The sequence below is a fragment of the Pseudopodoces humilis genome, chromosome 3, assembly GCF_049639895.1.
Source record: "Pseudopodoces humilis isolate 2021_Gansu_Grassland_sample_001 chromosome 3, ASM4963989v1, whole genome shotgun sequence".
Classification (NCBI taxonomy): domain Eukaryota; kingdom Metazoa; phylum Chordata; class Aves; order Passeriformes; family Paridae; genus Pseudopodoces; species Pseudopodoces humilis.
In genome coordinates, this window is record NC_142202.1 from 1,424,375 (window position 1) to 1,710,778 (window position 286,404).

The following is a 286,404-nucleotide window of genomic DNA, read 5'->3' on the forward strand; positions in this document are numbered from 1 at the left end:
AGTAAAAAGCAGGAAATTTGAAACAAATTTCCAATTATAAGAAAACTCTTTTAGAAACTTCAGGTTAAATGAACCACAGACGCAATTTTTTATGGCCATATTGTAAATTATGGAAAGACTGGAAGAGCCCAGTGTCTCTCAGTTTATTTGGAATGAACACAGTTTGCCAAAAGAAGAGGATGCCTCTGTCAGTGAACGTGCCCTCTCAAGGACAGCAGTGCCTGGCACATTAGCTTGGTACCCTTATTCTATCAAAAGAAATATTAAGACATATTTCTATTAGATCAACACTGTCTCAGCACTAGGGAAATATTCATCCTTTCAGTTTCTTCTTAGATGGGTGCAATTATTACTGTAACTTTACACAGGGCAGAATGGTAACAGAGACAAATCAGGTCTCTTAATTACCACCCACTGAAAACCTGACAGTGTTGTTTCAGGTTAAACTTTGTTCTGCAAGCAATTGTATTTATTTAGCGTTTATCTCTATCTCAGGAGCCATGAGGAGCTCAACAGGTATGTTTGGAAATTGCTGCTTCTCTGTATTTGGGGCTTCAGCAACTGATGCAGGCCATGCAGAGTGATGGCAGCCAGAGCTTCCACACTGTGCAGAGGGCTTAGACAAGGACATTTGCAGTCATGAATAATCCCCTCAAGTCCACAGACAGCCCAAGTAATGTCTATATCCACTGACTTTAGGGGGAGACACTCTTAAAGGCTCAGGGTGTCATGCCTGGAACTGAGTTTCATTTTCCCTAGCAGCAAAGCAAGATTGGTATTTACTGCAGAGAGCTATTACAAGGGTTGCATAATGTTGGCAGAGTGCTGTGAGCATGAAATATGCCTCATATCACTAAATATGTGACAGATGTACCTGCAGAGAACTCATTAATTCTGATTTCTATTCCTGTTAGTCTAGAAATATTAGCATCTAATTGTTAGTTTCTAAAATATTCTGACAAACTTTTTTTAACTGAAAAACTGTGTCAGCATTTATTTTGGAATATCAGATGAAGTCTGTTCTCTTGTATGCCCCTCAAGTAAAGTGTTACAATAACCTCAATTACCTAACAGAAAACGGTGGGGGCTCAGCAGGAAGGCTTTAAGGAGGAGCTGGGAGATCTCTGCTCAGTAAACCCAAATGAAGAAATCTTCAGTGGCATAAGAAAATCCTGAAAATGAAGGCCAAATCTACTGCATGTGGGAGACACAAACACTATGGCAGCACTGTAAATATTCTGAGGTTTTACTGCAGTGCCCATCAAGGAGCAAAGGGCTGAGTGGGGACACAGCCAGAAGCAGTGTGCTGTAACTGCAGTCTGATATAAAGAAATCCAAAGGAATTTGCATATCTCCTTTCCTTAAAGAGCATCTAGTGGAAGAAACACCGATTTTCTCTCTTCTGATGCTTTTTCCCACCCCTGGAAGTCTCAAGATCAGTTCATTCAGCACAGACACCAGAGCCTGGAAGTGATACCCATAACTGTGTTCAAAACCTTGCAAAAAATGAATTCATCCATCTTAGTGGCAGACAGAGCTCACCCTGGCAAACACTGCTCCCCTGGAAAGGACAGCAGGACACCACATGTTGTTCTGTACAACAGCATATGGGGAGCAGGAATTTACTGGAGGTTTCCCCAGACTGCAGCTTTGGGGACAAAATCTTCTATCAGCTTAGACCTCTCAGCCTGACTTACTAGCATCTGGTGACTTGAAAGCCTGACAGAGGAAAACTTAATTTAACCAGAAAGATACCAAAAAATGGGTATTCACAGCACAGCAGCAGTACCTTTGTAAACACAGAGTAAGAAAACCAAACTAAAACATGAAATAGAAACACTGCTTTACGCCACAGTTCACAGCAATTACAACCCTGGTCAGTAGTAAAGTTGGAAATAAACCTACTGGCAAACAGATCTTTGCAGGAAATACACTGTTTAATTACTTAATTATTTGGGGAGGGAGCTAAAGAGAAGGGAAATGCACAGAATAAACATGTGGGAATGTAAACATTTGCATAGCGTGGCAGCACAAGTGTGGACAGGAGCAATCCCAGTGTGGGTTTGCTGAGCTGTTTCCCACAGAACACGTACACAACAGGTACTGCATTTGCATAGGCAAATCGGGGCAGTTTTCCCTCTCTGCTCACTTCACTGCCAGTTAATTTTTTTATTTGATTGTTGTGTTAATCTAGAACACAGCTCTCTCTTGCTGAGGCTGAGCGTTGTCTTTGTTCATGGACTAATATGCTCAGACAGTCTCCAGCAGGAGGCCTCTGCCAGTGACTCCAAAAGTCTTAGAAGCTTTTTCTTCCAAGTGTGCTCAGTGAACAGCAACACTTTGCATAGGATGTGAGGAGTTCTACTTGCCACAGTTTTATTTTTAATTTTGACAAAATATTCACTGGCTACACGCCTACCCTTGCCTTCTTTTTGTTTGATTAGGTTTTTGGATCACCACGGTGTCATGTCTCACCATGAACAAGAGTTCAGTCTCTGCCCATTCCTTCGGTACCTTGCACACTACAATTTCACAGAACTCAGTCCCAGCTGAGTGGGATAAAAATCTTTGAGATCTGTTTCTAAACAGTGCCATAACTCAGAAATCTCTAACAATATTTGTACTTTGGGAAACCAAACCAGCATCACCACAACAAAGTAGCTTTTTTCTGAGAAACAAATCACGGTGCATAAGCAAATGGCATATTGAATTTCTGAACTACTGCTAAGCAAGGAAGCAAACCTTAGGAAAGGATAACTTTATTGCTTTGAAGTGCAGCAAGGCTGAGAAAATGTTTTTGACAGGTCTTAGGAATGGACTTCTGCTCAGCTTGGCACATTTTCATTGTGCCATCCGGAACTATACTGAGAATTACAAAGAGGATACATGGAAGAAAAGAGACAAAGGGGCTTGTAAGGGGTCAAATAGTTCAACAGAAGCCATAAAATAAATGAAAATTACAGACACAGTCTCATACTTTCAGTCCCATGCAGTGACACACCATCTAGGCTATGTGTTAACCAGCCTTAGGTTGGCAACACGTATGCTACAATACACTGAGAACAACACATTTTAAACTATTTGTGTTCCATGTACATGTGGGATTTTATCTGTAGGACTATTGAAGGGTATTGCTGCTACTCTCTCAGTAAAGCTATTAGTATAAATGGGACCAACTCCTACTGTCACAGACATCATAATGCTAAAAGGTTTAATAGGCTGTTTGGCAGGAGACAGACAGAATAGATTCAGCTGCTAAAATCGTGACACTGACACTTTGCCCTTCGTTACCCGTGTTCTTATCTTTCCCTACAGAAAAATCAGTGGTGGATGGTGCAAGCTGTCAGTCTGTGGGTTTGTGCTTAGGCTGTACCACAATGGCCCTGCTTCACAAAGAGGAATTTATTTCCCAGGAATATTTGTAATCTGTTGCTACTAAAAGTTTAATTAAATATAGCATTAGGGCACTAATTAACACATAATAATTACCTGCTCTGACTCTCCTTCATTCCCATCATCTAGCAAATACACAAGATTAAATCCAAATAGGCACACAAAGTATACTCATGGCATGGCCTCACTTCCTTCCCATTGAAGTCAACAAAGTTCTGAAATAATCAGGCAAAGAATTCCATAGAGAATAAATTGCCTAAAAGTAAACTTTTGTATCTTGACAAGCTGGCATTACATGGCAGTTTTAGTATTCATTTATGGGTCCCAGTTTTATTTTCAGTCCTGCTGACATTTTAAGGCACATGGGACACTCCAGGGAAAGGACAGAACTCTGCAGACACACTGGGTACCCCGAAACAGTTAAAAAGAAAGATATGCAGGGGAAAAATAATCATCCAATCCAACAAAACCAAGCTGTACATGAGAAAAAACCTAAGATAAATATCATGCCTTTCCAACCAGAAAAGGGCCAGGCAGTTTTTTGCATCCTTCACAATTAATAGGCCAGAGCACTGTTCCCAGAGTTCTCTACTCCCCCAAGAATGCTTATCTAATCCATCTTTAATCCCTCTGTGTTTTCACCTGAGTGCTGAGAGCAAGAGAAGAAAGCTCCACCATCTAGTCTCCCATCTTATTCTCTCCAATATTTATGAAAGCAAAGAAATATTTGAACACATGTTGCAAAGCATGACTAAGGAAAAAACAATCATTCCTGACATGCCATCCCTATTACACCCACCTAAGCAATTATTTATTTGCAGTGGCCTGGCCTTCTGCAAGGCTTTATAAGGGGTTTATCTGCCATATGGATTTATTTCAGAGAAGTGACTACTTAGTGAAGCCACATCTGGAAGGTTTTTTTCCTCCTGCCATGGGCATTACCCTCTGAATCTTGCAGCGCTTGTCTGTTCCTGTCACTAGCGCTGCAACCAGCCTCCACACAGCTTCGGTTCTTGCGGGAACAATGGGTGGGTGTCGCTTTGGTGCATTACTTGTTGCTGCAGGATTTAATTCCAGGAGACATCATCCCCCGGGAGATCCTCGGGAGCTGCACCAGGTGACACCGAGCCAAGAGCGGGTGCGGCACTCGGTGTTCTCGGGCGCCACCTGCCGGCACTTTGTTGATCACGGCCACCTCTGCGCTTCCATGAGGAATTTTCCCTTCCAGCGGTGGGAACGTGCTACCCACAACGTCCAGCAAAGCCCCTAAACCACAGCCCGCTGTTTATGCTGCTGCTGGTACCCCACCGTGTCTCAACAGTTGATCCCGAGCCCCAAAATGTAGGTCTGATCTAGACGACTCTAAGCCTCGTGGTCATTCTGAGGTGCAGTGAGGCCGATTCACCTCTTGCTGAGAGATAAAAGTGTGATTTGTGCCAAGATCTGGACTCAAAACCATGAATCCCCATTTCCCTGAGCTCACAAACACACGGATGTAAGATTCCAGTTCATGCCTATTCCTAGAGAGAGAGACTGACAAAGGCATCACACAGCGTTCTGGGAAGAACAAACTTGTTTGTACAGATCTCTGTCATTCCAAACCCAGCAGAATAAATACCTCTAAGAGTCAGATATTCCAACGAGGCACAAGAGAATTTAGCATTATTTGTGTGTGACAAACACAGTCTAAATTTGCAAGTGTATGAATCAAACAGGGAATTTCCAGAAGCATTTTAGAATGAAAAGACCACTGAGCTGTTCCTCTCCAAAAAAACTTCCTGCCACATGCAGGATGAGGAAGAAATTCAGCTCTAAAATTCTCTGCTGATGACACAAAACTCAGTTTGGAAACATTAGCTAAAGAAAAATACAAACCTGTTCCTACAACCACAGCTATGAAGACAAATTGCATATACTCACCAATGGAAATTAGAAGTATATTTAATAGCAGGGCTTAGCAGAAGCAAGTGTACAACTATTAAACCCCGTCATGCATTTTTTTGCCAAAGGATCAACCCTAAGAATAACTAAACCCACCCTGTAAGTATCTCAGTGCAAAGAGGATTTAGACATGTGCAACTAATGAGGGATGTATTAATCCTGATGCATAAGAATATTTATACCCATACTCACTGCTGAAGGAAAATCCTGAATATAACCTTGTATTCAAGTATTCCATGAGCAGCTGCCAGTTCCTGTTTGCACTTCAAATCCTAGCCTGGAATGCAACTGTTGGGATGTAAATTCACCAGCATTACTTGCCAGTGAGTCTAATGAAAGATACAGCCCTGCTGCAAATGGCAGAGCGGTGCTGCTTCAGCTGCATGTGGCACCGATCCACGTTCAGTAACCCACCACTCACCTCTCTGCTCTTCAATCCAGTTTCAAATATCCCAAAGGAGAAAACTATAATCTCCCCAGAACAACACTTCTGTAATACCCACACTGTAAAGAAATACTCCCTCCGAACCAATTCCACTTTTTTGAGTTTTAAGTTAAATACTGATATGACTGCAAACAATTCCATTCTTTTTTTGGGTTTCAATGTCTCCTTCTGCTGAAGAGCTCAGTGAAAATGAGCATTTTGTATACTAAAAAAAAAAAACAAAAAACCAAAACAGACTCCCCTAGAGGAATTAAAAAGGAAAGGCATACAAGCTATACAGCCACCAGCTGAATGGCCACTGGATGAGAGTCTTTTCTATCTGAAAAATAAAGCTATACCTGTCTTTGAAGGTATTCCTTCAATCTTTCTTATGAATTCACGGTTACTTTCTTGAGCATTCCCTGCTGTTCACCCAGAAAATTTGCATTATTTGATTTTCACAGCTCAAGGAGTGCCTATGCTGCCTTAAATTTCTATATTCTCTCCTACAGTTTTCTCCCGATTTGTTTTTCTCCCATCTCAATGTTCATAAATAATATTAAACTTTCCTCTTCTCCTTTCTCACTTGCATCCAGGTCTCCTCTTTCAGCTTTTCTCTCTGTGTAGCACTACACTGTTCCTCTCTGCTCTTCCTGAGCCATCAATTCTTTCACAGATGAAAAGGGTAACAAAACCAAACCAACTATTTATGTAGCTGATGATGTGACATGTACATTTTTATGGAATCGCACATTCACAGTACAAAGTCACAGCTTCCCATCAAATGTGAGATCCTGGATGCTGTGCCCCAAAACATTAAATACCACTTAAGTGCCTCAGATTCCAGCACAGAATCACCATCCTCTCTGCCAGCTCTTATCTCCTGTTCTTTCCATAGCACTCATTACCTTGGATATGACTCTTAACTAACTTTTCTTCCCTTTCTGACACCTTTCTACTTACCTTACCACTCCTTACCCTGATTATATTTAAATATAATGAATTATATTTATTCGTCTTACTGGCTCTAAATTTTACATCTCATCCCAAAGAATTCCCTCTGTGGGGACTGATACAGATGTAGCCAACTGTTCTTCTCAAGAGGTGAACTTCAAGCCTGGAGGCAAAGTGTAAAAACTTGAATGAATACTTGTTCTGCAGAAGTGGCAATACCACCTTTGGGTATTTACCCACCCCAAACAGCATGAACAAGTCTGTCCATGTCACTGTTCTGCTGCTGCCTTCACTGCCCGTTTTAATGGAAAAATATGCAGGGGGAAGTTCTGATTTCTGTTACCATGCTGCACAAGAGCTCATGAACAAGACTTCATTTGCAGGACAACTATATATAGAACAAAAGACAATCAGGGCTCCAAGGAATTTACAATTAGAGATGAGACACAACACATGTAAATTTTCTACAAGGAAAGTAATGAGATAATAATATTGGCCAACATGAGAAGTGCTAATCATACAATTATGACCAAGATTTTTGTCAGCATTGCTGTAAGAATTCATTACAGAACTTTCAAAAAATGACCATGAAAACAAACAGCTTGATCCAAACAATATAATTCTTTGCAATTAAGGGGGAAAATCTTGTTGGTGATAGTAACTTTGACTGCAATGCAAGTTCTAAAGATTAAGGATGCTTTTTTTACTGTATCTGACATAATGTAAAGCTTTTTTGCACAAAACAGCTAACAGAGAACAGCAGAAAAATTTATGTGAAGGAAAACCTGGATCCTCCATAAGATGTGATAAATACAAATGTCAGGTCAGCCAATCAATTTTAATTAACTGGAAATCAGAATTGCAAGGACAGACTGCATTAAGCCTACAGAGTGTTCATGCTCTGGTTCTGATGAAATAAAACTAATAGCTATGAGATCAAATTGAAGAGGTAATGTTAAGAATTAAGAAGTATTTATTTTTCACCAGTGTTAAGGTTAAAGACATTTCAATAACAAGTTCTTACTTTGACCAGCTTTGATAAAGGGATCAATACCACAAATGCAGCTATAGAAATGTGTGGGGTTGTGCTTTTTTCATTTTACTATCTGTCTTTCCTACTTGATAAAGCAGCTACCAGGAGATTTCTGATTTGTGAGGCAAGAGCCCCCAAGACACAGAGCATGATCTCCTGAGAGCCCAGGGGAGGAGAAGCCCTGAGTGCTGGCAGTGGCTCCTTGAGGTCCCGCTGCTCGTGTGTGCCAGAGCACTTTGAGCAGATGAGGCCTCATCCCAAGCTCACCAGGTAAAGGCACCTGCATGAACCTGCAGGCACACCCTTCCAGGAGGATATCGACACTCTGCAGTGCCTGGCACCTCATTCCATCTGCTCACCTCTTGCAAACGCCAAGAGAGGGAAAGGAGCTGCTCCAAATGGGAAACTCAGAAAGCAGCATAACTGCAGTGATGGAAGGAGCCTCTGGCACCGTTCTGTACAACAAGGGCAAATATCTTCTCTGAAACAAGTACCAATATTCTCCCTCTCTTTCCTCCACCCTTTCCACAACCCTTGGGAAATCTCTCTCCTCCCACTCCTCACAGTTTCCTCCTGTTGTTCCTCTGCTGCTGAATGATCCTGTTGCCTAAGCAACGGCAGCTGAGGAGGGGAGCAGGGAGAGGGGCCTGGCCCAGCTGTGTGCTCTGGCAGCAGCTCTGACCCCGCAGCAGCAGCCTCAGGAAATGAGCGGCTCGGCTGAGTGAGGTACAACACCCTTATTAGCTGCTGGGCATTTTGCAACTACCTTATATTTTTGTGCAATTATCAATAAAATAACCTAACACTCATGGCTGTCAAGTAAGTAGTTGTTAAGCTTATCTACACATCCAGATTATATTCATAATGCAACCACATTTGTTACTCTTTAATTTTGGTCCTAGTAGAACTCAGATGTACAAATTAACCAGCAATTAATCTCTAGAGTCAGAATGTGATCTAAAAAATTCAAATTATTATGCAGTGTCTCTCTCCCCCTCTGCTCTTTTCATTGTGTATTTTAGAATTCAGAAAAGTAACCAGAACAAAAGTGTCTATCAATGACCTTTCCAGATCTACTTCAATATTTGTAGTGTGCTTTCTTTTCATCTTTGCTGTCTGTCTCTTGGTATTTGAGCAATATCTGGTGAAATGAGAATGTCGTCTCGGTGCTATAGCTCTGCAAGAAATAATAATCTCTGCAAGATATCCAGCAGAGATTTCTTTTCTAATATTGTTTTATTGCAATAAATCCTTTTCTTTTCTTTTTTTTTTTAATAGCGTTCTTCTTACATGGTTTTGTGTTTCTGCAGTTTATGAAACTCCATGGGCTGCTGCCCCTCCCTTGATGGTTTATGAACAAAATGTTTGTAATTGGCTACTTGATGCTCTGGTGATCCCAGGAAGGAGGGTTGTGCAGGTTTTCCTGCTTTGGAGCAACTCTCACTTGCAACATCAAGCCTGGAATAGCCTGTGCTGACATGTCTTAAATGACACTTCACTCCCTTTTTACTAGAATTTAATTTAATTGATTACATTTCATTTATATAATTTATAATTTAATTTTTACTCTGAAATAGAAGCACAGTTAGGTGTTTGAGTTGCATCAGGCACTAATGGGGAGTTACTGGGAAATTATTTGGCCTTTACAATTTCATATCAATATAAACTTCATTCAAAATTAATTTACTCCATCTTATCCAAATGCCTTCAGCAGCTGCATGCTTGCTAATCCTGTCCCCTGCACTGTATTTATAGAACTTTTTTAAAAAAATTTTAGACTATGCTTATTTTTGCAGAGCATGAAACAGAGAACAACTGGAGTTCAAGGCTGACAGACCCAACCACAAAAAGCTCAGAAGATAATCCTTCATTTTTTGCTCTGCTTTCTCCAGAGATAACCTACTTCCATTTTCAGCTCTCCAGCAGAATAGTCAGACTGAGTATCATCAGAGCACAACACAGTCCAGAATTTATGGCTTACTAAATTCAGGGAGAAGCTTTAATTAATGAAGTCTCAAGCGCTGTGACTAGACAGCAGATTCCATCAATTAATTTGGAATAAAACGACCAGGATTTCTCAGCGCATCTGGAAGTTTCCAAATGATCTGTCACAAGTGTTACTGTCTCTAGGCTTGGGAGAGCCTGGATCATTGCAGAAGGTGCCTTTTCCATGGCTCTGACCAATGGCTTTGACAAATCAGGTGGTTGTATCCAGCTTTGAGAGCAAAAAAAGTCATGGAGTTCAGGGAAGGAAAGGGACTAAGGCCAAACATCCTTAGTGTGACTCATGGATTTCAACGGGATTACAGAGGGATGGAAATAGACCACATTTACCCTATTAGGTCACCATGCTAATATCATTAATCTTCTGTCAGGGAAAGATTGCTCCTCCCATGCTGAGATTTCAAGTATAAGGATAATTTGCCTGTGGGGAAACAAGGAAGGTAGAAGAAAAAAAGTGAAATAATGGTAAGAGCTTGAAGAAACAACATAAAAAAATTTGAATATCCTGATTTTCCTTAAAAGGTCCTAACGAACATCACTTACAGACTCTTACCAATATAAATCCTCATCAATACATTTATCATTTATCTGTCAACACAAATTCTTTTATACAGATAACCTTCTACCCATGATTTTCATTTTGTAAAAGCTGTAGTAACTCTCACATCACATAAGAGATTTGTGATTAAAGCATGCAAAAAGCTTAGTTATGCCCATCTCCACTCCATAAAACTTGTCAGAGTAATATTAAAAAAAAAAACAACTCACAAAGACAAGAGCTGAATAAAAAGAATATTATCACTTCCTCAAGCTCTAATGAAATTTCTCAGTGAAGGGGTGGAGCAAAACCATCTTCAGTGTGGTAAGGGCACTCAGCTGGAAGTGGATCTGGGATCGGCTCTGTACTTTTTCCAGTGAATAATGAATGAGAGAAGATGAATAATGAATTAATTTTAAATCAGAAGAATTCCATGAAGCAGGAAGAACAGCTTATGACTTCCTCCTTCAGGTAAGTGTCCTGGGTAACAGACACTTAATGGAAGTAATCTCCCATTTCCTCTCATTGCCATAGCTTTAATCTCCCATTGAGTAAGATCTTGTTAATTAGCAGCCTAATTTCTGCATAAATCAAGGTATAATGCTGTGGCTGACCTTTGGGAGTGACTGCAGCACACCAGTCAAGTATAGACAGGAAGAAATTCAGTTTCTCACAGGTTGGCAGTAATAAATTGCATAGGACCATGATGCTGTGCACCTGTACATTTTGTTCATTCTTCAAGCATTTTAGAAACTCACAACTACTTTATCATATTTTGACCAGACAGTTTCATCCAAGTCAGTCAGACACTGAGAAAATTATAAATTCTAAGTTTGATTAATAAAAAAGAAAAAAAGAAGTATGAGTACTGCCAGTATCCAAAATATTTCAGAATCTCTCTTACCAGTGAGGTGACAAGACAGCTCTCATGCTTCTCCTGCTGCAAAACCACCTACTTTTCCTTCAAAATAATATCTGAGATTGGAGGCAAAGTTCTGCAAGGCATGGATCCTTAAACTTGCTTGGGCATTTACAGATGTCTCTAGCTTTTATGAAATTCCATTTCTTCTTTATACTTCACTTTGGGTGTTTGAATATTGTAAAATACCACTTGGTTTTTATGGACAGTCTGGGTAAAAGTATCTTGACATCTTGCTAGAGAATTTTTTAGGGAGTTTTTTTTTCAAGATAAAGTGACTGAACATTCTTGAGGTTACTGATTAAAGCATGCATCTAAATTGGTTTAAATCTCAATGGATGATTAGCAACTGAGTCTTGGATTGGGAGACACCAAGCTCTTCTGAAGGAAAAAGAGGCACACAGGGCCACACTAATACAATCCTTCCCAGTCTGCTTTAGGTAGTATTCATTTGACACTGCACCTGCACTTTCTTATGGAGCTTGATTTCTGAAACTTCCAGAGGGTGCTGAATACAAAACAACTAACAAGTAAATAGGTCAACAACAGAAGCACCTAACTCAAGCCTGACATTTGGTCATGCATCATGCATCCCTGCTAGAAATCCCCACTGCACAGTGAAAATGGCTACAAAAGGAAAAAAAAAAACAAACCAACTTTATGGTTTGGTCCACCACTGTCTTATTTGACTTAATAAGCACTTTCATTTCTCAATGAAATTAAACAAAAACCATGAAATCACTCTGGGGAGTGTGGCAGACACATCTGCACTGTGTCAGATGTGGTCATTCTTGTGTGGTCAGCTTCTGTGCAGTAACAAAGTCAGTGAGTGACCTTTCTTTCACTGTTTTCACTCTTTTGGTCAAAATCTGATCTATATTACATTGTAAATTGAGTTACCTTTTTAAGGGTTAGATACTTAAGGGCATATCACTCTACATGTTGAAAAGTGAACTTCCATACTTTTCTCAATTCCTAAACCACACAATATCTGTACACTAGTAATTCTTTTAACTACAATTCTCTTGTGAATCCTAACTGCAGATTTATCCATATAATGAATACGCTTTTAAAGAGAGCCAAAATGTATTAAAACTGAAACAAATCAGCAGTAGCTACATGTAGCTCAATTACTGAGATAAATGTTATTTGGGAACATGTAGCACAGTTACAACAGCAAATGACATTCAGTATTCTTCCTGTTGATACTGGCTGTGGGCTGAGAGCTAGGAAGAGGCTCTGCCAACAGGCACGCAGAGAATCTGCAGTTGGGCATCCTCCCTTCCTTAAGGCTGAATTATCCATGTTTTAAGGCTCAGCCTGGGCCAATACTGGCTCTTACAGTTTAATATGATCCACAACCCAGGCAGTTCCCACAGCGGCCCAAGGAACAGGTGGATGCACTTGACCACAGCCTACATTTGTTCTAGGCAGGTGTTTGTGACCTGGACAGGATTGATTAGAATACCCTGACGATCTGCTTTATACTGAGACTCCAGCAATGACCTAGCAGGGAACAAACCAAAAAGACCAAGCACTGGGACATGCCTACACTGTATCCCCCTTGTCCAGCTCCCTAACAAGGGCTCACTCAGAGCAGTTCACTGACACTGACGCTAAACCCTGAAGCAAGGACAGACCTGATGGACTGAAGCCGGCAACACAGATACATAAACCATTTTCATACCATTCCAGAGCTTTTTTTTCTCTACGGAGAATACATTTCCAGTTAAAATACGAACATGCACACATTCTCACACAAATAACCGGTATTTGTTGGTAGCAGCAATCCCAGCACTGTTTGAGATGCTCAGTGTTTCCTACAGCTCATCCAGAGCCAGGAGGATTCTCCACTTGCCTGCTGTAAGCGCTCCCTCTGTTGTTGTGCAGAGGAACTACCAGCAAACATGTTCCAACAGCCTGGAATCTTTCTCAGCTTCAAGTATTCCACCCTCAGGTAACTTTTCATGCTTATTTTCTCCACAAGCAACCTCTATCTTGGCCCATCCTTACAAAGTACCGGTGGTATCATTTAGAATAACAATGCATCTAAGAAAAAGTAAAACCCACATTTCAATATCCTGAATTTGCCCTAAAAAGCTTTTCATTATTCATGTTAAGCATACTGCAGAACTCACTCACTGATTTCAAAGGGGATTAGAAATCCAAAGACTGAGTTGAAAAATATAAAAGTGATGAAATTAATGACACTTAAGAGAAATAGTGTTTATTTTAATTTAAAAGCTTTAAAGGCCAAAATCCCTGCTTGCACTCAAAACCATTCCTGAAACCCACAACAGTGACAGAATGACAGAGGAGCTGCAGGCACAGAAGTCAAGGGCAGTTTATTGGAACAAGACACAAAAATCACGTTAGATGCAAATAACTGTATGCGGATGCCAAGAACCTAATTTTCAGAAATTTTGTCTTTAAATTCAAGCAGTTCTCTTAGCTAAGTCCAGGCAGATACGTGTTAGCTTGTCTGCAGAGTGCTTTCCTGGCACTTGTTGCCCATGTGATTTGCTGCAGCTGTCTGCCCTTGGCCCGGGTTCCTGATGCCTGGACAGCTTCTGCCCCTCGATCTGGCAGTGCAAGAAAAAGCCGCTCTGAAAACCTCCAGACCTTGGAACCAAGCAGGATTCTGTTTATTTTTGTGTGTCCCAAGCACTAAGTGATGAGGTTGCAGCTTGCCCAAGAGTCAGCTCATAGAGGCTCCACTAAAAGCCAAGTGCCTGCAGAGTTCTCTCCATTGAAAGTTGCCCAAAGGAGCACTGAATCTAAAGTAGTTTGTAAGGCTGGAATGGGAGCCAAGTTAAAATTTCAAGTTTCAAAGTTTGCTATTAAAATTTTGTTTTATCAGCCCAAACCCATCCTTTTTGTGATGGCCTGAGGTAAAAAACAGTCCCCATAAATGAAAATCCTAGTTTTCTAATCCACTGTTGACTGAGACAGTGAATTAATGCAGTTTTAAGACAGTTTTCCAATAGAAAGAAGCAATCATCTGAAAAATCAACTAGCAAGATTATTCTGTATTTGTGTTATGATTACCTCTCCCTTTCCCCACCATAAAGCCCCACAATGATCCTGATTTCCCTGAACACTGTGGAAAAGCTGGAGGTGATAGTAAAATCTAACTTTTTACATGAAAACATAGATACAAAGAACATTTTTTTCCTGTAAATAGAAATATCCTAGAATGACAATATCGAGAAACACTAGAAGAGATGGGAACCTGAAAATCCTCCTGTAAAATGGTCTGAAATATGGTGAGGAAATAAAATAAGAATTAAAAATGGTATCATGATGAAGCAACAACAGTCCAAGGAAGAGAACATATAGAAGAAAGGAAAGGACACATTTTACCATTGACAGGTAAATCTCAAGGGGCTGGAAGTCCTTAGAATATACTGCTTTTCAAGTGAAATTACAGAAAATATAGCATCTGTGATTTGGGGAGAATTAATCTAATTAATCAATGGCCAGAAACAGGAGAGACCTATTTTTGAGTAGCAGTTACTCAGCAGGCTATAGGAGATGAGTTAATGAACTAATCTGTGTTTGATATCCAGGGATTACATTAGCAATGAGATCTCAGCACCCAGAAATAGACTGCTGCATTATTGGGGTTTTCAGCAGCATCTAATGCCCAATTCCTTCCAGGACTCTGGATTCTCTTGGAAAAGCCTCAAGTTGTACATTTTCATCTGTACACACAGAAATAGATTTAAGATTTGCTTGTCAGTTTTCACAACACACAGAACAGCTGAGCTCTGCAATTTCAGTTCCTTTAGAGAAAGGGCCAAGGAAGAAGCTCTGAAAATGCATAAAAATGGACTCCATGTGCATGGCTGCCACAGCAGCACTTTTATTAAATTACTATTATATATATTATTATGTTATTATTATATTATAAACACCAAAAGGGTCACCAAAAGAACGTGCCCTGCAAGGGCTACCTTCAGTGTGATGGGTGAACTGTGACATTTCAAATTGCTACAGCACAGCACACTTTCTTCTTCTTCCATTTCCAAATATCCAAGTGGCTCTTCAGCTGTTTTACCAGGAACATCACAAAATACAAGATATGGCAGGGCAGGATTAATCCCTGTACAATCTCATCAGAGTCAAAATTGCTAAAGCCTTTAAAAAATAGTAATAAAAAAAAAACCCAAACCAAACAATCACAAATTTATAAACTAATATACTTATATGAAAATATATTTTCTAAAACTGAGGATATTTTTTTAAGAACTGGAAAAATCCCCTCAGGCAGACGATATTTTATGAAACATCTTTTGCAGCATCAGTTAAATTCACATTTTCACATTAGCAAGGTTTTACACAATCATTAGCAGCTGCCATATAAAAACAAAACAAGAATGAAACATTTAAAAATATAAATGGAAGAAGCCAGAGACAATTAAATTATCAATCTCTTAATTAAAATAACATATTTTGCACATATTTTAAACATTAATAATGTAGTTCAAGCTCCATTGCTCTTTTCCTATAGCATAAGAGAGATGAGGCCTCAGATTCCAGAGCTTTTAATCTCTTGGGAAGAAAAAAGTGCATTCCTTTAACCATTCTTGATTCTGGCAATAATGACCTCACATTCCCACTTGGCTGAAGTGAGGATATCCTTGCACACAGTAACATACTGCATTATCCACGCATGTATTATTGGAAATGATGTTTACAGAGAGAGAATGAACAGGAAAACAACTTTCTGGAATACTCTAATATTATGGCAGAATGAAAATAAAATTAATAGAGACTATAATAGAGCAAGTTCCTTGGTGCTGCTCCAAGATAAGAAAAAAAGCCCCAAAAGTCAAGTAACATTGTTCAAGACGAAGAAAATGCAGAAAATTTTTCATTATGAGACAGTCTCTAAATTCACCTGAGATTAAATAATCACCAATATTGTTTAAAACTAAGGTAACCAGCACTTATTTCAACAGCTGCAGCAGCATATAATATATATTTTTCTCTAGGTGGGCACTAAACATCCTTTGCACTTACAGCTGTGGAAAACCAAGAGAGCAAGGGCTGTGCATTTTAATAGCTTATACCAAATACCAATCCAACTCAAGATTTAAAAGCAGAACCATTATCCCTTATTCCTATCCATCTCAAAAACCAGGAATCTTGATTTATTCGAGGCTTTTCCCATCTCAGTGTCTGAAAAAGGCAGACATAGGCAGGCAGGCAGGAATCCCTCAGGAATTTCAGCAATAACCTTTGCACAGAAGGGCTGGTAATGCTAACACAGGGCATGTAAATAGATAAATGTCATGGGTCTTTTTAGTTTTGTTGATTTTCTACTAGTTTAGGACAGCTTTATCATTTCAAAACTTCCATAAAGTTACGAAAAATGGTTTTCAAGCATGAAGCCTACTGTTATTCCTGGGATTATGAATTCATTGCAGTGACCCTGACTCTACTGCAGTGATCACAAGGGCACAAAAAACAGCTGAAAATGTACCAATCCTTGATTTCTGTAACAACACAGAGGTCACAACTGGTCTGCTTATGCCAACTGGAGACAAAAAACCAGCAAACTACTTTCTACATGCTGCCAAGTGCTTATTTACTTGAAAACTATTTGTTATCTTTCAAAACACATTACTGCATACAATGTAACACTCCTCAAATAGCCCTTACCCAATAGAACCCACTTTTTCATCAAAATGCTCAAGGGTTGAAATTGTTAAAATGACCCCAGCTGATTTATTCAAGCAGGTTCCGATTCTGCTTTCACCTTTCCCATATTCGACTCGTAAGCATAAAACCACCTAACAAGTAATTTCCAAATCGTGACTCAGGGCTCCTTTATTCCCAATTTACCTACGATTTTTTATTTAAAATAATAATAATAAAAAATTATTTAAAAATCTTTGCCCACATAGAAACCTGGAATTAATCTCGAGGAATCTGCAGGTGGAAAAGTGCCTATAAGGCGTGTTTAAACTGCCTCCTCAGGAACCAGGACATCGAATTCTGGGATTTCACGCTGCGGAAAATCACAGAATCCCAGAACGGTTTGGGTGGGAAAGGACCTTAAAGCTCACCCAGCTCCATCCCCAGCTATGGGCAGGGACACCTCTCACTAGACCAGGTTGCTCCAAGTCGTGTCCAACCTGGCCTTGGCAGAGACCCAGGTACATCAAAACCACACTATCCCTAAAAAATAACAATCCCAGCGACGGCCACTACAATGCACAGGAGAACCGAGTCACGCAGCTGAAGAACCCCGCCCTCACGGCGAGTCCTACTCCTCCTCCTCCCCTCAGGGCGGCCCCGCCTCACTCGCCATGGCGGCTCTTCCTCCTCCCCTCACGGCGGCCCCGCCTCACCCGCCATGGCGGCTCTTCCTCCTCCCCTCACGGCGGCCCCGCCTCACCCGCCATGGCGACTCCTCCTCCTCCCCTCACGGCAGATCCTCCTCATCCGTCACGGCGGCTCCACCTCCCTCGTCATGGCGACTCCTCCTCCCCTCACGACAGGCACCGCGATGCACTGTGGGAGCCGCAGTTCCCGCCCACGCCTCCCGTGGCGGGACTACATTTCCCAGCAGGCGCGAACTCTGCCGCCACTGGCGGAGCATGCCGGGAGTCGTAGTCCCGGCGTGGCGCACGCCCCTCCCCGCGGCGCGCACGGAAACCCCGTGCGTGCAGGCGCGGCACTCTCTCGGGCCGCCGCCGCCATTCCGCGAGCAGCGCGGGCAGCCCGCGCTCCGGCCCCGCTGTCCCTGCCCGCCTCGCCATGCAGATCTTCGTGAAGACCCTCACGGGGAAAACCATCACCCTCGAGGTGAGCCGCCAGGCCGCACCGCCCGCGCCTGCGAAACGCGGGGGTGCGGCGGGAGAGCCCGCGATGTGTGGGGAAACGCGGCCCTGCGCTGCCTGCGGCGGCTCCGACCACGCGGCGGGGACCGGAATGGCCGTGGCAGCACCGGGCGTGTGCCGGGAGCTCCTCGTGGTCTTTCGGCCTATGAGGGCTAATTAAAATGGGCAGCGCGTTTTGATTCTGCGGTTCTGTTTCCTAATAGGTTGAACCTTCTGATACTATAGAAAATGTGAAAGCGAAGATCCAGGATAAGGAGGGTAAGCTCTAAAGGCACTTATTGTCTATATATATTGATATAAATTGGTGAATGTTGTATATATTGTTCTGTGCTCCACTCTTGTGGATTGATGTGTGTCTTACACGGATGTAATTTTCTGCAGCAATCTTGATTTTATTACAGCGTGCCGTAGCTCACGTCCCTCATTTATTCCCGATTTGTGTCACCCTTAGGCATCCCTCCGGATCAGCAGCGGCTGATCTTTGCTGGGAAGCAGCTGGAGGATGGACGCACACTGTCCGACTACAACATTCAAAAAGTGAGTGGGAAAGGCAGGACACTGCAGTGCAGCACCCAGGAACTGGCCCGGGCAGAACTGACTGACCTTTGCTGCTGAGACTAAGAAATGTTTCTAATAAATTCAGCCAAATGAAGGGACTGGAATAGTGTTGATGCTGGGAGCTTGGGATGCCGTCTTAACAGCAAATAATCCTTCTAAAGCTTTGCTAACTGCCTGGCACTTAGGATGTAGTTTCTCTAGGTAGAAGGAAGAGGCCTGTTTAAATGCTGCACTTACCTTGAGAAGGCATTTTGAGTCTATTTCATGTGCTTTACAAACAGGAATCAACCCTTCACCTGGTGCTGAGACTCCGTGGTGGTGCTAAGAAAAGGAAGAAGAAGTCTTACACGACTCCCAAGAAGAATAAGCATAAGAGAAAGAAGGTTAAGCTTGCAGTGCTCAAGTACTACAAGGTAGGTGCAACTAGCTCAAGGAGAAACTTCATGGAAAGTCAGCTCTCACCAGAGAGGATGTGGAGCCTCTAACTGGTCTGCACAGATTCTGGTACATTTAATATTTAAACTCCTCCTACTTGCAAATACTCCACTTGTTAAATTAAAGACACACTATCTGTTGCAATTGGGCACTTCAGACACGTGCCTCCAGAAGTTTGATGTAGTTGCTGTTACAAAATGATGCCAGTGGAAAATAGATATTATTGTTGCTAAAAGGTGAAGTGTGTATGTGAGCCCTGGGCTGTTTGTCCTTCCCAGGTGGATGAGAACGGCAAGATCAGCCGCCTGCGCCGGGAGTGTCCCTCGGAGGAGTGTGGGGCTGGAGTCTTCATGGCCAGTCACTTCGACAGACACTACTGTGGCAAGTGCTGTCTGACATACTGCTTCAATAAGCCAGAAGACAAGTAAATGTAACAGAGAATAAAAATCTGAGCTTCTGTATGGTTGAAGGATTTATTTCTGTGGCACTGCGTTTCCTCTCTGCTGATCAGTGAGAAAAATCTGTGGACCTTTGGGTGCTGCCTGCCAGATAGGGTGAAATACTGGGTGTAGAACTGAAGCAGTAATTTGATTTAAAGAATACTGGGTACCAGTTGTAAAAGGAAAAAAAAAAAACCAACACCCAAGCTAACCTTAGAAGTGGTCTTTGTAATGTGAGCCAGTTCTGATCTGGAAAAACAGCAAATTCAGAGGTCCAGAGTGGGTAACTGGGAGTCCTGGTGACAAAATGCAGTCAACACACTGAAATACTGCACAGCAGCACTGGGAGGGGAGGGAGGAGAGGGCTCAGCTACTTTGGAACCAAGAGATTGTCATCAGAAATACTTCACCGTGCTGGTTTTACACACTCAAGTGCTCCTAGTTACCCTGGTTGTTTATCCAGTGAGGGCAGCTGGTTGCTTGACATAATAAAAAAGCAGAACATTCTGGATATAAAATGTATCTGAAATGCTCTGATGTAAAGAACAGCTCCTGTGCGTCTCAAAGTTCATTTAATGTCAAGAGTTAAAGGCCAGCCAGAAACATCATGTATGTCCTTTAGTGTTCATGTGTTAAAATGTCTTTTAAAATCCTGGGTCCCAGGAAGTTGTCTGTTGAACTTCTTTTTCTTCATAACAGATAATTTCATCTCCAATACTGAACTCCAGATTTTTGTCCAGACTCAATCCACAATCCATTCCCGTTTTTATTACCTGAACATCATCTTTATGGTGCTTCAGTGATGACAAACATCCTACAAAGAGAAAATGCATGCAAGAGAGGCCACCAGCTGCAGAGCAGAGCAGTGGTTTGGTTTAATCCTGCAGGATTAATGTTTCACTTTGTGTCTTTACAAGGAAAGCAGGAAAATGTAGGGATTGGGGGTGGTTGTGGTTAATGGAAGCCATCCTGTGATGCTCCAATTTGGCTACCAGAATGGGTGGTTGGAAAAAGGTGGCTTTTGGTGGCTTTCCATCCTGCACAGAATTCAGGATTTCTCTAGGACCCTTTGCAGTGACGATTTTCTTAGCAATATCTAAAAACACACAAATCCATGTTTTGTGGCACTCACCTTTCCAAATAACATCCCTGTTACGGATTAGCTTAAACTTCATTTTTCTGTCCAGGAGCCCCTTGTGCACTCTGCACCCAGCCACTGGAATTTTGTTTTTTCCTACTGTGACAGAGAAGGTGTCAAGAACAGAAGCTTCCCCTAAAAGTAAAAAAGGAAAGTTGAAGTCCACAGGAATAACAAACTGGCACGAGGCAGAACCAGGCTGCATTTTTCTGCTTGCCATGCTTTTAAAATAAAATAGTGGTTACAGAAAAGTATAGAATTTGCCACATTTTGAGGCAAAAACGTATCAATGAAAACTCACCTACTGTAGTCTCTACCACAGCTGGGGGAAGCCTGCTGTTCAGTTCATCCTTCAAGTCTTCTATAAGTTTGTAGATAATGTTGTGAAGTTTAATTTTTATTCCCTTTTTATCAGCCAGCTTTTTGATACTTTCAGTGGCTTTCACACCGAATCCAAATATTACACCTGAAAAATGAAACGACTGTCAAAGGATGAGTCTTTGAACAGTTGAAGTGAAATTCTGCAGCACAGGGTACATTTCATTCCTGCTTTTCTTTTAAGGGGGGACCATTTGCCTCTGCCACTATGGCACATGGACTGCTACAAAACTATCAAAATAAATGGCCCAAAAAGGCCCACAGAAGGTCCCTGATGACAGAGCTGGAGGTATCAAAGCAGAAAATAACACACAGAGCTCAAGTAAAGGACACAGATCTCTCTTTTTGGGCTGGAAAACTAACTTGGTTGTCTAAATAAAGCTGGAAGTGAATTCTAAACGATTCTTGTGGGCTATGGCAGGTGTAATGACCTCACTCTGCAGCAGGTGAGAATTATAGGGTATGAACAGCAACAACTGACTCAGCCCTAGATCCAGCTGTCTCCTTGAGAAAAAGGAAATGATTTTGTAACCTGCTTTTCTAGCTTTGCCCTGTGTGAGCATCACAAAGCAGCCCAAGTGAAGACCCAGAGTTTAACAACTGAATTTCTGGTAAGGGCTTTTCCAGAGTCTTTCCATTTCAGTGAGACTTCCAGCCTCCCCTCCTGCACCACTTTGATGTTCAAGGAAACATTTTCAAGATTCACAACAATTTACCTTGTTGATGCTGCTAATTATTATTGAGAAAACAAAACCTGACTGAGGCCTACCCATTCCAGTAAGCCAGTAGTTTCAAAACTGTAAAATGATTTTTTAAACACACACCGTTAAATGATTCAGCAAGACTGATATCGTTTTCACTGATATCTCCCATTCCAAAGTAGACAATATCCAGTTTGCATTCATCCTCACAATCGTAGCTGTCCAGAATGTTCAGAATAGCTTCAACAGATCCATCCACATCACCTGCACAGAGAAATGGAAGTGCTGCTGGCTTTGTGTAAGTCACAGACACAGAAATACAGCTGATGTCAACTGTACACTGTGCAACAGAAAGTGTTCTCACATACTCTTAGTATATTTTGAGTAATATGCTAAAACCTACCCAAAAAGTCTGTTAATTCCAAAAATAAACTGGATAAATACAGAAGGGCCAGAGGCCCTACATCTGCTGTCACTGTCAGATCAAGTTTGCAGGTTTTCAACTACAGTCAGTGCTTGAGTATCACTGAAAGAGATTAAACCAAGTTCCTCCTATCAAACTTTAATAAATAATTGTCATTCTCCTCTATTACACTGATACAATGTGGGGGGTTTTTTTAGGTTTTTTTTTAACACATAGAGGGTTTTATATATAGATAGTGTAGATAAACATTTATACAGGGGTTTATATGTATGGGTTTTACTCAGGAGCTCCTGGGTAAGTGTGTTGGGCATGTTAAGTTTTCCTGTTGCTCTGGCCCTGCTGGCAGCGCATCCTCCTGATCACTGGATGTTTTCTGATGCCCCTGCTCTTATGAGAGAAGTCCAATAACCAGTTTTAAACTGATCAAACTTTTGGTAACAGAAACTCTGTTTAGAGCTCTGTTTCAGACTGAGCATTTGAGAAGCCCAGACCCAAAGGAGCAGCACACAGACAGGGACAGCACCTTTAACTATTAATGAGAGCGTGTTTTCATCCATCTCTGTTCTCTCCTTAGGCCTTGAGAACATCAGATGTTTATTGGCCTTGTACAGCGCTGCCTTCTTCTGTCTCCAGGTCAGGTGGGCCAGCTTCTGCTGCTGCTTCTCATATTCCAACCTGTGTTCCTTTTGCTTTGCTTCAATAACTTCCAGATCCTTCTTCATCTTCTCCTGTTGTTCAACGTAGGTCCTCCAAGCCACAACTTCCTGTGCCCTTTGCTGGGCAGGAAGACAGAAACATTAGAGCACTGCATCGCAACACTGCAATTTCATCTTTTTGCATCTTTTCTGCAGGCTCACTCATTTTCTTTCACTTTTAACTATCAGTTTTGCTGCACAGATGGCAGAGAATGAGACAAGAGCTTTTCCTCCCTGAGCTACCACATGACTCAAGGCCTATTTTTATAGTATCTCTGCATTGCAGAAGAGAATTATTGTTCATTCTTTCATTGGTGTTTTCCCAGCTCTCACACCACCTATTTCATGCTGTATTTTATGCATTTTCTTTTTGTCAGACCAGAGTTACGTCTTTCTCAAATCAAAACACCGATCTCCTCAAGTACTGGATTGTTCCAGTGGAGGTGAGGACAGTCCAGCAGGGGAAAGGTGCAAAAGAAAGAGGCAAAATGCAAACCCTCATTCCACTTCCAGAGCATCTAGCTCAGGTCCCTTAATCCCCATGCTCGACCTTTCATGGGATTATCCAGGTGATTAAAAGCTCTCACTTATTTTATTACTCAGCTCCTTCCCATCCTTGCAGCACTGTGAGCTTTTCACTGAAGAGTTCTTTCTGTACCTCAGACTCTACTTCAAGGATTTCATCTCCTGCTGAAGGGGATTCCTTCCAGCCCATGATTTCCACGGGGATGCCTGGTGAGGCTGCATCCACAGCTTTGCCATTCTCATCAAACAGGAAACGCACTTTTGCCCAGGTCTTCCCTGCAACCAGAACACAGCCTTTCCTCAGAGTCCCTCTCTGGATGATGGCTGTGGTGAGTGGACTGGTGAAGAGCAGAGGAGAAAAATAACAGACAAAATTCAAGTGATGTTTCTCTCTGTCTTCACGGCCAGTGTAGGCACAACACAACCAGAATGGATTTGTGATCCATCACAGGCAGAATATTCCTGTGATGATGTACTAGAGCACTCACCAAATTTTTCAGTGAGTTGAAAAGCCCCAAAATCTGTACTGTACTCTTCATTTGTGAACCCAGCAACAGGATGATTTTACACATCAAGTGAAACCCCACCAAAAAAACCCTAACCAACAAATCCCAACAACTTTGTAGAATTCAGTTCATTTTTAAGGAGGGCAGAACACACCTTGTTCATAGAACCTGCAAATGGACTAAGATATTTAAGAATGTCATGTTACACAAAACTTGTCAAGAATTTTGTATGTATTGAGTATCAACTTCATCATTCCTACTTTTTAAATGACATTTAAAAAAAAAAACACATCAGTTCTACCATTTTAAACTATTTCCCATTACAGGATTCTCATTTCAGGATATGATGAATTTTGCCCCATCACTTTTATAACCTCTAGCGTTGCAGAGTAGTATTTCAAGCCTTTGGCTAGGAACGCTGAAAAGGAGGTGTTCCAGCTTTATTTACTGAGGCACAACTCCCGGGCTCAGTGTGTCTGTGTTGTTACAAAGTGTTTCACTGAAGCTGCAGAGGTGGCACTTGACTCACCCTTTCCCTCTGTCCTTCCGAGACTCAATGATTGTCCCCTCCACCAGCCCTGTGGCATCTGCCTTCAGTTCCAACACCTCTGCCAGAGCAACAGTTGCCTCTGCCAAAACCATCAGGTTTTCCCCCTGCACAAAACGACACAAAATAAAAGAAGTGCCCAAGCAAAGTGAGATCAGTTCAGCCCTTAGTGCCCCATAGAAATGTGATGACATTTAACACCCAGGCAGGACTTCAGGACATCAGACACAAAACTGTTAGACTGAATTACCAGTAGAAAAATGTGGTATTATTTCTTGCTGGAAGTCTGAGCCTCAAAATACATTTCAGTGTGTTTCAAATCATTCTGGCAAGAGCCAGGAGCACTGAGCTCATGGCAAGATATCAAATACCAGGAAGGGAAGCATTTTGTTTGCCAGCTGCCAAATAAAAATGCATTTCTGTGCACACATTAGACACCCATGGACACCATCATTTTTTCTACCACAATCTTACCTTGAGTGCTGAAATATTTACAGCCTGTACATCACCTCCAAACTCTTCACAGACCACATCATGAGCCAGCAATTCCTTCTTTACTCTTTCAGGATCAGCTTCAGGTTTGTCACATTTATTAATGGCCAGGATAAGAGGAACTAAAAAGAGAACACACAAACTCAGCACCAACCTAACCAAAACCTGCTGCTACCAGCACAGCTGCTAGAAAAGGTTAGAGCAAGTTAGGGTCACTTAGAACAGATCATCTCACTTTGTGCCTCTTCCCTGAGCTGCCACAGAGATCTGAGGAAGCTGGAGGAGTTATCCATGTAGAGAAGGTAAAAAACCCCAAGCAATGAACCCCTGTCTTGCTAAATATTCATATTTTAGGATCTTTTTGTATCACTGCAACATTCAGTACATTTTCAAACATCACAGGGGACGATGAATGGGACAGTTGCTTCCCAAGTTCTGTGGATTCCAGTCCCAGGAGTTTTTTTTTGAGGGGTAAAAAGCAAGGTTCCCAAAGCCCCCCACTCTGTACCTCCTGCATTTTTGGCGTGCTGGATGGACTCTATGGTTTGCTGCATCACTCCATCCTCTGCTGCCACCACCAGAATGACGATGTCGGTGACGTTGGTGCCTCTCGCCCGCATGGCTGAAAAGGCTGCGTGGCCAGGAGTGTCAAGGAAGGTTATCTTCTCCCCAGAAGGCATGTGCACTGTGAACAGATGGTACAGCTTAACATCAGCATTTCACCCAGCTCTGTTTGATGGGCTCCAGATCAAGCATCACTCCTTTGAGAACATTTTAATAATAATGACAGGGTTTAGGCAGCCAGCTAATTTTTGGCATGAAGGTCAAAGGTTCCAGTGGAGCTGTTAAATCCTCAGGAACAAAGTGTCCTGGGATCTCACATAACCCAAAATAGTCTAACGTCAACTTGTGCAGACAATTCATTTCAAAGTTCTACATACACAGTTATGACAGCTATCAGCAGCAGACATTTTAGGTTGGTTTCCTTTCTCACCATTTATGTGGCAACATTTTTTTCCCCAATGAACTGGCAGCAAGTCAGCCTGCTGTGTGAGATGGAGAGGAAATTGTGTTACACCTGAGCACAGAGACTTGGATCATACCAATAAAAGCCCCAATGTGTTGTGTGATGCCTCCTGCTTCCATCGACGCCACTTGGGTTTTCCGCAGGCTGTCCAGCAAGGTTGTTTTCCCGTGATCCACGTGTCCCAGGATGGTGACAACTGGGGGCCTTGGGGTCAGTGCTGCTGGGTCTGCAGGAGGTCTGGAATTGCAGCAAAAATAGGGGTTGTAAATGCAAAAAAAAAAAACTTCACTGGGCCATGCCCACCACAGCACTCGGGCCGCAAAGTCGAGGCTGCCTCCTCCCCAAACACCTGCAGAAAGAAATAGATTAAAAAGAGCAAAAAAGAACAGCTCACAACTTGCCTCTTCACAGCATCTGTGTTTTTTCTTTCCTTCTCCTCTTTCAGTTTTGCTGATTTATACTTCATTCCTGATTTTTGAACAATCATCTTGATGTGGTCTTCACGTAAGATGGAATCTGGTTCTACTGAGCCAAGGTTAATGTCTGTGTACAGCAGCGCTTCATAAATATGATCTGCAGCAAACATAAACACACTTAAGAATTACATCCACAAAAACATGTGGGACAAAAAAACCCAACCCACTTCATCAGACTTTTTCATTATTCTCTTTGTGCTAATAATAATTATTCACCAAGCAGTTTTCCTTTAGTTAGATTTATCTAGAAAATGCCATTAATCTACATACTTGCAGAAAAGAACATTTTGCAGATTTACTGGAAATTACTACTCTGTTAGCTGCTACAGTCTTATTTTTCACTCAGATATTCATAGCTAACCTTTCCACTAACTCCAAAAGTGAAAACAACTGAAACCCCTCTAAAACAAACAGCAAAGGAGTGATTCAAGGAGGAAGGAAATTTGTTAAATCTGATATCATGCTCATTTCTTTGGTTGTAGAAACACAGAACATATCACAGTAGTAGTTAAAAATTGTTACAGGGAGCAATTCCAGACAAGTCTTGCCACTTCCAATTAATCAAATGACTGTTCTAATGAAACACAAATTGCTCCTGAACCCAAGATTCTTACTCCTACTCTGGATTTTGGGCTGAAGCTCTTTAGCCGTGAGTTCTTAACTCACAGGGGTCCGGCTCTGACAAACCAGGCTGCAACGTTTTCCCTCTGGAATAACTTAGTTCCTGGGAATCCCAGCCACAAGGAGCAGCCTGCATGGATCTGAGGCCTTTCTGCTGGAGAGGGCACACAGACCTGGCTTCTTCACATTTAAATGGCTGGTAATTTGGATGGCCCAACTTCTTTTCTCTTTAGTCTGCACTGTGTCTCCCAACATTTCCCAAGGGATGGGCATGACCTCCCTTCCCAAGGGATGGATCCACAACCACTAAAACCACTGAAGAGATCTTTGCCTTTCCCACTGGTGGAAGGAAGGGGTGTGACAGATGTTGATGTTTCAGACCCCAGAGCAGACTCTCACCTATGTCTTTGCCCATAGCTTGTGCCAGTTCCTCCACAGTCATCTTCTGCCTTATCTCCACTTCACCTCTTGTCAGGGGATTCTTTTTTTTCTTCTTTTTTGTCTCCTGCATGAATCAGACACATACACAGGAATATAAACTAAGAAATAACAAAAATACTGAAAAGACAATGGTCTTAAGCCATATGAGGTAAACACATCCTCTTTACTGTAATACCAATTAATTACAACCAATGAATGAGTTAACACATCATAATGAACATTTCAAATATATAGCACACTACCCTTAATATTTTTTTCATTTTTAATCTTTAAGAACAAGGACAAAAATCAGTAAAACCATTTCCATTTCTGCTTGTAATTATCTCCTCCAGTGTTAGCAAAAATTCTTTATGTTACTGGTCCAAGTCAGTATTTGAGAGGAAATGGTAAAAAAATTATACATTAAGTACACTTTGTCTTACAGATTTATAACAACTTCTCTATACTCATGAATAAAGCACTTTTCTTTTTTAATTAAAATGTTCAAACCAAGCTCTTGTACCTTCCACACAAACCCAGGGATTACTGGATGCCCTTAATTACCTCCTTTGTGGCTAGATGTCTGCACTGTGATAAGGCAGCACTGATTAATCTGTGTTTTGGCCAGAGCTGTGGATGCAGGAGGAGGGACCCCACAGGATGTGCAGACAACTGCACAGGCTTCCATTGTGCTCCACAAACTTTCCTGGAGGACAGGGCACGCAGCTGCCAGCAGCCACCACGGAGCTGCAGCAGATTTTCAAACCTCAGCAGCAACCCTCGGTTCATCTCCCCACTGAAAACACAAAGCACACATTGAGATCAGCCTCGAGGCTCAAAGATCCTTCTTCTCAGGATAAAACAGACAGGAACACAAGGCACAAATGTTATGTTTCCAAACAGGCTTTTTAACACTGAAAAAATGAAATTATTTAGGAACTGTTCCAGTTTTTCCATTTCCTTCTGCACCTCACCTTTCTCCACTATCCCACTGCAGACACATAGATCTACTAAGAGCTTACAGACCTTTCATCTTTCTCCACTGATCTCTGACATAAACTAATTCCCCCATTGCAGGTTCTTTGACATCTCCTACAAAACCCCCACATTTGCACTCCTCGTGCTATACTGACAGAATTATCCAGGTGTCAGCTACCTCTCTAAGCCAGCAAAACACACCTACAAAATGCCCTTTACCTGAGCACTTCCAGACAAAAGCACCACTGAAAGACCCAGCATGGCAGTGACACCAGTGCTGTCCTGTGGTCAGAGACCTTCTGTGAGGCTAAGCCCTGGCTCAGCGATTAAGCTGCTGTCAGATCATCCCACATCTTGTTTTAACCATCTTAATTTTGGTTTGAGTCGTTTTGCCAATTATACAATAGTCTCCTCCCCAAGCTTCTCCTCTGCTCAGAAGGCACAGGCTGCCCAGAGAAGCTGTGGCTGCCACAGCCCTGGAAGTGTCCAAGGCCAGGTTGGATGGGGTTCCCTGGGATAGTGGGAGGTGTCCCTGCCCATGTCAGGGGGTGAAGCAGGATGGTCTTTAAGGTCCCTTCCAAGCCAAACCATTCTGTGACTCCGTCCTGCTCAGGGATGGACTCTGTACCTTCCATGTCCCCTCTCACAGGTGTCCTGGTGTCACCCTACCCGCAGCTCCACAGGCAGGGAATGCTCCGGGCTCCTCTCAGAATGCCTGCGGGCCCTTTAAAACCTCCCTTGCACCCGGGTACCTGCAGGAAGTGAGCACATGACAAACTAACCAACCAAGCCCAGCTATTTTGGTGGGGTTTTTAACCCTAAAGAGAACCTTAAAGGGGCTGAATCGGCAAAACCCAGGGAGCCGCGGAGCTGCCACAAGACGCTGCGCACACACGAACAACACAAGGTCAAGGCGACACTGGCCCAGCTCACAGCTGCGAAACCCACGCCAGGCTCTGACTGCGGAAAACCCTTCCCGGCTCCCAGGGTGAGGAACACTCCCGCTCCTGCTGCTCCCCTGCCCATCGCTCCGGCTGATTAATACCTGTCAGCTGCAGCCCGCCCTCCCCGCGGGGCCAGCGCCTTTCTCCGAGCCCCAGGGTCCCGGCCTTGACAGCCCAAGGAATGAAGGAAGGAATGAGGGAGGAAAATAGGGAAGGGAAGGAGGGAAGGGAAAAGAGAAAAGACCCCGCGTCCCCTCCGTGCCTCACGCCGGGCGCGCCGCTCTCTGCGCACGCGCCGCGAGGGGGGGAGGGTGTGAGGGCACCGCGCAGGCGCAGCTGCGAGCCGCGCGTTGCCCGGGCGGGGGCGGGGCCTCGCCTCACGGGAGGCGGGAAATCCCCTCAGGAGAGGCGGGGCATGGATTCCCTCACGGGAGGCGGGAAATCCCTCAGGGTAAGGGGAGACATGGATTCCCTCACGGGAGGCGGGAAATCCCTCAGGGGAGGGGGGACATGGATCCCCTCACGGGAGGCGGGAAATACCCTCAGGGGAGAAGGGACATACCCGTCATGGGACAGATTTCCTGAGTTTATGCCCATTCTAGGGTTCTGAAACTTATTTTTAAAACGATCTATTTCTCTATCTACACATTTAAATTTGTTTTATTCCTCCGTGCCAGGAGACAGCAGCTTCATCTTTGCAAAGCCCTCCCACCCACATCCAATCTAAAGATTTAACGTGTCTGATTTTTAAGTCCTCTCTAATTTGGCGTCTCTAAAACAGCCACTTAATGGAGTAGAGAAAACAAAAATCTAAGAGGAAGCTCTACAAAGGAAAAATCCTTAATGTTACCTGGTTAATGCTGGTTGTAAAACGCAGAGATAATCCCATGGGTTTGCCTAGGACAGCGCTGATGCTGTGGCGATCTCTGTCCGGACACTGCAAATTATGTGTGACGAGTAATGATCGTAATTTCCTTTACATATATTTGAGCTGTGTATTTCACACTCTTTGCCCATAATGTGGGACCCATGATAATTCACACACGTTTGCAAGAGCCATCATTACGTGTTTTGCTGCCCTCAGTATCTTTTCTACAAGAATATTCGATCATTTCTGGCGCTGAGTGTTGGAAAAAAGCAGCATTCTGCATTTCAAAGGCAGGGTACTGACACATTGAAATGCATAGGACCCTTGAATGTTTCTCCACGGGTAAAATGGGAAAAATCATCTCAGACCACAGTAAAATAAAAAGATTAAATACCAAAAGTTGTGCAAAGTGCATTAAAAGCAGTCAATGTTCTAGGACAGGAAGACAGGTTGGGAAGGAAGGGCTGGCACAGGGTCATTACGAGGGCAACACATCCTGGGACTGCCCTGAAAAAGCTTTATTGGAAAGATAGATTTAGCATGAGAAACAATCATCAGAGTTTACTGCAAATCTGCTTTTTGAGTTGATCTTCCACTGGGTCCTGCCTGGGAATCTTCCTGTGTAAGGCTCTCTTAACATGTCTCTTAACCACAGAGTCATACTATTTTAATTTAAAGCTTATCACAGATTGCCCGTTTTTCTCAAGGGCAAACTGAAAACAAATAATTATTGATGTCATGGGTCAGGACATGGTTTGGGTTGCAGAAATATTTTCCAGTTGTGTGGCCATTAATGTTTGGTTTTGTCCCTTAGTTGTAATTCCTGATTATTATTTGCTGCCTTTAAAAAAAATTACAAATGATGCAGTTTTTGTTTTTAGGGTGTATCATGTATTTTGATTTTCGTTTTAGCTTTGAATTTTTCGTAACTTTCTTATCTAGCAGTGTTTTTAGCAAAACTATATAAGGAGCACGCCAGGAACCTGGAATTAGAGTAAGGACACGTACAAAAAAATTAATAGGTTAAATGTTGACAAATATCTGAAACCAACATCTGAACCAAACAGTTCACACGGAATGCGCGTGGAAACAACGCGTTAATGTCGCTGTTTGAGAAGGAAATCGCTTTAAGGAACATGAAATGTATTGAGCTGCGCGGGAGGGGAGGCTCAGGTGGGATGGAGACATTTTACCCCCACGGCGCGCACGGCGGGGCCCGTTCCTTAGCCGAAACGAGGGGAAGTGCAGTGGATTTAGGCGTTTTTGGTGTTTTTCGGTGCTGCTCGGCGCAGGAGCCGCCCGGGGGCCGGGCGGGCGGCAGGGGCGGAGCGCGGCGGGCGCGATGGCGGCCGAGCTGCGGGAGGCGCTGCAGCGGCGGCTGCGGGACCTGGGCATCGCCACCGTCACCGCCGAGCACCCGCAGGTACGGCAGCCTCCTGAAAACCCGCGGGTGAAGCCCTCAGTGCCAGCGGGATCAGGGCGGGATGAGGTCCTCAGCGCAGGGTTTTAGCGGAAGTATCAACGTGGAAGTTCTCGCAGGGCCTGGCACAATGTTTGGCTCTGCCTCCAGATCTACCCCCTTTCCCCCCGTGGTGTGAGGAGCGTCTCGCTCACTCCTTTTCCCTGAATTCGGCGGCATCCGAGATGCTTCCCAAACTTTTACTCGCTCCCAGTTACACGCCACGTCATTCCAAGTGTGTGGAGTCGCAAACGGGAGCGCTCCCAGCGCTGCCTTTAAAACGAGAGAGAGACATTGCTGCACACACGACCCACAAATTATTCTCAAAGTGTGCCGGAGCAGTTCGTCACATTTTATTCGTGTTCTGTTAAAATCCCTTCATAAAAGGGTACAGCTTTTAGGCCGAGTAGAACATTCAGTATTCTCTAAATATTTAACGAAAGATACCTGCCAGCACGTGACTGGGAGTCTAATGGGATATAGAGTCTGACACCGGTGCTGTTTTCCAGGTGTTCACTGTCGAAGAAATGATGCCGCACGTCCAACACATGAAAGGAGGTCACAGTAAAAACCTGTTTCTTAAAGACAAAAAGAAGAAAGGGTTCTGGCTGGTGACAGTCCTGCACAACAGGCAGGTCAATTTAAACGAACTGGCTAAAAAACTGGGTGTTGGAAGTGGAAACCTAAGATTTGCTGATGAAAATGCCATGCTGGAAAAGCTGAAAGTGGGCCAGGGCTGTGCCACGCCGCTCGCCCTCTTCTGTGACCAGGGAGATGTGAGGCTGGTGCTGGATGCTGCCTTGCTCCAAGGGGGCCACGAAATGGTGTATTTTCATCCAATGACAAATTCTGCAACCATGGGCTTAAGCCCCGATGACTTCCTGAAGTTTGTGAAGTCGACAGGCCACGATCCCATCATCGTACACTTTGATGAAGACGTTAAGTAGAGGAAGTTCATTTTTCTACTACTATTTGTAGATTTTGTAGAGCAAAAGTGGTGGAAAATCTCATTACAAATAAAACTTGAAAAAAAATGGCTTACTCCTTTTTAATTTGTTTCAATTATGTAAGTTTGTACCGTATAATCTGATGAGAAAAAATATTGCCTTTCAGTTATTAGAAGTTTAACAATGTTCTTAAAAAGACATTTTGCAATCTACCTCTAAGTAGCTAGTAAGTAGAAAAGCCATTATTTAAATACTCTTATAGTCTTTATCAGTAAATGGATAAAACTAGAATTTCCCAGGCACTGGACTGGCCTTGAAGGTTTAAACTTGACATCACTAGGAAAGAACAAATTCCAAGTTGTAGAACACCTGTCAATACCCCCAGGAAAGAATGACTGTCCCTGCATCCATCTATGCCCTGCTACACATTGCCTTCTTTTTATTCTTTTCACCTAAAAAAACAACTCACCTACACTACAGGAAATGCATTTGATTGTCATTTTTCAGTCATGGTGTGCTGAAGACAGAAGCAGCAGAAACTCCCTCAAGTCCAGTAAACATCCCACGGCAAGGAGCACCCCCCAAAACCCAAAGCCAGGGGAGCAGTGAGTGAGGGATGGAATCTGAAGGTGATGGGGGTAAAGGCTTTTGGATGCAGCTCAAGGAAAATGTCACTACAAACAATGCCTCAGGGCAAGAGCATCAGCACAGGCTGGGATGAACTGACACCAAAACTACAGAAGCGTGAATTAAAAACACGTAAAAGGATTTGTGATCTTGGGTGAATGAACAATTATTATAAACTGAGTATGAAAAATCATCTACAATAAGGCAAGTTCCTTCACTCACAGCCTCAGCACCGTTTCCTTCATCTGGAAGGATCTGGCACCTGTTCTCAGAGCTCTTAGTGACAGAACCCTTCACCATCCAGCAGTTTCGGTTCTCCACCTCTGACCGACACAAACCAACCCCATCGATCCTGGGAGTCATGTCCACAGGGAAGGAAGCCACCAAAAAATGCTGCAGCTGTAGGGAGAGTCACTAGAGAGATGTCCAGGTACATGTGATTTTACAGACTGAAGGGAACATCTGGTATTTAGGAATACTGGGTTGATCAATGAGCTCTGGATTGACAAATGCACCACTAAGTTATCTCCACACTGATACATTAGGATGTGTCTTTAAAAGTAATGTTTATCTTGCTCTCTCTCTCTCTGCCATTCACTCTCACTCCTTATTGTGGTACCCCAAAATCCCTTATCACTTCAAAAAAGGAGTATTAGATTTGACTTGCCAAGGTTTTTACATCTGGAATGTTTTAAATGTGACAAATTGTTTGAAGGACGTGCACAATCCTGGAATCTGCACTGCCTGAAGTGTGACTAATTTTATCCTCAGAAGGGATCCTGAGACTCGTCTCAGCAAAAATAACTACCAGGCTTCAAATACTACATTTGGCAAATCTAGAATGATTTCTTTTTGTATTTACTTATGAAATCAGTGTCTTCTTTGTTTTTTTTTTAATAATAGTATCAAAATAGTTTACAATTAAAAGCTACCCAGCTCTACACAAATCACACAGAACAAACTACACGTGGTCCAGAAAAATTCTGCTACAGTTTTATCAGTTTCCTTCCAGAAGAAATACTGCACACATCACCACAACACCAATACCCTTCCAGTAACATCAGTTATCAGAAAAAGTGTGTATAAATATACACACACAAAATAAGAATAAAAATTATTTGGTTTGGCATTTTAATAACATCATTAATAAATGTATACAATGGCAAACATTAAAAAAATTAATATGTAAAGGAAATTACAGTTTTAAATAAGAGCTTTTTAAGTTCTGTTTCACACCTTGGTACATTTCTTTAAGGCAGTTTTATTAATATCAAAGCATTATTTACATATACATCATCAGCTACCCCTAAAAATCACACATGAGCACCTTTGTTAGGCTGCATCATGTCCTGGACAAAATTTAGAAATAATAATAATAATAATAATAATAATAATCAAAGGTGTTGGGAATGTTACTAAATCCTCAGAGACTATCCGAAAAGTAAATAGAACACAGACATTGTATGGCATGAGAACCTCCTTTGTAACCTGGAACTGGCAGTGCTGGGTTTGGGATTCCTGGGGTACAAAGGGGGTTTGTGTGCTCCTGTGTCCATGGGGCCACAGCTGCCGTGTGCATCCCTGGAATTGAGCAGCTCCCAAGTTCAATTTCCTTTTTTCCTTCCCTTTAATGCACAGACTGGGAAGATTGAGAAAGGAAGAAGAAGAGGGGGAAGCAGCAGAGCACAGAGCGCCACTCGAGCGCCGCACGGAACCTCTGTGCAAAGCCAAGCGGGCAGCTTGAGAAGGGCTGAGCTGGTCAGGGGCAGGGGCAGGGATCCCTGGGTGATGGAAAGGACACAAGCAGCTGTGGGGAGGGCAGTGATGTGTGCCCAGCAGCGCTCCACACACGGGAGTGTGTGCCAGAGCCACCACAGCGTCCCCAGACACAGCTACCAGCTTGGGTCGGAACAGCATTTGGCACTGCACTTCCAATCGCTCGGTTCAAGCCACGGACTGGAACAGTAACAAATGGTTCTGGCAGGGGGCTTCGAGCTGCATCAGTCCTCTGTCAGCAGACAGTGAGGAGAACCCAGGCACAGGCCCTGAAATGAGCTTGAACACGCTGTCATTCAGAGTTAAGAGAGATTTGCCTTATTTTTATGGCATTTAAATTGTCTGTCATATCCGCCATGCCCTTGGTATAGATCTTTTAGCCCATTTTATCATGAAAAAACATTCAGAAGAAACTCATTTCAAAGAAAAGAAACAGAAAATGTCCTTTTCTAAAGCTTATTGCGTACACCTCCATTTTCCCCTTTTGGGAAAGCTTTTTCGAGCTTTTCAATCTGTGGAACTGCCTTCAGCATCAGGGCTCACCTTCGCTGAGGAAGCTGCAGGAGACATTGTGCACCTGCCTGATGGACAGAAGTGACAGAGGGAACTCAACCCTTTACATGAATTCCTTTACAGGAATGTGCTTACTGGCTTTAATAAAATAGAACAACTCGTTTTGGGTCTCAGTTCCTGTCCACTTCCTCTGAGCTCACTGCAAATCTTTCCGGACAAATATATGCAACCACCAAACGTACCAATAACATTTGTTGACTTTAATATAAATCAATAATGAACAAAATGTGTCTAGTAAAAGATAACCTTAAAGGGAACTGATTGTAAAATGCATATGATATTATTTACATTTCTTTTTGCCATCAAGAAACCTCCTAAGCCACAATTAGCTCGTGACAAAAGACAAACAGTAAAAAAAAAAAAATATAAAAAAAAAATTAGTCAATACACAAACATTGTAAGACAGTCTTATCCTGGAAATGGCATTTGTGGAAAACAGCCTTATATTAAAATAAAAGTTATAGAAAAACCATATCCGACAGTTTCCTGTCAGAAACATCTGAACATACATATGCAGAGTAACTTGGGAATGTGAAAAACACAAAGGACAAACAATGTCTCTATAACACCATTATCCCATGACTCCCACTTCTGTTAGTTACCGAGCTTTTCCATGGATGTAAACAAATTTTTCTCTTGCAGTATGCAACAAAAATCAGCATAAACTTTCTTAAGAGCAATTTCATGCAGATTATGCTAACCAAATAAGGCAGTGAAGTGCCAGTAGCTGTGAGGTTTTTGTATCTGTATATACAGTCCATTTGAACAAAACTCTACAGCATTTCCTTTAGATTTACAGACGTAAATAGAAACTGCTAGTTTTGGGGGTTTTTGGCTAATTATTAGCAGAAGCTTAAGCAAATCAGTGGCTAATTTCAAAAACAGAAGATGAAAGAAGTTTTGTTTTGTTTTTTTTTCCCTGGAGTAATTCTTGAGACCTTAAAATCCTTGGTCCTTAGGGAGATGAGAACTGTCCTTTATTCAGTAGATCTTAACAGTGCAATGTGCAATAATTCCTAAGACCATCTACACATTTTCGGCAGCAGACTCCAGTAGAGCTCCTTGATTCAAGGAAGGAAGGAAGGTAGGTAGGTTTTTATTTCTTGCCTGCTCTAGTCACGAAGAATGTAAAAAATTCCCTTAATTTTTATTAATGATTCCTACAGCCGCTGTCTTGTTACTTCAGATATAAAGGCTTCACACTGAGATACTGAAGGACACTTTTCTCTCTGTGTTCAGTCGAAAGGCAGAAAGAGAAAAGAATGTAAGAAAAAGCTTCAGGTGTAGAGGCACAACACACAGAGTTCAGTCACTAACAGCACTAACAGCATGCACCACAGGGGCTCAGGGAAGTTGAGAAGAGGACAGAACACCAAAACCAAGCTTTATAAAAAAAGGCAGATTCTGTGGGGTACTGAATACTCTGAGTTTTGTTCAACTGTTCTTTCAAATTTACCTGTCCCTGTCTAAGAACTGACATCAGTATTGTTTCTTAACAAGATTTCTTTGAACTTTCTTCTTTAGGAAATTGGAAAAATAAAAATAAAAAAAGTCATTTTTACAGGCAAAAGGCTAAGCAGGATGAGGTTCCCTGTCTCTGGAAGAGGCTCTGGAGAGCCACCGGCCCCGGCCTAAAGAGCGAGCGCAAGAGAAGCCAGGTAAGCAAGCAGGATTTACATCTGGTTAATGCAATGTGCTCTGGGGCTGAGATGGAATGCTGTTAGTTTGTTGTAAATGAAATTCATCTCATTTACAGGTTGGGCAGGAAACTCACCACTTGGCCCACAGCTCAGGTAGTGGGTAATAGAATTAGGAGCTTTGTTGCTCCCTAGACCTGCTTTTTGAATTTCTGCTTTCTGGGATAGCTTCCACATCTGCAGAGAAAAGCATTTCAGGTTATTCATTGTGTTTATCAGGACATGAAAAAAAAACCCTCATGCATTAAAACACATTCTACTCATTAGGAGAGCAAAAGGATACAAAAACACTTTCTGGTTGTTTTTAAGAGGAAAGGACAGAGGAGAGGGACAGAAGAAACTCACTGCAAGTGCCTGCTCAGCTACACTCACTGACATTCATCTCAGCATTTACAACAGCCAGGTGTTACTCCTAAAGCCACAGTCCTTGATATGTCACCTTTAGCTACACCAGCCCTTATGTTTCTGCATGATTGGAAAGAAAAAGCAATAGTGAGGTGCAATCACAGCTGACTGACCCTAGCAGAGAACTTCCTACGTGGTATTTGGACCTGCTGCACACCGACAGAAACATTCACATTCAGTTCCACAAACCACAAAATTGTCTTTGCATGCAACAGCTTGAACATGCAAAATGCAGCATCTGAATTCACCAGTCACTGAAAGCAAAGCATCAAGCAAACCCTGAGCCAGGCAAACCTCAACTGTGAGCAATCGGCTGAGCCTGAACAGCAAAAGCTTTCTGGGCAGCAGCCACTTACTATTTAGTGTTTATTGGTATCATGCAAAGTCCTCACTTAGCACTGTCCAAGGCAGCAGGAACCGAGGAATGAGCAAGGGCTCCACGTGTTTCACAGCCTGCCATGCACATGGCTGAGGAGCAGCAGGGATTGGGAATGGAAAGAATCCCATGGAACCTTCCACTATTTGAACACAGAATCCACAAACTTCTTGTTAAAGACCAAGAAGTGGAGGGAAAAAAAAAAGATCTTTCTGTCCATGACATTTTTTTTCTTTCTTTCTTTCATATGTAACAAATGTTGGTAAGTCATTATCCAGACCCATTAGACACTCTCTTGCAGAACACTTCTGCTGCTGCTGAACTCAGTGGAGCAAAACAAGTTATTCTCTCAGAACTGAAATGCAATTCATTGCAATTTTATAAACCAGTGCAGAGTGGCTTGAGCTGGACAAGGTTAGTCTCCAGCTCCAGCAGACTGGAGACACCAGTGGCTCCAGGACACTCATGCCTGGCTATTCCAAAGCCCTTGGGGTTTCAGAGGGAAGCTGGGGACAACACTGTAAGTTTTTGTAGGTGTGACTGTATAAGGTGTGACCTAAGCAAGAGGAGGAGGCAACAGCACACCCGAGACTTCTGCAGGGAGAGCTGATCTAAAGCAGCTCCACACCTTCTTCTGACCAGTGTCTCTGCAGGGCACAGGGAAGAAAAGCCAGACCCTGGCAGCACAGGATGAGTTTGTATTAAGTGCTCTCAGAGCTAGGATTGTAACTCGTTAAATAACTTGCAAAATGCCTTGTGTGACATTGCTTGGGATAGCGCTCTTCACCTCCAGCCTAATCCCAACCCAAGTGCAGATGAACTGCAGTCAAATGGCCTGACCCAAGACCAGAACACTGGTCCTGCTCTGTGAGAGTACACGTGTGTGAAATGAAGATTACAGATCAGATTTCTCATGCTTTTGCTGCTGAGATAGTTCCAGAGGGAACACAGCAAGAACTGACCGCTTGCTGTGCCCAGCACTGGGAGAAGTGAGAGATTTATCAGCCCAGTGAAAACGAGTGGTGCAGAGCTGGGGAAGGAGTGTGTCACATCCTGAAACAGCCATTTTATTCTCCACAGATATTCCATATCCTCCTCTTCTTCCTGAAACACAGGGATTCCCATCCCATGTAACCCAGACCTCCATGTGGGATATCTGCTGCTCTTCCTCTGGGAACTATGGATTCACTGCTCCTCCCTAATTAAGTACTAAGGAATTAAAAGTTCAGCCCACACACTGGTTCTGTGATTGCCACAAAATTGCTGGCAGAATAAATGCAACTGTACAAAACAGAATGTGGCATTTGTTGTTTTCAATAGATATTTTCAATTTTAATTATTTTCCCTCTAGCTATAATGTCACTCAAATTTTTTCTAATGTATTTCAGCTCCCACAACTGGCATAACCAAAGTCCACTTGCAAAGAAGTGCTCATGTCTAAAGCCTTAAATCTGATACAATTTTAAACTCTGTTTAAATTTACTACTGTGAAGTTTCAAGCAGGTGCAGAAACAGTGGCACATTAAATAATTATTTTTCAACATTTCTCTTTTGTGCTTATCTGGAATTTAAGGAGTTATTTGCTGAAGTGTTCATATCCTCCCATAACCTTGCAAGCAACTCTGTTATTTTCTCTTTTATTTATCTGTGTTAATTTACCATTTTCTGTTACTTTGTTCACCACTTGTTTTCTATTATATCAGTGGTACTTCCATTGACAGGAAAAAATGAATTTCCACCATACTCAAGACAGTTTTTTATTCCTATACATCACAAGGAGCCTGTTATTTGACCCTTGATAAAACCAAACACTTCACCACAGTTGTACCCATGACTGGAAAGACAAAGCAGACCAAAAGGAAAAGGTGGAAAAGGTCATTTTTTCATGACAAGTGCTGTGTATTATGTGACTATTTATCACCTCTTTGTAAGAATTATCATTTCTGTTTAGGATTATGAATGGTCTGTGTGTTTATTACTCAGTATGGACAGTAATTAATATTTACTGTGCAAACTAGAGGCACTGAATTATTTGGAGTATTGGGCACTTGTTTCTCATGCATAAATGAGAAGAGTAAGAAGACACTGAGATCTCTGCAAATGCTTTTTTCCATTAGTACCTCATTTTTCAAAGAAGTGGGGGGAAAAAAAGGGTTTTCTCCCTCCAAGTAGATGATGAGTGTGTTACTGATAGCCCTGAGAGGCGGAGCAGCGCTGCCAGTGCTGTCCTTGTCCCAGGAATGCTGCTCCCTGCGCCGTTCCGGGCATGCGCTCCGTTTAACATGCAGCAGTAACCAACAGGAAAACACCAAAATATTTGCAATGTGTGACAAATAAAAATAGAGCTTGTATTATAAAGGCATGCAAAATATACACAGTGCAATTAATGTTTCATGCAGACTTTGGTGGGGTTACAATTCCACATTCAAACATGCCACAGTCCACAGGCGCCGTCCGCAGGGAACAACCACCCCGTGGATAAACCGGGAACGATTCCTTCATCGGAGGGAAGTTTTCCCCATCATCTAGCGGACATGGAGAACACCTCTATGGCATGTTAGACACACATTTAATAACACAATTTTCCTTCATACACAGCCATACTCATACCACAGGGTCTGGTTATCTTCCGAGACCAGCAGCGGGGACTGCGCCTCGCCGGGGCCGGGGGCAGGGACAGGGTCCCTGCTCAGAGCTGCCCGCGGGTCACCCTGAGCCTTTGGAGCAGCACAAGGCTGGTCCTGGCTCCTCAGCACCGCCCTAAATGCCGACACGTTTGCCTGATCAGCTGCTTTGGAGGTGGATCTCGGGGGCAATCCACTGATATTGCTGACTAACTCGGTGTTGAGGGATAAAAACGGCTGGGGCGCAGCGAAGGAGCCCGCGCTGCCATTCCCAGCTCCGCCGGCTTTATCCCAGAACACACCCGAGCTTGGCAAAGTCCTCTCACGACAACCTGGCCTTTCCGTCCTGGAAGGCTTGGGAAGCTCGGAGTCAGCTCCTAAATGGCGCGGGGTGGGCGAGGGGCCACGCTCCCCCCTGCCAGGCACACAGCCAACACAAGCAGAGGACACCCGCAGTGCCGAGTACTCACTGGAGCCGGGCGGAGCGCTCCTGTCAGCCGGGGCTGCATCCACGGACACGGGCGGCCTACTGTCCTTAGACAAAAAATCATGGATGCTTGTCCTTCGGGTGGTTCCTTCTGCCGTGGAAATGACGCTGCTGGCACGAGGTAAGGTGGCGTAGGGGTTGCAGTCCCTGGATTGTCGCTGGGTCACAGTCGCTTGGATCTTTTCTTTCACGGACCGGGCCTTCCCCTGGGCGCCGGGGGTGAATTTGATTGGAGAGCTACTGAAGTAGAGATCTTCGTTCTTCCGGAGGCTGGGCCTTACCAGCTGTTCTGGTTTGAGGGATCGTCCATCTGAGAAATCAACCGTGTTCCTGACACTCAGGGATCTCACGATGCCACAGCCAGCCGCCGGCTGCTTTCGGAGCTTCTCCCTCCCTGCCAGCTCCGCAGACTCCGACAAGCTTCTCATCACTTCATCTAAAAGGTTCTCTTCGCTTGCAGATTTCATCTGTGGAAACAGAAAACATAAGTTTTGAAATTGCAATTTTTATCTTTTCTTCAGCGATTTTCGTGGACATAAATGAAAAACAATTTTACCGAGATTTGGGTTTTTTTAATTTCTCAGCTCTCAAAGCAGTATCAAACATTTATGATGCAGACTTAGGAGTTTTCTGTACGGCTTACATAAAAAATAGTTTAGGTGAATAATATTCAGACCCAGTGAAGAAAGACTGTAGCTGTTTTCAAGATGGCACCAGAGACAACTGGGGAAGAATTCAGCTAAAGGCATTAGGGAAACGCTCTGGCAGGAGACTGGAAAGAAACCCCTTGAATACCCTTCCACCCAGAATGGGTCTGTGAGGCTATGAAGAGGATTCTGGGATTTGTGAACAGCAGTGGACCTGCCTTGATGACTTAAGTAGGGTTTTTTATTTCCTATTGCCAGTAGAGTATTGTCTAGTGCTTAAACTCCAAATATCCTTCTCGGGGAGACCATGGGTGAGAGCCATTTTAAGTATCTAACCAAAAAATGCAGAATCTTCTCCAGAAGATGTGTCACCTGTCCCAGACAAGCCTGGATCCTCACTCCTGAGAGGCCCCAGTCACAGTGACTGGCTGGCTTTATCCTACAGCAGGATATCCTACAGGAGTTTGGGCGGAGCTGAAGGACCTGGGATGCAGAACCTGGAATACCAGCAGAGATGAGGTGATTTGGGGCTTCTAAGAAACTGTCACTGATTTACAGAAACATCCCCTTCACCTTACTCCTCTCAGATTTCAATAAGCTCCAAGGTCACTTTTTGTTTCCCAGTACTGTTAAGAAGATGAAACTGAAGCAGACAAGAGTCTCCTCAGGGAATGAAATCACACATTTTCCTTGCTGTTGATGCAGGACAGATGTGACAGCAGCTGCCGCTGGACTGGAAGAAGAGGAGTGAGCCCTGGTGTCCCACACACCCGACAGCTTTGGCAGTACAGGTTGACTTTTCCCTACACCCAGGGACCACAGAGGGTCAAGCTGCAAAACTCCACAGATTTCCTGCTGGTGGAACCGGAGAGTGCATCAGGAGACAGTGCCTGTGACCTCTCAATGCAGGTGTGACAGTTCCAAGAAACCTTTAAGGAATTCTACTCACTGTGCCTCACATTAATTCTGAGGCCACGGATGGGACACTGAGTAGGTTAAATACTCTTCACTGACCTCGCTGGAGTTACTCTTGTTGCTCTCCTCCAGGAACTGCTGCAGGGTGACAACTTCACTGCCAGGGGAGCCCGTTTTGGTCTGTTTGCCACGACTCTCCAGCGCCTCGGGCGTCCTGTGCTGGAGCACAGGGCTGGACCTGGTGTGTCCCTTCAGGTACTGGATGGGGCTGCTGCTGCTGCTGGACCAGGCCTCGTGCTCGTGGAGCAGGCTGAACTCCCCACTGCTGTGGCTCTGGGGCCTGCTCTGGCTGTTCACTGCACCTGCTTTTGGGGGGGAAGGCAGTGTTCCCATTAGAAATACACCAAAAAGCTGTACACCTGTATAACCCCACTCAAATCTGCAATGTTACCAGATTCAGATAACATTCATTCTATTTAAAGGACTTAAAAAAAGAAAGTCCAAATGTTATTTTTTACTTCATGAAACTGAACTCCCCTGACTTACCTTTTGCAGCTCTTCAAACATGGTAAGGTTTTTTTTTTCCTAATAAAATCTACCTTTCACTTATAATCTGGGCCTCCACCTACGTAATATTCCAAGAGGCTAAAGAGACCTCTCCACTCTTGTTCAGCATCCCTGGGAGGCACAGGGTAATTAAATGTTAAAGGAAATACAAAGAACTGAGCAGAAGTAAAATCTTTTCTCCAACAAGAGCTACTCAGGAATGCTTCTCCAACAATTCCTGCTGTTCCTTCCTAGTTTGTACAGCTGAAGGAAGCACGTGTGTCAGATGTAAAATAAAGTGCACAACACCTCTTCAATTTATTTGTCAGTAACTGTGAATTGCTTCAAAAATACTGATGGATAATCAAGTATTTCCAGCTTCATGTCACTCCTAAGAAATGAAATGAAATTTGAACCAAGATAAATTGGTGGAAATGCCTAATCCTGTATAGACATGGGGGTGAGGAGGACCTCAAGGGATCTTGCACAGAAGGGAGCAATGTAACAGATATAAAATAAACCATTAGAAATATTCAGCTAGCATTCATTCCTAAATTTCCAAACAAGCAGACACCATTTAAGAGATGCAAGCCACGAATATTAAATAAAGTCTCGAGCTGGCAGTGCTCTAGTCTGGTCTGTACAACAGTCTCCAGCTAAAAAAGCCACGAGATACAAAAATATACCAGGGTTCTTCATACATCAAGTTTAGAGAATCCTGACAAATCCAAGGACGTTAATAATCTATTAAAACCAAAATGTAAGGGTTTCTAGCATGAATCACATGTGCCATTTTGTGCAGTTGTACAGCACACAGCTCACAGTGGTAGTGCAGTGCAGGAGGATGCTTGGAGAAAAAAAAAATAAAAAAAGGAGCAATTTCTCAGCTTAAAAAGCTTTTAAAGTAATTTGGGGGGGAATTCTTATTTTGTAACAATGTTATCCGGGTTAGGTTTGGTTTAAAACAGACAGAAACTTAAAAACTAACACCACTCTTTTAATATTTATTAAAACCATAAAATACCTGTGCTTCTAATTTGGGGAATGAAGGCTGTGAAACACTCAAGGAAGCACATGCTGTGCTGTGCAGTGGGAGTTTTTTTGGTTGTGGGGGTTTTTGAACCTCTACAGATGATTTTACAGAGAAAAGAATGGAAATGAAGCACCGATGTGAATTCACCCCCAGCATACCTTTGACTTCATGGAGTGAAGCATTGTTATTGCTATTGCTAGTGGATGTCCTGCCACTATCAAGGCTGGCTGGTCTGGAAGCTGAATGGAAAATTAGGAGACACTGTGATGAACAACATTTTAGCAGAGGACACGGCACCTTGACATTCTGCTGACAGAATGCTCAGAGGATCATGCACGACCTCCCAGGCTGAGCATGCCCGTGGGAACAAAGTGGTTTCTTACAGATCAGAAAGCGAAGGAATTTCCAGGCGGTCCAAGAGGACACTTTGGAAAAGGGCACTAGAGGAATAGCGAGGTACAGAGGAGAGGAAAAGAGAAAGAGTGTAGTTTAGAATTGAAACTGAGTGCTCAGTGAGGAAGCAGGGCTCAGACAGGAGCATGCAGGGGCTGCTGTGGTCAGCTCACTTACAACAGATCTGACAGGGAACCCTGCACAGGGCTGGAATGCCACGGACAGGAGGAGCAAGAGCATCTGCACAGATAAAGTCCTGTACTCCTAAGCCAATACAAGGGAAATGCACTGTTAGTAGCCTCAAAAATGTTTGCTGCTCGTACTCATTGTAAATGTTTACAGTACAGTTAAAACTTCACTTCTATTAATAGACTATTTTTCACTTCAAAGCTTTGCTTGAAGGAACACGTAATGATTTTGTAAATTACAGCACATGGCAAATTTGGGGTTCACTGAACAACAAGCATTGAAAACTCACACCAGATTTGGATTTGATTTTTTTAGGACCGAAATGCTAACTTCCTTTATTTACTATTAACTCCAAATAGAAGTTCAAACATTTTCCCACTAAAAGGGAAAATGTTTTCATCCTGTTCAGATGCACTTCACAAATACTTTCTACCAGAGATACAGAACATCTGTCTGATGTAGTAGTTAAGAGAGAAAGGAGAATCTGAAGAAATGATACAGTACATTGGAGAGATATGAATATCAGAGAGAGCATGCTCATTGCAATGATGCCATTCACTGTATTTTCACAAATTCATTAACATTCACATCATATATCCTTAATTCATTTAATTAAAGCTCACATCTTACCATGAACTCTTGATCCTGTACTAGAATCATCACTAATACCTTGTGGACTTACATCTTCAAAGGATGTAGTATCTACACACAGAGACATAAAGGAAGATGTAAAATAAAATAAAGCGCAAAGATTATTAAAATACTTATCATTGATAAAATTTAAAATATTTTTCAAAGCAATCCATTTTTACTTAGGAAACATTCTGCAGGAAAAAGCTTGAAACATTTTATAACTGCAGTTATTAAGCCAGTTCATTATCTTAGCACTGCAACTCGATTATTAAGATTGAAAAACTTAAAAACATTAAGTCAAACCAATATTTACACAGTTACATCACGGTGCAAAAAGCTTCTACCTATACCTTTATTATTTAGCAACTGCTTGGATCTGAAGCCTGTGGAGGAGTTGACAGTGGCAAAGTTGATAGCTGTAGTAGAGAAGGCCATAGCTCCCAATTCCTTCCTCCTTTTACCCGTGGATATATCATCAGGACCCTCCAGATGCTCAGAACTACCTGTCCATTGTCCTCCTGCCAGGACCATGGACTGCACCAGGTCATTCATGGCTGGGATGCAAATGAAAGCAAATGATCAGCGAGGGCAACGTACCTGGCGGGTTGTTAATCTGCATTGCAAAGGTCGGACAGTTTTCTAAGCATTAAAGCGCCCGCAGGCACCCCGGGTACCGCATGCAACCGGGACAGAGGGAGGGAGGAGGCTCAGGCTGCTGAGCCCAGGGAGGTGTTGCTCAAAACAGGCTGCTCAGGGATCGCCATGCCATGCCAGGTGCTGTTAGAGGCTCTGCCAGCTGCTTGCCGTGAGAAAATGGGATGAGCGGGGACAAAACGGGCACGGGTGCTCATACAACGGAGTGCCAGCGCTCACACGGGATCCTTGTACAGTGCAGGTTACTGCAGGCGCACTGGGGTTTACAGAGCAACAGAGAGAGGATCTGAAAAATACCACATCTGATGATATTCACCTTCACTTCCCCAAACTCGAGAAAACACTCCACCCCTCATCAGAAAATAAAACGGAACAAAAGAAATCAATGCAGCATTCTGGCAATGAGAACTGATGAACACTCGCAGAGTGACAGACCACCAGAGAGCCTTGCACAATCTCCTACACTCGCTTTAAACAACAACAACAAAAAAAAAAGAAATTACAGTGACTTCTGAACAAAAGGCTTACGAAACGTGTCCTTTAGAACCATTTCCGTTAACACAGTGCACTGTAAATTCATATACACATGGGGCCATGTGTATATAGACAGCCATGTATACAAATATATGCAGTCACGAGGCACTGAATAGATTATACGCGTGTGCATGGGAACGTGTGGCTACGTGTGTGTGCACAGGCATAAAGTATTCAGTGCCTAAGTTTCTTAAAAAGTAAAAATAAAAAAGGGGGGTGGGGTGGGGAGGGTAAAAAGTAAAAAGCTCCAGCTCCTTGTACCGTAGCAGGACTTGCACATTGCAAAAGAGGAGGAAAAATAGAGCGCAGTCCAGGGAGAGGTTAGTGAAAAATTAGTAACGGAAGCCAGTGTAGCCATTGAGAAGAAGCTGAACTGTCATAAAGTCTTACACATGGAGCGACGGTAGAAGGCCTTCATTTTGTCTTTTTCCTTCGGTCTGTTCCTCAAAAAGGGCAGTCTTTTCAGTGCACCCACTTTTATGTCATAGCATGAGGAAAAACGGAAACAGGGAAATGAAAGAAAAAAGGGAGAAGAACAGATGGAAGTTAAATGTTGAAACTAAGGACAGAAATGAATGTCTGAGTTTAAGCTACGTATGCTATGCTAAAAGCTATCATCCTCCTGCTTCTGGGTGATCATGAAATATGGAAGTACACTGGAACAGGAAAACTGCGCTAGGAAAACTTCCACAGGTAACTCAGAAATGCACTGAAAATTACAGTGCAGAGGGTAATACAGTCTGAAGCTCTTGAAAAAAAATAAATGTAACTTCTTTGCAGGGGATTACAGGAATTTTTAAGGACCACTACGTAATTTTTACTGTGAAAAATAACATTGTTTTTGAACATAAAGAAAAATGTGAAGCAAAAAAAGCTGAGAATGAAAGCAACTCTAAGTACAATTTCTATGTTAAAATATGTTCACATCCTTAATTTTTGGGGCTTAAGTTCTGTGATGCTTTGCCTGCACATCTAAGAGGACACGGTCTTTTATCAGTCTTCATTTCTTCCATTTTGTGCTCAGTAATAACTTTGGTCATCTACTGTCTCATAGAAAACCTGCAAGGGCCTTCTGATCAATGCAATTTGTGGGCAGTATTTTGGTAAAATACTAAAATCAATCTGCTTCAAATGTGCAAATATTTTAGCTCAAAAAAACACCAAAGGAAAAAAAAAAACAAAACAGCAAAAGAAAATCCAAATGTGAGTGTTGCTGTAACGTTTTGGGAGGGCCCAAGGAAAACCGAGTTAAAGTCTACCAGGAGAATTACAGAGTTAAAATTACAAATAGTATTAAAAGAGGGAGGAGGGGGAAGACACGAGTTAATCTTGTCCTTGGAGTCAGGAACTCTGCATCAGGAACTGCTGGCCTGCCTTGGGTAAGTCTGGGGGCTGATGCCAGGCACAGGAGCCACCATGGAAAGATCCAGAAGGGGACACGGGATGGAATTCCCAGAGTGGTGATGCCTGCAGAGATGACAGCAGATCTGGTTTCTGCAGAGGTCTGCCAGACCATGCTCTGCCTGGTTTGTCTTTGCAGCCCCTTTTTGGGAGGTGTGCCCTGCTCCCCCAGCCTGGCACACAGCAGTTCTGTGTACAGAGCAGTGCATATATATCATATATACCATTTACAAGTGCACATGAGCTACCCTGGCACTGAAATATTCCCTATTCCTCATATCAGCTCTTCCTGTGCCTGCACCCACAGGAACAGCTTCACAAACCAATCTCACCACACAGGTCATTCTGTTCTGTTTCTCCTTTTTGTCATCAAGATGACACAGAAAAAAACCCTAAAATTCTTCTGTAACTTCTTTAACCCTTTACATACAAAATAACTCATCCCTCTGTCATCCTTTATGGAAGGTAACTGACTCCTCTTCACTAAAAACTCCTTAATCTTACGAAAAAGTAACCAGAGGATGCTCAAGAAGCATCTGAGTCATCTGTCCTTCCTGTCCATTAACAAAGATCCCCTCCAAAAGGGCTGATTTATGGCTCTCAGCAACTGTGCCCACCAGGACACTCCTCTGCAACCACTGATGTCCTGGAAATCCTGCATCAGAAAGGCAAAATGCTTGGAGGGAAAACCATGTCAAGTAGGATCTGCACAGAATTCACCTCAGAAAATGTCCTGGAATAGCAATAATAATGATTAATACTGGGATGGTGGAGCTACAGCAGAAATCAGCTATTCTTTTTCTTTTCAGTATTCCATGAACGCCTTCTTGCTTTCTGAGAATGAATGGTGAGTATTGCAGAATTCCTCAACTGGGCAGGAAAGATCCCACTTTGTAACTTTCCTGCTTGCCTGAAATCCTCTGGGGAATCCTCTGTTCAAATCCTGCCATTGTTTTGTTCATGCACAGAAGAAAATAGGAGGCAGAAATCTTTAAAATGCCCCAGCATTGGAAAATGGAGAGCAGAGCACTCCTTTTATTCCCTCTGTGACGTGGTGTGCCTGCTACTGGTGTTCCTTGTAGAGATGACTGTTTACTAACAGCCCTAATTCCTTGGGAATTTGCTGATCTCCTGAAATGGCTAAAGTGGAAGCAAAGGGTATCTGTATTTCTCCACAGAAACCAAAAATCCCCTCTGCCTGCCTTGGGTTTTCTCTGGGAAAGCTCAGAATGGCTCCATCCAGAGGAAAAGCTCTGAGGCACCCACCTGATCATTAGGGGAGATCAATAATCATTTGTGGGCAGTACCTGGGCAGAAGGAGGCTGTACTTCCAGCAGGCATGAAAAGCCAAGGTGTCCAGTCAGGAGCACACACTTCCTGCAGGATCAACCTGTGCTGGGACAGCAAAAGCCCTCCAGGCACCCCCTCCTTCCCACAGGGATCAGACACAGGCTCTGGCCACGCTGTGAGACCTCAATTGGTGCTCTCTGAGAACAGGGTAACCTGACTTTTGTGCCAAGATCACCTTTCCCAGGGAGATAAGAGCTCTCCTGGAAACATTTACATGAATAAGTGGCCTGTGTTGGGAAAACACAATCTCCATCACCACCCAGAAAAGAGGGAAAACTACAGATGTCACACCCAGCAAACCCTTTTGAAATCAGTATCTCTGACAGGGATGGGGAGTGTGAGCCCTGTGTTTTGAACTCGGTATCTCTGACAGGGATGGGGAAGTGTGAGCCCTGTGTATCCTACAGATCTCTGACACATACTCAGTCCTCCAGCTCAGAACCTCACTGGTTTGTGCCAGGGAAGGTGAGCTGCCTTCTCCTGCCTCCTCAAGGACACGCAGGACATTCCAGCTCGGCAGCTCCCGCTGGAAGCAGCTCCTTCCCCAGATGCTGGAGGTCAGGGTGGCACAGAACTCCTCCAGAGCCAGAGCTGCCTTCAGCCAGCACAGAGAGCTCCAGCACCTGAGCACTGGATCACACAGGCGGTGCTCACGCGTTTGCTCCCTCCTGGAGCTCCAGTGGAAGCTGCCACTGCCAAACTGCTTCCCACGGAAAAGAAAGGACCCCAAATCCCGGGATTTAGGACTTACAGTCACTCTAGGAGCGGAAGAAATAGACTGCAAAATGTGCACCATCACCAGCACTCGTCACACTGAGATATCCTCTCTGCTCTGGGAGGCACAAACTGTCTCAGATCTCTGTCTCAGAGCTGAGCTGGCACAAAATGCATCCGGATTCTCTCCAAAACTGTGGTTTCCACGGCGACGTGTGTAATGGAGGAAGGTTGGGATCCGGAATTAGATCAGCCCTTCCAGTTTGTGGATAAATACACTGGGATTAAGGGGAACATGAACAAGGTCCATGGAGTAGAAAATTAATGAGGTCTGAACAGCTTTCAAACCTCTTTTGAGGCTCAGCCACTGTAACTGCAGCCGTGGCTCCCCAGGAGGGTAACTGCACACTACAAGGTCCCAAGGATCATGCAAAGAAAACTGTCACAGAAAAAGCCCTTCCAGGACATGACATTGCTGACACGGATGCAGATGGGCTGAACCACAGCGTGCACACTCTCTGACACCACTGACACACATCCAGCACGGCTTCAGTCACTCCCCAGTCCCACACCACTCACGGTTTGGATGTAAAAGCAACAGTTGCTTTTTTAAAAAGTGTAAAATACCTGTTTGGAAGCTTCCACTGAAAAAGGCTGAGCTCCCCAAAGGGATAAAGTTAGTAACAAAAGTGCTAAAATGTACCCTCCAACTATTCTCTTCAGTTATTAAAAAAATCTAGATCCGATTTTAACTTTCCCTGAAATAGCATTTTTTGGGATGTTTTTAACTTTGACTAAGCTTCTGCAAGAAGCACAGAGGAAAAAAAAAACCACATCATAATGGCTTCAATAATTCACAGCTGGCACAAACCCCAGAGCTGCTGTCTTTTGAAATCCAATACATTAAATTTAAAAGCAGTAGTGCAAAGATTGGAAGTGACTGTTAATGCACATGGATTCTGATGCTTTTACATGCATAGCCAAAATGCTTTTGGTGCATAGTTATTAAATAGAACCATTACATCCTGATAACTTGGCTGTAATTATCTCTCAAGTTGTGAGAAACTGGGCAGTTTATGATTCATGCCAAGAGTGGAGAACAAAAAACATTGATAATAAATAATAAAAAACAGAATCTGGCCTTAAACATCATAGGCACCCTAATGGGATGGCTATCAAATCTTTCAAGGTCAGCAAATTGTGCCTGGAATAGTCTATCTAATCACACTTCTGTAAGTCCTCATTCTCCCTCTTAACCAGTTCACTCCAATTTTAGGATCAGTAACAGTTTCTGTATTTTTAACAGGTCGTGTTTCTACATTAACACTTCCTGCTGCATATCCAAATTTCATCGTTGGTTTTGTGAGATGCTGGGGGAACACCTTCATACAGAAGGCGTTTTTAGCAGCTCAAGGATGTCAGCACAGTCACAGCTTGGAAAACACCTCCAAGACAAGAGGAAAGAGTCATGCTGGGACAAGAGGGAGAAACAAAAAGGGTCTTTGTGGTGACACCTGACGTTCCATCCCAAATTCTGCTCACCTGACCCAGTACCAGTGCCTGCTGCACTTACCCAGGCGCTGTGAGTGCATTTTAACACTTGCATTTTGAGATACAAAAATGCCCAAAACTAGTTCTGCCTGAACACTCCAGGGAGGTGCAAGACATTCTGTCCTTAATAAATTAATTCAGGCTTCATTCCTATGGACTCAGAAATGATCTTCACAAATCCTCCACAACACACAGTCTTTTCCAACGCTTAGCCAAGGTTTATTCACGGAATGAAGTGGTTTGCAGTACTCACTACTACTCTTTTTGGTGCCCAGGGTCTGCCCATCCTCCAGGGAGTTGGAGCCCACGGAGGAGCTGTCCTGGCTGTCCTGGTGGGGCAGCTGCAGGAATCCCTCGCTGGACTCGGAGCGCGTGGGCGTCAGCGTCACCGACTTGAGGCGCTCGCGGTTCCCGTCCTTCTTGGACTTGATCAGCTTCCTCATCTTCAGGGTGATCCAGTTGCCCCTTCTGTCATCAATAACACAGCACATTCACTGTATTTATAACATGTTGCTTAGGCCTGCAGAATCTCCTAATTTTTATGTAAGATGCAGACGTGATTCTGATCCCACGAACGTAACGCAATCTCGATTTTCAGTGGGAACAGAACAGGTCTGCCGTGCTTCAGAGCTGTATCTTATTTTACATCATGTTCATCAGTACCTTCTCGGTGGAGATGGCTCGTAAAATTTATACTGATCCATTATCTTCTCCTCCAGTTTCTCCTTCTGCCGCCTCAGTTCATTCAGTTTGTCACTGCAAACAGGAATTAATGATAATTTATGCTTCAAAAATGTATACAGGGTGCGTGGGCAGCACGTTCCTCTGGGAATCTGCTATCTGAAAACTGGCACGTTTTGTGAGGAATTCTTACATAACACTGGTTTCTCATTGAAAAAGCAAGAGATACAGCAAACAATCAGCCTTAGGCTTAACTTCATGACATAACATGGAATAAAATTCCACTTGCCTTTATTACACATTCCTGCTTCCTAAATAAAGTGTTCTATCATTTAGATAAGCACATTTTTTCTTCTCTCAAGTCCACCAAAGAAATTTAGATTACAAATCTACAAATTAATCTACTATGTATGTATCTTCATATATGAATGTATCAACCTGCAAGTACAGCGATTACAAATCTAAACTTTGCCAGTAGTAGAATGAGGAATAAATATAATTTTTATTCCTCACTTCCATCATCAGGAAAGAACACAGTTGCACTGATCCTTTAGAACCACAAATATAAAGCTCACATTTTGAGTTAACTGCTTTATTATTTATCATTTTATATTTTAGAGAGAAACATTTCAGAAGCCGCACACGTGTTAAATTCTTTATGTAACAGAAGCTCTGTTTTAAAAATGCAGGTATTGGTGGCATTGTCCTAATCGCAGTGATTTGTTTTCACAACTCACATGTACTGCCTTTGCTCTACGTGAAAGAGATCCTTGCTTTCCATGTTCTGCTCCAGTAATGTCCTGTTCTGCAGCATTAAGGTCTGGATTTGATCCAGCAGGTGTCTGTTCTCCTCCTCCAGGTTTCCTTTAAGTTGGCTAAGCAGCTGTTAAAACAGATTAAATTGCCCATGCATTTATATGTGAGTGCATTTTACACACAGATCGTGAGATTATCAAGAAAACTGAGGTCTACAGAGGGATTCTGAGAGTCAAATCAAACTCAAAATTAAATCACAAATCAAATGATAAAAGCCTCTTTGATGCTTTAAATAATTTAAATCAGTTTCCCTGATATGAGCCTGAAACTGTGTATTGCCTGTACAGCAGGCAAATTAATTAGTCTTTGGATTCACTTCATTATCTAGCAATAACTGATACTCCAGCATTATTATTATTTATATGAACCTATAAATCTAGTTATAAAAATATTCCAATGATTCCAGCCATTACAAACAGCAGAATTCCCACATACCTCACACTGATTATTTAGCTTTGTTGATGTAATATCCAATTGCTGGTACTGTTCTTTGAGTTTGGAAAACTCAGCTTCCAACCGTGTTTGTTCCAGTTTGGAATTGTTCAATAACGTTTTCAGATTCTTGTGGTCTGTTTGGAGCACTTCATTCTCCCTCAGGAGCTGATTGTATGTGTGAGTGAGCCTGGGATGCAAAGACACCATCAAAGAGTGCTGGAAATGAATCTGTTACCCACACTCCCTCTGAAACACGGAATTTCCAACTACTCCATAAAATACATATAGAAATTCCTTACTGTCACATACTGTAAGTTATCCCAGCCTAATTTTCCCAGGAATGTGTGCTGCCTTTGAGCCAAGCACTGTTCTCTCTATATTTAAACACAAAGCAGCACCTCTACATCATGATTAGTTTTAAGATTTCACTTTTCAGAATAAAAGATTCTTACAGAACAGCCAGGATTTCTTGCCAACACAAAATAGGAATGGCCCAAACTTAAGCAGTCGTGGAGGTTACACATACCCATTCCTGAGTTCCCTTTGTCCCACATGTTATATTTTATATATATTTATATATATATATATATATATAATAATTATGTATTATTCTTTCAGGATATAATGATTGTTTTTGTGGGATCATGAATATTTGGAATAGCAGCATCAGGTGTAAAGAACTGGGAAGAACACACCACTTGTTTAGGCTGCATTGGCAGGTGCTCAGGTTCCAGAATTCTCTTTACCTCTCATTTTCATCCCGAAGTTTTTTATATTCTGCTGCCACAGTTTCATGTTTCTCACTTTGCTGCAGCATTTTGTCCTGCTCTGTCTTGAGAACCTTCTCCAGTTCTTCCAGCTGCACTTTCTGTTTCAGCAACTGATTGTACCTGCAAAGACAGTATTTACACTTCCTTTTGGGGAATGACAAAAAAAAAAAGGAATTTCGGTGAGATGGCCTCTGTTGAAATTTCAAATCTTAGTGATTAAGTGAGGATGATTTTATTAATTCTATCATTTTATTAGAGAACGATTCCTGCTGAATTGCAGACTCCTTTTCCTGAGTGTTTACCTGTCCTCCAAGTCCTTGTGCTCCACCTCCAGGTTTTTGTGCGCGGACTTGAGGCTGCCGTGCTTGGCGATGAGCGACTCGTACTCGGCGGCCTGGCGCTCGTGCAGCTGCTCCAGGCGCTCGTGGTCCTTGAGCAGGGCCTCGTAGAGCCCCTTCAGGTCCTCGCGCTCCTTCAGCACCGCCTCGTTCTCGTTCTCCAGGGCCGACTGCTGGATCAGCAGCTGCGCGTTCTGGTTCATCAGGGACGTGCTCTGGGAGTTGAGCGTGGAGTTCTCCACCTGCAGCCACAGACAGCGGGGAATCCGTGCACAGAGGTGAGGATTGAGAAACACAGGGTCAAGAGAACCTCCCAAAGTGACTTGGCTCATCATCTAACAGGCCACTGCTGGCTATAGGAAAGAGAATAAATCTGTTTTCTGCCTAGGTCAGCACCAGCTTATTTTCACCAATTTGCTCAGTTATCTCCCTTGCTTTGCATCTGGAAGTTGCATCTACACATGAATAAACACAAATTCCATATATTCTTAAGAAGGACACAAATATTGACAGATGTTTTGTTTTCAGTTCTCTGAAAAGAACAAGGACAAACCCATAAGAAATAATGTTTGAGCCCCACTTGCTGTTGGACAGATAGACAGTAAAATAAAAAGAAATTCTAGAAGAAGTCTGGTACTTCCAGCAGAGGAAAAATAATTACAGGCTTAATCTTGAGTGCAGAGTCCCCATATGTTGTGCAGTCTGGGTTATTTTACCTCCCACTTTAAGATTTCTTGGGTTTAACCCTTCTGGTTGCTCCACAGACAACCTTTGCTTACATCCCAGGAGACAGCTCCAATTCAAAATGTTCCAAGAATATTTTTTAGCAGAAAGCATTGACATATGTGATTAAATTGACAGGGATGGATCAAATTCTCATTTACCTTTCAACATCTGTTAAAATGTTATCTTGCTGACAGGGCCACTTTCCTCTAGCACCAAGATACCTTGGAGAAATGGATCACCAGTGATCCTAATAAAAGCCAAATCTGTGACATGACTAAAATAAAAGGAACTTTCACAATGGCATGGAGATTCATTTTTTTAAAAATTCTGTATTGTCAGCATGAAATTTTCATGGTATTCACGCATTCCTTCACGATGAGAGTTCCAACAGGAGCATCCATTTAACAGAGAGAGGGAGATAAATAACAGCACCTGAAGGAACTAGCCATGTTCTGTTCTGTGCTCTTTTGTGGAAAGCACCAAATGAATGTCCCAGAACAGCATTAATGTGGATTAATGCACAAAAGCCTTTAATGTTAGACAGCTTAAAAAAGCCCCAACCAACAACTTCACTTTTTGTGCCTCTGGAGAAATCCTTGGGTATCTTAAAGAATAGGTGCTTGTCACCTGATCTGTACCAGCTTCCTTCTCTTTCCTGTTCAAGAGATGAAAACCACAAACTAGTGAGCTTTCTAATACCCTCGGGGTATCTATTAAGGAAAAAAAATTCCATCTCTCACTCCAGTTCCCCCTGTTACCAGGGAACAAATCCCTTCCTGCTGGAACTGCAGCGCTCTTTGTGAGAGATGAGAAAGCTAAATCCTTCACTGGAAATGAAGTCATGTCTGATGGCAGGGGTGTGCTGGGAAACTTCCCAGGCTGAATCCTGAGTTTGGTTAGGTCAGAATTCCCAGTTACCCTTTCAGACATGCTTTCCCTTGCCTGCTCCTTATGGCTATCAGGAGGAAGAGAACAATGAGCTGCCCAGGAACAGTTTTGGCACAGTCCAGGTAGAGCAGCTCAGTCTGCACTTCGGATTTAAGCCAACAGCTCATCACTTTGATTTTCCTGAACATATCTGGATCTGCAGTTCATGGAGAATTGTCCTGCCAGAGAGAAAAGGTCTGTGCTGCTGGGCATGAGGCAAAAAAGGAACTTCACGGATACTCCTGGGGTTTTTTTGATGAAGGGAATTACAAAGTGCTCCGAGAGCTCTGAATCCCAGCAATCCCCTCTCAGCTGGTTAAATGGGATATTTCCATGCCATACCCACTGGTTTGTAACGACCAGAGGAGGTCCAGGGTGTGCACCAATGTCCTGTTTTACTGGAGTGCTGTGCACTAATGACATTTCAACATGGCAGCAGAAAGTGCATCCATGGAACAACAACATTCTGCTTTCCACGAAGGGCCAGGAGGAGACTCCAGGAATCCACCAAATGCATTATTTGTTTCATTTTAACAGTCCTTGACATCTTGATTTCCATCATCCCTCCATCCTTGCTGACACTTTTTACTATTTCTGCTGCATTGTGGGGTTTTCATCTCCTCTTGAAGGAGTTTTGAGTCTCAGAACTCCAAAAAGCATTAATTCCATTAACAAGAATATTTTATGTTTAAAGAAAAAAGATACACATTTAATAACCTCATTAAACTGTAAGGGCAACATCCGAATTTTGGCCAGAAGAGCTGCAAAGACTCTGAGGAGAACCATTTTTATAATTTCCATGCTCACACATTACCTTTTTTACTGCCTCTCAATTATTTAAATTCAGGTCTTCACATATATAAGTACCTTTCCATTTTCTTTTGTTTTTTTTGGTTTTTTTTTTTTAAATCTTCTGTATTTAAGTATCTTTATTTTCCTCTTGGGTACGGCTTTACTTTTATTTTTTTAGATATTTATAAAAATAGATAGAATTTTTTAGAATATGGCTGGACACATTACTTCCCTGACCTAATTTAGATGTATAAACACAAGCAAAAAACCCAAGGAACGTTGGAAGACTGGGTAAGAGAATCTTTGCTACTTCTAAGTATAAAGTCAAGATTTTACACTGGACAAAGGATTAAAACCAATTTCTAAAAATGCAATTATTCATCAGCAAACACACTGTTATTTGACTGCTGAGTGCAGATTATTTTCACATCACCTTCCTTCCCATGTCTCTCAGGGAAGCCAAACGTGACTTTAAAGTTAACAATAACTATGTATTTTAAGTTTTCCTTTGGAAAAAACCCCTTTGGTTTTATTTTTGCAAGCAAACTAAGGCAGCATTACCTGCAGCTTGGCATTCTGAGTTTGCAGAGTTGTGTTTTGCTCCTGCAGGGACACAGTCTGTCTCTGCAGGGCCAGGATCTGGGCCTGCAGGTTGTTGTTCTGCGTCTCCAGCTGCTTGAGCTGCGTTTTCAGCGCCTGCTTCTCCGCCTGCAGCGTCGCGTTCTGGGGGGTTAAAACCACACAAAACCTCAGCTCACAGCTGCTCCAGGAACTCCAAGATAAACCAAAAGTGTTTCCTAGACCATAGAAAGCAGCAGGACTGTGCAGAGATTTACAGGGTGGAATAACACTGCAGAACAAACACACTTTGGGGGGATTTATCACTGGAAAAACAGGTAAGGGATGTTGCACCTGTGGAGAAACAGGAGAGGAACCTCCAGAACTGCTGGAAATAGAGATTATAGAACAGGGATTTGAGAGAGAGCTGTGGATTCAAAAGGGCAAATGCAGGTTTTCACATTTCCTTTTTAAATGCCTGTCAAGTGCTTTATGGCATCCCACAGAGCAGAATCCAGCTGCTACATGCACTGTATTTAATTCAGATTCTGCCTGGGATGGAAACGAGGTGATAAATTAAAGTGTCTTAACAACACCCTCATTTGCATTACTGGAACAGCTCACCACAAATAATTACCACCAGAATCCTATTTAAGATTTAAATATGTATTTAAAACACATCTTACATTCCTCTCCACTTCGATTAATCTATCTTTAACTTTCAATAATTCTCTAGTAGTCTCCTGATTTTCTTTCTCCCACTTATTGACAGACTGATTTTCTTCTCCACTTCTTGGAGGAGAATTCTGAACCATCCTTTCCTCTTCTTGCCTTTGCTTGAGAGCTTCATAGTTCTTCTTTACCTGGAATTATTTAGGACAACTTAGGTTAGGTTAGAATTTTCCATTTTGTATTAAATTTATTGATTGATTACCAGACCATGCCCCTTCTCAAAGAACAGGAAGCACTGTTACTGTATTTGTAAATTTGTTTTTTGTACATGTTTGGGGAGACTATTTATTAATAGTAATTTAAAAAACAATAATTCAATAAATAAATAAAAAATAATTTATACCAATTATTCATGGATATGGACAGTTTAACCCCAACAAACAGCAGGCCTCTATTTTCTATTTTATTTCAGCATTTTTAACCGTATCCCCCCTCTTTTATACTAAAATTCTACAACAAAGGTGATAGAATTTAATTTTTTTTAACCAATCTACTCAGGCTGCTCAAGGCAGGCCAGAAAATGTAACTGGAAATGATATCCCAAATCAAATCAACTCCAGGTTATTTATCCAGCTGACGTTTTCATGGCCTGTGAATAAACTCAACAACTTTTCAGGTGATTTCAAGACAGTCTTAAAAGCATTCACACCTTTGTCCTGCTTTCCATCACCTGAATAATGCCCATTTTTTGCTGTCTTACCCAAAAAGTGTAGAAAATATTAACATTATAGAGAAACACCCTTTTCCTTACTGTTTTCAGTTCCTGACGCAGCTGCTGGTTTAGATTTGTTGATTCTTCCAAACGAGCCTCCAAAGCAGCAATTTTTTCTTCTTTTATTTCCAAAGACTTCTTGAGCGTGGATTCTAATTTGGACTCCAAAAGCTTGTACCTACTGGCCAACAACAAAAAAGAGTCTGTATTTCAAATGATTATTCCAGGTATTTAAATTCTAAAACGTTCTAGAACAGACTCATAGCTACATTCAAAAATCCCTGAGAGCTGTGGTCAAAAATATGAAGACACCTCAGCACCCCCAGCAAATCCTATGTTAAAATAACCAGAAGATGGTTGTCAAAACCATTTTTGACTCCTCCTTTCTTTTGAAACATGTTAGACCCAGAAAAAGACCCCTTCAAGCACACCAGGGGTGTGCTGGGTTTCTCTACATCATTAGTGAGTGGTGTCTGCACTCCTCCTTCTGGCTCCACTCCAGCGAATCCAGCAGGGACCTGAACTCAATTAGAATGTGAAGTATTTGGAGAGCAAGATTTTCATCAGTTCCCATTTCCTGCCAGCTCCAAAGGGGAGGACAGGGAAGGAGATGGAGCAGAGGATTGTGCAGGTGCACGCTCGTTTGGTGCATCAATGTGCAAATTGCTCACTCAGCCCAGCTGCTGATATTTTAAGACTGTTACCACCCTTGATGTGCAAAGCTTCCATTTTTAACCATATTCACGATATTGTAGAGCACCTAAACCCCCTCCTAAAATGTCAATTTGAGAGAGAAGTGCTGAGATCAAACTGGATTGGTTCAGAACTGCACATCCTTCATGGGAAACACTGAAACCCACGCTCATGGATCACTTCTAAGCAGTTCAGTCCCTGTGTGCTGCTCAGAACCTGGAGAACACCCCGCTCCTCCCCACAGCTGGATAAAATAAACCCAACCTCTGATATCCCCCCTTCCCAATCCTGGCTGCTGAAGGATCCATCAGTTTAGTGAAGGGAATAAACTGCAGGAGACTCCTGAATGGACAATGGCATCAGATCCAGTCAGGAACTGGAGCAGAAGACCAATGGGAAGAGAATTAATAAGCAGAAAGCTGTCCAGTAGCATCATGCAGCAGGAGGAGAATCCGAGATTTTCAGATATGACAACGAATTCCCAAGGATTTACGGAATAGCAGGCAGCCTGTGACTAGTAGAATATACAGTATTTCATCTTACTGAGCTGAAGGTAGCCACAAGTAATTTCTGCTACTGAAAAATGACACAATTCTACAGAAAACAAAAGAAGGAAAAACAGTAATAGCAGAAATAAAATACCCACTTCCACTTTGAACAATGAAAGATGGTACAAATTTTTTATTCTAACTGTAACTTGGGTTATTTTGGATTCAGAGTCAAAAGCCATAAATCTGTTTGTCCAAGGACAGCAGGCAAGAGAAAATGGAAAACACTTCAAAGTTAACTCATAAAATGTGGCCAGCTTAGACCTCAATAAAAAGACTCTGAGGTGCAACCAAGATCATTTCTTAAAAACCACGAGCAGCTCTTTCCAACCTGGATGAGGAAAATGGTACATTTTTAATTTCCATCATCAAAATGCCAGAGGCAGATGAAAAGCTACACTGAGAAGTAATTTTATCCCTAATGAACTCAGCTCTTGATAGCCCTGATGAAAGAGCTGGTAATGACTCACCTATGCATTGTTATGTAAGGGAAGTAATCCAGGTATCTTTGGGATGAATGAAGAAGTTGAGAACAACAGAAAAGCAGGATATTGGCAGAGCAAAATTTCAAACCAATCCTAGTTTTTACTTTGAAAACAAACACTGTCCTCTCATGATCCTCCAGCTCTACAAGGAGCTTGGGAAGAATCTCAGGGCAGCAGCAGAGCCCAACCACTTCTAACCTGGAACTTGATTAAATGTTGCTCCATTTGGGCTTCATCTAAGTTTAAGCTTCGCCTTGGATCAAGGACTGGTGTTTTTTTTGTTGGGTATATTTATCTAAGGACACACCAAATGCTGTATGTGACACAGAAATGCTTAAATCAGAAGAAATCCAACCGGTCCAAGTTCTGAGAACTTTCCCTGAACTCATCTGGGAGCTGAGAAATGCAGGTGAAAGCCACCAGCAGAAACCAAGAGGGGGTAACACAATCACCCACAGCACCCTGGCACCAGCCCTGTGACAGAGCACTGGGAAAGGGAAGCTGGATTCAAACCCCAAGCCTAATTTGGGTTCCTTTGGACACAGAAGGCCCCAGCTCAATCTCCAGGCTCACGACAATCAGTTGTAATAACAGCTCATGACAGCAAAACTGTGCTGGGAAGCAAAGCTTGGCCAGAAGCCCACACTGCCTGCTTTGCTCCTGTCACCAATTTTCCCTAAATCCCTGCAGGATAAGGCAGAGGAGGAAAATGCAGCAGAGGAAACACGTCAGGGCAGCAGCTGCTTCCCAGTGGCAGGTGTGGAGGAGTGATGGAGCCACCACCAAGTTCTGGAGACAATCAAGCACTGGATACTTCCCAGCCAGGGGAAGTGGGAATGCAGTTTCCTTTAGGATGGAAGAATTAGAAGGAAATGGTTGCAGGGAAAAAGTGAGACAGTTTCAGGTAATCACTATGCGATAAAAAACCATCTGTGTCAGACAGGCAGACAAAAAGGAAAAAAAAAGACTACTTTAAGCTAATTATCTTTTACTGCTACTGTTGCTGCTGCTGACTAGAGCATAAAACATTTTAATTATAATTAACTATATCTCCTGACATACTTCAACCAGTCTCTTAGCAACAAAAAGTGGCAAGTCACTGTCACAGTCAGCTGAACGTGAAAGCACATCAACTAATTAACTTCCAAAAATATCAAGTTCCTTTTTGGATCTATGAGTGTGCCTTAAAAATCTAAGAGTATGCACAGAACCAGTCTGCAAAAGCACTTTATGAATAAAAAAGAGCCTCATTTTTCCTCTTTGTCATGCAGGCCCTGCCATTCTCACCTGTCATCGCTGCTCTGCTCATCGTGCAGGAGACGCTCCTTGTTCAAGCCAATTTTTTCAAGCTCGTGGGCCAGTTTCTCTAGATCATTGTTCATCTGTTGGGTCTTCAATTTCTCATTCACCAAGTCCTTGCACAGAAAAAACTACAGTCAGTATTTGCAGCAAAATCAAGCAATGTAGTCTTAGTTCTAGGCGTGCTGGGACAAGGGTGTTTTATCAACTACATGACTGGAATAATTCAACTTCAATTCTTCTTGCAGTTGTCAGCTTTCAGCTGTATCAGACCTTACATTGTAGCTAAAACAGGATATCTCTGTGCTCTCTCCCTTTCCCTTTAGAATTTCCCTTGAAATTTGGGCTGGAACATGACAGTGAAACATTCCAGCAATGATATTCTTCCTTTTCATGACTATGATTATAGAAATTTTGATTATCCAATGGTGTTAATAGTGCACATATTAAAGTAGAAAAAAATCCCCAAATCAGAAACCCAGATACAATTTCTGTACATTATAAACAGATTATGATGGGAATGGAAACTCCTCTGTGTTTACCTCTCTCAAAGTGACCAGGGTTTTCTTATCAATGGTAGCTCTTTTCACCAGTTCTTTGTTTTCCTTTTCCAGCTCTTTCAGGCGCAGACATGACTCTTTATATACAACAATTTCTTTAAATAAAGATTTATTTTCCCTTTCCAGATTACTGATTTTGACATTATTTTCTTCTAAGGTACTATCTTTAATTTCTGCTTGCTGTCGAAGCCTTTTATTTTCCTTTTCCAGCTGTTTCTTATCCTTTTCCAGTTGAGAAGTCTCTTGTTCTAACAACTTGTTCTCCTTTTCCAACTGCTCCAGGCGCTTACTAGAGATTTTTAACTCTTCCAAGTTCTTTTGCAGGGTCTGATTTTCAGTCTCTAAATCTTGTAATTCGCTCTCTAATTGCTGAATCTTCTTATTGCTGTTTTCCAGGGCTTTCTGAAGCCTTTGGTTTTCCGTGTCCAGGCCTTGGTAACTGACTTCCAAGCGTTCAGTCTTCTTAAAAGAGGCTTTCATCAGCTCAAGGCTTTTTTTGAGCTGCTCCTTTTCACTCTCCAGCTCCTTATTTTCTAATTGTAACTGTGCCACTTTAATGCTTGTACACTTCAAGGACTCAATTGTCCTCCGTAACTCTAAATTTTCTTCGTCGAGTTGGGAATTCTCCTTTTCTAAGGATTCTAATTGAAAAGTGAGGTTTTTCAGGCTATCCAAGGTTTTTTTCAGCTTTCTGTTCTCCGTCTCCAGGTCAGAGTTCTCTTGTTCCAAGGCCTCGATCTTCTCACAAGTGATTTTTAGGTTGGTGATTTTCTTCTGTAATAACTCATTTTCCTTCTCCAGACGATGCAGCTCGTTCTCTAATTCTTCTGCCCTCTCCCCTTTCTCTTTGTAGTGTTCCAGTTCTTTCCTGACTTGTTTTTTTTCAAATTCCATCTTATTTAACTTACTGCTGGTCTCTTTGATAGACTCATGGAGGATTTTATTTTCCTTCTCAATTTCTTTCATTCTTGCCTCAGCACTGATTTGTGAGCGCTGCCTTAGAGAAGCCACAGTTTGATTCAAGTGTTCATTTTCTTGTTCTAAGAGTTTAATCTAATTTGGGTAGAAAAATGATAAAGCGATAAACAACGTGCCAACAAGGAATTGCTCCCATATATAAACTAAAAAATACTCAACATATCATATTATTTTTTAAGTTTAAAAAACTCTTTTACTCTGCTAATATTTATGTGAAGAATTACAAACATTATTTCAAGTTTGACAACAAAGTAAATCTTCAAATCTCTTCCTCTTGGATACTAATAGATAAATATAAAGCCAAAACTAATAAAACACAAATCAAAGTAAAGCTTTACCTACTTCCTAGCAAATTTAATTTTCACTTGTTGTTTAACCCTCATTTAGATTGTTTTTTCTCTGATTTCCAGAGCTGTGTGTCCAAGAAGAAGGAGCACTGCAAGTTCTAAACCAAACCTGAGATGGAGTGGCATGTGGGAGCCACAAAAATATCTTTATTTCATTTGGAAGAAGTAGAGGTGATGGGTGGGAGATGAGGGAATCCTGATCATAATCAACAACAATCTGAGAAGAAACACACCAAAGTTATACTGATTTTTGAGTTAAAAATATTTGGATATTGAATATTCTGTCCCAAACCAGCCTCAGAGGATAGCAAAGCATATTGGAATTATTTTCCTAGGAAACATTTTCAAGGATAAAGGCAGACTTACACCTTAATTTTTAGTATTTCTTGACTTTTTAGGTTGCTCCAAATCATTTGGAATTATTTGGGCTTGTAACACCAGACAGCAAAATCCAGCAAAACTGTTTGGATCAATATTTAAGTGTACACTAATAACCCAGTGTAAGGGATGTTTCAACAATAAACTGTTTGGGAGAAAAGCAAAATCCCTGCTTGCAATGAAAAACAGACTGAGAAAATTATAGGCTGTTCTTCCATAGTGAAATCTGAATGAAACTATTAATTACAGATCCACAGCTCTGCTCCCAGCAATGACAAACTGCTCTGGAATATTCACCAGAAACTCATTAACAGGTGCCTAAAAACATAACTCTGGAGCACCTGGCATGGTACTGAATTACTGTCTAGGAATTCTGCTTCTGTAATTCCAATTCTACAAAAATTCCCGACAGATGCCTCTGTGATTTAGGATGAGATCAAATGAACCTCCTACAGCCAACTCCAGTAAGTGTTAGCACAGGATTTTGGAAGGGAAACCGAATATGCTGTTGACCCATCAGCCCTTAAGTGTATTATTTTTAAGCAGAAATAGTCCCACTGAAATATCAGTCCTAAAACAAGATATATATCTTTAAATTCAAGCAAACCTTCCCTGCCAAGCTTTTTTCCCCCCCTCCCTTTTTTTTCTTCCTTCTGGAATTTCATTTACTGATTAAACAGGGCCTTTAAAAATATTCAGCTTTTTTTGAAATATAATATTCTGCATTTCAAAATACGGTGTGCTTTAAATTAAACTAAATGGCCACGCCACCAGGAGGTATAAATAGAATTTATAAAAGCTAATGGCAGTTCTAAAGGACTCAATTCCTAAATCTGGGACTTCCAGAACTCTTTTTTCCTGGTGGCTGCTCTGCAGACACCTCAGAAGGTGCCAGTGTCCATGGGTACATCTTTTACAAAGATTCAGGTGCCAGTTTTAGGCAGCCACAAATAAATCCAGGTGTTCACAGCAAGAACCCATCCCAGCGCAGGGCAGAATTACAGAGCTGGACCCGAGGCTGCTGGAATTCCCATCAATACTCCAGCATTACTCCATGCACTGCCAGCTGTTCTCCCCCTCTGGGAGGTGTCTGGCCTCCCTCCAAAGTTCCCAATTTTCTCTCCTGGCTGAGCTACACCCTCCACACAGCTCCAGCAGACACCCACGGAAGCGTTACAAGCACCACAAAACTCTAAACCCACCAGGAAAGCCCCAGCCAGAAATGAGTCACGTCTCTCACTGGCTGCAGCTCTCAGCAAAGCTGTTTTCCTGCAGGAACCTCCTTTTGGCAAATCCACTACGTTTACAATCCCTTTATGTCTGTAAAATCCTACAAAAGGAGACCAGCAGAGCCCACAGCAGCGTTCAGACTTTTGGTTCTGCTACTCACTTGTCGCTCAGAGTTCTCTCGAAGTGCTTCAAGTGTCTTTTCAAGCTGTGCTTTTTCTTTCATCAAATCTTTACTCTGATTTTGACTGTTCTGAAGACTTTGTTTCTCTTGGCTAATTTCATTCTCCAGCTCTTCAAGCTGGGAAGGGAAACAAAAGTTTTAAAATGTACTTAAAAATTACAGTCTTAGCTGGGTTGAAGGTACCCTTACAGAAATGAATAAAAAAGCTTAAGGGAAAGAATAAAACAGAATTTTCTAATCTTTAATTGAAACATTAATTTCTTCTGGGAACACATTTACTCCTGCCAGAGTTTTCTCCCTGGCTCAGAACAAACACTGTATCTATAAAGTACTTTAGTGTAAAGAAGGGCTCCAATATTCTCAGGCTCTGGATATTTCCTCAAGCATCTTTTTTTTTTCCTCTCAAAATTCCATTTTAGTGAGATTTATACTGCTCCTCTAAGACCCGTTCAATTTAGGAAGGTTGAATGTTGTTTGATCTTACTTAACTATTCCAAGAGATAATTAAGATGATTCCTTGGGAATTAAATATATGGGTTTGTTTTGTCAAGTGGTTCCAACTTGCAGAGAGCAAAACTATTTAAAATTTAAAATGCCCAAGCATGATTTCTTTGTCACATTTAAGTTGTAACAAGTTGACCTGAACGATGTTTGTGTGTTTCTTACACCTTTTGTACCTCCCAGCTCTCTTTCGGGCACAGCACAGAGGCTGCTCCAAAAAACACCAGCTTCTCAGGAATGAGAAAATTTATGGAAGCATGGAATACAGTAGGGATTTCTTTAATTTTCTTTCTTTTTTTTAATTATCTGTTAGCCACTCTAAGAATAGTCTTTCACCTGAAGTAACTGCTGAAGTCAAAGCTATTTCAGGAACTTGAGACATTTTCACTCCACTGTAATTAGTCCCAGCTTTTTTTTTTTCTTTTTTCTAGTTTTTATTCTCTATAAATACCACTGACTAAATTATTCTATTTGATACATGTACCTCGAGGAGTAAAGCACTGCAGCTCAGCACAGTTAACACCTGACAAACTCCCCTCTTGAGTTGTTTATCAATTCCTTGACCCAACTTCTCCCTTCCTCAGCCAAAACGAGGACACAGGACCAAACTTTCAGCCCAGACTCATCTCTCACTCTCCACCTCTGCACACACACTTTCTTCTGCTTCCGAATTACCAAAATTAATGCTCTCCAGTACTCTAACCCACTTTCATTACTCATCATATCCCCAGTACATTATTATCTTTTCCCCTCCCCCGCTCTAAGACCTTCCTGAATAAACTGGTCACACACTCACATAACAAAAAAGAGAAAAAAACCTCTTGGAGGTGGTTTTATTTTATACCATAAACTTACAAACACTCTAACTCCACCCAGACCCTTGTAGTGCCTTACCCAAAATAACAGCAATTCATAAAATTACCCTTTAGGAAGAGAATAGCCAAGAACATTAGGCAGCTCTCACACAATCCAAACACACCCTGAATTTTACCTTCTTGCTAAGTCTTTGGTTTTCTTTTTCCATTTTCAGAATCCTTGAACTGCTGCCTTCCACAGAGCCCACTGCACTTTGCAGCTCTTCCACTGTCTTCAGCAAACTTTGGTTTTCCATTTCCAGCTTCAGTAACCTGCTGGATGTCAGCTCATTCACCTCATGGCCCAGGGATTTCTGGGGCACTGCGGGAGAAAAACACTATTATTAAAATAAAACATAACTTATTAGCCAGAGTTCTTGCGATTTTGCATTTTAAACTTAAGAGAATTTAACAGCCTTTGAAGGTCCTTCCAGTGCCTTCTTGGTGATCAGAGATGATTAGGATTAGAAACACGAGAAATTAAAATATGTTCTACTCTCCTCATGTTCCTAATCACAGCACAGATTCGTTTTCCACAGCTCAAGACGTCTCTCCAATTCCACAAGTGCTTTGCACAGAACCCAGTTTATATCCAAGCATGTTATACTGGAAGATTCAAAATTTTTACTACAGCACTTCTCCTTAACTTTGAGAACAGCAAAGCAAGAAGCCTCATGATTTGTGCTGCAGAGTACAGAAGTCTGAATGACAAAATAATGCAACTTCAAGGTATTTATGGGCTTTATTTAACTGAACAAGAACCACAAGAACAGACTTCTAGGCTGTATCTCCATGGATACATGGGAATCAGCATTTCTCCAGAGGACAACATGCTCAGTACTTCAGAAATAAGGATATTTCATTTCCTAATGCTCTCCAGCCTCTGGGATTTCCATTTCAATTGCCTTCCAAGCAGTCACTGTTTACTTCAGTAATGTTTACCTTCAGAAAGTTCAGTAGTCCTGTTTATCTGCTCCAGCTCCCAGCCAAGATGCAGAGACTCATCCATACTTTGTTTCTGAGCCATTTCTAGGGTCATATTTTCCTCCATGAGCTCCTCAATTTTCTTTCTGTCCATATCACGCTCCTTGAAAATTATTTCACAGGTTAAAAGAAAAGTCTCAAAACATGCAAAGTGTTTTATTACCTATATTCTATTAATATCTGTATTCTATTATCTTTACTATGCTGTCACAGGGAAGGGCAAAGTGCTTTTTCTGATCTGCCTAGACAGTCAGATGGGGAGAAACTGGCAAGAATTGGGAGAATTTTGAATGGAACAGCAAAAAGAAGATCATAAAGAACCTCTTCTTCTCATGACCTACAGCAATCACTCCTTACTCTTCTGAAGTTTACTTCTCTCTGAATATTAGGAAGCAAACTGCATGGGGTAAATACAGTATTTAAGTGACAATCAGTTCACATCCAAAAAATCAATCCTATTGCTCTTGAGTCTCTGCATTGATCATCACATTCCTTCTTTTCCCTGCTATTTTGAAGGCTTTTATTAAAAATGGAAATGAAATTCAGTGTATATCTGTTCCCTTTGCCACCCTCCCCTGACACTCACCATCTCCATATCATGCAGTTTAGCTTTTAGTTGTAAATTCTCTTTTTCTAACTCGTGCAGTTTGTCTGAACGGGCTCGGGTTCCCTCTAACTGATCTTCCAACATTGTCTTGGTTTCCAGCAACACTTGATTGTCTTCCTTTAACTCCTGCCAAAATGGAGCAGCAACAGCAAATAAATCCCAAACCAGAAGTATTCCCCTGCTCATACAAACTCTGATACACATCACAAGCAGTTTCAGAAACCTAAACTAAAACTAAACCATAAAAAAGTACATTTACAGCAATTCCACAGAAATGCAACATGTGAATTTCTGTGAAAATAACATTTGACATAAATTAAATTAAATACTCCCTAAGCCACTAAGAACAAATAAGGTGTTGACAATTACAATCAAACCATCAGAATCCCTGTAATTTGGGCTGTGATCTAGAAAGAGGTGCTGCATGTACAGCCCAAAATTAGGTTTATAGGCCACTGGGCCCAAAGTCAGGCCATGATGCTGAAAAGGCAACCACAATCTTAAAATACAAGCAGCCACTCTCAAAGGGTCTGAGCAGCTTTAATTTTGGTACATACACAGAGGATTTTTTAATAGCATCTGAGGAAAGTAACGTGTAAAATACATAATTGGCAATTTTCCTTGTGATATAAAGACAAAACTTTTCAAACTTCAGCATGCAATCAGCTGCAAAATCTGAAAAAAGATCACATAAATATCCTTCATACTCCTTCCTACACAAATATTAAGTTAACTTATAATTATTATGAAGCAAACCCAACTAATTAACATCTGTCTGTACTGAAGCATGCTTGAAATATCCAGTATTTTACAAGCTATGAAAGCACATAAACCATTTTTAGGGTTTATTAGTTTAAACATTCTATGAAAATGAAACTTTCACTGTTGTCAAATCCCATTTACTAATCTGTTTTTCTTTATGGATTTTTATGCCATATGGCACTTGCCCATCAAATTTGGCATTTACAGACAGAATGATGGCCTGATAAATTCCTGCATGTTGATTTATCTCCTAAGTTACTAATTCATGCCAGAACTCTAAGTTCCCCTTCCCTGATGCCAGTACATCTTTTTTTAGTGTATTTTATGCCATTGTCCTGTACTCATTTATGTGAACAGCCTTCATTTCCTCAGCACTCCACTTAGAAAATTGCTTTCCCTTAGGAGAAAGGAATTATTACATTATAAGGAATCCTACAGAAGGAGGAAGGAATTATTACATTTATAGCATTTTTTAAATTAATTCCTCTCTAGGTTTCTCAATTCATCCTTCACATAGGCTTCCACTGGCCTTGCTAACTTAGAGCTCTGGTGAACACTGCTGACTTCCATGCCATTAGACACGGAGACAATTCCCCAAAAACTGGAATTTGTCACCAAAACCTGACTGCCATATCCCAGAGCAAGAAGCTGCAACCCTTTAAAATCTCCAAATCCACTTTGAAAAAGCCAAGAGGAGAATGGTGGGCTCTGGGTGTTTTTTTTTTCCCCTGGATTTCCTCACCTCCACCCTGGCTTTGTAGAACTCAATGTCATGGAGCCTCTCTTTGTAGCGGCTGACTTCGCTCTCCAGCTTGTCCACACGGATCGCCTTTTCCCGGAGCGCGTCCAGCTCGTCCCGGTACACCCTGGCAGAGCGGGCGTCCGACAGCAGGTTCATGTTCTGGGACAAAGGGAGACACAGCAACACAACATGCTCAAGGGTAACACAGCTCCTTCGTTGCTTAAATTAAGGGAATGCACAGAGGTAGTTCTGAGAAACAAAAAGAAAAAAATCTAATATATTGGAGAGGATTGTAGATGATTTATTTCCAAGGAAATTGTACTGGCCTTTTTCAAGGACTTGCTGTAATTACATAGATATCGTATATCTATACATATATTTATATGTATTTAGGGTTTTTCTCCTCATATCACAAAGTATAAAGAAAAACCAGACAAAATTGGAGCACTTTCATTTTAAGAAGATCCTTTCAGAGGATGCACTGGTGGCAAACTGCTTGAATGAAGAAACAAAAAGAATAGAGAAGGAATACTAACCTAAGTCAGGGCATTTTTCTCCATCATAATATATCAAATGATTTACAAAGGAATGAATTACACAAGGTCAGGTTCAGAGTGCAAAATAAAAAGCATGAAAACATATTTAATATCAGATAAAGAGTGGTGAATTGTTCTGGTGGTGGCAGCTTTTAAAAAAAGAATAAAATGATTAAACCCACACCTCTTGCTGAAGTCTCTTCAGTTCAGATTCCATCTGTTCCAGTTCTTGTTTACAGTCAAGCAGCTGCTCAGTCTTTTCCTCACTTGAAGGAGAAAACACAAACCAGTTCAACATGGCCACAGAACCTGCTAATGATCACCAGGTTTGACAATAAAATGCTGAGATTTGTGAGGCTTCCACCTTTAACCCACAATTTCAGGGACATCAGAGGGTAAAATTTAGAGTTGCCATTAAAACTTAGTTATTCTTTTGGTTTTAGTCTTTAGCTAATAATATTTTAAATGTTGTTAGACTTTTCATAATGCTTTAATTTGTTGTTTCCTACTCAGGTAGGGTAGAAAATGGGGCGTAATAAGAGAATTTTTGCAGTAAGGGGTTTTATGGAAAAAACCACAGACAATACACATGAATGTGTACAAGGAGATCCCCATCTAAAAGTCAACTCAGAACAATTTCAAATTACACATCCAAAAGGTCCAAATTCTTTCCAGGAGAACCAGACACTGACCCCTTGTCACAATGAAGTAAGGCCAATTTTAAAAGCATTTTTATAGTTCTGTAATTTTTCCTTTTCTTGCAGAGAAGAATTATTAAGGCTTTTAGGTGTCTTTACTCAATTGAAGAAGATACTGCTTAATAAGCTCAGTAATTTCATGAAACACACAATGAATTTTAATTTTATGGAAACAACGCAGTGTCTGTTTTTGTCTACTCAGAAACCTGTGATAAAAGCAATCTGACAAAGAATGCTACAATTCTTACAGGACTCATTCTATAACTCACAACTCATTTCCCTAGCCTCAAAAAATGAGTTTGTTAAACCATGAGCATGTGCAAAGGAAATATTTAATTCTCTTGCAGACAAAGAACACCTGATGTTCAAAATTCAACTGCACTTCAGAACAAACAGTATTTACTGCTGAAAAACCTGATGATATTAAAATCTATACTGCATATCCAGATGTGTTACTGTATTATTCCACATTCCAGAAGGAAGAAACAAAAATAGGAAAGGAGGAAATCAGAAAATTTAACGGACTGAAATGTATAATACTATCTCAAAGCAATCATGCCAACAAAAAATAGGTTTGTTTTAAACAAAACTAGAGCAGCTGTTTTTAAAGATGAGACAATTTCACCATGAATGATCTTTTTGGAAAAGGATTGTTTGGAAAAGGTCACTGAGCCTACAAGCACAGGAGGCTCAGCTCTGCACAGCTCAGTGCAACGTCTCTGTCACAGCTTTCCCCCTCCAGAGGTGCTCAGAAACCAGGCACAAACACAAATTTATTCCTGATTTCTGTAACTTTTCCTTATTCCTGTTATTGCTCTACATGGGAAAACACAGAACTCAACATTCAGAAAATGAGGTGTGCAATTTCCAGTTTTGGAGTTTCTGTATTCCCTGGTTTGCATCCAACTGAAAAATAATCTTTACAGACCTTTTATATGAAATTACATCAGCTACACTGCATACTAAACCAGGTATGAAGGTTCACTGCCAAAACCAGATTATAAATAAATTTTATGCTGAGTATTTTCAACTCTGGAATTAATGTAATTTTAAATTTATCAAATAAATGCAGCATTTAACACTAAATGCTGCAGACAGAAGTTAATTCAATCCAAGTCTGGTATTTTAAGATACTCCTACACGTAAAGGAAAATTATTTACCAACTGAATTCAAATAAGAGTGCAGAATGTGGACTGCTCTGAGCCATCAGTGTTGCCCTAATTGCACGCTTCAGCTACAGACTGGAGAGGATTGGACTAAATTATACAGAACATACCAGTGTTCACTGTTTAGGCTATCTATTAACTGTCAATCAAACTAATAACAGCAATTTTTTCACTAATTTTCTTGGTGCAGCTGTTTATAGAATATCCTGGGCGGGCTCATTGCAGGAGACACATAATACAGACATCAGGAAAAAAGAGCCCCATCTTTTGTCCTCTGTTCCTCATGAAGACCACGCTGTAGTGGGGGAAGGGGATCCTCAGAGTAAATCAACAAGATCCTTAATCCAGCCAGCTAGAAATGATCTGATCAAACTCTGGGAATTGTGACTTATGCTACCTTCAGCTTGTGATTAAATTTACCTGTCTCCTCTTTCCATTGTTGAATTTAAAAAAAAAATCTTTATTTTTGCTGTTTCTACACATATTGAATCTCTTCAGATTGAGCATTTTCATTCAGAACACACACACTTCCCTCTGCTAAAACAACTGACACACTGCTACAAGGAGAAGCAGATTCTCCACAGGGCTGTTATTGATCTTCTCTTTAAATAACTCCTCACTCTGCTCAGATTTTTTCCTTGACTATGAAGACAAAGTGCCCACAGAAACCCACAGAATCAGGAGCAGTTTTCAGTAGCAAGTAAGTGTTGTGCAGACAAGAAATCTTTTACACAGGAACAATGAGGTGGGAGACAGGAAAGCATTCTAATTGAAATTTTTTGTCCTCTCTGCAATGAATTTAAACCATGAATTCACCATGAGTATTTCTTGTTGGAGACAGGTCACCTAATTGTGCTGCTGGGAGAGAATCACTCCTGCACCATCTCCTTTTAATGATCACCTGGTCTGAGAACAAAACACTGAGATTTGTGAGACTTCCACCTTTAATCCATCATTTCAGGGACATCAGAGTGAAAAATTTAGGTCAAAGCATCATTATGAATACAAACAGAGGCAAACACAGATGAAAAGTTGTATTTGTCCCATGGGTCCACAAATCTTCTTGCGTGATAAAAATACCCCTCCTGGGGAGCAATAACTAAAAAAAGCATTTGAAAGGATGAAGAACTGGTCTGAAGAGGACTAGAAGTGCGCTGAGGCAGCGTGTGGAAGGATTTGAGTGTGAATTGGTACTCACAGCTCCTGCCGAAGCCTCCTGATCTTGGCCTTGGCGTCGGCGAGCTCCACGCTCAGGTGCTGCCGGCTCTCGGTGCGCTTCATGCCGGGGGAGCCGCACGGGGACTGCGCCGCCGACGCGTGCGGCAGGAAACGGAGACAGTCCCGCTCCTCCGACAGCTCGATGATGGTCTGGGGAGGCAGAGCACAGGAAAAAAGTTCAGAGTGGCTCTCACAGAGCCACCTCTGGATGTGTCATTCACACAAACACCGCAACGGCACAAGAACGATGGAAAAGTTTTGGCCATCCAACAAGTCAAAAGCTCTACCTGCACCTTCACACCTAAAGCAAAGCACCACAGCTCTTGAACAGGACCTTCTGCTATTTTGTATTTTATTTTTCACTTTAGGCTTTTAAGGCCACAAAATGACCAGTGCTCAGAATGGACTGGCAATGAAAGGTGTGTTGAAAACCACCACTTCTCGAAAATAAAGATGAACGTGTATCTCTAAACAAAGATGTGTTCTTCAGCGAGTAGCAGCATCCTTGACAATTGAATAAAGCATCAGATCTACAGAAATATTCCTATTTCCCCCTATAAATAAAGGTGTTAGCCAAACATATCTCGTAGTTTAAAGTACTTTTTCTTTGCTTTGCACAAAGGCATCAGCACCATCCTCTACCCTCTGTTTCACTCTGATCAAGGCTGTGATCCTGAAAAACTGTCAAAGGAATATCTGCAATAATTGCAACACTGACACATCCACTCTACTGAGGGGCAAATCTGGGACCACCAAGATGATTCACAACTCGTAATTTTTATTAAATACAGTTCTGTTCCTTGATTCTAACACAGTACAACAACTGTGCCTCATGATAAGCCTGCAAAAGCTCCTCTCCTGGTATGGATTCTGCTTTATCCCCCTCAAACCTGGACAATAGGACATGGGAATAGAACAGGCAGCTTCCAGTGATTAGCCTGCAAATTGATGGGTTATTGATTCCTGGTAAATGCAGCTTTGGATTCACTGTTTTCAGCTAGTGATCAATGCTGAAGTTGTTTCCCACTCTGGCTACGTGGAATTGATCATCTCTTATCTTTCCTGCTTTATTCCTACTTTATCTTTCGTACATTTGTTAACAAATGTGCACAAAAGAACCCCTTGAAACAATGTTCTGGCAGTCAGGAATCCTTGCTTTAACATGTCAGCACGAAATTAAACTGTTAGTTATAAAAATCCTGAAAATCCTAAAAATCCTTTGCATTTTATCAAAAATAAAAAAGATTTCTTGTATTTCTCTTCAGCACCAACCCACACCATACCTCTGAGTGCTCATCTCTTTCATCTATAAGTCTTTTTAAATGCAATGCCATATTTTTCAGGAGAGGCTCAACATACTCTTGTGTCAGCACAATGACATCCATCCACTGCAGGTCAAACACATTTTCCTGATTATGAGTTACCTACATGGGGTGAAATGAAAGAGAAGAAACATCCTCTTGAAATTTTAAGAGTAGAAAGGAAGCATAAAGAAATATAAAGCTGTCACTCTACAGGTTAAATTCTCTGGACTAGGGTGAAAAAATATTTAAAATATATTTAACTGTATGTAAAGGAAGAGTTTTTTGTCTACCTGGAAGCAGCAACTTGTCCTTCTGGCAAGGTGACAATAATATTATAAATTACCTACCACATACTGGAATTATATTTTATAAAGAAATTTGCATATAAAGATTTCACTAAACTAAATTTGCTGTATGTAACTAAGAAATCCTTGAAGCAACAAATTTGCTTTCTGGTACTGCTCTAAAAATATAACCCAAAAATGCTCAATCATGAAATCTTTTTGTGAATCAAGTGAAAAAAATAAAGCCTTTTTTGCTTACTACAACCACTCAATATGCAAATCACGTATGTGATTTACTTGCCATTGAACATGTGCAACTCCCCTTCCTGCAATACAATATTCCACCTCAAAAAATCCCCAAAAGTAAAAGCAAAAACCCCCCAAAATACCTCCTGAATATGGGCTGCAACAGCTGCTCTGGTATCAAAATCCAGACTTTGGATTCTTTCAATAAATTCTTCTTTTTTCTGACACTAAAAATAGAGACATCTATTTTATACACATTTTTATGTACAATCACAAATATTTTCATTCCTCTTTTGTATTTCTTAAGAGCTAAAACTTATAAAGCTGACATTGCAAGGGCCACATGGCTAAACTGTTATCCAATAATTCTGGTCCAAATAAGTCTGTGGTTTATGCCACGTTACAGCAATTACAGCTCTTAAAACTAATTAAGTGATACAAGGAAAAACAAGTTGAAATGGGACAAGGAAAAGGTTTCTTAAAATTGCTACTTATTCAAATTTAGTGAATGATGAACATGGAATATTGCTATTTATTTGAATTTATTAAATAAATTTGAAATAAAATAAATTATTATAAAATTATTATTATAAAATAAATAAATCTAATTTATTAAATATTTATTAAATTTATGAAATAGTGCAGTCAGTTAATATTCAGTCATTTACCATTTCCTTCCTTTCTTTACAATATCAGGTAAATTAGCATTATTGAAATTAATAACCCATTTGAAGGTTATGATAGTATTGGAGGTATTTGTGCAATAACAGGTATAGGGTTGTAGCCATTTAATTAAAAATCAGAATATTCCAACTTTTCAAGGAATGCAATTGTACCACCAAAGGAAGAAGTTTTATACCATCCCAAGTACTAAAATAGTAAGAAAAGAAATCAATAACTCAAAAGATTCATAGAGACAAACATAATTAAACTCACCTGAACTGCACAACCAAGCAAAAGGAGGAGAAGCTTTTTTACTTCTTCAGTACCTGGCTCTAAGAAGAAAACGAGAAAAAATGGTAACTGTAAAATTATAATTAGTTTCTTCCCCTATACCTCAGAAAACATGAAGTTTTCTCGTTATTTCCATGTCATTTATGTTAAGCTAGTTTTAAAACAACCAGATGAGCTTTCAGCTCAATCCTTTTTGCCATTTAACTGCTGACTCCCAGAGGTACCAAACACCTTAACAGCCTAAATAACAATTTAAAAAAATTCAGCCCTTCAAAAAGCAAAACTTCAGAGTGGCATTTTTAGAAAAGCTTTGGAGACCATCAATCAAGTTTTCAATGGTAATCTCAGGTATCTCAAGATAGTTACAAAACTGCTTAAATTATCTGTCTCTCCCAAGATGGAAGAGTTTAGGTGACAAGTTCACCTTACAAAGCCATGTTAGATCTTCATCTGCACATCCAAAAAATCAAAATGTGTTTCCAAATCTGGCCTTAAGCATCTTAATCTCCTAAAGAAGCTTAAGTTAAAGAACTCTGTTTACAGATTAATAAATATGTTTCTTACTTTTTATGTTCACAGTGTCCTCATCTTGCTACTAAATATAGAAATATATTTTATATCTAGAACATAAATGCCATGAAGCAAATGCTTCAAGGATGACAAAACAGTTTAGGCATTGACTCAAGCTGCTGCTTTTGGAGGGAGCTACATAATGTGTATAATCCCAATGAACATGGAATATTGCAATTTTTCAAGAGGTTTTTCAGGTAGATAAATACATTACAAAAAACATAGTATCAAATGGGAGATATTTAATCATTAATTCAGATATCTTGTATCCCAAAGGCTCGAGCTGTGAAGTCTTTTATGGAGAAATAGAAAAAGCATCAAGGAATGTGTTTCACCAGAAGCTGCTTCAGCTGAAGAAGGGGAATTCCACCTGGCTGTCTGTCTTATCAATACAGGTTAACAGGAATACTGCAACAGGATGAATCCATGCCAACAGCTCATAGCCTACATTCACTTATCCAAATAAATTAATCACACCTTTTCCATTTTTAAGCAATCCCTGAGCTCCTCTTCACTCTTCATCTCCTGACTGCCTTTCAAACACCTGCCTGAATACTGATTCCTTGTCTCTCTCCCACGTTCCCTGAAGGAACAGGGCAAAATACTGAACCATCTCAGCTTCCCTCATCTTCTGTTTTTCTTCCTTTTCCTCCATCAGAAATACAGAAATAGATGATTCTCTTCTACACCCTTCAACCTGCTGCTGAACTTTGTCCCCACCCTGTGCCACTGTTTGATCCTGCCGGTGTTCACCCCAATCCCTGACTTTCACACCCTCTGCAGGCTTCCATCCTCCCCTGCCTTGCTGCCTCCTATATGAACTTGCTTTTAATCTTTCCCCTTTGCCTCATCATTATCCCTTTGTAATTTAATTTAATATTTACAGTCACAGGCTGTAGCCCTCCTCCAGTTTTCTCCTCTAACTGCCTTTCCAGCCAATCAGCTCAGGAAATATTTCCTGATAAAATCCCTGCTGACCTGTTTTACCAAACCTCAGCTCCAGCCTTCTCCCTGCATTTTCCTCCATGAGCCAACTGCCTCTGGAATCTGCTCCTGCCATCTGCAATTTGGCATCTTCTGGGATTTCTCTCCTAATCATTCCTTAAGTGTCAAGGGGAAAATCTGGGAGACATCCCTGTGAAAAATCACACCTCCAGCCTAAGCTTTAGTGGACCAAATCCAAGTCTTTATCAGGGATTGACTTTTACTCCAGGGCTTGCCTTGATGCAACCAGATTTACACAGCAAGTGTCTCCAAAGTCACTGAGGTTTCATTTCCCTGCACCTGCCCAAAAACAGCTTAAAAATCCATGTAGGGATGAGATCATTTTTCTAAGCTGACACATTAAGAGAAGTCCTAACTTTCATAGGAGAAAGGTTCTGGACAGAACCCAAAAAAACAGGTCTATATTCTAGTTCAAACCAAACTCTGTGATTGAACTCCAACAGGCAGCTGAAACACCTTCAAGAACCTTGTCCAAGCATAACAATTTATTTTTTTTTCATGTGAAGGCTACACTACAAGAAAGTCCAAATTTTCTCACAAATCCAACAAAATCCCTGGAGAAGAGCAAAGCACACACCCACAGAGCTGCCAAACCACAGATCCCAAAACATAAAGACATCTCCTTAAAAATGACCAATAAAATTGAATGTATACAACTGAATGCAGTATTATCTCTCTGGGGTTTGATAGTACATTATCAATAAAATGTCATCTTATACTACACAATATTGTTACGACATTTTCTCTCAGTATCTTGAACAGAAGAAAAAATGTCACTACAAAACAATACTATGACCTGGGGTTTTTTTAAAATCTGTTTTTCCAGTAAATCTGGTTTCTAGGCAAATCCTTTCAGTCTTTTGAAAACCTTAAGAAAGTCTGGAATCAAAATTATAAAAGCACGATGCATTCTGTTCCTTTGGAAAGGAAGAGACCACATTCACATTTCTTGGTGCATATGACAGCAGCTGCACATATGAAAACTGAAAAAGCTGTGACCTCGGAAGCAAAAGCAGCAATATCCAAAAGCAGAAAGTAAAACCCAAAAGAATTAAAAGCAAGATACCTACAGAGATGGGATATGTGCAGATGGAATATGGAAAATACCAATGTTATGAGCCCTGGGATCAGGAAGTGAGGAAACACAGATGGTTCTTCTGGCTCATGAGGAACCCCCTGTCCCACAGACACGGAAGCGTGGCAGAGAAGACATCCCAAAGAAATAAAAACAGCCAGGGGAAGCCACACAGCCTGTCAGAGCAGTTCCTGACCTCTCTGCTGAGGTGTCAGAACGTCAGGAGGAGAACACCTGGGGCACATTAGACCCAAGTAAATAAACTCTGCCCAATCCATAGTGGCTCCATGCAGGCCAGGTGTGTCTGCTCCGTGCTTCTGGAATTGAGAGCATGGTGCAGAGATTCCCAAGAGGCTGTGGATAGTCAGCTGGCTCCACACAGGCTAATTTTCTTGGTCTGAAAATTGCAACTCTCAGAGCTGGAAGCAGAGAAGGTGGGAGCATGGAGAAGACAGTGTCAGTTCAGGGGAGAAAACAAGAAGGTAAGTGCAGTATTTTTCAGGTAAGGATGCAAGAGAAGCAGGGGAGTTTGGGGGAAGGAGAAACAAGGATCAGGAGCTGGATCAAGTGAGATGCACTGAACTGCCAATTCCCTCAGCGGTGACACAGGTAAAGAAAGTTGAAAGTGCAGTAGCTGGGAGTACATGAAACTTTAACTTTGTGCCATCAGTGGTTCACTGGATGCTGGGAAATGCACTTGGGCTCAGTAAAAATCCTACTGAGAGCTAGGGCTGAGGGACAGAACACATTTTTTAGAGTGTGGACAAAGAAAATCACTGTTAAATCACTACTCATTAAGCCACTTATTTAATAAAGTATTTACACAACCTTCTGTTGAAAGGCTCAGCCCTACAGGAATTTTATTTCCAGTGAAATAATATAAATTATCACACCAGTATACATTTTTTATCTTGGTCAAAAATAAACTTACCAGAAAAAGGATTTTTGCCAATTATTAGCACATTTGGCAAAGACATCATGATCAACTGCTGCAAAGTCTCCTATAAAAGTTAATTAAAACATTATTTACATCATACATACTGAATGAAAGCAAACATCAAATACCAAGAACCACTGAAGAGAAATCAGTATTAATTAAACAGTTTTAATATTTTTTAGGACTTCATAGATACAATTCGTACACTACTTAATTATTTGCCTTATAATTAAAAAAAATAACTTACAAATGTGAGTTACTTCTATAGAACCTTTGTTTTACTGGTTTGCACAATCATCTCACACAGCAAAATCCTCTCGTGGCAATGAGCTGGCTTAGGAATCTTAAGCCAATGAGATCCTGAGTCTCAGAATGCAGCAAAACCCTTTACATTTATTATGTTCATGTTTCCCTAACTTATCGATACATATTGGTTTTATTGGCTCTAAGGTGCATTTCTACTTCAAAAAACTCAATTTCCTTTCTGTCATGGTTTCTTTGGCCTCACCAAAACGTGGATGTGAAGATCCCAGGAGGTTTTTGCTGCAGTGACATTGGGCCAGCTGTGAATATAAAGGTGCAAACCCCTGTCTGCACAACCACATGGAATTTTAGCTTGGAAGTGCCACACTCCTGGCAGCAGCTCTGCCTATCTGTTCCATGGATTCCATCAATGGAGCTCCTGTAATGGCTGTAATCGGGTCAAATCCCCAGTCTAGACAGAGCCTAATTCTCCTGAAAAAGTATTTCTCCTGTTCCCAGATGTTTATTCCCAGCAGATGCCATCCTATAGTCAGGCTTCTTATTTTTCCACAGTGACAGATCCATTACTACAGAAAATGCTCCTACTCAAAAGCAACATATTCCAGAACAGCCCAAGGCACACATCAGGTGTCACAATGTAAGCAACAACCACTTGCTTTAGGTCAAATTGAAAAAAACCCCAATATTTCTTGAAAAATACCTGTAGAATTTATTGGCTACAGCTACACTTGGAAGTTCCCACCAGTTAATATTCGACATCAAAATTATAACTGAATTAACAGTAGACAGCAAAATATAAATTCTCTCTGGACACACCTAAGACAAACTGTAAGGAGGGAGAAAACAGCTTTGACCTCCTCATATATCATGAAATTCTACCAACTGTGACACCTGTACTTCTCAGACTTTGAAAAAGATTATGTTCAAATAAAATAAGATATGAAGTGCACCACAGGATGTTTTAAATCAATATGAAACCAATAAAATAGAATTAATTTAATGAGTATCAACAGCTGCTATGAGAGAAAATCACATATTTTTCAAGTGGCTTTCTGTTGTTTTTTGGGGGTGTTTTTTGGTAGTATCACAAATAATTCCATGATGCTATCATAAGGCTGATCATGTATCAAAGCAGAATATGAGCAGCAGTAACCAAGATATGACTCTTGAATGGACATGATCACCTGTTTCCTTACAACACCTCTGCCTCGCCCCAGAGATGCCTGACACCTTTTCTGTCACTTGGTGTTAACCTCAGCACTGGCTTGGCTTGCACAAACTTTTCCAGTTCATTAGCATTTATTTTACTGAAGATTTTCACATCCTCAGTCAAATCTGCTGAGAGTCATGGACACTCACTGGATTAAATCTCTCGAGCCCAAAATTTCTCAAAAATTTGGAATCACTTATCTGAAATTAACTGCTGAGAACAGTTCCACACTCTTACACTGCCAAGAAATGTACATACTCAGATTACTGGTTCAGGACCAGAACTGTAATTCCAGAGAATAACAATGATGATGCAGGAACAAAAAAATATTGGCTAATCTAATGTAACACCTTGATTTTGACTGTTATATTCTACTAGTGCAGGTTTTTTTGACAAGCACATCCACAGCACTGATGCAATTTTTCACTAAACCGAGAAAAGGTTTTCCCCAGATGTTATAGAACCACAGGGAACAAACCAGCACAGACAAGCTCACAATGAGAAGTGTTAAGAGTTACATTAAAACAATGCTAAAAATTCCAAATTCCCACATTCATCAGTGTCTAACACTCAGTAAAATCCTCTCTCCTGTCCCCTCCCCTGGGATTCCCCAGGGAACACCCCCAGGCCTGTCCCCTCAGCTTTCAGGAGCACTAGGGTGTGAGGCTCCTGCCTCACCCCAGGCTAAGGGCGGCCTCTCAGTTTGATTCCAATACATCCATCAAGCCCCAGCTTTCCTGCCTTAGGGAATTTCACAGGTGAGAGGAACTCAACTGACCCCTCTGTGAAACAGCCCATCCTTTAACTCTTCAACCACCACAAAGCACAAACCTCCCTGCACTGTAGGGAGTGAATAGCTACACATGCAAAAAGCAATATTAGATTCAAAGGAGCTCTCCAGTTTGGAGAGTAAAGGCCTTTACTCCAGCTCTTCAATGTTTGCATGGTGACCAAAACCCTGAAAAACTGGGGAGGGAAAGGGGAGACAAGTGTATAAAATAGTTAAAAGGGCAGCTGGACCATTAAAGGCATGGTGGCTGCTTTCATTTCTTAAAAATTAGTACTTTTTTATTTTAAAAAAGCTCTAATAAACTTATTTCTATCACAAAGTATTGGAGCAACATCCACAATCCTGAATCATCCAAAGGTACCTAAATGCCAGCAATTCTGCCTGGTACTGGAGCACTTGGACTGGTGCTAGGGTGAGGCCAGTGCAGGATGGGGAATGCTTTGTGTTCCAATAAAGATCAATCCTGTCAGTGCCTTCTGCTGCACCCGCTGTGGAGCACTAATGCCTGGTGGAAAATGACTTCCACTAGGAAAAGGAAAAGCATATGGGCCTTAGCAGGCAGCACATATATCCATGTGCAGGGGCTGCCAAGGAGAGAGGGAAGTGCTGGGGAGAAGCATGGAATTCTCACTGCGCTCGGAGTTTTGGGAAGCGCACGCTGCGTGTGGACACGGGAGGAGCAGCAGACTTCAGCACAGGCTGGCCAGGGAGAGGCAGAGCAAAAGTTTTCTCCCAGGTGTGGGTTCTCCTGGCAGGAAGGAGCATGGGAGTGTGAAGGGCACTAAAAGCCACGCTAAAGGGACACTGGTGGCAGCTGCAGTGCCCAGCTGTGGCGTGTCCATGTCCTCTCCAGCTGAGCATCCAGCAGGCACAGCTCCTACTGCTGCATCAAACTCCAGTGGCTCTTTTACAGCTCTTAGATCCTCCTCACTGCATTTACTACAAATTCCCAAATTAATTCTAAGCCCAGTAAATTGCATCACCTTTTTCTAACAAAAATTCCATTTACAAGACTAAATGCACATGTAATAATCTCTCCCACTGGCACAAAACTTGCTTCAACTCAGAAAATACCAACCAATAATACTTAATGCACCACAGGAATAACTGAACACACAGAATATCTATTTTATAAACAGATCATCATTCATATAAGTGCGTCCACACCACCTTTATACCTGTAAATAGTGACAAAATATCTCACTATATAACTAAACAATCATCCATACAAATAGCTCTTGTTGATTTTATTCCTGTTACCCTTAAAACTGTAACAATAGAAGAAAATTTAGAAATAATTCCAGGCAAAACACAACAAACAATTACTGACCTGGTAGTAAGTTTTAATTTGTTTCACCAAAATGGACAAATTTTGAATCCTTAATGATGCATCATTGTTTACTTTTTTGTTTATCCTCTGATTAGCAGACTTTGGATTGCTGCAAAAAGAAAAGAAAGAAGAATACCTTAAACATGGTGAACATTAATCTTTAAGGCTTTCTCTATAAAACAAATGGGATAGTTAATGTGCCAGCACAGCCATCCCTTGTCTTGATTACCATACCTTGTTTTTCCCTCCACAAATCATTAAGGAGTTGTGGAAGATGGAAAGAACTTGAAATGTGTCTCTGACACAGCCAGCCAGCCCCACATTCTTGTCTGCCATCAATGCAGCCTGAAACTGGGAGCACCCAGCAGAATTCCCAAGGAATGGGTCTGACAGGAAAGATTTTGTGGCTGTATGATGGCATTTCACTACCATGAGGCACAAGGAACAAAATGCAATTTTTAACTTTTAGAAGAATGATGAATATAAAACACATCGTGCTAACACACACTGACTGTTTTAAATATATTTACAGATTGTTGAAATGTGTCAACAAAGATATTATTAATCGGAGTTTTTGTCATGTATTATCATATACAACCAGATTTTTCTCTGGTTTGTCTTGGCTTCAGGGAGGAAATCAATCACTTTTTACTTCCCAAAGCAGAAAGGATCTGAGGAAATGCAGATGAGTCACCCTTTTTCAATACCTCGTAACACACACACAGGACAGCATGACAACCATTCACTGGGATTTCTCATGGAAAACCATCCAGAACCAAAGTACCCCCCATAAAACTCTCTGAAATGTTTAAAGAATTCCTGAGGGACGGCAAATGTGAAGTTTCTCACTTTTACAGATTCTTGATACAGTTGCACAACGCAGCTTTTGATATGTAATGCTATTCTTGTATTGTTTAATGATATTATTATTATTATTATTAGATAAATGAGAGCTGGCTGGGATGCTGCACTCAAAAACAAACTACCAACTTTTCCCTGTCAAACCAGGGCTCCCTGCAGGGCTATGTGTCTGCTGGCTCTGGTTTTATTCAACACTGTCATTAATGATTTAAACAATGGAATACAGAATACACTTTCCAGAACAGCCACTGGCGAACTTTCGGAGGAAAAAAACAAAACCAAAAAACCTTCAAAAAAAACACTATAGCAATGGGGAATGATCCTGGTAATGTGCAAAAGTAATGGAATTCAATAACTCACAGGCAAAGGATTAGAGTCAGAATCAAATGCAGAAAGAGGAATTATTTGCTATAAAACAAAAATGACCTGATTATTGCGGTATCATGACTTACTCTGATGGAATTTATCCCTTTGATTATACTCTCTGTACAAAAATGACATATTTTTCATTTATATATGTTACCTACACAAACTTTATTTGCCTTTTACAGCTTGCTTAACTTTTAGCATATTAGACTTTTTTTAAAGATACATTTATGTCTTTTCTTTGGTTTATTGCAATCAGCATTTCCTGTCTTGTAAGCACAAACAGAAATAATAGGAATAACTGCAGGGAAAGGAAGTCAGGTCATATAAAAATGCACCTTCAACACACAGACATTTCTAAAAGAAAAGCAGTAGGCACAGTATCTTTTTTCTGTATTTATTATTATAAATATCTAGGAAAATTAGGACAGGGGTAATTGCCTCATTCCTAAATGCTCATCACCATGTTCCTAAAAATATTACAAACCATTAAAATACATTTTAGAACATATTAGCCAAACCATGTGACTAAGATGTGACCTTGGGTTTATTAGTTCAGCCAACCTGTAGCTGTAAAAGCAACTAAATGGGCTAAAAATAATTATGCTTTGCAGATGCACAGAACTGGACTCCTTTCCACAGTGAATTCATTCAAATTTGTTGAAATCACAAGAGAAAATCCACAATAAATCCTGCTGACCTACAGAGATCAGCTGAAGTCTCCTATTTCTACATGCATATCTCCAAAAGGCCGATTTGGGCCCTTAATCTTCATCTTTAATCTTAATGACCATGGGATTATCTCTGGGCTTTTTCATTATCTTCAGCAGCATTTCTACAGCCACACATTTCAGATGCCTCTCCCTTTAGAGCTCTCAAAACAGGGCACAGGGGTTTCCTGGATATTGTGCCAGCTCTTATTTTAGCATCAACACCAAAATTAGTGTGCAACCACAAGAACTCAAAACACAAACGTCATAAAAGCTCAGGCTTTCCATTTTCTCATTTCTAAAGCTGTATTAGGATATTGAGATTGATCCTGGATGAACAAAACTTTAACATTTGCATAGCACTGGATCTTCATGACACCAGGGGATCAGCCCAGCCAGCAGCAAAGGTTTGGGCTGCTTTAACAACCAACCTCACCTCCCTCTATGACAAGCTGAACTGCTTAGTGCCAAAATGATTCATGCCTGTAGCTTGAAACAAAGTTGGGGTTTTGTTTTATTTTGGCTTTCTGTTGTTGGCTTAAATTGCAGGAAGCAGTTTACTGAGACTGGGCATTTTTGCTGGGAAAACTTGGGTCACAGATGTGCTCTGCAAGTGTGTTTTTACCACTTGGAAAAATTCCACTGTCCAGTTTCAAGATGCTCTGCTACTGCAGATGATCAACAATTAAAATCAGAATATCAGCCTTAGGACAACCTGGTGCACAAAAAAACCTCATTTTAGTAATTTTAAACTCTTCCAAAAATATTTTGGCAAAGGGTCCAACAGAAACATCAAACGCCAAGTTCCCTCAACATTTTTCAGCAGAACTTCAAAAGTTTGTAGTGGTAACAAGAAGTTTAACCCACTGTTTTTAAGGTTCAATAAAAGCAAGCTAGTGAGATATCATTACTAACACTACAAATCTCTACCAGTCATTTTTAATTTAATTAAATGTGCACCCTCAATAACTCACTATTGGTAGCAGATTCCTTTTTCTGGTTTTTTGGTAATGAATGTCCTCTTGGCTCATTATTCTTCAACCATGGGAGGTCAGCTGTCTTTCACATTCTCAATTAATACATGCTAGCCATGACTAGGATGAGTGACTTGGACAGAAATTTATTTCCAATGCTTCCCAGAGTGAAATCCTGCTCTCCGCACCTTCCAGGGCAGACAGGACTTCACCTTCACTGTGCTACAGTAATTGAGATCTTTCTAACCACATCATGTCATTAAATGATTACAAACACAGACTGTTTATAGGCTACCTACTAAAATGACCCCTGTGCTGAAAAGTCAGTGTTGAAAACTGAGGGATTCTTCCACCAAGCAGCCTCTGTGCTGGTGTTTAGCACAGCTCCCTAATCTTCAGCCACTGATTTATTTCTACCTTTCAGATTGTGTTAGAACTGTCAGGTTTGTGTATGGAACAGCCAAGCAAAGACCTGACAGATCCCTCCTCACACCACTGCTATGAAAGGACCATGAGTAGGTCCTTGAACAGGGGATTCCTTATTTAAAAAAATAACTAAACCCACCTTCACTACCAATACTGATAACCAGCTCTCATTTTCTCAAGGACTCCAACCTGAACGTTCATCAGTCTCCTTAATCCACTAAAAAGCATTTTAAACATTTATTTAGTCAGTATAGTTCATCATCTTATTGATGTCTTAATTTGTCCCTCTCAAAGAGAAAATAATATAGCAGGTTGCTGGCTATAACATTTCCATTTTATGTTTTTTTGTAGAACTATATTTTTCAGGCTGGTCCAAGTCATGGCATACTAATATTTTTTACTAAGCATGAAGCCTGATGTCTAACTATTTCTCATCCAGAAAGAGAAAATTCTAAACATGAACTGTCAAAACCTTCTGAGAGCATCTTTAAACTCGTTTACAGTTCTTGAAAACTAATTTATTAAAGATTTTAATGAAGTACTTGTACACATATGTTGAACTGTTGAATTTTTATGACCAGTAAAATGTTTATAATGATAATATCTTTATTAACGCAAAACAATTATGTTTATTAGAATACATTAGGTTTAATGACACTCAAATAAACTAGTGGAAATACAGGATGGAAATTAAATAATTTTGAAGATAAAAAGGCCTATTTAGAACCAATTTAAGGCACAGCTTTAAAAAGCAGCTTTTTAAAACCCTAAGATTCTGATGGCTACTATAAACATTTTTAAGGCCATCCATGCTCTGAACTGCTCCTTTTATGAGGTGGGGATACTGAGCTGCTTCAGTGGCAAACAGCCCAGCAAAATAGGGCAAATCTGTCTAGAAGTCGATAGGAAGCAGAGCGGTAAAAGATACCCTTAAGCAATTTTACATTTAAGAGCAACCTACTTATGACAAGATACATTAATTTCAATAGCAATAAAACCAGACAGGAGCATCTATCCCAATAATGCATTAGTTTAAAAACTCCTGATTACAGAGAGAACTTCAGTGATTTTGAAATACTACCAGTGTCATGAATCACAGATTGAGACTTCATATAATCAGGGATTATGTGCCTTTAATTTTTCATTGACCAAAATCTATCAGAAATGGGAATGTGATAGCTTAATGGCCTCATGCTTAAATCTATGCAGACTGCAAACCAGTTGTGTCCTCCCTTGCCATCTGTTCCTTGATGGTACTTAATGATTAAGTCTGGTATCATAACGCACCCTAATTTGAAATATACCATTGTTTGAATGTATTTGGTGAGTTCAGTGAAATGCTACCCTGTGGTTTAGCTTACAGCAGCACAGCATTCACTTGTACAAATAAATGCTGCATGCCTAATAAAGTTTATTTTCTGCAAAGTCTTTTTAACTGGAAGGCTGAGGTTCACTCTTGGTATCTGTCAAATATTTCAGTAATTCCTGGTAACAGAATTATGGGATAGACTTCAACTAATAAAGCAGAATCTTCATTATTTACTGCTGGCAAGAACATGTTTTACAAAGAGATTTAATACAACGGTGTCCTTTTACTGACAAAACAATAAAAAAGCCAAAACAAAACTGGAGAAAAATTGATAACCTTCAAACTGCTTAAAGACTTGACAATCTACTTTTAAGTTGTACAGCACCTGTATCTCTGCTCTCAAGACTAAGCTCAACAACTGAGGTACAGCTGAAATGGTTAATTCTGCAGCCATCTGCTCAAACATCTGAAGATATCCCAAACACTGAGATACCCTCTGCCACAAAATCACTATTGACACCTCAGTTTTAGGGCACTCTGCTAACTCTGCATGTAGCAAGGACTGACTGTGTGTGCCACAAGTTCAACAGCCGTATCCAACCTTTTCTGCCTTGTGACCATGGGAGCTTTAGGAAGCAGGCCTAAGATCAAGTCTTTTGGCCCTTGCACAAAACCCCACTTCCTAGGATTATGTCCAACATCATAAACTGCTAGGAGGCTGAAGCCCAATGCCTACTTAAAAATAAAAAAACAACCAAACCACGACCAACTGGCCTAACCCAAACAGAGTGGCTGGTGGGATCACGGGGAGCATTGCCAAGAACATTTCCGTGGATACTGAGCATAGCATGGGCAAAATCATGGTACATTCAACAGGTCTGCTGACTGAGCTCTCATTTCTTCCTCACAGGGTTTAAAAAAAAACAAAACAAAGTCCAGAACAGCCCAGATTTCTTTTTGTTCTCTTTTTCCTAACTGCATTAAGGAAGATATATGCAGGTGAGTAAAATGTATGAGGAAACAAGAAAGGAGGTAAAACAGTTCACCTGTCATTGACTAATCACACTCTTGTGGAAAAGACCAAAAACCTCCAAAAACCTTTAAGTTCCAAGTTTAGAGAGCAACCACCTGTATCATCAAATACAAAGAAATAACTTTATTACTATTGTTGCACCTTGACTATTTTTTTCCCCATCACACTAAAAGGTAGTATGTAAAAAAAAATAAAGCTTTCTGCCAAAAATTGAACCTAGTGAGTCACTGCTGACTGTACCAAGTAACCTGGGTGAGCTCCCCACAACAAATCAATGAATGTGGAGCAGCCTCTGCTCCATAGCTGGCAAAAGGTAATCTGGCTGCCACCAAATGAACAAGTGTCACTCACAGAAAGGAAAATCTATAGCATTCAGAGCAGCACAGAACACTTAATACACAAAATAAACACACCTAGGTATTAAAAATTTGAGAATTCCTAAAAGAAACTTCACCAAACAATTTTTTTTTTATTGAGGGTAAAAAGCCATGAGAACCAGAAAGTCTGACAAACACACTCTACTCCAACACATCTAAATGCCTTTCAAAGGACATCTTGTTGGTTTGCTTGGTTGGTTTTGGAGGGATTTTTTAACTACAGAAAGTTTAGCAGGAAATATTTGAAAAGGGAGAATTAAACTGCTGTAGTACTTGCACCACACAATTTTCCAAATGAAACTAAACCCAAGAGGTGCCCAAGGATGCAAGAGTGTACAGGTCAAAGGTCAGGAAAGCAAGAAGATGGACGTGCCAGAGAAGCAAAATAATGAGGGTCATGAAGTCTGAAGTTTTGACTTCTACTTCAAGCACTGTGTGTTATTCTCCCTCTCAGAGCCAACATTTTTTAGTTCTGAAATGAGTCCAGATTTTCAAGACCTATTTCAGGACCAATTAACAGAGCAGTTGAGAACTACTTGACTTTGGGATTAACACCTCAAAGCAACTGACCACGAGAACGCAGCACACATTGCCACCCCCAGTAATCCTGTGACAACAGTAAGAGCAGCTTTACTCACAAGCACTGCCAGATCTGCATCACAAGATGCAGCATGACTTGGCACCAAACATCCCAGGGCACTGCAGCCAGGAAATGTTTTCACAGAGCACCTTGGGAGGATCATTCTGCAAACATGCAGGTATTGGTTTGGAAGAAGTATCAAGTTATAAAAGAAGCAGCATGAGGCCAGCAAGTTGTCACCACTGCCAGGAAGCAGCAAGCACAACAGAAGACAATGAACACTTATTGCCCTGAGCAAATGACATTTGTGGAGCTAACATGCTTTCTAAGACATTTAAAATATTAATATAAGAGAAAATCACTACGTAGGATTTAAAAGCAATACACAATTATACAGTCTTCTTTATTAGAGAAAAAACTTTTAAGAGGAATTTGTAAATACAAGTTTTTTTTTTTTCCTAGCCTAACTAACAGCACCACAGCAGCACACACATTGCTTTATTTGATAATCACAAAATTATTTATCCTTTGAAAGACTTGGGAAAATGTTCACTCATTTTACTCTTGACTTTAAAGTTGGCTGAAGCTAGAAATTCTCAAAAAAAATTTGGTTCTTACTTCGGAGTCACAATAGTCTGACCACAGGCAAACACCTCGGCATTAAGAACTACAGGAAATACTGATGTGTTATCAGCCAAGTGAGATGGCATCAAAGCTACTCAAATATTGCAGTTTTAGTGACTAGAAAGATCTTCAGTTGTAAAAATAGTACCATACAGATTTCCATAAAATACTTCTGGTTGGAAGACCACGACTGTAGATAATTTCCTTTCTTATGAAATAAACCATCTATAAGAAAATTATTAATAATAAAATAGATGTTTTCATCTTTCTGTACACCCATTTTTAGACTAGTGGCAATGTGACATCTGTCTGCATTCTCTCCTACATCTCACAGTATCTGTATTCTGGTTTTTCCCAGCACACACAATACTCCAAATATACAGCAAGTGTATTCCCAAGCTACCAGGAAATTCCAGCAGACACTTTTTGCTCAGGGGCTTATTTAAGAAAAACAAAGATACCACACAGAGAAAAACTAGAGCAAATATTCCCCTGAAGCTTAAACCAAGATAAAATTCTGTAATAAACCCAAGTGGACTGTCTTCTGTCACAACAGAAAAGGAAGCAAGTATTGGAGTGTCTCTAAATGTGCAACACAAAGATTGACTCAATGGCCAGGAATATGACAGACACCATTCATGAGTTCATCCCTTACAATTTCCCATCCAAAAATACAACATCAGGCAATTTTTGCTTGGGTCAAGCAGTAGCCTTGCTTCAGTTCAAAGCCTTGGCATTAATTAATCCCATGAAACGAAAGGGAGGCATTTTGCAAACAGCAACAACTGTCTCTGGAGCATCTATAGGATAAAGCAGACAAACACAGAGACTCACACAGTTATTCCCAAATAATCTTTGCCCACTGAAGTCATGTGCTCTAGCAAAGCAGCATTTTGGAAAAATGTCTTGATCCCTAAATAATTACTACCTAGGGAAAAGTGGTACATTATGAAAGACAAGGAAGGCAACAAATTGCCATTTAGCTTAGAGGAAAAAAAAGAGGAGGAATCAAAAATACAGGAACATATGAACAAACACAAAACTCTAAAGTCCGTCTTAACAGAAGAAACAAATGTGGAAAATCTAGAAGTAAATATCGAATTTAGTGTAGGATGAGATGAGCTCGATTTAGCACCCAAATTCAGTTAACTAGGTTAGCTTTTAAATAAAGATGAGAGCACAGCAATATTTTGCAAAGGTTGTAGTGGAGAGATCCCCAGACCAGCCATGAAATCTGAAGCAGCACACCTTGATATTGAAGAATACAAGCTGATCAGCCAGGTGTATGTAGCTAACTTAAAACTCTGATTTTACTGCTGCTGCTATTCTCATGGAGTGCTTTGCAACAGCATGTAGAATGTGAAATGCAAAATTCTCTGAAAAAGAAACTGCAAAGCCATAGTGAATGTATGTTCTTTCCTTGCCAGAATGCTTTCAATGCTGAGACAAGTTATTTTGATTTTAGATCTAAGATCACTATTTATGGAACAGGTTGACAAGCTTAACAGAAATCTCTGAATGTATTAAAATACAGTTTCAAATTCAGTTTTTATTCCCTGGCCCAAAGTACTAGCCTAGAGTAAGGATGGGGTCAGTAGCAGGCTACCAAAGGATATAAGGAGACAGAGTCAAAGAAATATAACCAAGATGGCACATGAAGGAGAGAGGAAAGAAGTGGATGTGCATGTGTAAAGGAAGGTTGGATTATTTAATTCCTAATCTTCAAAATTTTGCAAGGAACAAGAGTGAACTACAGAGTAGTTTCCTGCTCAGAAATAAATTGGGGCAGCAAGGATGAAGGAAAGTGGACATCAGCTGGAAAAGGGTACAAAAGCATAACAAAACCTCGTAAAACAGGGACAAACCAAGATCAAGCACTTCAAGCATTCCATGTTCAACCCTTGCATTTTCTTCCTTTATCTATATAAAACTCAAGCACCTCACAAGTGCAGGTAATCAGCCTGTGTCCACCTCACCTGCCCAGTTCAGAGCTCACTGCAGGCTGATGGTCCTAGCTAAAATTATTCATCTTCACACTAAGAACTAAGTTTTCCTCTTCTCTAATCAAAAGGGTTTAATTTCAAAAGTCATGGGGCACATTGTGCTGGACCACTTATTAAAGAATTTGCTTCTTTACAAAGAAAGTGACTGCTACAAATTCAGCTTTCCTGAAAAAAAAAAAATCTCAGCCCTGTTGCGCAGAACTACTCTTGGGAGCAGAAACTCTTACCAAGTCCAAGTGACACCCTGCATCTGTGGAAAACCTGACAAGAGCACACCTGGGAAGTGTGAATCTATACCATGAAGTGATAAAGGTGTGGACTTAATATCTGACCATTTTCTAAAATACATGTTCCTACTTCTGCTGCCAAAGTTGCCGATTTCCTTTTCCTCAAAACTCTTTTCCATTTCCCCACCCAGGCAGAGCCTGGCTGAAGCTGTCTCTCCCTCCTTGGCCTTCCCAAGAAGGAGTTAATGGGATTGAGTGGCTGTTGCTGCACTCTTTCACAGAGCCAGGCAGCTGGCTCCAGCACTGGAGACCGAGTCCAGTTTTCAGGGGAAGATATAGGCAAGCCAGAAGTATGGGCTGGCAAGCTCAAGTGCTCGGAAAAAAGCACACAACTGAAGGCTGGGAGCTCAGAATGGGAGCCAAGGAAGCTGTCCACATTCTAGGCACACACCACCACCGTGCTGGGAGGAAACAGGCAGCCAGTCCACCTGGAAAATGTGATGGTGTGAAAGGCCTGCAAGTGGATCCAGTCAGCGAGAAACGGTGGGAGAATGGTAAGAGGGGAAAAAGCCAGGAGAAGAATAAAAGACTTCATCTTTGAAGCAGTTTTCAGCATGTCTGGATGCAAAGACTGATATGGAAAGTATCACTTAATTTATGTAATTAAGACCAAAGTTATAAATGGCACACTGGGATGAAAGCAGACAGGTTTTCCAGACAGTGGATTAAATTAATTCAGTTCCAGAGTTTGGTTCTGTACATTTCCAACTCTGCATACAGTCTGGGTCCAACAGTTCCTTTAAATCAGATTTATTTCCACAAATATAAAGCACAGTAAAAAAAAAACAATTAAAGCTAAAATACTGTTTCAAGTCTTTGTTGCTTGACCAAATATTAATGGTGGTGGTAAATGTAATGAAAGCCCCCAATCTTGTAACTACTTCCAGCTGTCTCTTTTTATTCAAAAGAACCAGCAAGATTCTTGTCAGTTTGGGAACCACAACTCATACTAAAAGACTTTCATAATTTCTTACCCAATCCTATTGGAATTCAGTTAACAAATATCAGAGAACAAGACCTATCAAAAATGGAAACAAACAACACTCAGAAAATTAGTATTTCTGTAAAAATATTGCATTTTTTTTTTTGTATCAGAGGAGTTTATAAACAGTACAGTGCTAAGACTACTAAAAAAAAACCTGAGGTGATGTTAATCAGGTTCTGGAAAAATATCTCCAGGACAACTGAGTATTATTTTACTGCAGTTGTACTTGGGTGTGCAACAGGTGACTAATCCATTTATACTGGTTCACCGATTTCAGTACCACACACAACAGATTCCACTCAAGCCTATGAGCACTTCATAAATATAATGTTAGAAGCATTATGTTATAGAGGTGCAGTGAAGGTATGAAGCATTCCTGGCATGCTCCTCCACCTCCCTGCCATGGCAGAACCCTGCTGCAGTGATCTCTCATGCTCTGATTTATTTCCAAGAAGCATGACCCCTTTTTTGTACCAAAGAGCACAAAGATAAAGGCTCAGATTTAGAAAGACAGATGGGTTTCTATCCACAAGTATCAGATACTGACTGATCCCAGCAGAAGGTAAGTAACCCGATACTTCTGAAGAACGGGACCTAAATTTAAACAGGAAATTAGAGACATTCTCCCAAGTTAGGAGCTAATATTATAAACACTGGGACTCTCCTTAATTAAAAATAAAATTTAAAAAATAATATTAATTGGCCTGTAGCATCTCCAGCAAGGAAGAGCCCTTCAGATGTAACCGGACACTGAACAGAACCTATGCAATTTTCACATGTCCCAAAACATCCAAAGGTAAAAAACATACAAAGAATGTGATAAATTCTCTTATGGATGAGGGACTAATCAATGCAGTGCTGCTAAACCCCACAACCTCAGCACCATCAGCACCCTGCAACTATTCCAATGCTGACACCTCTTTCCCCTGAGCCCTTACAATTGCTGAAAATAAAGTTGATCCAGACAAGCACGAGGAGAAACAAATGCTGGACTGACAAACTCTCACTTGTAGATGATGGAAGGCAGGATTAACTCTTTTCTAACTGAACAAAAAACCTTCTCTAACTAACAAAGCCACTTTTTTTTTTTTGACTGTGTAACTGTTTACAAACCATGCCTAATCCAATATTAACACTCACTTCCACGGTCACAGAATTTGTTTTTTCAACATTTGGCAAGAATAAAAGTAAGTATTAAAGTATATGTGCAGCAGGACCACAGCACGTCTAACAGCCCCCACTGCCATAGCTCCTAACCACAGACTTCTAGTTCTCATGTGAAGTCACTGAGCTTTAAAAAAAAAAAACAAAACAAACAACCAAAAAAAATTCCCCAGCATTCTGAAGAAAAACACTTTTCTTTTGAAGTCACATGACAATTTTTTCTGCCACATTTCCTCAATATATGGTAGTAAAGAATGAAAGGTAAATAGAAATAAAAATGGAAATCACTGGAAATAATCTGTATTGATGATAACTTAGAACCAGATCTTTTAAATGATTTTGCAAATGAAGATGCTTGCTTTAATAGGTGGATATTCAAAGTGAACAGGACTAAAATTAAACACAGGTTTCCACAGTGACTTCACCACAGACAGGACCACACTGCAAAACATGAAACAATTTTTCCCCCTATTTCAATCCTGGCACAAAACCCAAAACAAACTGAACTTTCCCAAAACACGAACAGAGTTCTAAGAGGCAGTTCTAAGTGGTAACCAGCCATGATACATCTCAGTTCCCAAAAAACCTTCCAGTGTAGTGACATATTTCTAAAATGCATATTATTTGTATGCCAATGCTTTTCCAGCACCTCCAGTTCGAGGTAATTTTCACTCCTTTGTTTTAAAACTTACATCTCCAGTGTGTATTTTTTACACATGCACACCCAATGCTTCCTAAGTACAGTAATCATGGCAGGGGGTCAAGGATGCACGAAGTCACAGCCAAATTCAACACACAGTGCCTTAGGCATGGGAATGTTCCTTCTCAACAGTTTTCCATTTTATATATGTGCATCAGGTATCAATTTATACTCAGAATTAAAAAATTGACTGAAAAAAGCTTAACTTTAAGACTGTATTCTTCAAAATCACACTGTTCCAATGCTAAATTTGCCTTCCAGCTGTCAAACTTTTTTGTCCCATAGAAGCTCTGCATATCAAATGTGTGGCCACAGCTGAAAATCTACTCACTTTATGCAGTGCAAGAATAAAAAAAAAAGAAGACATAAAATAAAAACAGTATTCTTCAGTGAAATGCATCACTTAAAATGCTTATTAAAGTGTGCCAGAATCCACTCCGATTTTTTTTTCTCTAAAAGTTCCTTTCCACCAAGTTTTCCAATTTCAAGAGTGAATATTAGAAGTGATTACTTGGGAGTCCCAGTCGTACAGAAGTAGGTGACAAAGAAAATACTGGTTTCAACAGGCTGTGAATTCACACTTCAATGGGGCAAAGCGTTGCTCTTTCGACACAGATTAGTTACACAAGCTGAACACCAAGGGTAGAAACTTTTAAAACACTAAATATGAATAAAAGCTATAAACAGAGCAAGAGGATGCCCATCCCTGAGCAGTGTTCCTGAGGAACAGCTGCCAACACAAGCTGCTCACGCACTGATGAATTCATCCAGCCAACCATAAGCCCACAGCTTTTCATACCTATACAGAAAATAGATGTATTTCTCTACAGAGACTCAAAATATCAAAAAAAAGAAAAGTATGTAGAAATTTTTGCACTAGTAACACTTTTAGGATTATATCACCAGACACCTGACAAGTGTTACTCCCCAGCATGACAGTAGTGGGCAACATTCCAGTCAAAATTATGATTAACAGAGGGCCACTGTAAAGGACTTTTTCTGACAACCAGAGTTTTCAATAAACAGTTTAAAACCCCATGTAAAAACGTTTCTTCTGTTGACTATAGCAGAAAGCACTCTACACTCACAATTAAAGTATGAGCTTTACTGCTCAACTACTATCTACTCTAATTTGGAAGCATGGAAAATGAAGAGGAAGGAGTTTAAGGGCAGTCCTTTGACTCAGTGAACAACCCTGTGTGAGTTGCATGCCATCCTTAAGTTGCATGTCACGTGCACCAAGATATGGATTAGAACCTTATTAGCCAACCAAATTTATTCAAAATTTTCTTTATGAGCACTACTTACAGCAGGATGAACCTTTTCTATACCTCTCAGTGGAAATCTGGGAAACTATTTACAGTCATCCCATTTTCCAGTAAGTTCTACAATGATGATTCAGCCTGTATCACACTGTACATCCTGCAAATAAATTGCTCGGACATTCAGCTGTGCAGAGTCGTGATCCTCCACGATCCCAAGTCTCCTCTTAAACCACCACATGACCGTGTCACGCACAAATGAAAGTAATTTACCAAGGTCAATACGGGGAGAGGGGGGAGAAAGGATTTTTCATGAGGCAGCAAAAAAATACACGAGAAACGAACCAGCAAAAAATTACCCCAAGGCAGCTCTTGCCCACACTCACATTTGCAGCATGACTTCGTTCAGATACACTCCATCCACCAGCGCCACATATTCCTCCAGGTTGGTCCCATTTCCTCCAGCCAGAGGTCCGAATGTCTTCACCTGGAACAGAACCAGCAGCAGCACCGTGACACCAACTCCACCTCGCTCCCCTGCCGCAAGGCTCTTCTTAAACAATGAGCAAATAAAACCAGGAACGTGTGAGGGGAAAATGAACGCTTACCCAGGTGACAAGAGGGCTCGACATGAACTGCTCCAGAAGGGGTGTGAAGATCTCGTTCTCCATTTTACAAAAAAATGGTTAACATCAATGCAGCTCCTCTGATGCAAAAAATAAAGATAAGTCCTTCACTGCAGCAACTCTCTGGAATGCTCCAAGGATTCAGCTGGAGTGAGTGAACCCCATTTTTACCAAGGGATGCAACAGCAACAAAAGTCAGTGCACTGGCAAGCGGGATTTATCTTCCTCTTTCAAGAAAAAATGCATCCGAAAGTCCATCTACGCTTATTTCAGCCTTTCCATTGATGCCTCTCCCTTCCTACATAGCGAAGGGGTGGAAGGAAGGAAGGAAGGAAAGAAAAGAGGGAGGCTGCCTAGCTACTGGGATTCTGCATCAGACAAAAAAAAAAAAAAGAGAGGAAGGAAAAATCTGCTTCAGCAGCGGCAGCGCCTCAGAAAGGAAGGAGAAATTCCAGCGAAACTCCGCAAGCTCATCCTGCCCCTTCCCCACAAAAAAAGCCCCAAGCCCGGGCGAGGGGAGCAGCGAGGGCAGCGACCCCCGCCCCTCTCGCGGCCAAGCCCCCCGGGCTGCGGCTGCACCACAGCCCCGCTGCCCCCCCGCACTGGCACCGACAGGGAACCGGCCCCCGGAGGGATCGGGGGCTATTTTAAATCAGTTCCCTTTTCTATCCCTTCCCTTTTCCACTTAACTACGACGCCAGAGAGCGGCAGGACCGGCACACGCCGCCCGGCCCCGCAGCCTCGCCCTTCCCCCGCGCTGGCCGCTCCCCTCAGGCTCCGCTCTCCCCTCGCCGCTCCCGGAGCGCCCCCCGACCCCTCCCCAGCTGTTCTCCTGCCGCTCCGCCACCGGTGCCGCGGCACCAGCTCCGCTCCCCACCCCCGTCCTCCCCAACTGCGGGGCCACCTCGCCTAACCAGCGCGGTCGCGCCGCATCACTCGCCCCGTCCTCGTCCTCCTTCCCTCCCTGCCTGCCTCCCGCTCTCCCTTCCCGGCGGCCGGCCCCAGCGAGCGGATCCCTCCGCCCGGAGCCGGGTATCCCTCCGCCGCCGCTCGGGGATGGCGGCGCGATTGGAAAGGGGCGGGGCCGCGGCCAAACCGCTGCAGGACTCGCGCCCGGCGCGCGCGCGCGCGATGCGGGCTGCGGGCACCGCTCAGCCTTCGGTGTGAGGGGAGAGAGCCTCGTCCCTTCCCCGCGCCGGGAATAAAGGTGCCCCTGAGTGATGATAATGCTCTTCCAATCCCCCTTTTGGGGGAATAGAGGTCCTCGTGAGGGAGATGCTCTTCCGTTCCCCTCTTGTGGAATAAAGATGCCCGTGAGGGGAAAACTCAGCGCGGGAGGGATATTCTCCATTTCCCTTAAGAGAATAAAGATGCCCGTGAGGGGAAAAGTGTGGGAGGGAAAGGTGCTCTTTCACTCTCCTTTGAGGAACAAAGGTGCCCGCGAGGGGAAAACTCAGAAGAACCCAGAAGAATAAATGTGCCCATAAGGGGAAAAGCACGTGAGGGAGGGAGAGGCTCTTCCAATCACTTCTTGCTCAATGAAGGTGCCCGTGAGGGGGAAAGGGCGGGAACGAGATGCCCTTCCTTTCCCGTGAGGGGAAAAGCGTGTGAGGGAGGAGGATGCTCTTCCATTCCTCTCCTAGGGAGTAAAAGTGTAAAAGTGCCCGTGAGGGGAAAACTCATGGCAGGAGGATATTCTTCATTTCCCTTAGGAGAATAAATGTTCCCGTAAAGTGAAAAGCACGTGAGGGAGGAGAGAGAAACTCTCCCGCTCCCCTTTGCGGGTGCCGTGAGGGAAAGAAAAAGCGCGGGAGGGAGAGGCTCTTCCCATCACCTCTTGGGGAATTAAAGTGCCTATGCGGGGAGAAGGGCGGGAAGGAGATGCTCTTCCTTTCCCCTTTGAAGAATAAAGGTGCGTGTGAGGGAGGGAAATGCTCTTCTATTCCCACCTGAGGGAATAAAGATGGGGGTGAGGGAAAAACTCGGCACGGGAGGGATATTCTCCATTTCCTTTAGGAGAATAAAGGTGCCCGTGAGGAAAAAAGCACGGAAGGGAGAGAAAGGAGGAAGGGAGAAGCTCTTCCATTTCCCTTGGGCGAATAAAGGTGAAAACTTGGCGCGGGAGGGAGGGCGATGCTCTTCCATTCCCCTCATATGGAATAAAGACGCCCGTGAGGAGAGAAGGGTGGGAAGGAGACGCTCTTCCATTCCCCTCTTGGGGAATAAAGACACCCGTGAGGGAAAAGCTCGGTGTGGGAGATGACTTTCCATTCCCCTTTTAGGGAGTAAAGGTATCCGTGAGGGGAAGAGTGTGGTAGGAAAAGATGCTATTTCATTCTCCTTCGGGGAATAAAGGTGCCCATGAGGGAAAAACCTCAGTGCAGGACTGAGATGTTCTTCCGTTTTCCTTTTTTTGAGAATAAAGGTGCCTGTGATGGGGAAAACTCGTACCCTCAGGAAGTGGAATCCAGAAGCAGGGCAGGTTTTCCCCTCAGGAAGTGGAATCTAGAAGCAGGACGGCTTTTCTCCTCAGAAGCTGGGATCCAGACACACCCATGTTAAGGTAAAATCCAACTTTCTGGAAGGGTTTTGTGGGAAGTCAGAGGATGACAAGCAGTGTGCTGGCCTGATCCATTGTCCCTTCTCTGAGCCTTCTCCTGCTACTTGTGCTTCCAGTATTCAATCCTGCATTAATATGCATGGATATATCTGCTTAATACATTATGTGGTTCACTGACAAAGCATTTTACAAAATCTCTAACTAAATCCAGCTTCTCTTCTGTGTGTTATAAATTAAATTGTGCCAGCATTTTTTCAAATACCATTAGTTTTGCACACTCAATTAAAAAAAAATCCCACAAAACATTGCAATAGAAGTGACTGAAATTAAGTGCTTTTGAAAAAAAAAAATCAAGTAATAGTAAAACAGATAAGGTTTCTCTTAACCCAAATACTGGATACACATTTTTCCTAATGTCCAAGATTGGGAAAAAACCCAACTCCAATTGTGACTTGTTTCCCATGAAGAATACCTAAGTAACAGATTAGAAAAATTAATTATGGACCTTGTAATATTAGTCTGTCTTTTGTATTCTAAGGATTTTTTTTTTTTAATTTAGACAATGTTGCATAGTTAAATGACTTTGTTTCCCACAGTTTTATTATTTCAGCAAAAATCATGTTTTTCCCTCCCAAACCAGATCTCTAGAGTGAACTCAGCCCTCCTGTGAAACAAAAGAAATAAGAAAGGGCAAAGGAAAACTCAGCAGCCTTGGTTCTGAGTAAGAACCTGGTGATCCATGGGTGAAACAACTGCCAATAAATTCCCAGCCCTTAAAGGCAGCCACAAAAGCATTTTTGTACAAGCCTGACCAACCAACCGCTCTGCTCCCTGCGTCTGGCAGCAGTCTGTAAACATGCGATTGTGCCCACAGAGCCATGGAACTTCCCTGGCTCATCCCCTTGTTTCTTGCGGGCTCTAATTAGGCAGTAATGACTTTGGCATAAAGCAATTTCTAGGAATTAGAGCCCAGCCAGTAGAAGTTGATAGCCCATGTAGTAGTAACAGCAGCTGGCTCACAGAAACCATTTTATACTGAGATTCCCTAGCATTAAAAATTGAATTAAATGGTTTTAGATGTTTTTGCTTCCATCCACATCGTGCAGTTGGCCTGTGTGCTCAGCATGGCTGTTGATCACCATTCCTGCAGAAAGACTGCTATGTTTTAGACATGAAATGCACTGTCAGCTGTTTTATCTCAAGATGATTTACAGTTTCTTATTTCAGCTGGAGATTAGTACAAAATAAAATTTCAGAAAAGGTATCCAGATGCAGTCAGAGGAGTTTTGTTTTCAGTTTTGGTTTGGGTTGGGTTTTGTTTCTTTTTTTTTTTTCCCCAAAGACTAAGAGCCCTGAAAACCTATGAAGAAGTTTCTTCTAATTAGCTGCCACTTTGTCCCACCAAGTGTGAGAATTTCCCTCCTTTTCAGGTACACACAGACACGCACCAGGATGAACCGCTGCCAGGGCAGATGTTTGCAGTGGAGTCAGAGCCAGAAGAACCTGGACTGCAGCCACCTCAGCAAGGTGAGACAACTTGCCCTAGGACAGGAAGCTGTCAGCCTTTGATTGCTGAGCCCTTGTTTGACAGACAACCCTTAAAATGAATTAAAATGTTTGTCTTTCGAGTTACTTCTCTGATCCCGAACTGAATACGGAAGGGTTTCATTTTCAGCGTAGCTGTCGGGAGTCCCATGAGTATTGTTCCAGGAAATACTTAGAAGTCACAGCTCTACAGGGCTACATTACTGTAACCTGCAACTTGTGATATATTTGGCTGCATTGTTTTAGCACTTTTTACCTGGGAAAGCTCCAAAAAGAAAGTTTGATGACTGCACTTACAGTGGTAAATCCCAGAAGCTGAGGAAGTTGACAGCTGAAGTTAGCTGACCCAGAAACAGAGAAGAAACATTATTATAAAACTGAAGTTCTAGTAGTTTTAACTATTCTGAGACTGTACATTCAGGAATATTTTGGAACTAAAAAAAGTATCTTTTTTATAATTTGAAAAAATGCATAGAGAACAATCTTGTTCTTTCACATCTCATTTTCTGGAACAGAACTATCAGTATTTAATACAGAGTGTGGCCTACTGCTTCTGAAAAAACAGATTTAGAGATTACCTTGTTGTTTGAAGTGCAGTATTTGTTCTTGTACAGGTAAAGCTTCTTTCTTTTGCATCCCCCATGTACCACAAAGACTCTACACAGAAGACATGGAAATTACAAATGATCTATGCCTAGATCCCAGATCTACAAATTACAGAGTTACTTCATATCAGTGAACTTTTTTTTGCTCGTGGCATCACTTCCTGTACCTACTATTAGCAATTTTTGCAACTATTTAGCAAGTTTTGCTATTGCAAAAATAAAAATTGAAAAAGAATATCTAGAAAAACCCAGATATCTTGAATCCACAGACAGCAGGAAAGCGTGACCATGTACAGCCCCACTTACCTTGTCAGGGTTTGTCCAAACCTTTCTGGTCAGCCCTGCCCGCAGTGAGCCAAGGGAGGGCACAGTTTGGGGAGTAGATGACAACCAGCCTGCCCTTTTTAGCTGATGCAAGGCGCGGTGGTTTTCTCTTCCTCTCACACAGCAGCAAAGGAAAGAGGTGACGCTGCTCTCACCGCCGGCTCTGCCTCCCAGTCAGCACTGCTGGGTTAACGCCCTTTGCCTGATGGGACTTGAGAACACGGGAAAAACAGGGACCAAGTGTGGATGCAGGGCTATGAAACCACAGCCAAAACTGGAATGTTCTGGATAAGTCAGTGTTTAGTGGGAACTGCAAGCCAATGACAAGGACAGCCACCTTCTTTGTCCTGTTTGCTCCTGGAGAATCCCATTTCCCTATCAAACCAAGACTATAGGAATAGATGGGGCAATAAAGAGTAAGGGCACTGAGGGGTTGTGCCTTCTTAAGTATGAATTCCTAAAGGTGCCACAAATACAGCAGACTAAAAGTTACTTTTTATCTCACAGGAGTGGAAAGAAGGGAAAATCCCTCTCTAACATTAATAAAGAACTGAAAATTCCACAGCAGTTCTTGAAGATTTCTTCCGTGCTACAGCATCTACTCTGATGTGACCAAAATTCCCCATCAACTTTAAGGGAACTTCCTGAGAAAATTGTAAGTAACCTCAAAATGAGGGTATTTTGAGTGAAAAACTAGAAAGAAAACAGTAGGGGCCTGGGCAAAGTTGGAGGTGTCCGTTTAAAATTTTTTACAGATCCCAGACAGTTTGTGTCCAATTGTAGCAAATAGCAAGAAATCAGTACAGAGACAGCAAACAAAGAATACCCTGTATAGGCACCAGTGTCAAATGCAGCAGAATTTCCTGTCAGGCACAATGTTCATTGCAAGAACAGCGATTGACCATTTCTAGCCATGCCTAACTAACATATCCACACTTTTCTTGGAGGACTACATGGATTTAAAAGGTGAAATGGATTTAAAAGGTGACTACAGTATTTAAAAGGTGAAACACTTGGTTAAAGTGTCACATTTAATGCTGGGATTCATCTGAGGAGGGAGGAGCCCACAGCTTTTTGTTACTCTTCAATCAGTTGGACTGGCAGGAAGAATGTTACTGTGGCAGGCCAAATGATGTGATCAGAAATAAACCAAGTATTTATCTTGACTTTTAAATTTAATAGTCGTTCCTAAGACTTTTCATAGGTTTTAGACTCTTAAAAGTGTGTCAGAGAAACACACCCTTTCAAAGAAAATTCATTTGAACAAAGCATTACAATTCAGCTCTTTTTCCTGTTTAGCCAATAAAACATTTATCCGTTTCCAACTCTCATCTGTGACCTACAAGGCTGTCTGATAACACAGTTTGTGAATTTCCCTTTGTTATTTGCTGCATATAAAGGAAATAGATCGCTGTTTTCCTAAAAGCAAGCATTAAGTATTACAGCAAGAGCAGCAGTTACCAGGACAATAGCTTTGGTACTCACTTCTGTTGTGGCCAGTGGAGTGAGACTGAGCAAAAGCTCTTGCTGACATGCCTTCTGTCAGACAAGATCCTGCCAGTACGAGCAGTGTTTCTTCTGAACTGGGTCAGAAAGATGAATTACAGAGCACGCTCTGCATTTCCTCTGATGAGGAGCAAAGTGCAGCCCAGGCTGCTCATTGTTAGCTGCCACAGCTGCCTGGGGATCTGCAGATCTTAGGAAAGCAAGACACTGGAATTGCATCAACAGCACTAGGCCATCTCGGATCCCTGATGTACAGAAATGTTGAGCTGGTTTTCTTCTCTGCTGTTTTCCTTCAGCATGGAGCACTCTCCCCATTCAACTTCACAAAACAGAAGAGGTTTTGTATCCCCGGGAAAGACTTTTGTATCTCTTAAAACTCTGTTTGCCTCAGTTTTGCTTTATTATGACATCAAGCTTGCTTTCCTTCACACAACACCACGTTCCCGGTAATTGGCTCCCTGTCCTTTGCCATGGACTCTTGCTGGTGCCTCCCTATTTTCACCCACGTTTTGCAGTCTTGGTGTCACTTGACCCCAGTAGCTTGGGCAGTGCTGCCATGACAGCCAGATTTCTGAGCTCAGGAGAGGTTATTAAGTTCCAGAGCCCTGCATCACCTTTGATGTTAGCATGTCTCATTAGAGAGGCATTCCTCTGCAGCTGGAGGTGGATCTTCCCAAGGTCAGGAAATAATGAACTGGGTGGAGAACATTTCTGTCCCTGAGATTTCCATTTGTGTACGTTGACTTAGTTATGAAAAAATATACAGCACTAAGAATGCAGCTGTAGTAGAATCATTTCTGTTCAAACCTCTTCTCTTCTGAGCTCCCTCCCTCAGGATTATCCTATTCATTTTTATGTTTGGTTTTACCCCTGGTTATTTGTCAAATTATTTACATCTGAAAACAGCTTTTCTCTCCATACATATGGAGAGAAATACTGGTGAAACAATTAACAGCTTTTAAGATATCCCTATTTTGCCTTTGGGAAAACCATTTGACAAGCTAATAGAACAAGAAAACACAAGTTATTTACAGCATTACACTAAAAAGACTGATATTAAAATAGATGAACTAATTAACAGAAAAAAAACTATAGGTCATGAAAAAGTAATTAATGCCGGATTTAAAAATTGGTAATTATACTTATTAGATAGCATTCCTGATGAAGCTTCTTGAAAGAGGGTGGATTCCTGAGTCACCTAAAACTGGGAACAACCTACTCACTCACAGCTCTTTCAGACATCACTGTTGACTGTAGGACCCTTTTGTTTGCACTAAGTCCAGAGGGTCCAATTCACTGTGACACCAGCTGAATTGCGAATTTAATTGGAGATGAACACAAAATTGGAATTCTTACCTATGTTCATCTCATATGCCATTTTTTCCCCCAAGTCTACCACCCTTTAAATTTTCTTATTGAAGTATTTTTCTTTACAACAGGTAATTTTTCTTCTGCTAAAACCTACAGTGATACCTTTGGTCATTTTATTTAGGCTTTTCCAAACCACTGTCATCAACAGCTATTTCCTGCCTATCCCTTTCCAGGGCCTAAATATCTCCCTTGGTGGATTCTTCTTGCCAGCTTTATGTACCTACAAAATGCTCTATTTTTTCCTAAGGTTGTCATACAATATTGAAATTCTTCATGATTCTTACATTCCATTCTGCAAAACAATTTCTGAATTAAGGGTCAGGGTGCAGTGGCTGAAAGGTCAAAGGATGGTTCAACAAAATACTAAATTTCCTTCTAATCTCAGGGTTATACTTAGATGTCAATTGTCTGATTTTGTTTTTTTTAATCTATTACGAAGCAGTTTAACACACTCCTGATTTTTAATGCTTAAATTAATAAACAATTACTTAAAATTACTACAGAAACAGGGTGCCCAGGAGAGTGGTGGAGTCCCAGTCCCTGGAGGGATTTAAGCCATGCAGATGTGGCACTTGAGGACGTGGTTTAGTGGCAGTTTTGGAAGGGCTGGGGGAACAGCTGGACTTAAAGATCTTTTCCAATCTAAAGGAGTCTGTGGTTTTATTTTATTTTTTAAATAACCTGGGTAAGATTAGAATTCTGATCACTATGAGTATCAGTCTTGATTTCAGGGCTTGATAATTCTCGTGTGGGCCGGAAAAGGTTTAATTTTTCTTAAGGTTATTATTTTAAAATATTAGTAACAGGTCAAAGATATATAAAATATTAAAATATAATAGATTTATTTAATATACAAAGTAGAAGATCATAGCCCTTTTCACGCAGAAAACGTTCTACTAAAATAATGAATAGTTTGACATTTATTTCTTCCTGCTATTATCATCTATAGGACATTTTTGATCCTAGAATTAGTCCACCTTAACAGTCTGCCTTAAAAGGATGAGATTATTCAGCTAATTCAGGCTGTATCTCTGCAAAAGGAAAACACCTTAACAAAGAATGGTTTGTTGCTGACCTGCAGCTGGTTATGGTATTTCATCTGAAAGCCTATTTAAGTCCTTAATGGTAACATTTATTCCCTCTCCCTCAGAGGAGTATTTTACAAACAAAATTAATTAACGAACGAGGACAGCCAATTTTGTGCTATAGTTGAGGCTGACAGTCACCCAAAAGGGGTGTTGGCAGTAATAATAATCATTATCCCAAAGCATGGAGAGGTCTCCTGCCTCTGCTGGGATCCCTGCTGGAGCTGCAGCTCCCAGGCTGCGTGCCTGTGGAGCACAGAGGACACGGAGCTGCTGGCAGGAAAGCAGAGGCTGCTGCAGAGGGCTGGTGTTCTAGTGGAAACAGCCCACGAGTAACCTCTGACTCAAATTTCCCCCCTCTGCTCCCTGGAGACTTCCCCCAGTTCATCCACACTTCCATTAAAAAGATGACTGACATGCTTCCTGCTCATGAGGCTTTTTTTAACATTTCAGAGCTGATCTTTCCACACTGAGTGGAAATACACATTGCAAATGATTCAGATTGACTTGACTTCATAACTGCTCCGAGCTCAGATCTTCTGCCCTGTCTAGTTCTTTCTTTTACTGCTTCTGTCCTGATGCAGTTAAGTGGAAGCAGAGAACAGTGAAGTATTGGGAGTTCTGCAGTTCCCTTTGTACCAGCAACATGGACTGTGTTGAAGAAATTAGTCAGGCATTTAGGAACTGCTAATCCTTCTTGTGAAGAATACAAGGCTTGTTTCTTCCAAGGAATTCCTCACTCAAGAGCCCATGACACAGTTCAGTTTTACCTACTAAATGTTCTTGCAGCAAGACAAAAACAGCAAAAATAGGTGTTTAATGTATACCCACTAATTTTTCTTGGGCTGTTTTGTGATGGCGTTGTTATGCTAGATTAGATAGATATTTATATGTCTGCTCTTTGAATAATTAAAAATTGTGCTTATTAATAATGATAACAAAGAGAACTCCAGCTGGTCAGGAAGATTAACAGTATACAAATGTAGAAATAATTTCAGTTCAATTATTGTGGGCTTGGGAAATGGACACAAGCAGTAAGCTTCCTCCAAATTACCAAATGAATTCTTGCCATAGGTATCTCGGATTTCCCCGTCCCTGGGGGTTATACTTCATAACCTGTAACAGCAGGAAAGCCACATCACATACAGTGACAGTTTATTTACCCCCTCCTTTTACACACCAAAAAAGTAATGGTTGCAAAAGAAATACAAAAAGCAATGAGACAGGTAAGTCAACTAAACCCCAAATTTCTAAATAATGACCTTTCTCTCCTACTATGACCCTATTTTAAGTGAAAGTCAAAATTCTATCAGTAGGGATTATATAACTAGATTTGCTTTATACCAGAATTACAGAATTGAAGCTCCTTTGCCTTATGTAACACTTATTTTAGCTTATTTTTAACTGTGACTTGAAAGACACCCTAGGAACTCCTTAAGCTTTTTTTGTCAGGCTACTACAAAGGAAAATCAAGATGAAGCAGCACCTCCTCTACATTGTGCTCAAACCAAGAGTGCCCCCATGAGGATTTTATATATATATGTATGTATATATGCATAGGAGTAGACAGTTTGAGGGTGACTGTTCAGCTACAAGGGAAATTAAATTCAGTACTTTTTCCTACAAATGAGGCACATGGTATTTCTACAGATTTTTTTATTAGGCTGATGTGGATCCAAACAGGCCTTGTTGCTTCCAAATTTCTCTGTCATTTTGGCTAATCCTAAAACTATGTAATTGAAATGCCAACCTCCACAAAGCAATAAAAAAGCCTACCAAACCTTAACAAAAATAACAGTGCTGGTTTGCAGTAAAGACCAACATAAATTGCTTTGATTTGAAGGATGAAAATGGGGAAAAAAATCCTCAGAAATAATGGCAGGCAAAAAATATTTCAGAAATAAACAAGATTTGTTATGATATACCACATTATGAGCAAAAAAGGTGAAAGCATGTTAAAACAAAATTTCCCTGACATGGAAAAAGTATAAGAGGAACAGCATATGAGAAATTCTGAAAGTGTCCCGTATATAAAATCTCATAAGAGAGCTACTGATTTGAAAATCAAAGAGTTGCTTCTGTTCCAGGGTGTGCCCACACAGGGGAATGGAACAAATGAATTGTACTGAGCTCAGTTACTGCTGATTGGAACGATCTGGATCCATAGGATGCAGTCAGCGACTGGCACGATATCACACAGCTGCTTCTGTACAAAGTGGGGATTTGAAGGCGCAGTGAGCTGCTACTGCCTTTGATATCGATGCCTCAGAGCTGTACTTCAGTTTGCAGTCCTCCTGGTGCTCTGCCACCCAGCCTGCCTCCTCAGCAGCCCAGGCAGCTTGCTCTGGGATCTGCTGTCACCCTTAGAGACCCAGTGTCCTTTGTACTGACAGCACTGGCATTAGACTCAAAGAGCCTTATGCAAAGGACTGGCCGAGCCCTGAGGAGCAGCAAGTGCTCGAGTGGGCCTTAATAACAAGTCTCTCAGCCCTTTTATCTGCCAGCTCTCAACTCCTGTGCACACCCAGAGATGCAGACCTGCGATTGAGATGTTGGTGATTATCTTGTGGCTGTGTGCCATCAACTTTACACTTCACTCAATATGCACCTGAAAAAAAATAACGCTTGCCCTGTGTATCTCCAGTCACCTGCTCCTAACCAACCCAAATGCCACCCAGCCTGTCACAAACTGTCACCTTCTCTTTCCAAGCTCCCTGTTGTGACTTCTTAGTGCCAGACCTCCTCACTCATGTATTTTGTGGTGAACAGTGAAGGCCTGGCAGAAAAACCCACTTAATACATTTGCACCTTTTGCTCAACAGCTCCCTTATCTCATTCCTTCGTGTTGGTTCAGCTTCAGAGTTTGCTACTCTGGAAGTACTTCTTTTTCCCATCCATTATTCCCCCTGGCACCCTGGATTTACAAATGAAAACCCTACCACAGAAAGTGTTCACTCAGCTAAACACTTTGTGAAGGTCAGTTTGAATCACTCCATCATATTATAGATTAATACACAGCACCACATGAGACCTTCTGGAGGCATTTTCCAAGTAAAGTGTATGGTGTTTCATCCCTACAAAAGCTTTCAGGACATATTTTTCTCATATAAAAGTATTCTGGCACAAAAATGCATACAAACAGCAAGGAGCCAGTAATATTAATACCAAACATGCTAAACTCTATTTATTTCAGTGAAAACCATGTGTATTTCTGCAGGGAATGTAAAATCGAATTTCAAGTACGGGAAGTGCTCTATTGCTACTCTGGCACCACAATGCTGAGCTGCTTTGTTGTTTGCTCTAAAATAGTAAACTAAGCCTGTCCAGCCAAGCAAAGTGTCAGGAAGGATCCTTCTGATCCCTTGCTCCAAAATGGATCTGGCTGGTCTCTTGTCAGCTTTCCCAGCAAGCACTTTTTCCTACTTTATCACAGTGAACACATTACCAGTATTAAGACTCCCAGCAGAGCCTTAAATGCAATTTCCAACCTCCCCCCGACCCTTGTCCTCCATCCAACTCCCCTCCTGGCCTAAAGTCCTGCCAGGAATTCTGCCAAGAGTGCAGGAGCACGGATTAGCTTCACCCCGTGAGCCTCAGAGCCCCGTTTGCCAGCCCGCCGTGGGCATATGCAAACCAGCAGAACTCCAGAAAACCTCACAGAGAATCATCGGGGCAAACACTTGCGAACAGACACTGAGCTCTGAGGGGCCAGTACCAGGAACTGGCTAAGAAAACATCACAGTCACCACCCCCAAAAACCCCAGCCCTAAGACAATAAAACCCCAAGAGCCCTAACTACCAACAAACAGAGTGATAATCCTGGTTTGCCAAGATCCCCAAAGCTCCTTCATTTTGGGGACAGTGGTTTATCCCCAAGGCTCTCCAGTCAGCCTTTCTCCCTTTTTTTTGAAAACAAAAGCTCATGGCTGACTTCTGACCCCTTCAGCTGAGAGCACGTGTGTCTTTCACTCCTCTCCAGAAAGCAGAACTAAGACTGGACAGAAAAAGCCAGGGCAAAAAGCTTTGTGCAGTGGTAATGTCTCACTGTCTGCCTTCCATTGCCAAACTAATTTAAAATCACAATTTTGTGTACTACTCATTTCACCTCATTCCCTGTCTTTGTTTCCTATAAAATCTAATGTTTCATACACTTGATATATTTGGCAAGTTTTTCAAGGTTAAAAAGCATGAGCAAGACATGCAGGGGGTGCAATGACAGCATAGCCCCCAGCTCTGAGCTCTACTGTGAGGTAATCCATGATTCAGTCACAAAATAACCCACGATTACACACAGCGTCATTTGATGATGAAAATTCTATAAAAGCATAGTTGCCAAATTGGTTATTTTTTAATCTTAACATTAAAGCACAAGTAAAAATCCCATAGTCCACAAATACAAACTGCTTAATAAATAACTCATGGTGCTTTCATAAAAATCAACTATTAAGAGTTACAGAGCCTAATGAAAAACATGCACACGCTGGAATCCTACAGTGTCTCCTCCAAGTAAGAACAGGAGCAGCCCTGCTTACGCTGCTATCATTTAACCTGTTCATGAAGCTGTGAAAAGCTCCACTCTTCCTCTCTCAGCTCTGGTTTTTATGCCTTCCTGAGGTCACACCTACTGGTGTGGCAGCTGTATCCAGATATTCAGGGAGATACAGCTCAGCAACCACGTCCAGCTCTTCCTCTGCTCCAAACAGAGCCTCTGCGATGAGCCTGAGTAGGTGGCACCTGAGAAAATAGAAAGGGAATAGCACACAGCAAGAGGGAAGCACCACAGCAGCACCTCTATTCTCTCCAGTGCTGGCTGTGGTGGCAAAACCCCTTACTGAACTCCTCACTCCAACCTGCAAGCTGCTGGAAGGCCAATGGCAGCAGTGAGGAGAGTTAATGGGGCGGCGTGAGGAGCCGGGCTCAGATCTCAGAACAAGTGATGCTATGTCACCTGGACACGGGGCTCCATCACATCAGTGAGCTGCGAGAGTGAGAGTGGAGTCCCTTCTGCCCCTGGCAGCCAGATAACACACCCTGGAAAATGGGATAAGCTGCTGCTCTCCAGCAGATGCACTCTGCTCACCTAATTTGTGTAATTCTTCCAATATCCGACTTGCTACAAGTCCTATACACCTGAAATCCATGGAATGGGACAGATGAGGCTCTGTACAAAGCACTTCCATCTGTATCTCCATGGGAGTATTTCTTTCTTGTACATCCAACTGATTTTTCTGTTTCAGCAGCAGAAAGCACAGTTTCTGTGAGGCACTCCAGTGCATTGTCTTCCTTGGGGTTTTTCTTTGGCTTTAATAATCAACAATACAATGCAATTAGCCAAAGTTCTTAGGAGCAACTGAAACATGTGGGTAATAAAACTCAGAAATGCAAACTGCAGCTCTTCCCCAGAGCCCCCAGAACCAGCGCTTTGTCTGTAAATGCCTTCTTGAAAGCCAAGCCCTGAGGTAACACTAAATGACTCAAACCAAACTCATGTCTCAAATAAATTCTCTCTTGCACTGTGCAGTCGAGGAAACTCCAAGGCTGGGCAGCCTCCAGATCTCTTCTAGTCCCACTCCCCACACAGCCCCAGGTAACACTTGAGTAATCCTAATATCGAGGAGTTGTTTTTAAGGGAAGTTCTGCAAAGAAATTAAAAATGCATAATTCTCACAGTGGTAAAAGCTGAAGAGAAATTGAAACGAGAAGTCTTTCTGCATAGCTTTCATGACTCTTGGCTGAAGATGTTGGAAGCTGGACTTGCATAGAAAGTATCCTAAGCTCAGAAATAAAGATATTTCCCCCAAATCCATAAGTAATATTTTTATTTTTTTTTAACTATTATTATCATGGACTTGTGGCAACCACGTTCCCCGACTCTCTCCCACTCTTATCGTGCAACAAATAAAATGCCCATGCATCTGCCAATTTATTATTTTACTATTTCTAACCATCTCATACCCTCTGATACCATTTCATACCCCACAGATGCTGCCTTTCCTGGTTCAGTGAAACTCTCCTCTTCCAAAGAAAGGTCACAAGGCTTTTTCTTTTTCCTTTCTTAACCTGCTCATGGCTGCAGAACTCCACGCCAGAAGAGATTAGAATAACAAAGCTCACAGGCTTCAGATCAAACCACAGACTTCACCTTGCTGCAGTTCATCTTCCATCAGTAACAATCACCTGAAATAGGACAGAAAAATCTAAATCTTTACAAGGCTTTTAAGAATTCAAGAGGTGCAGACACCACATTAAAAAAACAATGGTAAAAGCACTGCAGCAATTACTGAAACACCATGTGTGTGTAGAAAATCCCTATGAAAAGCATATATGGGAATAAATCCTATTGTTGCTAAGTAAAGAACAAAATTTGCTTCAGGAAAATACATGAAATTTGGTTTATGGACAAACTTTTGGATAAATGTGTGGGTAAAAGATGCATGGTTTGTGGCAAGGCTATAAATGAAAAAATAATCAAAAATAGAGAAGAAAGAATATTCTTGTAATTCTATCATCTCTTATTTTCACAAGCTATAAAGAGAAAGCATTAGATGTTGGACACTGGAGATGCTTTTAAGATTAGATAATTTAGCTAAGAAGCATTATTATAGGAAAAGCAATGGCATACACTTATTATTAGATAATTATATTAGGAATGGCCTCTCAGGCAGAATGGATTCTCTGAAACAGCCTTACATTTGTATAAAACCTTCAAGTCACAAGAGAAAAGAACAGCTTTATAAAATGAAAGAAAATGACCTAAATAGGAAGATCTTTACAAGTTCCTGTAGTAGCTCAATATCCCAAAGGGGAGGAAAATGAAGAGCTCACAATTCCTTACTTGACTTTAAGCATTTCTTCCATGTGTCTGCATTGCTCAGAACCAATTTCTCTCCTAATTTAGCTTTGACTAAAGTACAGTGAAGTCCCTGAAGTATAGCATATTTAACCAAAAAATCTCCACAATAAATTGTTGCAAACAAACCTAAACTGATTAGTATTTTAATTTTCAACCTTTTATACAGAAGTCATGTTTAATTTTGTCTACTGTACTGAAAGAAAAGGCTTTTGCAGCACAGGTTTTCAGAAGCTTGAGCTCAGTGTTCTCTTTAAGGTCGGATTTATTAAAAAAAAATCCCTCCCAAATGAAAATCTATGAAAACAAACTGGAAAAGTTGCATTAAGTTCACTAAGGTGAAAATATGTACAGCTGTTGCAGCAGTAAGATTATTACAAACTAGGTGGATGGGAGAATTAAAGCCTAAACAAAAGAGTAATTAAAACTAATAATGTTTAACTGTTAATCTGTCAAAATATCTGAAGTAGCAAGAAAATCAAGCAAGAAATGCTTTATGTGACTCGGACAAGGCAGCAAGTGAATATCCTGTCATACCACTGATGCTCTGACCACAAAACTGGCTGTAGAAATGGAAGTGGTGAAAAAAAAGTGTCCTGCAAAAGGAAAATTTGAAGTTTTTCCAGTGCAGATTCTTATTTAAATGATGATCGGGTACTTCTCTGCAGTTCTGAGGGCACAGAATTGTTTCCTTTGAGAAAAAATAGCGAGAAAATAAATTAGCCTTCACCAAGCACTGAAACTTTGTACAGGTAAAATCTCATTAATGGCTACAAGAGTTCTTGAGCAAGAAGCCCAAGCCTGATGTAACAAACTGGAACTGCCACCACCGTTTGTGGGCATTAAAATCTTTCAAAAAGGATGAAGAGATTATTTTTTTTTCTTTTTTTGCACCAGTGAGGCGAGCAATCACCCAGTATTAGAAAGAACACAAATTAAAACGTTCAGAAAAACTTTTCACTTGGTCAGCAGCGCAAGAGATGAGGACAGTAAGGGAAATTACTTTAATTCAGTGGAGAAAAGGAATATACCACGGCCATTAACCTTAAGAAATATCCAAATGATTAAAACCTTCTAACCCATTGCCTTGTAAATTATTTCCTAATTCTAGCTCTGTAGGGTTTCTGCAGTATCGCTAAGTTAAATATTATCCGTTCGAAGGCCTGATGAGCTATTAACATTACAATTAGAGCTTCAGCTGCTAACGAGGAACACGCGAGATATTGTTTGCTCCACAACGTCACTGCACGCCATAAAACAGGGGATAACAGGAATTTCCCATCACCTGAAGTGTTTTTTTACAACATTTAAACGCAGAAGCCCGAGCTGGACTATAGTGTGGAAGCGTAGTAGAGGCGCTGGAAGCGCTGGACACCTCCGGAGGGCACAGGGCCAGCGTCCCTCCTATCCCGGCTATCCCCAAGCACAGCCGGGCCGCCCGTTCTCCCCAACAACCCCTGCAGGCTCTAATCTCCGTTCCTCCTTGTCAGGAGCAGTGGTGCTGCTGCCGGGGACCCCGCTGCAGGAGGTGCCGCTGCCGGGGATGCCGCTGCCAGCCGCCCTGTCTCCCCGCGCCGCTGCCGGGAATGCGGTGGGAAGCGCAGGTCCCGCCCCGTGACGCCGGTTTCCATAGCGGCCGCGCCGCCGGCCATGGCGGCCGAGGAGGAGGACGACGTGGAGTGGGTGGTGGACACCATCGCCGGCTTCCTGCGGGGACCCGCCTGGTCCATCCCCATCCTGGAGTTCATGGAGCACAACTGCGAGGGTGAGCGGGTCCCCCGAGGCCACCGCCGGGTCTGTCCCGGCCGCGGGTGTCCCCCGGGCCAGCCGGGTGTCGGGAGGTGCCGTTTGCATCCATTAGCTCGTCCTGGGATTATGGCATGAGCTTACGGCTCACACCGAGCGAGCGCTGCACCCTGCGGCTCCTCGGACCCCGGCACAGCCTCCAAGGCTCTCCCAGAGCCGGGAGCTTTCCTTAGGAAACTGGTCTGGGCAGCCGAAAGCGCCGTCTGGTCGGTGAGACAGAGGAGGAGAAGGCCCAAAGTTTAACTCCTGCAATTATGTGGATGCTGTCAGTCAAGAGGTGAAAACCCCTGAGTTTTAGTACCTCGCAAAAATGATGGTCAGCACTGGCAGTGATTACCGGGGACGTTTTGTGGGTGATCGTGTGTGTGAGTTTAGCTCGGAAGTAACTCCAGTTAAACTTCCATTTCTTCCTTGGTCTTCTTGAGACAATCAAGGCATGATTTGGGGAGCAGACTGGGTAAAGTGGAAGTACAGGCAGTGACGGGGGCGGGCCGGGATTGCTCTGTAGCCGGGGGAGGCCTGTGCAGGTTTGTATCTGCAGGGAGGGAAGGAGGAAACAGACTTTCTGATGTAGACATTTGGATAAATTACTTCTGCTGCTTACAGAACAATTTCTGCTGCCAAAAAACACCTGGATGCTTACAGTGGCAAAGTTAGGAGAATTTGGGCAAGTCTGAAAGCAGTACCTGAGCCCTCTGGAAGAACAAAGACAGCTTCTGTTTGTGATTCCTGGAAAAAAAAAAAATTGCTTCTCAGTTTCTCCCTGAGTTGTTTCTACCCCTGAAACTTTGCATGAGGAACGATTGTCGTGAGTCCGTACGCCTTTCCTTCTTAAAACTGGGAAAAGAGGAAGGGAAAACTCCAGGAGCCTTCACAGCTAGGAAGGGTTAGAGGAACCTAGACTGGAAGTTTTCTCCAGGGAAGTCTGCCTAAACTTGGGGTGGGCCAAACATTCTGGTTATCGTGCAAAGGGTCTGTGTTTACCTATCGAGGGAATTGATTTATCCCTCTCAGGAGCAATGATCCTTTCTCCTTAGAAGGTTGAGAGGAATTTACTGACAGTAAGAAGATTTGTGGAACCGCTGTAAATTTCCACCTAGTGTGAGGCAGGCGTGATGGTCACTTCCTGTTGTGCTGATTCCATTGCTGGTTTTCTACTGACATAGTTGGTCAGGACAGAGTCCTTTGCCTTCCCAAAACATTTAATCTTTGGGCTGGACAAGCAAATTGACAACAGTCTGATTAACTGGCAATAATTTGTGATTCCTCGAAAATACAATTTGGATTTTGGTAATTAGTATGTGAGGAATTTATTTTAGAACTATAGTTACTTAGGCCAAGTCCTTGCACTTCAACTTGTAAACTTACTGTAATGTTTTTCTATCTGTGAGTAAATGTTTGCTTTCTCTCTCTCCCTCTTTCTGGGACCTTGATTATTTTTTTATAGCTCGATTAATTTTCTTTTACATCAAACTGAAATTAAATAGACGGGTGTGTATCATCCCACTCGAGGGGTCCTAGCCAAGGTTTTCAGTTTTAACAGGAAGATAATGAGGGTCTCCCAGGACATCTGTGTCCCCTGGCTTGTTTTCATACTGTGGTTCTTCAGATCTTTATTCCTGTTGGGCGACCAAAGACCGTGCCAAAACCTTAAGGAATAATGACTGCGTGATTCAGGAGCCCTGACTCAAGGAAATCCAGGGTCTCTGTTCCAAGTACTCCTTAAAGCCACTTAGTTGAGAGGAGATGCTGACTGCAGCTTGCTTTACTTGGCACTCGACCTCATCCCGTTGTGCCCCGAGCCTGGGGACAGAGCACGGTGTGTGCCAGCTTCCCACTCTCCTCTGCAGGAGGAACCTCCCCCTGGCAGTGCCAGGCCAGCTGTCACTGAGCGGTGACACCCCTGTGTCACCCCTGCTTGGGATGCCCAGGGCAGGAAGGGTGGGGAAAAAGGGGGCAGAGAAGCCAAGGTAAAGCTGGGAAGGATCCCCAGCCAGGAGGAGACAACAGAGGCTGCCAAGTGTCTCCACCCTCCTGAGTTTGGTAATGTGGTGGCTGCCATAGAACTGATGTCTATAATACCTTCCCTCCCATTTGAATTTAATCCTAGATGTTTGTAAACATTTTATTTTTATTTCTTCATTTTAAATTTTGCCTTGAGCAAAACCCACAAGCAATGTTGATTTTCCAAAGCACGACTAAAAAGCAGATTTTCCTCTGCTTTTGGGGGACCTGAAGTGTGTGATTTGGTTTCTGTCATTGCACTGCTGTGTTAGAAAGTGATGCTGCTTTAGGAAGTGCCACCTCAGCTCACACTGAGTGTCCAGGTTTGGAGTGGTGTGGCCTCATGGCTGGAAAAGATGTTGGATGCCTTCAAAAAGTCACTCTGAATTTGTGTGAAGGTTGCACTGATTCTACAGGCATCACCACCATCGGAGATGTCACATGCACATGAGGAATAAATCACACACCAATTAAAGCAGAATTCCCATTCCTCAAATGACTTCAAAGGATGTTCCTGGGAAGTGACTTGTCCAAGTGCCTAATCTTGAAGGGGATTGAAGCAGTCTTATTTCTAAGCCTCTGCTTTAATTTCCAGGTTTTACATTACCTCTCTTAGTTGTTGGCATGAAAAAAATGTAAATTAACCCCCTCTCCCCAACCTTAGTTTTCAGTTCCTCTTATTTTCTGCTTTTTCTACATTTTCTGCAGCATAGAGATCATGAGCTTAGGTAGTTTCAGTTAGGGATTTTAATATGAATTTACATCAATATGATTAAATGGCCTATAATATAGGAACGTCCATTTTTCCTAAATCAGGATAGATATAATTAAAATATAACTTAACTGCACCACATTTCCTCTTTGGGTTTATCTGGTTTTGCAGGCAGGGACTCATTTTCCTGCATCACCTTGGCTTCTCACTACATGAATGACACTTCATAAAATTTTTTTTAAGTCATTAATAAATACATCTTCCATGTAAACAGACGGAGAGTGAGGAATTTCCTGCTTGATGTTTCTTCTGCCACCAGAACCTTACACAGGTTCATGGGGTAGCTCTTATATTAAAACTTACTTTTTAGTGAATGTATCTACTGAATCCTCAACTTGCTTACAAGTCTATTATGAAGATACATTTTCCCAATATTAAATTATGCAGCTTAATTCCTTTAGTTATTAATTATCAAAAGTACACGCTTAGCCTGAGTGTGTGGAAAAACACAGGAGTTTTATAAATCATGGCCTGTACTTTCAATGATTAAATATATTACCCTGTAAAGGTTAATCTTGCTATTTAGGGTGTAGGTTAACTTGTGGTAGTTTGTACACTGACTGCAAAATGTTTCTTCTTCCCCTTCCTCAGTTTTCGATGATGAAGAAGAAAGCAAGTTGTCTTACACAGAAATTTATCAGGAGTACCAAGCTCTGGTGAGCATTATTCACTATTTGTGGTAAATTTCTAAGCAAAACAATTTAAAATGCTAAATGAGTATTTAGATGAACTTGTGATTGGGTTATTGGGTTATTTATTTATTGGGTTATTATTGTTATTTAGGATTTTTCCACATTATTTAGAAATCCTGTGAGTTGTAGTTGTCATATGCATTTTTCTGCCTAAGACCAAGTACATAGAAAAGAAACTGTGACACAGTCATAGCTCTTAGGCTGCTTTACATATTTTTCATTAAAATTAATATATCCACTACCTTCAAGATTGTATTTATAAGCTTGATAATGTTATTTTCTGACAAGTTAAAATGACAACCAGCAGGATGTCTAAGAGCACTCACAACTTTTATTTTGTTCACTAATGAGTCTGGGAAATCTTTTGAATTGCCTTTCAATTATCAGAAAAAAACAACAGGAGATTTTTGGAGTTTAAATACCTATAAAACAGTACATGCAGATTTCTAACACTTTCTGTAAGGAGGCTGGGGAATACATGATATTAAAAATCTTTGATTGAATAAATACAAACCAACATTCACTTCTGCTCTGACCCTAAAGGCTTTCAGGCACAGACTGGCAAAAAGCCTTCTACTTTCATCAAAAAACCATGAGGAATACTAGCCAGGAGTCTGGGGAAAAGGTGCACGAGTGAAAACCCTGCAAACTGGAGAAGATACATTAAGGAGTAATCAAATTTAGCAATAAAAATGCTCATTTTGAACAGTTCATGGAAACAAATAAAGCTTGACATCAGAAAAGTCAGTAATCACTACTGTAGTGATTTTCCTTTGACTTTATAAACCACAACATCAGCAGAAAAGAATAGACAATCATGACAAAAATTCCTAGGATTCTCAGGGAAAAACCTTAGAAGGTAAGGCTTATACTTTCTTACAGGTGGAGAGATTACTAGAGGACTACCTTAAAGAAGTTGGAATTAATGAGGAGAAATTTCAAGAGGCTTTTTCTTCTCCTCTTGCAAAGACCCACACCTCCCAGGTATTTGCCTTCATTAAGGAATGTATGGATTTCATTCTTAGCTTGATGTTTTTCCTAACACAGCTAGCAGGAGATGAAACCTGGAAAAGTTTTCGTGGTGAAACTGTAATTTTCAATTGAACTGCAGCTGTAAACTTACACTGGGAAACCCAATTTTGTCATAACATTATAATATTGTCATAATGTTACTGCTGACATAGCCCCCCCAAGTTATTTTCCTGACTGTGATCTCTTCTTGTATATCTGGAAAAATAGCCAGGTAGGAGAATGAAATACAATTATTAAAAACATGTTCCCCAGAATTGAAAAACCCAGCTCATTTCAGTCAGACTGAGCTGGTTAGGATTTCTGTGGGGGTTTAATTTTGTGCATACCTTTCCTCCCACAGGCCATTCTGCAAACAGTGTTGGCAGCAGAAGATTTTAGACTATTTAAAAAAATGATGGTACAGAAAAATATTGAAATGCAACTGCAAGCAATTCGAATCATCAAAGAAAGAAATGGTGAGAAATGATGAACAGGGGGGTTCACTGCAGGTTTTTAGTGTTCCTTTGATGACTCTTTAAACCATTCATAAATGGGTGTGGAATGCTGGTTCTGCTCCAGTTCAAGTTATGGGAAAACATCCAGTTGATGGTACTGGGACAGGGATTTCATTGCTTACTCCTTGGCTTGCACTCTCAGTGACAGCTGTCTGTATTTTAAAGTGGACAGAAATTCAGGTCTGTCTCAATTTCTCTGTGAAACCTGACTGAGTTTGCTGTTGCAGAATTTTGGTGACGAGTCTGAGTTAGAGCAGCTCCTCAAACGGAGCAGTATCAACAGCTGGAATTCTGCTCCTTGCAGGGCAAGGATGGTGTGGTGTCTGCTGTGCTTACTCTGAAAAATCCATTCAGAAAGCACAAGTTAGGGCCTTCATCATGCTCACACATGCATGACGAAGATGGAAGAGAAAATAATCCACACCCAATGTTGCTGCTCTGGTGATGCTTTTGAAGGGATTTTAATCCCACTCCTTTCCTTTCCCTTCCTTTCCCTTCCTTTCCCTTCCTTTCCCTTCCTTTCCCTTCCTTTCCCTTCCTTTCCCTTCCTTTCCCTTCCTTTCCCTTCCTTTCCCTTCCTTTCCCTTCCTTTCCCTTCCTTTCCCTTCCTTCCTTGTCTTTAGTTTCACTCACTTCTTACTCTATGTGTGTTTTTCAGAGGATAATTTTTAAATTTTACCATTCATATAACAGCTACATTTGGGAGTGGTTCAGGTGGCCATGGCTGCGTTGCAGCCTAGGGGAAATGCCACATAATGGTCAATGCAGAGTTTGCATTAACCTTTGATGTCAAAACTTGCATTGCTAGAAATCTTTGCCTTTTTCCTACCAGGATTTAGGACCTATTCCTCTAGGATCTAGGACCTTTGTGGGAACAGTTTCAGAGGAAGAATTACATGGCTTTGGTTTGGTGAATGTGATTTTGTGTTTGCGAGGGTTTTTTTTAAATTTTCTTCTCTGCCAATTGGAGCACAAAATCATTTTCCACAGAATAATGCATAAATCTTGGTGTTTTCCAGGTGTATTGCCTGAGTGTTTGACAGAGGGTTCTGATGTATTCAGTGAAATTGAACAGGAAGAAATGAAAATACTCAGGGAGGTTCTAAGGTAAGAAATTAATCAGTCCCACTTTGTACTTTCTTTTAAAACATAGCTCTGTAGGACATAACTCTTCCAGCCTTTTCCAGGGAATTGCCTTCATCTTACAGATAACAGGAACATTCTTGTCAACACCCCACCTGAGGGAAGATGGGTGGTGCTGGGCAGGGGGTGGGCTTAGGAATGTTGAAATAGTGAGTGAGAGTTGTTGCTGTGATATAAGTGTGAGACCAGTAAAACTTCTGCAGATTCTCCCCCACTCCCACCTCACAGACACATAAATACTACCAGATAAATCCATCCAGGTTATGCTATTTTCCTTCTGAATTCTGGAAGTACTTCCCTTCCTGTCTTTAAATTAGCAAATTAAATAAAGGGATAGATAAGTCCTGGAAATTCTTACACAATTATTTTAGCATGAAGATAGTTGAGGACAGTGGGCTCTTTTGTGTTTATCCCAATTATTTATTTCTATTCAGACTTAAGTCATGGAAATATTTTGGATACTGACAAATTCCTTGTAATTAATTAAATTACCTTGTAATTAATTCCTTGTAATTAAAACAAATTACCTTGTAATTGCTTTGATAGTCCTCTTATATTTAAGCAGTGTTAAATTTCCCTGAAAATCACTACCTGTGAATGAGTTTTAAGTATTTACTCATGTTTATTGTTACAGAAAATCGAAGGAAGAGTATGAAATAGAACAAGAGAGAAAGAGGACTGAAGAAGTGAGTATCTTACCTTTGTATGTGAGTTGTGGGGAGGGTTAAGAAATCCCCTGATACTCTGTCCTGGCTGTGCCGTGTGTTCCATCAAGGCAGTATCCCACAGGAAGCTCATTCCCTGCTCAGCACCTGAATCCTGAAATCCTGCTAACGGGTGTCAACCTTTCAGATCCAGAGAGCAGCTGAATTGCTGATATTGTCAGGATCAAAGAGCCTTCAAAGTGTAAGCTGCTTGGAGATGACAGGGCAGACAATCCCGCAGGAATTACCCTCAGGATCACTTGACAGAGAGTGTAGTTACTCATTAAGTGTTCACAAGACAGAACTAATCACCAGGACCCAGAAATCCTCTCCAAGAGACCATCCCTTGGTGTCCATCAGACTAAGGCACAGAGAAAGGAAACTGAATGTAAAGGGGGACTGGCCAAATAGTGCAGTCATGGCAATAAAGCTCCCCTTGACTGGGGTAACAGGCAGGTTTTATCCAAATCCCTACAGACCACCAAGAATATCAATATTCTTGATAAACAAGCCAGATTGCAGAGCACCCAGTCAAGCTGACCTGGCCAGAGAAGGTGATAGTTAGAGGACAGTGACACGTTTTTTTGTTAAAAGAATGTTTTAACACAAAATAATTTCATATTTTAATGAATGGTGTGGGGTTCTGGCATGAATCAGATGGTTGATCAACAGCAGAGGCAATTTCTAGGCAGAAATTCTGAGAGAAGGGTTGCATTGTCTGTAGTGTAAACAATGCAGTTTTAACTGGAAGTTCCTGTGGGAGATTCCTTTGTGTGGACAGTTCAGTACCTGAGGTACAGTGCCAGGAAATGTAACACTTAGGTTTATTTGTTTTCTAATTCAAGGCACGTGCTAAACTCAAAGCTCCAGATGTTACCCACAATTTTCCAGGAGATTCGAGAGAAGCTGTCAAAGTTAAGGAATCCACCGAGGGAGCTGAGGATTCTGAAGAAACCCCAAAATGCCCACTAGGTAATTTGAGGGGGAGTGCAGTGCTGAGTGGGCAACGTGATGCTGGTTTTAAATGATTCAAGAGTCCACTTGTATCAAGATTTTAAGAACTTGGCTGGATAAGGCTGTGAGCAAAGTGTATTTGCCCTGCAGGAATGCCTTCCAACATGGCATGTTTTACTATTCCATGATGTTCTGTTCTGACTGATTATTTCTACTTGATGTATTTCTATTCTAATTGTTTTGTATGTAAAATTATTTAGAGGGATCTCATCAATCTACAAAAGAAGACCCCAAACCAGTTTGCCCAGTACAAAAAGGAACTGAAAACTTACCCCAGCCCTCTTGTACCAAGGGGAAAGAAGACACTAAGAAAAGGTCTGCTGGGAAAGGTTCAGAGAACACAGTGCAAAAAGCTGGGGTGAGAGGACCTGTAAGTTAAAAACAAATAAGAAAAAAAAGCCAAATATAGAATTAGAATGCCTAAGAGAGGATTACATGTAGAATATATATTTAAAATAGTATTATATTTAAATACAGAATTTCTGTAATTGTAATGAGGTGGGTTTGAGTTATTTTGGATTTTTTTAAAAACAAACATGTGAACACTCATGTTATTCACAGTTTAATTAACACAAAGTTCAGCTCCTGATTTCTGGTTTCAGACTAGAATTCAGGATTTAGTCCTTTGGTAATTTCTTAGGAGACAGCTCTGACTTGAAGCCTCAACTTGGATTTGTTTTCACCTGGCAGTTTTGGAAGCAAAGAGGATATCAATGTGCTTTTCTTGCACAGGATATGGATACAAAAGAATTAATTTCAAAATTTTAATTTTTTTTCCCCCAGGATTTATCAGAAACTGAAAAGCAGCAGCTGAAGCAACGTGAGGATTACCTAAAGAAAAAACGAGACCTGCTGTTGGCTACAAAGAAAGAGTCAAAAAATAATGTACCACCACCACTAGCAAGCACTGACCAGAAAGAGGAGGAATCCCCTCCCAAAGAGGTGAAGCACTTTCATATGAACCCACAGGTGCTTTCAGTGCAGGTGCCCATGCTGCTGCTCAAGAGTGGGAACGGGTTAAAAAGAACAAGGGGGGAAATATTTCCAAGTTACTGGTTTTGCAGAGCCTTTGGGCTGGAAGGTTCAGTGATGAAGTTGGCATTGGTTGGCTTCGGCATCATCAAACCCTCCTGATTAACTTCAGTTTCTGAACGGATAAAATGCCAGCTTGCTGCTAGTCTGTGACCAACTGTTTGGGCTCCTCAAATCTCAGGGGCTTTTCTTTTCCAAATGCTTGAAAACTCCCAAAAAAGAGGAAAATACTAAAATACCGTAAAACCCTCTTACATTACAAAACAATGTAGTAACTATTCCATTTCAAACCCAAAAATCATTACTTTATTTTATAGACCAAGTACTTAAGGGTGTGAACTTAAGTCCAAGGACTTTCTGTTGCCTCAAATACTTTTCAGAGTCTCTGTGCATTTTATTATGCTCAGCAGGTGCCCCAAATGCTGGTGACTGGGGAGCCTTCAGGACAATTGCTCAGCAGGAACTGCAGTTGGGGCTCCCAAAACAGGGATCAGGGCAGTGGGAGAGGGCGGGCTGGTGGCAGGAGCCCCATCCACTCCCCTCTGGTCCATGGTGGGGGATTGGTGGTTGCTACTGCAGTGTTGTTTTCACTCTGTTTTTAGGGAATGTCAGAAGAGAAGCAAATGCTGCTCCAGAAGAGGAAGATGCTTGCAGAAAAGCTAAAAGAAGAAGTAATTAATAAGCGGTAGTTTTAAGAGGCTCATTGCTGACCCCAAGAACAGAAGGATGTTTTAGAGTATCAGTAAGTGAAGGGATTTCCAATCTTGCACTGGGATTTATAGAACTTGCAGACAAGCAGCTCAGAAGCTGGTAACTCCCTATTTCAAAGGCCACACTGTGAACACTCATTTTCCAGAGTGCTGGAAACTCCCTGACTCTGCCCCGCAGCGAGGCCGTGCCAGCACTGCAGAGCACAGCCCTGCTCCAGCCCTGAGCCTGGAGAGCAGAGGCAGCGATGGAGAGCTGGGAAAGGAATTCCTGTGGCAACAGCTCCAAGCTCAACAATTTAACTTTTCCATTTCAACAGTGCAGAAGGTGGTTCCTTTCATTAGCCCGTTATAAACAAATGGCTCTTTTCAGCTGTGCAGTGTAATAAAGTCTGGTTTCACAAGGAAGTGCACCCTCGACCAGCTCATTTGTGAGAAAGCCAATGTACCTTGGGAGTCAGGACACTGACAAATTAACACCAGGTTACAGTGGTTTACAGGCTTTTGGGGCAGCTGCCCAGTCTCCAGGTCCCAGTTTGCAATAAATGCAGCTTTAAATAAAAGGAGTTGCTTTAGTGCAAAGCTGAGGCTGTTCCCAGCGATTCACTGCCCAAGTAGCAGAAATCTTTAAAAGTCCTTTACTGGGTTGGCTGTGTCAAATTTGAAGAGAGGAAAGAGGTTGCCCTTTGGCATCACCTCACTGACTGCCACAGCAACTCCCAGGAAAAGAGACAAACCCACCCATTTGAGTTTCATGGAATTTTTATTAAAATAGCATTTATAACTGGTACACGTTGGCAGATGTTCTGTTCTTGCCCCAAAAGAGTGGCAGTGGAATTCCAGGCAGAACAAGCACAGCTGCCCAGGAGGGCACACTGGGAACCAGCACTGTGGGGTGCCAGCCCCAGGGAAAGGCCAGAGAGTGCTGGCTGTCACCTTCTCCCGGGATTGCAGGCTGGTGTTTAATGGGATCTCTACTGCCACTGCACCCAGTCCTTTCCTAGGAATTATAAAAATTCATAACATTCTTGGTTTTGCTGTGAAATAGCGCCTGTTTGAGTGTTTTTAAAGCTCCTGCTGTACTGCAGCAGTGTGGGCGTGCTGGGGAGCAGAGCAAGGACCGGCGCTCCTCAGGCTCCCCTGGAGAACTCAGCTTGGGAGGCTGCTGGAGAGAATCGGGAACGCGGCTCCATGCTCCGGGGGATGCCACTTCTCCTCAGGTGAGCCAAGGCACTTCCCAGGTACCTGCTGCTCTCATGGCCTGTCAATCTTCTTTACTGATGGAGACAAAAGAGCCACTGGGAAGCAAAGCAGCTCAAGGGTGAGCACACAAGGATGGTGCTGCAGCTTCTCTTTACCAGCAAACACCTCCTTGGCTCCGGGGCTGACCGGTGGTCCCTCAGAGTCCTGTGCTGGGTGGCCTGGAGCTCTCCAGAGGCACCACCACTGTACCCAGGTCCAGCAGAGCACCTGTGTCTTGCTTACACACTGGGAAGAGCTCAGCCATTCCATCCAGTAGTCTGGAGTTACTTTGAAACCTGCACGGATAACTAACCTTAAACAATACCCTACAACAGCCACGCTGAAAAATCTGAGCTCGCTTACCATGTGGAACAAACCAAACAAAAGCAATAATTATGGAATTACAGGGTCACATTTTAATTCCTGAATTTTACAGTTCAGCATTAATATCACCACATGTATACAAATGGTGTAAAACAAGTACAGTGGTATCTTTAATACAAAATAAACTTCTGTTTTATGGAAAAAACTATACTTCATATCTACACAGACAGCCCATCTTTTTCCAAACAAGAGCTAAAATTAAAACTAACTACAAAAATCTCCAAAACAGAGAAACTGCTTCAGTTTAAACTATTCCAGGAGAAATGGACCCATAACACATATTACAAGAGTGATCTATGTGGTGGATTGCAGCTGGTTCCATCTTTAACATCGCTGACACAGTCGCTGGGAAATCTCCTCTCACTGAGTCATGATCTCAGATCACATATGGGCAAACTAACATTAAATATTTACAGTTCATGTGCTGCTCTTGAAAATAAAACCTGGACTGTTTGCCTCTGTCACCTTGCCATGAACTCCCCTGTTCCTGTCACAGTTCACTCACCTATGTGGAATGTGCTTTTGTGTTTTAAAAAAGCAGCTTTTGTACCACCCCCAGGTGGAGGCGCTGCTTGTGGATTCCGCCTCCGAGCCCTCAAGGTGTTCTCTTGGTCCAAACTGACTTTGGTGTTAAAATGCTGCTCGGTCCATCGCTATGAAAAACCTGTGAGCGTTGCTTATTCCCTCCCCAACCGTGCAATTCCAGCTCCTGAGCAGGGAAATGGCTGCTCCGGGAGGAGGCAGCCCCTGGAACACCGCAGAGGAGCGCGGTTGGAACTCGGGCTCTTCCCGACCCAGAGCCAACAGCTGAGGGATGTGCCGGGTGCAGCCCCACCGAGACACAAGCAGCTCCTGCGGACCCTTGGGAAGCCACTGCTCCTTGGCATAGATATTTCTAGACGTCTCACTGACAAAACAAGCAAAACCTTCCATTTTGAATCCAGCTTCCATTCTCTCCTCTTGGAAAATACAAATTAAAACTTATTTTTAACTGTTTTAAACAACTCAACATGCACTATAACTGCAGCATCCCTCCCCCTCCAACCATGAGAAATGCAGTTTAGTTGGTAATAAATGGTCCCAAAATATGGATTGTTCTTATGCAAACAGAGTTAGTTTTCCCTTAATTTTTTTTTAAAAGAGGCATTGCTAAAAGAACACAACTGACAGCACCATTACAAAATTAAGATTACTGGGTTCAGAATTTAAGCTTGAATTTTTTTTTTCCTAGTTCTGTTAAAACACTGGGGAAACCCTGCAATATTTTAAAAAAAGTGTTACCATACCTTTCCCTCCCCCTTTCCCTCCCGACACCTGAGACTTTCCTTGCTGAGAAGCCATCATCCAGGTTCTGAGAATACTAACCCACCTTTTTTTTTTTTAATTTTTCATTTTTTGACAGCCTGAATGGCAGACTCCTTACTTTCTAGAAAGACATTAAGTTCCTTGGAAGCTTTGTGTTTACAGAACTAACCCTTTCTAGCTGATACACCGAGTTTCTTTTGCTACTCCTTGTATTATCTTATATACTCATGGGAGAAAGCTTTCTGAATCGGATTCTTTTTAGCTCTTAAAACAGTTGCAGCATTTGAAACCCCATCATAAAAGTTCTTATTCCAAAGTTTTGGTTTCTTTTATGAACCCAGACGAGGTCTTTTCCTTGGAGATGTCTCCTCCTCTTCATCATCGTCTTCATCATCAGGATAATCCACTAGCCCAACTAGACTTCCCTGCCAATTAGAAAAAGGAAAAAAGGAAATATTTATATTGAAGAAGTACCTAGAAAGATGCCAATTTTGAACAAAACCTCCAGCCAACCTGTCCAGGGCACACCAGCCTTTGGCATTCCAAGTCCTATTTGTCTGGAAAACCTGCTTGAACCTCAAGCTGCAAAATGTACTGGAGCTTCCTGACTCCTCTGGGTCTGGACTGAGAATTAAGTTCTCTTTCAGCCCAGCGGGACAGACAGGAACTCCAACGTGCAGGCTGACATCCCTTTGGCTGCTCAGCCTCAGGGTGGGCAATCAATCCCTGCCACTGGAGCTGCTCAGGAGCTCCATGGCTGAGGATTCCAATAATGCAAGGCTGAGTCAGCACCACAGAGGGGTCACTCAGTGCATCTGTCTCCTCAAAAGCTCTTGCTAATTCCCCAGCCAGGGGGGCACTAAGGGTTCCCCAAAACCCCAAGTTCCTTTTACATCGGATACACAGAGCAGCAACCGGGCAGAACAAAAAGCGGCACCAGTGAAATGATGCAGAGGATGTGGGATGAGACTGAGCCCACCACATTCCAGCAGAGCCCAGCCCCACTGCGAGCTGCCCAGAGCAGAGAGGGATTCACTGAGAGCTCAGGGAGAGTTTATCCCCAGCTCAGCCCTGCTGCCCACTGTTGCTGTTGCTGCTGTTCCCCTGGGACAGCCCTGTGCAGGACAGCCCCCCACGAGTCCTCCCACCTTGGGGGCCGGCACCGCTGGGCTCAGGGCCGTGCTCTTGGAGGAGGAGCCGTTGGAGCTCGCTGGTGATGTCTGAGCTGCCACGGATTTGCTGTTTGCACCGTTCGCACCGTTGGCTGCGCTGGCTGAGTGGGAAAAAGTGAATTTGAATCCCCCAGCTGAAGTCCTTTTTGGAAGATTCTCTTTGTCTTCACTCTCCTTAGCTGAGGGACAAACATTGTCACACTTAGGTATCAGCTGCACACCAAGGAGTACAATCCACATCACAGTGCAATCGCAGGGCGAGAGCCAGCAGGTATTTTGGTTCCAATTCTGCTGCAATTCTCGGTTCCCCAGCCAAGCCCATCCTGAGCCCACCAGCAGCAAACTGAGCAGGGCCTGGATGCTGAGGGCACAGGGACATGGCTCACCTGGAGCACACAGGCACATTCAGAGTCCTGCTTTTGAACACCATTTAAACCAGATGCGTGCTCCAAGCAGTTTAACTCGTTATTTTAATCCTAAACTGGCTTGCAAAGACACGTTTGGATCTCATGACTCAATTACATGGAATACCCTGCACTGCTGCTTGAGGTACAGAGCACAAAGCACGCGTTAGTTTAGGTGCTACTCCATGCCATGGAGCCCTTCCAGTGCCAACAAGCTCAAATGGAGTAAATACCTTTTTTAGTTTCCATAAATTTCTCATAGCTATCTGGAAAGTCATCCTCCTGTTTTGACTTCTCAACTGGAGGTACAACAGCTTCGCCTTCTTCCTCTTCGTCTTCATTGAACCACATTTCTTCGTCCTCCTCCAAGGCTCTGGCATCCCTGCGGAATCTATTGCTACGCAATATGGATGGGACACTGTAAGAGACACACACAGGGATTCCAGCTTGGCTGCTGTTTCAGGCTGGGGATCAGAAACACCTTCCAGAGCTTTACAGGGAATTCAGTGTATTTGAGAAGGCAGTGCAGCTCCATCTCTGCTTCTGCCCTCACCCCAGGACACCCCAGCTGATGATGAGCTAGACTGAATCCCAAATCAGAGTGACATAGCAACATTCTGCTCTTCTCAAGCCGAGAGGTTTCTGAACATAACATTTAGTCCAGTGGCCAACATCAGCTCGACTACACTTGGCCACAAGGGAAGGCAGATGGGGCTTTCCTCTAATCCGAGAATGAAACCCAACCCCAGTCATAGCCTCATGCTCCTGCTGCCCTCTGGGAAGGAGAAAATCAAGGAGCAGCCCTGCAGAGCAGCAGCCCCTGCCAGGCTCAGAGCACAGAAACTGGGCTTACCTGTTCAGCTTCTGGCTTTGTCGGTCCTTTTCCTGCTCATATTTTGTCTTCAGCCCCTTGAATGTCTGGACATACTCAATAGATTCAAGTGCATTATAGAAGTTTTCAACTATATGTGCAATAAGGGACTTAATATCTTCCTGCAGAAGAACAAAACGGGGCTTCAGCCTCAAATGGGCACAGGCAGAAGTTCAGAAAGCTTTTGAGTTCAGTTTGGAAAGTAAGTGATTTCCCGCCCAGAGCCAAAGCATTACTGTACAGTATTATACCAATGTGAAGCACAAAATCAGATTTATCCTTAATAAAAGAGATGAGATTGAGAAATAATTATTAGGCTTCCCATAGAAACAGACAATGGACCCAGCAGTGTTTGTGATACTTCTGTTAAACAAAGATCTTTTATGTAGGAGAGCTGTGCCCTGTCCTCCCCACAGGCTCCAGCTCTCCCCAGTCCTCAGCAACTACAGCAGCTCATGTGGGACCAGGAGCCTTTTGGTCAGTCCCCCTCTGTCAACTCTCTCACCATATCAAGCAAATCCTACAGTTCCTAATGTTCTTCTTGCTGGAGAATACAGCATCTACCATATCCTACAACCAAAAACCTCCCTTCACTTTCACAGAGTGCAGAGATTCCCAGCAAAGCCTCCCACGCATGAAGGCACTGGCAGCAAGCGGCTCAGGAGCTGCTGCAAGTCCTTGTTTGTTTCCCAAGGAGCTGGGTGCTCCTGTAAGAGCTGCAGCTTCACTCACCACTCTGATGAACTCAAACAGCTCAATCACAGCAGAGTTGAGCAGGTTGTACCGAGTGCCGTTGTCCAGCAGGGCGTTGATGACTGGCTCAAAGAGGTTTCCCTTGGTGATGTAACGGTTATAAAATTCATCTTTCAGGCCGATTATCCTCCTCATAAAGCGAAGAGCACCTGTGGGAAGAAAAATTCAAGGAGTTAATAAGCACATGCCAGGGCTCATGGCAAGAACTGAAACCCCTGATGTTACCCAGAGGAAGACGCAGCCCCAAACCCAGAGCATTACAATCTCACCCACACTCATCAACACAAATTCCAGGTGTACACTGCAACACCTTCCACACATTGCCCACCACACCTGGAAGAAGGAAACCACATCAGCTCCATACTCACACAAGGCCAGAAAGGTGTGTTTCGAATTCATCAATACCAGTACCCTTCTTAGCAAATCTTTGTTCATAATGTAATTCTTGATGTGATACGTGTGGTGTTCCACACAAAAAGTAAGCAGCTCCAAAATTAAGGCAAGTAGTTGTGCTGTTTGGTAATTATCTGCAAGAAAAATGAATAATTTAAACATTCAGTAGCAAGGTTGACTAGGAAAAAAAAAACCCACTAACTTAAAAACAAATGAAAATGTTCCTTCAGTTTCTATGTCATCTCAAGTGAAGCAAAACCCCTGCATCTATTTCAGTAAAAAGTATTTAAAGAAATAAAGTATGGGCAGACCTACCTAACTTTTTTTTTTTTTTAAATAGAATACTATACACAGAATACAAGACAAATTTCAAAACTCAAAGTCAATTCAGCCTTACCAGGACAAATTGTATTACTCTTAGTGGATCCAACTACTGCATCTGATGAAGAGAAAATAAAAACAAAAATCAGAAGAAGGTTTTCAAAGCACTGTCAAGATTTAAAAAATGGGGATAAATAATGGATTCTACCAAGTGGTCAGATTTTTCATCAGATCAAAAATTTGTGAGCTACAGGGACATAAACACACAGCAAGAACGCAGCCAGGTGAGACTTCTGTATTTAATTCACCTCACAAACTTTTAAATCAATCTAGGTGAAAATGTATAATCTAAAACTTAAGAATATGATAGAGAATAAAAAGCACCAATCCTAAATTTTTCAAATAACGCATTCAAATGTGTACTGCAGATATTTTACAAGTTTTATTTTTGTATAAAATGTGCAAAACATTTTTCCACAAGCACATTCCCAGCTGGCATCACACAGGCTGATCCCTGGCACTCACTGGCAAACACTACAGGCCTGAAAGGAGGAAAAAGAAAATGGGGATGTTCCGTACCTTTTTCACATTTATCCTCTGATGTGTTGGCCAGCAGCGGTGCAGTGAGAACGTGCATGCAATGGTTGTAGAAGAAATTGAGAAATTCACTCTTTTCTGTTTTCTGAAACAAAAATAACTTCAGTAAACACTGGAATTTGTATACATGTTTTTAACTAAGAAAGAGAAGTAACACAGGAAACAGCCCATACAGAATTCTACTGACTCCTTCAGGTCTGCCTGTAGGTTTGTTGGGTATGCAAGACTCTGTTTGCTCAGGGAAGATCAGTTTTTGCATTTTGGGACAACTAACCAAGCTCACCATCACCAAAAAATCCCCACCATGAAAACACCTACTGAAAAAAAATCAACAACTCAAAAAGCTTGACAAATTTTTTTTAAATAAACACCTGCACAATGCCCCAAAATGGAAACGTTAAGCTTATTTTTGGCTTATTTAAATTCGGTATCAGAGCAAACACTGAGAATGTCAGGTTTTCAGCTCTGCTGAGCCAGTGCAGTATCTGCACCCCCACATCTCCTTACATTGGCTGTGGCCAGCATGTTCTCTGGGTCAATCAGAGTTCTCAGCAGCCCCATTAACTGAACAGCTCCCCCGAGCTCCGGATCCGTGTCGCAGATCATCTGCTCGATGACCACATTGATGAGGAGGATGTCCTGCAGAAAAATCCCAAACAAACACACCACCAAACAATTAGACACAGTTTCAAGAGTGGAAACTCATTTCCATAGTCTCTGTAACTTTCTGAAGACAAATTTAAATGACACTGAAGAATTGAGTTGCATTTGGATACAGAAATTCTGGCAAGCACAACCTCCATACCTACAATCCTTGTTAGTCAGATTTCCAAAACTGTAAACTCATAAAACACCAACATGCTCAGAAATGTTTATATATTAAGTCTACTTTTTCCTGTATTTCTGGAGGTTTGTTTTGCTGTTTTGTTTGTTTCCTGCTTGCCCAAAGACTGATACACTCAACAAACTGCAAACCACTGACTTACATCATCACTCTGCTGGGCCTCTTGCATCACAAATTCTCGGACCATGGATGGGCTAAATTCTACTAGATAAGAAAATATATCTGTAGCAGCAGATCTAACTTGCAGATCATCCATTCCCTAATAAAGAGAGAAATTGATTAGCAAGAACAAATTCAGTTGGTATTTATTACCAAGTAAAGCTACAAATAATAAGTAGCTGGAAGTTTGGAGTACATCTCATTACAATAGTTTCTATGAGAAACACAGTTATAGGGTTACAGAAAAACAACAATAAACCAGCAAAATGAATTGCAATGCTCAGGCAGCAACAGCTGCTTCAGCCACAGGAGTGAAAGAAATTCCGTTTTCCCACTGCTGATTAGGACAGATTAATCTGCTAACGACAGGATTATGGGATCCTTTGGGAGGAACCAGCCAACAGTTCCAGATTATCTAAAAATACTCCTGTGGCCCTGGGCCAGCAACAACCACAACAACAATCCAGCTGCCCCTGCACAAAGAGCCTCTGCCAGTTTTCACTGCCAGCTCCCCTGTCTCAAGGACTGCGCTGAGCACCGGCTCTGAGAGAGTAAAAACACCCAGAGCAGCCAGGTCAGGCACTGCAGAGCTGGAGCCCCTGCACTGGGAATGCTCAATCCACTCCCAGCACAGCAGAACTGACACACAGGGGCTCAGAAGAGCCAAAACTGCTTCAGTGGGTGTGGGCGTTCTAGCTGGGTTAAAATCAGCATGAAGTTCCACTCACCATTACAATTTCAAGTGCGGGAAGAATTCCCAACTTTGCCAGAGTTTTGAAAAACGCATCTCTGTTCTGAGGTTGTAACGTCTGAGAAAAGGCGCAGAATTCCTTGAAAAAGTTCACCTGTTGCACAGGAAAAAAGTAATTACAGGTGTATTTGGGTGAGAAAATGCTCTGAAAGGAGGAAAGAGTTACATTTTGTGTCAAATCCCTCAGTGACTGCAGAAGAGTTTCACCGTTTCTCCTTCATCCCTCTCACCACCTAAAGCCTTGGAGGCACCACGGGGAGCCTGGACTTACCAGTTCACACCGTTTGTCATCGTCTGTAGCTTCATCTGTCAATTGTGCAAAAACTTCTGATAAAAACTTCTCGTCTTCCTGTGCAACACACAAAAGGAACACACCTTACACAGCGCCTCTGGAAAACAACTTCCATCCTTACAGGATCCAACCCTGCAGAAAGACCAGCTCTCCATCCAATTTATCCCAAAGACAAACCCCAGAGCACACATCCAGTGGGATCTTTCCCAGGGCACAGTTTCAGCACTCCCTCTGAGCAGCAGGAGCAGCTCCAGGAGAAGCAGCAGGTGAAGCTGAGCTCAGTGATGGTCCCTAAAGCTGCCACTATCAAGGGCCAGCCAAGGGACAACAGCCCTGTCCCCATCACCTTACTCACAATAAAACAACCTCTCCCACTTGTACCTGCTCTGCTTTGCCAAGCTGGGAAACTTTATGGACTGTTACTGGCTTTTCATAGCCATATCCTCTGTTACAGGACAACACCTCACTTCTTGCAAAGCATTTCAGTTACCCTGTAACATCAAGAACTACCCCAAAACCAGCGGCATCCCTCAAGGGTTTGGGCACTTTCTGCCCTTTGATTTTTCTGCACTCTTTCACATTGAAAATAGTGTTGGCGTTCTCTCAAATTCAAATGTTTCTGTTACCTTTTAAAGACAATATAAATCTGACAGCAAACAGTAACATGCTACAGAGCTTTACAAAATTTTGCATCACTGGTACCAATTCAACTCAATAAACTTGTGCATTGAACAAAAATGAACAGAACAGCAGCATTCCAATAAATACATGTGAACTTTACATTCCATAACACAGAGTGTGCTTACCTCTCTATTTTGCTGTGTGCTGTCACTAAAATCTCTCTTCTTTATTAGAGTAACTTAATACAGAATTTTTATAGTTACAGCAATGCCAACCAACAGGCAAACGTTTTCCTGACAATATTAAGATGTGGGAATAGAAATGCTTTACAAACAAATGATACCTGGAATCAACATCACAGGGAGTGCAACATAGACAGATTTAGTAGTTTATTTTAAGCTTTGCTGGCTTAAACAGCTTAATTAGGCCTGTTACAAAAAAACCCCAAGCCATACTACAATCAACAGAAGATACAGTAGAAAATCCCTACTGCAGGACACCTGAGCACAGAAACATCTCCTGCTTGTCTGAGGCTGCTGCCCAGCCCAGCACTGTGTCCTGAAGCAGGGGATGGATGGAGGTTCCTTTCCCACGTGGCTGCCCTTCCAGCAGCAGCAGCACTGGGATCTAGTGCTCCGTGGCACGTAGAAAGGAGCTTTGCTGCCGTGGCAAACACAATCTGCTGCTCCTCTAAACTGCCTTCTCCCAGGGAGCTTTGCCAGTGTATTTAGGGTAACAGGACGTCCCATGTGTTCCCCAAACCCAAAGGAGCTTTAGAGTTCTTGTGCCCAGCAAGCTGATTTACACCACTGCGAAAGCAGTCCTGGACCTGAGGCACATACTCCATCTATGATGGCAAAGAGCCACAGCAGAACCAGCAAAGAGCTGTCGGAGGATTTCAGAACCTTCTGCGAGGAATACTCGAGGTAACAGCAAATCAGAGTTCTCTGTTACTGCACAATTAAATATTCAGTACTGTACAGCCTCAGTGAAAAATACTCTACAGACTTAAAAATCACTAAATGCACACAGGACTGTGGCCTCAGGAGCATAATACTGAAATTATTTTTAGTTTTTGAAAGTATATGCAAAAGAATTTGAAGAAAATATTTAACACAAAGCCATTAATTTTCCAAGAGGGATTTAATATTTTGTTTCTTTCTACTATTGAGCCACAAAGATAGTAGAAAGAAGCCAAATAGCATACTCATGCAATTCTCTGCAATTACTCAGTTTTATTTTCCAGTCCTCTATTGAGCTCTTTACCATGTTTCACCCATATCTGAGCTCATTAGAATATTCCATATGGATATGTTATGTCTCCAGTGCCTCCTTCTTTCCATCATTTTTACTTTTTATCTCTTCTCAACTCCTGGCTCTTGACAGAGGCTGTCCACACCCAGCCTAAGAGCACTGTGATGAATTCTACACAAATGTACCTTTTTTAGACACAAACAGAATAAAGCTGCCTGGGTACCCACGAGTTTGCACAAGCTGAAAACCCCAAAATGCCGTGAATTCACACAGCTCTTCACCAAGGCTTGTTCCAGGGACCCAACCACCTTGGAGCCAGGACAGCTTTTCATAAAGTAACAGCTTGGTTATTTATTAATTATTAGTTCTGGATATCAGTACGAAAACAACCCAGCAACTAATGAATCTTTAAGACAACACAAACATTTGAAATTAGTGCCATGATGTAACAGCAGCGTAACAGGAATGGTTCTGAATGTGCTCTTTTGAATCACAGATCCCGAATTTGTTACAAAAGCAGTAAAATGTCCCTAATACAGAATGCAACAAGTTGCCTGTTCCCTAAATACCTACACAAACTTGACCAAAAATTGTATGTTGCTTGGGAATCAAGGAGAAAAATCTTCAGCTTTACAACCCATTAAAAAAAATATTAATATACTCACCAGAAATGTACCTTTTCAAAATACAAAATCAAAGAGCATCAGAGAGCAGAGGAAGCATTCAAAACATTATGCAAATGATGTGTGTGATTAACTGTAATCCATTTTGAAAGTACAGCTACAGGTATTTATACACAATCCATCTAGACCATATGAAAAACCACTTACCTGCAACATACTGACAATCTCAACTTTGTTGAAGAAAATAAAGGAAGTGAGGGTGGAAAGAAAATTCTCTTCAAAAACAGATGGTGTTGGCAAGATGATGTCCTGAATGTACTGTACCCTGTAAGTCTGGTGGATTTTTTGCCTGAGTTCAGAGTCTGTAATAGGAATAACCTCCTTAAATTTTGCTGTTTTGGTCAAGAACTCCCTGTGCCGTTTTGGCTGAGCCAAAGAAGGATCATACTCCAGGCATCCAACCACATCCATAATACACTCATCAGAGAACATCACCTCAAACAGAGTTGCTTTGTTGAGGAACAAAATCCCTCTAATAATTTCATACAAATGATGCAAGCCTTCGGTGTTCTCTAAATTCTCGCAGACTTGGAAAAGCTGCAGCAGTTTTTTAATGTAGCCTTCGTTCTCCAAGGCCAGTGCCAGCTTTTCCCTACGGATGGGTGAGGAAAGAACAGAGGTAACTAGGTCAGCAATCTCTTCAAGTTTGTTGAGTTCACAAGTAGGAAGGTCAATCAGAGGACTGGTTTCAGGCATTTCCTCAATGTGTTCCTCTTCTGACTCAATAAGGTCCTGCGTGACTTCCACCGAAGGATCCTTACCCTGAACCTAAGGGAAGAGTGCACACAGTTACTGCCTGATCCCAAAATGTACCCAGAACTGAGCAGGTCAGTAACTGAAATAACACATCTCAACTGCACACTGTGTCCCAAGGCAGCTGCAATGGGTTCTCTGGCTCCTTACAGCACACTGGCAGTTCCACTGAACTCCAGCAAGCTGCTTCCTGAGGCCACCTGGGAGAGGGACAATTAAACCATGGGATCCTGGCAGCCCCTTTCTAATAAACACAATCACACAAACACCACTCCCCTCCCAAAAACACACCAACCACCTGAGCCCCAGCATTGCAGTGATTTTTCAAAAGCCTGACATTCAATTATGAGAACAACAACTGGTGCTCTAAGCAGGGACAATTTAAGACCTTGCACAGAAAAGAACAAATATTTGCTTACTTTACAAGCACAAATACATCAAGTCACACAAGACACTAAAATACCTGAAAAAACCAGCATGTTTCAATTTACTGTACCTGGCAGATTTTTTCCCAAATTTCATCACAGCCAGCTTTTTCTTGAAAACTCAGTGCTAAATCATAGTTCTCTGCTTCTGACCAAACAATCAGGGTGTCCTGTTTGAGACAAAAGCAAGGGAGTAATTGTTTCTGAAACAGGTCAGCACTGCATGTTAATCTCTATTCCTTTACAGCCAATGCCTACAGAATAAATCATTCTAATTAAAGCTACACTTGTCAAAAAAAGAACTTAAAACACTAAAATATTAAATCACCTGATCTGAAACATCAACTTTCTTTCCTGTTATTTTATGATCACTACCTTACACAAAACATATTTAATGATATTATTTTTCATGTCCAAGCCATTTATGATGGCATTTTTCTGCAAGATACATTTCTTGAGCCAACAGTCTTGAAATGGGAATGCACACCCTAGATTAAGAAAACCTACAATATAACAGGTTAAGTATTTTCATATTTAGTAAGGTAGAAACAAATCCCCTAAGATTTCAGGTTTCCCCTCAGAAAGCATTTAAGACAACTCTAGCTAATATGCAAATATTCCTTTCTGAATTAAAATCCATGCAGTCTGAAAAATACAAAACTCCTAAGTTCTTACTGAAGTTATAACCATCTTGCCAATTATTTTCATTTGAGTCAGGATTTTCTTCTCTGTTACTATTGTCTCCGTCAATTTAATTTGTGCACTTTCACAGCAGATGTTTAAGTTTTGATGGAATTTCTGAATAGGCTGAAATGGTTTTTGAAGAGGTTTTATTAGGACTTTATTTTATTAGGGTTTTATTTATTAACAGGACTTGCTGCTGTCCTGTTAGGAATGCAAGCCTGTACTTCAGCATTCAAATCCAGCTGCCAAGGAAGTACCACACTGCTGCTCAATCACTGCCTGTCACCACTGGGATGGGAAGGAGAATCAGGACAAGATGAAAGTTCTGTTCTTGAGGTAAGAACAGTTTCAAAAGTGAAATAAAGTAAAACATAACGAGCAATTATAATAGTTACAGCAAAAGAAAGGAAGGTGAAGAAAGGAATAAACCCTGACAGGTAAGTGATGCTCAACAGAGCTGCTCAGCACCACGTGAGCAGTGATCAGCCCCTCCCAGCCAACCCCCCCAGTTTATCCTGTCCCTGTTATCCCAGGGTATGGAATATCCCTCTGGCCAGGTCAGCTGTCCTGGCCACGCTCCCTCACACCTCCTTGTGCAGCTCCTCACTGCCAGGGCACGGGAACTCAGCAGTCCGTGACTGAAGGTGAGCCCTGCTCAGCAACAACTGAAACATCCCAGTGCTGTCAGTGTCATCCTCACCCAAAATCCAAACCACAGCCTGCACCAGCCACTGGGATGGAAATTAACTCTGTCCCAGACAAAAGCAGGAGAACAGCTCACCATCCTACAGCAAACTCACCTTCATAGAAAAATATCCAAACTGAGCAGCTCTCTGCTAACTCTCCAGTATATTTGATGAGCTACAGCAAAACTGTTCAACATTCCAAGTTTGTTGACTTCCTGAACTGTCCCCATAGTTTTTTAAAAACTGAAATGTTTTGTAAACACTAGGAAAGACCTTGTTTAATGGTCAGTAAGGTAATTTAATTTCCACATTTACAGTGTTCAATATTCACCACACAACTCATCAAGGCTGGTTGGTCTTTAGCTTACGCATCGCTTTTGGTGAACACAAAAGATGAAGAGTGGTATCTTTAAGCTCAGTGAGGAAATTCAAAGAAACAGCTGATGATATTCCTTAGGAATCTTCAGAGGCACTAAACAGACATTTGCAAATGCAGTTATCTGGGTTTGCACAGGTCAGGGAGCACTCCTGTACTTCCAGGTGTGAGGGGACTGACATTTGGGAAGGACTGCTGGCATGGGACAGTAGGTTCCCTCTTCCATTGGAAAACACACATCCAGCTCAACAAACACAACTTCCCAGCTGCTACAACTGTCACTGGAACATGAATGAGTATCAGCAGCACTGATACAGCATTAATTCTTCAGTTCATTTCTGCAGTGATCCTAATCCCTTAATATCCATCAGGAGTTGTAGACCTTGGGAGGTTTTGCCTTTTTTTTTTTTCTTTGCAAACCAAGATTAGAATAACATCACTGTTGACAAATGCCAACCAAGAGATCCACTTCCTTCTCACAAAAGAATCACAGGCCACACTAAAACCAATGGAATTTGCACAGACACATTTATTTTCCTTTCTTACTAATTTTTACGCATTTCTTCAGCAAAACAAAGTTTCTCTGTTGTGGAAAGAATGGAGTTCAATGCACTGTTGTGAGTTGTTTATTTATATTACAGGGTCCTATATTACACTTGCACTTTTCTCCTACAGAGACAAATATTAATAGGGAGCCTCTCTGCTGCCAGGCTCAGACTCACAACTGGTCTGAGTTCTCAGACCTGACATGGTTTTCACCCACAGCTGTCCACTCTCATCTCCAGCTCAGGACATCTGGATCTCTGGATTTATAAATGTGTGTGCCATTTCAGAATCAACAACTCAACTGGGCTTCAAGGGAAACAGAGTGATTGTTAACTGCACACACTGAAAAGCCTCGTCAGCTCCCTGATCTGGTTCTCCTTCAGAGATTAATCAAAAAATAATTCTTAAGTACAGTTTTATGGCTGCTACAGAATTCCAAATCTGAAATGTTTATCTTGAAACATTCTGTGCAAGTACTGATGCCCTGACACTCAAAATCAGTGCACTCCCAGGTAAGCTGAGCCTCAAAGTTCCTTCACTGAACAAAGGACACGCACATCGAGCAGCCCTATTCATAGCCCAGGATGATTCAAGAAAGAGAATTAATGCAGTAACTTAAAATGACTCCAGGCACCCAGGGACTGCAGTCAAAAAATTTGTGAAAATTCTCAAGTTACTGAATGGTACTTGTTACAATCTGTACTGCCCACACAAAGCAGAAGTTATATAAGCTTTTCCAAAAATATTTCAGAAAGGCTGAAAGATGGTTTCAACAGAAAATAATTGTCCAATACCAATATAAGACATACTCATCTGGCACACACTTCCTGCATGACCTCAGACAACCCATGAAGAGCAGAGACAGACAGACAGACAGACACCTTCCAGGCCTGGCTCTACCACTCCCACCTGCTTAGAAGGGATGCTGCTCCATCCATGAGCAACAGCAATGTTCCTTAATTCACTCAAGCACCACATAAAGGCAAAAACGATTAATTCTGAACAAAATCTGAAACTCAGAGTAGTTCAAACCCTTCTCCAGTGCTGGTACTGTTTGCACAGTGTCTGCTACTCCAGCTCTCTGTGATCCTGCACTGCACCACGTCCCAGTGCCAGCACAGGGAAGCAGATGGGAAACGCGTGCCAATAAAAATGAACCCAGCAGTCCTACATCTAACCTGCCACAGGGTAAGGTGAATGCTCCTGCTGCCAGGAAACAGGAGTGAAGGAGCCCTCTGGCAAGGCTGGCTTTAACAGCACCCCTGCAAATGTGTTAAATCCTGGCCACCAGGTTCCACCAGGAACTCGTGTTTTGCCTCGAGCAAAGCGCTCTGCTGTCACACAACTCTGGGCAAAAGACAGGATTTGCACACGATCTTCATCTCAGAGCTGCAGAGCCAACCCAAAGGAAAGGTAACACCAGAAGGCAGCACTCCCAGTAAGGATTTCTGCAGCAGTTCCATGTGTTTCAGCCATGGACTCACCCTTCTGCCAACTCTGCCAGGGAACAGTAACCTCAAGCAGAGGCTGAAACAACAAATGGGTGTGGTGCCAACATTTCAAACTCCTCCTGACAGAGTCTCCAAACACATCTGACCCTGCCCTCTGGCTAATGTGAGGAGTCCAGCAGAGGTGTGTAACTCTCAAAGCCCACGCCCCAAAATCCAGGGGAACCTAAAGCTCTGCAGGCTCTCGTGCTCTTTGTGTTCATCTAACTCGAGATAATTTTACATTGGATGCTGAGCAGTTTGGCACCTATATCCCAGCCATCCGAGCCCAATTTCCCTAGAGAAAGCAGTCGTGATGACAGCCTGCCCAACACCTGGACAGAATGAATTCCCCAGGAACCACAAACACGACTGGAGCACGGAGGTAACAGGCCTGTCCTGTTTGGGGTTAGTCAATAGCAACAGCACGACTTGGCACTAACAGCGTAATGCTGGAAGTCACAGATTGATGCACAGCACCGAAAAATCAGCGGCTGGTTTCCTTTTCTCACAGGACGCTGTTATGCAAACCTCAATTAAGCGTTAAGTACCCTCTAAGTCCACTCAAGTCATTTACACGCGGACAGATGTGTAGGGAGGACACGTTTCTCCTCCATCAGGCTGCACCACCCTGCGGGCTTACCCCAAATCTAAGTAGATCAACTTGAGGACAATGCTCCGTGTGAACTAAAAGCTGCACGACGTTATACAAACCTTAAAGGGTGAACAGTGAAGCAAACGCTTTCTGCCACACGGACACAAAAGCATTACTAACAGAAATAAAAGCCAGCCAAAATAAACCTCAGCTTGAGTTTTTCTAAACTATGATCTACCTTCTCCACAAGGAAAATGGTAACAAAAGCTACTTAAGTCGCTTGAAGCTCTGCTACCAAGCAAAAAAGGCCTACAGTTAATCACTTGTAGTTTCAGGAAACAGGGTGTGAAAGGAAGCATTTTAAAACTTTACAGCAACAAAATCTACATTAGTATTTCACTATGTCTAGGTTTCCTCTAGTAAACAGGAAGCAGTTCTAGACTCTTGGAGCTCTGCAGAGCTCCTTCCTCAGCACGGCCCCCCCAAGGAAAGCCTCCAGACCCCCTAACAAGTGGGCAGCAGAAACCACAGCAAACAGCCCCCTGGAAAGGCTGGCCCAAAACTCCACCTCACTCCTAACCTAAAGCGAGCCAACCAAAGCCCACGAGGGAACAAAGTCTCTTGCTCAAATTCTCACACTGTAACTTGTCATTATAACAAAATCCTCAAAGATGTGTCCCTCTGTGACTTAAGGAGAACAAAATTACTGTTTTCTAGCGCTGAAACACTTCTGGATACCATAATGATAAAGAACAGTATCAAACACTGAATGAAAGTAACAGAGATTCTACTGTAGAACAAAGGAACAGACAGAAAAAACTCCAGAAAACCCATGAGAACAATGCAGGCAGAGACATCAAAAATTCCTGCTGAAAAAGGGAAAACAAGAAAAGCAGAAGAGATTCAGTGAGCTGATTTTCTTTCAGTGGATGAAACAAAAATAACCTATTAACACAGCTCCCAACTGTTTTACTTCTTTGTCTTGCAGGAGGTTTACCCCTAGGAAAGGTAACTCTCACCATGGCTTGTGGTCTTACCTAGGACAACAGGAGCTTTCAGGGCTTAAAATGGAAACTAAACAGCGACAACAAAGAAAGAAGTCCCACAAAGACAAATTTCTCCGTGTTATTTCCAGAAAAAGAACTCAATAAATGAATAAATACACTTCAACAGAGCTGGCCAAAGTTTTGCCTCCCTAATTTTGCAATTATTTCAGATAGCCTGGCATGGGAGACAAAAGTTAAAGATACATGTTTTCAACTATCTTTCCTGTAATAACTCCAATATTTATCCAAACTGCATATATGATCTTCAAAGCCCGAAGTCTAAAATGTATTTTTCTAGAAGACCCACATATTAATTTCTAGAAAATGAAGTGTTTAGCACCCACAGGGTTCTAAGCAAGTTTTTCACCTCTATAAAAAACACCATCAGCAATTCCATGTCCTCCTGTTTTTCCTTTTTTCCTGAAAAATGCAATTACTCTGAGTACAAAACAATTCCTCACCATCAGCAACCAGAGAAAGTAAAGCCTAGCAATAATACTTGCCTGCTGTTTCTGATATGCAGTATTTGGATTTATCTTCGATTCTAACAGTAGTGAACCTGAAAAAGGTATGAAGAGAGATTTACTGAATCCAACAAAACAAACAGCACACATCTCACACCACTGCCCACGTGCTAGCCAACAGACTCCCAGCTTAATCCAAATCTCACAGAAAATCCACAAGAACCGCCCCCTTTAAATATAATTTCCTAAAATAAGCCAGGTAAGACAAAATTTAACAGGAACACCCCTATTAAAATACATTTTTCTCTTCTAATTTAGTCCAAAATCCACTGTAGCACTCTTTTCTCCTGAAATCTAGTGCAAGAACCAGCTTGTTTAGTGGTCTTTTAGGCCAACTACACAAATTCCAGCAGGTAATGGAATTTTATGCTGCCTAGCATAAAAATGTTTTTGCCCAGAGAAGCCATGTGGGCCACTTGCTTTTATTCCTTTCAGTTGCCCTTCAGAAGTGAATCATGCAGCTACGATAAACGCGGGGACTTTATCTTGTGTATGTAAGTAGTGAATGTCTCCTGGCAACAGCTCCGCAGCAATTTATACCACTCTTAGGTGGTTTATTTAGCACATTAGCACCTGTCGGCTGACAAAGTGGGGAACACGCACCTCCCCCCTCCAAAAAAGACCCTTTAAGGTGACTTTAAAGTGCAATAAAACACAATGGACGCCACCCGACTGGAACACGACCAGTGAATTCCTGAGGAGAAAAAGAGCAGCAAACAACTTTTTTTTACAGCGGTAAGAAAGGGAGGAAAAGAGCACCTCAGAAGCAAAGGATGTTGCTCTTAAAAGCAACAAAATGTCCTCGCATGTCACAGCTTCAGCTCTGTGCAGGCTGGGGAGCTGCAGCTGCCTGGGGTAACTGCATGGAGCTGAGTCAGGGAGGTTTGGGAGGGATCTCAGGGAAAGGTTCTCCCCTCGAGGGTGGTCGGGCACTGCCCAGGCTCCCCAGGGAACGGTCCCGAGGCTGCCAGAGCTCCAGGAGCGCTTGGACAACGCTCTCGGGCACAGGGTGGGATTGCTGGGAGGTCTGTGCAGGGCCAGGAGCTGGACTTCGATGATCCTGATGAGTCCCTTCCAGCTCAGCATATTCCATAATTCTATGAACCTGGAGGGGAAAAGTCTAGGACCACGGTAGCAAACGCTGCTGTGGCTTGTGGGACAAGGAAACTTCACACGAGCCGCGAGATTAAGAAAGGCACGGAGGATGGAAATAATAATAACAACAACAATAATCCTCTGGGGTCTCCCAAGGGAAGGCACCATCAGCCGAGCCCGGCGATGGTGGGTGCCAGCCCCGGCTGGCGGGGCCCGGAGCCGGGCGCGGGCTGAGGGGAAGCGGCCCGGGCGGCCTGGGCAGCCCCGGCCACGCTCTCACCGTCCGACTCGGCGCGCACCAGCAGCGACATCCCCTTCAGCCGCTCCACGTAGCTGGAGGAGACGTGCCCGGTGCCCCTGTCGTCCCATTGCCGATCCTCGTTCAGCGTGTAGACCTTCACCCGCCGGCGGGTGTCCGACATGGTGCAGCCCCGGGCCCGCTCCGCCTCCGCGGGGGCGATGGAGCGAGGGCGGCGGGGAGCAAGCGGGGCCGCCGGGCCGCTCAGGGGCACCGCGGGGCCTTTAACGCGCCGCTTCCCATGGCGAGTCAGCGCCGCCGCGCCCCGGCCCGGGCCTCGCTGGCGCCGCTCCGCCTCAGCAGCTACCACAGCGCCGCCGCCATCTTGTAACCCGGCTCGGGCCGCCTTTCTCTTCCTCCCCGCCCGGGCACGGGCTCCCCTCGCAGGGGCTACGGCGGCCGCTCGCTGCCGCCGCGCCGCCGACGGACGGCGGCCACGGGGGCGGGGCCACGGGGGCGGAGCCCGCGCGCTCCCTCACGGCGCCGAGGCGGGAACGGGGAGGTGCGAACAAAATGGCGGCTGCCCTCACCCCCGGGGGAGGGGTGTGAGCGCATCGCTGCCTTTTAGCATCGCTGCCTTTTAACGTCCAAGGCGGCTACAAGGGGGAATGGCTCATATGTTTCCCAGAAAAACCTTATTTTTTTTTTTCCCTCTTTTCGTTTTATTTTTAAAGTCTGTCTAAAAGCTGGTGCCACCGCTGACGAAACAGACCCCTCTCCTCCTCACGCCACAGAAAGTGCCACCCACCGCCGTCATACAAAATGACGGGCGAGCTCCACACCCCGGACAGAGTAAATTTAAACAGCGCACGCAAATGAAACATAGTTTCAATTTTTATGACGGAAAGGTATCCCTTGCATCACAAAACGGCAGAAAGGTTAGTGAGCGGCATATCTTCAAACAACAGCCAGACTGTATAGTGCAGTCTGTGCCTGCTTCGTACATTTCCACAGAAGGCTCGAAAGCTAAACTTCACTTCAAAGATGAGAGGAAACGTGCTTAATTAATCCTTACACATAGCGTACAATTTAAGACAGACCACTTGCCAAGCATCGTGGAGCCTGTAAATCTTAAGTTTTCCACACTAAACACCATCTACACGTTTCGTCTGTACTACAAATAGAAAAATAATTACATCTCCGTGCTTGTGTGGGAATAGGGAAGAAAGATGCAAAAGCATTGAAGGAGTCAAGCTGTGTGAAACAGCGGGAAATTGGGGACGAGGGGAAGTTTGAAAGTGACTCCGAGCTCAATTTTTGAGGCTGTGAAGGGGAAGGAGGGAGGACGGGTTCTCCTGAGGCCAGGGTGTGCCTCATTCCCAGACAAAGCCAGACTTTCCTGGCTCTTGCCTCACGGTAAAAGCAGTCACACCAGTATGGCTCTTGTTCACACGACTGCCATTTCCCTGCTCTCAAGTTCAAATGTCGACCCAGAGGAAGGGAAAGAAAGTGTTTCCAACAAACTATGCCACTCTAAGTAACTATGTGCAACTTTTCCAAACATTCTCTGGGCAGATTTAGAAAATATCTAAGTAACACTCAAGTCTCAGCTTTTCCTTTGATGTTCATTGTAGCAGGCCTCGTAAGATTCATCACACAGTCACCAAGAAAATACAAGATACACCTCAGAGAATTATCTTATTTACTTATATTTAGCTGTTTAGGAGCACACTTTGGGACATGTGCATCATTATGGATAAGTGAGTCAGTAACTATAAAAGGACCACATTAAGTGGTTTCAAAATCCTGGACTGAGAGTCACACAAACCAATTTACAGTCAGGTACCACACAAACCTTCCCTGCTACGTTTTAGTGGCCTTTCCTCTCAAAGTTTTATACACTGAGCATATTTCTACCTTAGAGAAAGCTCAATAAAAAGCAAACACACAAAAAGAAACACAAACCCTAATGGCCACAGCATATTTCTGCCTCAGGACATCTGCTGCTCATGAACTCTCTCTCCCCTCTGCACGACTTCTGTGCGTGCTTTGTGGCTCTTCAAACCAAATGCACAAAAATAAAAGCATGACTTCTACTCATGATTAAATGCAGCACTTCTTGGGATATATAAAACAGCAAGAAACCACAACAGAGTATTTTGGAGCAAATTCTTATGGCGAATAGCTACAGAAAGGAGATATGTGAATTAGAATTGGCATGAAAAACTATTTCTCATGCTTCAGCTGTAAAACAAATCCACGATCTCTCCCGGCATGAACTCTATGACCTCTGTGGAGAAATACCACTCCAGAACACACTGGGATTGCACTCACTCAGATGCGGGGCTTCTCTTTGCCCAAAACAGCATCCAGCTGTTGTAGAGCCCAGCATAACCCTGCCACCTGTACCCACAACCAGCAAGTCAATTCTGGGGGCTTTCCCTGGACAAGACACACAATACTTGGCCCAACAAACGTTAACTACTGGATTTAAACCCAGGCTAAGACCAGGAAAGCATCTGCTCTTTAAGATGCACAGAAAGCAAAGCAACATTTTCCACTGTGGTGTTGCACCTGCCAGCAGCTCATCCTTCCCCATTACCACCATCAGGTTATCAATGCTGAGAATTCTCTGTTCTTCACCAAAACAAAGGATTTCATTAGGGTAGACAGCAGACAGACCAACTCACAAGTGTCACAACATGAGCAGCAGAGAGCTCCTTTTTTTTTGTTTTCCCAAGCAAGACAGACAACTTATTCCTAAATCACTTCAAATTTCTTGGAGTGAAGTTAAGACTGTATCATTCCCTCTGGCAGGTAAATCCCAGAAGTACAATTAGGCCAGCTCTTATACTTTTATGATGGCACTTGTAATATTTATTGCTGGCATTTAAAGATACTCCAGCTCTTGACTCTCTGCACCTGCATGAAAACTTCAGACTTGTCAAAAAAAGGCATTTCTGGCCCTTCTGAGTTGCTGCAATGCTGCACCTGCCCAGCTTCACTCTCCAAGGCAATTCCTTTCAATGGCTCCATTTAAGGCAGGTCATTACAGAAGCTAATTATGTTAAGCAGTTAAGAAAGAAGAAACAAATCATGTTTCAAACACAAAAAACCATCTGTTGCAAAAGGACTGAGCTTGTTTCCTCGAGCCCTTTGGACCCACCTGGTTTCTGATCATAGCTGATCCCACCTGAGAGCCCAGGATGTCCTTCCCTCCAGGAAGGGTCAGAGTAGCACAGGCTTTCTCAACTCTTGGCTCCCATTGAGCTTCTCTCCCCAGGTAAGAGCAGCTGCTTTCTGCTCCTCCCAGCCACTTCCCAAATGTCTTCTTCCCCCGCCCCTTCCCATAGGGCCTAAAGCTGGTTCCAGATGCAGAAAGCCAGGCTGACTGTACAGGTTCTGCCACAGCAACATTAAAGTCATTTTGCTCCTTTATCATCACCTACCAAACAGACAATGCCCCAGCACTGCAGTAGCTGCTTTACTGAGACCAGCTCCATAACACAGCCTCTCAGAAATTCCTGTACAATAAAGGGAGCTCAACCTGGGAAAACCACTTCCATTGGGGTGCTCCATTTCTAGGCAGAGTTACCAGAAATGGCAACATCTGAGATTCTGTTCAGGGACTTTAACACTGACCTACATCATTTTATTAACACTATTCATATGTAACAATCACGTATCAGTCAACTGTCACAGTAAGAAGTGACATCTGAATTCTTACTAAGAAATAATAAGACACAGCCCTCAAAGAGGAGGAAAAGATTGCCAAGGAAATCTTTCTTCAATCTTTCCAAACTTTTTTCAGTTTTTCAATCTTACATTACAAAAGACAGAGACAACTACAGAGCAGCATACCAGTCATTTCTTTCTTCTTTAATACTTTAACTTAGAATAAAAAAAGAAGTAATTTTTACTGTACATTCCCATTTCTCCTCTTCCCCAATGCTTTTTTTTCTTTCAGGTGGTTCAGAGCCCACTTGCCATCAGGTAGGAAGTTGTATTAGTTCTGCATACATATTGGTGAACATCACAAGGACCCTGTTTGATTTTCAAAGTCTGTACCTCACAGTAGAAAAACGAGTAATTCTCATAAGCCCCTGGAAAATGTTTTGAAGTCTAAAAGAGATCAGTGAACTCACTGATGCAACATAATTTATAGAGGGATTAAGATACACTTAATGAGGGTGGTTTAGGGGAAGATTTATCACCTCGATTGTTCAGTCCAAAACAAAGTATTTTAATGTTTTAATTATGTATTTTAAAAGTCAGTGCTAACAAACCCAGGTGATAAGGGGTGATGTTTCAGCCAAGTTCTGCTCAGATATTGCAGCAGGTTGAGCCTTTTGAGAGTGATGTATTATTCTAAATCAGCATCCATCTTGTTAAAGGTGATACTTTGAAGTCTTTATGTCTTACTCAACATTCTTGTACACTGAAAAGCCAGGAAAACCTTGGCCAAGTGTGACTCTTGACCAAGTGTACAGGATAATTCCTTCTCCCACAAAAGACTTGTTCAGTTCTTACTTCTCATATTCACAGTTTTATTTTGCGTGGATAACTCAAAAGAGAATAATCTTTAGCACTGAAGTATCATCTCAGTCTGTAGAATTCCGTGTTCTTCTATTCTCATCTCAACCTTGCTACACAAGATGAGGGAATTGCTTGTTTCTGGTTTTATTTTAAAGTTTTTAATCTATTTGAAGGCTTTGAAGTTCTATATCGCCTTTAAGCATAAATGGTGTCTATTTTATAAATATGATTCACTACCATCCACCTGCAGATCCTTGTGAGGACATGTAGAGGTTCTAGCAAAGGTCACTTGTACTTTCACCAACTATCACGCCTTTTTTCCTGAAACAGAGAAAACATTTTTGTAACCAACTCATTATATCAAGGTATGAGATGCAAAAACATTCCTTAAAACCAAGATTTCTTCAGAATTTTCCCTTCTTTTTGTGCCGTCAATCATTCCTTGAAGATTGCCAGAGATTGCCTTGAGTTCCCACTGGTGCACTGTGCATTTGCCAGCCTTGCTGTGTAACTGCTCCTGATTTTAACATCAGACACCTTCCTGCTCTAGCAGCTTTCTAACAAGAAAACCCACACAAATTTTGGGAAAAGTTGAGGCATAAGCCTTCTGACAGTCAAATACATGCTGGAAAACTACTTCTAAGGAAGAGCTTCGGCTACTTCATTAATTGACTGAAATCTTCTCCACTAATCAAGAGAGCAGCTTGTTTTTTCTTCTCTTCCAATACCCTATTTGGGTTTTTTTCTTTTAAAAAATAGAGAGAAAAGATGCTGGAGATGAACAACTAAGTTTGTTTTGAACAGAGGGGGCTGTCCAGACTGCCTGAGACTGTCAAGGCATTTAAACCAATTTTGTAACATCAAACTTTCTCCAGCTCCAGCGTGTGAAGGGCCAGTTGTTAACTCCCAACAAGCTCCAACAGAGCTGGCAAGCAGTGCCTGCACAGCACTGAGGGGTAACTGCTCAGTACAAACCCAGACCACCACAAGTCTTTGGCAGAGCTGAAGTGCAGCCCTGAGTCAGCTGAAGCTGCTCTGCTGGCCTTACCTGTCACTGGGATGAGGTGGATGTCTGTGGAACAGCCCCTCCCAGGACAATGCTGTTTTTGTCTGTCAGGGTTTTCAGGGTGCTGCTGGCTGGGGACTGCAGAATTTTACGTGAAAGCCTCATTCTGCCATCAGTGGGATCACGGCCAAAGTATTTAACCTGGTAAGGAAACAAAGCACTTTCACACTGGGCAACTTCAAGGGCTGGAAATAGCATTTTCCTTAAAAGATGGGGGGGGTTGGGTTTGAGTTTTTATCAATTTGATGCTAGAAAAGCCATAAATAGGCATCCTTTAGCCTATATTTCTGTCAAATTATGTGGTGCCTAGATAGCAAGAGTATGATTTTAAATAAATCTAATTTGAATGATCAGGGCTTTAACTAGCACAGAAAGGGAATCCAATATGGAAAAATATCTTCTTCATAAACACAAAATATATAATTAGAAAAAAAAAATCATATTTTAAAATACAAACAGCATTTCATTAGCATTTTAAAGTTAAAAAAATAATTACCTGAATTTCTTGTCCAACTTCTAATCCCAGGGCACTAGGGTGTTTAATCTAGAACAGTGTTTTTCAGAAAGAAAATGATCAGAGTTTGTTCTAAAAATCCCTTCTTTCAGGGGTTCTTCATGCTACACTTCAGCCCAGTGGCTCAGCAGTACCTTAGGAACAACAGGTTTCTGAACATTGCATGGAAAAAAGCATTGCAGAGCCAAATAACTTGGTGTAAAAACCACTGCAGCAGTCACACAGTTGATTCTTTGCAGCTTGAAGTCAGGGCAGGAAGAATTAGAACAAAAAAAGTGCTGCTAATTAAGCTGGAAATGTGGAACAACACTAAGTGTGTTACAGCTATGCCAACTGGTTAAAAATAAATCTAATTTCCCATTTAATACTTGTTTAAGGATGGGTTACCTTTCTTTGATCCAGCTGTGAATTATGAAGTAATACTGGGGTCATGTTTGGGTAGAGTTTTACCATCACTCCAGAATCTCTGCAGCAGGAAACAGCACAGTTATTTCCAAGTGCATCAAGAAAAGTCCGCATTTCACTCTGCATATGGTCCCCAAAGCAAGCATTCATAAACTTAATCTTTTATCCATCCTAACATGTCCACTCATTTTTCCTTAACTGGAAGTGGATGAGAATTTCTTATTTCAGTGCAGTATTTCAGTAATAGGTATTATCCAAAATGTAATTTTTACAAGACAAATACTGTGATGAAAAGCAGAAAGCAAATTCATACCATAACTTTCAGATTCACAGATGAAAAAGGCTTTAAGTTGTATGATTTAGAGACATTCCAAAAACTAACAAACAGCAAAAAAACCACAACTTTATAAGGAAACAAAATATTTTCACCAGAAAAAGTATCAAAAATGGTGCAGGTGCCAATATCCCCAGCATAAGCTTGGCATTCTAAAAAAACCAATTATTATTTTACTTCATATTTAGGTATCAGGAATACAGCTATGAAAGTAAATGAATTTCAACTCCAAAGCACTTTTTATACCTTATTTCAGTAATTGTGGCTGTATAAATTGCCCCAAATTCCAAATTAACTTCTTGCTGTGGAAAGCAAAAAGAAGAAACCAGTAAGACACAAAGTCACAAAGAGCAAACTGGAGAAGTTGAAGGCAGAAGTCTGTCCTTACATCATCTTTGCAGATTTCCCCGATGAATTCCCTGGCTTCGTGCATTGCCCCCGGCGTGGGGGCGAACACAGAATATGTCTCCTCATCCAGCTGACTTACAGTCACTCCTGAAAATGGGGATTTAGGACAGCACTTAGGGGCACAGCGCAGAAAAGACACGCTCAGTAAAGACTTGCTCAGAGCACAGTGGTTTGGCACACTCATTAAGACTTCAGATTTCTAATCACTATTTAGTTTTCTTTAATTAAGGCATTGAACAATTTCATATGGTCACCACCTCCTTGCAAATACCTCGAAAAACTTGTGGGCCATAAAGGAACACAAAATTAATTTTATAATCCTTTAAGAGTGGGGGAAAAAAATCCTGAATAAACGTTAAGGGTTATGAATCAATTTCCCAGAGATTTTAAATAATACTTGCATTAATAGCTGAGGGAAATGAAAGTGTTTTGGAGTCACAATGGTAAAATTCTTTGCCCTTCTAGAGTTCTGTGGCCAGACCACATAGGCTTTCAACCAAAAGGAAGTAAGATTTTTCCTCCTTTTCTCCACCCTAATCCCTGAGAAGCATTAATCAAGTTCACCAGAGCATTAAGGGTTTCAGGTCCAAAGCAAAGCATCTACCTGTACTCTACAGATAGCAGAATTTTTTCATTTTCAGTTTGCACTGAGCATTGAAACAGCTCAGCATTCAAGTCTGAAACAAAGGGAAACACACGAGGATGAATTATCACAGGGATCAAGAATGTCTCACCAGTCTGAGCTTGAAGCTTCTTCAAATTATAAGCCCCAGGACCAACGAATCTTAATCTTTTTGATAATGGAACGTGGATAGTTTCTGAAAGAACATTTAGAAATCCTTTGAAGTGCTAAATATAATCATCTTGAAAGCTATCACACAAAAAGGCACATTCCTTTAATCTCTTACAGCTACCTGTGGTATTTGCAGAACAGGGATGTAATTACAGGTAAGAACTGAAAGAAATGAAGACACAGAGTACACTCTGATGACTGTAAATTACCTGAAGCCATACTGATACTCTGATCTATATCAATTCTGATTTTGTGAGAGCTTCACATCACTTAAATTGTTTTCTGGTGTATGCTGAAATTGAAGTGCTACCCCACGTGGCAATAAAAATCCCCCCAAAATATCCAAAAATAACCAAAACCCCTCCACAAATTATCTCCACAGGGCAACGGCAAAAATATATAAAAATCAATCATTAGGGAAAAAAAAAGCTATTTTAAGCAGAAGTTCATTGTTAAAAAGATAATTATGAAAGCTATGAATTCACACAATAACATTACCTACAACTGGTCCACTTTCTTTTCTGTTAGGTCTGGGTTTTGACAGTGTTTGGTTCATAATTTGTAAAATCTCCCTCTTTGCAGCTAGAGGGAATAATAATAAAATCAGTAATTTTGTATATGATTAAAATAAATGTATGAAGTTTTTGTTATGCAGTAGAAAAACATTCCTTATCAAAACCTGTCTCCTGCCTAGCTGGAGAATGTCAGGCTGGAAGTTTTCCAACTCATAAAATCCTTGTTAAACCATGTAGCTTCATCTTCTCATGTGCTTCAAGAATATTTTAGCTGCACATGTCAGAATACAGATGGCAGCAAGTTTCACTTGTAAATATAGCTGAATTTATGTGGAATGAGAGAAAGTTTGCTGTTATTTTTATAACATTATCCTGTTGCACTTAAACAAAGACAAGTAATGTGGTTTAGTCCAAATCATGCAATGGCTGAAGTTACTTTGAAGTTAGTTTGGAGCTTATTGATTAAGCCAAACCCATTTCATAAAGATAGAAGCTTGGTTTTTTTCCACAATGAGAATAAAAAATGAATAGTTTATTATTTAGTTTCATAAAACATAAAACCCTTTATCATTTAATATGATAAAATGAGTGTAAATCCAAGAACAGACCTACCTGTAGCTTGCTGAATAGCTTCCACCACAATTTTTATTGGTATTCCTGGCAGCTTGAGATCAACCTGAGAAAAATTAAGTGCCATCAACATGTCAGGAAAGCTCTTCTAATACTCTCTGAGAGCTTCACTTGATCTGATGTTTCATGTCACAATACCTGCAGTGCTGTTATCCCTTTATTGGTGCCTGCCATCTTGAAATCCATATCTCCATAGTAATCCTCAATTCCCTGCCAGCACAGACAGACAAAACCAAGTTGGAGTCATTCTATCCCACTATACCAAAAGAGGAATTACTTTTGAGATTTCCAGCTTTATTTTGCTGCTCAGGATTAACTCTGTTCCTTTCTCTCCTTGGAAATTAAGAGCTTTTGTGGACAAGTTTCTGATCCACAGCTGATCTTGTGCTCTCAGTGGCTGCACATTTTGCTCCCCAGCCACTCTTCCAAGTGCTCATTCTCCACCCAATATATTGTATTTTTCAGTAAATTATTCATCTTTTTCTCCCATGAGAAAAGACAACATTAATGGGAAGGAGAAAGCTTATGAATGCTTAAATAACTAATAACACAAAAAATAAGAAACACAATTGGACATTTCATAAAAATTTTTCAAAATAAGGGAAGAATTTGGGAGATGAAACAGAAAAGATGCAACTAATTTTTCCAGGAGCCACGTTCCAGAATTGACTGGGCAAAAGGTTACAAAAGAAGGCCCAAAGGGGTATTTTTCAGCAGCAAGCAGCAACAATAACAATGTGAGGAACACTCACCAGAATGTCTGTCAGCAGGCGATAGTCCTCGATATCCCCTTTGCCCTGAGCACACTTGGTAACGAGGCCTATGGCTACACCTGCCACTGCATTTGACACTGGAACTCCTAGGAATGGCAAAAAAACCCACATTTTTGAAGCCTTTGCGCATTTCCAGACCCTGTAACACATTATCACGTGCAGCTTATCCTTGCAAGTGCCTTGTTTTGTACCTGCATCCATTAGTGCCAAACTTCCACCGCACGCAGAAGCCATTGAGGAGGACCCTGGAGTGGGATTACAGGAAAAAAACAGGGATTAAACACTCAAAAATGGGTCTCAATACAAGCTAGAGCTATTATCCTCATCCTGTAGCATAAAAGTGCCCCAAAATACCATTTTATTAAACCAAGAAAGGTCCATTGTTCATGAACACGTACCCTTAAATATTTCAGGTAATTGTTATTAAGAACATTTAAACAGCAATCTATTATTTAGCATGCCTATAAATCAAGTTTGTCAAACCTAACCTTTTTAAGAACCAAATTTAGTTTTCAGCACTAGGTTAAAAACGAGAAAATCCCAATACCATTTGATTCTAAGACTTCAGAAGTAACTCGGATTGTGAATGGGAAATCCTGGGGTATAACTGGTTTCAAAGCTCGTTCTGCCAGTGCACCTGTTCAAAGAAAAACCCAAAACAACCACTAAGTGATCCATAAATAAAAAACAGATAAAATATTGGAACTTCCAGCATGGGATTTCTCTAGTCTGGACTTACCATGTCCAAGTTCTCTTCTGTTCATCCCAGTAACTTTGCCAATCTCATTGGTTGCATAAGGTGGAAACTATGAAGCAAAAAAATGTGTACACAGAAAATTAACCTGCATTTCCATTTTAAAACATACACTTAGAAAAAGATCTTTGAAGTTTTGGTGCATCTCAAGGTAAAAAATACATTAAAAACAAAATAATCTAACCACCACATGACTTCTATCAGTCACTTGGCTTGCAAGCCAGGACCAGTTTAGGTAATGTTTAGTAAATGTTTTACTTGCACAGGACAAAAGAGAATAAAGCAGAAGCAAGCTAGCTAAGACAGAACACGAGAAGCTTCCTCCAAAGAAACCTGTCAAACAACCTAGCAGAAATGTTATTTCTGTCACAGAGATAATGGAACAAGATCTGCCTGTTGCCTGTAGGAAATACTTAGGGCAAGCTCCAAAGGCTGAGGGAGATCCAAGATGTAAAAGCATTTATTTACTATTGCTGTGCCACGTCAGCTGAACATATTAATAGAGTTTACTAAAAATAATGGCACAGGTTATTCCTGCTTTCAGTAAGAACCTGTTCTGAAGGAGCTCACTTAATGTTATGCCATTAAAAAGCCTGTATAAAATGGCAATTTACAAGTTACCTAGTGCTTTTCAGGAAACCAGCACTTCTGCTCATATAAATTCATGCATGAATTAGCATAAATACATTTTAGCAAAGCTAGAGCTAATTTATAATATTGGAAGTGATCAGCTGCACCTTTAAAAGCAAGATATGAAGCCCTTCTGTGAATCATGCAGAAAGCTGTAACACAGGAAAAGTCTCACCTCATAATGCAGCATGAAGTTTTTATCTTTTATTCCACTATTAATTAAAAACAAGATGATGTCAAAAAAGGAGCAACCAAACATGTTTTACACACAACTGGTAATTCAAACTAATATTGTTATGCTTACAAATGGACCCAGCCAAAACCAACAAATCAATAGATTTGCTGATCACTCACAGTTACCAAAATTAGAGAATACCGACAAACTCTTCCAGGGTAACAAAGATTTAGCTACAGTAAAGCTGAGACATTAAAATGCAAAAGCTCCCACATTGGGATGAAATCATTGGGGTGACATCACTGAAATGTGGCTTTAAAGCAGATGAATTTCACTTCAGCCCTCAGCAATAAAGTGTTCAAAGCTCGAGGACCAGCTTGCTACATCCTAAGTTAAATTTTCCACAAATATTAAATATACTTGTGAATATATGAAATATATAAACCAGACTGGATGTTACTTGTAACAGTCCAGTTTGAAATGTGTGCTTTGGAATTAATGTCACCCTAACAAAAACCCATTGCCATGATCTCTGGAAAACAGGCCACTTCAAAGTCTAATTTTACACATTTTTCAGTCCTAAAAAAGTATCTATGTCAAAGTTCATGGGAATTTTATCAAATATGTTTAAATGCACACCCTCTTGTTACTACTGCCAAAGCACCAAGATATACATACCTCACTGCTGTGGAGATAACATCTGATTTTACACTCGATTCTAGAGAGTCAAATGTAACTGTACACAGAACCTAAAATAAAAATGAGGTAAAATAAAAAAACCCAGCCTTCACTGTTTATGCTACTGTTTATGAAGAATCAAAAAGAACAAGTTCAGAAGCAAATGAGAAGCCATCAGCTACAACTTGTACAATGTTTTTCTCTCCATCACACAAACTCATTCATAATAAAAATCCCACAATCTTAGAAACCTCATTAAAAAATACTAATTTAATGCTTCTTAAGTAGCAGCCAAGAGCAGTTTGCTCCCTAAGAAACATTTAAGAGACAGGGCCAGATTCAGCCACGATTGTTTGTGGTTGTTTGTGCCTGCTTCCCACACAGACCTGCAGTGGATGTTATTTTTAGTGGGACAAGGCTGAGGAGTAAATCACTGTTTGCAACTGCCACCCTAAGCCAGTGTAATAAGAAGTCAGATTAATGGCTGGCAGTCTTCCAGCAAAGGGAGCTGTAAAAGTACAGAAGACCAAATCTCCAGTATGATTTTAATTCAATCCACCCAACAGCTGACACTTCTGGCAAAGAAGAGGAAAAAAATCCTCTCATTATTGCAATTTTTTGGGTAAAATTTCCCTGTTTAGTCCAGGTTAAGAATGAAGCTGCTTTTAAAAGATTTCTCATGACGTGCACAATTTAGCAGAGCCCTACACACCAATGTACTTACCAACCTACACACCATTTCTGCTTGTTGCTATTTAAATGTGAAAAAAAAAGGAAACCTGGCATTTAAATGAAAGACCCAAATCTTTCAGTTCTTGGTAATTCACTGATCATTTCTGATGTTTAAGTGACACTACCTGTGTTTGACCTCTTTGAAATAAGGCTGATCCATGAAGCATTTTGAACATGTTCACTTCACATTTAATGTCTCTGAGGGAAGTCAAATCTCTCCCATCACACCTGAAGTGACAAAGAGAAATTAAGAGATCAGTTCAAGTACAGTCTTGGATTAAAAGCTGACAGAAATATTATCAGTAGGAGTTTGACACACCCACCTTCTATATTCACTTAGCACAAGATTTCTAAAAATATCCTTTGAAACCACATTGAAAGATTCCATGATTTCGTAAGGCTCAGCCTCCGGAAATTTTTCTGGGTATAGAAAAGAAATTGCATCTGAAGTTGGGAAATTAATTTTATTGAACTCTTACTAAAATAGCTTCCAACAAAGAGCACACTCCAACTCCAAGCCGTGCTATCTCCATTGAAGCATTCTCTAAATATTAACACAAAATAATACCTTTCAGATGTTCTTCTGTTTCGAGCCTTATTTTGTTGATTGCCTCATCTCTCGAAATCTAGAACACAGGATTTGCACCAGTTAACTCTACAGGGCCAAACAACAACAGAGATTTAGGGCTGTGTCTGGTTTAAAGATCTGCAAAAATTTAAGGAGTAAGAAACAGAACTGTCAGACAAATTCAAAAATCAATCATCAGGTTGGAAGAGACCTCAAGGGTTGTGTGGTCCAACCTTTCTTGGCAGAAGCACAGTCTAGACAGGATGGCCCAGCACCCTCCCCATCTGAATCCCAGAAATGTCCCACACTGGGGAGTCCACCACTTCCCTGGGGAGGTTATTCCAGTGACTGGTAATTTTTCCCAAGGAGAACATTGCTCTTGTGCCCAATCAGAACCTCTCAGGAGTAACCTGCAACCATTTCCCCTCATCTTTTCCTTGTGACTCCTTGGGAAAAGTGAGTTTCCACCTCCACATAATGCAAACTAATATTCTGGTAGGTAAGAACTTAAGAGAACAATTTATTATTACTATTGCAAATAGATTCAGAGAAGGAGACAAGATTAAATTACAGTATCACTGAGGCTGGAAAAGACCTCTGAGATCATCAATTCCAACCTGTGATCACCAGCTTGTCAACCAGACCGTGGCACATCCAGTCTTTCCTTAAAGCACCTCCAGGGACCTTTTAGCTTAGAGCTAAAAGTTTAAAGTACTCAATCCTGTTACAGTTTCATTAGGATATTAATTTAAAGAAAAATTATATAATGATTGATTACTTACTTTATCATGGCTTGAATCTGTGAACACTGCATAGATCTTGTTAGAAGCAAGTCTTTAAGGAGAAAAGGAAGATTTTTTGAAAACAAAGCTAAAAAACTACTTTCTATAATTAGGGGTTTTTTTTTGACAACTAAATATTTGAAAAGTATTTAATGAAATACCAGTCTGGTGAAAGCAGCAGACTGGTATTTATAAACATTCCTCCATCTGCATTATTTATTGTGAACTTACTTTTTTGCAAGTTCCACAATTTCTTCAGGAGCAATAAATAATTTCTGGACAGTTCTCTTGACCACGCCCTGCTCCTTCACCAGCTGCTGAATGCCCTGGATGATCTGCTGGGTCTGCTTCACCCCCACTTTGATGGCATGGCAGAAGTCTTGCTGCAAGATGTTCTCAGCGGTTGCTTCCAACATAACTGCCAATGGAAAGAGAAAAATTCAGTCAATTCCTGTTTTATTGTTCAATAGCAATCTAACTCAACTGAGGAAATACAGATGAACATTAAACTGCATAAATATGAGTGAATCTAATTACTTAACCAAAAGTTGCCTATCACTGTTGTTTGCTCCTTCTATTATATAAAAATACACATTTTGAAGAAAAGGAAAACATCTGCAAAGATTTCCAAGCCCTCAACAGACAACAATGAACTTGCTTACCAACTTGGCTTTGTGGAGCTCCAGCAACAACTAAATTTAGAGCACTAGAGGCCATCTCTTTTCGAGTTGGATTGATAACAGTCTCTCCATCCACCAGCCCTACCCTCACTGCACCTGCAGAGAAACTCCTGAAAGTCATTATTGTAATAAGGAAGTTCTTTAAGGCAACACTTCACTTTGAAAGTTACACAGCTGTTAACAATAATTAAAGCTACAGACTAATTCTAAAATATCAAAACGTTGACTGGATATTAAGAACAAAACTAGAAGACAAAATTACCTAGTCTATTTTTCTTTTGGGTACTATTACTGGGTAGGGCAAATAACACCAAGTAGTATTACACACAATGCTGTGAGTGCACTGGGAGTTTTTTGTCACTTCAGCACATGTTTTCTAGGAAAAAAAAAGGCAGCTGAAAGGAAGATACTTGTTCAATATTTGTCCTTGGGTAGATCTTTTCAGAGAAAATATTCACAGTGAAATAAATCTCTTTTTGAGCTCCTTGAGGAAAAGTATTCTGAAGCAGCTATTTTCCAAACAATGCTTTTCTATTTATATATTTCTCTTAAGAGAAAATTAATTTATTGATCTCTATAGTACACTATTTCTGTATTGTAATTCCTCCCAGAAGTGCATTTAGTCCAGAAGAAATAATCCTTTGAAGTGCAATAATCCTACCCATTGTGAAATTATTTCCAATGCTTGAAATTAATGTTTAGATTCAGCTTCTAGTTAAAAAAGCAAAGTACCACCTGTGGTCCAAATCTTCCATTACATTAAAATCACCCATAATTTCAAAATGTTTCCTTACCAATAGGACCATTCCAGGGGATATCAGACAAGGCAAGTGCTGCAGAAGCTGAAAGGAAGACAAAAATCTGGATTAGAAAAAAAACAGATCTCATTAAATCCCACCGAAGCACCAATTTCTCACAGCCCTCTTACCTCCATTAATCGCCAGAACATCAGGATCATTGACACCATCTACTGCTAAAAGATTACAAAGGATCTGGCATAAGATAAAAGACAATAAATAATTTTGACCTATACATTTTTATTAGCTGTCAACACAAACCTAAGGACACAAAAAACCCCCCACATTCCACATATCTACACAAGCCTACACTGCACATGGACATTTTTTCAGGTATTTAAAATAGGAACCTGAAAATAAACCCCCACAAATGGATAATATTGTATCACATCATATATAAAGTATTTACTATTAGCAACTTTCCTCTCTTGTACAGAGGAAATTCTAATTTTGTTCCTGTATCTTGACAACAAAATTTGGAAAGTAGGATGTAATAATTTAAGACAATGAGACTAATTAACATTACACTTGTTTGTGAAGTGCAAACCCCTCCTTGATGTTAACAAAAATAGCTTTTTTCTTAAAACAGGGCCTGTATAATGAAATTTTCTTTGGCTATATCCAAGTTTTCTGTTTTGAAGGTAGCATGACCTACCTGTGTATCATAAAAGTAGCCTGCAGGGAAGAGTGGTCTGATAGACCGATCTGCAAAGGAAATAATCAAACTCTAAGAAGTTTGGTTTCAGTAATTAACATTCAGTTTGTCTTGCAACCACTCCACAAAAAACTGACAAAATTGGTTGCTTTTTTTTAAAAAAAAAAAAAGGAAAAAAAAAAGAAAAAAAAGGAATAAAGAAAGGAAAAAAAAGAGAAGGCAGAGAACCCAGCAAGATATTAAGATATTTAGCATGACATATATAACCTTAAAATTTCAATTGTATGAAAAATAATAAATTAGAAGTTTGTTTTCTGGCATTACTACAGAAACTACTCTGCAAACTGTAGTTATAAATTACTATTGTTTTCCAACACTCATGAGAAAATTACAACATTTTTAAAATCCATTGTAAATAAAATGTTTTGGCCTACCTATTACTCTGCTTGTAAGAATTTCTTTGTCAGTGGAACCAAGCTCTCTTCTTAGATAGTTTGTAGGAATTCTTCCTGCTGCAGCAGCTTTCTGTCGGTAGTCAACCTTCCAAAGACAATTCAGGGATTATTAATGAAAACTGATTATTTACTGCAGAGCCACAGAAACCCTCAGAGGGGACCCCCAGGGATCATCCAGTTCCAACCCCAATTATCTACTTCCCACCCTGAAAAATCCCAGCCAGTCCTTCCAGCCTCACAATCCAACCAGTTTTCCACACAACCAAACCACCACATCTGGGCTTGGGTGTTGTGGCAAAGTTCACATTGGCTTTGAGGAAACCTCACTAAAGCCAAGGCACACAACATCCAAGGCTCATCCCTCACCCACACAGGGATCCTGGATTTTATCACCAACTGCAATTCTGAAGTCCAGGGTCTCTCATCTACTGTTTGGATTCCTCACTCTCCCCTCATCCTGAACTCCACTCTTTAAGGACTGCGACTGCTAAGCTGACCACTGATTAACACAAAACTAATTCTGTCTTCAGTACTTACCACTAATGGCATAAACTGAGATGGAGAGGGCTTGGTTTTGCTGACTGCTGTGACCATCACTGCTGTGTCACCTAGCTGGGTTATGAAAAACAGGTAAACACTGAAGTTATCTGAAAAGAAAATAACTTCCAATGTTTTAAACTTATTCCCAAACCAGTCATTCTTAAGAATTATACTCTGCAGAAAACCACCACATAAATCTGTGTTTCACACCACTGCTTTTCAAACACAATTTTTTTCCTATAAAATACAGCTGGCCCTTCATTAGAGATTAAATTGCCCCTTGAGGATCTATATCCCACAGCCTCTGATGCCCAACGACTTTTAAGACAGGAATTTTGAAGCTGCACAAATTTTGACAATTTTTTGTTTTTACCTGAACAACAGCAGATCCATCAGCAAACTTTGCAAGTTTTCCAGAAGACAGCTCCATCTTTCTAAAGGAAAGAAACAACCTGTTACATGAGTTTATGTTGAATTCATGGATGTTTTCCAGCAATTTCTGCATTCATCTGTAGCCCCAACTGCACAGAATAAATGCTATGCTTCATAAGAGATACAAAAATTCTCCTTAGATACAAAAACTGAAACTCTTTGAACAAAAGTGACCAAAACCCCTTAAATTTCAAGGCTTTAGCCTCAAGTGTCCTGTCTCCTTTACCTTAAAGCAAAGCCTTGAAGCACATCAGCTATCCCCAGGAGTTACATCCATGCCTTGGAGGCAAAGATGAATCATCCCCTTTTCCAGCTGGGCTTTAGCCAGTGGAAAACATCCTCACAGGCAAGGGGAGCTGCTTGCATCCCACCACAGCTGCAGAATATTCTCTCCTTCATGGCAGAGAATGGAGATCAACAAAGCAGCGATGACACACTCGAGAGTGAGATATGGATTATTTATTCCAGAGCTGTGCTGGGTGCTCAGTGCTACTGCACAAGACCAGCACACCCTCCTGACTTTCCATGTCATTATTTACACATAGAAATCCAGAGCTGGTCCCTTCCCAAGCACAGCCCCTGATACGATTAGTTAGTAATTTCTGTACAAATTATCCCAGGTAACTTGTTCACGTGCTCAGGGGAACCACCTAGGCAAGGCTTTTATAACCTGTAGGTGTGATTTTTACTGTTATAATGAACATAGTTCAGCTAAAGACTCACAGAACGGTTTGGGTGGGAAGGGATCCTGAAGATCATTGAGTTCCACTCCTCCACTATCCCAGGTTACTCCAAGCCCCATCCAACCTGGCTTTAAACACTTCCAGGGATGGGGCAGCCTCAGCTTCTCTGGGCAATCTGGGCCAGAATCTCACAGGAAGACTTTTTTCCCTACTATCCCATCTAAACTTAATGTCTTTCAATTTTAACCAATTCCCCCTTGTCCTCCACACTGTCATAAAGTCTCTCCATCTCTCTAGGCAGCTCCCTTCAGGTCCTGGAAGGCCACAATTAGGTCACTCCAAAGCTTTTCTTCTCCAGGCCGAATAATCCCAATTCTCTCAACCTTTCCTCACCGGAGAGGTTTCCATCCCTCTGATCAACTTGGTGGCCTCGAATATTTTACTAAATTGGCAGTGTACACACAGACATCCATCAGCATCTTGATTTTTTACATCCTTAGGGCTCGTTAGCTCCCGGATGCCCCTGACTAAGCGATGACGAGACTGATTGCACTGCTCTGGTCTCCCTTCTTGCTGACTAGGCTTGGCCGCACACCAAGATCAGACATCAAAGAACGTCCCAACTGAGGATAAACTCGACACATTCCGCGTTTTGCACCAGTTTTTCTTCACGTTTGCTTTACTCTCCAGCCGGGACAGCGCTCTGCCCTGCCGCCCCCCCCCCCCACTCCCCTCAGAGTCCCTCACCTGCCGCCCACCTCCACCGTCACGGCCCGCCCGGACCCGGCCTTGGGCCCCACCGCGGCTCCGCGGGCGGGCACCCAGGGCAGGGCAGGGCGGCCCGGGGGCAGGACCCGCCGCCACCGCGCCGCGGCCCCGCCGCCATCCCGGGACAGCGCGCCCAGCGCGGCGCGGCCGCAGCTCGTGGTGGCCGCCATAGCGCCCGCTGCAGGAAAGGGCGGCCGTGCGATTGGCTCGGGGAAGCGGCGCCGCGCAGTAAGAGCGAAGCGGATTGGCTTAAGGCGCCGCCGCGCCGGTTTCTGTTCCGTACGGGCGCTATAGCGGCTGAGGAGGGTCAGGCGGCGCAGAGCGCGCGAATGCGGGTGCTCCGCCACTCGCGAATCCTGAGGGAAAAAGCCGCAGAAAAAGGTGCGAGGCGGCGCCTGAGGCGGCCTTGGAGCCACACTGGGCTGGAATCTGAGGAAAACCCTCTCTAACGGGGCCTCGGACCGAGGAAGAGAACACCTGCACCGGGCTGCCGCCTCTTCCCGCCGCTGCCGCCTCAGGAGCCCAGGTGGCGCCCGGGAGAGTCGGTAACGTTACCCCCAAAAGCTCCCCACCCTTCCTGAGGGGCAGGCCCAGACACCGGCTTAAATTCATGAGGGGAAAAATACTTGCATTTGGAATGAATTTACCTCACAGACCTTGCTCTGTAATGCACCCACAAAAAAAGCACTGAAAAAACAAAAAAACAAAAAAAACCAAGCCAAACAAAAAAGACCAACAAAACAAAACTAACAACCCCCCCCAAGCAAACAAAAAACCCCCAAACCAACCAACTAAAAAAAGAAAAAAAAAAAAACCCAACCAAAAATAACCCCAAAACACCCCTTTATGCCAGGAACACTTGGCTTCTACAAGAAGGCTAGAGCATAGATTTCATTTATCACAAACTTTGTGTGCTCTTACATGCTCAGATTGCATCAGAATGTCACTCAGGGGACAGTGGTTTGGTTACTTTATTAATCATTCCTCAGTGCAATGCAAAATAGATTAGTAATTAGTTAATGTCGCTGAGGTGAGTGAACAATAATGTGATTGTGGAGATCTCATCACACCAACAGTGAGATAATTTATATTAATTTAATCCCACATGTATATGTCACACATCACCTTAAACTCATCTGCTATCTGGATTTAACAGTTTAAATTTGGCAAGTAATTAATAAGAAACTTAATAAATTACTACCATTTTATTTCTAAAGCTATTTTGATACTGCTTGTTTACTTAACTGGACTCTTCTCTCCAAGCTGCTTTTATAGGAACCAGATTCACTGGGAGAACAGTCCAAGCAATAATTTTTCTTTTGTGCCAATGTTTCTTATCTTTTTGGCAAGACAGAAAAGAGAGAAGTAAAATGATCAGAAACTTGGGATTTGGCCTGGGCAACAGGGCTGTTAATTTTATCCAGATTTACAATTTATTGATAGTTTTATTTGGTACAAGAATATATTAGGTGGCAAAGCAGAAATGTTCCCCATATTCTCTTGAATTCACATTCACTTTGCTGCTGACAAAGAGACAATTGTTTGGAATGTTTTTATGTAATTATTACAATTGCTATTCTCATACTCACCAAGATGGTAAGTGAATATTTCATCGCTGTCATGGACTAACAAACTATGGCCATACCACTGTCATAGGAAAAGGATAGCAGAGCTTGGATTTCATTCAAAGTACTAGGCAGCAAACAAAATTAATGTTCAATATAATGAAAAAAACCCTACGGTTCATTTATTAAGAAAGATTTGCACTTAATTTCCCACTTCATTAAATTTTCTCAGTTTTTGCTTTTGTTTTTTCTTTAATTCCACTGTTGGAAATTTAAACAAAAACCCCAAAACAAGCCACAAAAAAAAATCATTATTAAAGCTCGCAGAAGAGCAGCAGTAGTTTTTGAGCCTTTTCTAGCAGCCTCTGTCACACTGAAATAAACATATTTAAAATCTCCCTGTGACATTATTCCCTGTTTTCATGCCGTATGGGCCCTACTGATATTTATCCTGTGGCTCTTAATAAAATAGGGGTTTTATTTAGGAGCAACTTAAGCAGCTCCGTTTTGGCTACTTTGTGCCCCCTCCTCTCCAGCTCTGTGGTGCAGCAGAGAGCTCTTCTGCATTAAAGTTTTTCCAGGTTCCTTGAGGGAATTAGTTATGATCCACTTAGTCTTAAGCCACTTATTTATTTTGGCCAGGGTCCATCTGTAGCTGATCACCCAATTCTATCCATCCCCATTCTGCAGCTCAGTAAATCTCTCACTTCAAGTGCTACAGACACTCGTTGAAAAAAAAATAAAAAAATACGTGTGGCTATTTTAAGGAAGGGTAAACATGGAGCCAACTGCCCTAGAAAGAGGCTGTGAGCATTTTCCATACACTCCTCCACTTTTTGTGGCTCTATTTTTCCCTGAGCTCAAGCCTATATGCTAAACAAGATTAAACTGAGCTCCTTACATAGTTATGGCATAAAGCTCTACACACTTACTATTTGATTTTTTATAATTTTATTTGAAAGTGGAACCCATTGTACAGACCTAGCTCTTTAAAAGCAGCTCAATATAGAACTTAAATTAAAAACAAACAAACAGCCTGACAGTGATGTATTTCCTTCTTTTTTCTATCATAGCCAATAAGGACAGTGCTGATAAGAAATTGTACCTGCAGCTGTTCCAGGAAAGATTCCCAGTATGCCTAGGTGGGGGCGTCCCATTCTGGCTTTATTGCAAACTGTGAAGAGCAATTATGGCATCATTAATAGTCCTGGGAGACCTGGGATGCTGCACCTGAGCAAGTAACTTCTTTGGAACTGATAAACTTGTTTTAGCAGGATACAGATCTCTCATCCCAACTTTCCAAAGAAGCTTTAGGAGAACCCATTGAAATGACATGGCTTTAAACCAACTTATTTTCTGCTTCACTTGGTTTTCTCTCCTTTTTCTTGTCATGCTTAGCTCTACCTTAATTTAATTTCCTGCTGTATCTCTTGTGATGGCTTTCAGGTGCCGCTAGATTTCCTCAGCTGGTATAACTTGAGTGTCTCAGTGTTCTTCAGAGAAGTCATGTGGATAAACTTTGCAATCACAGTGTCTGTGGGGCAATTGCATTAAACAAATTGCCCATCTGCCCCTTGTTGGGGCACCTGTGTCTCATCCTATTTTAGGGTAGCAGCTCTTTCCTTTCCTTGGTTTCTGAGGGCTCCGTGCTGGTCTCCCTGGGCAGGAGGTGGGAAATTGCAGTATTCCCTGGGAATGGATTCAAGTAAAAGATGTAGGTGAGTAAGCAGAAGCCTGTGCTTATCCTAAGCTGTCCTGTCCTGCCAAGTAAGTTGGAGATTTCTACAACCATTTCTCTTATGGGATTGCTTGCATACATGAAAAAGAGTTGAAGATGCAAATCCCCTTTCCCAAACCAGTGTTGTGGTTTCTAAAGTGAGCTGGGTGTGTTGGGTTTTTTCTAATTTTATTTTTGCATTCTATAAGGAGTAAGCAAGGGAGAAGGTTGAATAAGTGTCAGAGCAAACTTTTATTTTCTAGAAGATTTATTTGGATATGGTAGTAGTCAAAGTGTATGTGCATATGAAGCCTGTGTGTCATACCCACGGTGTAATAGACCCATGAGGTATCATCTTTTTTCCTTTTGAGGGGGAAATTTTGAAATAACTTGAGTTGTTGTTTTTAGTGATGTGAAACCTAAACTTAGTGAAGGGCCTTAGGAAAATGGTTGAGTTTTGTTTTGTTTTTTTCCCCTCCTTGTGGTAGGGGACAACAGAAGCATAACAATAAAGAGAAGATAAGCTTCTTACTTGAACTAGTGGTGTCAACTCCTTCATGTTTTCTTGAGCTCTCTTTTATCCCATTTATTATCTTAAGTTAAGAGTAAAAGCATCTTTTACTCAGCAAACTGTGTTCAACCGAGTCTGCCTTGGTGTATGAGATGAAATGTGCTTCCAAAGGCCAGCTTTTAGGTGTTTCACATGAAGGGAAAATCCAGACTTGGGCAATTGGAACTTCTGGCAGGTAAAAACAGGATCAGCAGATGTAAAGGGTGGGAGCAGTCTCTACAACTGAGGGGCTTTCCACACTAGTGGAAACTTCTGTATTCAGCTGCAGAGACCTTGTAGCTGTGTAGGGGATTTGACTCAAAGCTGTTCTGTGAGCTGGCAAGGGCAGCTCTGCAGGGTAGTGGGCAGTGGTTATAGAGTCTGAGAGAAATTCCCTCTATATTGCTTGGCAACAGAGACTCTATGTCATCCTTCTTTCCAGGAGTTTTTAATGTCCTTGACCAGGTACTGAATTAGAGCTGCACTGGTTCCTGGGAGCTGTGGGTTTGGGTTCCTTGACACTTAGAACCACTTGAATTTACTTGTGCAGAAATAACTATGTACATGTGCTGCAAGATCGTAATACACATTTCCATCTGATGAAAGGAAAACTCTTCCCTCTAACCAACTCTGTCCTTTTAAAGGTGTTACCTTTGTATTTTATACCTCTTTATTGAGCTGCTTTCTATTTCACCAACTCTCCAGGAACATTCCAGGTCAGCAGGACAAGTATTATGTGGAAGATCTGCTTGTATATATTTACTTATTAAATACATAAACCTGTTTGTTGTAGCATGTGAGATTCTGCAAGTGTTTCTTTTATTTGCAGCATGTCTTTTAAGTAAATGTGCTTTATTTTAAGTGGTTAATGTACTTTGGCAGTGGGTGTTGAGCTGGGGGTCAGGTGTGTGTTGGGGGCTGCTCCTGGCTCTGGACAGAGGGAAGAACCTGGAACACTGGCTTCACCAGAAAATCAGGGGGATGAACACCACAGTGAGAGTTAATGTCTTTTCCAGCCAGTTCACTGAATTGCTTCAAAGCAGTGTAAAGCATCACATTTTAGTTCCACAGTTTAGCCCTTTTCTCGGGGGGTCTTAACCATGCCCTGGCTTTTCTGTAGTACAGAAATTGAGAATACCGTGCAGGAGGAGGCTCTCTGGACAGAGAAAAACCCTAAAAAGCGTGATTTGGTGTGTCTTTACTGAAAATAACCCTCTGGCGTACGGTGGCACTGGTGAGCTGAGCCCGGGCTGTGCTGCACCCCCGTTCTGCTGTTTCCTGGTGGTGCCTGCAGGGCGCAGCTTCTGCCCACACAACTCCTCCGTGGCTCGCTCGGAAACTTCCAAGACTACCCTGAATATTTATCGAATAATAGCAAACAACGGCTTGGTTTTCATTGCAATTTTGAGTTTGCGTAGGTGAGTGATTGGTACGGAAAGTATTTTTTATTTGAAGCGGAGATAAATCTACAGAAACAGTAAATTTTACAGAGTTTACTATGGACAGTGCTCTTCCCTTTTTGTGTGCAATGGGAGGTGGAGTGGGGTTGAAGAGACCCTAAATTAATGGATTACAGGGGAGCACCTAGAGGTGCGATTTTTAAGCCTTTCTAGGCATTTCTGTGAATTCTGATCATTCAGTGCTGTGCCTTTAACAAAGGAGTTGAGAGCACTTGGCATGTGTAGGGTAATGTTTAGATTCCTGTTTTCTAAACTGAATTAGCACCAGTTCGAACACTACAGCTTTAACCTGTGGTGTAAAAAATGTAAGTGAACATCATGTGTAAGGAACAAAACTTCCTGATATCTGTGCTTGCTCTCTGTCAAGTCAGTTTTTGGGTGCCCAAGTTAAAATTATTTAGAGTTTAGAAAACACTCCAAAAATCCCATTTGAGGGCTGAGCACTGCTCAGGGGTCCTCTGTGTCACCCTGAGATGCCCTGCAGCTCTTTGTTGGCTGTGAAGAGCCAAAGCTCTAATTTTAAATGCTTATGATGGGAATTGTGGTACATACCAAGAAATACAAGAAAGTCTGAAATGACCCAAGGCCCTGAAGTCCTTGAGTGATTGAAGGGCAAAGTGTAATTCATCTGTGGTGTGTGTTGGGCAATGGCACAAAATCAGTCCAAAAAGGTGAATCTGGAGCTCTCCAAGTCCCAAGTTGAACTGCTACTTGTGATTGTTTAGCTGTGGATGTGACATTTTGAAATAGCTATTTAGTGGTTACTTGGGCTTTTTTTTTTCAACTTAGTGTGTTAATTTTTAAGAGGCATCTTTAAGTAAGAGAAGCAAAAGCAAGAGTGTTCATAGAGCCTCTCTAAGAAAGAGCAAAGCTCTGGGAGCGTCCAAGCTGCTGGAGGTGCCAAGCAGCAAGGTCCAGATAGTGGAGGAAAGACAGGAGAGGTTTGCTTGACATGTCAAGCATGTCAAAGCATCTTGGCCACTGACTCCTTTTTATCTTTGCTCTCTGAGAAACCAGGAAAAAGCCTTTGAAATCTTGTTGAAAGTGGGATGTTGCTGAAGTCTGAACTTGCAGCAGTGCTGAGTGTGGTGGACAGCACACTTGAAATAAAGCAGCTTTATTTCTTGCAGCTCAGTCCTGTGGATCATGGCTGTTCCCCTTTGGCATGATGCTTTGCATTTTTCTCCTCAATTTCAAAGCAAAACTATAAATAGGAGCTGGGAACTGTGTGGATGTAGTGATTGATACGGGGGCTGGGTTTTGCTGTTCTCACCCACTTGCCTTATTAAGAAGGTCTAAGTTTAAATTAAAAACCAATGATGGAGCTGTTTGTCAATCCATGCCATGTCCTTGATCCATTTCCAGTGTGTTTGGCTCCATCCTCTTGCTGTGACAAATGTCACTGGTTTCACCAAGGCTGGGTCAAGCCCTCTGTATGGAGGCTTTAAATTTTATCCTGAATGCAAATACTTATTTCCTCAAAATGACTCCTTGGAATCCCTAAATGTTTGCATTAATTTTTTTTATTATTATTTTTTCTTTGCTTGGGGAAAAGAATCTGTATTATTTTTTGGGGTATGAAGTAAGAATTACACCTTGGTATAGGTCCTCCTGATGAGAGGAGATATGAAACATAAAATGAAGGATGAAAACAGCAATAAAAAGTATCTGAGGCTGATAAAAATATGATTTATAGTCAGGACCCAGTTATAAATCCCATCAGCACTTACTATAGCAATACTTACGTGTTGCTGCCTTGTTGAAAGAAAAGTTAATGAAGAATTCAGAGTGTGGTGTTTAATTCATACAGCTACCTGCACAAGTTGCAACTGGCTTGAACAATGCCAGTGTTAAAGTAGAAGAGTGGTAATTGTTTATATAAATAGGAGTATCTGCCTTTTAAAACTATAGTCAGCCCTGTTTTGGGGTCTGAAATGTGCAGAATATAAAACTTTTATAGGGTAGTAGCAGCTGCTCCCAGTAACAAGTATTTGCTCCTCAGCTGGTAACAGTTCAGTGATTCAGCTGCAACCTTTGATTTATTTTACTGTCTCATAACTCCATACTGTGTGTTTGGCCTTGATCTTATTTGAGGTGTTGTCTTCAGAGCGTCCCAAACCTGAGCTTTATAAGCTGTTTGTAAGTTTTTGTGTGGTGGGTGGAAAGAGCATCTGAAAGAAATCAGGAGTTTCTCAGTGGTACACCCTGATTTTTTAGCTGTGTCACTGGAATGATCTTTATTAACAACTCCCAGCATATTATTCCCAAGACAGGTGATAACTCTATCCTTCTGGCTTCAGGGGTTCCAGCACAGTTCTGATAAAGCCACCTGTTAATAAATGATTTTTTAATTGCTACAAGTGTTTTCAGGATATCAAAAGTGATTGTGTGAACTAGATTGTGTGAAATAGAAACACAAAGCCAGGGCAGCAATATTCAGGGGATTAACTATGGGCTCTTTGTTGAATCTTCTCTCAGTGACTTTTTCTTTCCTTTAGGATTATACCTATTTTCCAATTCCAAGCAATTGCTGAGTAGTTTCTACTTGTGAAATCCTCAAGCAGATGTAATTCTGCCCTTGCCATGAGCAGCAAAAAATCTCTCACCTGTCAATCTTACATTTTCCTCCTGACCCTGATACTTTTGAGGGCAGTGGCACATGGTGAGCTGGATTTGCACAGCAATTTCTTCTGTAACGAGAAGTGTGAGATGCTGATGGGCACCAGCAAATTCACAACCTCTAAGGAGGCTGTGCAAAAAAAAAAAGGCAAGGCCAAGAAAATCCTCTCTTCACTCGCCATGCCACAAAATTTTGAGGCCAGGGCTGATATTTTAACCCTGGGAAGAATTTGAAGCCTCTGAGGTTTGTGAGCCTCTGGCTCTGAGTGGCTGAGCTGGAATAAAACCCAATTTCTTGGCTCACTCTGCAAGGTTTGGGGTTTGTTGGCTTCTGAGTTGGGATCCCTGGCCAGGACTGGCCCTGAACACCAGTGGCCTTGGTTACATGCAAGAGGGAGTACGCTTTTGAGGATTGCAGTAAAACACTGCTGAGAGTGCTTTTGTGGCAATTTGGGGTCTGTTCAGCACCTGCCTTTAACTGTGTGGGAGTTAACTGATGCTTCCTGAGGGGGCTTTCCCTTCTATAACCTGACTGAGGCTGACTCTTGGAGATTGGCATGGCCATGCTTCGATCCCTGAATTCCTGAGGGGAGCCTCCCTGTGTCCCCTATCCCGTGCCGTGCTGGCAGGAGGAGGGGGAGGGACACCCTGAGCTGGTTTTGCCTGGGACAGAGTGGGATTAATACTGAGCAAATGTCAGAGCAAAGCCTTGCACAGATTTATTCTCGTTTGTGGAAATGTGCAAATCTTGGCTTCAAATTTAGGAGCATAAATGTTTGAGGGAAGGAAAATGAAGGATTAGTGCATGCTCATATCAGAACTGTGCCTCCAAATGGAATTAATTATGGATATGCTTCCTCAGCCCTCCTGCTCCCCACAGGTTTTCCTTGACTAAATGAATTGTAAATCCTGTTCCTGTTGTCTGAGTTAAGTGGAGTGAAACCTGTCCGAATTAATACTGGGAGGAAGTTTCACTTGTAATCTCTCTATGATGAGCTTTGCTATTTAATATTGTTAAACTTGGTTATCACAATTAATAGTGACAATTAAGTTTGCTCCAGGGGTTTTCTTGGTGCTTTTATTGGATGTTTTATTTAGTTGACTTACTTTGGTTCCTGACTATATAGAATTTTAATGTTCCTGGTTTTGTCAACCTTCTAAGAAAGTTCAGCTTTAAAAAAATTGATTTCTGAGAGCTTCCCAAATCAGAGGAACATCACTCTTGGTTTCATCATGAAGAGTCTGGAGTTGTTAGTGATTAGACTAATGAGCTGTATAATTAGAGCACAGGTTGAGGTGCAGAGGTTCTGCAAACCATTCTTCCCCAGTTGCTGTGAAGCCAATGCTCTCTGCCCTGCTGTTCCAGAGACTCTTTCCATGCAGGAATTGATTACATTAGCAAAATTTTCTTGTAAAATCTTTTCCTTTGTAAATATATTCTTTCCACATGCCCAATGCTGATTCAGTTAGAAATGGGTTTGCATTTAGAGGAAACTTTTTTCCCTTGTTCCAGGTAGAGCCTTTCTCACAGGTCCCAGACTGGATCTGGTAGGCGAAGTCTGTGTATAACTCCTGCCATCGTCACGATTCCTGGTCTCCAACCCTTGTTGTCTCTGGATCGTGGCAAACAGATGGTGTTCAAGTTTTATTTGAATATCTGACTGCATTGGAAATGAGGCAAAATGAATTCAGCCATCACTAATAGTAACAATGCCAAACCCTCAGGAAGTTTCTTTCCTCTTCTGCTTTTCCATGGTTGCCTTTATAACTCTGTTACACAACTCTTTCATCTGAATGGTTTAACCAAAGGTTTTGGAGGTGAATCTGCAAAATTTTCTGGTGTTTTGTGAGCTGAATCAGGATGATTCTTGTTCCTGTGCACACAAGTGTCCCTTTAGGTCTGTCCATCTTGTTGGTGTGTACAGAAATTTGGTTTAATGCTGGGGGAAAAAATAAATCTCCATAAAGTAGAGTTAGTGTTTGAGCAAGATAAGTGCAGCATTTCAATTGCATTTATAATTTGAGCCCAAGCAGTTGTGTATTAGTAACTGTTTTCCTCACAGCAGTAACCAGCAACAACCACAGGCATTGAGCTTTGTTTGATCTAATTTTTGGAAAAATTGTTTAGCAATCACTGCTAATAGCTGGCTGATACTTGCATAGCATCCAAGTTCAACTGTACATTTGCCTTTCACAGGGCAGACTTGCAAACATGATCTGGCACCCAAACAGGCCTGTGCTAGACTAAAATTATTCATGTGTAGCTGGATAAGTAAACAAATAAGGAATTTGGAGACTTTCAAGATTATTGAGTATTTTTAATTGGGTATCTTGCCTTTCTAACTTGGAACCGCTCAGAATGGTCTTGAAACCAAGCTTTTAGGCTTCAAACAGCGTTTCTTTGTTTCTAGGTTTGGTATTTGTGGTTCATTAATATATTTCACAAGCTCAGAACAGTCTTAAGAGGGGGAAGCTCTTCTCCAAGATGATGGATTTATCCAAGCAAACAAGTCCTGTACGTTTTGCTGTCAGGTTGGTGCCTCTGAAGCGTTGATCTCTATGGCACTGATGGTTCTGTCCTGCTGTTCAGCAAGATGTCTCTAAATGACAGGAAAGGTGTGTGAGCCCTTAAATGGGAGCAAATGCCTTTGCCAAGGGTGACGTGAGGTGAAAAGGGGAAGTGGCAGTGCAGGGGCTGTGCCGGCTCCTGAGCTGCAGAGCATAGCAAATGCTCCAGATATCAGACGTGTAAGTTGAAATTGCCTTGAGGCAGCTTAATCTTATAGGGAAGGAATTGGCATGGTGCATAAACCAAGCAGAAATGGGCCTTGGCAGCTGCGGAGCAGCAGTGGCAGCTCCGGGACAAGTTGTTCCGAACACTTTATCGCTCGTGGGGCTCACGCTTGCTGTGCTGCTGACCTGGGCAACGTCTCCTGGTTTGATCTCGGCCCCATATCCCCCTCAACCCGGCCATCCTGTGCTTTATCCCAGCCTGAGGCAGCTTTCCAGGGAAATCCTCCTTGCTGCCTGGGATTTGCGGTGCTGGGGAGCGCTGCAAAACCACCCCGGCATGGTGCAGGAGGGTGGCTGAAACAGCCTTAGAGCTGCAGAAGGGAAGAAAACAGTGCCATGGAAATAATGCTTTCCCAAATATAGGCTGTTCCCTGACTTTTTTGGGGGGCTGGGGTGAGCAGGTTCCACGGCACCTCTGTGTTCAAATCCACTTGGGCGGTTTGGTGCCTCAGGGCTCCTTTCTGCTCTGCAATTGCTCCGTGCTGGGACAGTGTGGAGGGGTTATCGGGGCAGAATTAAAAGCTTTTTTTGTTGCTCTTCTGCATGGTTTTTGGCACTGGGAAAACCTGTAGCTCTTGCAAAACGTTCAGCATCCGTGAGCTTAAACACTATCGTAACATCAGACCTCACTGGATTTTGGCTTGAGGCTTGCATCCGGAAGTATTAAAATGCTTGTGTTAGACAGGAATGTTACCCTCGATATAAATTTCCATATAAAAACCTCGAGTTGTCGTTTCTCCATCTATTCCTCCTGTTTGTCTCACCCTGATTTCTTTTTATTGCTGTTTCTGCTTGGCAAATTCTGCTGTGGTCCTAGCTGTATGTCAGCCTTCGAGGGAGCTGCTACAGGGAAATGAAGCTTTAAAAATTTACAAAAATCAGTGTTTTAGGCTTGCCATGCACTCTTTAAGGCTTGTCAGTGCCTGGTGAAGGAAATGTGTGAGCAGTGGGTTGAGGGTGATGTGGGGGGAGCCCCACAGGCTTCTCCCAGTGCCTGGGTGGCCACAGCTGTGAGTTTTCCCTGTGGGGTGAGGCACCCTGTCCTTTTCCCTGTGCTCTCCTGGTGCTGCTGGGCTGGGTGGGATGGCATTTACACCTCTGAAGCCTCCTGAGCTCTGCACTGGCGAAGGGCTGTGTGGTTGTTGGCTCCAGCCTCGGTGCTGCAGGGCATGATTTCAACCATGTCTATGGAGACCAATTTTCAACATCAAAACAAACCAGTGTAAGTGGAATTTATATTACCTTTTAAAAAAGCAAGTCAACAGAGCTGAGGGCTCTGCTTCGAGGAAGCCTCTTGGGTTTGTTCGGGGAATTACTACAAATATTTTACGTCCTTTTGGAGACTCCAGGCAACCTCAGGAAGCTTCTGCTGAGGGCAGCTGTTGAAATACCCCATGTTAAATAGCTGATCAGAGGGGGTTTGAGGCCTGTGGTATGAGGCAGCACCCCATCATCACTGCATACCTTCCACTGCTTGAAAGCACTGTCTAATTTTCAAGTCCAGGCTGATCATTCTAAATTTCTAGAAAGTATTTCCTCCCCCACCAAAGCACGGTATTTTTGTTATGTGTGATGATGGTCAGGAGCAATCAGGCCAAAAGCCTTGATCCCAAGCATTTGAGTGTGTGCAAATTTGGGTGATCCCAGAGGCAAAGAAATATTCTGCAGTGCAGAGCTAAAATACATCCCTGCAGTAGTAGAACAGCAGTGGAAGGGTTAAATTCAAATAAGAATATGGTGTGGTGGAGGATGGTTTGTGATGCTGCCCAAAGCCCATTGAAAAGGCAGAGTAAGGAAGGGCTGGAAGGGTTCCACCCCTCTCCAAAATGTGCTTGAACACTCAGTGCTCAAATTCAAAATAATCTTGTAAATTCAGTAATAGAGGCTAAAAACCAGATTCTGGAACTTTTATGAGTATGTATTGTTTTTTTTCCTGAGCTGGTTAATGCTTATCCCTGTCTGGGGAAGAGAAACATACCAAGCTACTGGACTTAACATTTGCAAATAGCCTGGTTTAGGGATTTTGGCCAAGGTACAAGCACTAAATTATGACAAGATGAATAGTGACTTAAGTGCTTTCTTTTGTGCCAACAAACTGCCAGCTTAGAGATGTGTTTCCATGACCTGGGTACCTGCAGGCAGGTGGATTTGCGTGCGATGTTGGTATTGACTGGATCCTCATTTCTTTATGTATTATACACCTGTAGCAGGCCTGTGCGAGTAATCCTTCAGGAGAGCTTTATCTGTTAGTGTGGTGCCTGTCCAGCTTTTCTTTACACTTACAGGCAAACAGCTTTTCTGCAAAGCACAAAGTGAAGCTTCACAGGGCTGTCACTGTGGCCTGGTAAGTTCTGTCATCCCAGGGAATGCGGGTAACAAATTTTTAAAACACGTAAGGCAATATATTCCTGTAAAATGTTTACTTGTGTTAGCACTGGGTGACTTTCAGCCTGGTATGGTTGATTGTCCATGAAATTTCAGTGCTTTATTGGAGATATTCACTGTACAATTCAGATCTTTCCTCTTCAGCATACCAGAGCAGAGGCAGAAATCTCCTGACCCTGTTAAAGTTTCATGTTACTATTTTGGTCCACGTGATTTGGTTTTTAGTACAAAATCAAGGGCCTAGCAGGGAGCTCTTGGCATGTTGGTTCATGTTCCTCTGCCTACCTGCTTCTGCCAGCTTGTAGAGCTCTCCTGAAACAAAACAGCCCTGTTAAATATTGGGGGGCAGTCTCTGAACTGACCCTAGGTTGCAAAATTATCTGAAACCAGGTTTATTTTGGGGAGAGAAAGCAGCAAATTCAAATCTGTTTTAATCACTCCAAGGATCAATTCCTGCCTAATTAGTGTGCGCAGAAACAGCTTTCCTGGAAACACCATTATCTGCATGGCTCTGGTTCCTGCTGCCTTCCCCCAGGCAGTGCCTTTTAAGTGGGCAGAAGTGAAATTTTTCTTCCTTGAAGGTGACTATTTTTGCAAACATTTGCTGCTGGCTGAGTTGGCTTTGATGCAGGTGTGGCCACTGCTGAGCTGGGTGTGATATTTGGGCACAGAACCCGGTGCTGGCAGCAGCTGCACAAAAACCTCGCTAACGCAGGCGATGGAGGCAGCACCACCATGCTCTGTGCAGGCTGCTCCCTTCTTTTGGTGGGATTTCCAGGTTTTGGGCATATTTGGCATCACAAGAGCCGGTGCTGATGGCAGAGCTCCTGGCAAGGGCGTGCAACAGCTCCGGAGCTGCCGATGGCAAACTGGGAATGCTTCCCTGTGCCTGCAGGTGCCAGGGGAGCAGCTCCTGTCCAGGACAGCCACGTATTTAATGGCTCTTGGGAGGCTTTGTGCAGTTAAATCTCAGCCCAGTCTGGGCTTGAACATTGCCAGCATCCTGCTGTAAGAGGGGGACAGGACCCAAGCTGCAAGCTGTGTTTACGCTGTAGTGCATTTGCACAAGTGTGCAAAGCTTCAGCTTCATTCCCTGCTCTGATCCCCAGTTATTCCTGATGCTGGATTAGCTTTGTGGAGTTGTGGTTTCCTCTTTGCATGGTTTGCCATAACCCTGATGCTCTCCTGGGAGGTGGTGGTCAGTTCAGAGGCCTTTGCTGTTCAAATAAAGCTGGGATAACTTCCTGCATGTGCATCACTTTGCATTTATCCCCTTTGGTTTTTTTGGCATTTCCTGCTCAATATTCAGAGCTCTGTAAGTGCTCTGTTTTCCGGAGGATGCTCATCTTTACCTGAACAACTGGATGTCATTAGCAAAAAGTTCTGTTTCCCTTCTTTTATCCACTCCTTACTCCAGGGCAAGTCCTTTGCTACGTTGCCTGTAAGAGCAGCTCTGGCACAGTGCTGTTGTGCCAAATTCCTTCTACAGGCACGCAATAGAAAGTTTCACTTAATATTTTTTTTCTTTTTGTCATGGCATCGGTGTTTTTTGCTTGTCTCCCTAATTTGTGGGCCCCCTCAGCCTCCTGGGATGTTGCTTTTGCTGAGACTGGGAGAGTTTTGATTTGCCAGTGCAGGCATTTGCAAACTGCTCCTTTGGTCTGCCGTGTTTGTTTTCACCCCTGACCTTCCAGAGCTCAGGAACATTTCCATTTGCCTCGTTCATGTACAGCCTCAGCTTCTCAGAGAATGACTTATTGATTTTAATAATGCCTTTTACCCTGCTGTTTTGGTATGTTGGCTTCCCCTCTGCAGCCCTTGCTCCAAGCTTCCAAAATTTGTTTGTTTTCCTAGTTTCCATGCCGCCTGCAGGAATTTTGCTCTTTTGACTTCCCACTTGGGTGTTTGTTGTATATATTCTGTATAGGAAACATTCCTGTATGTTGCACAGAGATATTCCAGAAACACTCCAGTGCAAGAAGAAAATGTGACCCTCCAGAGGAGGTGGTCACAGGTTCAGATGTTTCTGGAGTGGCACTGGTGGGGTTTAAACTTTGAGGTGCCTTCCATGGCTGTGGATTCAGGGTTTAACAGCATAAATATGTTGCTTTTGTCAACCCAGCTGGCAGGCTGCTCCATCTGAAAGCCTTTCTGTGTGCTTGTTCAGGTGCATGGGTGGAGATGGGCCACTTCTTTGCTTTGGGAGTTTTTGTGGACCTGCAGAAGCTTTAAGGGATGTTTTAAGGGGTTGGGGGGAAGAGAAAAAAGAGACTGTTTTATTACAGCAATGCAATGAAGTGCAGCAGAGTGTGCTTGCAGGGCAGGAGCTGCTGGAGTTTTTAGCTGAGAGCTTCACCTTTTGAATGTTTATCCTGTTTGAATATATATGTACTGTGTGGTTATGTAGAAATTGCAAAAATATCATTAATATTTAAAAATATTAATTATCCAGATGTGTTTCCATGAGGGAACAGGGATATGCAGAGTGCTGATATTGTTTCTGGGACCATTGGGGTTCTGGACCAGAAAGCAAAATAATTTATCTCATGAGAAAGTGTGTGACTGACAGAGTGAATGCGCCTGCAAACAAAACCTGGAGCTCACCTGATTCCAGGATTTTGGTCTGCAGGAAGCATTGCTGGATGTCTTGGTCCCTCATTCAGTATCCAGGTCCTGAGATAGCAGAGAATAAATCAGGGGGTGCCCTCAATGCTACCTTGTCATATTTCTGAGACATGTTTGCAGTTTTTTCTGCTGAGCAAATACAGTAAGTGTGAGGCTTTAAAGAGTTAACTTTAAGGTCACTTAGTTAAAAAAAAAATTACTTGTTTGATGCATGTAATCAATATAAATCAGGATTTTAAATCTATTCCCATCAAAAATTACAAAAGTTGTTGTACTGCCCTTCAAATTTGCTTTGGCAACTCTAACCCAACCCTATTTTATTAAACAGCTCTCTTTCCTCCTAATATATACAGAAATGTTTGCTGTATAAACATCTTAACTAGACATCTGCTTTTCCCCAGATATAAAACACAGTTAACTTTTTGCCCTATTCACTGTGGCTGATCACTTTTTTCTGCTGGCCAGATGAAATAAATTGGGTTTTGTAGCAGATGCAGCCCAGTTCAGTTTTGCATGACGCAGGTGTTCCCCCAGCTGGGAAGTGTGGAATTGTGCCATTTTGCTGAGATGATGGGGAGGTTTAGATATGTGAGGGCGTTAAAAATAATTCTCTGTGTTAACAGTGGGCTTTGTCCCTGGTGGGCTCCATATGCTCAACAGCTGACTGGGGCAGCAGCTGTTCTATATTTTATTAGGAGACTTATAAAGTTAGAAACACGGATGATCATTCAAAACACAAGCAACTCTGTGCAGCCATGGAAACGGGATTCAACAACAAACTTGCATTTGTGAGCCTTCCAAGCAAAATAATCCCACTGCACTGTGTTCAGGTGGTCCTGGGGAAATGAATGAACTTGCATTTTGATTTCCTTAAGTCACATTTTTTTTCTCTCTTCCCCCTGTTTTCTGTTTCTGAGAAGATACTAAACTTCGCATGTGATCCTGATTTAGATTCTTCAACATTGACAGATTTATATGAGAATCCTTCCTGGAGTGTGCTCTTGGTTATGGCTGTGCCAGTGGGGTACAGAGAAGGCTGAGCAAACACTCTGCTCTCGTGTAATTTCTTGGGATTTCAGTGTTCCTTATAATCCAAGTAGCTCTGCAAATTCTTGTTGCGTGTTTGCTGCACTTACATACAATCTGCAGGGAACAGGTGAAGCTCTGCTTGCCTGGAGAACTGGAGAACCTGTAGCTTTCCCTCCTAAAAATGTGCAGCTTTTTTGGTGTACAAAAGCTCTCCTTGTTCAGGCTCTGAACCATCTTCTCATTCTGGCTGTGGGTTCCTTTCAGGCTCAGTCATGTACCCCACCCCTACCCAAAACAAGGCCAACCACCCCCTGCCAGTTTCTGCTCAGCTCCTGTTTTGGTTTGGAGGGGCTGCTGTTATTCCAGCTCCTGGCTCTCATGGAAGTGCTGCCCACACCCAGTGACCGCCTTTGGACTCAATCAGCCTGCAGAATAGTGACAAACGGCTGGCTCTGCACTCCTGAGCCGTGTGACAACCTCTGACTTGGCCAGTCTGGGCTCTCAGTGGTCTGCTGGACACCTCGATATTGCAAACAGGCAGCAGGACAGTTGTGTGTAAATAAAATGGATTGAGCCAAGTACCCTGCACAATGAGGTGTGCAAGGCTGAGCATGGCTGGGGCATGTGTGTGAGGTACAACTGCTTCTGCTGCTCCTGCCATTTGAGAGGTGTATAAATATTTTATATATGAAGATCAGTTTTGGGTTACTGTCAGATGAGCAGAGATTTAAAAGGAAGGCTTAAAAGGGATTTTGGTGAAGCTGATATAAAAACTGGTAGATTAAGTCCTTGGGGCAGAGCCTGTCAGCTTGGGGACTTCAGGTATGATTTGTGGTTCCTTAATTTGCTTCAGAGACCAGCCTGGTGCCCTTTCAAGTCTGGGGTCATAAATGGGAGAAGCCACTTGAGACTTCTCTCTCAAGAGCAAACTGCCTATTTTAAACTTAAAAGCACCAAAATGGATTTTCTTGTAGTGGGCAATGCTGAATTGCACTGTGCTGATTGTTGTGGGTGTGCTGATGTTGGGGGTGGAGGGGGGTGCCTGAGCAGCAGCACAGCTCATTTGTGAGGACAGCCTACATTGAGAGAAGTTAATTCAAGGACGTGTTGAGGAGAGCATGTGCTGTTTGTCGCAGGAGTTGCATGGAGGAGAGGAGGCTGGAAGCATCTTGCTCGGTGCTTGTGTGGGAACTGGAGTTGCCTTTCAGACCGAGTGGATTTGTGGTGATGAATGGGGAGGAATCTCTCTGAGGGGGAGGAAGGAGCTCCCTACAAGCCAAACTCTGTAGCAGACACTTTTCACCACAGCAAACCCCAGTTAAATCCCACTATGGAGCAATTGGATTTGTCCTGGTGAGGGGGTGCCAGGGGTCTCACCCCACTGCTCCAGGCCCCAGGCACAGAGAACGTGACCCAGCACCAGCATGATTTGCACAGCACTGCGGCTGTACAGCAGCCACGTGCCCTGAGATTTTGGCAGAGGAAATGTTTGCTTAAAGCCACAAATGACTTCCTGAAGGAATGATCATTGGATAATGGGGTCCCACTCCACACTCTGCCCGGGCACGGGGGATGTGTTGCCCTCAACCACAGTGGTTGTGGCCTGCTCTAAGTTTTGTTCTGGAGTGAGCTTTTGCTGTCAGTAAAACTAAATCTCAGTAGGCAGCAGGCTTGTCCTTCTACAGAGGAACTGTGTTTTTGGTCTTCCAAGAACTCATCCTGAACAGGCTGAGATCTGGATCCCTCTGATCGCTGAGACCTCAACATGGCTTTGCCAACTCCCACAGTACGTGACAATAAGGGCAGTAGTAACAAACTACCTCAAAATAGACCAGATACAATATGGTAAGAGATCTTTATTAAAAATTTTTTACATCAAAGGATTAACTACTACATTTTAAACAAGAAATAAGATTTTACATATTACAAAAGATGTTATTGGTTCTTGAATTAGAAATAAATTTTATGAACACTGTACATGATACATCTGAGTTGTAAGAGCAAGAACAGGACCGAGTGCCTGAAAATGATATAACTTAATAAGAAAATGCACTCAACTCTTAGTGTACAATACAATATTTCTGGAAAAATAGTATGTTAACTTCAGTCTGAAAATGCTGCATCCCTCTGAGCAGTAACTGCCAACAGTGTTCTCATGGACATTTGTGCCTTGCCTGGTGAGTTTCCATTTGGAGTTTCTTTGTTGGAGACATATTCTTCCTATGGTCTCTTTCTCTTGGAGAGAGCATTATATTATTCCATGGTATGGTTAACACAATCTACATACAAAAACCTGATGCAAAGCATTTCTCACAATGTCACTTTACCTCCAACCCAGATTAGAAAAACCAGCTGTGATAGCACATAAATGTCTACAGAAGTAGGTTTTTATTTACTGTTACCTTTTGTTACAAAGTAGTTAAAAATAAGAAATATATTTTAGCTTATCAGATAACCATTACTTTGTGTATCATTCGTACTACATAATTTTTTTCTTTTTTGAGATTCAGTGTAGCTGCATTAGAATTTAAAATAAAAACAAAAGATCACTTAAATTCATGACCTATTTGGCTAGGAAGGGTGTGTGAAGTTTTACAGGATAGTATGAACGTACAGTTCTCATACAAAAGCATAGTATGTATCTAGTCCAAGGAAGGTAATAAAAAAAGATTTAAATCTTTATACAGAAAGTGACAATGCCCCTGTTATACTATGGAACACATCTACTAATCTGGAATTACAGGTGTAATGTGTGAATAAGAGATATCAACTTACTAAACAAATTCTTTTAAAAAAGAGAGCAAAATCTATAAATAACATTAGTAAGTGCTTTCTTTCCGATGCTATTCTTTGGCTGCTGCGAGCCCCGCCGGGGGTTCCTGCGAACACTAGAAGGCGTAGGGTCCCACGATGATGGTTAACCTCAGCACCGAGCTCGTGCGGTAATTCAGGCTGTTCACCGTCAGCATCTCCAGGTCCACGATGTGCTCCCTGGGGCCTGACAGCGACTTCACCAGCACCAGCATCGCGCTCACCGCGCTGGTTTGCTGCAACAACAACAACAAACACGGCAAAGCCCGGCTCAGTCCAACCCACAGCAGCTCCCGGCGGTGTCCGTGCTGCTGCGGCACCGCTCCGGGCAAGGCTCTGTCTCCACGGGCATGCACGAGGCAAGGGGGCTTTTCACACTTGCACAGGGCCCTGACTAATCTCACACCTGGCTGTGCTGCAGGGAAAGCTCCACCTGACTGAGGCCCAGAGGAATGAACTGCGCTGCAAAATCTGTTCCTGGTTATGCTGCCTCCCCAGAGGATGTGGGAAGTGGTAATCTATCCCAGGATGGTCTTTGTTTTAACCCCATCTACCAGCTTTTAAAACAGAGAATAAGTAAAGCAAGAGCCCTAATGTCTTTAACAGTGAGGTAGTTTGTTCTGTGAAGGGAAATTCCAAAACTGTCTTGTGGCTCATGCTCCAGAAGTTGCACTGTCCTTGTAAATGCTGGGAAATTTTGTTACCTGTGTGTGCCTGTTACTGTCCCCATCTTGTTCTGCTTCAAAGCTCTTTTCCCAATCTGGGGTTATGCTGCTGATTTGTCAAACAGCTTTGTCTTTTCCAGATGATGATAAAAGGGTCGACTCCATCTTCACCTACTACAAATGTTTTCTCCCTGTGTCACATCAGCTGGGTGCACAGATGAATCCAATCCATCTGCTGCATCCAGGAGCCAGCTTGGCGTTTTACTACAACAGTAGGAATGATTTCCAAGTAAGCTTTTGTTTACCACAGTCCCCTGGCAGGAATAAACACATGCTTCCTTTTTTAAGGCCTGAGATCTCTTGTTGAGTGGCAGCAGGAGATGGGAATTGTTACTCCAAGGGTCAATTTGAGGGGCCACACTGGGGTCTAACCCAACTGGGACCTGCAGTGATCTTGTTTATATTTTAGGCAAATAGCTGTTTGTATTTTGGGGGTAATTAGGGGGTGATCCAGTGATCCACGGTGATCCAGTGCTTTCCCCTGGATTTGTGACATCACAACAAATGATAATAGGAATGGGTAGTTCCTTGTTCCCACCTTAGGTAGACATGGTACAAATGGCAACACCACACTTATTGGATGTACTGTTAAAAGCCCATAATCTCCTGATTTGAAGGAAAATAAACATTGAAACTTCCCAATTACTTCTGATAGAAGACTTTTGTGCTGAATCTGTTTTACTGAGTATAAAGCCATATATGAAGGAAAAAGGATTTCTCAGGAATTTGTAAATATGATGGGGTTCAAGAAAAATGAGATTTCTTCCCCAAAAAAACCTTAAAAAGCAGTTCTGGATACTCCCATTCATGTGTATCTACTTGGATGTATCCCACTAAAAGGAAATACTGCTATCCCAAGGATTTTGAACTTCCTTGGTCTTTACCATGGGGAAATAAAGATTTAATTATGTCCCAACATAAAACCACTGTAAGTTGGCCTGAACTTAGCTTGGGATGGGGCACAGATTTCTAGAATGCTGTTATTGATTTCTGCTTTTACAAAATGAGAAATATAATTAAGGTAATTGTACAGGGAGTCTTTCTATAATTGTGTCCTAAACAGATTTATCTGAGGTGTTGGTACAGAGAGGGGAAGGCAGGGAGTTATTTTGTGTGAAACTGACACAGGTGTCCCAGGATTGCTAAATATTCCTGAGTTCAAAGAAACAGTTGCAGTCCCAGTTTAGGATTTTCAGGTAGGAAAGTAAAAGGCTTGTTAAAAACTGGAAGCCAAGCACACTTAGTAAGGAAGCACCAAAAAGCTGCTGAACTTTGGGGTGTTGTGGTGGCCTTTTGGGGACATTTGGGGTTGTCACAAGGATGGGGCAGGGTCGGAGTGCCCCCAATACTCACCCTCAGGTAGAACTCTCCATTCTCATTGCCAGATTTGATCCTGAAGGTGTTGATGGTATTGGGGTAGATGGTGGTGGCCTGGATCTGGAAGATGTCGGAGGGCACGGTCCGGTCGGAGCGGATGCTCATGTACTTGTACACCACTGAGTAGGGCAGCTCCCGGCAAATGGCGTTGGACACCGGGCACACGCAGCGGCTGCCACACAAACAGGGGTTAAGAGCACAGGAAAAGACATTAAAATACAATTTTCTGGTTCATTCCATCTTGTCCACTCTTGAGGATGAGCCTAAAACCACAAGATTTCATTTTTCCCTTACTTCTCTGAGGTAAGGATGTAGGGCTCTTGACAAGGATTTCTTGGGTAACAACGGAACCCTCCGTGGTAATTCCAGCAGATTTCGTCCTCTCTGCATTCATTAGTGGTCTCACACTCATTTATATCTAGGAGGAAGGAGGAGGGACTGTGTCAAAGCAAAGGTACTACAAAAAAAATTGCTTGTCTGTAGAATCACCTTTCCATGTCCTTGTCTTGTTTTCTGGGACCTGGCTACAAAGGGTTTCTCTATGCAGAAGTGGAATAAACTTGCTTATTGGGTGTTAAGCAAGACTGAATGTTTTTAGCTGACTGGAGATGCACATTAATCATATATAATGCAACTGTGGAAGTGCTGTCAAGTTTATAATTAGCAAAGAATGATTTTACAGCAGGTGGTGTCCTGGAGACAGAGGAAAAAGGTCTTGGGGCAGAATTGTGGTTACCTGCCTTTTGCAGCTTCTCAGTTGTTATAACCTGGGTTTAAAGTGCTTCATTAATGGCTACATTTTAACCAAAATAGCTTTAGAAGGAAGAGTGAAAACTTGTTTATTGTGCAAAGTAGAGCTGCTTCTTTTGCCTGGGAAAAGAGCTCTGAAGGGAGGTGGTGACTGTGAGCTTTGCACTGTATTGATGCTGTGTGTCCTGTCAGTGCCAGAGCCCCACTGTCTACCCACACAGTCTCCTAAATTTCACACAGGCACAGAAAGGCTTTATCCAAATGTAATCTCTTGGAAGGCACCGACTGGTTTTTAGATTATTAAATCTACTGTCCTGCAATGCTCAGTGTTAGCTGCTGCTTTGCAGAGGAGAAAGAAGTTAATCAGGATTTTGTAAGACAAAATAGCAATAAAGATGAGTTATTTTCTCATGTTTTCTTCTCCTGATTATCACACCTCTTTATTTCTAAAAATACACACTGATATATCAGGTTCTGCGTTCACTTAATATATTTTTCTGCAATATTCTCTAATAAGATGCAGAGACTTTTAGCACCACTGAGGAAAAACCACAAACTTGAAAATCCTGGCATTTGGTGGCACCTGGCCAGAACATTTATTTTTCTACACAAAAATTATCTAAGCTGCTGAAGGCTTGCAATTTTTTTTCTCCTGTTATCAGAAGAAACATATCTTTAATTTCTACTGGATTTAGGAATATCTCTGAAAAATAAACATGATATAAAGCCATGTTTCATGTAAAAAATGACCTGGTTTATTCAGGGATGTGTATCTCAAATTTAGAGCCAGTACCTTGACATCCAAGTTTTACCTGTGGGTTGCAAAAACTGAAATTTTGTCCTAGGAATCCAAAAGACTTCGAGTTTGAGCTCAAATTCAAACGAGATTAGAAGATACTTAATGAATCATCAGGTGCTTTATCAACATATCTTCTGCTATCAGCACTGTAATGCTGATATGTAATGTATGAATGTAATGTCATGCAATACAAGCATTTAGCTAGCAATCACTCTTAGCCTTGCCTGAAGTGGTGGAAATAAAGCAGGGCTGAGCCTGCCAAGGGGAGGGCACTTACCTTGGCATGTCCTGCCTCCTACTACCTGGTATCCTTCGGGGCACACACAGGAGAACTTCCCTGGCTCGTTGACACACTGGTACTGACATAGGTAACTTGAGGTTCTGCATTCATCAGTGTCTGCAGGGAGAAAAAGAGCTTTGTGTTCTTGGCTTTTCAAATTTACCTTGTTACAGAACTAAATATAATAGCTAAATGCTTGGGAGGGGTAAAAAAAAAAATCTAAAAAGAATTATCCAAAACCTGAAATGTGCTGCTTAACGCCTTGAGAATGGAAGGGTGAGCTCTAGTGGGATTTTGTTACTAATCCTCCAAAAGAAGAAGTTTGGGTTTGAGGAAGGAGAAGCTAAATAAAACTTCAGAACAGGTTTGGGAAAATATCTCTTGAAATTGTGTATACTTGCAGCGTTCCAAAATGTGATGACTTTGAGGAAAAAACCCACAGCTGTGAGATTAGTTAGTAAGGCAAAAATGTTGCCTTTGTACTTGTGCCCTGTGCTCACAGAAGTAGCTCTCTGGGAAAGAGGGAAAGGTCTTTTTTTCCCTTCTAATAATAATCAGGGGATACCATTCTCCTGCTGTTCTCTCCTCGTGTATCCATCAGTCCCTGGTGAAGGAAGCCTGGTGTGAAACAGGACCGAATAGTGTATGCCATCAACAGGAAATGAATTTAAACCCGTCAAGAGGAGGGGTTGGCTTGGAAAGCACAGAGCTCCCTCCTCCTACCTCTGAGCTGAGCCCAGCTCTTGGGCTGGGCTCAGGGATGTCCTTGGAGGCTGCATACTTGCTGTTCCCTGTTCTGTTCAAATAGGATTAGCTTAAGCAGCTTGGCTTAGTCGAGGGAGCATCTGTAACAGCTCTTGCAGCTCTCTGGGGAGGGCAGTGGTAGGGACCTCTCTGCCTCCAGGGCTGGTAGAAAGGATGTGGGCTCTAAGGGTGAGGTCATAATGTGTCCAAAAGGAGATTAGGGCACTCCTGTGGAGCCTCTGGCAGAGGAAATAAAGTGTTGATTGTACAGTCAGCAGGAGACACGCTGTTGGTGTACACAGGCTGCAAAGCACCTCAAAAGCACACTTGTCGCTCCCTTACAATCAGAAACTGGAGGTTTTGTTTTCAGAGGAGCCTAACAACACACAAAATTGCCCTTGTTTTTGGTGTGCATTCCTTTCCGATTCATTTAATAGTCGTCAGCGTTAGACCACCCACAATTTCAGGGAGTTTGTGCAATCAGGGTTCAGAAACCTTTCTTCCCTCTTGGGATCTGAAGTGCAGCAATCTCTGTCCTGTTTTGCCCTTGCTATCGGGAGACCTATTCCTACCTGTACCTGAAAGCATCTGCAGCTACTGAGGTGTGAATTAGCCCCCTTTGTACCATAAAAAATAAATATCTTAAGGCTTTTGGCTACAAACTCTACCCACAGAGTGTCTCCAATTCTGTCCCTTTCTGTTCACAGAAAGGCTTTTGGGAAAACAAACAAAAAAAATTGCTTTTCCAAGATAAAAAAAAAAAAAAAGGCTCACCTTCACAGTTGATTCTGTCACTGCTTAGCTCAAAGCCTGGATTACACTGGCAGATGAAAGAACCCAGGATATTGTAGCACTGCTGTGCACATGGGTTGTTGGCATCACATTCGTTGATGTCTGAAAGGAAAAATTAGATATTTACCTTGTGTAGGTGGTAATTAGGCTTGGTGGATTAGTCCTTAGGCTGGGCCTGTTGCTCAGCAGAAGCTCAGTTGGCTCTCTCAATGTAGAGCTGCAGTCACTGGAGCAATGTTAGACCTGTGTTTTACATTCTATGTAAAAACAAGTATTTTTCCAGGAATGAGAGTTATTCTAATGTGTGATGAATTCTCCCAAAAATGTTTAATGTGGCTATTAAACTCCACATTCCAGCGCCTTTTTTTCAGGTATGAGATGCCAAGTCTCTATAAATAATTGATATAAGGAACACATACTGATAAGACCTCTCAGCATGCAGTGGTTAAGATTTATTTCAGCTATTTATTACTCTGAAAATTTGTTCTTTTAAATTCCATTGCAATTATAACATGAGCCTCTGAGGCCAGTAGAGTTGTGCAGAGCTCTAAGGCCTAGACCATATTGGGGGAAGGTATTTTTCTGTGCTACATTTTCCATGGTGTTGCCCATCCCAAGAACGTTTTGAGGACACTGGTATGAGAAGAGAAGCAATTTTTAATGGGAAGTTTATATAAGTCTAATCACCTCTGGAATCTATAGCTCTTGTTTGGCACAGAGTGTTGATTAACTGCTGCTCCTGTCAGTCTGTAGATTTTAGTGTTTTCCCTTGTATTTCCCTCCTGTTTTCCATTCATATTTGTGTTTATCAGATATCTCCATGAGTAGAGAGCTGTGCTTGGAAAAAAACCTTTGAGTGCATGGCTTATAAATGTCAGCAACACTGTAAATTTACAGATATACACCTAAAAACTGACAAAGCTGAGGCACTCAGAAAAATAACACCAATGAGGAGGATATGTGTTCTCTGCATAATGAACCTCCTAGGCCTGAAAATGAATTAGAATAGGAGAAAACTCATCACAAAGTCTTTTTCTTCCTCTGACTTAATTTCTGGCAGCAGTGGAAAGGATGTACATTATTCGTCCTCCAATACTACCAGGAGGAATAATTTAGGTGGCCAAAGCCCCAGTTGTGTTTGTTTTCCAAGAAATACTGACCCATTTTCAATATAGGCAGAAGTTGTGACAAATATAATGGCTACAGCTGTCAAGTGTTGCTGTGGCAGATGTGATAGTTTGCCTTGATGCAGCAGCCACTCATTTCTAAATCTCCTCCTTAACCTTTCCTCCCTTTTACCTGGTAGAAATGTGCCTGATGAGGCTGGAAAGCCAGGGAACTGGTGCTTGGTGAAGTGTTAAAGGATTCACCTTCCACTGGAGCCATGGAAAGGGACAAGTAAGTGACTTTTGTCACTGTTGTGTCCAAGGACAATTAAAAAAATCCTATTATTTGGTGAGAACCAAGCAATTCTACTCTCACTTTAGAGCTGTATGGTGAGCTCAGGTGCTCGGTGAGGTTTGGCAATGCTTGGAAGGGATGGTGGAAGCTGGAAAATATCCTGATTTTATATATATATATACATAGAAATAATGATTTTATATACACAAATAACATCTATAAAGAACTGACCATCTTCATTAGCAGTCTCTTGATTTTACAGCCGTTCTCTCTGTGCTTCTGCAGAGTTACCTTTTATCATTACTCTCATCCTTCTAGAACAGATATTATGATTTCAAACTTGACATCAGTCTTAAAGGTTTTACTGTGCAGCTTCCCTTAGTGTTTTACTTCTGAGAGCAGCATCACAGCTGGAAGGTCCCTCTTAGTGACACTTATTTCAATTTTTAACTTTTTTTAGCTATTCAAATGTGACCTAAAAACTTTCTTTACCATGTGCTGAGGGTAATTGCCCTTAACTGCAGATGTATAATATGGATTCCCTTGATTCCCAGTTCTGGCCTTTGTCATGTGAACTGGGAATATCATCAGGAAAGCCAATAGTAAAGCAGAACCGAAAGAATAATTAAATCTAGGATTAAATACTGAATATAAGACTTTAGATATTCCTTGGAAATCTACACCAACAAAATAACATGCGCTCAAGAAAGCTCTAAATTTTTCTCCAACCCTCCTGTAATTCTCAGATCACTCGCGGAGGAGCCTCAGTGTGGCCTTTTTCCGGCGGTTGTTTATTTCCTGTCCTCGCGTGCCGGTGTCTGGGGAAGTGCTGAGGATTCCTTACCCACGCAGGTGTGGTTGTTGGATGCCAGCTGGAAGCCAGCGTTGCACTGGCAGTAGTAGGAGCCGGGGGTGTTGACGCAGCGGTGGTGGCAGTACGGCGGCAGGGTGCACTCGTCGATGTCTGGGGCACCAAAAGACACCGGTTAGTTCTCATGGAAGCGCAGCGCTTCCCTGCTGTGCTCTCCTGGCTGGAGAAAGTTAATTGCACTTGATTGAGAGCAGGAGGAAAGCTTATGTGAGTTGGGGTCTACTTCCATGGATATTACAAGATACACTTCAACTTTTCCTCTAAGTGACTATTTTATAACAAGCTTTTATGCTCCTTGTCTTCACTGTGCATTCCAACTTTATTTTATTGACTCAGTCCTGCAGCAGTGCTTGGTCTGGTTTATTTTGTGCAGGTAAAGCTCAGTGTTTTGTTCAGCTTTCCCTGACCCCTCAGGATCAGACACGGTGCTGACCAATGCAGCCAATGTGGCTTGGAGCTGACTTTCCCAAAAACTCACATGCAGCACTCCTGGCACGTGCTGAATCTTCTCAGCTCCATTAGGAGCAGTCCAGATTTTCTGTGCAAGTACAGGGGAACGGCAAGGATAGAGAATTAACGGGCCTGAAAAGGAAACAGGTGGCTGTGCTTCCACAGGGATCCCCAGACCCTGTCCTGCTGCTCAAGGGTTTTCCCATTGCTCCCATTCCCCTGGCTGCCTGTTCTGGATACCTTCCCAGCCAGCAGCACCACACTTGGCTGTGCATCTCGGGCACCGAGAGCCTTCCACAACCTCTCCTTGCAGGTCAGGTGCTTTTGAGGTGGAGCACTCTGCCTTTCCAAGAGTCAGCATTCCTGGTGTGCATGGGAGCAGGCCTTTCACCTGCCAGCCACACAAAACGTGCACCAGCCCATTCCCTTACCCCTCTGCATTTTAAAAGGCTTCCCTGTATCCTGGGGGGGGGAGAGTGGCTCTGGTTTTGCCTGGAAAACATGTTTTATTATTCTATTATCGTGTGTGTGTGTGCAGTGGCTGCCTTGAATGTGGCCTGCTGGAGCTTGGTGAAGAAATCCAGCACCGTGCTCCAGGCTTGTACACAATGGGACATTTCAAAGGATCAACACTCACACAAATCAGACCAGTATTCACTGGAACAAAGAAAGGCACTTCCCACATCCATGCCAGATCTTGAGTTTCCTACCTCCAGCTGTTTCCACCATAGATGTGTTTAAAAAGAGGCCAAGACTTTTTTTTAATAATGAGGAAAGTGTTTGTTTTAATATCAAGTGAAAAAATAATCTTTACAAGTTAACCCTTTCTTGATCAAATTTTAGGCTGAACTTAACGGAGTGTTTTGGATGATTCTGAATGAAAAGGCTTATGCTGGAAAATTCCTGGCTATCCATACAGCAGCAATTGTCACTGTAACTCATGTTGCAGAGAGAAATTTGGAAGTGGAAATGGAATAAATTAAGGAGGCACAGTAGATTTCCATCCTTGACTTTTACAGAACTAAGCTTTTAGGAGTAACTTTTTTTTTTTTAAAAAATGCATATGAGCAATGCTTTGGTACATTTATACACATAAATGCTTTCAGGATCTGGCTCTTATGCAGTGGGAATTTTCCTTGTGGGATTAGGCACATCAGCTCTGGGCAGATCTAAGGGCTGAGATTCATCTGATCAATTGGGCCAAATCTCTTTGAAGTGATGCTGGAAAACAATTCATTCTCTCTGCAGTCATGCATTTGAGAAAAGACTCATTTGGCAATATGTGAACAAGCAAATTAAAAAAAAAATCAGAAAAAAGTCAGAAATTGTTAGTGAATTTAGATTAAAATCAACCAATTGTTAAAAATGTATTTTTTTTTCTCCCTCTACTTTCAAGCCAAAACAGTCTGGAAAAATTTCTTTCAAATTTGAGAAACATTTCCTCCCATATGGAGAACCTCTATCAAGATCTGGCCCCAAGAACATTTTCTGGCGAAGCTGTTATAAAATCCCCAAAGACAGGCTTTATTCTGAAATGCTGACAGTACTAACTGTTGGGATGTACTTGTAATTTAGGTCAGTGTGTAATATGTAACACAGGTGTTATTCTTGGTTTTGGCCTAAGTAGGAGAAGGGAAATTTCACTTTCCAGACATCTTCATGGATATATTTAGATGCATAAATGTGCTCACATTTAGGTATAAAGGGTCTATGACTCTCATTTCTTCTCAGTTCTGTCCTGTTTGCAGTGAGACTTTCATTTAGGACTGTGGGTCTTGAGATCAGAAGTGCTGTTGCATGGCAGTAATATAATTTACCTGCTATATAAAAAATCCAAATAAACCTCATATATTAAAAAGATAAATCCATTACCTCCTAAAATTATTCCTCTACCTACATTCCAAATTAGTCATCCTACTCCTGCACAGAGAACTGAGAAAAATCAGATACACCTGTGTTTACACCAGTTTGACAGTGCAGGTCCTGATCTATGTCTTTTAGGAAAAAGATAAGAATTTTTGAGTTATTTCTACAGCCCTTGGATTGGAATCCTGAAGAAAGAGCCGTGCCCAGAAATTGAAGTTATTCTAGGTGTGTACTAAAATATCCTCAGTTTCTTACCTATGGCCTTAGCAAGGCATTGTGAAGAGATTAAAAATAAAAATCTTAAAATTCTTACACTTTAAAATGCAAGATCCCGGAAAGAGGAAATACCCTTGAGTTCTGTTGAGGGGAAAAACCCCAACCCCAAATCCTTTCCTCCTAAGCTGCATAAAACCAGTGCAGTGTCTTAGAAGAGGCTGTCTTGAATATCACCTCCTGATGTGTAGATGTGACTCTCTTCCTTCAGAATTGTTTTTATTATCTGACAAACCCAAGGCTTAAGGCTCGAGTGCCTCTAGAAGCAAATTATCCATTGAAATGGTGATGAAAGAGGTGTGAAATGCAGGCTGAAGGAACTGGGGATGGCACTTTGATGTCCCCACCTGAGGATGTGACAGGAGAGATGCAGTGTTTGCCCTGCACTTGGATTTAATTCCATGCTGTGCTTGCATGGCTCCCAAGGCTGCAAACAGCTTATCTTGGCACAGAGAATAAAGCCTGGTGCGTTTTAGAGGCTGCAGCTCTCCTGTACCTGCGTTCAGAGTTTCCATCTCTTTCATTTGTGCTCATAAAGCTGAGTCCTGGAGTGGGGCTGGGGTGCTGTGTGCCACGGACCTGGAACTGAATCTCAGGGGAAAGATGTGCTTTGCTGCCATCGTGGCACTATCTGGGACACTGGGCAATGCCCCAACACAAACAATCACACAATGGGAACTATTAGCAAAACTCAGCTTGTGAACTCCAAGTGTTGATTATCCTTGAAATAGCTCCTCGTCCCATGTTTTAGTGATTAATTGCTGTGGTAAAGTGACTATTCCATTGTGTTCCAAAGTGAGACAGCTGTTTCACACCACACATACCCATCTGCTTTATGACTAGTGTGAAGTTTGCAACTGTAGATAATGAAAGAAAAACCACTGAATGGAAAGCAACACTTACCAACACACTGGTCCCCTCGTTTCTGGTAGCCTGGAGGGCACTGGCAGCTGAAGGACCCTCTTAAATTGACACACACTTGGTCGGCTCTACAATTGTGGGTTCCAGTTGCACATTCATCTATATCTTTATAGAAAAGAAAACAAGTGCAATGTTAGTCATTGAATTTATTTCAAGTATTTAACCCTTGGAAAAATGTTTTATATATCTTCAAGCTTCCTATAAGTGCAGGCAGAAAAGTTCAAATGCACTCCCAAGATGTCATCTCAACACTTGCAGCTATCAGAAATCTGGTAACATTTTAATTCTCATACACTGCCTTTGTTGATCTCTTCAGATATGGTTATTTTAAACATTTGTTTCTCAAATACCATTAATATTTTGTACTTGTCAGTCTAGAATTTTCTGTAAACTTCTTGCAGCTACATCATATTTGAATCATTTGCCTCTTTTGTTTTGCTTTGGTTTTTTTCCCACACTGGTTGGATGTTTCATGCTGAATTACTCCAGAAAATTTCAGCAAATGTAGTTCAGCTCTTTCTCAAGAAGGAGAGGAGTTAGAAATATGTTGTTTTGCTGGTCCTAAAAGGACTCTGCTGCTCTCTTGCATGGTTCCCGTGCTCCATGCTTTGGACTTGGAACTTGGTCTGTGGTGGCCTTCTCATCAGGACGAGATCTGCCTCTTGTCATTCCCATGAAAATTCCCCTAATTCAGTCAATCTGTTCAAGTCTCTGGAAACAGTTTACGTATGTTTGTATTTGCACAGTACAGCTAAAACTGCAAGTTCTAGCCCAATACTTTCCAGAGTAATTCAGGCAGCTTTTAGTTTGTGCTCAATGCAGGTTTATACAAGTATGAAAACAGCATTTTCATTTTGCCTGCTCATTATGACTGCTGGAGGTACTTAATTATAATTAAGCTGCATGTGCTGACAAATGAATTACAATTTGCTTTCTCATCTGAACATCCAAAATGTTGGAGAGCTTTTTATTGTAACATGACACAGTACAGTGAGATGATTTTTTAATTTTGGCATCGTACGCGATTTGGAGACTCTAGGCTGAATAAACAAATTCCTTAAAACTTATGATCTCTAGTTTACAAATCTCAGCTGACCTCTCTATTTGTATAGGCACTGGGGATGTTAGAACATCACCAGTGGCAGATTCTGGGTGGTGCTTTGGAAAAAATGATGGATTCTTTCTCATAACAAATGAAAACAATTTTGACCACAAGATTCAATAAAAAATAAACTATCAACGGTTTGAATTAATTCTCAACGTTTACCCTTTCCCCAAATATCCAAATATTTTACATACATCTTCCCTTCATTTGCTGGGGTAGCTAAAGGCCTTTTATGTTGGGCTGCTCTTTGCATTTCTGCACAGTGTCAGTACTGAAGCTGCTGTGCTGGTGCAGGATTTGCTGAGCTCACTGTTGTGTCCCGACACTGAAAAGCACATTCCCAGGTGTGAAGACTTTGGGGGACTACAACTGGCTACCTCTTGCCACCCCAACATCAGGCAGCTCAAGGCAAGTCTTTGCAAGGACCTTGTGAGCTTTGTACTCCTGGTTCCTAAAAGAGCTGGAAATAAAATACTTGTACAATTCCAATCCTTTTTGTTGCAGGCTGTGCTGGAACAAAGAAAGTTTATTTGATCTTTAGGAGCTTTGTATATGAGTAAACATGAGTTGCCTTTTAAGATGGATTAGTTAAAATGTATTGAATAATAAGCTACTCCAGCTAAAATGGTTCATAGCTTTACTTTTGTACTCATGGTCTTTGGCTGTTCCTGGTGGTAAGTTCAGCTGGACAGAAAACCAATTATTCCCAATTATTGCCTGCTTGCTGCCTCCCCATCTGGAAACCCTTGGAGGGTTTGATGTTCTGCTCAAGATCTGGGTTTGTAAAAGGTGGGAAGTGAGGGTGGGCAGGAGAGCAGCCTTCCCTAGGTTGCCATGCCTGGAGAGGGTCTGCTCCCACCTCTACCTGTGCTGGTAGAGCAAGGCCTAAAGTTTGTGTTAGAGGGGAAATCCGGTGGGAGGAGAGCAGCAGGCACCTGCAAAGGTTTCAGTGCTGGCATCTCTGGTCCTGCAGTAGTTACAGATGTGTCCTGCCCTTGGGACTGAGACAGGGGTGAGGAAGTGAGCAAAGATTTCTGTGCTGAAAGCAGTGCCAAATGTGGATTGTGTTGGTGCAATCCCAGAGCAGCCCAGCCCTCGTGGAGTATGGGAAGCAGCACTGGTGGATTTAGCGGTGATGCTGCAGCTCTGCCTGTGAGCGAGGCCAGAGAGGAGGTTCCAGCTCTTGGCACTCAGTGTGACCCAGATCACTATCCATTACAGAAACAGTCTGTTTCCTGACTGTCCACAGAGTTTCTGGAGAAATAGAGGTATGGGAGTCATCAGAAGGAAACATCAGCAACACTGGAGTTTCCTTGGCACGTGGCCGAGCGGCTCCGTTTCTCTCTGAGGTGGTGGAGGCAGAGTTATTTACCAATGCACACCTTCTTCTCTGCCCATGGGAAATGGCACCGTCCTCCACTGGGGACTGGGGATTGATTTGGGATTCCCAGTATGTGTTTGTGGCTCTTGTGTAGGTAGATTGTCTATCTGCAGTTCTTCAGGGTCTGACCAAACTCAAGTTTCCAGATAGTTTTCCCAGTTATGTCCCCCCTGTAGGGAAATCATTCATGCCCAGGTCTTCATTCCATTATTAAAAGGACTTATTTTTCCAGTTGAAATCAGACTTTTCCAATCCATGAGATTCCTCAATTTACCATGACTCTCTCAGTGCCCTCTGACCTGACAGTGATTTTGAGTTTCCAGCAAATCCTACTTTTAGTCTGTATCAAATATGGAAATGAGATGGGAGTTATACAAAGCACATATTCTTCCCTGAATTCTACCACCTCATTCCATTTGATTGTTCCTAGACAGAATCCCTGGGCTTAAGTGTGAACAGTAAATGAGGAATTGGGAATTCAAACTTTTGGTTTCTGCCTGGTGCAGACCCCCATGGCCTTGGTGGTCTCTGAGAAGACACTGTGGGGCAAGGGTGTGATACAGGAACATCACAGAGCTCACCAGCTCTAATCCTGAGAGCAAAATAAATTTATCTAACCTTTCCTCTCTAGCACAAATGTTTAATAATCTGTTACGTGCATGTGTATTTATAATAATTAAAAAAAAATTAAAACAAGGCTCTCCACTGCACACACTTGTCCCTCTGGGGAGAGGGTGAGAGAACAAACATGTGACAGATGTTTGTCATGTTGCTTAATGCACTACTGGAAAGCACTCAAGATACCACAGTGATGAGTGCAGTATAAGAAACAGATCTAGAAAGAAAATATGGGGCTTTTACAAGCTCATTCTTGAGCATCTTTCCTCTACATCCTCTTTTCCAAATTTGGTGTCATCATGATAAAGTTCATCTCCAGAACTGTTCCAGCAGCTCATTCCATAGCTGAGGCTTCTGCCTTAAGCAAATACCTTGCCTGATAAGAAAACACCTGAGAACACTCCCAAATCATTCCTCATCAGCTTTGTTTAAAGTTCATTTCTAGATGTTGCACAAGCATTTGTTTGTCCAGGGAAGCCATATAAATTGCACTAATAACTAGTAATGAAAGTGATCTGCTCTTTTTTTCTTTACATCTTCTAATCTCACAGCATTTCTAAAGGTTGTGCTGTTCACTATGCATAAACATGGGCTGTAAGTTTGTATTAGGTAGTTAAAAAGCCTGAATGGTGTTTGATTATTGATGCATGCAACCTGTGAAACACAGATTTGTTCTTAAACTCTCTGTGTCTCTGAGTCTGATCAATGATGTTGCTCAGATTTTTATTCCCAGTTTTCCTCTGGACAGTTACATCCTGTGTAAATGGAAAATTCCTTTGAAATGGTCTGGGTGTCTGTAACAATCCTTTTGTAGATCAATCTGATTTGAAAATGGAGCTGGGTTACCTTCAGTGTCTTGATCATTGTATTAACTGAACTCAGGTAATTATGCAGTCTTTCAGTAGGCCACTCAAAATCAAACTTAGTAAGGGATTTATTTGTACTTTGATTAGGAAAAAAATTTGCAGAATTGGTTTGGCTTGAGTACTTTAATTTCCCTCTGGTGCTTGTAAGTGTTAAATCCAGAATACTGAAAGGATGTGACAAAGCACAGAATTCAGGTTGTCTGAACACTTTGAATTCAGAGCCATTAAGCATGATGACAGAGTCTTCAATCTCACTCTGTTTTTCCTGCAGTTGTGCTTGGTCAAACCTTGCTGTGCCCAGATGGGGTTGGGGGGTGTGGGCCTCTGTCAAGTTGCTGTATGAAATCTTTAATTTAGAGACAAGGTCGGAGTCTAAGGAGAAGTGGGGCAGAAACGCAACAATCAAGGACACCATGTCTCAAATGACATGTGAGCTCCACTGCTCTTTCAGAAATGTGGATGGAAGCCCTCAACTGTGCTGTGGTAAATAGGCCCTTCAGACCTATTGATGACTCACCCTGATGTAAATACTGCCTTTTACAGCAATTTCCAGGGCTGTTCTAGAAAGCTCTTTTTGGAAGACTTTGCCATCCATAACTGTCTGCAAGTTAAGAGAATGCTCTGAGTTGCACAGGCAAGTGTCTGAGGTTTGCAGGGTGCTACAGCCACAGTGTGAGAACCATGGAGGGCAGCAAAGCTTGCTCCTGTATTCCTTCAAAATATAAATCAACTTGCATTTCATAGTTTTAATTCCACAAGCCTCACTAATGGCTATACCCAGTGATTCCCTCATTTTCCAAAAATGTGCCCGCGCTGCCTCTCTTGAAGTGATTTACACAATTCTGTCCCTCCACTGCTGACTTTGGCAGCCTGCTCTGTATTTCAACCACCAGTTGTGTACAGATATTTTGCCTGACCTGCTTTTTAGCTACAGCTTTCCCTAACCCTCATGTATGGCTCCCTCTTTTAGAGGCAGTTTTTCTGTTTCTCTCCTGCACTCCATTCTCTCAGGCTCTTATCTAGATCCTTAAAATTTTCTTGCTAGTCTTCCTTTCTGAGCTACAACCCTGGCTCTGTTCCCTTCCCGCTGTGACTCACTTTTCCCAAACCCCCTGACTCATGCTGCTCGCTCACTTATGCAACAGCTTAATCTCTGCAATTTGCTTCGTATCATTAGAAGCAGCACATAAAACCAGGAGATGCATTTCAGCAGGGCTTTGGACTTTTAGAGAAAAACGCCATCCACATCCACTCTCATCTTATTTAAGCCCCTTGAAGATTTTCTCCTCCATTCCAGCACATACCTGTGTGTTGTGCTCAGAGCTGCAGAAATGTTTTCTTAACTAAAGTGTGTCTTGCTCCTGTGACTGAAGCGTTCAGCTTCTTGCTGCTCACTGGCTCTCAAAATATTGTAATATATTACAGCATCTTCTTGCTCTCTGTGCACATCCTCCTTTCTCTCTTGTCTTTCCTCACCTCAAACAAAAATGTTTCCAGGTTGCTTTTCTCTATCCTGTTCCATAGCAATCTTAATATTCCACCGCATAAAAAAAGAAGGCTCTTAAAATATTTTGTGGGATTGAAATTCTTATTTCTGTCCCCACTGAGGAGCACTGGTGGAGCAGCTTCTGAATGGTTCATAGAAATCCAAATCCATGATGATCCCACCGATGTTACTGTTGCACTTGTCATGGACTGCAGTGAACCTGTTCTCAATTTGTTTTGAATGTAAACCATAAATATTTTACTTAATGGGTTTAAATTTTTTTGAGTTCTCAGTGTGAGTGAGGCCAGAAACTATCTTGGTCTATTTTTCTAATGGATTCATCTGAAGAGCAAACATCATCTCCCACGTCAGCAATGGCACCAGACAGTCTGATATCAGACATGCAATGATCTGCACGGTGCTGCAGCATCACTGACAATTTACCTAACCTCAGGGTTCTGTCAAAACTTTCCCTTTCTGCCCACTTCATTAACTTTCATGCTGTCTGTAAGATGTTTCATACTGGCATCTTTCAGAAAGAACCACCTGAAGATAACATACTTGGAGAAAATATCATCCATGAGTATGGGCTTATTTTATTTGACCAAATTAAGTATTCAGTCCCTTATTTATGTTTCTTATATTGTTCTTACAACTGAGGCCAAGCTCACTGCTATGTCGTTTCCTGGATCCTCCCTGATCCTTTCTTACACATAGGAACAGCATTAGCAACCTCCAAATTCCCTGGTTCCCTCCACAGCCTTAGCAAGCTATCAACAATTTCTGTCAAAGTCTTTTCTATTTCCCTTGCTACTTCCTTCAACATTTGCAATGTTATTCATCTGGGCTGGATGCCCAGATAGCTTTTAACTCCTTGGTGTTGGGAGGTTGTGCTTTGTGGTGGTAGAGTCCAGCATAAAAAATCTGTTACATAACATCAGGGCTGGAGGCAGCAGGAGATGAAATATCTGGAGAAATTTCCCATTCCTGGAGTGGCAAAACCTGCTCATGCAGAGACCTTCACTCCAAGTGCTGTCACTGTCCAGTGGTGTCATGAGGGACCCTAATTCTGCACAGCTCTGCAGCAGCCCAAAACCTCCCCCTTTTTTGCTGCTTTTTCTCTTTAAAATTTTCTTTTGCCCTTTCATGTGAGTTATATTGGCCTGATTGCCCTGGTAACAAGTTTTCACAGTTGAGCGAAGGTAACCTGCACAAATACTTGTTTGCACAGGAAAGAGAGATGTGAGAGCCAAGACCTACATTTAAGCAAATAGGTGAGGTAGAATGTTTAAATTAATGAGATTTTCCTGAAAAACGGCACGACTCCCTCGGTGTGCTGAAACATTTCCCCTCTTCAGTTTGAGAGTGCAGCAAAGCAAGTTCCTTGTGGATTCATCCCTTACTGCTCCTGGATGTCATGGCAGAACACAAGAGAAGCAGAGCAAAGTATTGATGTGGTAAATGTGCAAAAAAGAGAATTGGATGCACCACAAATCTTTGTGTGATTTTTGGATTTGGGCTGCAAAAGTGTGAGAACCTCTGTGGATTTGGGCGAGTTACCCAAGCACGGTGATTCCAGGAACGGGAAGGTACAGGAAAAGCATCCTTCTATTAACAGAACAGAGTTAACAAGCTGTCCTAAGTGAGCCTGCCCTGCAGTTTTCTGTCACAATTATCTGTTGTTTCTGGTGTGTCCAAAACAAAGTGACTTTTCACACAGAACAGCTCAATAAAGGAGTGAGCCACAGCTTTCAGCACTAGAACATCTCCCACGTGCTTGGAGCGGCAGGCAGCTGAGAAGGGTTTGAACTGATGCATTTGAAAATGCATTTCTTCCTTTCTCCTGCTCCGTGTGAGCTGCTCCTTCCCTTTCCAGCACACACCAAGCACTCTGGGAAGTGCATTGCACACAGGAAATGGCTCCTAATTCCAAGTTCCTTTGGAATTAGACGGATACACCTCATTATCCAACCACAGCCACAGTGAATTAAATGAATGTGACACATAAAACATTGCTCAGGTAACACAGGAATTAAAATAATCACTGCAAGTGAGAGTGGTGTGGTTGACATGGCATTAGTCTGATACAAGGCCACAAACTCTTCTCAAAAGGATTTTCTCTCCAATAGCGTTAGAACAAGAACATGGACAATAACGTGTCCTTGTGTTTAAAGTTTCTTTAATCCCCCATTAGAAGACCACATTGTTAACTATTAGTCTTCCCACTCATCAAAAAGAAAACTATTCCACGTTTTTGATGGATCTAGATTCATTTAAAATCAGTATTATTTGCTTTATTTTAGCCAGAGCCATAAATGGAGTCATTACAATCCACTAATTCAGAGCAATGTATCTGCGGGTCTCTGAGCGCTTCAAAACATGAGTTGTCATAATGGTAAACTTTCTGATTTACATTTTGCAATAGCTTATTTTTACTTTCAGTGGAGTATTTCCTGCTGTTGCTTTCTTGTGATTTTATGCTAGAGGTCTAACAACTTGTGCTTTTTGGTTCATGCCTGCCCAAGTGAGGATCACCCACCCATGATGACCAATACACTTGGACTGTGCTCAAAAACAACAAGGGTGGATTAAACTATTCCATTATTGCAGATGAAAGAGTTCTCCCCGACATCTGGCATATCATCTTCAAAACTGATATGGAACATTTCCATAAATTCAGCTTAACATTGTTTTTGTGAGCGTTCCAAAGTATTTTTAACATGAAGAAATAGCATGCAAACTAATTTCCTATTTGAAAGTAAATGTCTTGTTCTTATTTCTAATTCACGCAGTTATTAAAAAAAGGAAAAAGAAAAAAAAAGTAAAAAAAGGATGTTCACTTAACTTGAAGCATACTGGTTTGTTTACTTAAGTTAATGGAAAAGCTAGTCAGTGTTTGATGTAAAGCTGCCCCCTTGCTTGAAAGAAAACCAAACAACTGCATATGAATTATGAATATCTCCTAATACTTTCCAGAATTATCTGAAGGATGTATTTTTTTCTTAATTACGTACACTTAAAAGTTCCAAGTTCCCTCTTCATTTCCATTTTGTTTATTTCTCTCCTTGGAAACCTCATAAGCATTTTCCTTTAGCTAGGCTGGACTGAACAAAATATCACTGCTACAACCTGTAATATTGGGGAAATCAAGGCCTGAAAGCTCATTGTGGTTTTTAATTAGGAAGCTGAAGCTCATTAAAGCTTTTCAAGCCTTTTCACAGCATTTACACTGGCAGCTGCTGGATCCCTGCAAAGGAAAATATAAATATCTACCCAAAAAGTGAGCTCAGGGCACACTTCAAAAATCAACTTTCATTCTGAGACAGCTCAGGAAACAGCTCCTGCAAAAAATGTTGCTAATCCTGGATCCTGGGATGTTTTCCACTGCTTTAGTCCCAGTCAGAAGTACAGGAACCTGATTTTGGGGGATTTTTGGTCGTGGATGTGCAGCTCTGCTGATACAAGAAAATGGGACTTGTAGAAGGAATTTCAGATGTAGGACAAGTGACTTCGAATATTTGATATGAGACCAATTTTATCGAAACCATCTCATTCCCCTTCAGCTTTTGCAGGCTGAATGAGCCTTTTTAGGAATTCCAGTTTCCAAGCTGAGAACATTGAAGTTCAAGCCGAGTTCAATAGTGACTCTCCGAAAGAGAGGGCTTATCTAAATGATGATATTGTTTTTAGTACTAATCATCCTATCTGTTGGCAGTACCAACATGCTGCAATCTCCACAGCTCCCCACGTAAATAAGCAGATTCCTGATGCTGTTCCAGCTTTAGAAAATGCCTTTGAAGGCATTATTCAGTTCTGAATTTTTCCTATGTGGTTATGTGATACTTTTAGCATGTGGCTGGATGTACCCACTGATGCCTTGTTTTGAAGAAATGAATTTAAAATGTATTAAAATGTTATTGGTGGGCACTGGGCTGTGAAATAGAAATGGTTAAAAGAAATTCTCACTTTCATGCCTTCAACAACTTTTGAGTGATAGAAGAATAAAAGCAAATTATGGAAATAGTACTTAAAAAAAGACACATCAGTTGTTCTGGTCCAAAATATACTCTAGGGATGGGAGGGGACTGGAAGAGCTGGGATAGAAAAACACAATGTTCAGGTTGCACAGTTCAAGTGAAGTGAAAGGATGTGCAGAAATTAAGGTTTCTGTGGCAATATAAATTTGACTATGCCAAAACCAAGCGGTGTTAGACAGTTCTGATATTACAAAACCATCAGGAACTGGATCTTATAAATTTTTGTTTGTCTGTTTTGCCCTAAGAATTCTTGTTAACTTCCTCCTCCTTAGCACTTAAGTGGAAAATTCGATTTTCCATGTAATTCTTCACATGAAGAGGGCTTAAAATTGAGTTTGAAGTTTTAAAAATTCTTTGTTCACAAGAGAATGGATACAAGAGGTGAAGCCAGGCAGGATCAAAAATGAGGCAGAGGCACCAGAGGAAAAGAAATCAATCCTTTGAAGTTAAAATTTAAAAAAACAAAAAGAAAAAAGCAGTATGGATACTAATGAAGGAAGGAAAATGAATATGGGAAAAGCAAGACAGGAGCCCAGGGGAGGTTGTGGAAAAGGGGAGAAGGATGAGAGGTGTAACTGAAATAAGCTGCAGTCCACTGAAGTTTGTAAGTTAGAGCAGTGCTTGGGAAATATTTGTTGTTCTTTCAAAAACCTGACAAAAAATTCTGAAAACTGAAAATTATTATTATTTTTGGCCCCACTCTAAGATTTTTCTGGGGCTTAGCCACATTTTTTTTTCCCTCTGTGTTTGGGAACAAAAAAAAAAAGAAAAAAAAGACACCAAAAAATACTTTGTTCTCTCAATGAGTCAGTAATAAATAAAAACGAACATTCTAAAAACCAGAAGTTTCCTTGGGAAGAGAGAGCTATTTTTTCTTCCAAATTTCCTTTGCCTTAAAACTGGGATGTGCTTTGCTCTCAAGCTGAGGATCTGCCTGCCCAGATGCCTTTAAGCAATCAAGTAGAAGTAGCAACTGGGACAGCTTTGCTCCTTTCTTTCTTTTTTTGTTTTTTGGTTTTTTTTTTCCCCCTGGTGTTTGGCTGGGAAGTTACATGGGTTTGCCTCAGAGTAGATGCTGTGCTACCATAATCCTGGCACTTTTCACTGAAAACGAGATTTCAGCAGTGTTTCCTAGAGTAAGTGGAGAACTCCTGAAGCATCCTGAACATCCAGCTGCAGGGCTGGTGGGAGGGGGAAGTGTAGCAACCTGCTTTATTTGCCTGAGCATGTGATTTTTATTTTTTTTCTTTTTCTTTTGTTTTTTTAAATACCTTGTGATCTTCACAGACTCCTGGCAAAGCTTAAAAGGTTAGTTTTGAGAAGGGAGTGGCTATCATTTGTTTAGAAAATAAATAGCAAAAAGTAGGCCAAATACCAGTAAAGTTCCAGTTTTAAAATATTAAACTAACACATAACATTGCTGACCTGGAAAGGTCACATGAAGTGGGAGAAAGGATGTATTTAGAGTGATTGCCAGGCAGGACGTGGGATCTCTCACTGACTTGGCAGTAGATACTTCAGCTCTATTTGCTGTTTCTAATGCTCCTAATTTGCTAAGTTCTTAAGTTTGACAAGATGCAGTCTTTATTTGTCAGTATTTACATGGTATTCAGCAAGTGTGTAAATCCATTCAGAGGGTAACCAAGGCCTGCTTTTCCTGCTTCATCTTTGGATATGGATGGGATGCTCAGAAACCTGGGAGAAGGGAGGCTTGGAGGGGGTTTTCCTTTGGGGAGAGCTATCAGATAACAAGGCTATTTGTGACAAGTTTAAACTGGCTAAGTCTGGTGGAATAGATTCAGTGCTTCCAAACCTATCAGTGTGAGAGCAAGGAAAGAAATGACAATAGAGCTGTTAGAATTCCTTCAGAAGAAGCAGGAAGATTTAATGGAAATGTAAAGATGTCAGCATCCCTCTCTATGGCCTGACTTGAGGGCTCTTGGCAAGCGCGGAGGAGAAAACCCAACACAGCGGATAAATAATTGCTGCCACATCATCCCAGCACATCATCATCACTGCTGGATGAGATGAAAGGTATTTACAAACCAGAGGCTGCCAGCAGAACACAGGCAGCCCCAGCTTGATCCAGCTCCAGCTGTAATCAATAGGAGCCTTCAGCTAAACCAGAGCCTGAAGAACAAGCTGACTGCTTCTTGAAATGTCTTACACGGTGAGTTCTGTAAAGCAAAACTGGAGCTCAGCAGGAGCGGGGCATGGAGGGATGCAGTGGAGTTTTGCTCCACACATTTTTTGGTGGGCTTCAAAACTATATTTCCACTGACAGCTCAAGCCCCATTTTTCATTCTTCCCCTTAAATTTCCCACTTCTCTCCTGTTTTTCTTTCTCTGTTGCTTTGGCTTCTGCCCTTTTAATTTTTCAAGGCAGAGAATGTGCCTTTGTGAAGAGCAAGGCGAGTTTATGGCACCCTATTCATTATATTTATGAATCATATCTAACTGAATTTTTCCCATAGCCCAAAGGTGGCTGATTGCCCAAAGGCACTGCTCCTAATGCCTGCGTTTTCTATTTATAAGGTGTATTTTAGTTGACATCAGAAGCTGAAGGAAAGACTTCTGCTTGATATCACTTCTGCCAAATGAAACCCACAGAGAAACCGTGGCCAAAGGAATTCTGTACAAAAGTTGTCCGGGCTCTGTAATTTTGTTCACGTGGGTGTATGGTAGTATACACCAGCTGCCAATAAAAACACTCCAAAATAGATACAGCCCTGTGCAAGTCTCCAGATGATCCTAAAATGTACAGAACACAGGTAAGGGAGCACGGGGAGACAAGCAGGCTTTGTCAGGACACAGCCCAGTGAGAAAATCAGCTTCTGCAAGGTGGTTGTGAGAGGAGAAGCAGCTCCTCTGACAATCCCTGCTGCTCCCTGTAAGTTGATGAGATTCCTGAAAGAGCACTTTAGAATCAAATTAAAGAAAATTGTTGCTTTTAAAGCCATTTGTGGTTGTGACCCAGTGCGGGCACTCCCCCGAACGTGTTGATGCTCCGTGAGCCAAGGACAGGGAGAAATGAACCCCTCCAAGGAGGGAACATTGGTCTGGGCCATTGCTCTGCACAGGAGAGTCCTGGATCACTGGCAGGGGTTGGAAAGCTCCGGCAGCACGGAGCCCAGGACACAGGGAGAAGATCTGTGGGACAGTCATTAGCACTGATGCCCATCCAAACCCAACTTTTTGCCACCGGAGAATGGCAGGAATAAAAGGAATTGGCTTTGTAGCTACTGGTGGGAAGGGAAGGAACAGGCCCTGACAGATCCACTGGACAAGTTTTTAAATACTTTGTGGCTTGAGATGTTTCTCTTGCTTCTGGCCCCAGGAAGAAAGATGAGTGGAAAGCTTTAGAATCATAGAATGGCTGAGGTTGGAAGGAGTCTTAAAGCTCAACAAATTCCAACCCCATGCCATGGGCAGGGACACCTTCTGCTATCCCAGGTTGCTCCAAGCCCCTTCCAGCCTGGCCTTGGACACTTCCAGGGATGGGGTAGCCTCAGCTTCTCTGGGGAGCCTGTGCCAGGGCTTTACCACCCTCACAGCCAATATTTTTTTTTCTAATATCCAACATAAATCTACTCTCTCAATGCAAAAAAAAAAAAAAAAAAAATTGCAAAAATTCCCTGTCCATCTTTCTTCTAGTCATCCTTCCTGAAAAAGCATTGAGGACCTTTTTCATCCTTTTTTTTTTTCCCTCAAAAGGTTCTTTTCTCAGTTCTCTGTGTGTTCCACTCCCCTCTTTAAAAGGCATGAGGTCCCAGATCTTCGTGCTCTTGCAAATGGAATGTATGAGCCAAGTGCCAGGGATGCCTGTCTGCATCCTGGCACATCTGAGGGATGCCCAGGACATTGTCAGGACATGATCTGGCACTGCCTGGCTGTCTGGAGCCTTAAGCAGACAGCCACGAATGTGTGATAAAATCCACGGCAGAGGTTAATGGCTGGGCAGGATCCACAGGGAAACATGAGGGCCTCAGATGCTGCTGAACACAGGCCAGTGGTGGTTGGTCAAAGGAAATTCTGCTCATAAATTCTTGCAGGATTGGAGAGGAGATTCCTCAATTTAGACTTTCATCAATCACGTGTCAATCGGAGGGTTCTCAGAGATGCCTTGCTGCCTCAAATGCCTTCTAGATGGATTTAATTCCAGTGCACTGATTGTCCACTTGGCTTTGCAGCGGAGCAGGTCAGGGCAAGCCCACGCCATCCTCATTGAGCTGCTGGATGACAACAAAATTATCTGGTGGCTCTTTCCTCATGGAAGTGCTGCCTTCCAGGAACTGATGAGGCAAGAGATGAACTGGCAGAAGATGAATCTAGGGCAGGCTAATTATATCCAAGTAATTAATGCCAAGAGCAAAGACTAGAATGAAAAGGTGAAGCAAGGAGAGATATAGCTGAGTTATTAGGAAGATGGTCTATTTATAGTGGAGAAAGAATCTATGAGCACATTAATTTCTTATCTGTAGGATAAAGGGAGGAATTGCTTAAAGTTCTAAAGCTGAAGTGTTTTAAAGTAATTTACTAATCTTATTATTTATGCAATTATAGTTGTTAGTGAAATAAACCAGCTAACCAATGCGTGCAACATTAAGACTTCTCCCAAGCTAATCAACTTCAAATTCATTGTGTAAATTTGGGAGATCTAACCAAGATCTTTGGGATTTCTTGTGCTCTTGGGTTTCAGAAGCTCTGGTTGCGGAGAAAAATTCCCTTGCTGTGCTGCTTCAAGCCCTGAACCAAAATCCAGGGCTATGGTCAAGCAGCAAACAGAGGAGAGAGGGGAGCATTTCAGAGGGCAGCAAGAATCAGGTAATGAAAGTTGTGGGTTGTAAAGATTCATTTCTTAAAAAAAGCTTTTTCAAAATACAAGGTTTCCAGACAGGGACTAGTGAAGAGGAGGGGAAGTTTTTTAACAGACTGAAAACATGTGGGCTTCAGTAGCTTGGAAACTTTTATCGATAGCATTTAACCAACTGTCCCGATTTAGAAGCTGTGTTTAATTAATTAGATGCTACTGATAAATATGCAAAACACCAGTGGAAGGCTAATGACAAGATTGGTATCTAGCAGTTAATTGAACATCCTCTGTAGTGGTATCTCTATCTAAATTTATCTAGGATCTAATAGATTGTGAGTTTGCTTTGGAGATTTCATGGACAGGCAAAAAAATCAGCATGAAAGAAAAGAAATAATGTCTCAGCTAATAACCACAGGGTCTTCTGAAGGGGTTTCAGAGGTTCACAAACACCTCTGACAAATGAAATCCAAGTCATGAAGGTTCTTGTACTCTGTTATTTTCTGGGCTGGGAAGTGTTCAGTGTATTTTAGGATCAAGTCCAAATGATTTTTAAGGAGTTAGGTCCTGTTTTCAATGAAAGGAAAATAAAAAGGAAGCAAAGCATAATAGATAAGCAAGGCTAAATACATACTAAAAACAAAAAGTCTTTTCAAACCAAAGAACAATGACCTCTTATCTACAGAAGGTTCAGCAAATAGGTTAGTTCTTCACATTGACTTAAAACTCTTGGGCCTGATTTATTATTCCCCTTTTTTTGTGCAGGAATTTTTATTTACCCTGCAAGGCTTCACACTTATTCCATGTACACGTGCTTGCTCAGAATGTCCAGTGCTGGAGAGCAAGGCCCCTTGAGCCAGAAAAGGAATCTGAGAGGTTCCTGGAAAGATCTCTGTGGATGCACAGTTATGTGTCATTCTGTCCCAAACCAGCCCCTGCATCCATCTGCTCCTCAGGAGGGACGGAATGGATCCGGTTTGCAGATCATCAACAAGCTGGAAATTCAACTTCCAGAAGGAATAAGATTTTACAGAGAAGATACTGAGGAGATGGTTCTTGTAACCAAGCCAGGCCTCATTTCCTAGAGAAGTGGCATGAAGCATTTAGTGAGTAAAAGTGACAGCATGGCCTCATCTGGCACTGCAAATTCACAGTCCTGTTTGGAATCATCATAAATCATCAACTGTAAAGTATCTGGTTTCCTAAAGGAGCAGCTTTATTTCATTAACATTTTGAAAGTGACGTTGCTAATTGTGCCGTAATTTATCCAGGACCACAGTGTGAACTGCTGTTTTCAGTCAGGTTTTGGCCCTCGTTGCCAAGAGTTTAAGTAAAGAAAAGAGGAAGGGAGAGTAAGGAATTAAAGAGATACAAGAATTGAAGGGTTTCTAAAAGGGGCAGCACTGGTAGATGTGAGACAAGCTGGGATATTCAGCAGAGGGATCTGAAAACTGTCCCAGCAATGGAACTGCAAGCTGAGTAAACAGCCAATTCCTCCAGATCAAGGCTACTCCCTCCGATACTCTCAAGCATTTCCTACCCACCCATGAGTAGGATCAGCCTGTGCCTGGTATTGCAGGCTTGCTCTGGCAAGTTTTTTAGTGAGGGGTTTTAAAATAAAAGTTCCTAGCAACAAGGTGAAGGACTGATTGAGGCCAGCAGTGAGCAGTTGTGTAAACTGAGGCATGTGCAAAGGTGTCAGGGAAAATACTGGGATCTAAACGCGTGCTTTAAATGTTGGAATGTGGCTGAAGGTGTCTTAATATGACACTTCAAAGTACAAACAGTGGTTTTGTTTATTAAAATCAGTCTTGATGTTCTCTCAGTACTTTGAGAACCTTGGTGGGCACTAGTTATGAAAATATCTGCAGTTATTCAGAGTTCAAGTAAGCACAGTCAAGGATCAGTGAAACTTCACTTCTTTCCTTGTTTGTGGATACACATTATTCCTTTTTTTGTTTTGTTTTTAACTGGAAACGAAAAAGCTGCAGAGATTCACTTGTAGCAGGAGTTGAGTCATGGGAGGTTGGGAATGACAGTCAGCCAGTCTGCTCCTCAGGAAAATGTTTTCATTCAGACCTAGGGCTGCCCAGAATTGTTACCTCCCCTTATGGAGAACACTTCCTCACCTACGCATTTGTAAGAAAACAAACCCAATTCCCTTCTCCAAGTCTGCATTTGTAGCACATCTCTTTTGTCTGTGTCAATCCAAAGTGAACTGTAAGGAGGGATTCTGGGTATAGGGGAAACCTTTTTCACTATTAGGGCAGTCAAGGTGTGGAACAGGTGCCCAGAAAAATTCTGTGCTCTCCTTCCATAGGGTTTTTGAAGCCCTGACTGGATAAATCTCCCAGGTCTGATCTCAGAGCTGAGCAGGATGGGCCCTTTTCACCTGAATTATTTCTGGACTGCTGTAAGCATTCTCTAAGCTATAAACCAGAGTGGAGAACTCTACTACCTTTCTTTCCTCTGACTTTTTATAGTGTTCTTCCAGCAGGAATTGAATGCAGTGAGCTTTCTGATTAAAACATGTGGAGATTGTCACACAACTTCTTTTTTTAATGCAACCTAAGCACCAAACTAAATAAATTCAGCCCAGCTGTGAATTAAGAGAAGAACTGTAAGGAAACCAGTTGGTCACCACTGGGCTAAGTTGTGAAATTAGTGCTAAGAATAGTTAACAATGGGACATAAGCATTTAATTTTTCAAATTAAGGACAAATGATAGGAATGGAAAAACCTGCATATTATCATTGCAGTTTTTAAGGGCTGTTGTCTGTGCAGCCCATCCCAAGTGCATCCCAACGGGACAGTAATGCTGTCTTGAAGCTGGCTTTGTGTGACAGAGGCAGTTCTGGAACTCTGGGCCGTAAAGCCGAGCGCGCGTGTGTTGGTGCGTTCTGCGGGGATGGGCTCCATCCAGACACATCCCATGGCTGTCCCGCTCGGAATGTTACAGCCAAATTACAAACCCTTTTTTTGGTTCGTGCTGCCTTTTTGCTGTTTTTCCTGTTCTTACACACTTGGGGTTGTTCTTGCTGGCTGAACCCCCCAATGGCCATGGAGTGTGCGAAAATCCCAACCGGTCCCTTTGGTCTCTTTAGTGCTCTCTTCCAGCTTCCTGCTCGGGGCTGTAGCAGGAGTGGGACCCCACCCTGAGGACCAGGCTGTGCAGAGGCTGCTCAGCCCCTGCTTGGTCACACATGAGGCATGTGAATGGAGCCCCCGGGGCTCCCTCAGCCTCCACCAGCCAGAATGTGCTGAGGCCATTTTTTGGCTGCCTTGGTCGTGACAGATACTAAAACAAAGAATCAAATGTGAGGAATGATATGAGCTGCTCCTGCTGCTGCTTTTGTCCCAAATGCTCCACTGAACACAGCAATTGTGGGGTGTGATGTGCTGATTAAGTTACACATCACAGAATACTCCGAGTGGAAAGGGATCATCGAGTCCAACCCTTAAGGTAGGGAAGTGCCTGCCCCCCGAGGCTGTTTTTAGTGAAGGACAGTTCCTTCTCCATGCACATGTTGTTCAGGAGACTGGGGCCTTGCAGGGTCCCTGGAAGCTCTGCCAGTCCTCAATGTCACTGAATTTCAGTATTGCTTGCTCTGCCCCACAGAAACAAAAGCTGATTCCTATGATGACAATGTTCTGATATCTATACCTGATTTCTTTTTGATATAAAAATTGCATTTGACAGCTAACAATCAGATTACTTACATGCCACTTTGTCAGAACAACAGAAACTTTTGTCTGAATTTCCCAATGGTTTTAATTTTTATCAAAAGTGCACTGGTCTGTGCTCTCCCAAAAAAGGCTTAACCTTCTGCAGCCTGCAGGGCCAGGAGTGGTTCCATTATGGGACTGAACCTCTGATGTCCATCAGCCAGAGCTTTGGGGAATTGGCTTTGTGCTCAACCCACAGGTACCAGCCACCAAATCCAGAAAGATGGAAACCACACAGACTCTGCTTTCTCAAACTGGGCACTGGGAGGTACCTCAGAAAAGCACAGATATCACCAATCTGCTCTTCAACAATCAACCTCATCCTGACATTCCTTAAGAGTAGAGAATTGCCCTGAACATAAATTAGGTTTGGTAACCTTTTCAAAAGTTGTCGCTTTTTAACTTCTGCTCTCACTGTATAAAGTGTCCAGACCTTTGTTGGATCAAGTTCCTAAACTGCTGGCCTCACTCCTATCCCATGGCAGAGATTTTGGGGAGAGTTTCCTTCTGGGAGCTTCTCCAACCATGCCACCTTCCAGCATCACAGATACTCAAACTGTGAATTTCAAAGTGGGAAAAAGCAGCTACAAACCAGCCTTTCTTATTTCTGTATGCTTTTGCTACACTTTTATCTGCTGTTGAAACCTCTCTTCATCCCCAAACCGCTTCTTTCTCCTGCTGCTCCTGTTTTTCAGTATCCCCCTGTCCCAGGCTCTGCACACAGCTGCCTGTTCCTGAGCTGTTTGAGAGGGAAGGAAAGTGAGCAAGTGAACTATTCCTGCATCCCAAACAGCCCCTGCACGGCTCCAGAGCTGGGGAATCCCCCAGGAAACTTTTAGGAGGGTGGAGAAAGCAGAGACAAGATCAAGACCAGTGCTCTAAAGCTGTGCTTAGGGGAAGAGCTGAGGGTGTTCGAGGGTGTTGCTGGGTGGATCTCCTTGGCTGGTTTTGGGGTTTGGCTCTATTACATGGCTGTGCTTTCAATTTATTTCAAAGGTGCCTGGAGCCTTATAAATCTGCATACATAGTAAGGAAGAGATTCTCCTCACAGTGTATACTGAACTCTGAGTGTAACCAGAATGGAGAGAATGTTTTGATTTAAATACATAATGAAGCAACCTTTTCATAAAAAAATATCTTGTCTAGAAATGGGGGATTTTCCTTTTAATGGGCATAGAGAGCCACAGTTTTTAACAGAGGAATACTTTGTCTTGGATCACACACAAGGAAGTTTCCCATTCCCCAAAAAAATCATCCTTTTTCACATGCTGATTAATAGATTAAAACCTATGAATATAGTTTCTGGATCATTTAAATAATGATCAGTGTTTACAATGGGGAAAATGGGTGGGTTTTTTTACTGCACCCAACTTTTCCTGCACAAAATCTCTCTGGAGTGTGGTTCTAACTCTCTTCAACCTCAGGTTAATTCAAGCTGTAAAGTTCTCCTGCAAACACCAGAAACCCATGAAGTGCTCAGTGTTGTTAAGTCTATCATTTTTATCTGCTTGTACAGTGCTTTTTGCTCCAAGGAAAAAGTGCTGGAAATGACACCAATATCTTTGGGTATTGCAACCATCCTCAAATTTTCTACTCCAGTAACATGTAAGGAGACAGTGGGAAAGAAAATCTGTCTCGATGCTTCAAGTTAAGCCAGATAAGACTGAGGAAGGTCTGGATGCAGAGTACATACAGGCAGGATGATGTCAGAGAAGAACACGTTTTTTCTTTCCCCTTGGGAAGTGGGAATGGCTTTTGGATTCTGCACTCTTTCCTGATTTAGTCTCCAACAACTTCTGGGAGGAATGAAGTCAGGTGTCATCCACAGCCCACAGGGACAGAGCAGGGGTTGCTCCAAAGCACTGCTTATTTCTGATGTGATTCTGTGCTCACTGCCCTGTGAAATATTCCTAAATTCCTGCTTTTAACTCACTCCAGGCGTGACACCCATGTCCTTGTTTTACCCAGTCCTTGTTTTATCATCCCAAAGTTCTGTGGAGAACTGGCTCCTGATAAGGAAGTCCCTTGAGAACAAATTCATTTATGAAGAAACTGCTTTAAAAACTACAAGAAAGTATTTGTTGCTTCTAGAAGTGTATTTAATTCCACCTACTCTGTATCCCAGATACTCAAAATTCTCTCCAGAGTAAGTTTAGACAAGAGAGAGATTGTTTCTCCTGGTTTTTATTTTTCTAAGATAGGTCAGGTCAGCTAAAATCACACTTAAATTTCTGCTCACTTTGCCATGTTTGATTCCTTTGCTCTGTGCAAGACTCTTATTAAATGTTACCTTATTGGCAACCTCTTTAAAACCGCACAGAACATTGTTACCTGTCGAAAGTCCTTGCATTTCCTAAGTACTTCTGACAACAGGCAGCTGTTACAGTATTGATAAGGATTTCTTTCTAAATTTATAATGCTAGAAGATATTCAGGAACCGATTGTCTAAGTTACCGCTTTTCTAGAATTATGGGGGTTTATATCCCATAAAATGCCTTTTTTTTTTTTTTTTCTCCTTGAATTTCTTTAACTCTGGTGAATTTTAATTGAGTTTGAAACCCAAACTTAACTCTGGGTATAAGGCCCAGTTTTGCAGAGCAATCTGCCTTGTCAGAGTTTGTCTTTGGGTTCCACCTGAGAGCGGGATTGGTTTGATTGCACACTTTCTGCCCAGTTACCTGTTCACAGGAATTCCCCCCTGTGCAGGCAGATGCACATAAAAACCCTGGAACGAGTTCTGCTCGTACTCAGGAATCTCCACGGAACATCTGTTCAGGCACGGGCTGAACATGCTCAAGTGCAGTGTCAGATTTGCTTAAATCATCTCACACCGGGTCATGCAGACCAGGAGTTTCCTTCAGGTTAAATTCATCTTGTAAAGGAAAGCTCAGCAATATTTTCTCCTTCTCAGAGCTGATCAAAACAGGCTTCATTAATTAATATTTCCACTCAAAGGCATGGAATTTTTAAATCAGGAGATAATAAAGCCAGATTCAGAGTTTCCCAAGGTAAACATCCCTTCACACACTGAATCCTTTGTCATTCCATTGAAGAATTTTCCTTTAAAGTTATTTATTTAAGCCATTCAGTAACAGCAACAGACAAGAGGCTACTGAATATCTAATTTAAAGTTGCCTAATTAAGAGCTTGGGATACATTTTGCCAGAAAAGCTCTAATTCACTCCTGAGCCTCAAGAACTTTTTCTTAGCACTGTAGCTTATAAAAGTGTGTGTAACAAATGTTTCCTTAGTCATGTTTTTCAGCTTTGATCATATAATTATACCTAACAAAAATTAGACATTGCTCTGCTTACAACAGAACCAACCTTTAACATTATTTCAGATTAACAAATAAGACACAAATGTGAATGAGCATTAAAGGATTTTTATAATAACTACATGTGTGCTAAAATACTTCAGAGCTCTGTAATTTGCAAATCCCTCTTGTATTTTTGATGAAGTTAAAAGGTAGATGAAAGAAGGTACAAGGAGTATTCTTGTGTGTTTATAATGGTTTTTTTTTCAAGTTTAATTTTGCTGTCTATTGAACTGCAGCAAATAACTTTCTCTCCAAAACTGTTGCTTTCTGGCTGCTGTGAGAACAAAACTTAGCAAATTAAAGGTGAAACAGATATTTCTTTGTGAAATTTCATAGTTTTTACTTGTGCAATTTATATGTCTGATTACCTATTCCATGTCTTCTTGTCATACAGAGAACAGAGATCTTACAAGCCCGGTTTAGATCTTCCAGCCTTGTGGATAGAATCATCTAAACTTTGACAGGTATGTGGCAAAATTCCCTCTGATCAGAACCCTTCAGCCCGAAGGAGGCTTAAATTTCGTGTGATTTATTCTAGACCATACATAAATGGTGATAACCCAGAAAAAATAGCTCAAAAAGCATCACAGAAGGGGAAAAAGAGGATAAATATCCTGTAAGTGTAATGAAAAAACGTGGTCAAGCTCAGTTTACATTAATCCCACAAACACAGCACAAAGGGGTTGCCATGACAAAGTGCTGCACAAGAGGAGTTAACTACACCACAAAAAATGTGGAATGTTTAAGATGCAACCTGGTAGGTGAAGTCAAAAATTACACTCTCCTGGTGGTTTTCACCAGACCAAAAATATCTCGCAAGAAGGGAGTCCTGTAACACTCCCACGGTCTTTGGCAGTAGGAAAATGGCAAAGCAGCAAGTCTAAACAGCACTCTGAATGAATTCCCACAGTGCTGGAGACTGCTGTGCTTGGCTGTGGGGCAGCAGATGGGATTCCCTAGAAAAGGGACAGGGAGAGGAACACAGGCATCCCTGGGTGGTGCAGGGAGGAATCCAACAGGCCTCTGCTGCCTTTGCAGGAAGCTTTGTTCTTCCTGTAGGGATGTTTTGGCACACAGAAACAGGAGCTATCATCTTCCCTGGCCAGCATGGGAAGGGAGATATCACTGGGAAAGAGAATAAAATGAGGGAAAGAAGTTTCAAATTTCAGCTCTTGAACTAGTTGTCCAGCTTCCTAAATTTGTGTCCCATCACTGGAGATGCTCAAGAAAAATCTTGGACCTTTGAAAAATGTGTCTGCAACGCTGAGATCCTTTAGAAACGTTCTAGCAAAGGTGACTCAGTGACCCAGACTGCAAGAGTGAAAGTAAAACACAGGTAAGAGCATGTCCTTTATACACTAATTAATCTGAAGCAGGAATCAGGTTTGAAAATGGAGGGAAAAAGCAGTGGTTGAGAGAAAATCATCCTGAGCAAAAAACTGGGGAGAGGAGGAGCACAGAGCTTTTCTCAGGAGACTGGGAGGAAACAACTGCTCAGAGCAAGCACAACGAGAACATCCCAGTGGCAATAGTGTCAGTATAAAACTACCTGAGAGAGGTGCTAAAAGCAGCTGCCAGGATGCCTTGGCACTGCTGGGGGAAGTGCCTGTACCACTGTGATGCTGTGGAATCAATCTATTCCTTAGAGAGATTTTGGCACAGGGAGCACAGCCCGTGCTGCCCCAAGCCCTGTTTTGTGCCTCCTGGTGCTGCTGAGTGCAGCAGGTGACAGCCCTCACTCCTGGTGTGGTTTTCCTGACTTGTAGGATGCTCAGATCTGAGTGTCTATAGCAGGTACAAGGAATTCCTCGGAGAGAGAAATAAATGCTTTGGGCTGTTTAATGGGGTGCCAAGTACTCTGGGATGCCAAGTCAGGATCAGGCATAAGCACATTCTTCCCCTTTGCTATCTGGTGTTATTCCTGATTGCTTTGTGGCAAAGACCTCTGGCTGAGAGAGAGGAGTTCTGAAGGAGGACAGATGGCTGGAGTTTGGACTTTCTTCAGGCCATGTGCCTTCTGAATCCATTTGCTGTGTTTTGTCTGTCAAAACATGAGCGTCCTCCGAGCTACTAAGGCAACAGGCTTTAAAATCAACAAATGCAGCCCACAAGGATGACAGCCGAGGTGACTACTGTGTGATCCCATTCTTCTGCTGCAAGAAGCTGTGAGAACTGCTAATGGGTTTACTTAAACTCGAAGTCCAGTGCTTGCCTGCATAATCCCAATTCAGGAAGCTAAGGTAAATACAACTCGGGGAAGTTCACTTGCCTCTAGCACACTTAGCCCGATGAGCAAATGGGAGGAATCTTTATCTGCAACACACTGAGCGTATTCCTGCAGGGCTCAGGACAATGGGAAAGCAGCAACTAATTCAGGAAAGGAAAGCAGCTGCTAGTATTTATGCTCGTGATGGATGTTCACAGTAAAATGGTCAGACAGAACAGAGAATATCTCTCCAAGGTCTTGACTTGACACCCACAGCTGTGCAAATAGCACAGATGGGAAGATGATTCAGAGTGGCCAGATTTCAAAAATGCCCAAAACCAGGCCCTCAAAACAAGATGGGTTTTTGTGAACGCCCCTCTGGACCCTCAGGGCTACTACAGTGATGCTGCTTTGCAGCAGAATGCAGCAGTTTCACAGATTAACAGCTTGAACAGTTGGTTTGGGATGGGCCAATGATCTCTGCATGATGTATCCAAATGTACAAGGAATTAATTGGAAGCTATGAACAAAGAGCTGTGAAAGTGTCAGCTTGTGTCCTTCTGTGGATCCTCTTAGACCTGTAGAATTCCTATGGCTTGTCCAAATAATGAGTGTTGAAGTGGCACATGTAAGCAGGTCAGTCTCTTAGAGTGGCTACAGCTGGCAACAAGTGTTCTCTACTTGCTGGAGTGCTGCACTAACACATGGCCTGAGGGGGCACTTTGAGGTACTGCCATCCTAAACCACATAACCGGGCCTTATTTTTCCTGCCGTAGGCTCTGTCCTCACCCTATCCTCAAACTCAACAGGCGCAGTGGTGTTCACAGAATCATAAAATAGTTTGGGTTGGAAGGGGAGCTTGAGGATCATCTATCTTGTTCCACCCCTGCCATGGGCAGGGACACTTTCCACTAGCTCAGGTTCCTCCAAACCCCATCCAACCTGGCCCTGGACACTTCCAGGGATGGGGCACCCACAACTTCCCTAAGCAACCTGTGCCAGGGCCTCAGTACCACCGCAGTAAAGAATTTCTTCCTAATACCTAATGTAAACCTACTTTCTTTCAATTTAAACCCATTCCCCCTTGTCCTATCACTGCAAGTCCTTGTAAACAGTCTTGTCCTGAGAGGAACAACTCTGGAACAAAACCCATCACACCTCAGGCTCTTTAACAAGTAGCCCTGAAGAAGTTTTAAAGTTCTCCTTACCTACAGAAAGGGGGAAAACTTGGGATGGTACAGCATTTTACAAAAAGCTCTCCAAAACATTTCCATGGCTAAGGATCTCCTATAGCTGTATTTTAGGTTATGCCTGTATTAGAAAACGGGTTGAGCCCATAGGAGCAGATCCCAGCTTGGTGCAGAGGCTCCAAAATCCCAGCCCATGCACTTCTGAGGCTCCCTGGAGACTGGCCCTGAAGGCTGAGTGCTCGTTAGTGGTTGTGGCACATTAGTGGCACCCCTGGGGTGCATTTCAGGTTGAGTTTCAGCTGGGCTGGAGGCGGCTGCACTTTCCAGGAGCTCTCAGGGAGGGGAATCAAAACGCGGTGAGCGGAGCTCATTAGGAACTGCAGTACCCAGCCAAAATGCCAGAACACAGCCAGGCTCTGCCAAGGGCAGCCAAGTGCACCTGCACTCACACACCTTTTATGTCCTTTGTATGCCACCTGCACATCCCTGACACATGTAAATATGTACAATATAAAGGGATTTTTATATGGAAAACAAGACATTGTGAGCTGCTCCCTCTTGTCCCTCCCTCCTTAACAGGACAACAACAAAAAGGATTGTGCAGATGCAAAATTTAGCCTTATTTGACTTATTCACAATTAACTTCTTGAGTTAAAAGCATAGCTTGAGTATGATAAGTTACTTTAAAAAGTACCAGAAAACAAAACAAAATAAAAAAAAAAAACCCTAAGCTCTCCCAGTGTAAAGATACCTAAAATGATTTTGCAGGGGAAAAAATAATCACGGCACAGAAAACAAATTCACTTTTTCCCTCCTTCCACAGAGGAGGAAAAAAAGCAACCAATGTCCACCAAGTCTGGGCAGAACTCTGGAAAAATGTCTTTCTCCCACCTACACAAGCACTGATGATCTCTTGGATTGCAATCTGTCTCCCTCCTGTACTTGCAGCAGCACAAAGGGTTACAGATAGGATGGAGAAATATCAAAAGCTAATCTAGCTGGGGAGTAAAAATGGTTACTTTACTGCTTGTATTACCATCATGACAGGAATTAAGGAAAATAAATTCTTTTTCCCTTCTCAAGTTTACAGGTTATTTGGTACCTTTTTTGGTCCCTTTTTTTTCACTCAAGTGTCATTAACATTCTAGGAGAAGCCAGTACTTTCTTGCAGACCAGGTTTGACAAAATTGAATTAATTGGGTGATTTTCTTTTGAATTCAATAGGAGCAGACTCAAATCACAGAGAACCTAACAACAAAGTAAAATACAAATCAGTCCTGTATGCAGGCACAGAGTGCAGCTATTGATGGTTTTTATCAGAAAAAAAATGTCTGGGAACATGAGTTAACTCAGTAGTTTGCTTCAAATTATTTCTTACTCTGTTTTTTTGCTCTTCCCCATTACAGTGACACCCTCACAGAGGCAGGGCTGAACATCCAAGTGGCTTCCTCAAAGTGTGACCAGGTTCCACATATGGGAATCTCCCTTAGGGACCAAATTTAGGAGTGACAGTGAAGTGGGAACTGATTGGGATGGGGAGGGAAGGGATTAGGTAAGGTTATAAACTCAGAATTTAAAGTACAGTCCAAGTGTTCACATTGAAGCACAACTTTTTCTACATCAGAGATCTTCCTCCAGAATAACCTCCCTCACCCTTGCTTCAGTTTGGGGGTTCCTGGCATCACTGCTCATAAAGAGGATCTTGAGAACATCCCAGGAAATGTTTGCTACCCCCACTTCTGACATCAATGGGGTCACACTGGAACGTGTTTCTGCTCATTAGTAGTTATAAAAACGCGTATCAGCGCATCACTGGAGTGAAAACCACCTGGACCAGTGTCATTTGTGGCATTTATTCCAAGCACAGGAGCCACAGGAGTGTGTTTGACCTGTCATTCCCCCACTGTTCCATACTCAAAAAGGGAGTGGACATTTGTGTTTATACAGAAGGCCCCTCACACTGCAGCATGATGTCAGTAATTCAGTTCCTCAAAGCATGTTATTGTTTGAAACAGAGGTCTCCACACTTTCACATTGGTTATAAAATACTTAGTGCTGCTGGACTGGAAGGAGAATGTCATACATCTGCAAACAATTAGAAGGAGCTGGACTTCATATTTGATTTACTAAACAATAAAACAAGCTTAAGTGTGACTATATCTGTAAGTTACACTCCCTAGGAGCCTTGAGCAGTTATCATAGCAAAGTCTTTTAACCATAATTAAATAAATCCGCAGTGGGACCATTGCTGATCAAGATTATCTTTTATAAGATATTTTCAGCAGTGAAAAGCATGAAGATCACGAAGTTGAATGCATGCTTTAAGTACTCCAAAACTCTTTTATGCTTCATTTCAAGCACACTGTCCACTACCCTTTTTCCAGCTGGAATGCATTCAGTACAATACATTTCAGCTTTTAAGCACTAATATTTCCATGCTTTCTACATTTAGATTGAAATTTTGGCATGAGGAAATGAGTAGCTCGATTCATCAAGCCCAAGATTTCACCATAGTGCCAGTTAAAAGTTCTGGTACTGTAACAACACTTAGTTGTTGTTATAAATTAACCAAAGATTTGGGAATTGAATAGAAATATTTAGTTCAAATTCCAGGAAGCCAGAGCATGGAGTAAAGTAATAGTAATGTATCACCACCAATTTCTCCTCAACAAAACAGAAACCTCAACCAGTTGTCAGTCTCTAATTAAACCTAACCCTCAACCTTGGTTTGGAGCACAAACTATGGGTACTAAGTGTTGTCAAACTGCCCTACTGTGTCCCAAATTTATACACCTAAAGCCAGCAGAGCAAAAGGGGTGGTCATATTTTGACATTTTCTAGCATGACTTGTATTTTTTATCAAATGAAAATGTTATGTGCTGAAGTTGGAAGAGTTTATTACAGTTCTCCAGCCAGGAGTAGTGCCAGCAGCATCACCTGAAGGAGGGAGTGCCAGGCCAAACCCAGCAGTTCTGCTCCTGGTTCTGCTGCTGCTTGGCCAAGTTAAACTAAGGAAAAAGCCAATTTTCCATCCTTAGCATTGATTTTTCCCTTGATGACCCCCAGTGAACGCCCAGGGTTAAGGAGATCTGACCTCCTGTGGTAGGTTCTGTGCTTGACATTCTTGAATCAGAGTGACAGAAATGTTGGACATGAGCAGATAAGCCAGAAATGCAACTCTGAGGCTTTGCCTACAAAAATAACTCCTCCAGCCTCCATGATGATTACTGTTCTCCAGAATGACAGGGAATTTACTTACTAGTGATAAATAATGTCCTGTGTACATGAATACCAGGGAGAAGGAAACTACCGCTGTGTATTACAGCCTGCCCTGATTACAGTCCCTAAAGTACTATTTTATGTGATTATACTGCTGCAGGCCACAAAGTGGAAAAGATGAACCATGGGGTCAGGTTTTGCCCTCTCTTTGCATGGGTGTCCCTCCAATGTGCTTGAAAAGCAAGTTTGTGAGCAAGGGGTAGAATATATTTCTATGAAAGAAAACAAAACAATGGCCAAAACATTTGTTACTTCAGCAAGTAGAAGAGTAAACTATTTATATAAAATAATAAATGAAACAGTGTTCGTTTACAGTAGTGCTAGTGAGGCTGGTTCCTGAATGCATACAATTAACATTGCTAATGCCCTGAGAACTTTTGGCAATGTGTGTGGTGTATGTACACTCAGATGAAAGCTCTTCATTGCCATAGTTTCAAAGAGTGGCCAGGCTAGGGCTGGAAGTGAACTGGCAGGGTCTGCCTAGGGCTGCTTCCACAGAGATCAGAAGAGCATAGGCTGTTCAGAAGTTGGGTTCCTGCTGCTGGAGGAATATTCCTTATCCACACAATTAAAAAATATAGGCCCCTTCTGCACTGCAGCGTGCTCTAAACAAAAGTTCGGCCTGTGGTTATTTTTTGTTCATTCAGCATTCACTTGCTGAAAAATACAGAGTTCTGCAAACCTTTCCAAACTGTTTATGCCTTGCTGCATTGCCCACTCTTTTCAGAGTGCTTTCTTTCCTAGACATACTTAATACAACACAAAATGCAACTCAAGTTGTTTTAAGAGGCTTTTTTAGGAGCTGCAGACATCAGAATTAATTCAACACGTTAGCCCAAAATAGATGGAACAGAGTGTAAGGCTGCAACAAACTGCACATTCTGATACCTTGAACAACAACGGTGACATTCACACGTTTTATTTTTGTATCTTTAAAGGTGTTAAAGGAGCAAGAGTCCCTTCCAGTCAGTGCAAGGGCAGCAGGACCGAGGCAGGCACTGGCTTACCTTGGCACACGTTGTGGTCACTTTGCTCGTACCCAGCTGCACACTGGATTTGGTGGGTTGGGTTGGGAGGGGCGCGCTGGGGGTCGGCCGGGGTCCGGCGAATGACGTTGTTTCGACCACTTGTGGATTCAGCTGCTGCTTCTTCTCGCTCATTTACAATAATTTGCGCTGTTCTGGGTAGACAGAGGTATCCTCCATAGTGGTTAACACATTTCATCCCACCTTTACATGCATCTGGGACTATTTCACATTCATCAATATCTGTGGTTAGCAACAACACAAGTCATGCTTTTAACAGTCGAACCTTCTGCAACAGCCATTAACACAAAGAACACGACGAGACATGCACGCACACCTCCGTGTCCAAAACAGGGGTGTGCAGTGAGAATACTTAAAGAATACCAGTGGCAAGTCTGTCTTTGAAAATTATTTACTGTACCTTTGCACCGTTGCCTAACAGGATCCCATTCATAGCCATCTGTGCATTGCTGTGGAGAAAAAGAGAAATAAATTTGGTTACTGGAGATTCTTTGTTTTGGAAAAACAGTCGAGTGTATTCAGTGAGCTCAACCTGTGACACAAATGAAATGCAATACCTTGGTAAGGCTAGAAAAATGGCAATTGCTACAGCACTGCTGTGCAGGAACAGCAAAACTTGTTGGGTCCCTTCCCACTCAGAATGCTCTGTGACTCCATGATACACAGAGAGCGCCTCTGTCTCGAAGTTCCCAAGATATTGTTTGTTGTGAACAGGCAGGGGGGCATAGTGAGAAAACCATTGCTTTCTCCTTGCCTTGTCCTATGCCCTGTGTTATTCCGTCTCTCCTTGGCTGAATCCTTGGATGGTGTTTGGCATGACCAGAATGAAAATCTCCTTATGAAAAGCAACAAGTTTCTCCGAATTTGGATCTCGTTCCCTGCCTTCCAACAGGTGAATCTCTTTCATTCCCAGCCTCTGTTTACCAGAGGGACTAAGGGGACTCTGTGCCCCTGGACTTCATCCTGTCTCCCATTAGCACTCTAGCAATGGGGAAGGATCCCATGACAGCTGGAAATTCATTCACATGCTTTTTAATCATGTGACTCCAGGGACTGCAGTCTAGGAAGGACAATTTATATTGTGAGACACAAAATAAACGGTTAGAGTTTATAACAGCGGGACTACTTATTTATACAAGACTTTGCAAAATTCAAACAAGGCTATGCTCAGCAACTATTCATATCAATGCACACCAGCAAGTTCAGGAAAGATTTTAAATAGTCTGCTCTGCATCTTCATTATTCCTCTGCCCAAAACCATTAAATTATCCAGAGGGCAGTCATTTTAATCTCAGGTCACCATTACAGAGACTGATTAGCAAAGTATCATGGTGCTACCAACTGCAGCAGAAACATTTAAAATATTAAAATATCATTGAATTAACCAGGCTGTGCTGTGTAGGTTCATCTTGGGCTGCTCAGGGTATTACTTTAATGGTCCTATACAAAAAAAGAATGGAGTTGACTAATGTAATTAGTCACAGTCAAGCAAGCTAAATCTTATTGCAACTCCTCTGCTGCTGAGGGACTTAAAAGTGACAAACTTGACTTTCTGATGCCAAGATCCGCTTGTTGAAGGTCCTGTCCTCAAGTTATTTTGAGGGACTTGTTTCTGACAAACTCTGACTCAGCAGGAGGATTGAAAATATTTTCTTCTCTTGCAGGTGACACCAGCGATTTGTGAAATGTGGCAGCGAGTTGTAGCTTGGAAGGGTTTTCCTCCCCAAGGGGTAAGTGGACGCTCTCTAAAGGATTGACTACATGCTGAGTTGACAACTCCAAAGTTACTGTAGCTATGAAAAGGCAAACCCAAAGGAAAACAGCTAATTCATGCATTTACTGAATCACCCAATTCCTGTTAATGCACAACAGAAGTACTGTCTGTTTAACTGCAAGGAGCCAAGTCCATCTATTACTGCAGCCAAAGGCTTTTACAATAGCAAAGGATTTGGCCCTCCGTGGATACAATGTGTGCATGAGAAACAGTAGCATCCCAAGAGCAAAACCTCCCAAAGCTGGGTTTTTTTTTGTTCCATTTAACATGATCAGTGTTTAAGGATCAGTGAAGCACCTCAAGGCTAAGACCTCCTTGAAAATGGAGCATAGGTGCCCAAGTCACGTGGGCTTGCTGGAAATGTTCAGTTAGTATAATCAGAATTATGTGAAATGCTGCATAATTAAACCCCCCCTCATATAATAACTGTGAGAAAGAAGGAGGGTGGGATCCCTGTTTAGTCCAGATTTTCAAAAAGCACTTACATCTTCGGTTTCCACTTATATGTAGGGACTCTAAAAAAAAAGTAAATCACAGAAGCCTCTAAATAAAACTACTCCCAACCTTTAAAATCTTAATGCTGCTAAAGCCCAGTGTTAAAGTATTTTATTACTGACTTCCTGATGCTCACTTGAGGCTTCTTTAAGCCCTGACTTCTACAAGAAGGTCCAACTCTGCGATATTTACTTGCTTGAGCCATCCCACTGACTTCAGTGGGATTACTTGTATAAGACACAATCCCGGGCTTTGGCTGTGGTTCTCTAACTTTTTGCATGTGTGCAGAATTTTCTGCTTGTGTGGCATTGGGCTGATGTGTGTGCACATATCCAGAGGTCCACCCATATGAAGCAAGTTGCAGGGATTACAGCTGTAATCAGATGTGAAAATGCGGGTTTTTCCCCAGCCCAAGCCGGGGTAATTTCCACTCCTTCCATGACATGCATTATGCAAGCCAAGCACTGAACACAAGCAGATTGAAAAGAAAAAGCCTGACAAAAAGGCCTTTAAATCTCTTAGCCTGTCACTTGGTTGCAAGCAGAACCTATTTCCAGTATTCTTGAAGAATTTTATCAAGCCATGCAAAACCACTGCTCAAAACCAGCTCAGAAAAGAACAGTCCCATGATCACTCCAGGATTCAGATGCTTCATTAGGAGCCCCAAATTTGGAAGTACTCACATTTTGTTAAAAACAGCTTGAAACATCCATAAGAAAACACAAAAGAATGTTTGACCTAATTATCTGTCAAACTCCATATATTTCAAATGAAGGTCCTAGGGACCCTGCCTTTATGAAAATGGATTGAAAAAATATTAAAACCTCCTAATTTTGTTCAGTCCTTCAAACAGAGTACATAGGTAATTTTTTCCAAACAAGCAGTTGTAATGTATTTTGCTCAGTCTTGTTAACTTGAACTTTTAAACACTGTTTGAGTGCAGGAACAGCTTATTTTATGGTTAACATTCAAACTCAGCGACCTCTGTAGCACATGCTATACATTGGCAAGAAATTCGGTTTTTCTTAAGGGTCATTTAGCAAAGAATCCCCACAAAGCAGTAATTATCTCCAAGTCTATTAAACCTTACCGTGTACGTTATGGTTTCCTCAGTTTCCTGCGAATGTACTGTAATAAGAACGAGCGCAGCCAAGAACATAGCTGTCAACATCGTGAACCTTGAAAGAAAGGAAAAACAAATCAAACAGGAATGCTTTTAGCGGTCTCCTTTGCTGGAAGAGGCTGCGGCCCCCCCGGGAGCGGATCGGGAGCGGGTCCTGCCCGGGGAGCCCACCCAGCCCCTACCTGGGAGAGGCGGCCGGGCGCTGCCCGCTCGCTCCCGCAAGGAGAGGGTGAGGCTTGGCCGCGCTTCCCAGCCCGGGGGTTTTATCCAGCTGGGAGAGAGGGGCGGAAATAACCAGTCAATGGAGTTTAAAACACCCCAGCGCTCACCGGGAGCAGCGCTGGACAAGGAGCGGGCAGAGGCACTGTCCGGCCGGCCACGCTTTGGGGCGGAAAAGTAACTTTTCGGTCAAAGCAAGGCGTGGGGGACACCCCCACCTGCCGGGCTCTGCCGGGGACGGGTTGGGGCAGAGCCCTGCCCGGGTCCGGCGGGCACGGAGCCGCCCGCGCTGCCCGCTCCTCTCCTACCTGCGGGGCCGGCCGGGCGCCGGCCGCTGCTCCCGTCCTCAGCCGAGGCTGCGCTGCCGCCGGCCGCTCGCTCTCCTTTCCCCGCAGCCGGTGCGGTGTCGGCGGCCGCTCCTTCCCTTTCACCCGGTGCCTGTGCGGTGCCGGTGCGGGGCCGGCGGCCGCTCGCTCTCTTTTCCGGAGGTGGCGGTGCGGCGCCGCCGGCCGCTCGCTGTCTTTCCTCCCGGTGCCGTGCGGCGCCGGCGGCCGGCCGTGCCCGATGTCCCCCTGCCGGCAGCCGCTGTCTGTCCGTGCCCGGCGGCCGCCGCTCCCCCGCCGCTGTCGGTGCGTGCCCGGTGCCGGCCCCGGGCTAAATAGAACGGGCTCCTGTCCCGCCGGCGCCGCGCGCGCCCCCTGCTGGCCCTGCCGCCATGTTGGGGCCGTGAGGGCAGCCCCGGGCACGGCCCCGCCGCGGGCACGGCCCCGCCGCCCTGCGCGGGAACCGTGAGGGGAAGGCGGCCGCAGCCCCCGGAGCCGCTCCCTCACGCCGCTCGGGTGCCCCGGCTGGCCGTGTCCCCGTCGGGATCTTCGAGGGAGCGCAACTCGGCCGTCGTTTTGGGGTCTGTCGTGAGGCAGATTAAGTTGAGTAAGCCAGTTGAGGTTGTGGAAAAAAGACCTTTAAGATTATCGGGTCCATCGCTACCGTGTTCTCAATTATAACTATAGCCAGATGTGTAAATGAGACTGGAAAACTGGGTTTTTCCCCAGTCCAAGCTTGTGTAATTTCCTCTCCTTCCATGACATGCATTATGCAAGGCAAACACTGAACGTGAGCATATTTATAAGAAAATGAATTTACAAAAAGGCCTTTAGATCTCTTTCCCTTCGCTTGGTTGCAAACAGAATTTACTTCCAATATTCTTGCCCTCACATCCCACATTCACGCAATTTTGAACATTTCTATGGGTGGTGACTCTACCACTGCTTTGGGCATCCCCTTTCAGTGCTTTGCAACCCTTTCCTGGACATTTTTTTCAGTAATATCTAATCTAAACCTCCCCTAGAAATTTAAAATAGCAGGACTGATGTGTTGTGGCCATTAGAACTTTGGTAGATGGAAGCCACAAGGAGCCCTCCACAAGGCAATGCCTGTTCCTCAGCACAGCCTCAGTTCAGCAATCATCACTTTTAAAAACCTTTTCAGGCTATCAAATGCTATTATTTCCACACCCAGGGGGAAGGTTCATGGATAGAAGGAAGGATGAGGAGGCATTGCAGGGATTTAGAAGCTTTGGACTGTTTAGGTCAGGAGAAGGTGCCCAGAAATGTGTTCAGTAGATCTTCATTTAATTCTCCAGTTTTGCTTCTGGGGGGCCTGTGACACCATAGAGCAACTCTATTCTGTTCCTGTAGTTCAACAGGAGGTCTTTAGTATTAAAATAAGTTTTTGCCTCCTTAATTTAGATCGTGAAAGGCCTGGAAAACTGGAAAGCTGAAAAAATGTCCTGCTAGGCTGCTGACCTCTGACACTGCTGGCCTAGAGAATGGCTTTCCTATACAATCCCTTAACATTCTTAACATTAAATTATAGTTGATCTTACATAAAGCATGAGTTCTTTTTTGGACGGCCGTATAGTGCTCATTAATTTTGTCTCTGAATCAAATCACTTCTTATCTGTTCTAGAATCAGCCAAGCTGGTAGTTTTGGAATACTTGTAGCTGCAACCATATGTTGCCTGTCTTTTATTTTTTAGGTGCTTGTGAGAGAAGGCAGGATTTTCCCTCCCTCATTGCAGTTTCTGTGCTTACAGGTAAGTGGGACTCCTGAAAATGTACTTACAATCTACACACCTCACTGGTAAATAAAGAACAGAAGAAACAACATGGTGTAATAAAGAAAATCTAAGTTCATTACATTATAGGACATTTTGCATGTACTTTTGTGTGCATATTTATTTCATATTTAACAGGCTATCTTTTGACACACATTCTCCTGCTCCAAAATGATTCCTTTAAAGCCTACATTTCATTATTTAGGAATACATCTTCACAGTGTTAGATTGGCTCTGAGTTGTTCACTTCTGTTGGTGTAAATTGGATTCCTATTTGTGATGTGGTCCCTCATCTATTTTAAACTTTACTCTTTCTTGCTTGTAGAAAGAAATGAAGGTATTTTTAATAATCTAATTAATGCAAAACAGCATCGTAATTGCTTTTATCTACTTGGCAACACTACTTAGTGAGTTTTGAATTGTCATTTAAATTGTGGCATTTTCATCCATGCCACGCAAAGAGAACAGAATTTAAGTTGTGTTCTGGATGAAGTAAAAATTTTTAAAAGTCTTAAGCTGCCACATAGGAAAACACTGCCTGTATTACAGGACTGCAGTTGGGTTTTTTCCCCTCTGGAAAGATGTTCTACAAAGCAGAGAACAGCAGGAACATCGTTTTGGAGGATGTCTGAACGCTGGCTGAGCAGGGACCCCCTTCCCTTGGCTTCAGCCAGTGTTACACATTTGCTGAAATGCCCCGTTCTGCCAAGGATGGTTGTCAGTCCTTTAAATGGAGGTAGAAGACTCAGCCCATGATTTGGTAGTTGAGATATTCCCTGCTGAGACAACTGGAAACTTGCCTGGTGTGGGAGAGCAGAACTTAAATGCTTGGAAATGCTGATGGGAGTGTGAGGTATGTGAATGAGCTGAAGGACAATTTATTTACATATCTGGGGTGCCTGAAGATGTCCCAGTGCTCAAACCATCCCTCCTTCCATGCTGGCCACGAGCAGCTTGGCACTGCTGAGCCCAACCCCTGCAACAATTGAAGAAGCCCTGTCAGGCTGGTCCCTAATGTTCCTTTTTTCCTTACTTTTGGCTCCTTCTGAAAACTGTGCACTCTATTCCCTCCCTACTGCTTTAGTGAACTCTTTGTCACATCTCAGTTTTTGCTTTCTTTCAACCCCACAGTTTTCATAAATTCTTTAACTCAAATGTGTTTACGACTTCAATGTTCACATTTTTTCTTTCTGGCAGGATGTGTTACCACCCCCCATTGTCCTCAAAAACCCAAGGATAGGTAGGCTGAAGGAAGATTGTGTGTGGTTAAAATGTCACTGTACTCCCAAGTAATTCTGGCTGCTAGAATTGTCCCTGAGGGCAACAGACAGCTGGACATAATTTAGAGCAGGCTGAGATTGATACTAGAGGTTAGCCCAAAAAGGAGGAAAACAAAACTGCAGTTTAATCTCTTCTACTCCCAGATCTGACCCCCTTTTCCTGTTTCAAACATCGCTCCCTGGAACGGAAAATGAAGCACATGGAGAATTTTAGCAACTCGTGTTTGTCAGCTCGGGGGACCATCGGTGTCAGTTTAAGATGATTTCTGTCCCTGAGTGTGTCATATCGAGTAACACTGGAGTTGTCTAAACTCAGAGCTGGAATGGTGGAGATGTTATTTTCATGTTGGACTCACAGGAATTTTAGAACATAAATTATTTTGATAACATGGCAGGCTGCCTTTCTGCCACGCTGCCTGCAAATGTCAAATTTTTTTCCATGTTTCAACTTGGAAGTGACATAGTATTGGTGAAGGATAAATTGTGAAGAATTAGATGTCTGATTTTTTTATTGCTGATTAAACATGACAAATGTTAAACTTTTATTTGAGGTAATATTTTACAAGTTTATTTATCTTCAAGGGAGGTATCCTGAGCATATTGTATGTGCCATGAGGTGTTACTGTACTGTAACTTTAATTTGAAAGAAAGTCTGTGTTAGGAAATTTCTCTCACTTTTCATAGAAAGCTGACATAGAGGTAAAAACTCACCATTTAATTTTTTTATCACAGGTGCTGAAATGACAAAAAGGTAATAAGTACCAAAATGTTAGTAGCAATGGATAGAGAACAAATTCTCTCTTTCTGCTTAATCCTCCTATTCATTCTGAACATATATTTATAGTTATTATTTGTTTATTCTTTGCAGTAGAATTCATAAGTGATAGATGATGCAAACACAGAATTAGAAAAAACTGACAAAGAAAAGGCATGAGAGTTGGATTAGAAAAATCTAGTAGTAGAATTTCAGCCTTTATTTTCTTCAAGTTATCTCCTGTATGAGAGATCTTGCATGAGTTTTGCTGTGCTGAGGCCTCTGGCTAACTTGGGCTAACCCGTGCTTTCATTTTTAAATGTCTAACAATGCTCTGAGGATATTAAAGTATAACTTTGTTGCCATTTTTTATTTTGATTTTTGCTAAAGATCAAGTCTGTGGTCTGCATGCAATTTGTCAAGCATGCAATTTGCTTGTCTGCTGCAATTTATGGGGATGTGATCCTGTGTTTTGTGTGTTTCTGTGGACTCCAGCAGAAATCTGGATGCCCAGATAAGGTGGTGACTATTCCCACTGGAGTCCTTTGCCAGTAAAAGAAACATGAGGCAGAGAGTGAGTGAGTGAGTGAGTGAGTGAGTGAGTGAGTGAGTGAGTGAGTGAGTGAGTGAGTGAAAGGCATCCCCAGAAGTTGTCCATCTTTTTTGTTGGTGCAGTTGTGCAGCCCTAATAAATTGAGAATTGAAGGGTTTTGGAAGGGTGAGTGGTTTTCAGATACAGCTGAAAATGACACAAGAAATGAGGGTGTGATGGTGTGGGGGAAGGATGAGCCCATTTCACTTTCCATGTATGGTTCATCACCTCTTGCCTCTCAGGGAATAAGGATTTTCCAGGACTGCAAACCTCTCCTGGTGATAATCCTGGGTGATGTTGATTTTAGGCTTACCTTTTGAAAATGAGAGAATATGGTTAATGGGTGTTTTCAAGGTTTTCAGTGTTTTCAAGGCTGTAACTTTGAGGTCCATCTTACACAAGTTTACTCACAACCCCAGAATATCTGATGTTATGGATTAACTGTACAGGTAAAGACACTTTGATGTGATAAGAATTTCAGATATGGCAAATCTGGGCTGTAGCTTAAATTGCACTATGACAATTTTCTTTTGCTGAGAGATTGTATCTGCAATTTAAATATCCTTCCTCTCTTTAGCTTGTATTTCTGTCTTCTTCCATCTTTTTATACTGTGCAGCAACTCTTTTCCTTCTCTATCAGTGGTTTTACTTCTCTTTTTTTCTCTTTCTCACGCCAGAAAAAAGAAACAGCAGCCCAGAAAACATTCATCAGTGTAGATGTGTAGTTTTTGTAACACTGGAGTTGTCATTTCTTCTCCTTTTTCTTCTGGAAAACCAGCATTGCTGCGCATAGGAGTTGAAGTCTGATGCTGTACTAGGTTTCAACCAAATTGGTTAAAATGAGAACTTTTTCCCAGAAATGTAACCCATCTGAGGAGCAGACAGCCTTTCTGATATTCAAAATCCTAGCTGGAATATATATTGTTCTGATTAAACTGTGTCAGTGCAGTTCCTTGCTCTGGCTAAGAGGCAACATAAAAATGCCAGAATTCAAATCCAGTATCACCCAGAATATGTTGGAGACAGCTTTCAACTCTAGTTTTGGCTTCCTGTGAAGCTTTGTGCAAATCATTGAATCTATTTCTTGGTACGCTCTCTATGGAACGAGGAAAAGATGTGACTCTTGCCCAGGGAAGTGGAGTGGCTGCATTCACTTACCTGTGTAGGATTGATTGTCTTGGGCACTCAGATCCCGTTCAAAGCCCAGGAGTTTGGGTTCTTGTTGTGAGGCTGCCTTCAGGCCTGCTGTGGGCACCTCAGCATCCCCTCAGCTGAAAGGAGAATCAGGCAGAACTCATCTACTGCAACATTCATGGGTGTGCATGAGTAAAAACTCTGTGCCCTCCTTATCCTCCCTCCATGTAGGAAATCCATTTTTGTACCTCTGTGAGTTCTGAGAAGGGTAAATGTGGGTTGGTATGGATGGAATACCTGTCTATGACCAGCACGGATTTCTGACTGGCAGCTCAACTCCAGCAGGTTGTTCAAGCCCTAGTTTTCATTTTTGCAATTTTCCAGCATTGTATTTAGCTCCAGATTTTGGGAATGAATTTGAATAATTTAACCTTTCTTAAGAGGACTTAGAGTATTGCTGATTGTCTTAAAGTGCTAAAGACCTTCAAGGCAGGCATTCATATTTGAAACCCTTAACCCAGATCTTTCTGCAGAGCCTTGTGGTCCTAAACCTGAGTGTGACAGTGCTGTGACCTTTCAGCAGAACCAAACAGACCTCTTAGAAATGCTGTGGGGAAAGAGAACCTTAGAAGAGCAGATTTGTGAGGCAGAGCTCTTGCTAAGGACTGTTTTGCTTTTTCACAATTCAGGAACAGCAGGATCAGTAGACATTTTAAACAATAATTATTAAAAAATAAGCATCTTCTGAACTTTCTGAATTTTCCTTTCTTTCTCTTTTGAGAAAAAAGTTAGTAATAGGGGAAAAACAGGAACATTTTTTGTTTATATTGTGTGGAGGTGAACTTGGCAAACAGTCTGCCCAGTTAACCTATTAATTATTCTCCAGGGACACAAGTTTTCTGCTCAATATCTGCATGTTAATACTACAGGATGTATATCAGAGCATTTGAATTCCCTGGAATATTAAGCTTAGTGCTTGTCTTTAAGCTGTCATACAGAAAGCAGAATCCAAATACCAGTGGGGATTTTCCTCTCTGTGAGATTGATGGGGTTATCCTCTCACCCCTCTTTGCAGATACCTGTGGTTGAAAGGGATCAAAATTCTGGAAAAGGCTGGAAGATGATACCACAAAAAGCTGGCACAGAAACGCCCATAACCCTGTATGCTCCCAAAATATGCTCTGTAGGAGTTTAACCACATCAGGGAAAAATTCACTTCTGGGAGTGAGGCAGTGGGAACACAACATCTCCAAGTCATTGAGGTGGAGAGGCTGCAGGACACCCCCAACATGTCATTTGTGTCATGGACTAACACATCACTTACTAGATATTCATTTCAAGTCACATGTAACACGGGGATTCTTCTTTTAATTAATCAGTTCAAGTTCTCATTCCCTGGAAGCCCAAAGCCCTGGCAAGTTAATTTCTTCTCATTCATCTGTTACTGTGCTTGAATTATTATAATTTAGAAGTGATAAAGGTCCAAAATAACCCGATGGATACAAAAACCCCCCAATCCCCGTCCCTGCAGCCCAGTGCAGTTCAGTTCACTCTCTTACGTCACTCCAGAAGCCCCAGAGCTCTCTTTGGCCAACAATAGTCTCAGTGTGTCAGGGGCCATGGGCCTCTTTGGCACCACAGCTGCAGGTCGTAAATGCAGTTCTGGAGATTAAGATATTAAAATGTGCCTCTCTGGGGGCCGCACAGCAAGGCCTGAGGTGTTGCCTCGTGTCCCCAAGGCAGCCTGGTGGCTCCCAGGGCTGTCAGGTGCTGCATGGAGCACACTCCAAGAGCTTCCCACGTGAGGATTTGTCCTCAGCAATGGGTGGTTTGCCATTTCCTCCGCCAGCCAGGGAGTGTTTGCTGCTCCAGACTCCCATTTCCTGCAGAAGGCTCCTCAGGGCTGGTGACAGAGGTTAGCTGAGCAGGAATTCAGTGAACAACAGGCAAAGGAGCTGTAGATGCTTTAAGAAAAGCGCTGGATGCTTTGTGCAGACCAAGCTGCAGCTGGAGCACTGCTCTGTCCTCGTGGCTCTCCATGCATTTATAAAATCCCAACTAAAGGAGCAAGAGGCGTGTGCCTCATCAGTCAGAGGAGAGGAGTGGATTTACCTACTCAGTGTCTTACTAGCACTTATTTCCAGACTTCCTATTTATTACTTTTTATCCCATTTAATATAGAAAAAAGATTTTGATTTTCAGCTCCCTTCCTCTTGGAAAAAAGTGTCTTTCTCACTGTAATGTTTGACAGCACTTTAAACAGTGAGCTGTGGTTGTAGAAATTTTGACTTCTAGAGACAATACTTAGAATGTGTCAGAGTTTTAGGGCTTGGCCATTTCTGCTTATGTTCATCCTTCATTTTTCAGATGCAGATCTCTTAATAGAGCTTTTACCATAGAAATTCCACCTCTGAAAAAAAACACCAGAGCAGAAAAAGCAGAATTGATTGAGCTTAAATCAAAGGAGAGCCCTTGGTTCAACATTTTGTCAGCAAATTGTGGCTGAGTTATTAATTACCTGTCTCAGTTTTTAAGTACCTGGAATCTGTAAATCTTTCAGGAAGGCCTTTAATATACAAATCTCTGCATGTTACTGGAGCTCCTGACTGGTATCTCTGAGGAAGCTGTGGACACATGGAAATATGTCATCCTGAAGACGGATGACTTAAGTCTATTGAAGCAGATTCTTTGATTGTGTGATTATTAAATAGCTTTTTTGGCACTTGCTGCTGTAGGAGGACTAAGGGTGAGATTCTTTCTCTGCCTTGCACTGGAGATGCATCAAAACTTGTGTGGTCTGACTGCAGTGGGTTGGGAGCCTGTTCCATTTTTGTGGGCAGCTGTGCACGTGGCTTTTGGGGACAGGTCCTGTAAATTCCTTGCTGCTTTAAAAGGAAGGACACAAAAATAGAGGAGGTGGCTTTGGCCTCAGGACTGTGGCACTGCAGTTATTAAGAAGGGCCTTTCCATGTTTTTCCCATGCTTTCCTTCAGTGGATTCAAAAGGACATTAGCTAAAAGCACAAAGAGAAATATGATTTTGTTTCTCTGAAGGCAGAGGATTGAGGGACTTTACAACATTCCTTTAGAGCTAGTAATGATTCAAAGTTAACAGTCACATAATACAACAAAACACTTCCATGCAGAGAATGGCAGTGGCATTTTTTGGTTAGAATTACTCCAGATTCTTCATTCATTTGACTTTCATCTCCAGCAGGGCTGTCATTATTTAGTAAAAGCCTGCCACAGTGCAGGAAATGTACCTGTGAGGAAGGCCTGAAGTGTGGCAAGGTGTGGTGTTAGAACACTAACACTAACTTAGACACTTCATTGTGTCAGTCAGATTTAACACTGGTAGGTGAGAGGGAAGGACAGGATCCTCCCCACTGCAAAACAAATCTTGGTGTGGATTAACAGTTTCTCAGTGTTAGAAATTTGGGGGTTTTAGTGTGAATTTTAGGAAGGGAAAAAAATGCTATCACAATACTTCATTTGGAGTCAGGAGGCCTTTTTTCACTGCACTGCTGCCTTTTCAGAATGACTTCTAGTGTCAGGCAAAAATATCAGGGAGGCATGGAAGAAAGTGGAATGGATTTATTTGCAGTAATCTTTATTAGAGAAAAACTCCTAATTTTCCAGGAGGAAATGAAGTTCACACGCATTTCCTTCACAAAAAAGTAGTGTTTTTTTGTCCATCTTGAGAACTGAATGAAATCTTTATTCCCAGTTGGCAATGTGTGACAAAGCATACCTTTGGTGACAGGCTGCAAAAGGGATTAATCATCTGGTGAATTTATTAACAGCAGTAATAAATTAGAGCTCTCAGGGATCCTCAGTGATTTTACTAGCTTGAATTTAAAAGTATATGAATGGTGTAAGTGAATTGTAAGATAATACTAAGTAGAGACATTTGCTCACAATTGAACTTCTACTTCTCAAGCTATCAGTTGTTTACTGGTATGGACCAATGAAGTGCTAAAAGCTAAATACTGTAAAATGTTCAACTTTGATGAAAGATACGAAGACAGAAACTGTTTCTTTTGCCAACACTGTGGTCAACAGCAGTGCCCTGACCTGATTACTTAAGCTGATGTTTTTCCTAAATCTGTCATGAATCAGTAATTATCAAGTTTTGCAATACTCAATGATTCTCTTGTGAATAGCAAAATTATTTGTTATTATAGGTTGGTATTTTCTAAAAAGAAGTGTTCAACTCTTGCATCTGCATGCAACCTCTATACAGTTTGTTTGGCCTTTTTTTTTCTTTTAATTTTTTTTTTTTCCTGGAGAACTGTGGAATGCCACAACAAAACTCCTGAAGAGTTTCACAAAATGTGAGGAGAATTCAATCTGGTCTAATCTGGAAGTGACCCCTCTGGTGTCTTATAAAATAAACTTTCGTGTCAGCGTGTTTTTCCAGTCATGGTTGGAAGATTTCCAGTACAAGTATTTAGTTATGGGGCTTGACTTGTAGGGCTTCTAATAGGAAAAGGAACTTGTACAACATATTGTTTTTATTAGTAGGGTGTTCTCATAGCAATTTAATATGGCAGTGCCAGAAAAAAATTCCCTTTTGCCTTGCACCAAGTGCCATACAGTTTTGTGAGGTGGATGTGCATGGGGTCAGAAGTGGGACCATGGACCAAGGAAGCTGGAAATTCAATCCATGCTTCCCAAGACTGTGGTGGCATAATACTAACAGCTGGCTTTGGAGCCCCAGTAATCCTTGCAGCCCCTGGCAGAGTTTTCTGAGAAGCAAGAGACCAGAATTAGGGGGATTTATCAGATCAAGTAAATGAGAGCTGTGGTAACATGATGCGTTGCCTACCAAGTAATTTCAACAGAAAAGGCGGGATGGCAGAGCCTCTGTGGGGGCTTATTTGCTGGATGTTTTGGGCTCTGTCCTTGCGCATCTGTGGCTGCCCTCCCCCATGGAAGTTGGACTGCACTTGAAGCCAAACGTGAGGGAAGTGTGGAGCTGCCATCCCTGGGTCCTTGTCTGGGGAATGCCACTGAGGATGTGGCGAGTGGGGCTGTGCTCCCCTCTGGCAGCAATCAGGGGAGAATGTGCAAACAAGCAAGTGTAAATGCAAATGTTCATGTCTAACACTGGTGGAGATTTAGCCAAATGATAGGGGAGTTGATAGCAGGAAAATAAAAAAGAAGAAAAAAACGAGGAAATCTGAACCATCCAGTTATTCTTGGGTGGAAATTGCTTAACTTAGATTTGCGGTTTTAAGTAAACGTGCACATTAAAAGAATGCTGACCTTTAAAAATGTGAATTTAGATGATTTGCTATTGTTGCTGGTTAAAGCATATGCACTTACAGGCAGCAGAAAATACTATAAACCTGTGAGATTGGGAATGCACCATGGAAACAAACAACACCCTGGCAAAATAAAGAGATGTTTCCTCAATGGATCTCCATTAGAGAGCTCAGCAGAGTTCCTCCTGCACGCAGGGATACTCCGAACTTCTCAAAGGAAAATGCACGGCGAAGTGGGGAATTAAATGGCATCACCGTGCTTTGCTGTAAAACAAAGGCGGCTTTTATGAGTTTGGAGCCGAAGTGATAAGTTGTGGATCCGTTGTGTTGGAATGCGATGAAATGAATTCCTCTGGGAGATAAGGATGTAGAAATGTAGTGCTGCCCTCCAGTGGCGGCCTGAGGGGGTTCGGAGCCAGCGCTCGCAGCATGTTGGCTGGAAGGCGAACAGCAGCGTGCAAATATTTCCCAAACGACTCGGTGGTGACAGTTCAAATATCAGGGCAGCAGCGGAGAAGAGGGGATGCGAGACACAGCAGAATTTGCCCTAGTCTGGAACAGCTGAATTGGTGGCTTTGTCCAACGTTCTTCTCAGCCAGAGGAAAGAACTCTTCCCTGCATGCCACATTAATCCTCTTCACTTCTAGTTTGCAAAGTCTTCTGCTCTAGGTCATGAGGAAAGGAGTGTTCATGGATGAAATGAGCCAAAATTATGAATTGTCTGAGCAGACTCACCTTAAAAAGGGAGATAATGTCTTTGTGGAGAGTGCCAGCATAGTCTAACATATGCAATTAAAGTAATTTTCCTCTTGTTTAAACTGTGGTAATAAGTCCCCTCCACACCCCTTAAGTCAGTTTGCCTCTTTAACATGGCATGGAAGAGAAAATAATAAGTTATATAAGTGATGTAGCAAGCTGCTAGCTACAAACATTCTGTCCTCTGTGAGGCTTCAGCTGTTGCCTTGCCAAAGCAATTACCAGTCCCTCTATGATATTAGGGAGAGCACAGGTAGCACAGTATTAGAGAATGCCTAGAGACGTGTCTTTCCTTGTGATCTTAGCAGCAGCAGGGCTGCTTAGTGAGGGTTAAACTTTCCTGTCCTGGTATGGTGTTTTCTGAGGCTGCTGCTCTATCTTCATCTTCTGTGCAAAATACGGTTTCTGTTTCCATTTGGTTAAAGTTGTGCAAGACAAGTTCAGGAAAAGAATCTGAGCCTGGCAAGACTAGGAATCCTAAATACGGCCAGGTTCTGGGAATACCAGACTCTTTCAGATTCACAGAGTGCACCACAAGGGAATCTGGAATCTGGGAGGGGCTGTCTTACTCCAGTGTTTTGAGAAGACAACGGATACGTGTGAGGGGAAAGAGTGAGATCCAGAGGGGAATGGTATGAAAGGCTCTTGTTGAAAAGTTTCTTTGTGTGTATTGATATCAATGTAGGTAAAAGGAATAGCAAAGAGAACATTGAAGGCAAAGAGTTTTGATCAATGTTTGTTGCCTGTGCAGAGTCTTCAAAGACCCAAATGAGAGGTAGGACTTCTTCTGGGGAAGTCAGTGGACAGTCTAAGGAGCACTGATCAGTCAGGCTTCCCTTTATCCATGCTTATCAGGCATATCTCCTTCCTATTCATGCTCTGCTCTTAATGAAAGCAATGCTGCTTGGAAGACAAAAATCAGTTTCTGTGGGTGCAGAAGCCCTGGAAATATGGGCAGCCCTGTGAACAGACATGTACCTGCACACACAAGCAGAGCAGTTGTAGCTAGTCTGGACCTTTCTGGTTGTTATAAATGCAAAGGCAGATTTGGGTTAAATAAAAACAATTTATTATAAAACAATTTTTATAAAAAAATAAACAATGAGGGAAAACCACAATAAAACAAACAGCGCAGCGCTGGGTGGACAGGGGTCTATACCCAAAGGTATAGGTGTTCCCAAATCCACGAAGGAGGGTAAACTGTCCGGGGTTTTTATAGGGATTTTTAGCCTTGAGGCCAAATTCTAGGCAGGCACCATTCATCAACAGTCCTTGATTGTCGTATGAATTGATTTCCTGGCATTGGAGAATAGAGTCGAATGGACGTCCGGACCGAGTCTCCTCATATGTAAAGAAATTCTGAGTGGCTCTTGTGGTTCAGGCCATCCGGATGGGATGGCTGGATCCGGGTTGGAGCCGATGAATATTTCGGTTGGATTTTTCCTTTTGTTTACTTGATGGCTTTCCCCAACGGTAGCCCGCAAGGCGAGGTGTTCGGGTCCGGTGATGAATATCTCGTCGGTGCTTCTCCGTTTTGGCTTGATGTTTCGTGTCCTGCCTATTCTTCCCCGTTGATGGTCACCGAGCCTGTCCTTGTCAGTTTGAGGAGTTTTTTTTTCCTGTCAGCTTGATGGGCCGCGTCCTGTCTATTCTTTTGTTGATGGGCGCCAGCTAGGATCGTTATCCTTTGAGTGGGAATTCGTGGCTAGATCTGGGAAGGGCTTGTGTGTCATACTGTACTTTATATTTTATAGTATTGTTATATACATTTATTTAGATTTTTACGAATTTTTACAAGTTCATTTCTCACATGGTGGCACCTGCTCTGTTTGCAGAGGCTTCTCTGTAAGATACACAAAGCAGGTGCTGCAGGTTATCTCTGGGATTAGGAGTGAGGAGGAGCCCCTTTGAACATGGAACCAGGAAGTCAGAGCATGGTGCTGGAGCCCAGAGTCAAAGACCTCACTCCAGAAAATCCTGGCCTTCTCTAAGTTGCTGTGAATGAGGCAAAAGCCTTACCTTGGTGGGCTGATGTTTGATTCATCTCCATGACTGTTCCCCTCCAAGGAAAAAACTCTCTCCTATTAACATGAGACATTGTGGCTCAGATCCATTGGTCAGGGTATTCTTTGGTCTGTCCTGAATCTGTTTGAATTCAGAGTCTGGCTGTAGTAACTGATGCTGATTTTTGATGCAGGGAGATGCAGATGCTCTGCAGAAACTGCTTAGTGATTTTATGGACACTTGGAGGCAAGCTGGATGGAAACTTCCAGGGATGACCAAGTCCAGTAATCCAGTTATGGGCAGGGAGTAAAATATCATGTCAATTCACATAGATGTTAACTGATGTACATGTAATATTCTTATAATGACAGCCTGAGACTTTAAACCTTATCAGACTTCTGAGCATAGAAGATTAGACTGAAGCACGTGACAGCTGAAGCTACTATACATGAAACAACAGTGAAATAGTAATTTGTTAATATTTTGTTACATCTGTTCCTTCATGTGGATATTTTGTCCCACATCAGACAGAACAACATATCCAGGAGTTGGTGCTGTTTTCCTTGCTTTTCCCAGCTGTACCACCCCCCTAACCCCACTTGGCTCTCCAGGGTTCAGTGTTGCCCCTGCGTTACTGTGGTTTAGTGCTTCTCATTGATTTTAGTTCAGCAGGTAGTCTGGGGGTCTCTCAAACAGAAGAAAAACACTCAACAGAGGAGCAAACAACTGCTCTGTGCTTGGGAACATCTTCACCTTTCATCAAGCCTTGCAGAACTGCTCTGAGGCTGGAATGGGAAGCAGTAGCTGGCTCCTCGGGTGTCTTTTATTTTGTGTGAGATGCAGTCTGTGTCCAGGATGTTCCCCAGACTACCTGCAGGGGTTCATTTGCGTGAGAACCACACTTGCAGCATCCTTCAGGCATCGGGTAGAAGACAGAGCAGTCGGATGTCTCAGGAAGTTCCTGCTGCCCTGGAGCTACAGAGCCAAGAACATGACTTTGCTTCCCAGCACAGCCATTGCCTCTCCTGCTCCAGGGGGAGCGGAACCCCTGCAGTGGAGCTCTCTGTCGGCTCAGCCGCGCAAAGCTGCGAGCGGCAGGAGCTGGGAGCCGTTTTCCGACAGCCTTGGCAGATCCCCACAAACACCAGGTATCTGTCAAACTGAATTTGCCGGTTCCTCCAGCTGCCCTGGGGAGTTGTAAGTTCCTTGAGCCTCGTTCCTACCCGCATGGAAGCTAAAACACATGACTGCTCTGCCAGCAGGGCTGGTAAATTCCAAGAAGCCCAGATGCTGGATTCACAGAAATTACAACCCTGCTGACCACACTGGTAGAAGCAGAAATGTTTTGGAGTTTCATGAGCCTTAGCTGTTTCTCCATGTCATTTACAAGTTCCAATTGTGCATCTGCGTAAAGGGCTTTGGCACAGGCAGCCGGAGCTTTCCGTGGCTGCAGTCGCAGCCAGCACAGTGCACAAGCAGCTCTTGGAGCCCTTGCAGTGCTGATGGATTCTCAGCAGAGCCTCTAAACCTGGTGGGCTCTGGCCAGGGTGATTTGGAGTGTGTTCCTCCTGTTGATTTAGCAACTTCATGGATGGGATATAATCTAGCACGTCACTAATGACCTTGTATTTATTGGAGCCTGAAATTAATGATTCAGAGAGATAATAAATTCTTCTCAGCCAGCAAGTTTGGAAACCTCTCTGTAGTATCTTGATGTGGAGGGAGGTTGGAAGTAGAAAAATCAAGTTATCACATAATGAGAATATGACTGTTGTGATTTTTCTACAGAAATATTTATATGACAGGAGTTTCTAAATTCTGTCAATGTTTTCCTCTGCTTAGAGACCAGATGTGATGTATTTAGATGGCAAAGAGGGCAGTTTTTAGTTTTATAAAGTCAGGATAAATTGGCAAAAAACACATCTTACCCTTGTGTTTTGTCTCTCAGAATTTACAAGTACCCTATCAACTGTAGGTACTGCACTGAGAAAGAAAAATCACTCCAGTTTTCTTAAAATATCTGACATTTGGAGAATTTGTTAGGAAAAAAATATAGAAGTGCTGAATTTATTTTTTTTTATGGACAGCAGGCATTATATTACATCAGCTATTTGTATCAAAGGGCTGTAAATAAACTTGATGTCTTTCCCCTTCGTGTTCTGTAGCACCATTGAGGTAGAAACAACTTTTTTCCTAAGTGTGTAAAATGTACAAGTTGAATCTTGCCACTTTGTGACATTTGGAGCCTGGACTTTGCAACTTTAACATTCTTTCAGCATTGATTTTTTAGGGGTGTAGTTATAAATGTAAGGGTTCATCTGTAATATAAATTGATGAGAACCAATAGAATAGGTGATATATATTTAAAAATAACCTGGCTGCCACAATAGGTTGGGAAATGGCAGGAGAAAAAAAAAGAAGTTTGTATTTGGTATTTATATGGTATAATAAGCAGAGTAAGAAAAATTGATCCAGATCGGATATTACTTATATCTGTGTACATTACCACCTAAAACTGTTTCTGCGTCAAGAGGCAAACAACAGCAACGATGGAAAAGGAGATTTCTAGTTGAATCTGCATTTCCAGTGCCTTCCTTTGTGTTCCCTTTGCAAACACGAGCGCTTTTGCTCCAAGGGTGTCTCAGTACTGTGGGGAGGTCGAAGAAGCTGATCAATCATAGAAAATATTCTGGAAATGCTTCCCTTGGTAGCTGACACACGGGTTGTTAATCATTCCCTTTGCCTGAAAAAAGGAGCATGGCAATATATCTTTGTGTCAGAGCAGTTTTGTGTGTCCAGGCTCTCTCACTCTGGCTCTGCACATCACAGGAGTCATGCCAGTCTTCCCTCCTGATGTAACTCTTCCTTCAGGATGCTGTGGGAAGCTCCACTTCTGGGTGGCTGCTCTGCACATGTTTTTTCCATTATATTAGTAGCAAAGTGACCTGGCACTTGTGAATCTTCTTGCACCCTGCCCCCCTTGACTGGCAACTCTGCCTCTTGTAATTAGGCATTGAATAGAATGTGCTGGAAGGAGCAAGAGGGCAGATTCCACTAATTTGAAAACTGGCCTTGATGTGTGTGACTCTAAAGTTCATTTTGTCAAAGCCATTGATGAGTAAAACTTTCCTCATGTTTTCCCTTTTTGATTAAAGTTAACTCCTACATTACGACCTTATTACTCGCCTTGTATATATCTCAAGTATAATGGTTGCAGCTGCTAAGAGAATAATTAAACTTCAAAGCTTTGTTATTAAAGACTCAGCAAGGACACCCCAAAGCAGAAGAATTTGCAGTTAAGACTGTACAAATCCATCCTTAACAAGTCCGTAGTGAGTAGGGATTATGTAGCACAGGAATAGCATTTTCTGTGTGGAGGATCCTTGCAAAATCTGAACATAATAAACTGCATGGAGTACAGTACACAGCTGAATGTTCCAGGATTATGATTTTGGGATTTTCTGTATTTCTTTTAATAGACATGGCTTTGCCTTGAAGGGCGTAGCTGAAAATCATTTCAGATAAGCAGGATTCTGCAGTCCAGGATTTTGCCTTGACAGTCATCTATAAAAAATGTTAGTGGATGTTTCATTCCAAAATAATGAACAAAAGCCTCAATTCTGCTGTTAGATCTGGGTTTATGAATCATCAAAAAGTGCATTAACCTATGTGTGTGGGTGGCTAAACTGCAGCGTGTGCCCCGAGCTGTTGCTCCATCAAGGACTGTGGAGTCATCCAAAAGGGTGGACAGCTTTGTGCTCTTCCCTGTCTGTGCTGAGGAATGGCCCAAGTGGGAGGTGGATTAAGCAGAACTGGGAGCCCGTGGACCTCCGTGCTTGTTACTCAAAGGCTGCAGCCTGCAATGGGCATCTCTGGAGCACAGCTTTGGGTGTAACTGATTGCATGAGCCTGATGGAATAAATATGGCATCTAAACATTTCCAAGCATGCAGTCAGGGGATGGGGGGGCTGTCATTTAAAACATCCTTTACTTGCTGAGATACTTGGCCAAGATTCAGAGGATGTGTAAAGTTATTTGGAAGTCTTCTTTGGGTCCTTAAAGGAGGAATTACAGATTCTCTCTTTTGATACCATAACCTGTTGCACCACAGTCACCTTATTTTCTTTCCTCATTGCCAAGGCTTCCTGCCCCCACCAATGTTTTGTTGTTTCTTTGTTACTTCTCCCATTTCCTGCAGGAATTGTGGAATAACGTGGTAAAATTTGCATGATTTTTGGGAAGAATTACTGTTTCTCATATGCACACTCAGTTAATAGATTTTCAGCTAAGGTAAAGCTTGAAGGAGCCCCTAATGAGCACAAGTACAAAAAGAAGTGAATCTCCATTGCTACATGTAGTGAAGCTGTAGAACTCCTTGCCTCAGGCATTATGGATGCTGTAACTTAGATGTGTTTAGGGGGATATTGGACAGGTTTGTGAAAAACCAATTTGTTAGGGATGCTAAATGCATGGAAACATATGTCCTAGGGAGTTCAGGAGCCACAGATTGTTGGAGAGCATTTGGGAAAATACTACTGAGTTTACCTCATACTTGCACCTTGTTTTAGTTGCTGCCAGGTGAATTAGTTGGATCTTTGGTCTGTTATCATTAAGATAAGTTTTCTTGTAGGGAATGCCTACCTCAGATAAGTTTTTGTTTGTATAGAGAGATTCCTAGGAAATACCAGTCTGGTTTCTATTGCCTTCAAACGCAGTGAGAGTAGAGGGGGAGATTAAACACATCAGTATTTAATTAATGCCTTATCAAATGCTTCCTCCTTGTTCTCTCTTCATTTCTCTCCTGGCTCGTCCTGTTGTGAGTGAATGTGGTGCTCTGTGGCTAAAGTGCAGCATCTCATTTGCACACTGTTCTCTGGCAGAGGCTGAACCAGGGAGTGGCAGCAAGTAATGGAAAGGGAGCTTTCCCTCTGGGATGGCAAAGGAGTCCCAGGGCAAGAACTGCTGAATACTCTCTCGGCAGTGAGAATAAGGGAAGTGAGGAGAAATACAGTTAATGCAATTTTCTCGTGGAAAGAAGTGTGAAGGGGAAGGAAAAAAATATGGAGGAGTAAATGGTCCCTGTTTTGCCTCTACCTTTTTCATGGTGGGGTTTTGGTAAGGGAGCTCTGAAGCTGGCCATGAGCATTCAGCAGGGAGGAGAGAGGCAAAGAAGTTATGGAAAAACCAAGTGCAAGGACCCCATCACCTTCTGAGACACTCCACCCTGACATTTCGCTGTGAAATATCATTTTCAAGTGGTGATTCCAACCACACATCTTTCTGTTTATGTTTCTTCCTGTCTTTCTGCAAATCCTCCCTGGGGAATGCATGGACATTATCGGGGTTCTGAGCAGCTCCGTGGTTTGTTTTCCCAGCGAAGCTGTTCCCCTCCCTCCCTGAATCAGCTGCATGCCCAAGGGAGAGGCTTCCTTCCTTCCCCTCGGCTGGGCTGATCTCTTTGGGCTGGGGCTGCTCGATGCCGTGTGCCGCAGCAGCCGTGGCTCTTCTCTGCTGCAGCAAGTGCTGCCTCCTGACACTGCCTCCCCTGGGCCGTCATTAGCAGGGTGGAGGCTCTTTACTTTCCTAGAAACAGGAAGAGAAGAAGAGCCTGAGAGATGGGAGGCCTAAACAATCCAGAGTTAGATTACAGTATGAACTCCATGACATCAGCTCCCTTCAGCCTTCCCACCCACTGGCTTTCTCACGGCATTTCTGCTTAGGCTGATCTGAAGATATCTATAATAAAATGCTAATTATTTCGTGGTCCAAAGGGCCAGAGCTGCCAGTCCTGCTCCTCACGACTGATGTCAGGAATATGGAGAGCTGCACATTGAACTGCACAGGTAACTGCATTTATCTAACAGGTCAAAATTCAGAGCACTTCAGAACTACTGTCAAGTGATACAGTCACCTTCAAGTCTTGTAAATTTAAATAAAACCTACAAGGAGTAGTAAGGTTTTCCCCATCCTTTTACTGCTAGCTCCTTTCTGCAGCAGTTATTCCTCACACCTTGTGTGCACCTGGTCTGTGGAACCGTGCCATTCACTCATGAATGATGTGCTGGAGGCATTTTTGGCAGTAGTAAAGGTCAAAATAAGTAAAGCAATAAATAAAAATTGTTTTATTTTTGGTTTGGTGTATTTCCCCTTTAATACAACTCTTCAAAAATGATAGGCAAAAGCAGGGGAAAAAAATTAATGAAAGACCAGTGTTTGTATGTCTTGGTAGCCTTGAATTATTTTCCCAGGAAGGAGAAAAAAAGGTGCTAAGAAGCCACTTTGGTTTCCTTTGGAACCTTAGTGCCAGCTGGAGACAATGTGGATCTCCATGTGCAGGAATCCAGGTTCTGTATGGATGCTGTAGGTCCCAGTTCCATGTGCTCCCAGACAAACCAAGGTGTGGATTCTCCGGAGGGGCTGGAATGAGTTCAGTGGCACTGCCTGAGCTGCAGTGCCATGAAAGTGTCACTTACCTTTCCAACCTTGCAGACAACATCTGCTTCCTCAGGCTCCTGGTCTTGCTCCTGGAATTCCTCTTGCCCCCAGCCACGTTTCCTGCCTCTGGAAGGTGCTCCGTGTCTCTGCACGCTCAGCAGCACCTCCAGACAGCTTTGGGATATGCAAATTCCTCTCTCTGGGGAATGGTTCACTCCAAGGATTTAACCTGTGCACCTGTGCCAGCATTTCTCAAATCTAAATGCATGGATTGAGGATCTGAATACCAATTTAACTTCCTACCAGTGGAACATAATGAAACACGCCTTTGGGTAAAAAAATGCCGACAATTTGTGGGATGGAGATGAATTCCAGATCCTCATTCTTATTCAAAACTTGTGGCCAGACTCATCTCTGTGTAGAAGAAATGGGTAAAATTCACATGGAGACAGCCAGGAGGTTGCATTTAGTTTTTGAACTTCAAGTCTGAATAGGAATAATGAATAAAACAATGTCAGTTGACTCTGCTGTATCCTAATTATGTTCTGAGACATCCCCTTGCCCCTTGGAGAGCTGTGGGGGTGATGTTCTGTCTGTCAGACTGCAGGTAAGATTTGCCAGGTCTTTTGGAGCAGTTAATACCAGCAGGTTCTGTGCTGGAGTTGATATCTTGCTGCTTCCTTCAGCTTCAAGGTCACAAATTCATGTGGGCTGGGATGCTCAGAATGGAGATACAAGACCTCCAACATATCCATGGATGTACTGGAGGGTCTGGGTGCTTTGCTCTGAGCCAGTGCTTAGCTGGAAAATTGTGGTATGAATAGAAACTGTGCTGGTGAGGCTCAGATTTCCTTTGGAGACACAAGAAACCAAAGAGCCATAAAGGTCTGTCAAATGAATATCTTGCACTTGCCCAGGTGTCACACCCCATTAAAATGGGATAGCTTTGTTCAGTCCCTGAGGGAATTGCTGGGTGTTAACATTACATGCTGCCCTTCGCTGTGCTCCAATTCCATGTGGCTTCTGCTCCACCAGCAAACAAAGGATTCCTCTCTGCTTTTTCATTTGCCTCATGGAAACATATATACAAATCCATAGGTGTGTTTTTGTGCATATATTATAACAATACAAAGCAGATTGTAAATAGTTTTGTAGTACTTTGAAATAGTTTCAGGTAATTTGGAAATCCTTGTGACAGAAGTGACTCTTGCCATTGTCATTAAGTTTTAGGTATGTCATGTAGGTTTTGTATGAAGAGAATGCATTGTTGAAGTAACCACCTGAGGCAAGGACACAACTCTGTTCCTTCCATTTTTTTCTCCCAATCTGGTTCTAATTGCAGCACCCTAATCTGGGAGGGAATGAGGTGTTGCACTGAAAAACACAGGTACCTTCAGATTTCCCCTTCGAGGTAAGGCTGTGTAGGAGAGCTGTCAAGGTTTTGGTGGGATGACATTTAGCTTCTGTGTCACCATCATCATATTGCAGCTGTTCCTGTTAGGAACTCCTGGATGCTTGTTTAGATGCTGAAGGCAATGCATTAGGAACTGATGGTGAGTGATTATTATCCAATCAGTTCCTGATGCAGTATCTGCGACATCAAAAACTCTGCAGTGGTTTCGGTTGCCATTTTTTAGTTTTAAACTTCATCTGTTGAATCTTAACAAGGTCAATGTAACAGGAAGAAAAAAACTCCAACTTAATTGCACCGCTGAGTTTTTTTTAGGAAATTTATACCTCTTATCTAAGAAATGCTAAGAATAAATATTACCAAGAATCACTCTAGGTAGCACTGCTGGAGAGCATTATATATCTCATGCAAATTTTACTTTTAGTTCTTCAAACCTGTTGTTTGCTGGTTGAACATTTGAACACAAATTAGTCAGCAAGTGTGTTCTGCTTCTCAAAAGGGCAGGAAATGATGTAGGCCTGCAGCAGGGCGAGTCTGCAAATTCACTGTGTGTGAATTGTGAATTTTAGGAGAAGCTCCAACCCTGTGCCAGCGTGGGTGGGCTTTCTGTATGCAGCACTTTGGCAGTGAGAACTACAGACCTAATGTTCCTGTCCCATTTCTCCCACTTGTGCTGGATCTAGAGAAAATACTGCATTGGAAAGGAATTATCTATTTCCAGACCTGAGCCTTGAGTGTCCTCTGGATGGGTGTGTGCCAGAGATGTTTGTCCATTTGCTCCAGGTCTGGGGGCACTGAGAGCAGATTGTACACTCCACTTAAGTAGCATATGGTCCTCACAGCCCTCAGACATCAGGACTTCTGTTTTCACCTACTTTGTTTGGAAGTCAGTGATTTTGGGGACAGTTGAGGTTTGTGTTTCTGTTTCAGGCCTAAAATGAAATAATCTGAAATGTGTCTGACTGACTGATTTAATGAAGCTGCTCTTCCCACAGGGTTACCCTGGTGGTATTTAACTGGTAACTTGCTTTGTTACTGCTTTCTTGGCACACATTGTCTGTCCTAAAATGCTCTGCCATCTGTGTCCCACAGATAATTTTCACTAAATTCAACTCTGGGTATGGAAGACAGATGCTTACAGTGGACAGGGGAGTGTCTGGTGACGTGTGGTGACTAATGAGAACTAAATCCATATAAATGTCCTGCACAAGCTACACTTTTACATCAGGGGTACCTCTGTTAGCAGTTCCTGAGGCAGCATTGGTGTCCCTTCACCAGGGCTGTTTCAGACAGGGAATTTTATCTCGGAACGATTTTCTTCTAAAATTCTGCAGGACTAAAAAGATCATACTTGGTCTTGTTGAGCATCAGCTTCTATGCATCAGAATGAGCCATCTTTTAGCAGGTTCCTTTGCTCCCTAGTGTAAAACAGGAATATTTTCTGGCAGGCTACAGATACTCCCTAGAATCTCACACATAAATAAAACTTAGGGATGTATCTCTAAGGATTGGCCATCTGGAGCTTTCAGCTACAAAACTGGGATATAATAAATGTATTTTATGTGCTCTGGCTATATATATTTCTTTCTGTTATGTATCCATAGGCTGACTAGAGCCATCTAATGTTAACGGGAATCTTGTATTGATTTCTGCATCTTTGGATTGTTACTTTTGAGCAGGGGAACTTCAACTGTAGACAAGTTACAAGAATCCTGACTGGTTTGAGCTGGGACGTTACCAAGGTCATAAACATGGGAAAAATGGATTGCAATTGTTTTGGGTAATGGAAAATTCAGCACAGAGGGTGGTTCTGGTGGAACAAGAGTCTTTGAACTTGTGAAAAGTCTGGACACAGAACTGTGTGTATTTTAAAATAATTGCAGATGCAAAGGATTAAACACAGAAAAGTCATCGTCAGTGTTACGGTTCAGGGCTAAATCAGTGGCTTCAGGAGATATTTTGACAAGTAACAGTTTCAGGATGGTTGAAATGAGATGTGACTTCAGAAAAAGCTGTGAACACAATTAATGAAGAGATTGTTCTGCTGCTGCAGGATGCTGCAGCAGGGAAGCTGGGAAAGGCAGGAGTAGGAAGGCAAAGCCTGGAGATCGGTGCATGGTCTGGATAAGGCCGTGAGGTTCATCCTGTGTGCGTGGTGTGTTTGGCCTTTGAGCACTGCAGAAATGTCTCTTGGGTCTGTAACAAAGGTGCCACGCAGCTCTGCTCATCCATTAGAGCAAAGAAGTTGCTGTGTTTAGCATAATCCCAGCTACGACTGTGAGAGAGTCATTAACTGCTCACAGTTGCCAGCTGAGATTAAGCCAACTCACAGCCATCCAGCTTAGGCCTGCAAGTGGGTTCATGTCAGCTCCATTTCTCCCCTGAACGTCCTACACAGGAAAAAATGGCATAATTCCACGGGCAACACCTGGTGCTGTGGATATCTGTCATTAAAACATTTAGGTTCTCTCTGCATCTTCTCTGAGAGAACTATTATTAACCAACTTGCTGAATAAACCTGGTTTATTTGGTGATCCTTGGCATGCTCCAGTCTGGGTGTGAACTGATAAAGCAGACTTGTTCTTTCTGGTTCAGCTTATTTGGCTCCCCTTGTATAGTAAGGAATACAATAAAATACCCATTCAAGAGAGCTCTCTGACTTCTGAACAAAAGCCATTCATGTAAAATACCTAAAAATGATGTGCCTGTTTCTTCAGCTCCTTCACTTACCTCCTTTACTGCTCCTGGAACTCTGCTGAGCAGCACCCTCAAGCCAGGGTAGCACACCTGGGTAGGAAACTCTAACCAAACCCTGCTTTCCTGTTGGGCACTAAAGCTCATATGTTTAGGCATGAAGTGCCAGAACTGCAAACAAGAAAAGAATCCAGAAAGTTGGATGTACTGGAGGCATTGATAAAATTAGAAGATATGCAGGTATCCTGAGATTTTTTTTTTTAAATGCCATATGAAAGATTTCTAGAAGATGAAGTAAAACATCAAGTTGTTTCCTAGAGCTGTTTACCTGCAGGACACGATAACAAGACCCTTCCCTGTGTGTTTCATCGTGGTTTGCTGTAAGAGCAGCACACTGAATCAACTGTTCATTCCCTGCAGGAAGCCTCTGGCTGCTGGAGGGGCAACTGTGGGCCCACAGGCAATTCCAGGGAAATCTTTGCCCTGCACGAGCCCTCCAGCAAACAACATGGCATGTGCTGGGATCAGGGGTTTGTGCAAGGTTGAGCTGCTTTCCTTACCTTGCTCACAGTGCACAGCCTGGGCCGTTGCTGATGGGGAGCTGTTGGATTAGCTCTGGGGTAAATTCCCAGCAGCCTTGGAGCCGCTCGGGAAATCCTCAGGAACACCAAGCTTCCGCTGGAACAAACCAGAGGCAGGCCTGGCAGGTGGTGTGATTATGTTTGCTCAGACAGATCCACAGTATTTGCTAGACAAAAGAAGGCATCAGGTGGTACAGAAAGTCCTGAACAAAGCTCCAGCTGAACACAGACATGATCAGACTTCCTCATCTGTTGCAGATCTGGGAAGGTGAAGGGAAAGGAGAAGGCACAAGAGCAGGAGATGCATCATTTCTGTTGGCTCTTGTGTGGCAGGCTACTGAACACTGCATTGGGGAGAATTCTGATTTCTTTGTGTTTCTTTTGTAGGGCTTCAGTTGCTTTCCATTGGTGACAAAAGAGTTGCAACTGTGTGGGTCAGTTCCTGTAGCTGCTCTTCTTGTTTGGTGGTTTTTGGCCAGTGCCCTTTCCTTGCTGCCAGCCCTGCAAGCAGTGCTGGCTCTCAGGAAAATACCATTTTGGCACAGCACTGAAAGCAGAGGCAGTTTGCTCTGGGTGGAGGATGCCTCTGAGACTGGGATTTTTTTAAATGTAGGCCTCCAAATGTATGATTGTGGAACTTGTGTGGAAGCAGAGGCTCCAAATGAGTAGGAGGGGACCATTTCTAGACAGGAATTAAGACAAGCCCTACAATAACATGGTAAATAGATATGGATTAATAGTACAGAAGGCCCCTGTACAGGTTAGATGTTTTTCTAAGGCTAAATACCATTTTCTGCCTCATAGCTTCCCTGTGAGTGACAAGGTGCTCCAAGTTCCTGAAAGGTTGGACTGTCCTTTCCCTTATCTGTGGTGCATAAAAGCCTTATGGTAAAAGAACGTTAATCTTGCTCTAACTCATGTAATCCTGTAATTTAATCTGTCTCACTCTGCAGAGGCACAGAGGGGACAGAGCAATTGCACCCAGGCAACCTCAGCCCTGGCACTTCAATTTTTCATTGCTTGACTCTTCAGCTCTTCAGCCTTGATGAACCCATGGCACAGCTTTTTTTTTATTATTTTACATGGATGTAATAAGATTATGATTCAAAGAGAATTTAGAACTCCCAGCTCAAAGATCAAACTGTGAATCTTCAATTTTTATCTTTTTTTTTTTGTATTGTAATTTGCAGTGTGAACCTTCAATGAAAAGTTCAGACATAATAAAGATTTGCTTACATTTGGATTTGGATAAATAGAAGTGGTGCTCCAGCTCCACATGTTGCTAAAAGTAAAGATTCAGACTTTTTTTTTTAAATCAGTAATTAAGAGATAATCAATATTTGAAACCTGTTCACCTCACCAGGAAAAGAGCTCTCCATTCACTTGCTGCAGCTGCAGATTTGTGTTACCAGTCTGCACATTCTCCTTACTGGTGGAAAGTGTTTAAGCATTTTCTTTCTGTTCTGCAAAAAGGTTTTTTTTAAGTCTGTGCTACTTAATTTTCCACTATTGCAGCATGATGTGTTCCAACTAGTTCCCTAGCTTTAGTGCTCATTTGTATGTCTTGTTTAAAAAGATTTGCTCATAAATAGGGAGATGGAAAGAAATCATTAGAGGAAGGATGAAAGGCTTCTGGAATAATCCCATGGAAGATAATGCAAAAACTTGTCTTGATTTCACCGAGGCAGGATTTTATCCAGCAAATAATAAGTGCACATTATTGCCAGTGGTGTAATTACTACAGTTTTTTGATGAACTCTTGAAACTTGCCGAAAAATTGTTTTTTTCTCTTATTTTCTCTTGTTTTGGTTAATGCAATGGCAGCATTCTGAAGGTGAAGGTGTGAAAGGTAATTCTGGCAGGATGACAAGAGAAGAAGTATTTAAAATGATGTCAGAAACTTAAAGCATACAAGATGAACCAAAAGAGCCTCTTAACCAGAACAGTCATAAGAAGAAAATCATATAAAATAATCAAGGATTAAAATTTGAGATTAGCCTGGAGTGATTCTAGCACTGATCCGAGCCAGGCTTTGCTTTCTTTCTCAGGGCTGGATTTGCCAGCACAGCTTCTTTTTGGGGCATTTTTTTATCAATCCAAATGAAAGGACAGGTTCCACCTTATTCATCAACAGAAGCTTAGGAAATGTGTGGCACTCTGTTGATGTTTCTGCAGGGCTTGGGCTGGCTGAATAATTTAAGAGGGATTTCAAATATTTGAGTGGAGTAGTCAGATAAATTTTTAAAAATCATACAAGGTAACTGATGTTTTTATTGCACAGCATTTTATGACTTACTCAAGCAGTGGAGACTCAGTAGACAAGAACAAGTTGGCTCAATAAAAACAAGGCTAAATTGTAAGGGTCTGATTGGGGACAATGCATCTGTTCCAACTTCAATTTTGCCTCCAGTCCAGAACTAATACATAAAGCTTACGTTGAAACAAACTAGGTATTGAAATGAGTGGGGCTTTGCCATCGTTTGGAGTTATTCTGGGATGTCACCACAGGTTTTATTTGCAGATGCTGACAAGTCAATTGTACCCACATACACAATTATCAGCCCTAATCGTGGTATTGCAAATGCCTGCCCTCATCATTTGTCAGTTAACACTTGTTTGAGAAGAACAGATTAAATTCATGGCCTTATTTCAGTCTTTATGTACATTCCAATCTAGAATAAAGGTGGTATATCTTCTGGAAGAGTAGTGGTTTCCTGGCAAGTGCTGGGAGCTGGGAAACTGGGAATGCAGCAAGGGTGTGCAAACTGAGGATATATTTCTTGTAAACAGGGAGAACAGAGGAGATGTAAAATGAGGAAGTAATAAAAAGTGTGGAAATCACAGATCCTTTACAGTAAGGGGTGGAGCACAGCTGCTGGATTTTGTGGAGTTTTGCAATGAGAGCCCAAACCCTTCCAAGAACACTGTTGTGCTGCTGTCTGCTGGACCCAAGTAGAGTTAGGTTTGTGTGCCTCCCCCTGTAATAACGCTCCTGCACTGGAAAACAGCCACGTCTTCCCCACTGCTCCCTTCCCCTGCAGCTGCTGGCAGAGCTGCAGCCCTGAGGAGGAGGCAGCTCAGCTTCCCCTGTGCCCATGGGAGCTGAGGCACAGCCTGAGTGGTAACTTTGCATCCCAGGGGGATATTTGACTTCTCAGCAGGAAGAAAGTGGATATAAGGGCTCTTCACAGGGACAAGAGGTGTCTGAGAGTTCCCCCAGCTTGGTAGAATCATAATCCTGCTTCTGTCTTGCATGAAAAGCTCAGCATCACCATCAATGTCCTTCTAGCCAAAATCTGTGTGAGTGTTGTTCAGGTGGAGGGAGTTTCCTGGGGTGGAGGTTCTGGTGCAGTGACTGGGAGCTGCCCTGGGAATGCATTTCTGAGCAGGATCAATGCCTGGATGTTTCAGGAACAAACATCTTTCTGCCCTGATAAATATTTGTCCAATTAATTTGTTTGATGTCATTGAAGTGGGATGAGCTAAGACTTCACAAATATCAGTTCTAGGAACATTTTTAATGACAAAAAGAAAAGTTACTTTATTCTTCCCATGAAGGCCTGCATTGCTGGGTATTCTCTTCTTTCAAAGTGGCTTATTCTTGCTTCCACTGTGTCCAGAGCTTGATGTGAGAATGTTCATCAGCCAAACTCAAACTCATTAGCCCTTCAAAGCATCATCACTTCATAAAAGCTGAACTCATCCAGTGCTGCATGAATTGATCACCCATGAAAACCCAGTTGTGATTCAGCTCAGTTAACAGTAGGTATAGCCTAGTAATGGAATATTAAGCTCTCACAGTTGAAAAATAGCCAACAATAACTTTGTCCTTTAGTATTTTCCCAGTGTCCAGCTGGTTAATTTATGCAGGTTTTATGCTTTTGTTTTCAATTTTTGACTCATGAAAATTATTAAGTGAAAAGCTTGCAGTCAGCTCCACGCTACTGTGGCAATTTGGATGGAATTCAGCTCAACTCAGCAGAGGTGCAGAGGCTGAAGAAGTGAACAGTTTATAATTACTGTGCACGAAGGTGCCAGATTGTAGAATCTCTACAGGTAATTGTGAGATTGCTATAAAGACATCACACTTGCCTGCAGAGATTTCCCAGTCTGTGACTTCTATTCAGGTTGAAGAAGACAGAGAGATGTTTCCTTTATCCTGTGTAATATTTTAGATTGAATTTTGAGTAAGAAGCGGGAGAAGGTTCTGTTGTTGAAAGATCAGATATAACTCAAGAAAACTAGGTAATAATATTGATAATTTTGATATTGTTTGGATGTGACACTGCATTCCCAGTGGAACCCTGGTCTCCAAGGGCTGCATTTTGGATTCCTCCCAATCAGCTGGGACTGAGAACAGCACCTTTCCTCTAAATTTCTGTTTGGGTACTTTTTTCCCAGCTCCATTTCTTTTGTTTTATCTCTACTGGAGCAACTGTAATTTTCCCCTTCTCAACACACATTCTATTTGTAATCAAGTGGCAACGATTTATTGTCTATGACCACTTCTCTCTGTCCCTTTTTTAGTCTAATTGTTGGTGTTGGGAAAGAAAGGAGAGAAAATTCGAGTGTTCTCCAGAGGCCATCACCATCCCTTTGGCTGCAGCCACGAGCAGTTCCTCCTTCAGCCCATGTAATTCTCACCTCGTTTATGACTCTCCCACTTGTTATGTCTTGTTGTGCATTTTTACATTTAAATTGGGCATTCGTTGAGGCACAGATTATGAATAGACTTGTACTGTGCAGAGCTTTAAAAAAGGGAAAAAAATACAAATGAATGAGAGGACTGTAGAGTTTCTAACCTTCTTCTAATTCCAAACAGTAAGTACAGGAAATAAAAAAAGGAAAAAATACCCTACTTTAACCTACTTTAATACTCTTTTTGTGAGCAGCAAAGGAGGCTATAAAAGCCTCAGATTAATTTACTCAGTTCTGGTGCAGAGCTTTCATTGTAAGAGATTTGTTTTTGCCAACACTAAGTGATCCAAAGAATTTGAAGGATGAGGAACAGATCTTTAGTGTCTTTTACTGTGAAAAATCTTTAATGTGCTTTAGAAGGAAACTAAAGACCACTATTTGTTTCCCTTTGTCTTTTGGAAGTGAAAGGATGTTTTGTAGCAAATTCTTGAAAAATCTGTGAAAAAAAAGTCTCCCTGAGATGTGACTCACTGTGACTGCTTGTACAGTATAAACAAATGAGAAACAGCTTGTGTCCTTGCTAAGCAGATTATCAGGAGAGGTTGAAAAGGTTCTTTCTAGAGAACAACTCATTCTCGTCATTTTTTGTAATGCTCATGGAGCACTAGGGAAGGGGAAATGAACACCCAGAGCCACATTTTCCCCTCACCACACCCTGCAGCACCAGAGGAATCAGCTTGTATTTAGGAGAAAGAAATTTAGGGTATGGAACATCTCAGTTTCACTGCGACTTCTGTGTGTTTCTTGTGCTCAGCCCATCAGTCACCTCATCCTGCCCGTGCTGGGAGGGAACTGCACCATTAATGGAGCTCTGTTGCATCTTTCAGCACAGCAGCCTTTAACACAGCCACTAATAATCCCCACAGAGTGAGCAAATAGATAAATATAAGAGGGAAAACTCTCCTAAATACAGAAGGAAACCTTGCTGCTCCTACTGAGAGCTCTGCCCTGGCTGCCTGGGATTGAGGGTTGGACTCTCCCTGTTTCAAACAAATCAGGCAAAACCTGCAGAACACCCTTGTTAAATGATGCACTCTGTTCTGCAAATTAATGAGTGTAGTCAGCCAAATTCCACATTCAAGGGAAAGAAAATTTGCACTGCAAACTCTGATGTTGTGTTTCCAGACAATGAAATTAACTATTGTATGGCTCTGGAAAACCCTATAATGAGCGGGAGACCAATCTGTTGCTGCATCCCTTTGATGTGAGGAACAAAAAATGGTCTCTGTGTGCTGATTCACTTCTAAGCACAAAGAGTAACTCCATCCTCAGGCTCTGAAACTTTCTGAGTTTCTAACTAACTTTTTTATAGTTAATTACTCACGTTAATATTTGCCACTAGTGGCTTGAGGGGATGCTGCATTAGAAAAATCACCATCCTAAAAGTGCACAAGGCAACACATTTTTATGCATTTAACCAGGAGCTGGCTTTAGTATCTTTCCTATCCCTATATTTTGGTTTATGTTGTTCTTCTGTCATTTCACTCCCATGTACCTCTGGCAGCAAGGAAAATAAAACTTGCACAGGGCTTCTCTGGTGCCCTGACTGTTATTTCCCAGTGATCTACAACAATGGTTATTCAGTAACAGCTGGGCCATGTCTTCTTTAGACAAAGCCACCGTGGGGCTGAAACCTCCCATTGCTGGAGCATAACTGTTTCCCTGGAAACGGTTAACTAGCACGTGTTTTATTGTTTCCAACTGCTTTCCTGGGGTATTTGCAGGTGGTAGAAGATGCTTTCTTAAAGAGGGGTCATAACCTCGTGAACTTTCAGATGTCGCAACAAATTGGGGGACAAAAACATTTTTTTTTCTTTCAAATGGATTAAGTAAATCTTATTATCCAGCCTTTGCGAGACAGACGTAACTCGCAGTTTGATTTTTAGCATTATATCCAGATGCTGATACAAGCATTTCTGCTGTCAAAATTGTGTCTTGGGAATAGGAATCGAGACCCTATTCCAGTAAGGTTTCAAATAAACCCAGGGGGAACAATGCAGACATTAAGATTACTGTGATTTTCTTTTGTCCTGGGTTTTTGTCAGCTGTGATTTCTTTGCCTGTATGTATTTCTGGTGAATTTGATATTTCAGGGATTTATCTTAAAAATGCACTTGGCTCTACCAGATTTTTTAGGTTGATAGATCTCAGGATTAATACAAAATTCCCTGTGAATATGGAAAGGATGGTAACCATGAAAAAATAACTTGCTTGGTATTTTAAGTTGAAAAACATGCAAGTTTACCTACAATGCAGACACACATGCGTTTATGTGTGTATCAGTAAGTAAGGAAGCAGAATTTTGTCAATAGGAACTACACCTTCATTCTTTCCTATACCAAAATTAAATGTGCCTTACATATATATGTATTGGATTAAAAAAAAAAATAATTTTCTGTGGTTCACAGGACTGTTTGAGCTAGAGTGGTTTGCTAAGAGGAGGCAGTCCCAGGACAAAAGAGGGACAAGTAACATGTGACACAGACTAAAAATGTGGTTAGATTTTAATAAATTCAGCAAAATCCATTCCTAATCGGGTGGGATGAAGAGAGAGCTCCCTCTCCTGTCTGTTTGATAAAATTTATAGTGGCTATTTGTATGTTTACTTTGAGGTATAAATAAAGATAACGTTTCAGTGACCTGCTGGGAAGCTTGTAATAAAAGGTTTCATCTCTCTGGAAAGAGTGAGCAGGCAGTTAAAGCTGATCTATCCTTTTTTTGAGGCATTCTGAAGCTCTTCTGTTGCACTGGTAGTGTGAAGCCTTGTTTTGAAAAAGGTACTGGCTGTGTAACCTGATTTTATAGCATGCTCTGAACTAGTCACAAAACAAAGCTCCCCAAGTTTGGATGAGAAACTCTTCCAATTTTCCTGAAATTAACTCTGCCCAGTGGCAGGTTCAAGCCCTCAGGAATTTGGTTAATAATTAACTTTTTATTTTTTGTTGTCTGAAGAACAATGCAAGTATTCAGGGCCTTCCTTCATGGAATTTGTTCAATGGCACATTTTTGAGATAGCGTTTTCTCAAAGGTACAGCCACGGTAGGTGTTGCTGGGCTGGCCCATCTGCTGCCTTTGTTACAGAGCACATACCTCATTTGTAGCTTAGATACCCCTGGGCCTGAGCTGGATCCCAGGCAGATGTGGAGAGAGTGAGGACAAAGTTTCTGCTGCTCACAGCTGAGCTTTTCCCAAAGATTTGCAACAGATCCAAGCAGTGAAGGATTAGAGGCTACTGGTGACCGAGTCATGTCATCAGAAGAAAGCAAATAAGTCATGTCATGGCTGAAATGCACCTGTGAATATGATTGTGCATCTTCTTCTAAGACTGACTTTACAGATTATAAAGTCTTTTTTTCTGGGAAATCTGGGCATTCCTGTATAGATCAGTGACCAGTGTGACTTGGTTGCAAGCTCATTTTATACAGAAGCTTAATGCAGGTTCCTTCCTGTATCTATCCATGAAAGTGCTTTGCTTCTCTTCCCTCTGTTCCATGTCCCATCACTGCTACAGCTTCTGGTTTGCATGGGCTGCTGAGTCCCATGACAGCAAGGATCATCATCAGTCACCCATGGATGCATCCAGGGGTTAAACCCAAAGGTCAGGCCGGTAAGTGACCACAGGGCTGGACAATGTGTCCCTGCCCTGAGCCCTGACTGGCAAAGTCCCTCTCTGGGACCTGCCTTGGAACAGCAGAAGGAGCTGTGGGGAGCTCAGTACCTGGCTGCATGGAGCCCAGGTGACAAGGACAACTGTCTGTTCCCTGACACAGCTGTGTGGGTCATTGGGCTTGTGCTGAACGAGGGTGTGGGAATGGCACCTTCTGCAGGGATAACATCACGTGTGCCCTGGAGTGCTGGGTGAGAACACAGCTCATTTACCACACGTGTTTCAGAACTCTATTGCTTGATGGCTTCCTTCGCTCAGGCTCATGACTGACTGCATGAAAACTAAATCAAACTCAGTTTTTGGACAGGTCTGTTTCCTGTCGTGATCTCTACATGATGGTAGAAGATACTTGGATTGCGGAAAGGAAACTGAGCTGAGGCAAGAAAAGGAGGGAGAAAAGCAACAGGTTGTACACTCAGCCTATTCCCCCTCCCTTTTTTGAAGGGGAACAGCCTTAAATAAATTAGCACTTAAATAAATTAGCCTCATTTCAGGCCAGAATGTCGAAGAAGAATGAAAGAATTGCCCTCATTGTTCATTGCCTTACTCAAAGCAAGTTTTTAATCCACAAACCAGGTAAAAACTTTCTGCTATACAGCCTGCTTCCCGCATGCCCTGAGCTATATTCTTCAGGAGCATCACACTGGTTATGGCTTTTCCTTGAGATCGATGTAATATCAAATAATAATTATTATCATAAAGTTTTTGCCCACATGCTTGTTCTGCTGGAGCTTTTCTGGCAGCAGAGTAACTCAGACTAATCATCAGAGTGTAGTCACCCCACTCTGCTTCCCTGCAAACCCCTGCCCTCCTCAGTACCAAACTAGTTTTAAGTCTGTTATAAAGCAACTTGGATTCCAGACACAGCAATGAACTCAGATTGAATTAATTATATTCTGTGAACTTCAGAACTCAGTTAAGTCATTTCATTTTTCATAGTTCTGAACAAAAAGCAAACAAGGCAATGACAGAGGCTCGAGTGTTGGCAATAATAAGTTTGTATTTTGCTGTATAATTACTATCTCATTAATTCTAACTGTTGAAGAGCAGCTGCTGACTGTTGGTACCAATTTACTTTATGACTAAACCAATGGTCTTGTTCAACAAATGAATTGACGTTATTTTCAGGAAGAAAGCATTAGGAATATTTACAGAGCTATAGCAGTGATTAATAACAGGAGTTATTTACCAGCTCCCCCCACCCCAAATTTAAAAGTCCAGACTTACCAGAAAACATGGCTACAAGCTGTTCACCTTTCAGCTGTGTCTCTGCAGACTCCAGTGCTGCTTGCAGCCTCACTAACATTTGCAGTCACTTCAGACACCCTGTGCTGGGATAGATGCTGCCTGATGTGAAATCACTTAAAAAGAAAAGCCTGGTGAGCGCTGCCTTGCGCCCAGACCTTTCTGCCTTTGCTCCCAGTTTGCCACAATTACTCCGCTAAAGCGATTCCTCAGGCTGGGGCAGTAATCTAAGAGCAGATTAATTTGTCACTGACTGCAAAAGGAGGCGAGTGGAGAGGAGGAAGAGTTCTCTCCCTGCTCTCAAATCCCCTCTGAGGTCCCCAAAGCGCGGCGCTGCCACCGGCACGGGGGCACAGCTTCCTCGGCTCAGGCCTACTGTGCCGCCGGCTGCTCCCGGCATGGCAGCTCACAACTTGTTTCTCAAACACAAAAGCATCTGCTCCTCCAAAAGTTTTGGAAGCACCGGAGAGATAGCCGAGAATTAGAAGGAAAATACAAGTTTTCTATAGGAAACAGCGTGGCAGTCCTCACTTTGTTATTCACTTGATAAGCAGAGTCTTTTTGACAGTCCTAACCTTCTAAACTATAGGTCCTGCTGAGCCCAGCGTGAGTCAAACGCTGGGTACCATCTGTCAGAGCTTTAGTGAGGGTTTTTTTCCCCCCTCTCTCCTCTTTTGCCACAATCTGCTAAGAGGGGTGCAGAATACAAGTTGCTTTCCTACCCTAAAATGAGAAAATAAGGAAATTCAATCAGAAGCATTAAAGAAATCCTGCTGTTTGCAAAAAAACTCGGCAGGCACTGGCCAGGAGGACAGATTATTCTATGTTCTTAAAGATTTTAAAAATAAGTATATAACATATATGCCTTGGGAAGTGAGAAGAAAATCTAAACCCCCAAACCAAGCAGATTATTTTGAAAAATGAGTTTATGTGAAGTGTGGTATTGTCGGGAGTTTTGAAGTGATGCACAGTTCAGAGGTTTCAGCTGTTTTCCTAAAGGAACACTCTGAAAGGATATTCCAAATTTCTCATTGATGGAGATTTAATAAGAGGAGCTGGCAGAGAAGAAATGCCCCCCTGCTGCATTGGAAAAGAATTACCAAAGGGACATTTTTATGTCTCATTAGTTTATATTCAGCCCTAAATTAGCACCTGTTCTGAACTCTGTCAAAGTTTGCTAGGACTTTAGAGACACAAATGATTATTTCTCTTTCATAGATTGCCAACAGAGGGGTTTGAGGTTGTTGCAACACAGGTGGAAAGGAGAATATAACAAAGGCAGTGTCCTGATTTTCCAGGGCTGTGTGAGATCTGCAGTCACCTGTGTTGCTCTGCAAGATGCAGCCGGGTTTTGCCTTCTCCTGCCTGCACAAGTGGCTATTTGAGAAGCAGATCCCCAAGAGCCACAGCAGTTGCTAATACTTGGAATAAAGAAGTGGAAAATTCTTTCAAGTCATGGATTTTTGTTGTGCACCAGCCTGTGTTTCATAGGGTAGTGTGGGACTGAAGCTGTTTTGTGTTAGACACTGCAGTGTCAGCAGTGACACAGCCCTGTGTGTCACAGCCGCTCCTGGGGGGACATTTCCTGCCTTTCTTTTCTTTTCTCCCTCAGCTTTATAAACTGAAGGAAATGTTAAGCCTTCACAACTGGGTTTTTGACTCCACCTGGACACTTGTGTCAGCAATGCTCAGTTTTCACTTGAAATGATTGTAATCAACCACAGAAATTCAGGCTATAATTGTGCATGAAGTTTTGTTTGAGGTCTGAATTTTAGAAAGCAGAAATTCTTAATTATCAACACGCTTAGGTCTCCTTTTACTGTATCACATTCTACCTCTGCTGAGTTGCATCACATCATTTCAATTTGTGTCAATTTAGCAGAAGAGATCTGTGTCTGTGAGCACAGATGGAAAAAGTTCCAATGCAATTTTATTGTTTCTTTAGCAATCCTATATTGCCATTATAAAAGGTCAGCAGTTTGATTTTAATGAGCAATTCTGGTGTCCTTGCAATTTTATACTCGTGCAATTTTGCTTAATACATGCAAGCACTTGTGCTTGACACAGGTGGGGAGGGAATCAGTGAGATTCAGAATTTGGTATTTGTCTCTTGTTGTGAGCAGAGGTGTTAAAATGTACAATTTGGGCACAAGCAGAGGTTACAAAAGTTGTGGTGTGTGGCAGAAGCAGTTTGCATGGAGAAATGGCTTTAAAGGCTTGAGTGGGCAGTTGTACCTGTGCTTGTTGTCTTTGGGTTTGAATGCAGGATTTGAACAAAAGGTGGTGTTGTGCCTGTCCCTGTATTAGGTGGCAGTCACGTGTGCAGTACATTTTTGTCCAGATTCCATTTTCATCCTCCTTGCCTGTGTTTGCTGTGGCAATGGGCAGGGACAAACGAGAGCTGAGCTCTTTGTCCCTGCTGCTGGGGAGCACTGCTCAGTGGGAACCCCTTCCTGAGGGGCTTCAGGCCATGCAGGCAGGGTGCAAGGGAGGCAGAAAATATTCAAGGAGAGAGAACCAGAACTGTCCAGTGAAAGCTGATGTTTTTAATTGCTCTCTCAGCAATAATCTGTATTTTTTGCAGGCAGCATAAAGGATGTGTTTCTCACCGTGCTGCATCATCACAGCCATGCTGCCATACAGGGTGGTTCTGTGGCCTCTTTTTCTGTTCTGTTGAGCAACACTTAAATCCATGCGCTTCCTTTTGGGATGAACATCACTGATTTAATGTGTATTCTAGACCTGGAGCTTTTCCATGGAACAGGGAAAGCTGCAAGCGCATCAGCTGGGCGCTTTCACAGCAGTTGTCTCTCTCTTCTTGAAAAGATCACAGTTCTGGGGTCAAATCACATTCTTTTGATGTAATTAATAAAAGTGCACGAGAATTAGTTGCACTTCATCTTGCCAGGCTCAATGTGTGAATCTGAAGGGCTTTTGTAGTTAAACTGCTGGACTTTGTGGATGTCACTTTATTCAATTTGTAACAAATTGTGAGAGCACTTTGAAGCCTTTAGACAGTGCAGCAGTCACTCCAGGATATCTGGTATTTTATGGATGTTTAGGAAGTGCCATGTACTTTAATAAAATAACATTTATTTTCCATCAGCATCACTGCTGGTGATGGAGGTGTCTATGAAGTGCTGCTCATTTTCCTATCTTTAATTTAAAATAGTTATTTAAATCAGTCGATTGTGTTGGTAAAAAGGATGATGTGCAGAACACAGAATAATTTTATTCTATGTTGTATCTCAGGTGATACAATTATTGCCTTGTCTGATATTATGTCTGAACTAACTAAAAATGAGCAGATAGATGTGGGTTTTACACCAGCTAATTCTCCTTTTTGCTACAGGAAAAAATTTCCTACAGGCTTTTGCTTCATAAACTTACTGGCTTAAATGACTAGTTTGACACAGACCTATTTAGTGGGTATTATTTATTACTATTATATTAGAATTGTGGAAGACTCTTAGGCTTCTCTTTAAATTTTAAATACTGTAGGAAAACCTAAGTCAGTCCTGATCCCAGAGCCATTAATTTTAGTGGCATAACTGCCTTTAATTTAGTGAGCCCTGAGGCTTTGTGCTATAGATATCAAGTGATGTTTTTCGAGAATGCAGAGTGAAAATATCTTTTCAGGAAAAAACCACAAATTTTGCCTTCCTCTTTTCAAAGCTAAAATTACACCTCAAAGTTGCCACGAGTTTTATGTAAATATAAATATTTCTGAAGTGCACTCCAAGAGGAGAGCTTCTTTTCATTTATAAAAATCATTGAATGAGTAGTTAACAGCACCTTAAAATTTGCTGTCAGTGTAAAATATATTTTCATGGCATTTGTACAGCACAGATGTTTGTCATGTAATGTCTTGTGTTACTTATATCCCTAAGCCCAACGTGCTTGATGGGATTTCTCCACATTTTTCATGCTGGCTGACATAAAACTGCTGTTAGAGGCACGGGGTGATTACATTTGCATATGACTGGGGGAACTTACACTGATATTTGACTTTCGGTCTCACACAAATTACTGGCGTCCAATTTGGCAGAAGTAAAATTCCTGACCTTTGAAATGTTCATTTTCAAGTGTCCAATGGGATCATTACAGGCATTGCAGTGTTTTATATTTATTTACTGTATTTTATATTTATATATTGTATAATGCTTTGGAATAGTTTGAGTTCCTCAGTTCCTTCCTATGGATACTGGTAGATATTTTCCACTGCATATGAGGGTTGCTGATTTGTGATAGCATTTTACAATTTTCCATGCTTTCTCTTCCCATGAGTAGCTTAGTCTTTTTTTAGGAAAAGCCTCTCTTTTACTTGTAAATGTCCCTAATTAACTAAGGCTGAGATGATTTGATTTGCATATAACTTTCCATCTTGTGATCTGCTCTGGAGGGGTCCCAAAAATGGAATAGTTTTGAGAAGGGACTTCTTCAGGTGGTGCCCTCCCAACAGCCTGAAATCCTTCCTAATATTCTAAAAATAAGCAGCGAACAGGAGCCCATTCTACCTCACTGGTAAATAAGGCTGTATGTGTCCAACAATATTTAATAAAATCCAAGTTAATAGAGCTGAATCCTTCCAGAACTTTTTGTTCCAACAATCTCTGCTGTCCAGTTTTAGTTCTGGGAGCATCAATTTGCTGTTCAGAGCCCTGTTACCTGCTGGAACTCAGGATGTGCCCCAGCAAAACAACAGGAGCAAGTTAATAACACTTCAAGGTTGATCCGCCCTTTATCCCAGAATTCGTTCTGTATGTCTTTCTATTGATCTGACTCATGCAGCTTTTTGTCACCTGGGAATTAACAATTCAATGTTTTATTTGACCATTTATCTCTTTAGCAAAATTGTTGCAATCTCTTTGACCTTTTGCGATGTTTATGACAAGGTGTTTGCAGTTAATTGCGCTCGTAAAAGGGTAAAGCTCAGACCGGGTCTAATACCTGCAAGGAGCCAACCAAGATTCCTTACAAAAACATTCTAAGGTCTAATCTCAGCATTCAGTTTGTTTTCAGTATTATTAAAAGAAATCAAATCTCACTTCAGGCACACCACTGAATTGTTAATCTAGTAGAAATCTTACCCTGCCAGTGGAATTCAGGTGCTGCCCCTGATTTCCTCAGCTGCTGCACTGGAAATTGGTAATCTGGAAATTATTGTCTTCACAAAGCCTTACAATTATTTAATAAGGAACTGGGAAAAAATTACTTCAGTGGCACAGTGGTGTGAAATTTCACAAAACAGGACCAAAATCTCACTAATACCAATACTGTGTAAATCAAACCAATCACTGGAGAATCCTTGAATTATTTCCTTGACTAGTGAAATATTACTAACTCCCAAAGTCTGTTTTTTCCCTGCGTGTCCCACTGCTCTCCCGTTATCAAACCCAGGTTTGCTGCTTTTCCAGCTGTGCCTTTCCCACAGCTCGGAGCCCGTTCCCTGAGCTTCCATGTCATTTCCAAGGCCTTGCTTTAACCGATAAGGCCTGAGGTGCTTGGCTTATTCACATCTGCTGCTTTCCTGGAGGTCAATCAAACAGTTCTGCATTCAAGGAGTAATGGGGTCTTACAAAGGAAAACAATTATTTCACTTGAAATCTATTGATCTGGTTTCTGTGGTTCATGTGGTGTTTTGGGTGCAGAACAGTTGCTTGAAACAATTTGAGATCAATTCAAGTGTAACTGAATCAATAGATAACCATAACTGAAACACTGCTCTTGCTTTTTATAAGAGCAGAGTTTTTGCTCCTGACAGTAAAATGAGAATGCTAAGAGCAAGCAAAACAGTTGGAATCGGAAGCTCTTGTGTATTAGTGACGAGTAACTTTTAGTAGTATTTGCCTGAATTTCAGTCTAAAGAAAAGCTTTAGACTGCAAAATGAAAGCAGGGATTTGTTATTTTAAAAATAATTTTAAAAAATGCTTCTTAAAGAGTTAATTTTTCTCTGAGTATCAAACCATCCAATGATATATTTACCAGGTTTATGATAGTGTTCAGAATGTTGTCACTATTAAATAATTTTGCTTCAAGGAGTAAAATTTACATTTTTAAAATTACCTTACTTTCACAATAAATACTGCTGCTAGAGATTGGTGATTTTATAACCAGGTCTCCTTTCTATGTTGCCCACAGAGTTTGGTTTTATTTTACTCATTTTTCTGTTTGCTCCAGTTCTCTTTTCTGTTGAGAGTTTATTCAAGCAGAAAATTTCTGACCATTCAAAAGAAGTTTGAAAACAATGGATGGGGAAAGGCAATCAGGGTATCAGAAGATGTATTTTGACATTAACTCTTTGTCTGCTGCTGGAGCACAGACTGGCAACTAAATTAATGGAGCAGGGGAAGCTTTTGGTAAAGCAGTTATTAAATACAATCACTTCATTCTGCTCATGGAAAATGTTGTTTTGGAAATCTTTCCTTTAAGATGTTCAGTGCAGATAAAAATCTGATGGACACTAAAACAGGCAAGGTTCTTTCCAGCTCTGTGGAATCTGCAAATTACTTTTTCTGCAGGGATAGGAACATTTTGGGATCCACAGGATGAAGATCACAACTAATTTTCTGATTCTTCCATTATTGTGGGCAAGGGCAGCAACTGTAGCAGAGTAATGAATAAAAAGTGATAGGCAAAAAAATCGAAAAGCCTTTTTATGCTTTTCTGAAATTTATTTCAATTGAGAAATTTGTTTCAGTTGCTCTTTTGCATCTTGCTAGTTCGCTTTCCTAAAACAATGATTTGACAAATGATTGGTAGTGGATATTAGGACAAATCTTCCCCATCACAAATATAAATAACAAGAGATTTCCACAAAGCACCATTAAAATTGTGGTGCACTTTAAGCAGCTTTCAAATGCCAAATTGTCCCTGGAAAGGGCATTTTGGGTGTGTGTGTGAGCCAAAACGTTCAGAGAAACCTGCTGGTTTTGCACAAATGCATTTTGTAGACAGAAATGTATAAATGTATAAATGTAAATGTAGAAATGTAGGCAGAAATGCATAAAGCACGGCACAAAGAACTGGGGTGGATTCAGTCCTCTGAGCCTGGGTGGTGTGAACTGCCCTAAGCAAATTCAGTGAAACACTTTAGATACTCTGATATGTTTTAGTTGTTTGGTCATGCCTAAAATTACTGATTTTGGCAGAAATATTGTTATTCAAGAAGAAACTGTAATAAAATACTTGTTTTAGAGTCTCCTGGATCTTCAGACCGGTGACTGTCTGGTTATACAGAGAATTTGGTATTTTTAAAAACCTCTTTACAGGTGTTGAGCAGCAGCCAATTTTAATATTGTGTCCCAAAATTAGGAGCTGTGTGAATGCACAGGAGTTGTGCTGTGCCCGGGCTGCATCAGATGATGCAACCTGCATCAGACTGAGAGAAGTTTTTATAATACAATAAATGGCATAGAGAAGATAAAACTGCGTTGATCTTGAAATTGGAAATTGAAAAGTAGGCTCAGTCTTTCTGCTGCACTGGATGAAGATGGAGAGAAATAATATTTATGATTTGCTGCTCAGGTTTCAGTTGCTAAAGAACATCAGCCTGCCCAAGCTGTTGGTGCTCTGTCTCTCAGAAGGGTCAGTGGGAACAATAGGCAGAACTTTGGGGTTTTTCCCTAAGCAGATAGCGTTCAAAGCTTTTGTCAGTGTCCAGCATTGCTGATTGAGCAGCTCCAGAGGTCACTTAAGAGATCAGAGCTTCTGCTGGACAGCCCCTGGGGGACTGAACAGCTCTGGAGCTGCTGGGTGCACGGCACTCAGCCCCTGCCATGGAAACCAGCCCTCAGCATCCTACACCTCATACTCCAGCCTCCCTCTGGGGGGAACTCACTCTGAATTTAGGGATAGCCTTCTTTAGATTTAGGTTCATCTCTTACCTCTCGGAGCGCTCTGCCTGGTGGCTCCGCAGCTGCTGCGGCGCAGGACGGAGCCGAGCTCCGCATGCGGGGTGGGGACGGGAGCTGTCCCCAGAACCTGCCCTGGCCTCTGCCTGTCTCGTGTGCAGACCTTCAGCCCTACCTTAGGTAACAGATCTTCCCAATTAGTACTCCTAATCTGAGGGATCCTCTTGGAAAAGAGAATTGGAGTTAATATTCAACCTGCTTTTTTTTTTTTCTTTTTCCTTCCACCTTTCTTCATTTGAATGTGGAAGTTAAAACATTCTGTCCTTAGAACTAAATGACTTCACTGGGAGGTAAATAATGCTAAGGAGAAAATGGAATGTTTGTTGGTGATTCTCATTTAACACACCAAGTGGAATATCACAATTCATTTAGGTAACAGACTGCTACAGAGACTAATTAGAAACTGTGAAAGTCAGGAATCATAAGGTGTAGTGAATCTTCTAATTAGCTGGGGTTTAAAAGCTGACAGAAAATCAAGATGCAGAGGGTCACAGCGTGGAAGGGAGGACTTGTCGCGGGTGAACAGATAAATGCTGTGCCAGGGATGTTCTTTTCCCACATGTGACATCCAAAGAAACACTGATCCTACAGCCCACCTGCCCTTATGGCACAAGGGGCAAAGTGGAAAAGATGATTTAGAGTAACACTGATGTCTTTCTCCCTTGCCTGTTGTAGGAGAGAGTTACCCAGCCTGGACATTACAGCTCTCACCTGGCTTATGGGACAGGCCTGAAGGGATGAGGAGGGATTGGTGGAGGAGCACTTTAATTTCTTACTAGTTTTACCATGAAAAGGGAAATTAGGCAAGATCGTGCAGTTCTGAGATAAAATGAACTTGCCAGCTTGTTGCATTTGCACACTTTCCAGTTTTATCATCTGGGAAACCTCATTACCTTTCCTTTGTGATACTTGGGGTGCCGCAGGTTTCCTGTCAGCTCCAAGACAGGTTTCCTTGGTTTTTTTTGCTTCAAGCACCATTAACTTTTTAAAAGCCCAGGTTAAAAATATCAGCTCTACACTACAGCTGGAAAATGCTTATCTTTGTATGGCTAATCCTGAGACTAGGAATTATAAGAAAACTGAAGGAAATGGATAAAACATCAGCAAACAGCTTCAATATTTTTTGGTTTCCAATTGTTCTCTTCACCAAAACCCCATATCATTTTAGAGCTCCATGGGCACAAACACAGAGTGACCAAGGCAGGCTGTACTTTGGAGATGAGAGCACGATTTTGAAGCCTTGGTGGTTTCCAGAGTCTGTTTTCCAGTGTCTGTTCATTACAAAACCACAAAAAGACCCTGAGAGGAAGATTCCAAAGTGACCGAATGCCTGTGCATTTGGACCTCTCCAAGTCTGCACCATTTCCAGTCAGGGTTTGCAGATGCAAAATGTATCCAAATGACCATTTACAAATCATTAGTAATTGGGCTACTCTACCATAGATTTACTCAAGTAAGAAGAAGCTATAATTTCTTTTTAGTTATAGGGTGTGCTATTTCTGGCTTTTAAATCTATAAAAATGCTTGTTAGGTGTATCACATCACTGTGTTTTTTAATGATTTGATAGCAATCAGAAAGTCTGCATTTGGTTCTAAGAAAGTCACAAGAATGAAATTGGATGAAATATATTCTAAATATAATAAAAAAAGCAGTGGATAAATGTTCCTTGGCCCTCTGATGTGCCAATATCAGCACTTTGTGGTTCTTGTCATTCTTGACAAGTCCTAAGGAAGCAGGTTAATCCAGCTCTCTGAATTCCCTTGGGGATTCCTTGGAACTTTTAGCTTTGCCCTGGATGTTTATAAGTTCTCCTGAAAGCCCAGTTTTCCCAAAACAGATGGGACAGCAGAACTTCTACTATTACATTGGTTCCCACTGCCATGGGTGGAACTGGATCCACTTGAAGATCCCTCCCTTCCCAAACCACAGCACGATTCTGTGGTTTAGGTAGAAGCAGTGTGGTGTGAGTGGCCCCTGGGCATTGGTTATCTGTGCTTTTTGCTGCCTGGAGCTGACACACTTCCTAGTGAAATTTCCCTTTCCAACAAATGTAGCATCTTAATTCATTTAGTGAGGTGTAAGACTGCAAGTTCAGAACAAATTGTAACCGTGTGCTTGCTGTATAGGGTCATCTCGTAAAGGAATTAGGCTTGAGAGCCTTTCAAACACAGCTTTTCCTAGCACAGTGAGTTTGATTCTCTTACTTGTTGCAGATGTGAGTTGTATCTGAAACTGTAGCTCTTAGATTCCTGTGTCTGGAGCTGTTTCTTTCCCCTGTTTCATCATGGGGGATGGTCCCATGATGCACTTACCCTAAATTTGATCTTGTCTGCAGCGCTGGTTAATGTGATTTCTCTTTGGGAATTGGTGTTTGAACTTTGAAGACAGCAGTTTCCCTGGGAAAAGGGAAACTTCTGAGCAGGCAGATCTGCCCTTGTTCAGGCTGAAGAGAAGAAAGTTTCTGTGGCCCTTTGGCTGTGTCCCACAGATGCTTAAACAGAGTCTGATAATTGTGTTTTACGAGCATGTTTGTCCACCAGCTCTCTGATGTGACAGTGCTATAGCAAGTGCTCAATAATTTACATACTGTACAACACAGCCAAGTATAAATGATGCATTATTCTTCCATTTAGCCCCATTTGAATTGATTGATTACCAAATCTTCCATTTGTCATCTATCAGCATTGGGATTATTTATAACTTGTGCTGAGCTTACGCCGTAATGCATCAATCAAGAAGCTGAGTTGCACTTCCCTGACTCATAATGGATATTTTAATGATCAGGACCTGATCCTTGCATTATTTATTTATTTTATTTTGTCAACATTAAGCTTGAGAAGAGAAGCCAGACAACAGAAAACTGAAACTAAGGTTGAGAAAGACAACACCCTCCCCTTCTTTTTCCCCTTGCTTTGGATTATTGACTTTCGCTGCTGCAATATTTACTTTAAGGCGTACCACCAGCAGTAATCCAGGGCTGTTAATTTTGGTAACGAGATCAGTGGTGCCCGGGGAGCCCCAGGGGACGTTCAGTTTGTGGCAGGGAAAGGAGCAGAGCAGTGCCTGGCTGGGAGTGCTGGTGCAGGGGCTGGAGCAGGGACACGCTGGCTCCCGGTGCTCCAGGCGCCCCCTGTGCCTGTCAGCAGCCCAGCAGCCTGAGACCCAGCTGGATTTACACTCACACATCGGGATTTTATATGGACTGCAGCTCTGTTGCTGGCAGGTTCACAGTGTGAGTGCATTTCCACTTTATGTAGCATGCTGCTGTGCTACCAGCCCATTTTCCTTCCCCCAAATCCACGTAAAGCCCCCATTTACCCAAACCATCTCCCTGGCTTTCCCTGTAGATCAGGTCAGAGCTGCTGTCTCCTCCATCCCCACCAGGCTCCTGCCTTGCTGGCTATTCCATGAGAAGCTGAAAGAAGGGACCAGGCCTGAGACACTGAGCACTAAAATCTTGCCTAGTTAAAGCCTGCAAGTCCAGCTCATTCTTTTGAGTGAAGGAAGCGACATTAATGATGAAATGGAGGCCTCTGAAACAGAATTTGGGGGTGCTGGCTCTCCTAAAAATATCTAATTTGAGTTGGAATATTGTTAATTGACTAGAGAAATCCCAGATCAGGTTCTTTTTGGCTATTGATAGCTTTCACTCCTAATTACTGTGCAACCTTTTGTGGTCTGGGCTCACCTTAAACTATTTTTGTTCAAAACTGCTCAAGCAGTTGTGAGCAGAACTGCAGAGTGTGGAGCTGCAGAGTGTCCAGCTCACCAGGCTCTTACCCTCTCTGCTTCCTTATTAACATTTGCTCTGCTGAAAGAAAGGAAGATTGAGCATAAAATCCTGAAGGTCATCCATACAGTTGTCTCAATAGCAATCTGTGTGACTTTAACCCTGTTGAGGAAAAGTAATTACCCTTTGGCTTCTGGTGACCTCAGCTAACCTTTGCTGAAGGACCAGAGAAAATAAAGGCTGACCAACAGCCTGCCCTTCCTGCCCCGTGGTTAACCCGCTCTGGGAATGAAGAACACCATCAACAATAGAACCTGAAAATGTTGCCATGGAAATATCATTGGAAGAAGAAACATAAATCTATTATAATTAATAGTGTTTTATTAGGTGACTGCTATAGAACTGTTTAATCCGTGGAAGTTGTTCTATCTTAGGATCTGGGGTCAGAAAATTTTGGGCAGAATAAAAGAGGGGAGGGAAAGGTACCTGTTTAAAAATTCAGGAGCTGTTGACAGAGCTGGGGTGGTTTGCATGAGATAAAAGAATCAGATGTTGTGCACTGTAAGAACGGGAAATGATAGCAAAGAATGAATGTAATTACAGTAATTGCAAATGATCACTGCCAGCTCTCCAACTGCTCAGGGGGCATTGATACACCAATATTTGGGGCTTGTTATATGGCAAATATCAAGGCTCAGTTTCCCCTTTGGATTTTTTTTCCCAGCACTGAGGCCCTGCCTGGAGAACACTGTTGTTTTCAGAGTGGGTGCTGCTTTTGTGATCCAAACACTTCCAAAATCAGGGCCTACAATGCTTTTGGGTTGACTTTTTTTCCCTTTTACTGTATATTAAATTTGACACCTTGCTGACGTTGCATTTCTGTTAAATTCCCTCTGCTTTGTGTTGGGCAGGATCTTGGGCTGTTCATTTCCCCAGGAGCTTGCTTTAGTTGGAGCTGACAATGCTGCACTTTGCAGAAGTACTTGAGCAGTTTCCAACAAATATCGATGGTCCTTTGACCACACCAAGACAAAAATCTACAAAGACATCAAAAATCCGGATGTTTCTGCTCCACAGTATCCCAGTTTTTATAGCACAGTGAGGCATTTCAACCTGTGACACTCTGTGACATTTCCTTATTCATGGGACAAACTACAATACTTTAATGTCAGAAAAAGTTGTAAATGTGTTTCTATAGGTGCATCCCTAAATAACTTTAAATTATCCTGCTGCTTTTAGAGAAGTGAGAAATTTCTGCAGGCTCAATTGAAAACAAATTAACACACAGTTGTATATGCATATTTCCTCATATAGAAAATGAATTAAAAATTACAAGCACGTTAAAGTCACACACCTTCTTCTTTCTTTTCTGTTGTTTCCAAAACACAAATATTAACAATGCTAAGAAGATGTCAGCAAGAATAATTTAGTTTTACTGATAATCTCACCATTAGTGTAAATGGGAGCAAGCCCAAGTGTGTATTTCTCCTCATAAAAGCTGAACTCATGCTAAGGAAGTGAGTTGCAGTAAACATCAGATTAAAATATTTTCCTTTTAAGATGATAAATAAGATTTTTTTTTTTCTCTAGTATTTTATATGTCAGCTTTTAAAAATTCAGCTGTGGATTTCACCGTGTTCTCCTCAACTTCAGTGTCTTTTCAAATAGTGATTTGCAAAGAGAACATCGTGTGCTGGATAGAAACAGACATTTATTGGTACACGTGAAACATTGGGATCATTTTCTGTATTGCAGATTCAATAATTTCTGTAATCTTTCCCTCATTATAAAACTCAGGCTCCATTTCTGAAGTTCCTTTGCCACTCAGAACCTTTGAGCTGAGAGAGAGCAGTGCAGGACTGCAGGAGTGACAGCGCACCTCTCCTTTTGTTTAGGAAACGTGGACCTGTGTGTTGCTGCTTTCAAATGAGCTCTGCTGCTCTATTCAAACACCAAAAGAGGCTTTGCTCAGCTATTTGAACTGCACAACCTTGTGCTTCAAGTTATCAAAGCAGCACAGGGCCAGGAGAAAGGAAAATGCTTTCATTCATTTTCAACACAAATTTCATTCGTTTTCAACACAAATTGCCACATCCCTGCCTCCAAAGCATTGTTTGGTGGAACTCACCTGGCCCTGGTGCTGTGGAGAGCTGGGACCTGTTCCTCTGGCCCTTCACATCCTCCCTGGGGCTGCTGCCCAGCTTTCCGTGCTGCTCCCTTGCCACCTCCAAAGGTCCATGGCCTCATGGCTGAAGCCCAGAACTAAACTCCAGGAAGTCCATCATCATCATCGTCATCATCATCATCATCATCATCTGTGGAGTTTCTGTTCTGTTTATTGAGAGAGAGAAAGCAGGAGGAGAATTACAATTCTTGCTCCAAGGTAAGGCTCTCCATAGCCTGCTCTGTTCCAGGACTTTGGGGGGTTGGAAAATTCCCCTTGAATTCTGCTCATCATTTCATTCCTACATCACAAGTTGCTGCTAAGGTGTCTCCTCTTGTGGGTCATGTTCTGTTGTGCTTTGTTTGGCTCATGGACTGCATCTTTGTCCATTGTATCCTAACATCATTCTAAAATGTTGAAATTTATCAAGATTCTAATCTGTGGGATGAATAAAAAGAGGGGGATGAGGGACCTAGGAACAGATAATCAGATAGTTGTTACTGCTGTTGAGTGTTTGCCACCAGAAGGATTTTCTAACTGAATTAAAAATGAGCTGTTTATACTTATTTTGCTTTAGAAAGCATTTCATACTTTCATTCTCTGAAATTTATTGTTGTCTGCCATTGTCAGCTGACTGGGAAATCAAATACCAACTCTGTTTTCAGGCTCTTATTTTCCTGCTTTTTTGCTGTGCCCATACAGGTGTATCCTCTGTTATGCTAAGCACAGTAGAGGTAGGTAATAGCAAAGCAAAATACTCGGAGTTTTTATAATTCAAGTGCAAAGTCTGGTGACATGCAACCTCATTCTTTAGAAAACAAAAACCTATTTATACTTAAACTAAATTTTGTCCCTATGTTAATTGATATTTTCGCCATAAAACACAATTGTTTCGTAGCCGGTGATTAATCTTGTGAGCAGATTGTCATAATATGGTGTGGGAAGGCAGAATGGAAATTATTTCTGTTCTCTTCTGACCTGATCAATTCCCAGACACCTATAAAATTCAAGGCTTTCAAACTCCCCCAATTCTTAAAGCTTTAATTGATCTAACATTGCCTAACTGGTGTATGTAACTGGTGGCCTCCTATTGTTCTATAGCATTATCTGAAATATTTTGCCTTTCAAGAAACAGACTGAAAATACCAAGGTCTAAATGTTGTCTAAATGTTATAGAAAGAAAAGAGAATTGATTCAGTCATCAGCAGTAATTGTGGCAGAAATATTAATTACAACAAGATTACCTCATGGCAAACTACGATATTGAAAGTCCTGAACGAACATCTGATTCTGCAAAACGTAAATACAGCCTGAATTCCGAGGAATCGCAGGAATGTTTATGGATTATTTTAGCACTTGGCACAAACTACACAGGAGGTATTTTTAATAAAATAGTATGACATTTCTGCAGCAAATTACTCTCACTTTAAAGTCATCTACAAGCTATTTATTAACAGTACAGCAATAAAGCACTGAATATAGTTTGGATAAGTGTTTATTGCTAGCCTACATCACATAAACAGACAAGTAAATCTTCAGCATGATGCTTTTGTTTCTAAAGCAACAGCAGTATTAGATATCCTAAAAGTTACCACAGTCATTAAATACCTTATGGTGCTGTGTCCCTGGTAATCCAATTTACAAAACTCTATTCTCAGCAGAAACTCCTGGGGTATAAGTAGTTCTCTTCAGTGAGCCCTTCCTGCTTTTCCTTGTCATGAAGCAGTGATGGTACATTTTTATCCTGTTGATAATTTGACTCTTTAAACTATTTCTTGTTGCCCCACTGGGCTGCTCTTTATTAGGGTGGAGGTAGCTGGACGCCTGAAGGACTGCAGCCCATGTATCGCTCTTCCTTTTTTACTGTACCTCAATATTCAACACAGCATCATTATTCTGAGGCAAAAAGAGAAAAGCTGCTCCAGCATATATTCCACACATTGCTGGTCCTTCCTGCACATCCTGCAGCGCCAGGGAGGGGGATTATTGCTGCAGAAAAAAAAAAAATCTGGCCATAGTGGAGGAATAATCACTGCAGTCCAGCTCACCCCCACACCTCTCTTTCTCTCTCGCTCCTTCTCTCTGTGCCTGTGTTTGAGGCCCCAGCTGATTCAGTCTGCATCCATCCATACATAAATCATTGCCCTTATTCTATTGGTTACATGGTACATGGCAAGTATTGATTTTTTCCCTTGCCTCGTTGCTGGAGAACCCATGGTTTTTGTGAGACTGAAAATGCAAAAATTTGTTTTTTATTTTTTTTTTCCTGGAGATCTTGTCAAGGGACAAAAATGACAAGCAAGGAGGGTGCTATTTTAAGGTTTGTGTGAGTTAAAAATCTTTGCCTTCTCTGTTCTACTCTCTATTTGCCTGGGTCCCAAAAAGTCGTGGCTTGTTTAATTCCTGCTGCTTTAGTTAGGGATACTGCCTAAGCAGCAGGGGAATAATGAAACAGAAACAGGGCCTGGCCATTCTCAGGAAGGCATTGCTTAATTATTAAAAGTTTAATTATCATCTGAAACATTAAAAAAAAAAAAGGATAAAAAATATAATGAAAATAATGTCATTTTAAGGAAAGCAATGACTCTTAGACACAGGATGATATATATGCTGTGGAAAAATGGACAATTGTTTCCTTTCTGCATAAAACAGATAAAATATTATGCTTAATTCTTGAGACAGGTCTTTGTAGCATTTCAAAACATGTTAAATAACCATTTATCAGTGAGATTTCTGTATTAAAGTAATTTTGCTCAGCATTCAAAGCTGCCTGAAAATATCTCACAAAAGATGGCACCTTGTTTCCTTGAAAAAGTATTTTTGAGGAACAGAAAGACAGTTCTGAGATGGAATCTGAGATGTCCTGCAATAGAAAATTCCCTGGTATAAGACTCTCCCTTAGGAGGAGCCTGATCCAAACCACACTGGAGTCAACAGGAATGTTTTCATTGATTCCATAGGGGCTGGATCAGCCTCACCTCACACAGAAACAGATATTTGCCTCTTTATTTGGATACAGTTGCTTTCCCCTGTTTTGAAGGAGCAATGAAATGGGTTAGGATGAGTGGTTTATAGATGGGTATAGAGCATTATTATATTTAATCTGAGCTGATTTTCATACCTTTAAATGAGATGTATTGAAATGTGTATGTCCTTTAAAGTCTGTAGTGTGAAATGTGACCCATCCCTACCCTGTGCCATTCCCAGCTACGGGATTTTGTTTCTGTGTGTTTGAAAGCCACTGCTCATTCTTCCTTGGACTTCCACTGTCTTTAGACCCCAGCCTTTCACTGAATATTAACTCTGTGTGTCATTTTACCTGACTTTTTCCAGAGCAGGTGATATTTTCTATCTGCTTGCATGCAAACCTAATGCCTTAAACAACAATACAGCTTTAGAGCTTTTGTGTTCCTGGGGCTGTAGAAATTGAGCATCAAGCTAAAATTATCAATAAGAAATCCCAGCCAGACTCCTGCACTTGCCATATGGCACATAAAGGAGTGGAAAGCACAACTTCCACTGGCCCTTCAGTTGAGAACCAGGGCTCAACCACTCTGTCAGCTTTTCCCTGAGCAGCCTGCAAGGATCAAAGCCTTGGCTCATCCTGGAGTGAGCCATTTTCCTCAGGTATGAAGGCAAACTTCAGCAAATGGGCTTCTTCCTTCACCAGAAATACAGTATCTCTGAAAAATGTGTCTTTTGTCTCACTGAAAACCATCATTTTTCTCCTGGTTTTGTATATACACATCCCAGATCTTCTTTCTCCTTAACAGTAATTTTTGTAGTGATTGAAAAGGGAACAGTTCTGTGATCTTTGTGACAAAAGGGTTTGTTACGTATCAGTGTGTTTCTCATTCAAACCAATTCTCTGGTTTTGATTTTATTAATAAAACAGGAGGGCTTCTCAGCTAGCTGGGATGTCCTTAGAATTTTAGTGTGGCTCAGGGAGTTCACTTCTTCATGGTAAAGTTCCTGTCAGTGAGGAAAGAATTGGTCTTGGTCACTGGGATTTTGTAGAACTGGCTGCAGAAATCCTCTCTGAAGGTTCCTGATGTCGGCTCAACAGCTCTTTAGAGCTTTAGAATTGTTCCCAGAGCTCAGGTTATTGTACCAGGGTCTGGATACAGGGACACCTTTGATTTCTTCCCTTTGAAAAGAACAAAAGAGAATTCTGCCAAGTCCTTCTGGTGTGTTTGGGAAATGAGGTGGCACAGACAGCGTGATCCCAGGGCAGGGACCAACAGCCTTCTTTGGATGCACAGGGAGAGGAAGATGGGATGTTAGAGGAATTAGGATGGAATTTTCTTTGTGGTCAGAGGCTCCTAACAAGGGAGCTGGGCTGGCACCTTGGCAGGTGCTGCTGCTGCCTGACACACAGATCCTTTGGGAAGCTCCACCTGGCTCCCAGCCTGGAGCCAATGCTGAACCTTCCTTGTGCATCCAGGAGCCCAGCCCTGACCACAGCCCTTCTCTGTCCTGCTCTGTAACAGCAGGATGGGGTTAGTGCAGCCAACTCAGCCAAATTCTGTTTGCACATCTCCTCTGGAGGAAGGCGTGTGTTGATTTGTTGTAATTTGGACATGAGAATTACTCAATGGTAATGATAAGGTAGCAACCAATAAAAATACCTTTGTGGAAAATTGAAGATTGAGGATTTCACCCTCTAAGGCTTTCATAAATAAGGTTGCCATGCAGAAGAGTAAGTCTTGCCAGTATCTGTTTCACACGTGAAGAAATTACAGAGCACTGAGAGCTGAGTCCAGAGCCAGGGTTCTGTTTGAGCTCCTGCTCGTGGCACACACATGGGGAAACTGCTGAAGGACTTTGTGTCCATGTGGGAGTTTGACCCCTACGATGCTGCCAAGGGCAGTGAGGGCTGCAGTGCTTTGCTCAGCGAGCCTTAGGCACAAAAGCATCTGGCTCAGCTCAAACCTGCACGTTGCAGTCTCTTAAAAATAAATAAATAAAAAAAATTCCTACCCCCAGAAAGGGAAATAGGAACAGCAAATCCTTTTTGGAGCAGCACCTGCCCCTTTCTCTGTTTTGCTCAGCTTGTTGTTGTGTAAATCTTTCTTCTGCACCCAGCAAATGAGCAGCACAGGCTGCAGTTGTGGATTTATCCTTTTAAATAGCAGTAGAATACGGTGCCACCTCATTTAACCCATGCTGAATGCTGTATGAGATCCCAGAAAAGTTATTCAGCAATAATCTTAAATTCCATCCCTGAGAAGAAAGGGGAAAAAAAAAAAAAAAAAAAGAAGCACAGGACTATACAGTTGGAGCCTGTAGTTGCAATAAAATCCAGGAAGAGGTTATTTTACCTGAATTTATCGCTTAGCAACCAAGAATCCACCTCCTGAGATTGCTGTTCCTGGGTTACCAAGTAACTGCCTGTGACAATTACCAAACAGCTGTCCCAGGAATCTACATAGCCTTTAACCCCCGTCAGCTGAAAGATGGGCTGATGACAGCCAACAAACAATAGAAACACACCCTAATATTTTATTTAAGAGCTGAGGGAAGCCACAGCTGTATGGATCATGCAGCCAGCTGGATTTAACTGCTTCAAACTGCGTGGCCTCACTTCAGGAAACTGCTCTGTGTGTTTAAAGATGCATTTGGGTTCTTATCCTCCAAACTTTGGGTCAAATAATTGAGTCCAAACTCTCAAGACAGCGTTTGCTGTTGTGCAGGAGTGGGAAGTGGCTAATTAGAGAGTATGGCAGTGATTTACAAATTTTTCTTATTAATTAATTGAGTTAATCTTGAGTTTTTCTGAATGTAACTGATTATCACTGAGAGGGAGAGTGTTAATATACCCAAGTAATAAAGGAATGATTTAGAATGAGGAAGAAAGCATAATCAAGATTGGTATGATAAAATGAATGAAAAAAGAATGCTGAGCTTGGATATTTAGAGGAGCTTCTTGATAATGAGCTGAATTATGTCTGGGGGGGTATCCCAAAGGAAATGAGGGAAGCTCCCATCCACAGTGTATGGAAGTGAACTGGAAACAGGGTATCACACTGGAAATGTTTGATGTATTGACTCGGGTGTCTGACTTGAGCTGTGCCAATTGTGCTTTTCCCCCCACTCCCCTTCCACTTCCTTTATTTTAAAACAAAATTCCAAATGTTGTTAACAGAGTTACAAAGAGCAGCAGCAACCACTTGCAAGTACATTTTCCGCCGCTGCTTCAGATGCCCCGAGCCCGGAGAGCTTTAGGGCTGGGCCTTCTTCTGCAAGTTCTGAGTGCTTCCTTTTAGTTTAAAATAGAAACAGGAAGAAGGGTTTTGGAAATTAAGGGCCCCGTTGACATTTCCAAATGGCAGGCATGTGAGCTGGCTGGGGTGGCAGCAGATCCTTTCTCCCTGTGTGCTCCGTGCAGGTGTCCTGGGAAGGAACACTGGGAATTCAGCTTCTCCTGCAGCTTTTCAGTAGCACCTTCTATTGAGATAACAGACACTGCTCTGCTACACTCGTTTTTTCTTCCCTTTTTCTTCTTTCTTTTCTTTTTCTCTGGCATTTTCCATGTGCCACAATAGTAAGAGGTGGCTCAGAGAAGTCTCCACCAGCTTTCCACTGGCAGCAAGTTCACAAAAGAAATTTTTCCTTGGCCACTTGTGGCCAGAAACCACCCCTTTGGCACTGGAGGATTCTTTAATCACCTGGACAAATCAGACTGCATTAATTTGGCTCCCTCTGCTTTTCCTACATAATTTTAAAAGCAAAATTGATAACATTTACCTTTCTGCACACAAGTGTAATAACTTTTCAGGGATTCAGGCTGTAGAGGAATTTCTGACTCCTGAAAAGGTTAAAACCCACATGGCCACAACAACATCATTTCTACTGATACAGTGACACCTGTCATGGATGGGAGTGTCCCACTGCACATCCAGACAGCTTTCAGTGAGTCCATGCAGGAAGGAAATGCTGGGACACACCTGTGCAGTGGGCTGTCAGCAGCACCACCTTTTCCCTTCAAACTGAAATGAAACCATTTTGTTATCAGCGATTCCCTGTGAGTGATGAGGAATGTGTGATTGCTTAGAAAATGAGCAAAGACCTTGGAAATATTTATTAAAAAAATACTTGAAGCATCATTTCGTGTCAATATTAATGACTTGTCATTGCCATCACTGCAATGCCTTTACATGGCTGCTGTGGAGGTTTGGCCAGGCTTGTATCTCTGTTAATGAGATGGCTGAGGGGAGCAGCTCCATGGTCATAAGCAAGTGATCTTTTGGGGAGAACAGAATTGTCTCAAACTTGTCACTGCCCAGAGGATGCCTCCTTTCCTAAGTGCCAAAGGGGCTTCCACTCCTAAACTGACTATTGGCTTTTTTTGGGTAGGAAGGAAAGGGTAAGAGATCACAGCAACCCTTCCTTGCACCCCGTCTTGCTCATCTTTTGTCTCCGTGTGGAATTTGGTATAGGGAGGCTGTGCTGGGGCATTGGTTCTGTCTCTCAATGACAGATCATGGTTGTCCTGTTTTCTGGCTGGAATTTGGTTGGTTACGTTGACAGATGTTGCAATGATTCCTTTGGCAATGTTCTGTTGTGCTGACTGTTCAAACAGGGAATTCATCTTTTAGTATTTGCACATGTTAAATGTTTGTTTTAGTAGGAATCGCTCTGACAGCAGACTGGTCAAACTGTGTGTTTTTGGAGCAGCAAACTCTGGAATCCTCAAAATCCCTATTAGGGTTTGGAGCCCTGCTCTCTGAAGTCCTACAGGACTGACTTTTGAGGAAAGGAGACTCAAACTCCAGGTTGCTGCTGGGTCACCCTTTGGGTGACTGTGAGTTCTTGGTGGCACTGGGTCCAAACCATCTCCTGGTGTGGCATACGTCAGGTTTGTACAGCACAGCCTGTGCTGCCTTTGGTTTCCCTTGAGTTTCTGCAGGTTTGGTTACTGAGCTGGCCTCGTGTCGAACGTGACAAGAGGGAACAGCAAAGTGGCTGGGGCTCAGCAGCAGAACGAGGATGTGCTCAGGAAACACAGCAAGTGATTCCCTCCACACCAAGAGAACTTGGTCTGAGAAAGCTGAATTTCCTTCTGAATCCCTGGCTGCTTGAGTCCATTTCAGGTGACTGATATTTGATCTTGGCAGGCAACTTCTTCAAAGGACAACCTGCTAGTGCTGGTGTAATTTTTTGTTTCCTAAATTTTCATTAAGCAAAATTCTATGAATAATTTATTTGAGGGATAACAGTGTTTCCTGTGTGCTGTGGCATTGGAGAGCCCCTGGCCAAGATCTGTTGTGTTGTCCATAAGGAAAAGTTCATCAGATGTCAGAAATTACAATACTTATTTGAAGATTTAGTGTCATGCATGTTTTGATGGTTTACTGATCTCCAGGATTTTAGATGCTATCTTTTCATCTTGACTTATGATTTTTTTTTTCTCAAATTCACCCATCCTAATCCTTGAGTAGCAGCATTGGTTTCGGAAGGGGCACACTCTCCAAAAAAGATTTAGAAGTGCTTTTATGTATGTTGGGTGAAAGTGCAGTACAGGAAAAGGCACTGTCTTTCAACAAAGTTTGGTTTTAAACATGAAATAATCAGGATTTGGATGTTATTAAAGTAACATTTTTTGTGAAAAGGAACTGGATTTATAAAAATGAACCAACTCTTCAGCCAGACCTGTTATGAATTGCAAAAGCAGCTGGGAGATTTGGCCGAAAAATCAAGGTTGGGGTTTTTTTCTTCGTCAGAGTTTGTAAGATATTTGGAGGGACATAGCATTTATTTCTTATTTCTCTGAGTTTCAGGCCAGGTCTTGGAAAAACCCATCTGACAGTGAGTTTGTTTGTATATTTTACATTTTTTCCCTAAGTATGCTAGGCTCATTAGCAAGCCTTGGAGAAGGCATGCTTTGTTAAAGTGAGTATGGAAAACAAGATACTAAAGGCTCAAATCTGTCTCCATAATATAAATAAGCACAGCTTCCTTTGGAGCAGATTCTGACCACAGCTATACTGGAAGCCTTGTTCCAGGGAGAGCCGTGAATGAGCGTTTGCTCGGAAATGCTGCACCTTCAACAAATTTCCTCCCAGCAGTGGCTGAGTTCCTGGAGGTGCCATCTACCTGCAGAGGGGCTGCAGAGCATCCTGGAGGGCAGGGATGACACATGGGGTGTTGGGAGATCC

At 42.1% G+C, this 286,404-nt stretch overlaps 8 protein-coding genes and 1 long non-coding RNA gene across 34 annotated transcripts; 4 read left to right on the forward strand and 5 right to left on the reverse strand.

The window, feature by feature from the left end:
• Positions 1-17,866: 17,866 nt before the first annotated feature.
• Positions 17,867-19,511, forward strand: RPS27A (ribosomal protein S27a). The gene is made up of 5 exons (XM_005525468.3): positions 17,867-18,022; positions 18,261-18,315; positions 18,509-18,594; positions 18,897-19,028; positions 19,329-19,511. The coding sequence occupies exons 1-5, from the start codon at positions 17,975-17,977 to the stop codon at positions 19,476-19,478; spliced, it is 471 nt and encodes a 156-aa protein (XP_005525525.1). The 5' UTR covers positions 17,867-17,974; the 3' UTR covers positions 19,479-19,511.
• Positions 19,512-20,045: 534 nt separating this feature from the next.
• MTIF2 (mitochondrial translational initiation factor 2) lies at positions 20,046-29,651 on the reverse strand. 2 transcript variants are annotated; one of them, XM_014254644.2, is made up of 15 exons: positions 29,464-29,651; positions 29,047-29,170; positions 28,005-28,236; positions 27,420-27,525; positions 26,325-26,496; positions 26,000-26,160; positions 25,405-25,581; positions 24,879-25,018; positions 24,387-24,511; positions 23,485-23,689; positions 22,655-22,907; positions 21,831-21,971; positions 20,930-21,094; positions 20,623-20,763; positions 20,046-20,304 (listed from the first exon to the last, which is right to left on the reverse strand). In XM_014254644.2, exons 3-15 carry the CDS (start codon positions 28,227-28,229, stop codon positions 20,135-20,137), a joined length of 2,181 nt encoding a protein of 726 aa, XP_014110119.1. In that variant the 5' UTR covers positions 28,230-28,236; positions 29,047-29,170; positions 29,464-29,651; the 3' UTR covers positions 20,046-20,134. The 2 variants fall into 2 exon arrangements, with proteins under 2 accessions (XP_014110119.1, XP_005525524.1); XM_005525467.3 differs by lacking the exon at positions 29,047-29,170.
• Positions 29,652-31,557: 1,906 nt separating this feature from the next.
• LOC102104885 (prolyl-tRNA synthetase associated domain-containing protein 1-like) lies at positions 31,558-34,276 on the forward strand. The gene is made up of 2 exons (XM_005525466.2): positions 31,558-31,653; positions 32,199-34,276. The coding sequence occupies exons 1-2, from the start codon at positions 31,573-31,575 to the stop codon at positions 32,634-32,636; spliced, it is 519 nt and encodes a 172-aa protein (XP_005525523.1). The 5' UTR covers positions 31,558-31,572; the 3' UTR covers positions 32,637-34,276.
• A 101-nt stretch (positions 34,277-34,377) lies between these two features.
• Positions 34,378-103,352, reverse strand: CCDC88A (coiled-coil and HOOK domain protein 88A). Of its 18 annotated transcripts, none has more exons than XM_014254640.2 (34): positions 98,255-98,972; positions 98,033-98,133; positions 83,986-84,094; positions 80,386-80,455; positions 76,787-76,845; positions 75,994-76,077; positions 75,300-75,440; positions 73,997-74,166; positions 71,118-71,199; positions 70,398-70,556; positions 68,873-69,019; positions 68,245-68,389; positions 67,440-67,624; positions 65,927-66,064; positions 62,816-63,886; positions 62,262-62,389; positions 59,288-59,429; positions 58,491-58,667; positions 57,808-57,969; positions 54,766-55,043; positions 54,440-54,583; positions 53,694-53,880; positions 53,180-53,325; positions 52,425-52,517; positions 52,015-52,229; positions 47,136-47,219; positions 45,908-46,111; positions 45,555-45,626; positions 44,913-44,999; positions 44,501-44,581; positions 42,863-43,128; positions 41,185-41,668; positions 37,387-37,486; positions 34,378-36,841 (listed from the first exon to the last, which is right to left on the reverse strand). In XM_014254640.2, exons 1-33 carry the CDS (start codon positions 98,315-98,317, stop codon positions 37,422-37,424), a joined length of 5,739 nt encoding a protein of 1,912 aa, XP_014110115.1. In that variant the 5' UTR covers positions 98,318-98,972; the 3' UTR covers positions 34,378-36,841; positions 37,387-37,421. The 18 variants fall into 18 exon arrangements, with proteins under 18 accessions (XP_014110115.1, XP_087908993.1, XP_014110117.1 ...); XM_014254636.2 differs by lacking the exons at positions 34,378-36,841; positions 37,387-37,486 and adding exons at positions 102,956-103,034; positions 103,289-103,352 and having other exon boundaries at positions 40,418-41,668; positions 98,255-98,352; XM_088052867.1 differs by lacking the exon at positions 44,913-44,999 and having other exon boundaries at positions 59,288-59,426.
• Positions 103,353-115,749: 12,397 nt separating this feature from the next.
• Positions 115,750-125,926, forward strand: CFAP36 (cilia and flagella associated protein 36). 4 transcript variants are annotated; one of them, XM_088052560.1, is made up of 11 exons: positions 116,563-116,732; positions 119,292-119,356; positions 119,936-120,017; positions 120,275-120,376; positions 120,765-120,879; positions 121,938-122,025; positions 122,696-122,747; positions 123,611-123,737; positions 123,980-124,149; positions 124,563-124,721; positions 125,414-125,926. In XM_088052560.1, exons 2-11 carry the CDS (start codon positions 119,298-119,300, stop codon positions 125,498-125,500), a joined length of 1,041 nt encoding a protein of 346 aa, XP_087908686.1. In that variant the 5' UTR covers positions 116,563-116,732; positions 119,292-119,297; the 3' UTR covers positions 125,501-125,926. The 4 variants fall into 4 exon arrangements, with proteins under 4 accessions (XP_005525520.1, XP_014110088.1, XP_087908686.1 ...); XM_005525463.2 differs by lacking the exons at positions 116,563-116,732; positions 119,936-120,017 and adding an exon at positions 115,750-115,883; XM_014254613.2 differs by lacking the exons at positions 116,563-116,732; positions 119,936-120,017 and adding an exon at positions 115,750-115,883 and having other exon boundaries at positions 123,980-124,137.
• Positions 125,927-127,153: 1,227 nt separating this feature from the next.
• Positions 127,154-146,431, reverse strand: PPP4R3B (protein phosphatase 4 regulatory subunit 3B). 4 transcript variants are annotated; one of them, XM_014254673.2, is made up of 16 exons: positions 146,062-146,431; positions 144,666-144,721; positions 138,814-138,912; positions 137,712-138,332; positions 134,986-135,063; positions 134,692-134,808; positions 133,947-134,063; positions 133,468-133,599; positions 132,943-133,045; positions 132,440-132,481; positions 132,018-132,176; positions 131,629-131,798; positions 130,879-131,018; positions 130,259-130,422; positions 129,598-129,800; positions 127,154-128,874 (listed from the first exon to the last, which is right to left on the reverse strand). In XM_014254673.2, the coding sequence occupies exons 1-16, from the start codon at positions 146,201-146,203 to the stop codon at positions 128,779-128,781; spliced, it is 2,439 nt and encodes an 812-aa protein (XP_014110148.1). In that variant the 5' UTR covers positions 146,204-146,431; the 3' UTR covers positions 127,154-128,778. The 4 variants fall into 4 exon arrangements, with proteins under 4 accessions (XP_014110148.1, XP_014110149.1, XP_087908685.1 ...); XM_014254674.2 differs by having other exon boundaries at positions 129,598-129,722; positions 130,259-130,443; XM_088052559.1 differs by having other exon boundaries at positions 130,259-130,443; positions 146,081-146,429.
• A 3,446-nt stretch (positions 146,432-149,877) lies between these two features.
• PNPT1 (polyribonucleotide nucleotidyltransferase 1) lies at positions 149,878-165,492 on the reverse strand. Its single transcript, XM_014254599.2, has 29 exons — positions 165,302-165,492; positions 163,813-163,873; positions 163,437-163,511; positions 162,879-162,984; positions 162,445-162,494; positions 161,921-161,984; positions 161,787-161,834; positions 160,975-161,088; positions 160,544-160,730; positions 160,313-160,364; positions 159,531-159,588; positions 159,286-159,382; positions 159,088-159,190; positions 158,231-158,301; positions 157,553-157,589; positions 156,733-156,799; positions 156,541-156,630; positions 156,185-156,238; positions 155,973-156,079; positions 155,359-155,430; positions 155,203-155,266; positions 154,574-154,657; positions 154,017-154,100; positions 153,263-153,369; positions 153,121-153,176; positions 152,523-152,601; positions 152,118-152,165; positions 151,604-151,762; positions 149,878-150,876 (listed from the first exon to the last, which is right to left on the reverse strand). The coding sequence occupies exons 1-28, from the start codon at positions 165,490-165,492 to the stop codon at positions 151,607-151,609; spliced, it is 2,382 nt and encodes a 793-aa protein (XP_014110074.2). The 3' UTR covers positions 149,878-150,876; positions 151,604-151,606.
• Positions 165,493-168,533: 3,041 nt separating this feature from the next.
• LOC148184549 (uncharacterized) lies at positions 168,534-212,269 on the forward strand. The gene is made up of 3 exons (XR_015772212.1): positions 168,534-168,605; positions 210,317-210,441; positions 211,193-212,269. It is a non-coding gene; the product is annotated as an uncharacterized LOC148184549 (long non-coding RNA).
• On the reverse strand, positions 183,902-229,376 carry EFEMP1 (EGF-like fibulin extracellular matrix protein 1). 2 transcript variants are annotated; one of them, XM_005525458.2, is made up of 11 exons: positions 229,113-229,376; positions 228,553-228,640; positions 225,594-225,642; positions 225,155-225,415; positions 196,108-196,230; positions 192,589-192,708; positions 190,326-190,445; positions 188,805-188,924; positions 187,273-187,396; positions 186,955-187,150; positions 183,902-185,112 (listed from the first exon to the last, which is right to left on the reverse strand). In XM_005525458.2, the coding sequence occupies exons 2-11, from the start codon at positions 228,631-228,633 to the stop codon at positions 184,954-184,956; spliced, it is 1,353 nt and encodes a 450-aa protein (XP_005525515.1). In that variant the 5' UTR covers positions 228,634-228,640; positions 229,113-229,376; the 3' UTR covers positions 183,902-184,953. The 2 variants fall into 2 exon arrangements, with proteins under 2 accessions (XP_005525515.1, XP_014110082.1); XM_014254607.2 differs by lacking the exon at positions 229,113-229,376 and adding an exon at positions 228,768-228,883.
• Positions 229,377-286,404: the final 57,028 nt, after the last annotated feature.

Bases quoted from the DNA above. Each gene is read 5' to 3' on its own strand.
- RPS27A (XM_005525468.3), top strand. From the start codon at position 17,975: ATGCAGATCTTCGTGAAGACCCTCACGGGGAAAACCATCACCCTCGAG. The intron at 18,023-18,260 runs GTGAGCCGCCAG...GTTTCCTAATAG, and splicing joins GGAAAACCATCACCCTCGAG to GTTGAACCTTCTGATACTAT. The intron at 18,316-18,508 runs GTAAGCTCTAAA...TGTCACCCTTAG, and splicing joins GAAGATCCAGGATAAGGAGG to GCATCCCTCCGGATCAGCAG.
- PPP4R3B (XM_014254672.2), bottom strand. From the start codon at position 146,203: ATGTCGGACACCCGCCGGCGGGTGAAGGTCTACACGCTGAACGAGGAT. The intron at 133,046-133,467 runs GTAAGGAGATGT...TTTTTGTTTCAG, and splicing joins ACATGCTGGCCACAGCCAAT to AAAACAGAAAAGAGTGAATT. The intron at 128,875-129,597 runs GTGGGAGGACTC...TCTAATTGGCAG, and splicing joins CAGCGGTGCCGGCCCCCAAG to GGAAGTCTAGTTGGGCTAGT.
- MTIF2 (XM_005525467.3), bottom strand. From the start codon at position 28,229: ATGAACCGAGGGTTGCTGCTGAGGTTTGAAAATCTGCTGCAGCTCCGT. The intron at 26,161-26,324 runs GCAAGTTGTGAG...CTGCAATTCCAG, and splicing joins AACACAGATGCTGTGAAGAG to ACCTCCTGCAGACCCAGCAG. The intron at 20,764-20,929 runs GTGAGTTTTCAT...TTTTACTTTTAG, and splicing joins TGTGGTAGAGACTACAGTAG to GGGAAGCTTCTGTTCTTGAC.
- LOC102104885 (XM_005525466.2), top strand. From the start codon at position 31,573: ATGGCGGCCGAGCTGCGGGAGGCGCTGCAGCGGCGGCTGCGGGACCTG. The intron at 31,654-32,198 runs GTACGGCAGCCT...GCTGTTTTCCAG, and splicing joins TCACCGCCGAGCACCCGCAG to GTGTTCACTGTCGAAGAAAT.
- PNPT1 (XM_014254599.2), bottom strand. From the start codon at position 165,492: ATGGCGGCCACCACGAGCTGCGGCCGCGCCGCGCTGGGCGCGCTGTCC. The intron at 161,985-162,444 runs GTAGGTCATGCT...ATCTTATGCCAG, and splicing joins GCTACTTTTATGATACACAG to ATCCTTTGTAATCTTTTAGC. The intron at 161,089-161,786 runs GTAAGGAAACAT...GTTTCTCTGCAG, and splicing joins CCCCTGGAATGGTCCTATTG to GTGCAGTGAGGGTAGGGCTG.
- CFAP36 (XM_005525463.2), top strand. From the start codon at position 115,769: ATGGCGGCCGAGGAGGAGGACGACGTGGAGTGGGTGGTGGACACCATC. The intron at 122,748-123,610 runs GTGAGTATCTTA...TTCTAATTCAAG, and splicing joins AGAGAAAGAGGACTGAAGAA to GCACGTGCTAAACTCAAAGC. The intron at 123,738-123,979 runs GTAATTTGAGGG...AAAATTATTTAG, and splicing joins AACCCCAAAATGCCCACTAG to AGGGATCTCATCAATCTACA.
- CCDC88A (XM_088052869.1), bottom strand. From the start codon at position 98,317: ATGGAGAACGAGATCTTCACACCCCTTCTGGAGCAGTTCATGTCGAGC. The intron at 63,887-65,926 runs GTGAGTAGCAGA...TACCCAAATTAG, and splicing joins GAGAGAACTCTGAGCGACAA to ATTAAACTCTTAGAACAAGA. The intron at 62,390-62,815 runs GTAAACACAGAG...TTTCTGTGCAAG, and splicing joins CCCTGGTCACTTTGAGAGAG to GACTTGGTGAATGAGAAATT.
- EFEMP1 (XM_005525458.2), bottom strand. From the start codon at position 228,633: ATGTTGACAGCTATGTTCTTGGCTGCGCTCGTTCTTATTACAGTACAT. The intron at 192,709-196,107 runs GTAAGTGTTGCT...TTGGTGCCCCAG, and splicing joins ACGAGGGGACCAGTGTGTTG to ACATCGACGAGTGCACCCTG. The intron at 185,113-186,954 runs GTGAGTATTGGG...TTGTTGTTGCAG, and splicing joins ATGGAGAGTTCTACCTGAGG to CAAACCAGCGCGGTGAGCGC.